Below are 250,282 nucleotides of genomic sequence, written 5' to 3'. Positions count from 1 at the left end.
TTATTTGATTTTACAAGTGTAAAGGGACGTGGGTGGCGCTGTGGTCTAAACCACTGAGCCTCTTGGGCCTGCCGATAGGAAGGTCGGCGGTTCGAATCCCCGCGACAGGGTGAGCTCCCGTTGCTCAGTCCCAGCTCCTGCTAACCTAGCTGTTCAAAAGCACGCCAGTGCAAGTAGATAAATAGGTACCACTCTGGCGGGAAGGTAAACAGCGTTTCCGTGCACTGCTCTGGTTCGCCAGAAGTAGCTTAGTCCTGCTGGCCACATGACCCAGAAAAACTGTCTGTGGACAAACGCCGGCTCCCTCTGCCTGTAAAGTGAGATGAGCGCCGCAACCCCAGAATTAGACAGTGGTACCTCAGGTTACATACGCTTCAGGTTACACACTCCGCTAACCCAGAAATAGTGCTTCAGGTTAAGAACTTTGCTTCAGGATGAGAACAGAAATCGGGCTCCGGCAGTGCGGCGGCAGCAGGAGGCCCCATCAGCTAAAGTGCTGCTTCAGGTTAAGAACAGTTTCAGGTTAAGTATGGACCTCCGGAATGAATTAAGTACTTAACCCGAGGTACCACTGTATACCAGTCGCTAGAATGCACAGGAGGGGTGAGTGGTCTTGTGTTCGAATCCTGATCAAGGGTTTCCCAGAGGCATCCATGTGGCCGCTGTAAGAAAGGATGCCAGACTGATCCAGTTCTTCTTAGTAACACTTTGGGGATCTGTGCTGGCATGCAGTGAGTTACACAACTGCACAGCTCATGGTGCTGTCTTAACAACCAGGCAGAGAGTCAAGGAATCAAGGAGGTCAATAGAATCCACAGTCTCCGAAATTAAACTCCTATCCTTCAGGAGGCAGCAAAACAAAAGAAACAACAATGTTGCTGGAATTTGTTTTGTGGAATTGGAAGCGGGGAGCTCTTTGAAGCACCCCTGCATTCTGAAATCCACCAGAAAGGCAATCCTGGGTGCTAAACCACTGAGCCTCTTGGGTTTGCCGATAGGAAGGTCGGCAGTTCGAATCCCCGCGACGGGGTGAGCTCCCGTTGCTCTGTCCCAGCTCCTGCCAACCTAGCGATCCGAAAGCACGCCGGCGCAAGTAGATAAACAGGTACCGCTGCGGTGGGAAGGTAAAAAGCGTTTTCATGCGCTCTGGTTTCCGTCACGGTGTCCCTTTGCGCCAGAGGCGGTTTAGTCCTGCTGGCCACATGACTGCTTTCTTTGTCTTGGAGACATCATTGACCACAGGAAATCAGAGAAACGGAGCTATGTGAGACAGTCTATCTGACACTCTGGTGTTACTTAGGTAAAGGTAAAGGGACCCCTGACCATTAGGTCCAGTCGGGGCCGACTCTGGGGTTGCGGCGCTCATCTCGCTTTATTGGCCGAGGGAGCTGGCGTGCAGCTTCCGGGTCATGTGGCCAGCATGACTAAGCCGCTTCTGGAGAACCAGAGCAGCGTATAGAAACGCTGTTTGCCTTCCCGCCGGAGTGGTACCTATTTATCTACTTGCACTTTGACGTGCTTTCAAACTGCTGGGTTGGCAGGAGCAGGGACCGAACAACAGGAGCTCACCCTGTCATTGCGGGGATTCGAACCGCCGACCTTCTGATCAGCAAGCCCAAGTGGCTCAGTGGTTTAACCCTCAGCACCATATAAACAGCCTTGAGATTTTTCCCATTTAAAATATGAAGTGGTATATACATTATTATTATTATTAAACATTTTTCAAGGGAAAGCCAAGGAAAAGATAAATATACGAGGGATGGTTTCTTGCAGGCTAAAGGAGGTGGGAGGGATGATTAAGGCCATAGAATCATTGCATCTTAGAGTTGGAAGGGACCCCAGCGGTCATCTAGTCCAACCCCCTGCAATGCTGGAATCTCAGCTAAAACATTCATGACAGATAGCCATCCAACCTCTGCTTGAAAACCTCCAAGGAAGGAGAGCCCACAACTTCTTGTGAGAGACTTTGGCCACCTCATGAGAAGAGAAGACTCCCTTGAAAAGACCCTGATGTTGGGAAAGATGGAGGGCACAAGGAGAAGGGGACGACAGAGGACGAGATGGTGGGACAGTGTTCTCGAAGCTACCAGCATGAGTCTGACCCAACTGCGGGAGGCAGTGGAAGACAGGAGTGCCTGGCGTGCTCTGGTCCAGGGGGTCAGGAAGAGGCGGACACGACTAAGTCACTAAACAAATAATCAATAAATAACATTCTGACACAATTCCCTGGTCTCTCCAAATAACTCGCTGCAAGGTGAAAAGCTGTAGCCATGTCATCATCTGTTGACCTGTTTCCCCTATAGGCGAACTGATGTTTATCAAAGTCCGGTGGAAAGCATGACCTAAGATATTTAAGTACCAATCTCTCAAAGCATTTCATCACTACAGATTAAAGGAACATCAGATGTTTCTCTTGGGAAGGTTGGAGTTGTCTAGAAAGGGAAAACTGCTCGCTCTGTGAAATATACTTGGAGTCGAGTGTGAATTTCATGCTCTTTATTCAGCTCATGGTAGCAATGAATGAAACTTTCCTCAAAACGTCTAGCTATATATGCATTATTTACACAATGGGCCCTGCATGATTGGCTAATTCTGGGCTGCTCCTGTAGGCCAATCAGATTGCGGATTCACCTCCTCCAGAAGCCTGATTGGCTGCTCCTACAGGCCAATCAGGTTTATGATTCACTTCACCCAGGAGTCTGATTAGCTGCTCCTGCAGGCCAATCAGGCTGATGATTCACTTCATCCAGGAGTCTGATTGGCTGCTCCTGCAGGCCAATCGTGTCACTGATTCACTTCCACCTGGAGTTGGATTGGTTGACTCCAGCGGACCAATCAGACTGCTTCATTCTGGATCCTATTGTTCTAGGATTCAGCACCGTACATAACACTCTGTTTGCGAGTGTGGCAGGGGAGGGGAGGGAAACTTCACAAACTTCATGTGCTCTGGGCGCTGTTTCTGGCGATATCCCCATGCAGTTTACAGCGCTGTGCAATTGGGGGACCAGCCCAACAGCCTCCTTTTTTTAAGTCATTCGCAAACCGGACCACAGCCTGCCAGTCTAATGCTAGATGACAACATTATCAGCCCACATACAGGCAATAGACGTGGGACACAGGTGGCGCTGTGGGTTAAACCACAGAGCCCAGGTCTTGCTGATCAGAAGGTCGGCGGTTCGAATCCCCACGACGGGGTGAGCTCCCGTTGCCCGGTCCCTGCTCCTGCCAACCTAGCAGTTTGAAAGCACGTCAAAATGCAAGTAGATAAATAGGTACTGCTCCGGCGGGAAGGTAAACCGCGTTTCCGTGCGCTGCTCTGCTTCGCCAGAAGCGGCTTAGTCCTGCTGGCCACATGACCCGGAAGCTGAACGCCGGCTCCCTCGGCCAGTAAAGTGAGATGAGCGCCGCAACCCCAGAGTCGGCCACGACTGGACCTAACGGTCAGGGGTCCCTTTACCTTTACCTATTCCATTATTATTATTATTTTACTATTTATACCCAACCCAGTCCATTTAAGGCTTTAAAGGTCAGCACTGACATTTGAATTGTGCTCGGAAACATACTAGGAGCAAAATACCCTCAAGTGTATTTTATAAGCTGATCTCTGACAGTAATAAATTATCTATCTACTAGGAGCCATAAGTCCAGAGGTACCAGCCTCCCTGTTGGCTGCCTTCAGCGTGGGAGAAGCAGAGAACAACTGGAAGCAGCTGTTTCCCCAGTAAGGAAAGGAGAGGCAGAGGCAGCCTTAGGAGCCTGTGCCTGCCCAGGTGGACTGTCCCTTCCCTACACACAGGTGTATCCCCCGGTCCACCTGGCTCCAAAGAGACCTTGCAAAGGAGCCTGATGGCTTGCTACAGATTTCGTTCCTCCATTGTTGCTTAATGTCTTCCGACGTCACTGCAAAGCCTCCTTGGAAGGACTGGGTACTCGGCTACATTACTAAAAAACAACAAAAGCGTTTTGAATGCGTTATAAACATTCAACACCAGATGGCGCTGCAGAGCAGAAAAATTTTCAATGCCATTTTACCTAGCGGTTTCCCCCCCTTTTGTTACAACGATTTAATATCTTACTTACTTGTCGCATTTATTTTTTGTGTACTTGAGGGTTGATTTCAAAAAATCCCACTGGAAAAATGGTTATGTCCCCGTGGAGATGGCAGTATTGAGTCAGGGGCTTGTGTGGTTCTGGCTTGCACTCTTTATAAAGATTTGAGGAGTGAGGTTATTACCCCTCTATTATTCTCCATATTGGGTCGCTTGATCATTGCTACCGTGTCCTTTCTTTAGCAGATCAAGGTGATCAGGTGACAGCAAAAACTGCAAGGTTTTTAGCAGGGGCCGTTAGAATAAGATCTATTATTTTATTATTGATGTAAACCCCCCCTCCCAAATGTATTTCCTATGGTTAAGTTTTTACCTCTATCTTCAGGACATTTTGTTTTATTTTATTGCTATGTCTAGTGGCTGATGCAAATAAAGATTCTTCTGCTCTCTCTCATTCCCCCCCCCCGTGTGTAAGGTAAAGGTAAAGGGACCCCTGACCATTAGGTCCAGTCGTGGCCGACTCTGGGGTTGTGGCGCTCATCTCGCTTTACTGGCCGAGGGAGCCGGCGTACAGCTTCCGGGTCATGTGGCCAGCAGGACTAAGCCGCTTCTGGCGAACCAGAGCAGCGCATGGAAACGCCGTTTACCTTCCCGCCGGAGTGGTACCTATTTATCTACTTGCACTTTGAGGTGCTTTCGAACTGCTAGGTTGGCAGGAGAAGGGACCGAGCAACGGGAGCTCACCCCGTCATTGCGGGGATTCGAACCTCCGACCTTCTGATAGGCAAGTCCTAGGCTCTGTGGTTTAACCCACAGCACCACCTGTGTCCCTTTTACCCCTGTGTGTAGATCCACCTTAAATTCTGAACGGCAGACTACAGACGACCATTGCAGTAACAAATATTACTAGGATTTCATTTCATAACAGAGGAAGAAGGAAGGAGCTCCCACGCCCCACCCTGAAGGGTCCTTCACGCTCTTCCATCCCCTGAACTGTTTGCATTCCAGTCAATCATGATAAGAAAACTATTTAACTTTAACTTTATTAATAATAATAAATTTTTATTTATACCCTGCCCTTCCCAGTTCAGATAACTGGGCTCAGGGCGGCTAACAACAAATTTAAAACACTTAATTGATGCAACAAAAAACAGCATAAAATACAGTATAAAATGTGAATAACAATAAATTCAGAATTAAAAATCAATTTAGGGGGGGAATCCATTCAATAAACATTAGATGATCACCAGGGCTAGCTGGCTAAATTAGTCCTATTTGGGCCAGCGAGGAGACCAGGGGAGAATTAGCTGTGGGATCCCAGAGCGGGGAATCTTCATAAAAAGATCAGATAACTGGGCTCAGGGCGGCTAACAACAAATTTAAAACACTTAATTGATGCAACAAAAAACAGCATAAAATACAGTATAAAATGTGAATAACAATAAATTCAGAATTAAAAATCAATTTAGGGGGGGAATCCATTCAATAAACATTAGATGATCACCAGGGCTAGCTGGCTAAATTAGTCCTATTTGGGCCAGCGAGGAGACCAGGGGAGAATTAGCTGTGGGATCCCAGAGCGGGGAATCTTCATAAAAAGGGGAGGGGGAGGGAAGGAAGGGGAATAAAAGATCAGGCTAAGTTCAGATTGAAAGCCAGGTGGAATAGCTCTGTTTTACAGGCCCTGCGGAAGGAGGTTAAATCCTGCAGGGCCCTAGTCTCCTGGGACAGAGCATTCCACCAGGTCGGAGCCATCACTGAGAAGGCCCTGGCCCTGGTGGAGGATAGGCTGACTTCCTTAGGGCCTGGGACCTCCAAACTGTGATTATTCATGGACCTTAAGGTCCTCTGCGGGGCAGACCAGGAGAGGCAGACCCATAAATATGAAGGCCCAAATGGATGACAGTACTTTCCTCATCCCTCCTCATCTTTCTTTCCTTGTGTGTTGTCTCTTGGATTGTATGTGGGCGGGGCCTGTCCTGTTTTTACTGATTTTTACGTTAAGTCCTTCTGGGAGCGTTTTTGAGTAAAGGAAGGAATCACAGAGACCCTGAGGATTACCTAACCCATCTCCCGTGATGCACACCCTCCACCGTTTCTCCGATGAAAATAGGGACATCCCATTCCATCATCATCATAATGTCACTATTTTATACCCCACCCATCTAACTGGGTTGCGCCAGCCACTCTGGGCTATTTCCAACATATACAGAAAACATAATAAAACATTAAACTAGTTCCCTATACAGGAACTGCCTTCAGATGACTTGGGAGTTGGATAGCTCCATACACACTAACTTTTCTGCAATTAAAATAGGGAGATCCTAAGGAAAAGCGGGACATTCCGGGATCAAATCACAAACTGTGGCGGATTCTGGAAATCCAGGACTCTCCCTGGAAAATAGGGACACTTGGAGGGTCTAACAATGCAGGAATATGTAGCTGCCCCATACAGGAATCGAACCCACAACCTTGGCTTTATAGTACTGATGGCCAACTGATCTGGTGAGGCACACAAAATCTAAGATTGGGCGTGACTGTGCATATCTGAACATTAGTATGCAAATGAAAACACCCAACTTTAACTACACCCTGGTGTTAAAATGTGCAAGATATCTACAGGGACAATATATAAAACCAACTTAGGTAAAGGTAAAGGGACCCCTGACCATTAGGTCCAGTCGTGGCCGACTCTGGGGTTGCGGCGCTCATCTCGCTTTACTGGCCGAGGGAGCCGGCGTACAGCTTCCGGTCATGTGGCCAGCAGGACTAAGCCGCTTCTGGCGAACCAGAGCAGCGCATGGAAACGCCGTTTACCTTCCCGCCGCAGTGGTACCTATTTATCTACTTGTACTTTGACGTGCTTTTGAACTGCTAGGTTGGCAGGAGCAGGGACCGAGCAACAGGAGCTCACCCCGTCGCAGGGATTCGAACCGCCAACCTTCTCATTGGCAAGCCCTAGGCTCTGTGGTTCAGACCGCAGTGCCACCCGCGGTTTAAAAACCTGTGCTGACATTTCCACATGATGCAATGGTGCAGTTTGAGAAATTTTCGTTTGTGTGCTTATCAGTTTTCAGATATACATGCACACACCCAGTTTTGATATTCTGGCTTTGTACTTGCGGCTGGGTTTGGATCTCCTTGTTTTGTGATTCACACAGGGGGGAGGGAATGCTCCAAATACAGTGGTGCCTCAGGTTAAGTACTTAATTTGTTCCAGAGGTCCGTACTTAACCTGAAACTGTTCTTAACCTGAAGCACCACTTTAGCTAATGGGGCCTCCAGTTGCCGCCGCGCTGCCGCAGCACGATTTCTGTTCTCATCCTGAAGCAAAGTTCTTAACCCGAGGTACTATTTCTGGGTTAGCAGAGTGTGTAACCTGAAGCATATGTAACCTGAAGCGTATGTAACCCGAGGTACCGCTGTATGTGTAAATGTAAAACTGTTGTAGTTCTGACATATTCAGTGTAAGCAGCCCCCACACTGCCATCTACCCAGTAACCACATGTCCATTAAACTTTAATTAGTTTAATGTTAAGTAAACGTCCAGTGCGCTTCCAACGCCATAAATCTTATCTCAGCAGAGAATTTCGTGCAGCGGTTTAAGAAGGCAGGAGAGTCAGTACCTTTCAATGAAGAATCCTGGAGCAAGCACTTTGGAACTCAGGAAAAAACTTTATTGACAAAAGAAAAAACCCTGGCGATAAAGCACACATGCTTTTATCTCCGGCATAAAGAAAACTTTACTCTAAACCTAACTCATATCAGCCCACCGGCCACAAACTGAGTGAACTGACTATTTATACAAACTAACTCACATTCTTGGATGCTTAATGACTTCCAGCTGCTCAGTGATTAGAGCGACTTGTTACCTCTTAACCCTTTAGTACCAACACCCCCTCTCGCTCGTAACACTGAGCTGTACCAACCTTAATTCAAATTTAAACCTGAACAGAAATATTTATGAGATTGCGGACTCAAAGCTTTTGTAAAACCGTCTGCGAGATTTTCTTTGCTTGGACAATACTTTAGTTCAATTAAACCTTGTTTTACACTTTGGCATACATTTTGATAACGGATATCCAAGTGTTTTGTGAGTGCCTTGAATTGACCTGATTTAGCTAGTTTAATACAAGGTTGATTGTCTTCCCACACTCTGATAGGTAGGGAACATTCTCCAAACAATTCTTGTACCAGTTGCTTATAAAATTCCAGTTCTCTACATACATCTGATAATGCATTGAACTCAGATTCAGTTGAACTTAAAGCTATAAGTGATTGCTTTCTTGATCTCCAACCAATTAGTGCATTTCCAAATTTTATCGCCATTCCTGACACTGATTTTCTATCTGGTCCAGCATCTGCCCAACTGCTGTCGGCCCAACATTCAAGTTGTGTGCTGCCCTCTGCTGATAGTTTTAAGTGAAACCTTTTGGTAGTTTGGAGATACCTTAAAACTCTTTTTACTCCTTGCCAAGCATGCATTGTTGGTTTTTCAGCTTGTCTACACAGCATGTTGACAACATATGTTATATCGGGCCGAGTCCACTGTGCAATGTGGAGTAGACTGCCTATCGCTGACTGGTAAACCCCGGGATTACTGAACTCTGCCTGTTGCTCGGCTTGAGCATCCTTTGTGTAACTTAACTCCATTGGGGTTTTAACACCAGCACAGTTGTCCATTTTAAACCTTTCCAGCAACTGCTGGATCTTAGCTTCTTGGCTGAGCCAATAGTTCCCATTTTCATCTTGCTGAATTTTAACTCCTAGATAAACAGATACAGTGCCTAGTGATTTTATCTGAAACTTTTCTCCAAGCTTTGTGGCAAAATGTTGTGCAAGTTTATTGTTCTTTCCACTGTATAATAAATCGTCAACAAATATCAAAACTGCTTCTTGTTCACATCCTGAGCCCTTTAGATAAAGCCACGCATCTGCTGCGCTCTTTCTGAACCCCATGCTCTCTAGAGCATCGTTTAAGCAGGAATTCCAATTACGGGCGGACTGTTTCAACCCATAAATGGATTTGTGTAGGTGCCAGACCTGGTTTGGCTTGTCTCCTTCAAAACCTGGTGGTGGTGTCATATAGACTTCCTCCTGTAAGTCTGCATTTAAATAAGCCACATTGACATCAAAATGAAACAGCTTATTTCCCTTCTTAGCTGAAGAGGCTAGAAGCATTCTTAATGACTCCGATCTTGAAGTAGGGGCATAGATTTGAGAATAGTGAACACCTTTGCGCTGCGAAAAACCTTTTGCAACTAGTCGGGCTTTATATTGCAACTCCTCAGTAGTTGTGGGCTTTAAACGATATACCCATCGACAACCTACAGCTTGTTGCCCTTTCGGAAGCTCTGTACTTGTAAACACACCGAGAGACTTCATTGAAGCCATCTCCTTTTCCATTGCTTCCTGCCACTTTACGGCTTCTGAGCTTGGAAGCTGTTGTACCTCTATATAGCTATCTGGCTCACACTGTGCCATATTTACATATACACTTGTCACCTTAAACCGCTCTGGTGGTTTGCCCTTTGTGGCACGTTTTGATCTGCGCAATTGTTCCTCTTGTGCCCCCTCTGACCGTTGGCTGTCAGAATCTGTCTCAGACCTTATATCTGGGTGCGCCCCTAGGGATAAAGACCTCCGTTTAGATACCTCCCTTGGGCTTGGTGTTGCAGGCGAGCTGCTTCGATTTTGCTGTCTGCTAGGCCTACTGACTGGCGATGTTGGAACACTCCTAGATTCTGGCTTTCCTACCTTAGGAGAAGAACCTTGTGCCTGGTCAGAATCTGCATCTGAACCATGTGCACCATCTCCTTCTGGCTCACCACCCTCTGGACTTTCATTCTCAGCATAAATGCCTAAATCATCTCTCAAAATGTCAGGGTTAGCATGTAAGTGAGTCCATCCAGATTGCTCACAAAATTCAGCGCTCCTACTGATGACCACTCTTGTAGTATCCCCATCTGGGTTCACGAACCTCCAAGATTTGGCGTGTGGTTCGTACCCACAAAAGATGAGTTTCCTAGCCCTTGGACTTCCCTTTTTCCTTAACGCTTTTGGGATAAGTACATAGGCTTGAGATCCAAACACCCGAAAGTAATTAACTTTGGGTTTCTTCCCGTATAAAGCAAAATATGGCATAGTATCAATTACTGAATTATATACTCGGTTCAGAATATGAGTAGCTGTCTGCCAGGCTTCCGCCCAGTAACTTTGAGGGAGTTTAGAATCAAACAACATAGAGTTTGCCAACTCTTGCAGAACCCTGTTTTTACGTTCGGCCACGCCTCCTTCTTGGGGGGAATAAGGTGTAGACAGACGATGCTTAATTCCCTTTTTCTTAAAGAAATTCTGCAACACAGACCCAGTAAATTCTGACCCTCTGTCTGTCTGAAAAGCAAGTACTCTAGTACTGAATTCAAGTTCTACTGCATGAACCCAATTTTTAACTGTTTCTGCAGTATCTGCTTTTGTTTTGAGAGGAAAAAACCATGTGACTTTTGTTTTGTCATCCGAGAGACACAGTGCATACCTCGAACCTCCCATGCTAGCAACAGGCATTGGGCCACATAGGTCCATATGCACAAGTTGGAATACTTTGTCAGATTTCCTATCTGAACTGGGATAGCTGCACCTATGAACCTTCGCCCTTTTGCACGCAGTACAATCCAAATATTTAGTACATTTGTTAATTTTGCACCCTTCTGATAATTCAGGTTGCCTTTTAACATACTGAAAATTAATATGTCCCAAACGGCGGTGCCATAAATGAACACAAGAATTATGGGTAGGCGAGTTCACACAACCAGCATGAACCTGTTCAACTTCATCTGGACTTGTCTCAAAACAATATAACCCATTTCTGCATTCCACCTGCAAAAGAGATACGTTATTCTTTGAAATAGTGCAAACCCCATTTTCAAACACAGTTTTAAACCCATCTCTATCAAGTTCTGACACAGACAAAATACACCCCTTCATTCCCTTTAGCACGTAGGCATCAATTTCTGTATGCAAACAATTCAAGAACACTGTGCCTACGGTCTCTAAGGAACGTTTAGTTGAATCTGCCATTGTCACAACTTTAAGGGTTTGCAAATGCCTGCAATTCTGCAAACGGACACTAGATGGCGCCACCAGGTGGTGAGATGCACCACTGTTGATCAACCAGCGTAGATTGCTGCCTTGGCCACGCCCTTGCATCAACGCCATTGCTGAAGCCATGTGCTGTGTGCTGTGGGAGTAGCCATGACCTCCTCCTCTTCTTCGACGTCCCCTGGAACTCCTTATCTGGTAACTAGGGGTAACGGCCTTGGTGCTGTCTTGACCAGGTTCACGTGTGCAGTTCCTGATTAAATGGGAAGAGGAACCACAGCGAAAACAGTGTCTAGCTGCAAAAGCATTTACTGTGTTCTCAAACTCAGCATCCCCACTCTTAGGCACAGCACAACTCCCCTCTGAAGACAAACCTCTTTCTCTTTGCCTTTTATCCTGTTCATCTGCAAGCCGAGAAGAAATGTATTCAAGGGTTAATTCAGCTGAAGGCATAGCTTCCAAAGTTAAAGCTAGAGTCTCATAGCTTTTATCAAGAGAAGACAACAATATGTATGACTGCTGCTCCATAGAGAAAGGAATGCCCAGCTGTCTTAGTTGATTAAAGGCAGACACCATTTTGGCAATATGTTCTTTCACACACGCTCCCGGTTGGAGACGTAAATCAAACAAACATCTTGTAGCATGGATCTTGGCCCCCGCAGTGTTTCTGGAATTTAGCCGCTGCAGAACCATCCAGACCTCATGCGTGTTCTTTAACTCAGAAACATAAGGCATTTGCTCTGGTCCCACTGCCAAAACTAATAGACCTTGGGCTTTCCTGTCGCGTTTCTGTGAAGCTGCTGCTGCTGCTTTGTCTTCTGCAGACGCGTCTGCAGCTGCCTGTAAAGGCGGTGCTTCAGTACAACTCCACAACTCTTTTGCTTGCAACCAAACCCTTACTCTAGCCTTCCAATCTTGCCAATTTTTCCCATTGAGTCGCGTAAACGGGACACCAAAACTTTCCTGGGACTCCGCCATCCTCCCTGGGGCTTAGGAACGATACTCACACACCTGTAGACGGTCTCCCAGCTGCTGAGGTGGCTCCTTGAGGAATAAGACATCTTCCAGCGAGTACAAACTGCGCAGTGCCTGTTTAAAACTTTTTCTAGGCACGTTGCAGGACTCAAGCTGCTTTGAAGGCTTTCGTTGTCGGCAACCGCTTCTGTCTTCGCTCCAGTCCTTTCATAAATCACTCTGAACTGCACTCCTTATCTCCTTCTTGACGTACAAACATCCATAGCCTGTCCATTAAACTTTAATTAGTTTAATGTTAAGTAAACGTCCAGTGTGCTTCCAACGCCATAAATCTTATCTCAGCAGAGAATTTCGTGCAGCGGTTTAAGAAGGCAGGAGAGTCAGTACCTTTCAATGAAGAATCCTGGAGCAAGCACTTTGGAACTCAGGAAAAAACTTTATTGACAAAAGAAAAAACCCTGGCGATAAAGCACACATGCTTTTATCTCCGGCATAAAGAAAACTTTACTCTAAACCTAACTCATATCAGCCCACCGGCCACAAACTGAGTGAACTGACTATTTATACAAACTAACTCACATTCTTGGATGCTTAATGACTTCCAGCTGCTCAGTGATTAGAGCGACTTGTTACCTCTTAACCCTTTAGTACCAACACCCCCTCTCGCTCGTAACACTGAGCTGTACCAACCTTAATTCAAATTTAAACCTGAACAGAAATATTGATGAGATTGCGGACTCAAAGCTTTTGTAAAACCGTCTGCGAGATTTTCTTTGCTTGGACAATACTTTAGTTCAATTAAACCTTGTTTTACACTTTGGTATACATTTTGATAACGGATATCCAAGTGTTTTGTGAGTGCCTTGAATTGACCTGATTTAGCTAGTTTAATACAAGGTTGATTGTCTTCCCACACTCTGATAGGTAGGGAACATTCTCCAAACAATTCTTGTACCAGTTGCTTATAAAATTCCAGTTCTCTACATACATCTGATAATGCATTGAACTCAGATTCATTTGAACTTAAAGCTATAAGTGATTGCTTTCTTGATCTCCAACCAATTAGTGCATTTCCAAATTTTATCGCCATTCCTGACACTGATTTTCTATCTGGTCCAGCATCTGTCCAACTGCTGTCGGCCCAACATTCAAGTTGTGTGCTGCCCTCTGCTGATAGTTTTATCACTACCCTAAGGAGTCTCAAACTGAGTGAACTGACTATTTATACAAACTAACTCACATTCTTGGATGCTTAATGACTTCCAGCTGCTCAGTGATTAGAGCGACTTGTTACCTCTTAAGCCTTTAGTACCAACACCACACAACCAATCAAGGGAACTAAAGTTTATTAAGAAAGCTATTCAAATATTGTGACACCCTGCCCAAATGAAGGATGATGCCTCAAGGTCATGGCCCAACAGCCTACACAAAAAGGATTACCGGGGAAACGCCTGGGCATCCTGTATTGTCTCACACAAGCTTTGCTTCTGGCACATCCACTCCTGCCAAACAAATATAGGACACAGCAATTAACAGAACTTTTGTTGTTGTTGTTGAGTCGCTTAGTCACGTCCGACTCTTCGTGACCCCCTGGACCAGAGCACGCCAGGCACTCCTGTCTTCCACTGCCTCCCGCAGTTTGGTCAAACTCACATTGGTAGCTTCAAGAACACTGTCCCACCAACTCGTCCTCTGTCGTCCCCTTCTCCTTGTGCCCTCCATCTTTCCCAACATCAGGGCCTTTTCCAGGGAGCCTTCTCTTCTCATGAGGTGGCCAAAGTATTGGAGCCTCAGCTTCAGGATCTGTCCTTCCAGTGAGCACTCAGGGCTGATTTCCTTCAGAATGGAGAGATTTGATCTTCTTGCAGTCCATGGGACTCTCAAGAGTCTCCACCAGCACCAGAATTCAAAAGCATCCATTCTTTGGCGATCTGCCTTCTTTATGGTCCAGGTCTCACTTCCTTACATCACTACTGGGAAAACCACAGCTTTAACTATACAGACCTTTGTCGGCAAGGTGATGTCTCTGCTTTTTAAGATGCTGTCTAGGTTTGTCAACCGTTCCTCATATGCCAGTGTGGTGTAGTGGTTAAGAGCGGTGGACTCGTAATCTGGTGAACAAGGTTTGCTTCCACGCTCCTCCACATGCAGCTGCTGGGTGACCTTGGGCGAGTCACACTTCTCTGAAGTCTCTCAGCCCCACTCACCTCACAGAGTGTTTGTTGTGGGGGAGGAAGGGAAAGGAGAATGTTAGCCGCTTTGAGACTCCTTAGGGTAGTGATAAAGCGGGATATCAAATCCAAAAATCCCTCCAGACGCTTGATCATCTCAGTCGCCCTCCTCTGCACACCTTCCAGCTGGTCAACATCCTTCTTACATTGTGGTGCCCAGAATTGGACACATATTCCCAGTGTGCCTGAACAAGTGAGAACAAAGTGGTACTATGACTTCCCTTGAAAGTCCCCCATCTCTCCTCTGTTGAACTGCTCTTACTATCGGAAAGTTATTCCTGAGGTTTCATCAGAACCTCCTTTCTTGCATCTATTAGTTCGGATCCTACCCTCTGTTGCAGAAAGAAACACGCTTGCTCCATCTTCCATGAGACAGCCCTTTAGCTATGCGAAGATGCCTATCTTATTACCTCTCAGCCAAGTTAAACATCCCTAACACCCTCAATGTTCCACGGCTGCAGGTTTAAAGCACAGTTGTGCTGATTAAATCCACAAGCATCACTACCCAATCCAGTCCAGCTGATAAACTATTTTCTGCCCCCAAAGCTGGCAGTCTGTTGAAATCTACATCTTGGGTGTGGTTGGCACAAAATTCCCATGCACAGAGAACCCAAGTAGGGAACAGTGGGTCTTGGAGTAACTTTCTGGAACGGTTTGAGAAGCTTCTGCAAATGTTAACTGAATGAATGAATGAATGAATGAATCTTTATTTGCACCAGCCATTGGCCATAGCAATAGAACAACAGTACGATATGCGAAGAATAGAAATAAAAAGTCAAATGCCGTATTTTTCACTCTATAAAACGCACCTGACCATAGCACGCACATAGTTTTTAGAGGAGGAAAACAAGGGGGGAATTCTGAATGAAACAGTGGATGTATCATTTTTGTGCTTCATGCTGTGGCCACGGACATGTGATTTGACGGTGAGTTTGGGGTAGCCCAATGCAAAAATCCTGAGGATCCATGTGGATCCGTGCTTTGTAACCACGTTTTTGCACCATTGCAGCCCCAGGCAACAGTGGGTGCGTGATTTTTTTGGTGCAGGCTGTAGCCATGGACATGCAATGTGATCTGATGGTGAATTTGGGGTGACCCAATGCAAAGATCCTGAGGATCCATGTGGATCCATGCTTTGTAACCACGTTTTTGCACCATTGCAGCCCCAGGCAACAGTGGGTGCGTGATTTTTTTGGTGCAGGCTGTAGCCATGGACATGCTATGTGATCTGATGGTGAATTTGGGCTGACCCAGTGCAAAACTCCTGAGGATCCATGTGGATCCGTGCTTTGTAACCACGTTTTAAGTGGGGAAGGAAGGAAAAACACAGAAGGGACAAGGAGCACGAGAGGGGTGTGCAGAGAAGCAGCTGGCTAACAATGCAGGAGAGGGGCTTAACGGGAGGGAGGAAAGGAAGGCAAAAGTTTCCCCCCACCCACCCAAGCCAGCCCCCCCTTTCTCTCTCCCACCTGCATGTTTTCCGGCTGCCTGCGAGTCCCTAGAATGCTGGACGCAGCAGCAGCAGCACCGGAGCACGGAGAGGAGGAGGTGGTGGCTGTCGGATGCGCTCCTAGCCAACGGAACCTGAGCCGGGTGGGCTGGAGCCTGCACGCAGTGTGACTAGGAAGGAATTAGAAGAAAGGACGCGGTCCTTTCCTTTCCCCTCTGCTTGCCAGGAGGGCAGGGGGTTTCCCTGCTCTTTGTTGTGTTTGAGCAAACACAGCAACTGAAAACAGAAGAGGGTGGGCAGTAAGACCCTGAGGCAGAATGCAGGAAAGCAGCAACCTCCTCTCTTTAGCCTTCCCTCCTCTGCGCGATCTGATTTTTGCTTGATTTTTGCCCCTGCACTCGGGCCAGTCGGCTCCAGGGACCACACATTAGCTCAATAATACGCACAGACATTTCCCCTTACTTTTTAGGAGAAAAAATGTGCGTGTTATAGAGAGAAAAATACGGTATATAAAATACATTTTAGGGTTTCGAATCAATAGTCAAATAGTGGATCTTATTCTGATGGCCCCAGCTAAAAACCTTGCCACCTTTGCTGTCACCTGCTCATCTTGTTCTGCCAAGTGAAAGGACACTGGGGCAGTGGTTGGGTGACCCGGAATGGACAATAAAAGAGGGATGATAATCTCATTCCTCAAATCTATACAAAGAGTGCAAGCCAGAAGGGCATGCGCCACCAATTCAGGACTGCCATCTCCACAGGGATATAAGCGTTTTTCGTGTGGAATCTGTTGGAACCGTCCCTCAAATAATCCGTAAACTTTCCCCAGTCCTCGATGAATTTGTGATCTTTCTGGTATCTGATTTTTCCAGTCATTTTATCCAATTCTGCATAGTCCGTAAGTTTCATTCTCCACTCATTCAAGGTCGGTAATTCCTCTTGTTTCCATTTTTGGGCCATCAGTATTCTTGCTGCTGTTACTGCATACTGAAAAAGTTTATAATCGCTTCTATTTATCTCTCTTCCTGTTATTCCTAGCAAAAATTATCTGAAAACCGTATGTGATGAACAGATAACGCTAGTGGGTTTTAAGGAGGCTTTGTGAGAATACAAGGTATATTGTAAAAAAGAAACAGAGATGGAAGGTTAATACTAAATCGGCAATATCATACAGAAAATGCGTGAAGATAAAAAAAAATGGATGATTGAGGGAGGTGCCGATGGAAGTTTAAAAAACAGTAATTATGTAATTATGGTTGTACGAATTATTTGTAAAAGAAAAACTGAATAAAAATTTATATATATATAAAAAAAAGGAATCGTCCCTCAAGTCCAGCTGAGGGCAGTACATTCAATCTTGCAAGAGTAAAAGCGCGTCTATGTTTTAGAATTGCTAGGTTATGCAGATAGGGCGCAAGAGAGTCGAAATGGGAAGGTGGAAAATAGTCAAACCACGGGCAAAATTTCCTTATTGTGGCCAAGTTGTTCCGACGCTCGATATCATTTAGGCGCTGACAAATTAGACTGTTCGCTTTACTAAAACCCGAAGTGAATAGCTGTTGTGGTGATAAACCACAAGAGTGAAGTTTTTGATAGACAATTTTAGTCCAGGCGCTCTTGTGACAATTTTGCAGCACTACGGATATTAAACCGGGGGGATTTGAGTTTAGGCGAAGCCTAAGTGGAGTGTTAACAGATTGGTTACAGTGTTGTTGTTTAGTCGTTTAGTCGTGTCCGACTCTTCGTGACCCCATGGACCAGAGCACGCCAGGCCCTCCTGTCTTCCACTGCCTCCCGCAGTTGGGTCAAACTCATGCTGGTAGCTTCGAGAACACTTTCCCACCATCTCGTCCTCTGTCGTCCCCTTCTCCTTGCGCCCTCCATCTTTCCCAACATCAGGGTCTTTTCCAGGGAGTCTTCTCTTCTCATGAGGTAGCCAGTATTGGAGCCTCAGCTTCAGGATCTGTCCTTCCAGTGAGCACTCAGGGCTTGCGCAGAGCTGCCTCTATCCCGAAGCCTGGGCGCGCTGAGCAGTCGCGCCCAGGCTTCGGGTAGCAGTCACGCCTGGACTTCGGGTAGCAGTCGCGCCCGGGCTTCGGGTAGCTCTGCACAAGGCGTGGGAGCGCTCCCACGGCTTGCAGAGAGCAGCCTGTTCTGGGGGCTGGGGTCGGGGGAAGCTTGGGCTTCCCCCGCCCCAGCCCTGCGCCTGCAGGAAAATAATATTTTTTTCTTTATTTCCCCCCCAAAAAACTAGGTGCACCCTATGGGCCGGTGCGCCCTATGTGGCGAAAAATACGGTAGTTGTTTATTGCCTTGACATCTGATAGGAGGGCGTTCCACAGGGCAGGCGCCACCACTGAGAAGGCCCTCTGCCTGGTTCCCTGTAATTTGGCTTCTCACAGTGAGGGAACCACCAGAAGGCCCTCGGAGCTGGACCTCAGTGTCCGGGCTGGATGATGGGGGTGGAGACGCTCCTTCAGGTATACTGGGCCGTTTAGGGCTTTAAAGAACAGCACCAACACTTTGAATTGTGCTCGGAAACGTCCTGGGAGCCAATGGAGGTCTTTCAGGACCAGTGTTATATGATCTCGGTGGCCGCTCCCAGTCACCAGTCTAGCTGTCGCATTCTGGATTAGTTGTAGTTTCCGGTTCACCTTCAAAGGTAGCCCCACGTAGAGCGCATTGCAGTAATCCAAGTGGGAGATAACCAGAGCATGCACCACTCTGGCGTGACAGTCCAAGGGCAGGGAGGGTCTCATCCTGTGTACCAGATGGAACTGGTAAACAGCCACCCTGGACACAGAATTGACCTGTGCCTCCATAGACAGCTGTGAGTCCAAAATGATTCCCAGGCTGCGCACCTGGTCCTTCAGGGGCACAGTTGCCCCATTCAGGATAACTGGGTGCTTTAGTTGAGATTCCTGCATTCCAGGGGGTTGGGTTCCAACCCTACAATTCTACAAGTTTTTAATATTTAATGCTGTATTGTTTTTAACACTTGATTGGGAGCCGCCCAGAGTGGCTGGGGAGACTCAGCCAGATAGATGGGGTATAAATAAATTATTATTATTATTATTATTATTATTATTATTATTATTATTATTACAATATCCATTTTGAGGGGAGGTGTCCAGTACTGTGCACAGTATTCTATGACAGCAAAGGCCAAAAGGAAAGTCATTAACAGATCCCCAGAACTCTTAAAGCAGGGAGGTCCACAGCCCCACTGCAAAGCCCCTTTTCCTGCACCCCAGCCAGGGGGACACCCCGATTTTTGACGGCCACAAAGAACTAATAGCTCTGGAGCCACCTTGATCTGCTCCCCAGCCACACGAAGCCTGTTTATTGTGAGAATCTGGGCGCTTGATGCTTTTGAAATCTCTGGGCTTTCTGACTGCAGGCAGTTTCCCTCTCTCTCTTGTGAAGATCTCGGTTTAATCTGCTCCGCAACTGGGAGGGCCAAGTCTGCCTTAAGTTAGGGTTAATTGCATTAGCATACCGGTGGGAAAATTCTCCCCGGCTCCGCTTGCAAACGCCTTTCTGCTAGTCTGGATACGCATGGGATCGCCTCCACTTCAGTCGAGGCTTGCTTAATTGGGAATGGAGCAATGGGGAAGTGTGGGACGGGTGCCGCTTCGAGGCAGCCAAGATGACAACTCTCGCTACAGCCAACCAGAGACAACCAGCCACACCCCAGGCCACCTCCAACCTCTCTCACCATCAAGGAAACGCAACGAGCAAATGGTAAGAGGACCCTTACAAGTAAAGGACTCCTGACAGTTAAGTCCGGTCAAGAACAACTCTGGGGTTGCGGCGCTCATCTCGCTTTACAGTGGTACCTCGGGTTAAGTACGAGGATCGAACCTGCAACCTTGGCATTATCAGCACCGCGCTCTAACCAACTGAGCTATTCAGTTGGATATTTAAGAGGAAGACCAGAGCAAACCCCTTTGCGAGCAGAACATTCCAGTTTCAATCCCGGGAGACACCCCTTCCCCAACCCCCCGAAGAACCTCTGCCTGTCAGTGAAGTCTATCCCAAGAAAGATGGAGCAATGATCAGACTTAGGAGATGACGGCTTCTTATAACATGGGGTCTTCTGCTGGGCGATAGCATCTCCCTGAACATGCAAAAGCCCTTCTGCGTCCCTCCTCGCAATTCAGCTCTTGAGAGACAGCCATATGGACTCTGCTCCTGTCTCCTCCTCCTCCTCCTCCTCCTCCTCTTCTTCTTCAGCAGCGATCCCTCTTAGCCAATTAAAACCCGGTGAAGGTTCGCCAAGCGTGCCTTCCTCTTAGCACGTTTCTTCCTTTTGTCCTGAGTTCGAGCATCTTCAAAACCCACGACGCCTTTGGTAAAGGCTGTTCTCCAACTGGAGCGCTCGCAGGCCAGTGTTTCCCAGTTGCTGGTGTTTATACTACCTTTTTAAAGATTTGCCTTCAGAGAGTCTTTGAACCTCTTTTGTTGACCGCCACCATTGCGCTTTCCATTTTTAAGTTCTGAATAGAGTAGTTGCTTTGGAAGACGATCATCAGGCATCCGCACAACATGACCAGTCCAACGAAGTTGATGTTGAAGAATCATTGCTTCAACACTGGTGAACTTTGCTTCTTCCAGTACCCTGCCATTAGTTCGCCTGTCTTCCCAAGTGATGTGTAAAATTTTTTTTATGGCAACAACATCAGCAGAGGAGAACAGAAAGATACCAACAGCCTTTCGTAAACTCAGCATGTCTAGGCTAAACATATAAAGCACAACCAGCGATAATAACCTGGAGATGGCAGGATTCGAACCTGTTTCTGCCTGCGCTGGAGGCTATGCAAGAAGTGTTTTCCAGACAGCGAAACCCTCGTGTTCAACAGAACCCTTCTTTTCTTTACAGCCTTTCTTTCTTTCTTTCTTTCTTTCTTTCTTTCTTTCTTTCTTTCTTTCTGTCAATAACCAACAGAGGAGATAGGAAGAAAATAGAATAAAACATAAAACATAATATAATGCGTTAAGTATACTATTAAATGTAGAGTTAGAAACAACGTAAAAATATCAAAAGGACAATGAAAAAATATAAAATGGTTATATTTAAATGGTAAAAAAGTAAGATGAGGTGTTGATAATTTTAATATTAAGACAGGATCCTGTGCAGACAAGCCATTGCTGCCCCCACTAAAGCTAACTGTTGTTGTTGTTTAGTCGTTTAGTCGTGTCCGCCTCTTCGTGACCCCATGGACCAGAGCACGCCAGGCACTCCTGTCTTCCACTGCCTCCCACAGTTTGGTCAAACTCATGCTGGTAGCTTCAAGAACACTGTCCCACCAACTCGTCCTCCGTCGTCCCCTTCTCCTTGTGCCCTCCATCTTTCCCAACATCAGGGTCTTTTCCAGGGAGTCTTCTCTTCTCATGAGGTGGCCAAAGTCTTGGAGCCTCAGCTTCAGGATCTGTCCTTCCAGTGAGCACTCAGGGCTGATTTCCTTCAGAATGGATGCGTTTGATCTTCTTGCAGTCCATGGGACTCTCAAGAGTCTCCTCCAGCACCAGAATTCAAAAGCATCCATTCTCCGGCCATCAGTCTTCTTTATAGTCCAGCTCTCACTTCCATACATCACTACTGGGAAAACCATAGCTAACTACCTTGGCAGTAATCTCAGGAAACTGGGCAGCCGAAGAATGTGCTCCGAATCTGGGTCCAGCCTACAGCTCAGACACATAAAGGGAGATCTGCACTACTTAATCAACATAAAGCAGTTTGCCAAAAACCAGGCAGAGGGCCTTCTCGGTGGTGGCGCCTGCCCGGCATTCAGGGCAGCTGTCTACCAGCTCCATCTGGTACACCGGCTGAGAGCCTCCCTGTCTCTCCAAATTGGTCCATGCTCTAGTTATCTCCCTCTTGGACTACTGCCATGCGCTCTACATGGGGCTGCCTTTGAAGGTGACCCAGAAACTACAACTAATCCAGAACGCGGCAGCCAGACTGCTGCCTGGGAGTGGCTACCAGAACCAGTTAACACCCATCCAGAAAGACCTACATTAGCTCCCAGTACGTTTCGGAGAACAATTCCAAGTCTTGGTGCTGACCTTGAAAACCCTAAATAGCCTCGGCCCAGTAGACCTGAAGGAGCGTCTCCATCCCCATCGTCCAGCCCGGACACTGAGGTCCAGCGCCGAGGGCCTTCTGGCGGTTCCCTCCCTGCGAGAAGTGAGGTTACAGGGAAGCAAACAGAGGGCCTTCTCGGTGGTGGCGCCCGCCCTGTAGAACACCCTTCCATTAGATGTCAAGGAAATAAACAACTGAATTTTAGAAGGCATCTGAAGGTACAGTGGTACCTCGGGTTAAGAACTTAATTCATTCTGGAGGTCCGTTCTTAACCTGAAACTGTTCTTAACCTGAAGCACCACTTTAGCTAATGGGGCCTCCCGCTGCTGACGCCGCGCGATTTCTGTTCTCATCCTGGACCAAAGTTCTTAACCCGAGGTACTATTTCTGGGTTAGTGGAGTCTGTAACCTGAAGCAGAGGTACCACTGTATCGGGAAGTTTTTAATGTTTGATGTTTTATCGTGTTTTTAATATCCTGTTGGAAGCCACCCAGAGACATGGGAAACCCAGACAGATGGGCGAGCTATAAATAAATTATTATTATTATTATTATTATTATTATTATTATTATTATTATTATTATTTGCACACTGCAATACAAAATCATTGAAGGGTGGCATCAGATGGGACCATGAGAGTCTTCTAGCTCAACCCCCCCCCCCCGCCATGCAGGAAACTTTTGCCCAACGTGGGGATCGAACCCACAACCCTGACATTTAGAGTCTCACGCTCTACCAAAACTTCAGTGGAAGTACAGTGGTACCTCGGGTTAAGAACTTAATTTGTTCTGGAGATCCATTCTTAACCTGAAACTGTTCTTAACCTCAGGTACCACTTTAGCTAATGGGGCCTCCCGCTGCCGCCGCGCGATTTCTGTTCTCATCCTGAAGCAAAGTTCTTAACCCGAAGTACTACAGTGGTACCTCGGGTTACATACGCTTCAGGTTACAGAGCCCGCTAACCCAGAAATAGTACCTCGGGTTAAGAACTTTGCTTCAGGATGAGAACAGAAATCACGTGGCAGCGGGAGGCCCCATTAGCTAAAGTGGTGCTTCAGGTTAAGAACAGTTTCAGGTTAAGAATGGACCTCCGGAACAAATTAAGTACTTAACCCGAGGTACCACTGTATTTCTGGATTAGTGGAGTCTGTAACCTGAAGCGTCTGTAACCTGAAGCGTCTGTGACCTGAGGTACCACCATAGCTGTCAACGTTTCCCTTTTTTAAAGGGAAATCCCATTATTCTGTATCGGATTCCTTGCAAGGAAAGGGAAAAGTTGACAGCTATGGGTACCACTGTAAAGTCCAAAATGCTCCTGTGAAAGGCAGACGGCAAAACCCCGCAGAACTTCTGGCGGCAAGCGAAAGGCGGTGGCGAAGACCCTAGGGGAAAGCGGTGTGTGTGTGTGTGGTGGCAGGGAATCTCTGTAGGAAAACGTCTGTCCGGGTCCTGAAGGGGCAACATGGCATGTGGCCAGCCATGCCCATTTCTCGAGTTGGCCCTGCAAGCCCCTTGCGCCTTTGGGGCAACTAAGCCAACATGCAAGGAGATGTGTTGAAACGGAACCACACACAGGTGCGCAAAGCGAAGGGATCAAAGGCTCACTGGGAGGAGATAAACAGCTTGGCATATGTCGAAATGTGTGTGTGTGTGAGCTTCAGGGCTCGGCCGCCGTGCCTTTGCCACCCTACTCCTCCCCTGTCCTCAAAGCCGTGCCTGGCCATGCAGATTTATTTAAATTTTCCCCAGCCCTGCGATCCGCAGAGGTTATAGAAGCCAGGTGTGGACTGTTCCCTGAGACAGAGCCATCTCTCGGCTTGCTGTTCTTGTCAACTCCTCCAGTCTGACTTCCCTGAGGCTGGTTCTTTCCCAGCAAAGGGGAAGGTGGCAAGACAGGTTGCAGCGGCAGGAGATACCCCAGGAACGTCTGGAGTTTCGGCTTTGCGGAGGGAGCGGAGACATCGCAGGTAAGCAGAAGGACTCACCTTCAACCCAGGAATTCCAGATCTATAAAAGCGAGTAACCTGAAAGCCTTTTTTTAAAAAAACTTTTTTATTCAAAAGTCTGCAACCAGAAGGAGGAGTATCAGGAAGAATGGAATAAATTTCATGATTATTTAGTTAAATTTGTTAAGTTAAACTAACTGGAAATAGCTTGCAGATACTTTAATGGGCTTAGGATTTTATTTATGTTAAGTGATGAATTAATATGTTTAATTCTATAAGGCGAAGATTTAAGGATGTTAATGTTTAAGTTAAATTTCATAAAAAATGGGATTTGGAAAACCATTAAAAGGATATGCAATGAAGTCACTTAACAAAGCGAGGAAGTCACTTAACAAAGTTAATAGCTGTAATTTTTAATAAGGCTATGATTTATGTCTATTTTGTTTGTTTGTTTTGTGTGTTTGTTTGTTTGTTTGTAATATTGTGAAAACCAATAAAATTTTAGCTGATTATTATCAGTAAAAAAAGTTGTGAATGTTTAAGCAAAGCCAGCCAAGGAGTCCAGTTCGCTTTGCTGCGTCTTCAAATACTTTGTAAAGGGTTCCCATTCATCTTTAAAGTCACGGTTATCCTTGTCCTGTAGCTTGTATGTCAGTTTTGCCAGTTCTGCATAGTCCATCAATTTTTCTTGCCATGATTCTTTAGTTGGGGTTCTGAAAGCCTTGTTTTGTCTGAAATCCCGCAAGGTGTCAAATCCCGCTTCGGCTCTCTGCATATACTCTGTGCCGCTCTGCACATGCTCAGGGGAAAGCAGTGTCTGGTTGCTCTGTGGAAAGATGCTCCTTCCATCGATGTGCATGGAAAGTGATGGATTGGTAATAATAATAATTTATTATTTCTACCCCGCCTACCTGGCTGGGTTTCCCCAGGCACTCTGGGCAGCTTCCAACAGAATATTTAAAACACAATAATCTATTAAACATTAAAAGCTTCCCTAAACAGGTAGGTGAATGCTGGTTTTATAAGCAAGGGTTGGATTTGAAAGGTGCACATTCTTTTCAAACAATCCCCATTTCAGAAGTTGCAAGGGCTGTGCTTGCCTTGCTCAGAGTAGACCCATTGGAATCAGAAGGATTAAGTCAAAAGTCCATTGCTCTAAGTGGGTCAACTCCAAAGCTCGGGCTTCATCAAATGCAACTTATTCTTACTGCTGTTCCTTGTATCTTTGCAAAGTTCAAGGGGGCAGGTCTCTGCCCCAAAAGGCTTACAATCTGAAACGCAGCAGTCCAGGAAGCCACAATTTAAAAGGATGGAGGCGTCAAACTGGCTGGTTCAAATCAAATCAAATTTATTAAAACGGTCACAGACCAGATTAACTCGTACAGCTAGTCAGCAAAGCATAACACCGGAAAAAACAAAGGACAATTTCAATACAGATTAGGCCATAACAACAATTTAAAATTAGACAGCATAAATAAAATTAAGTATTTGCCTTTGCCTACTGGCTGGTTGCAATTTGAAACTTTTCGAAGAGTTGGAAGCCGACTTGAGTGCAGGCAAGAGTTTCAGTCGTTAAATGAGCGAATTGCTTTTAAAAAAACTAACAACCTCTGTATGCTTTTAAGAGTCATATTCTTATATCAGCTGCTACTGAGGTGGCAGAGAAATTTGATTGGGTTTTCATTTAAAGAGAAACCTATCAAATTTTACCGTCCGAAATATTTCACAAACTGAAACGCAGGCATCCTTTGAAATCTGCACTTCTCTGAATTTCGCAACGCAAATCCTCCGCCAAGTAATGTGTTGAAAAATTGCACAAACCGGGGCAAACTCTACATAAAAATGCATAGACCCATAAACTTGGGAGGGACTGTGAGGGTCATCCAGTCCAACCCCCACATATTTATAAAAATAACATGCAAAAAAGAGCATTATATTAGGAGAAATTGCTTTGCAAAAATATAAATATCGGCTAAAATTGCAAGCGAACATAGGTATCCTAGGATAAATGCATGCCTGCTGCACCTGACTTGGCAGTAAGCATCATTACACAACAGATGAAACATGTACAGACAGTTTCTTCTTTCTTTATGCTTCTTCTTGTTCTTGTTGTTTAGTCGTTTAGTCGTGTCCGCCTCTTCGTGACCCCATGGACCAGAGCACGCCAGGCACACGTGTCTTCCGCTGCCTCCCACAGTTTAGTCAAACTCATGCTGGTAGCTTCGAGAACACAGTCCCACCATCTCGTCCTCCGTCGTCCCCTTCTCCTTGTGCCCTCCATCTTTCCCAACATCAGGGTCTTTTCCAGGGAGTCTTCTCTTCTCATGAGGTGGCCAAAGTCTTGGATCCTCAGCTTCAGGATCTGTCCTTCCAGTGAGCACTCAGGGCTGATTTCCTTCAGAATGGAGAGGTTTGATCTTCTTGCAGTCCATGGGACTCTCAAGAGTCTCCTCCAGCACCAGAATTCAAAAGCATCCATTCTTCGGCCATCAGCCTTCTTTATGGTCCATCTCTCACTTCCATACATCACTACTGGGAAAACCATAGCTAACTACCTTGGCAGTAATCTCAGGAAACTGGGCAGACCATGGCTTTAACTATACGGACCTTTGTTGGCAAGGTGATGTCTCTGCTTTTTAAGATGCTGTCTAGGTTTGTCATTGCTTTTCTCCCAAGTAGCAGGCGTCTCTTAATTTCGTGGCTGCTTCTACTGACCCACTTTGAGCAATACTGACCCACTTTGGGCAATACTGTTTCAAAGGATGCTTTGATTCAAGAAGAAGAAGAAGAAGAAGAAGAAGAAGAAGAAGAAGAAGAAGAAGAAGAATTTAATATCAAGGTTCTTTCCAGGCTGAATGCCCCCACAGGTGCAATGCTCAGACTCTCAGCTCAGATTTTGCCAAAGGTCTTAAGGCTTATATGTATGGTTTTGTTGTTGTTGTTGTTGTTGTTGTTGAGTCGTTTAGTCGTGGCCGACTCTTCGTGACCCCCTGGACCAGAGCATGCCAGGCACTCCTGTCTTCCACTGCCTCCCGTAGTTTGGTCAAACTCATGCTGGTCGCTTCGAGAACACTGTCCCACCATCTCGTCCTCTGTCGTCCCCTTCTCCTTGTGCCCTCCATCTTCCCCAACATCAGGGTCTTTTCCAGGGAGTCTTCTCTTCTCATGAGGTGGCCAAAGTCTTGGAGCCTCAGCGTCAGGATCTGTCTATGTCTGGTTAGAATAGGCCAACTGAATTTGCCAGCAAGTTTCTCCCACATTTTGTCTTCTGAAGTCTTCCACCACCCTCCAATATACTGGGCAATTTTCTATTTTAAAAACAAATTTATTTTGAAATTAATGGACTATGCACAATTAGATAAGATGACAGGAAAGATCCGAAAGCTGCAGGACCAGAGATTCTAAGAGGACTGGAGTAAATATCTGAACTATTTGAAAAGCAATTGTAATAAACAGATTACGCTAGTAGGACTGCAAGAAGTTTTGTAAGGAGGAGTTGCGAAATATTGCAATGGAGATTATGAAGAGAGTTATTAGTTAAGGGCGATTAAAAGCAATAGAGAAATTAAGAAATGTAGATAAAGTGATGAACACTGAAAAATCTTCAGATGCGGTTGATGGAAGTCCAAAATATTGTATAAGATAAGAAAATACGTTAAATGATTGTTGGAAATGATATGTTAATTTAAAAAAATAAAAAAAATATTTATTTGGTTTTTCAAATTAAAGTTTTACAATCACAAACATACAGCACACAACATAAAAACAAGATTCCAAAGAAACTTCTCCCTATTATTAATCATTATTAATTATATTATTAATCATTAATCATTTCCTCCTGGATCTTTTATAATAATCCAAATCTTTTACCTCTCCATTACATCCAAAATCCGCCATTAAACTACAAGTGTTATTCCAAATCCTACCAACAATTTTAACTGACCTTAATGGTTTTTAAGGTAAATTATAATTCCCCCCCCCATTCCTTATTAAAATTTCGGTCTTCCTGATTTCTGATTCTTCCGGTCATTTTTGCCATTTTGGCATAAATCCATCAATTTAATCTGCCATTCTTCTCTGGTCGGGACTTTGTCCTCTTTTATCTCTGGGCTAATAATATCTGTGCAGCCGTGGTTGCATACATAGCCTTCTCTGTTCTGTTTGGATTTCGGCACCTAATTTTCTATATTACACTTTCAGCAAAGCTATCATTCTTCCGCAACTCATCCCAGATGCTGACAACAGCATCTTGCATTCTCATTTTGAGGTCAGGGATGCCAAACTTGTTGTTGCAGGGAAGGTTTTAAGGAGGATAATAATTTTAATTTTTATACCACACCCATATGGTTGGCTTGGCAGTGTATTATAATAATATACAGAGGGCCTTCTCGGTAGTGGCGCCCGCCCTGTGGAACGCCCTCCCATCAGATGTCAAAGAAATCAACAACGACCTGATGTTTAGAAGACATCTGAAGGGAAGCTTTTAATGACTGATGTTGTAATGTATTTTTAATCTTTTGTTGGAAGCCGCCCAGAGTGGCTGAGGAAACCCAGCCAGATGGGCAGGGTATAAATAATAAATTATTATTATTATTATTATTATTATTATTATTATTATTATTATTATTATTTATTATACCACCTTTCCTCACATGATCTCAGGGCTATTCACAAGGTAAAACCACAAATATATAGTTAAGACAAAAACAAAAAGTGTGGCCTCCTGTACAGTCATGTTGTTGTTGTTTACTCGTTTAGTCGTGTCCGCCTCTTCGTGACCCCCTGGACCAGAGCACGCCAGGCACTCCTGTCTTCCACTGCCTCCCACAGTTTGGTCAAACTCATGCTGGTAGCTTCGAGAACACTGTACCACCATCTCGTCTTCTGTCGTCCCCTTCTCCTTGTGCCCTCCATCTTTCCCAACATCAGGGTCTTTTCCAGGGAGTCTTCTCTTCTCATGAGGTAGCCAGTATTGGAGCCTCAGCTTCAGGATCTGTCCTTCCAGTGAGCACTCAGGGCTGATTTCCTTCAGAATGGAGAGGTTTGATCTTCTTGCAGTCCATGGGACTCTCCAGAGTCTCCTCCAGCACCAGAATTCAAAAGCATCCATTCTTCGGCGATCAGCCTTCTTTATGGTCCAGCTCTCACTTCCATACATCACTACTGGGAAAACCATAGCTTGAACTAGACGGACCTTTGTCGGCAAGGTGATGTCTCTGCTTTTAAAAAAGCTGTCTAGGTTTGTCCCTGTACAGTCATACCTCGGGTTAAAAGTTGCTTCAGGTTGAACGATTTCGGGTTGCGCTCCGCGGCGACGATAAGATGGAGTTAGCGGGGTTAGCGACGAGTTGAATGCAGCAATAAAGGATAAGAATTAAAACGTCAGGGTGGGAAGTAAGAAAGAATCATGGAAGCATGGAATTGTAGAGTTGGAAGGGACCCCAGCGGTCATCTAGTCCAACCCCCTGCAATGCAGGAATCTCAGCTTAAAGCATCCATGACAGATGGCCGCCCAACCTCTGCTTAGAAACCTCCAAGGATGTGAATGTGTGAATGATATACCGTAGGTGAAGTCAATTTGTTAAAACCTTTGAAGAATCTAATAAACAATAGTAAAGGTAAAGGGACCCCTGACCATTAGGTCCAGTCGTGGCCAACACTGGGGTTGTGGTGCTCATCTCGCTTTACTGGCCGAGGGAGCCAGCGTACAGCTTCCAGGTCATGTGGCCAGCATGACTAAGCCGCTTCTGGCGAACCAGAGCAGCGCATGCAAACGCCGTTTACCTTCCCGCCAGAGCGGTATCTATTTATCTACTTGCGCTGGTGTGCTTTCGAACTGCTAGGTTGGCAGGAGCAGGGACTGAGCAACAGGAGATCACTCCGTCGCAGGGATTCAAACCGCCAACCTTCTGATCGGCAAGCCCTAGGCTCTGTGGTTTAACCCACAGCGCCACCCGCATCCCCAATAAACAATAATATTCCTTTAAAAAAGAACCGTAGAGTTGGGAGGGAATTGTGACGGTTATCAAGTCCAACCCCTTTGCAGTGCAGGAATATTTTTGCCCCATGCGGGGCTTGAACCCACGAACCTGAGATGAAGTGTGCTCTATTGACCTAGCCATCCCACTTGGGACGTTACAACACACACTGGCCCTCAGGTTCAGCTGGGCACAATGCGTTGTTCCGGCACTTGATATGTCCCCCCGGTTTTCCTTTTGAAGAGCAGAATGGGCACAGTCCTATGTGCGTTTGTTGTCCCCAGGACCAGAATGGTGCAAGGCCAGTGAACGTTCCCTTGAGTCAGCAGGGTTTGCTGAAATTACCGTATTTTTTGCTCTATAAGACTCACTTTTCCCCTCCTAAAAAGTAAGGGGAAATGTGTGTGTGTCTTATGGAGCGAGTGCAGGCTGCACAGCTATCCCAGAAGCCAGAACAGCAAGAGGGATTGCTGCTTTCACTGCGTAGCAATTCCTCTTGCTGTTCTGGCTTCTGAGATTCAGAATATTTTTTTTCTTGTTTTCCTCCTCCAAAAACTAGGTGCGTCTTGTGGTCTTATAGAGCGAAAAATACGGTATACATTTCAAGGGTTGAAAACATGCTTCGGACCCCGTCGTTTTCATCCTTACAGACCAGGCCTTGTGGCCCCTGCCATGGCAGGTGGAAGGGAAACAGGACAAATGGAGGTTGTGAGAACAGATGCTCTTGGCTAAGGCATGACAGCAATCTCTCCTGCGTTGATGTTATCACAGTCTCAGTGAGGCAAGGGTTGGGTGGATCTGTCAATCCCCATTTCTGATTCCCTCCCTGCCCCCAGTCTTAAATCCAGTACTCCGCACTTCCACATCAATCTGACGTTTTATTTCCCCTCGCGAAAATTCATCAGCACCGTTTTCTCCAAACCTTTGCAATTTTGCTCCGTGTAAACGTTTTCGCAAAGCATAACGCAATGAATCTGCTATGTTGCTTTTGCTCATTTCCACGCATGCTTTCACCCCAGAATATGCCTTTTTTTAGATGCACCCCTTGGCTGGATAATTGCACGGCAAAATTCGGAGAAGGGCGGATTTCAAAAGAGGCTGTGTTCGGGTTGGTGTATCATTCTGCAGAGCAGTTGCCTTTAAAGGCAGACGGATTCGAATTCCGTCCCCATCCATCTTTGAGAGCGTGAACTCTGCCCTGCTCTGCTAAGGGCCTTGCAATTGGCCTGACGAAACCGACTGCTTGGCAATAAAATGTGAATTGCCACCAATTTGCGATTAACTAGCTCTACAAAACTCGTTTACAGCCACACCTGTCCACCGCCTTCGTTCTTGTGGAGAGGGAGGCAAGAGGCGTGGGAGAATCTCTTATCTCAATGCAGCGAGCGAGAGAGAGACAGTAAGATTATTGCATAACTCCAGGAATATATACCGTAATCTGAAACAACAGCTTGTATTTTCCTCCTCTGATTCCAGCCTGGCCTGCAAACCTTTCCCCCAAACCATGCCCACCCACCAGCAGTGCCAGCTTGGCACCACGACTGTGGGCGCCCGGACACATGGGTACCATGCAACATGCATGGCTCTGGCGCCAAAATTTGTGGGTGTCTGGGGATTTTGTGGGTGCTTGGGCCCACAGGGAGTTGGCACTTATGCCACGCATCCTGCTCATCACGTCAAATGCGATGCCAGGCGTCGTTGTTGAGTCGTTTAGTCGTGTCCGACTCTTCGTGACCCCCTGGAGCAGAGCACACCAGGCCCTCCTGTCTTCCACTGCCTCCCGCAGTTTGGTCAGACTCATGTTTGTAGCTCCGAGAACACTGTCCCACCATCTCGTCCTCCGTCGTCCCCTTCTCCTTGCGCCCTCCATCTTTCCCAGCATCAGGGTCTTTTCCAGGGAGTCTTCTCTTCTCATGAGGTGGCCAAAGTCTTGGAGCCTCAGCTTCACGATCTGTCCTTCCAGTGAGCATTCAGGGCTGATTTCCTTCAGAATGGAGAGGTTTGATCTTCTTGCAGTCCATGGGACTCTCAAGAGTCTCTTCCAGCACCAGAATTCAAAAGCATCCATTCTTTGGCGACCAGCCTTCTTGATGGTCCAGCTCTCACTTCCATTCTCACTGCCAGGAGTCAGATGGGTACAAACTGAGGAAGGTCCATAGCTCAGCGGGACAGCACCTTCCTCGCAAGCGGAAGGTGGAAGAGACTTCTCCCCGAAATCATGGGCGCCTCTGTCAGTCAGTGTAGACAACCCTGATTTAGGTGGACCAAATGTTCAGCCTCTGCATACAACAGCTTCCTAATGGTCTCGCTCAGGAGGTGGCGGGCTGTCCTTCGCTGGAGGTTTTTAAGCAGAGGTTCGGTGGCCATCTGCCAGGGTACTTTAGCTGAGATCCCTGCGTTGCGAGGGGTTGGATTAGAGGACCTTTGGGTGTCCAATTCCAACTCTACCATTCTATGATTCTACGCTCCTACAGGTAAAGACTCCAAGGGACAACCGGGAGCTCACTTTGAGCTCCTGTCATTCTTTTGCTCATTCCCACTGGTCCAATCATCTCTTGCTTCCTCTCTGCCTGATCCGAGACCGGCCAGGTCCATGGGACCCACCCTCTCGCACAGATTCCCCTTCCACCCTTGCCCTGCTGCCACTTCTGCCAGTCAAATTTCTCTGTCCCTATGGGCAGTTGCATGGCTTTTGCCCGGGATGTTTCCAGATCCGTGCATTAAAGATCTGTGCTGGGTACCAGTCTGTTGCTAAGCTAAGTTCAAGGTGTTACTGTTCAATTCTTAAACCTGCCTTGCCCCTCGTAAACCGGCCAGACCACTGCACTCCTCTTCTGACCATCTCCTGGTCCTGTGTCCCTATGGAGGTAAAAAAGGTAAAGGTAAAGGTAAAGGACCCCTGAGGGACGCAGGTGGCGCTGTGGGTTAAACCACAGAGCCTAGGGCTTGCCGATCAGAAGGTCGGCGGTTCGAATCCCCGCAACGGGGTGAGCTCCCGTTGCTCAGTCCCAGCTCCTGCCAACCTAGCAGTTCGAAAGCACACCAGTGCAAGTAGATAAATAGGTACCGCTCTGGCAGGAAGGTAAACGGCGTTTCCGTGCGCTGCTCTGGTTCGCCAGAAGCGGCTTAGTCATGCTGGCCACATGACCCGGAAGCTGTACGCGGGCTCCCTCGGCCAGTAAAGCAAGATGAGCGCCGCAACCCCAGAGTCGGCCATGACTGGACCTAATAGCCAGGGGTCCCTTTACCTTTTTAAAGGACCCCTGACAGTTAAGTCCAGTTGCGAACGACTCTGGCAATAAAAGCCAACCTCTCAGTTATTGAAAGCCCTGCTTATCCCAAACGCTCCATGTCTCTGCTTCTAAATAGTTTGGTTTGTCAGGTATCAAAGACATAGGCTTTCAAGCCTATTCTGACAGGCTTGACAAAGCAAAGTTCCACTGAGATAGTTGACACATTGCGACGGCCAACACTGCATTCTCTGTTACCAGCGTTGCAGCATTGCCTCTCTCCTGCCTCTTGCAAAAAAGGGCATTTTGCCTTTTTGGAGGATTACACCGCAAAATCCTGCTGTCAGGGGCTCAGGAGCAGAAGCACAGGGGAGAGAGGAAATGGAGAGCGAAGGGGAGGAATCCGAGGGCAGCGTAGGGGAGTATGACAGTGGCCCGAGAGATTCCATGAGCTTCTCCAGCGAATCAGAAGATTCCCAGAAGGGGGCGCCGATGGTCAGGGCAAGGGGGGTCCCAGGGGGGACGCACCAGAAACAAGGGGCCAGCGGGGACTCCCAAAGCAGCAGCGGGGGATCAGGACCAGCTTCCCCACCAGAGCGTAGTGGGGGGGAAGAGTCACATGTGTCAGGACCAGCGTCTCCTCCAGCGGGGAGAGAAGATGAGTCAGGGCTGACCACGCCTCCATCGGAAAGTGGGGAAACGGAGGGGAGGTCAGTTCCAGCTAGTCTCCCCGAAGGAGGGAGCAGTGACAGCAGCAGTGCAACGGTCAGGAGGAAGGTTGCCGGCTGGGCGCGCGCGCCAAGTTCAAATGTACAGGCGCGCGGGACAGCAGGAAACCCGGATTGGGAACCAGGTCCTAAAGCCCGCCGGAGGGAGGGGGAAGACTCAGGGGACTCAGCGTCAGAAGAGTCTAGGAAGGGCGAGACCCCGACGGAGAGGCGGAACCAGAGGAGGAAAGAGCAAAGGAAGAGGTGGAGCAAGGCTAGAGTCTTAAACTGGTGTCTGGGGGGAGGAGATTCAGACGGAGCTTCAGCGGTCTAGAGTTTGAGACGTAGGGCTGCACGCTGTGGCTGTGAAAGTGAAACTGAACTTCAATAAAGACTTTCGTACTTAACAACGAAGCGGCGTTGGTCCTTTGTGAGCTGGGACCTCGGGCAACTCTGACACCTGCCATGCAGACACCCCACTTGAAAGCTTGCTGGAGAATTAATCCGAGAATGACACGCAGTACAAATTTAGCCCCATTATTGTTAAGAAATTGTGGGGGTCAGATTTCACTTTAACCTACAATTGTCACATCCTGTCGGACAATCCATTCCACTTGTTGTTTTTTAGTCGTGTTCGACTCTCGGTGACCCCATGAACCAGAGCCTGCCTTGGAAACTCTCACTTTCTTCTCAAAAATTCTCCTCTCTTTTATGTCCATGGAGTTTTCTTGGCAAAATACTGGAGTGGTTTGCCAGTTCCTTCTCCAGGTGGATCACATTTAGTCTAAACCGTGGGTAGGCAAAGTAAGGCCCCGGGGGCCGGATCCAGCCCAATCGCCGGACTATATCTTGGAGGAAAAAAATATGAACGAATTCCTATGCCCCACAAATAACCCAGAGATGCATTTTAAAGAAAAGCACACGTTCTACTCATGTCAAAACACCAGGCAGCCCCCACAAATAACCCAGAGATGCATTTTAAAGAAAAGCACACATTCTACTCATGTAAAAACGCCAGGCAGGCCCCACAAATAACCCAGAGATGCATTTTAAATAAAAGCACACATTCTACTCATGTAAAAACACGCTGATTCCTGGACCGTCCGTGGGCCGGATTTAGAAGGCGATTGGGCCGGATCCGGCCCCCGGGTCTTAGTTTGCCTACCCCTGTTCTAATGCTGTTGTCTCGCGAAGAAATACTCTTTTATTTTCATTTGGGATGCTTATCGTTAAAATGCCTAACAAAAAAGCTTCAGGTTTGTTTAGGAATGTATGTTTCAGCATTTATTTTTATTAGTGCCTCATAAATCATGTCCCTTTTTAAAAAAAAAAAATTGGGGACAAGTCCACCACATGTGGAGTAAGGTTTTCTTAATTTTGTTTGCATCTTTTTGGCAGATCCTTGTACACCAGCTCAGATCCGTCACCAGGCACAAAAGTGTGTGCTGCAATATTTCAGAGGGAAGGAGATATGGAAAATCTGGATAGGCAGGTTCTTTTTCTCCCCTGAAACGCTCTGTAGGTACCAAGGTGTTGTGTTCTTCTTTTTTGAAAGGTGTTGCCGGCATGCCTAGTATATTTGCCTACCAAAGCGCTGAAGTAGACTGGTGCGAAGAGAATTTTGTACACTCAGAGTACATTGCAGAATACTACAACACGGTAAGCCGCTGTTCTGTCTGCCCTCATTTGTTTCATCTTATTTATTTATTCAATAAACAAAATGTATTTGTTCACCAGGACCTGGCGAGGTCTCTTCCAACTCTATGATTCTATGATTCTATGAACCTTGGCTATGGGCTAGTCAAGGAGATACGAATTTTCAGATGCTTCCTTGCAAATGAAAAAAGAAAACAAGGTTCCATCGGGGCATCAGAGTTGCTTTTGTGGGCTGGGTGAGGAGGAACCAAGGCCGCAAAGCAGCTCTCAGAAGCTTGACATGTTTTCTTCCAGACAATACAGTGGTACCCCGGGTTAAGTACTTAATTCGTTCCGGAGGTCCGTTCTTAACCTGAAGCACCACTTTAGCTAATGGGGCCTCCTGCTGCTGCCGCTGTGCCGCCAGAGCACAATTACTGTTCTCATCCTGAAGCAAAGTTCTTAACCCGAGGTAATACTTCTGGGTTAGCAGAGTCTGTAACCTGAAGCGTATGTAACCTGAAGCACATGTAACCCGAGGTACCACTGTCTTTCGATTTCAGAAAGGCTTTTGACAAAGTGCCCCATAATATTCTCACGAGGAAGCTGGTAAAATATGGGTTGAACAAGGCAATGGTTAGGCGATTGACTGACCAAACTGAAATATACTCAGAGTTGAGTGTTGATTTCGTGCTCTTTATTTCAGCTCATGGTAAACAGTGAACAAGTGCTTTTCCCCAAAAACCTCTGGCTATATATACATTATTTTCACAATGGGTCCCCTGTGATTGGCTGATTCAACTCCCCTCCTGGAGCCTGATTGGACTGTTCCTGCAGGCCAATCAGGTTGCTGATTCACTTCCTCCTGGAGCCGGATTGGGCAGCTCCTGCAGACCAATCAGGTTGCTGCCTTCTAGGATCCCACCTGTCTATTGTTCTAGGATCCAAGCTGAGTGCATAACACAAACCCAAAGTTTTCTTTGTCATCCTGGGAAAAAGTGACAAGTGAGGTGCCACAGGGTTCTGTCCTGGGCCCTTTGTTGTTCAACGTCTTTATAAATGACTTGGATGAAGAATTGAGGGGGTGCTCATCAAATTTGCAGATGACACCAAACTGGGAGGGGTAGCTAATGTTGGGATACTGCCAGGGAGACAAAGTCCATCTTAGCCCCAAGCTGGCTGCCAGACAATCCATCAACCTCCCGTAGACAGGCAATATCAGCAATCAGCGACACGAAGCCTCAAGAATAGATTGCCACATTCTTAGGCTGGTGCACACTCTATCAGCAGAATTCACACAGCAAAAGATGCACAGCAGGAGAGCATATTTACAGTTTATTCAGCGTTGGTCAGAACAAAGAAAAACATGACCGCCTGCTCCGGTCTGATCAGGCAAGAAGAAGAAAGAAAACGAAAGCAACGACACAACATAAACATCCTGTGAACAGGAAATACGCAGGCTGTGACACAAACATCCTGCTCCCTTTTAAGGTGGAACGGAAATATCCTAACAGCTAATGCCGCAGAAGACAGAATCAGGATACAAAATGACCTTAATGGATCGGAGAACTGGGCGCAAGCTAACAAAATGAATTCCGATAGGGACAAATGTAAGGTTCTGCACTCAGGCAGGAAGAACCAGATGCACAAATATAGAATGGGGGACACCTGGCTTTCTAGCATGTGAAAAGTATCTAGGGGTCTCGGTGGACCACAAGCCGAACATGAGCCCACAGTGTGAAGCAGCAGCGAAAAAAGCAAATGCTATTCTAGGCTGCATCAACAGAAGTCTAGTGTCCAGATTAAGGGAAGTCATCGTTCTGCTTTATTCTGCCTTGGTCAAACCACACCTGGAATACTGTGTCCAATTCTGGGCTCCACAATTTAAGAAGGATGTTGACAAGCTGGAAGGTGTGCAGAGGAGGGCGACCAAAATGATCAAGGGTCTGGAAGCCAAGCCTGATGAGGAACGGTTGAAGGAGTTGGGCATGTTTAGCCTGGAAAAGAGATGGGGAGATATGATATCTCTTCTTCAAATATCTCAAGGGAAATGGGAGCAAGCTTGTTTTCTCCTGCTCAGGAGGGGAGGACTTCAAGTTACAAGCAAGGAGATTCCGACTAAACTGAAGGTTCAAGCCAGGCATAGGTAAACGCCGGTCCTCCAGATGTTTGGGACTACAATTCCCATCATCCCTGACCCCTGGTCCTGTTAGCTAGGGGTGATGGGGATTGTAGTCCCAAACATCTGGAGAAGAAGAAGAAGAGGAGTTTGGATTTGATATCCCGTTTTATCACTACCTGAAGGAGTCTCAAAGCGGCTAACATTCTCCTTTCCCTTCCTCCCCCACAACAAACACTCTGCGAGGTGAGTGGGGCTGAGAGACTTCAGAGAAGTGTGACTGGCCCAAGGTCACCCAGCAGCTGCAGGTGGAGGAGCGGGGAAGCGAACCCGGTTCACCAGATTACGAGTCCATCCTCTTAACCACTACACCACACTGGCTTTCTGGAGGGCTGGAGTTTGCCTATGGCTGGTTTGAGCTGAAGGTTTCCTGGGCCCGAGTCGCCGCGGCCATTTGCACCTCGAATCCGGACCGGTAGCATATTGCACCAGCCGCACACGGACCGCTTCCTGCAGAGACTGGATATTCCGATTGCAAATTCCACGCCATGCCAAGCGATGGGAAATATTGCAAAGGTGCATCGAAGGTGAATAAGCTCCCCTCTCCCTCAGTCCCGAAGCTCCAAATTCTGGCTCGATGCCAAAAAAGGAAGGAGGGTGTGGTTTTTTGCTTCAGAACGGCTTCTCCTGGCACAGAGAAAGTGGGGCACCCATTTAAGCGGCTGACCACCCACACACCTCCACCAAAATCCAGAAAATAAACCGGCTTTACCTGCTCAGCTTCTGTAGCTGGCTGGCTGGCGTCTGCCCCACGGCAAGCTTTGGGGAGGCAGGAAGAGGGCAGGGTCTCCAGAACCCCCTGACTTCACCTCCTCCTCGCTGCGATCTCACGTTTAGGCTGCAGGCACACAGCAGAGCACATTTGAAAGCGTCTCCACCGCAGCCCCCCCAACCCCAAGCAGATAATAGGGAACTGTGATGCACTGACATGTTTAAACCAAAGAAAAGTCACGTGAAGCATTTACTAAAGACCGGGAAAAGAAAACGACATTTGCGACACTTGGCTTGAGGAGCGACGGTAATGTTGCTTGAGAGAAAGAGTTTTCGCTGGGTGTTATCTTGGAGTGGGTGGTTGGGTGAAATAGCATTTACCGTATTTTTTGCTCTATAAGACTTTTTCCCTCCTAAAAAGTAAGGGGAAATGTGTGTGCGTCTTGTGGAGCGAATGCAGGCTGCGCAGCTATCCCAGAAGCCAGAACAGCAAAAGGGATTGCTGCTTTCACTGCACAGCTGTTCTGGCTTCTGAGATTCAGAATATTTTTTTTCTTGTTTTCCTCCTCCAAAAAATAGGTGCGTCTTGTGGTCTGGTGCGTCTTATAGAGCGAAAAATACAGTATATTGAGCTGACGGACAAAGAATTGGAAGTTCTCTATTTTTCTTCTTTCTCTGTTTCCTCTCTTATGTTCCCCCTGTACATTCTATCTTTCTAGCTCCCATCTCTCTTTTTGTTTTGTTTTTTGTTTGTGCTTTTGTTTAGATTAACGCTTTTGTCTTGATTTTTTTCTTTAAAAAAAAGTTTGATAATAATCTTGACATCACTCCCCCCCCCCTAATTCTAATGAGATCTATTTTTGAAAAGGAGCTGGGATGGGTTAAAGGTGCTGGGAAATGGAGCTTTGTAAGGGACGCGGGTGGTGCTGTGGGTTAAACCACAGAGCCTAGGGCTTGTTGATAGGAAGGTCGGCGGTTCGAATCCCCATGACGGGGTGAGCTCCAGTTGCTCGGTCCCTGCTCCTGCCCACCTAACAGTTCGAAAGCACGTCAAAGTGCAAGGAGATAAATCGGTACCCCTCCGGCGGGAAGGTAAACGGCGTTTCCGTGCGCTGCTCTGGTTCGCCAGAAGCGGCTTAGTCCTGCTGGCCACATGACCCGGAAGCTGTACGGGCAGGAAAGCGAGATGAGCGCCGCAACCCCAGATTCGGCCACGACTAGACCTAAAGGTCAGGGGTCCCTTTACCATGTTTACTAAGGGGTAAACATGGCTAAAATATACTCAGCGTTGAGTGTTTATTTCATGCTCTTTATTTCAGCTCATGGTAAACAGTGAGCGAGTGCTTTCCCCCAAACCTCTTGCTATATATACATTATTTTCACAATGGGTCTCGTGTGATTGGCTGATTCAACTCCCCTCCTGGAGCCTGATTGGACTGTTCCTGCAGGCCAATCAGGTTGCTGATTCACTTCCTCCTGGAGCCAGATTGGGCGGCTCCTGCAGACCAATCAGGTTGCCACCTTCTAGCATCCTACATGCCTATTGTTCTAGGATCCAAGCTCAGTACATAGCAGTGGCATAGCGGGGTTGTCAGGGCCCGGGGCTGCATAGAGGGTTGGTGAGGTGGGAGACTGAGAATCAGACAGCATACGCATGCGCATTCAACCACTTCACTGCGTCCGCATCACTGAGAAGATCACAGCCACAGAGATAAGAAAAGGAGAGTCGTTCCATTGTCTGGAGAAGTCACTTCCTGGTTCGCATGGAGAAGCCATTTTTAATGGAGCCTAGCTGTACTGTAATATGGTCTGAAGCTCAACATCAAAAAACGAAGATCATGGCCACTGGTCCCATCACCTCCTGGCAAAAAGAATGGGAAGAAATGGAGGCAGTGAGAGATTTTACTTCCTTGGGCTCCATGATCACTGTCTCCCTTCCAATTTGAAACCATACCGGACCCTGCTTAGCTTTGCAAACGCGCTAGCACTTTTATGGCTGCGCCACTCGGAGAACAAAGAAACCCCCAACGCTCCTCAAAAGTTGATTGTGAACTGATCTTAATAAATACATAATAAATAGCTAATTGTTCGATTTCGGATGGCCGCTGGAGCCACAATGGCTTATTTCTGGAGAAAGACCTTAACAGAGCCCAATTTTCTTCTACATATTCCCAGGGTTTGGGAACCGACTTTACTCGAAAAGATGACCCAAAAATGATGTGTTTCCGGGGGACAAATTAAAAAATTAATAGATTTGTAGAGGTCATGTTTGATTTTATTACACATGCCAGAATGTGGCCTGTCCCCTGCTTATCAGTGGATTTGGTTAATTCACAAATATTCTCTTTAATTCGCTTTTCTTTCTTTATTCTTAACAATGCTTTTTTCCCCTGGGGGTATGCATGCCCCTAAACATTTTGCAAATCTTGGTACTTTTGTCCATTCACTGTATTTATTTCCCCCCGGTTCGAACTATAAAATGGCGATTTTCCTGAGTCAAAATGAGAGTACCCCCTAAACATTTTTTTTAAAGGGAAAAAAAGCATTGATTCTTAAGAAGGGGGTGTTGCTGTTTTTTGTTTGTTTGCTTGTTTGTTTGTTTAAAGTTGATGGTTGCAACCAAGCGATTCAAAGTGTGGAACGTTCCAAATTACACGTTAAAAACGAGAACGACAAGAAAACTCTCTTTCCTTGTTCGCTGCTGTTTTGCAGATCAGCAATGTTGGTTTCTTCATCCTGCCTCCGATCTTGATGTTCCTGAACCCCCAGTACATCCAGTACCGTCCAATTCCCATCCCGGGTCTTACTGTCATGTCAACATTGATTGGTACGTTCCCTGGGGGAATCAGAAGGGAAGGGACGCACCCTTCAGATCAAAATAATTTATTTATTTACGCAATCACGGCATCCCGAATTATACATGCCCAGAAACGGAGAGACGGAACAATGCCAGCAAGAGGAGGAATTGCAAGTGAAATGGTAGAATTAGCAAACGTAACTTATAGAATAGGTAGCGCTGTGGTCTAAACCACTGAGCCTAGGACTTGCCGATCAGAAGGTCGGCGGTTCAAATCCCCGCAATGATGGGGGGAGCTCCCGTTGCTCGGTCCCTGCTCCTGCCAACCTAGCAGTTCGAAAGCACGTCAAAGTGCAAGTAGATAAATAGGTACCACTCTGGCGGGAAGGTAAACGGCGGAAGCTGTATGCGGGCTCCCTTGGCCAATAAAGAGAGATGAGCGCTGCAACCCCAGAGTCGTCTGCGACTGAACCAAAAGGTCAGGGGTCCTTTTACCTTTAACTTATAGAATAAGTCCTTTCTTTTAGCAGATCAAGATGATCTCAGGTTCTGGCTTGCCCTCTTTATAAAGACTTGAGGAATGAGATTATCACCCCTCTATTATTGTCCATTCCGGGTCACCCAACCACTGCCCCAGTGTCCTTTCTCTTGGCACATCAAGATGAGCAGGTGACAGCAAAGGTGGCAAGGTTTTTAGCTGGGGCAATCAGAATAAGATCCACTATTTGACTATTGATTTGAAACCCTAAAATGTATTTTATATAACTGACTTTTTATTTCTATACTTTGTATATCTTATCATTGTTTTATTTTTTATACGGCCGATGGTTGGCGCAAATAAAGTTTCATTCATTCAGGTGACAGCAAAAACTGCAAGGTTTTTTAGCGGGGCCAATTAGAATGAGATCTATTAGATAAATAGGTACCGCTCCGGTGGGAAGGTAAACAGCGTTCTGGTTTCACCAGAAGCGGCTTAGTCCTGCTGGCCACATGACCCGGAAAAACTGTCTGTGGACAAATGCCGGCTCCCTCGGCCAGTAAAGCAAGATGAGTGCCGCAACCCCAGAGTCCTTCATGACTGGACTTAACTGTCAGGGGTCCTTTACCTTTTTTTATATTGATAGTGAATTTGGGGGGGCAGGGCCAAGAGTGTGGGGCCCTAAGCTATAGCTTGTTTAGGTAAAGGTAAAGGGACCCCTGACCATTAGGTCCAGTCGTGACCGACTCTGGGGTTGCGGCGCTCATCTCACTTTATTGGACGAGGGAGCCGGCGTACAGCTTCCGGGTCATGTGGCCAGCATAACTAAGCTGCTTCTGGCAAACCAGAGCAGCGCACGGAAACGCCATTTACCTTCCCGCCCGAGTGGTACCTATTTATCTCCTTGCACTTTGACGTGCTTTTGAACTGCTAGGTTGGGAGGAGCAGGGACCGAACAGCGGGAGCTCACCCTGTCGCGGGGATTTGAACCGCCGACTTTCTGATCAGCAAGCCCTAGGCTCAGTGGTTTAGACCACAGCACCACCCGCGTCCCTATATAGCTTGTTTAGCTTATACGTAAATCCGGCGCAGATTCAGACTAAACACCAGAAGGAACTTTGTGGCAGTAAGAGCCTTTCAACAGTGGAAACTGTCTCTCTCGGAAGCTGCCGGGCTCTCCCGCCTTGGAGGTTTTTAAAGAGAATTTGGATGGCCACCTGCCAGCAATGCTCCAGCCAAGATTCCTGCATTGCAGAGGGTTAGAATCCTAGAGTTGTAGTTTGAAGGGAACTCCAAGGATCATCCAGTCCAACCCCTTGCAAGGCAGGAATCTCAGCTAAAGCATCCATGACGTTTAGCCCTCGGGGTCCCTTCCAACGCTTCAATTCTGTGATTCTACTATTCTTCTGGGAGCCTAAAGTTCTGGACTCACAGAACTGTAGAATTGCATGGAACCTCGTGGGCCATCTAGTGTGACCCCCTAAAGAAAGAACCAGCCGCAGCCCCGCGGGAGAGGACCTGCTTTGAGTGCAAAAGGCGCCAAGCTAGATTCCCCCTCTTTTCATCCTGCAGGTCTGTTCTCTGGCTACTTCCACATGACTCTCAGCTACGCAGGGCAGATGCTGGATGAGCTCTCCATTCTCTGGGCAATCGCTCTCTGCTACGCTTTCTGGTTGCCTGCTCACTATTACCCATCGTTCATCAAAAACAGGTAAGGGGGGGGGATAAGGAACTGCTGGGGCACCTGGAGAACCAGGCAGAGGGCCTTCTCGGTGGTGGCGCCCTCCCTGTGGAATGCCCTCCCATCAGATGTCAAAGGAAATAAACAACTATCTGACTTTTAGAAGGCATCTGAAGGCAGCCCTGTACAGGAAAGTTTTGATGTTTTATTGTATTTTTAACATTCTGTTGGAAACCACCCAGGGTGGCTGGGGAAACCCAGCCAGATGATGATGATGATGATAATTTATTGGTACCCCGCCCATCTGGCTGGGTTTCCCCAGCCACTCTGGGAGGCTTCCACAAAGACCAAAAATACAGTAAAATATCACACATTAAAAACTTCCCTGAACAGGGCTGCCTTAAGATGTCTTCTGAATGTCAGGTAGTTGTTTATCTCTTTGACATCTGGTGGGAGGGTGTTCCACAGGGCGGGCGCCACTACCGAGAAGGCCCTCTGCCTGGTTCCCTGTAGCTTTGCTTCTTGCAGTGAGGGAACCGCCAGAAGGCCCTCAGCACTGGACCTCAGCGTCCGGGCAGAACGATGGGGGTGGAGACGCTCCATCAGGTATACTGGGCCAAGGCCGTTTAGGGCTTTAAAGGTCAGCACCAACACTTTGAATTGAATGATGAGCAGGGTATAAATTAATTATTATTATTATTATTATTATTATTATTATTATTATTATTATTGTCTCTGCAGCCCTCCAGGTTGCAAATAGAACATTTTCCAACACACTTTCTATTCCTATGAAAACAAACAAACCCCAAACCCCACATGCATAAACATTCCAATGGCTGCAGAGAGAACCTGGGCTATTAAGAGCAATGGGTGTCCTGGTTCAATAAAGACAGGCTGATCTTTGCTAACTCATTCTGTCAAATCCACAGTGACTTCTTGACACACTTGGCTTCGTTTCTTCCTGCCCACAAAGAGAGGGCTCATGGAAATCTTCCCGCCTGTTCTGTAAAGGACACCTGAGCTCTTCAGTGCTCAAACTGTGTCTTTCTCCTTTTTTGACCCATTTAGGGATCAGTTCATGTGGCTGGTGGGCGTCGTGACCATCTTCAGCACCCTGATGTCCTTTGTGAAGCCGACCCTGAATGCTTATGCCCTCAACTCCATCGCCTTGCACCTTTTATACTTGAGTAACCTGGAATTCAGAAAGTAAGTTGTGGGCACAGAACCCTGCAAGCGTTGAACAGGCAATTCTAAGGCCCCCCTAGTGCAACGTCTGCCTCCCGCTTCAGTAGTTTCACAGATAAGAATTAGCAAGCAGTTTCTATTTTAGGTAAAGGGACCCCTGACCATTAGCTCCAGTCGTGGCCGACTCGTGGCTCCTGTTGCTCGCTCCCTGCTCCTGCCAACCTAGCAGTTTGAAAGCACGTCAAAGTGCAAGTAGATAAATAGGTACCACTCTGGCGGGAAGGTAAACGGCGTTTCTGTGCGCTGCTCTGGTTCGCCAGAAGCGGTTTAGTCCTGCTGGCCACATGTACGCCGGCTCCCTTGGGCAGTAAAGCGAGATGAGCGCCGCAACCCCAGAATCAGTCACAACTGGACCTAATGGTCAGGGGTCCCTTTACCTTTACCTTACTTGATGCTAAAAACCCAGCTCCATCTTATTCTACCCATGCCTTTGGTTGACATCTTATTGACATTACCTTTTAGAATGTGCCTTTTTTTGGGGGTGTATTGAGTTACTGCTTTTGGTTTGATTTTATATGTTGTGGTCTTCTTGTGAACTGCCCCAAGACCTCCCAGTCTAGGGTGGTGTATAAGTTAAATTAATAATAATAATAATGGGTAAAAGGTAAAGGTAAAGGACCCCGGACGGTTAAGTCCAATCAAAGGCGACTATGGGGTTGCAGCGCTCATCTCGCTTTCAGGCCGAAGGAGCCGGCATTTGTCCACAGACAGCTTTCCGGGTCATGCAGCCAGCAGGACTAAACCGCTTCTGGCACAATGGGACACCGTGACGGAAACCAGAGTGCACGGAAGTGCCGTTTACCTTCCCGCCACAGTGGTACCTATTTATCTACTTGCACCGGCGTGCTTTCAAACTGTTAGGTTGGCAGGAGCAGGGACCGAGCAACAGGAGCTTACCCCGTTGTGATCATAGTTATAATGCCCATTTTGTCAATGTAACCCCTCCAGCCTCAGGCGAGTGCGCCAACTATTCCTGATTGCAACCTTTTCCGCAGGTGCAAAAACGTCCGCGTTCACCGTCTCATCAGGACCATGGTCGTGTGGTGGTGCATCGCCATCACCTGTTGGCTGACGGATAAGTTTTTGTGCAGCATCTGTCAGAGGTTCAATTTCACCTACCTTCACAGCATGTGGTAAGAAGGACCTGCTCTTGGCTGCCCTGGAGGGCTAGACGAAATGGAACGGTCTTCATTTATTGGGTAGTGGTGTCAGAAGCCAGCTGAACGTTGGCAAAAGCTTTGGGATGGTAAGCACCGCTGGGACAAGGGAGCCCATAACCTAGCCATCTTGGCCATCACACAATGAAGCAGTTGCGTCAGGTGGCAAATGAAGAAGAATCTTTATTTGCTTTGGCCACTAGACATAAAAAGGTAAAGGTAAAGGGACCCCTGACCATTAGGTCCAGTCATGGCCGACTCTGGGGTTGCGGCGCTCATCTCGCTTTACTGGCCGAGGGAGCCGGCGTACAGCTTCCGGGTCATGTGGCCAGCAGGACTAAGCCGCTTCTGGCGAACCAGAGCAGCGCACGGAAATGCCGTTTACCTTCCTGCTGGAGCGGTACCTATTTATCTACTTGCACTTGGATGTGCTTTTGAACTGCTAGGTTGGCAGGAGCAGGGACCGAGCAACAGGAGCTCACCCCATCACGGGGATTCGAACCACGACCTTCCGATCAGCAAGCCCTAGGCTCTGTGGTTTACATAGCAGTAAAATAAAATAAAATGCACTGACGATTCAGTGGTACCTCTGCATATGCACACCTCTAGTTGCGTATCCTTCGGGTGATGCATGCGGCAAACCCAGAAGTATTTTTCTGGGTTTTGCCGCATGCGCAGAAGCACTCTATGTGCAGCGCATGCGCAGAACAGGCACCTCTGGTTGTGAATTCCTCAGGATCTGAACAGAGCTCCAGAACGGATCCCGTGTGCAACTGGAGGTACCACTGCAGAGGTAAAAACTTAACTGTAGAAAATACATTTTGGGGGTTTCATCAAATGCTTCTCAGTGGCAGCAAATGCTTCTCAGAGGTTGCTCCCAGTCTTAGGAACTCTCTCCCTGGAGAAGCCAGACAGGCTCCTTCCTTGATGTCTTTCTGCCAGGGACTTCTCGGTGGTGGCGCCCGCCCCGTGGAACACCCTCCCATCAGATGTCAAGGAAATAAACAACTATCTGACTTTCAGAAGACATCTGAAGGCAGTCTAGTTTAGTGAAGTTTTTAGTGTTTGATGTTTTATCGCTTTATTATTATAGTCGTACCTTGGTTCTTGAACGCCTTGGTACTCGTACGTTTTGGCTCCTGAACGCCGGAAACCTGGAAGTAAGTGTTCCGGTTTTCGAACGTTCTTCGGAAGCTGAACGTCCGACGCGGCTTCTGCTTGAGTTCAGGAATTTCCTGCAGCTCATCGGAAGCTGTGCCTCTGTTGTCAAATGTTTCCGGAAGTCGGGCGGACTTCCGGAACGGATTACTTTACAGAACCAAGGTACAACTGTATTCATATTCCGCTGGGAGCCACCCGATAGGCGGGGTATAAATTATAAATTATGATGATGATTATTACAGTGGTACCTCAGGTTACATACGCTTCAGGTTACAGACTCCGCTAACCCAGAAATAGTGCTTCAGGTTAAGAACTTTGCTTCAGGATGTGAACAGAAAACGTGCTCCAGCAGCGCGGCGGCAGCGGGAGGCCCCATTAGCTAAAGTGGTGCTTCAGGTTAAGAACAGTTTCAGGTTAAAAATGGACCTCCGGAACGAATTAAGTACTTAACCCGAGGTACCACTGTATTATACAGTCATACCTCGGGTTAAAGTTGCTTCAGGTTGAGCCTTTTCGGGTCGCGCTCCATGGCGACCCAGAAGTAACGGAACGTCTTACTTCTGGGTTTCGCCGTTTGCGCATGTGCATTCGCTCAAAATGACGCCATGCGCATGCGCAGAGAATCGCAACCCGCGCAGACGCACAGACGCATTTTGTGTTCGCTTCAGGATGTGAACGGGGCTCCAGAACAGATCCCGTTCGCATCCAGAGGTACCACTGCATTTCAAAAAGTAAAAAAGCAAGACACCTCTGGCAGCCCTAGACAACATTCTTTCCTTTTTGAAAAAACTCACAGGCATCTTTGTATCGTCGTTGCCCTTTTCTACTGCGCCACCGGGGTCATATACTTCGATGTCTCCTACGAACTCCCTAGCTCCGAGCCAGACGTGGCTTACTGGCCCAGCAAGAGTAGCATCTTTGCGCTGCCGTACATCGACCTCCCAAAATTCAAGAAACAGTGCTAAGGGACTGCGAGACTGCTGAGGATAACAGGAGCCCGGCACTGATGCGACGGGTTCAACCATTGCGACGACTGAGCCCTATGCTTGTTTGGCTGGCGAAAGGCTTCGCACCGCCAAACCCTTGTTGCCTGGGAGGCCGCGCATGCAGGTAGCTTTGTCGCATGGCTTGTCGCCCAACCCTGTTGCGCAGCGAGTTTTCCCGCCAGCCCGGCTATACTGCGCGGGATGCCTCCGTTATGCGACATTGAAACTTGCCCCGTTCCCCAGAGAATGGTGGACACCATATTTAAGCCATTTATAGAGGACGTGTGGAGAGAATGAGAGAACGAACGGATCTCTCGCTTTATGGACATTCTGCGCATGTTCACCACTGCCTTGCTCCAACCTGTATTAAACTGCACTTTGAAAGAAATCGGCGTGTTCATTTGTACCGAAATGTTGTTTGCTCTCAAAACGATGCGTTTTAAAACACAACTTAGTCTCCAAAAAAAGAGGGGGCATTTGGATACTTTTTCATTTTTTCAGCACCAGACCATCCACAGATGTGCAAAATCCGATGTATAGTTCTGGTTCGGTCTGGACATTAATCTGAGAGACGTAGATCATTGGTGCTGCAGGGCTGGTGTTTCACAACCTAGTGTTTTGACACAACAATTGCACGGAATAAATCCATGATGGGTTTGTTCTGATTTGTTCATTGCTATAACAACAACAACAACAATTTATTTTTTATACCCCGCTCGTCTGGTTGGGTTTCCCCAGCCACTCTTTAGAATATTAAAAACACGACAACACATCAAACATTAGAAACTTCCCTAAACTTTTCCCATCACACCTACCTTACTTTACCTTTACAAGACAATACCATCCCAGGGTGAAACAATGACCAGATGGTTTCCTGTACAACTTAAGAAAAGAAGACTTCACGTGCTCAGAGGCACTTTGCCCAAAGTTGTTGCTCTTGTTGTTTTAAATAAAATATAATGACTTCTTCCTACTCAAGAAAAAAAACAACAAATTCTGACTTAGGTACAGTGGTACCTCGGGTTACATACGCTTCAGGTTACATACGCTTCAGGTTACAGACTCCACTAACCCAGAAATAGTACCTCGGGTTAAGAACTTTGCTTCAGGATGAGAACAGAAATCGTGCAGCGGCGGCAGCAGGAGGCCCCATTAGCTAAAGTGGTGCTTCAGGTTAACAACAGTTTCAGGTTAAGAACGGACCTCCGGAATGAATTAAGTACTTAACCTGAGGTACCACTGTATCAGAATTTTGCAAAGGTAAAGGGAACAAGATCACCCACATTTTTATTTCTGTTCCCCACCACCATACTCATTTTCCCCAACTCTCCCTCTTGCATCTCTGAAGGATAGCTCAGTCGGCAAAAGCGCGAGACTCTTCATCTTGGCGAGGTCGCGGGTTCGATTCCTGCACCGCGGGGGGTGGGTTTAGATGACCGCGGGGTCCCCCCTCCAACTCTACAACTCCAATGCCCCTTCTCTGCCTCAGAACTTGAGTGGGCCAACCTGGAACCCTTTCCCGAGTAACCATCCAAACAGAACTTTTTCTCCGTGGCGACGGCTCCAGGAAGTCAGTCCTCGGGCAGGCGCCCCTAGGCAAAAGGGGTCCAGATGGGCAGAGTGCCCTTCAGCTCAACGGACGGATTATGCAGCAACCGAAACTGTTTTACCCCCAGCATGAGACGTACACCCCTCGGCCTTTAGAGAGACCAGACGGACAGTCAAACCGGCCCTTCCCGGCTTTTGTCCTCCCTGAAAACCTTGCCTCCGTAGGTAGGATCGGTTTACGCCAGCGGGGTTTTGTTACCTCGTGTTTTTCTGGGATGAGGCCAACCCCACATCTAAGGACGACAGCTCACATGGCAAGTGCCCCATGGGGGTGATTGGCTTGTTGGCTCAACAGCATATTATGGGCGGACAGCTTTCCCCCTTACAACCTCCTGTAAAACTAATTTTACACCCCATATTATTGCAAGGGCAGGGACGGGGTGGCGCTGTGGGTTAAACCACAGAGCCTAGGACTTGCCGATCAGAAGGTCGGCGGTTCGAATCCCCGCGACGGGGTGAGCTCCCGTTGCTCGGTCCCTGCTCCTGCCAACCTAGCAGTTCGAAAGCACATCCAAGTGCAAGTAGATAAATAGGTACCGCTCCGGCGGGAAGGTAAACGGCGTTTCCGTGCGCTGCTCTGGTTCGCCAGAAGCGGCTTAGTCCTGCTGGCCACATGACCCGGAAGCTGTACGCCGGCTCCCTCGGCCAGTAAAGCGAGATGAGCGCCGCAACCCCAGAGTCGGTCACGACTGGACCTAATGGTCAGGGGTCCCTTTACCTTTATTATTGCAAGGAGGTAACCTGTCCTTCAGTCGCAGCCTCCCAATCCCAAGCCACCACGGTCCTTATTTTCCTTTCCCTTCTCTCACATCGCTAGCAATGGCTCCTGTGCCCTCGCAGGCCTCTTTTCCCCTTGGCGCTCATATTTTGAGGATAAGTGTACTCGCACATGGCTGGAGCAACGTTGCTGAAACATGCGCCATCTTGGTGCGGAAGGAAGTGTGCCTTCACCGCCGCCGCAGCACATTCCTTCAGACCCATGGCTTTTTGAATTATATTCTGATTATTAGGGTGGGGAATTAGGATTGTGTGCGTGTGTGAAATTCCACGCAGAATAGAGCCCCGATATCTAGCCGTTGCTGAAATTTGGTTGAGCGGCACAGCTACTACGAAGCGCGCTGCAAAACTGTGCACAGATGCTCAGCAGCTTTCGGGTGCACAGAGCATCCGAGAGCAAAGGGCTGTGGACTCGCTTCTGAGCTGTTGCAAAACTCATGGAAGGAAAAAGAAGGAACCCTCAATGCAAAACACACACACACACAGAAGGGCTCACCGAAAAGGCACAATGGATTTGAGTTTCAGGAAGGCAGACTACAAAAGGTACAGTCAAACCTCGGTTGTCAAACGGAATCTGTTCCGGAAGACTGTTTGCCTGGCATCGTTGCTAAGGGGTGAAACCTAAAGGGGTTGCTCAGCCCTTCGGAGCCAAACCGGAAGTAGAGGAGGAGATTCCAAGGAGACAGAATGGGAGAAAGGACGCAACTGTGTTGTAAACAAAAATTGCCCTTTTCCCTTATGGGGTATCCAAGAGCCCATATAGAGTCCTTACATAGGTTCCCTATTGGTAGGAGAGAATAACAGAGGCCAACCAGAGAATATTGAGAAGCAAAGCAGCTAGTAACCTTGATCTTTATTGATCTGTTGCAACAGGGTGCTCCCCTCACACGCAGGAGAGAGGAGGGATCCAGAAAAATGGCATGCAAGGCCTTATAAAGACTTTTGAAATTCCCATCCTGTAGATCAAGACCTCCCCCAGAAACATCATACATACATCACAGAAGGGGTGTAACCTAAGACCACCCCTCAGATACATCATACCTACATCACAGAAAAGGCGGTCTACAGCAGAAATCTTAGTGCGTTGTTTATCTCATCTGACAGGTTACCTGTTACTGGGGAGCCTGGCCAGTCTTTTGTAATGATAAATACTTAGTTCCTGGGCCAGGTCACAGGCTCACACCCTATTCATATCTTATTCATTCCCTTAAGACAGGATTTGTGAGGAAAGAGACAATGGAGAGGTTTCCCACTTTGACCTTGCAGAGAAAACATTTACTCAGTTTAGGAATCAAAATGGTTCCAGGTCGGTCTTCCTGTGCTGATCTATGTACGTGCTTGGCTGGTACGCTTATGAACATTACCATATATCCATAAAATTCCTATCACAGCTGGCAAAAGCAGAGGGTAGAGCATGAATTTTTTCTGTGTGTTGACGTTACAGGGACACCCAGTTTGTACCACCCCCCCAGCCAAGAGAAAGAGCTATTTGCAACACCCCCGGCAGGTAACGCTTACGTGGTGCGTAGAAAGGAGCAACTCTTGTGGGCGCGTGGGTGGGCCTTTGCGGATTGTGGCCTGTAAATCTCGACTCGGGACAGGGTGGGGCGATACCTGGCTAGTTTTCTGATGGACTAAAGCTGAGATTTGGTCGGCAGCTATTGCTATAAGAAAACTGAGCCAATTGACGTTCCGCCACCTGCTGCCAAGTAATGGAATTCATCACTTCAAAGTACACAAGCATAATTAGTTTTGATTTTGCTTGCCGTTGGGATGGGACACAGAAGCCCATCTGCTGCACACACAGGAATAATAATAATAATAATAATAATAATAATAATAATAATAATAATAATTTATTTATATCCCGCCCTCCCCAGCCAAAGCCGGGCTCAGAGCGGCTAACAACAGTAAAACGATACAACATTCTAAAATCATTTCATTATAAAATCAGTTCAAATCAGATTAATGGCAACCATTGGGCTCTGTGAGGATTGCCAAAGGAGGGGGTCAGGTTGTGCCCTGGCCAAAGGACTGGTGGAACAGCTCTGTCTTGCAGGCCCTGTGGAAAGGTGTCAAGTCCCGCAGGGCCCTAGTCTCTTGGGACAGAGCGTTCCACCAGATCGGAGCCACCAGATTGAGGCCAGCCTAACCTCTCTGTGGCCTGGCTAGATTTTTACATCTTCCCTCATCCACCTTTAGGCAAGCATTCCACACAAAAATACTTAGGCTAGAATAAATCACAGACCCTTAGCTTTGCAAATAAGTGAGTATTTTACACGCAGAGTTTCAGAAGTTACAGAAAACAAGTCTCCGTCCGTTGGCAGTAAAATAAGGAAGAAAAAGGTTCCAAATGGCTTTAAAAGAAAGAACTTGTTTCTTTCAAAAGAATAATGCAGGCTTTGTGTTATGCAGGCTGTAAAAATCTCCTTTAGAGAGATTTTATTCACGTGGTTATCCTTCGGTTGGGAGCCATTCTGCACAGCTCCTTTCTTCCAGGAAGACACACAGAGAGAGAGAGGAAGGGAGGGAGAGAGGATGGAAAGGCTGCTAGCCACCCACTGGCAACTTGAGCTCAGGGCTCAGCTTAACCCTTTCATGCATGCAAGTGTGAGTCAACAGCTGTATATTACAACAGAAATTACTCTTTGAGCCCCTCCTCCTGATCTGGCCCCTCCAGGGCACCTCCATGGGACTGGTGACCATGGCTATGTTGTGCTCACCAGTGTGGATACAACATAAGAAGATGCACACAGACCCTCTGCACACAACGTACAGAAAATCACTACATGCAAATAGTGCTTAGAGCTGAGGAGCCAGGATTGGGTAGCCCTATTTGCTGCCCATCTGAAAACGCCCCAAGATTCTAATTTTTTTCTTGTTCTCATCTTCATAAAACATCTTCAGTAACTTAGCCCAATACCACACTGGCAGGTTTTGCACAGAAACCATAGGATATCAGCCTTGATAGAAGCTAGTTCCATATAGCTTAGTATTGTTCACACTGACTGGCAGAGACTCTCCGGGGTTTCAGGCAAGGGATACCCCTGGCTGAGGTTCGGGGAGGTGGCAGGCGGGCTCTTAGACCCGTCGGAGCAAAGTGCCCCCCTCCCTAAGCCCGGCAGAAGCTTCCTGGACTTTGCGAAGGGGGCGCCAGGCTTCAATACTTCAATACAATGGTACCTTGGTTCTCAAACTTAATCCGTTCCGGAATTCTGTTCCAAAACCAAAGCGTTCCAAAACCAAAGCGTGCTTTCCCATAGAAAGTAATGCAAAATGGCTTAATCTGTTCCAGACTTTAGAAACACACACCCTAAAACAGCAATTTAATGAGATTATTACTATCTAACGAGACCATTGATCCATATAATGAAAAAAATAAACAATGTACTGCAGTCGCACAATCAATCACTAGCTGAGCTGGGTTCCACACAGTCACCAAAACAAAAAAGAGCCGCTGAAAGAAAAACGCAAAATAAATAGCAAAAAACAGACAGACTTCAGCGTAACACTTAAAATGGAAGTGTGGGACTCAAATTGGAAGCATAGCACTCAAATCGGAAGTGTAACACTCAAAACAGAAGTGTGGCACTCAAATTGGAAGCATAACACTCAAAATGATGGCCAACGGATCATCAACTGTTCTCAATTGCAGATTTTTATATATAGTGGTACCTAGGTTCTCAAACTTAATCCGTTCCGTAAGTCCGCTCCAAAACCAAAGCGTTCCAAAAGCGAGGCACGCTTTCCCATAGAATGCATAGAATGCAAAATGGATTAATCTATGCCAGACTTTTAAAAACAACAATTTGACGTGAATTTTACTATCTAACAAGACCACTGATCCATAAAATGAAAGCAATAAACAATGTACTGCAGCCACAGAACCAGTCAATCAGTAGCTGAACTGGGTTCCACACAGTCACAAAGAGAGAGTCCAAAACAAAAACGCAAAATAAATAGCAAAAACAGACAGACCTCAGTGTAACACTCAAAACAGAAGCATAGCACTCAAATTGGAAGTGCAACACTCAAAACAGAAGTGTAACACTCAAAACGGAAGTGTGGCACTCAAATTGGAGCACATTCGGTTTTGGAAAAAAGTTCGCAAACTGGAACACTTACCGTATTTTTCACTCTATAAGACGCACCAGAGCATAAGATGCACCTAGTTTTGGGAGGAGGAAAACAAGAAAAAAAATATTCTGAATCCCAGGAGCCAAAACAGCAAGAGGGATCGCTGTGCAGCGAAAGCAGCGATCCCTCTTGCTCATGGGTGTCAAACACAAGGCCCGCGGGCTGAATCCGGCCCGCCAGACCTCGTCATGTGGCCCGTGTACATTTGAATATCTACTTATATTCTAGTTCCGGACAAGCGGCTTCTCTGAAAGACAGGCAGCCTCGGGTTTTTATTCCCCTCCCTTCCTTTTGCTGCGGAGACGAAGCGAGAACCCCGGAGCCGGGAAGAGGGCGCGTGGGTGGCTGAGTTGGAGGGTGAAGATTTGGGTTGGGCAAGAAGGATCAAGGGTCGGGAGCGAAAGCGCAAGTCAGGGCTCCCTCGCCACCCCCACCCCCCTCTTAGGACATCCGAGCAGACCCCGCAGCGCAGGCAGCCGTGAATTGGGTGGGGGAAGGCAGGCGAGAGAGACCACCGATCCGGGCCAGCTGCGCCCAAAGAGGGTCGGCGATCCAGCTGCAGCGCGCCCGCCCCCCTCCAACGCGAAGATCAGCCACACAAGCTCGCCAGCTGAGCTCCGGGACGCGGGCCTGACCGAGTCCCCGGCGCAGCCGCCGAAGCTATCAAATGCACGGGAGCGGCAGGGGGAGAAGAAGCCGGGCTCCGGTTAGGCTTCACCAAAAATGCTGTAGGTGTGAGGCTGCGCGGCGCACTTTTTATACGGCACGCTTTATCCCTCCGCCGGAGCAGTGCCTTCTTTTTCCCTCTCCCTCCCGGGACTGGGGCATGTGGCTCCCTCCCAGCCGCCAGCCCAGCTGGCAGGCGGCGAGGAGGAGGAGGAGGAGAGGGGTCGTTGGGCGCGTGCTCCATCTCCCTCCAAGGAAACGGCGGGCAGCAGCAGCCGGCGCATTGGCTTCGGAGCGCCTGCCAGGGGTTGCAGCAGATGCTGCTTGCGGCTTAGGCGGCTTCCGTGTTAGGTAGTTGTTTATTTCCCTGACATCGGATGGGAGGGCGTTCCACAGGGAGGGTGCCACCACCGAGAAGGCCCTCTGCCTGGTTCCCTGTAACCTCACTTCTCGCAATGAGGGAACTGCCAGAAGGCCCTCAGAGCTGGACCTCAGTGTCCTGGCTGGATGATGGGGGTGGAGATGCTCCTTCAGGTATCCTGGGCTGAGGCCATTTAGGGCTTTCAAGGTCAGCACCAACACTTTGAATTGTGCTCGGAAACATGCTGGGAGCCAATGTAGGTCTTTCAGGACTGGTGTTACGTGGTCCCAGCGGCCACTCCCAGTCGCCAGTCTAAAAGCCACATTCTGGGTTAGTTGTAGTTTCCGGGTCACCTTCAAAGGTAGCCCCACGTAGTGTGCATGGCAGTAGTTGAAGCGGGAGATAACCAGGGCACGCACCACTCTGGCAAGACAGTCCGTGGGACGTTAGGGTCTCATCCTGCGTACCAGGTGGAGTTGGTAGACAGCTGCCCTGGATACAGAACTGACCTGTGCCTCCATGGACAGCTGTTGGTCCAAAATGACTCCCAGGCTGCGCACCTGGTCTTCCAGGGGCACAGTCACCCCATTCAGGACCAGGGAGTCCCCCACACCTGCCCGCTGCAGTCAAAGGAAGTGGCAGCCAGCCTTGCCTTGGTAGATTGGAGCAGGACACACGTTGGAGGGTGCTCCTCATCCGTCCCTCATTTTCCTCTCTCCTCACCCCCTGCCAGGCTTCCACATGGCTCCGTGCGGGTGCTTCTTCGACCCCCGGATCTACCGCATCGAATGGGCTACGGCCAACTTCGTCCAGCCCTCCGTGTACAAACTCTCTGGTGCTCCGGGCCCGCAAAACACCTACCTGCTGGACGGCCAGAAGTACCTCAAGAGCCCTGTCCAGCCGGTTCCATACCAGCCCTATCAGCCGGTCGCCAGCAACCCCCCGTTCGTCTTGCCCTTCTTCAAGCCCGAGGGGCCCTCGACCCACTTGGCGGACCACATCGGCTTCGTGGGGAGCCCTGCCCACAGCTCCCCCTTTGCAGAGGTGGTCTCTCTCCACAGCGAGGGTCCAGGGCAGAGCAAGGAGCATAAGCTCCTCTCCACGATCCCTGGGCTGAACCCGAGCGAGCGGCCAGCCCTGGCAGCGGCCTATGAACCCCTGAAAGACTGCCACAACTTGGCCTTCCAAGCTTTCAAGGACTTCCAAGCGGACAAGGCAGACGACGTCCGGAACCCAGATTTCGCAGAGGACCCTCCAGCCCTGCCAAACACCTCTCCTGAAGACCACCAGGCCATCCTCGGTGCACCAACTGCGGACATCATGCCCGAAGCGGAGTCTTGCATGGACCTAGAGAGCATCATCGCGGCCGGGAACGCACTTATAGAGGAGGAGGAGGTGTCCTTCAACCTCCCGGAAAAGGTCCTCTTAGAAGATGCCATGAAGTTGTTTGACTGCTCTCCGGTGAACTCAGACACCGAGGCTTCGTTGGACGGCTTGGGCAACGGACGCCACAGCCGGCACTGGGGAGACAGCCTGAGGGACAGTTGCTTCTCTGGCGAGGATTCAACCAGTGACATCCGGTCCCTCAACTTGCCCGACGAGCTATTATCTTTCGATTACAGCGTGCCAGAAATCCTCAGCGCAGTGACCAGCCTGGACTACCTCTACGACGTGAATGCTTTCGGGGAGGAGTCGCAGTGGGAGGCCCGGCCGCCCTCACAGCCCCCCCTGCAGCACGAGTCCCACGTGGGCCTCGAGGAGAAAACGAAGAGCGGTGTTGCCAAGAAAAACAAGCCTGCGGCCGGCCAGTCAAAGGCGGCGTCCGTGCAGGGAGGCGACGGTGAACCCCAGGGACAGGATTCCACCTCACTGGAAATCTGACCGGTGCATCTAACTGGACAGGGGGTTGTGCCACTAGATCAAGGATGGGGACAGAGTTCCTGCCATTTTGTCTATTAAAAAGAGAGAGAGAGCTTTTTAGAACTCGAACTGTGTGCCTGTCTCTCCAGGAGGACTGGCTGTGTATCTTTGCATAGTTAAAACTGCATGGAAACCTGGTTTTACATCACGCAGGTAGAACTGTAGTCGGTGGGGGGAGTCAAGGTCTTCGTCTTGTTCGGACTACAGTGGTACCTTGGTTGTCGAACAGCTTGGCTTCTGAACAAATCAGCTCTGAAACGCTGCAAACCCGGAAGTACCGTATTTTTTGCTCTATAAGACTCCCATTTTCCCTCCTAAAAAGTAAGGGGAAATGTGTGTGCGTCTTATGGAGCGAATGCAGGCTGCGCAGCTATCCCAGAAGCCAGAACAGCAAGAGGGATTGCTGCTTTCACTGCGCAGCGATCCCTCTTGCTGTTCTGGCTTCTGAGATTCAGAATATTTTTTTCCTTGTTTTCCTCCTCCAAAACCTAGGTGCATCTTGTGGTCTGGTGCGTCTTATAGAGCGAAAAATACGGTAAGTGTTCCAGTTTGCAAACATTTTTCGGAAGCTGGGTGTCCAATGCGGCTTCCGATTGAGCGCCGGAAGCTCCTGCAGCCAATCGGAAGCCGCGCCTTGGTTTTTAAACGGTTTTAGGAGTCGAACGGACTCCCGGAACAGATTAAGTTTGACAACTAAGGTACCACTGTACATGTGAAGTTGGGACTTGGGAGCAGGTTGGGAATAACTCACAAGGTGTCAGGTGAAGTTATCTCTTTATTCAAAGAATCCAAAACAGTGCAGGCCTAGTGGTCCCAGCAACACTTCCCAGTAGATCTTGTCCCAATGAGGCAGTTGCGAGGACTGCCGCTCTCTAAGGCTGCTCCTCATCATGCAATTCCTTCCCAAGCAATCTGAGACGTATCCATCTTGCCTGTCTCTGCTCTGCCCTTTTCATCCCTCTTCTGGTTCTGGGAGACGAGGAGGGGAGCTGGTTGCTGGAGGAGAGGGAGACCACCTGGCTTCTTCAGCAGCCTGCCTCATCTCTGCCTCTTGGCCTCCATCCTGTTTCAGCTTCTGCCGCCAAGTCTGGACTGCTCTCTGCCACAGACTCTCCCTGCTCCTTAAAACCTGTTGCCCCGTCAGCTTCCGACACCACCTCCTCCTTCCTTGGAATGTCAAAAGCTGTTCCCCCCGCTATGCCCTCCTTCTATGCCCCCACCCACCCAAATGCACATCCATTCGTCATTTTGTCTTTGTCTCTCCTCTGTTTATTGCAGTACCCCGAGCAAGAGTTTGCTTTTTATTAGTACCAGCAGGCTCTGCACAGGGGTGTCAGGCCTATTTAATCTCCAGCAGATCTTGCCCCCATGAAGCAGTTGCTGAAACTGACGTTCCCCCACCTTCCAACACACATCTACGTCTCCTCCTCTCCAGGGTTTTCCCCAAGCAATCTAAGACAGTGCCCATGTGAAGCTAACCTCTCCTCTGCTCTTTTCATCCCTTTCCTGGTTCTGGGAGACCAGAAGTAATAATAATAATAATTTATTATTTATACCCCGCCCATCTGGCTGGGCCTCCCCAGCCACTCTGGGCGGCTTCCATAGAAACCAAAAATACAGTAAAATATCACACGTTAAAAACTTCCCTGAACAGGGCTGCCTTAAGATGTCTTCTGAATGTCAGGTAGTTGTTTATCGCTTTGACATCTGCTGGAAGGGCGTTCCACAGGGCGGGCGCCACTACCGAGAAGGCCCTCTGCCTGGTTCCCTGTAGCTTTGCTTCTCGCAATGAGGGAACCGCCAGAAGGCCCTCGGCGCTGGACCTCAGCGTCCGGGCAGAATGATGGGGGGTGGAGACGCTCCTTCAGGTATACTGGACCGAGGCCGTTTAGGGCTTTAAAGGTCAGCACCAACACTTTGAATTGTGCTCGGAAACATACTGGGAGCCAATGTAGGTCTTTCAAGACCGGTGTTATATGGTCTCGGCGGCCGCCCCCAGTCACCAGTCTAGCTGCCGCATTCTGGATTAGTTGTAGTTTCCGAGTCACCTTCAAAGGTAGCCCCACATAGAGCGCATTGCAGTAGTCCAAGTGAGAGATAACCAGAGCATGTACCACTCTGGCGAGACAGTCCGCAGGCAGATAGGGTCTCATCCTGCGTGCCAGGTGGAGCCGGTAGACAGCTGCCCTGGACACAGATTTGACCTTTGCCTCCATGGACAGCTGTGAGTCCAAAATGACTCCCAGGCTGCGCACCTGGTCCTTCAGGGGCACAGTTACCCCATTCAGGACCAGCGAATCCTCCACACCTGCCCGCCTCCTGCCCCCCAAAAACAGTACTTCTGTCTTGTCAGGATTCAACCTCAATCTGTTAGCCGCCATCCATCCTCCAACCGCCTCCAGACACTCACACAGGACCTTCACCGCCCTCACTGGTTCTGATTTAAAAGAGAGGTAGAGCTGGGTATCATCCGCATACTGATGAACACCCAGCCCAAAAGGAAGGGGAGCTTGTTGCAGGAGGACGGGGAGAAACCCAAGATTCTTCACCAGCCTGTCTCTCAGCCTCCCTCCTCTGCAGCCTCTGCTTGCACCTCTGATTCTGCACTGCTCTCTGCCACAGACTCTTCCCACTCACTAAATCCCGTCGCCTCTCCCGCTTCTGCTCCCTCTGACCACTCACCAATCCCCGGGCTCTGAGCCTTCTTCCCTTGGACGTTCCCCAGCTGGTTCCTAACGCCACTTTCTGCACCCAGCCAGTTCGTGACGCAACAGCTCCCTGTATAATAGGCCAAGGGTTGTGTGTTCCAAATGCACACTTGGTGTGCTGGTCCCGTGGGTTACCCGAGAGGCGAGGTCCAAGTCCGGTCTGTGGTCAAAGGTGTAACGTGGAGGCAGTCCGTAGTAGCTGAAGCTGGATGCAGGGCAGGGAGTCGGGTGAAGTCAGGAACCAGTTTGCAAGCAGGGAATCAGGGTGGGTCAGGAGCTCAGGCAGGAAAGCAGGACAGGATTCAGGCAGGAACTAGCAACCAACAACGTTGCTCCCGCAACTTGGGACTGGGGCTGGCCAGCTTTTATCTGCCCTGAGGCACAAGGCGGCCCCGGTCCACAGGTGACTCGCCTCTCCTGGCCTGGAGGCGAGCCCTCCTCCTGCGAGAACTTAGTTCCCTCCGCCTCTCTGCCCTGAGCCTCTGCAGCTCAGGAGAGGCTAGAGGGTTACCGGACCCAGAGGCAACCTCAGCTTCCTCTGATGGGGCTGAGAGTGGAGCACCTGCAGGCAATGGGTCCTCCATCACCTCAGGGGCCAGAGCAGACTCAGCTGGTGCCTGCACCTGAGGATCCAGCACAGGTGTGGACCCTTCAGGCTCATGCCCCAGCCCCGGCTCAGCTGGTTCTGGAGGCGGGGAATCCTGTGCAGGCTGGCATCCCTCAGGTTCAGCACCCGAGTCCGAATCCCAGGCCACCGCACCTGGTCATGTACCCAAACGCATTGGCTTCCGGACCGTGAAAGGAGGACGGCAGCCCGTCCCCTGTGGCTCTGCACCTGGGCATGCCTAACTGGCTGAAAGACGGCCCACCCCTGGCAGTGAACCCATTCAGAGAGACAACAGGAAGCCTCTTTTGAGAATGAGCCAGCGAACCCATTCAGAGAGACAACAGGAAGCCTCTTTTGAGAATGAGTCATCCTGCCGCCTCTCTGCGCCAAGAGTGGTTTGCTGAGCCAATTCTTCTCAATGCACCCCCCCAAAAAAAAATGTAGCAGGGGGAGGCTGGAGGAAGGCAGTAACAGAACAGGGATCCACACAGAGGCTCAGCGGTCAGAGGATCCTTTGACGTCATTGGAGACTAGGAATAATTCCTCATAGTACAAGGGGGGTTGACGGGGTTAAAGTGCCCTGTAAAGGAAAAAGGAATATACCACTTGGTTGCAGGAAGAAACCTCAAAGCACTTGCACAGCTCCCAAGGCAGAGATCTCAGGAACCATCGTGCAAAATTTGGCTAGAATCTGCAGTATTGAAAGACTGTGGCTTTGATTCAAATCGGCACCTGATTTTATGCAAACAAATGTGTGCAGGAGCAGCATACATTTAAAGCACGTTCTCCCTGCCCCATCGCTTCCTTACACACACCCAACAATTAAACCCCTGTGCATAGCTGTCAACCGTCCCTTATTTGGTGGGAAAGTCCCTTATCCCAGCGCCGTGTCCCGCTGCTGTCCCTTATTGATGATGTCCCTTAAATTTCCCGGGTTTCAAAGGAAGCAGCTCCTCTCCCTCCCTCCCTGCCGGCCAGGGAGGAGGGAGGCTCCAACCGTGTTGCTTGGCTGCGTTGCTCACCCAATAAGGAGTCCAAGAACGACTGGGGGTGGAGCTTGCATGCCTTGTGCTGATCAAATCGGCCGCGTTGCCTGGGGACTCGCCTTTGCTCAGCGCTTCCCAGCGGAGAGGTGACGGTGGTTTTCCTTGCTGCATCCCCTTTGCCGGGTTGCTGCGCTGTGGGAACCACCGCTTGAGGCTTCGTTTGGCTGCTGGCTGGGCTTTCTGCCTTTGGCTCGGAGGGGCTCAGAAGTCGAACCTACCTGTGCTTGGAAAATCCCTTATTTTGGCTGCTGATCCCTTATTTTCGAGGCTGCTGGTCCCTTATTTTCAAATCTGTAAGTTGACAGCTATGCCCCTGTGTTGCGAACAATTATCAGTAATCTCCACAGCAACACAATGACCAAGTACAACAATGCAATATCAATATAAACTCCTTATATAATCTATATGGAACATTGAACAATATGAAATATGCACTCTCTGCAAAACCAAATAAACAGAAATCTTATAAATCTCTGAAAGTCACAAAATGAGCACTCTTGGTGGATTCTCTTGAAAACATAGAAGCAAATAAACATAAGTCTTATAAGTCTATGAAAAAAGCAATGGGTCAGATTCTTATCTGGTGAAAACAAGCTGTTTTATGGTGTCCAACGCTGCCAAACAGTGGTGAACAGTGATTCCAGATATACCCACTGTTTCATAGAATTCTTCTTCAGCACAGCAGAAGGATACAGAAATGCTTCATAAACTGCAAATGAATTATTGAAACGATGACCTGCATATACATGGTAACTTGCAATAACTCAAATTATTACATACTATACGCGGGTGGCGCTGTGGGTTAAACCACAGAGCCTAGGACTTGTCGATCAGAAGGTCGGCGGTTCGAATCCCCGCGACGGGGTGAGCTCCCGTTGCTCGGTCCCTGCTCCTGCCAACCTAGCAGTTCAAAAGCACGTCAAAGTGCAAGTAGATAAATAGGTACCGCTCTGGCGGGAAGGTAAACGGCGTTTCCGTGCGCTGCTCTGGTTCGCCAGAAGCGGCTTAGTCCTGCTGGCCACATGACCCGGAAGCTGTACCCCGGCTCCCTCGGCCAATAAAGCGAGATGAGCGCCGCAACCCCAGAGCCGGCCACGACTGGACCTAATGGTCAGGGCTCCCTTTATCTTTATATACGCAAGAAACATAATGCCAATTCAATGTAAAATCGAAAGTACATACCTCATCTATACGGTGAATGGAATTGTATGACAATAGCTATGGAGCAGTGGTAATAAAAGGTATGTAACCACTGCTAGTGATGCATGTTGCAAGAAACCTAAAAAGCTGTCCCCAGGTGGTGCTCATAACCAGGAGATGGAGTTTAAAGATACAGTACAGTTTAACAGCCAGGATGAGAAAAATCAAATAAAACAATTGAGATCTTGCTGTCGTAACCGTCTCTCACAACCTCAGAAAGCTGTAAGTATGAGACAAGATTATGAAAGGCGGTTACGACATCAAGAATCTTGGTTTATCTTTATGTTCAAAACCATTGATCCGGGAGGACTCAGTTCTGAATTGGATCTCAATTGTTTTATATTGATTACCGTATTTTTTGCTCTATAAGACTCACTTTTTCCCTCCTAAAAAGTAAGGGGAAATGTGTGTGCGTCTTATGGAGCGAATGCAGGCTGCACAGCTATCACAGAAGCCAGAACAGCAAGAGGGATTGCTGCTTTTGCTGCGCAGCGATCCCTCTTGCTGTTCTGGCTTCTGAGATTCAGAATATTTTTTTTTCTTGTTTTCCTCCTCCAAAAACTAGGTGCGTCTTATGGTCTGGTGCATCTTATAGAGCGAAAAATACGGTATATTGTTTATATTGAATTGTTGTACTTGGTCCATCGTGTTGCCTTGGGTATTACCTACTCCTTACACACACCACCAACATTTTTTGGGGGGGATTTATTATTTATTTTTTAAAATTTATGAAAGGTGAAGCAGATTTGGGTAGGTCTTGAGCATTTCTATACAGTAAAATCATTGGAAATTGGATAGGCACTGTACAACCCAAGCGCTCTTGGCTTGGAGTGACTTGTCTCTCTGGAGGCTCAGATTGCTGTGAAATGTCTTGCAAGGACAAAAAAAGGGGGCACACGTTTGCGTTAAGGGGAGGCGGCGTGGTAAATGTGACGAATAAAAGTGCTTAATTTATATATTAAAAAGGGAGCTTCCAGCAGTGCTTGCCTTCGCATCCTGCATGTGATTGGCAACTGTGAAGAACAGGATGTCCCGCCTCTTTCCAGGTCTAAGCCTGGGGACCCTAAGCAATGATGCAAGACTGAAATCTGCAGCAAGCCATCAGGCTCCTTTACACGGCGAGGGGGGCTCCTCTGGCGCCACCTACTGTTGTCTTCCTGCCTTGCACCCCACAAGTCCCAATGGCACCAGTCGTGGCCACTGGGACAGGGAGTGTTCCTCTCTGGGAGTGGTTGGCACTGTGGTCTAAACCACTGAGCCTCTTGGGCTTGCCGATCAGAAGGTCGGCAGTTTGAATTCCTGCAACGGGGTGAGTTCCCATTGCTCTGTCCCAGCTCCTGCCAACTTAGCAGTTCGAAAGCACACCAGCGCAAGTAGATAAATAGGTACCACTCTGGCGGGAAGGTAAACGGCGTTTCCGTGCGCTCTGGTTTCCATTGCACCAGAAGCGGTTTAGTCCTGCTGGCCACATGACCTGGAAAGCTGTCTGCAGACAAATGCCGGCTCCCTCGGCCTGAAAGCAAGATGAGCGCCGCAACCCCATAGTCCTTTACTTTTTACCTTTACCTGTACCTCTCTGGGTACCAGAAATTGCGGCTACATAAGATGAGCGTCCCACGCTGCCTCTCTGGTGTGTGGTATTTCTCAGTCCCAGCCAGCAATTGTCCCAGGCCCAAACTAGTCCCAAACAGGGGATCGCCCCCCCCGCTAATGTCCTACCCAATACAAGGACTAGGAAAGGATACTGGTTTGCTAGCCAAATACCTCTTGGCACAACAGGGGAAATCTACAAAATCGTGAGCAGTAAGAGAAAGGGAATGGGAAGAATGGGGAGGGGGTTACAGTGGGGGCACGATAGTTCACCTTACACAATTTCAAGCATAGTCAAAACAAAATTTTTTTTCCTTCCAGTAGCACCTTAAAGACCAACTAAGTTAGTTCTTGGTATGAGCTTTCGTGTGCATGCACACTTCTTCAGATACACTGAAACAGAAGTTGCCAGATCCTTCTATATAGTGAGAAGGTGGGGAGGGGTATTACTCAGAAGGGTGGTGGGAATGGGTGATTGGCAGATAGCTGTGATGAGCCTGTTGACGACTCTTAACGACTGCAATAGGTCTTACAGGAAAAAGCAAGGGGTGAGAAGGTGAAAAATGGCTTTGTCATGTATAATGAGATAAGAATCCAATGTCTTTGTTCAGACCAGGTCTCTCCATGGTTTTAAGTTTGGTAATGAGTTGCAATTCAGCAGCTTCTCTTTCCAGTCTATTTCTGAAATTCCTTTGTAGTAAAACAGCTACTTTGAGATCTTGTATAGAATGTCCTGGGAGACTGAAGTGTTCTCCTACTGGTTTCTCTGTCTTGTGATTCTTGATGTCCGATTTATGTCCGTTTATTCTTTGGCGTAAGGTTTGGCCTGTTTGTCCAATATAGAGAGCTGAAGGACACTGTTGGCATTTGATGGCATATACAATGTTAGACGATGAGCAATTAAATAGTCCCGAGATGGTATGTGTGATGTTGTTGGGGCCAGTAATGGTGTTGTCCGGGTGTATGTGGCAGCAAAATTGGCATCTGGGTTTATTGCAGGCTCTGGTGCCAGTGTCCGTGTTACGTCTGGCTGTAGTATTATTGTGGGTTAGGAGTTGTTTAAGATTGGGTGGCTGTCTGTAGGCAATGAAAGGTCTTCCTCCCAGAGCTTGAGAAAGAGAACTATCATTGTCCAGGAGAGGTTGTTTTAAGTATAGTTACAGCAGGGGTAGGCTGGAACCCCTCCTACCAACAACCACCCTGAAATCTACGGTGAATAGGGCAGCATATAAATTGAATACAGTGGTACCTCGGGTTAAGTACTTAATTCGTTCCAGAGGTCCGTACTTAACCTGAAACTGTTCTTAGCCTGAAGCACCACTTTAGCTAATGGGGCCTCCCGCTGCCGCCGGAGCACAATTTCTGTTCTCATCCTGAAGCAAAGTTCTTAACCCAAGGTACTATTTCTGGGTTAGCGGAGTCTGTAACCTGAAGCGTATGTAACAGAGGTACCACTGTAATCTCAGTCGTCACAGCTAATGGTTAGGGACGAGTGGAGCTGTAATATGATTTCAGGAGGACCACATATTCCCTAGCTGCACATGTTGCTGTTGTCGTTTAGTTGTCCCCGACTCTTTGTGACCCCCTGGACCAGAGCACGCCAGGCCCTCCTGTCTTCCACTGCCTCCCACAGTTTGGTCAAACTCATGCTGGTAGCTTCGAGAGCACTGTCCCACCATCTCGTCCTCTGTCGTCCCCTTCTCCTTGCGCCCTCAATCTTTCCCAACACTAGGCATCGGTATTTAGTGCACAGGTCGGTTTTGTATGTAGAAAAGGTTCCATTTTTATTTCACTCACTTTCTAGTTAACTGTGCAAGTTATGGCTCCTAGCCGAAATGCATGAATTGGGAGGTTATATTGGGACGCGGGTGGCGCTGTGGGTTAAATCACAGAGCCTAGGACTTGCCAACCTAGCAGTTCGAAAGCACGTCAAAGTGCAAGTAGATAAATAGGTACTGCTCCGGCAGGAAGGTAAACGGCCTCTCCATGCACTCTGGTTTTGATGTGCTTTCGAACTGCTAGGTTGGCAGGCGCTGGGACCGAGTAACGGGAGCTCACCCCGTCGCGGGGATTCGAACCGCCGACCTTCTGATCGGCAAGTCCTAGGCTCTGTGCCTCCATGGAGAGCTGTGAGTCCAAAATGACTCCCAGGCTGCGCACCTGGTCCTTCAGGGACACAGTTACCCCATTCAGGACCAGGGAGTCCTCCACACCTGCCCGCCCCCTGTCCCCCCAAAACAGTACTTCTGTCTTGTCAGGATTCAACCTCAATCCGTTAGCCGCCATCCATCCTCCCACCGCCTCGAGGCACCTTTCTCCTCTTCAATCTCTCCTTTCTGGTCATGTGCATCTCTCTCCCCCTGCTACTCCCGGTGGGTGTTGCCTTTTCAAGACAGGACCGACCGCAACCAAAGAGTGCCCTGCCCTCTGCTCAGCTGCCAAGACCCTCACTTTAAAAACTGCACAATGCCCAGCTTTGATGCATTAAGCCTGAGCTGGTTGCGGGACCCCTGAGAACGACACCTGTCTCGCTTGCAGCACCTCGGTGTGCAGAATGGGGGCGCAACACGCACCCGGCCGGCGGGGCGGGCGAAATCCCTTCCACCATGGAGCAGTTTAAAAGAAGAACCACAACAGGCTGTGTGCCACATTGTAAATTTATTTGGCAAGTAGGGGGAAGCACGGGGGGGGGCAGATCAGAGGCCCCCCCAACTTCTGCCTCCCCACGAGGCGCAGTGGAAAGGAAAGGGGTCTTTCGGGGGGGCAAGCAGAGCTGCATCACAGTGGTAATCTAGGGAACCCTAGAGGAGATGGCTGGGTTTGGGGCTGTCACGGCCAGCCAAGCACCCGGTCTCTGCGGGTTCTGCAATCCATTCAAAGAGTCAGTTAAGGCCAAGAGCACAAGGATACGAGGGAGAGGGGGACTGAGAGAGAGACAGACAGACAGACAGAAAGCTCCACGTTCAGGGCAGAAGGGGCCAGGCACCCCCCCATCGGAAGGGAAAAGCCGGCCGCTGATTCCCTTTGCCGCAACTGGGCCAGCTTCTGCCCACGCAACTGACCAGGCAGCCGCCAGGGACGCCGTCTGCGAAGACAAGTAAACGTTAAGAGGAGCTAAGAGGCACTCGGATTGTGGAGGAGGTGGAAACCCAGCCTTTGGGGGTTTCCAGAAAGCTTTGGAAACTTTTGCTTCCGGAGTTGGAAGGCGACGGGAGTTGGGTGTCTCCCGCCGTGCCAACTCTGATTAGATCTCTTGCAGCGAGGGGCCGGGATCGCTGCGTTCACGCTTCACGAGGGGCTCGCCGGCGCACCGGGAATCCGCCTCCGCCTCGCTGCCCAGGTCGCTGATGTCGTCTGCAGGGAGAGAAGAGAGACGGAAGTCACAGGGCTGTGTGCAGCAGGAGTTGCGGCTCGGAGCAGACCCACCGGAATGAATGGACACGGCTGACTTTGGTTCACTCGTTCTAGCAGGTTCGCTCCGAGTTAAGCGTAGCTGAATATAGAAGCCACAGGGTCCAGGCTGCAAGACCCTGCAGCTGCCATCCCCCCCCCCTTTTCTCCAACCAGCCACCATGTGATGGCCTGGGAATCTGATTCAGAGGCTGAACCGGAGGAACCCCAGCCTGCGCAGGAGTCCTCGCCTCCAGGGCCGGCTGAACTGGGGCAGGGCCTTGATTCTGAGGTGCCTGCACCTGTGCCGGATCCTCAGGAGCAGGCACCAGTGAATCCACTCTGGCTCCGGAGGTGGTTGAGGACTCAGTGCCTACAGGTGAGTCTCCCCCTGGGCCCAGTAACCCTCCAGCCTCTCCTGAGCTGCAGAAGCTCAGGGCAGAGGCGAAGGGAACTGGTTTCTCCCAGGAGGAGTGCTTGCCTTAAGGCCAGGAGAGGCGGGTCTCCTGGGGGCCAGGACTGCCCCTGGCCTCAGAGAAGATAAAGGCCAGTCAGCCCGGTCCCAGGTTGCGGGAGCAACGTCGTTGAATACCTGCTTCTGCCCGGACCCAGACCTGTCCTTCCAGAGTTCCCGTCCCCGCCCGGCTTCCTGCTTCGGACCCCGCCTTGCTCTTTGTGAACTGTTTCCAGACTCGTGACCCAGGACAGGACTTTGACCACACCAACGGTAACCTTCCCCCCGGGACCAGCACACACCAATGACCCAACGCCCCCCCCAAACGGTTTATCAACATATCGTTTTCTGCAAGTGCCTATAATCCATGTACTGTGAATTGAGAAGCAACGCATTGGAGAACCAACAGCTAATCCACTTTTTGTTGTGACCGGGACGCATCCTGGCAATAGTTACTATGCTTTGATGGATTGGTTGTTTGTCCAGCAATTGCTGAGGGTTGGACTCTACAACCCCACAATTCTATATGCTATTGTGCCTGACATTATGGCGGTTGTCCGTCAAGGGCACCACAGTTCTTGTGAGCTGCTTTGAGCTCAGCCTTTGTTGCTGCAGAAGCGGGATAAAAAGGTAAAGGGACTCCTGACCATTAGGTCCAGTCGTGGCCGACTCTGGGGTTGCGACGCTCATCTCGCTTTACTGGCCGAGGGAGCCGGTGTACAGCTTCCGGGTCATGTGGCCAGCATGACTGAGCCGCTTCTGGCGAACCAGAGCAGCGCACGGAAACGCCGTTTCCCTTCCCGCCGGAGTGGTACCTATTTATCTACTTGCACTTTGACGTGTTTTCGAACTGCTAGGTTGGCAGGAGCAGGGACCGAGCAACGGGAGCTCACCCCGTCGCGGGGATTCGAACCGCCGACCTTCCGATCGGCAAGCCCTAGGCTCTGTGGTTTAACCCACTAAATTTTTCTGTTTTACCATTTCAAATAAACATTGGTTTAGACCACAGCGCCACCCGCTCCTAAGCTGAACCCATATAACTCGTAGCAAACTCATTTTTTTCTCAGATGGTTTAGAAGAGTTTGGATTTGTTATCCCACTTTAACCTTACCCTAAGGAGTCTCAAAGCGGCCGTCACGGGGATTCGAACCGCCGACCTTCTGATAAGCAAGCCCTAGGCTCAGTGGTTTAACCCACAGCGCCACCCGCAAATATTTAATCAACTCAATGGTTATTTAATCAAATCAATGGTTCCTCTTCATCCTGGAGAAGAGTGACTAGTGGGGTGCCACAGGGTTCTGTCTTGGGCCCGGTCTTATTCAACATCTTTATCAACGACTTGCATGATGGACTCAAGGGCATCCTGATCAAATTTGCAGATGACACCAAACTGGGAGGGGTGGCTAACACCCCAGAGGACAGGATCACACTTCAAAACGACCTTGACAGATTAGAGAACTGGGCCAAAACAAACAAGATGAATTTTAACAGGGAGAAATGTAAAGTATTGCACTTGGGCAAAAAAAATGAGAGGCACAAATACAAGATGGGTGACACCTGGCTTGAGAGCAGTACATGTGAAAAGGATCTAGGAGTCTTGGTTGACCACAAACTTGACATGAGCCAACAGTGTGACGCGGCAGCTAAAAAAGCCAATGCAATTCTGGGCTGCATCAATAGGAGTATAGCATCTAGATCAAGGGAAGTAATAGTGCCACTGTATTCTGCTCCGGTCAGACCTCACCTGGAGTACTGTGTCCAGTTCTGGGCACCACAGTTCAAGAAGGACACTGACAAACTGGAACGTGTCCAGAGGAGGGCAACCAAAATGGTCAAAGGCCTGGAAACGATGCCTTATGAGGAACGGCTAAGGGAGCTGGGCATGTTTAGCCTGGAGAAGAGGAGGCTAAGTGGTGATATGATAGCCATGTTCAACTATATAAAAGGATGTCACATAGAGGAGGGAGAAAGGTTGTTTTCTGCTGCTCCAGAGAAGCGGACACGGAGCAATGGATCCAAACTACAAGAAAGAAGATTCCACCTAAACATTAGGAAGAACTTCCTGACAGTAAGAGCTGTTCGACAGTGGAATTTGCTGCCAAGGAGTGTGGTGGAGTCTCCTTCTTTGGAGGTCTTTAAGCAGAGGCTTGACAACCATATGTCAGGAGTGCTCTGATGGTGTTTCCTGCTTGGCAGGGGGTTGGACTCGATGGCCCTTGTGGTCTCTTCCAACTCTATGATTCTATGATTCAGCCCCAACCCCCTCCCTACCTGGCCCATGACCGGAAGGAGCAAAGAGAAGAGAAGATCTGAGGCAAGAAATACCTTTATCGAGCAAGGCTGGAGACATGGAGGCCAGGTCACTGAACTGCAAGAGAAAATGGGCGGGGGGCATTTGGTTGTGAGCGAATCTGGAGAACGCCCCCCCCTGCTCATCAATTCCCCACTGCTCCCTTGTTAACACCCCCCCCCCCATACTGTGGAGCGTCCAAAGCTGCTCGTGGGTCAAAGTTCTTGACCCTGTGACAAACACCCTGTGACAAACACCTTTTTTTACCTAAAAAAGGTAAAGGACCCCTGGACGGTTAAGTCCAGTCAAAGGTGACTATGGTGTTGCGGCGCTCATCTTGCTTTCAGGCCGAGGGAGCCGGCGTTTGTCCGCAGACGGCTTTCCGGGTCATGTGGCCAGCAGGACAAAAACCACTTCTGGTGCAATGGGACACTTTGATGGAAACCAGAGCGCACGGAAACACCGTTTACCTTCCTGCCACAGTGGTGCCTATTTATCTACTTGCACTTGCGTGCTTTCGAACTGCTAGGTTGGCAGGAGCTGGGACAGAGCAACGGGACCTCACCCCGTTGTGGGGATTTGAACCGCCGACCTTCCGATCAGCAAGCCTAAGCTGAACCCATATAACTCATAGCAAACTCATTTTTTTTCTCAGATGGTTTAGAAGAGTTTGGATTTGATATCCCGCTTTAACACTACCCTAAGGAGTCTCAAAGCGGCTAACAATCTCCTTTCCCTTCCTCCCCCACAACAAACACTCTGTGAGGTGAGTGAGGCTGGGAGACTTCAGAGAAGTGTGACTAGCCCAGTAGCACCAGCAGCTGCATGTGGAGGAGCGGGGAAGCGAACCCGGTTCACCAGATTACGAGTCTACCGCTCTTAACCACTACACCACACTGGCTCCCAGAAACTTCAGCTGGTGCAGGATTCAGCGGGCAGGTTGCTCACCGGGGCAAGGCAGTTCAAGCCTATTGCAACGACCCTCTGGGTTTGCACAGCCCTGTGGGTGCACCTTCCTAGTCTTTGGCTCCTTTCGGAGGAGGCTCATCCCACCCTCACCTCTCCCATCACGGCGATGGGCGTCTCCCCCGTCGCTTGAGCCACGCGATGCTCCACCAGGTAGAACATGTACTCATCGTACAGCAGGCGGATCAGGTGAAAGGAGCCGAAGCTGGCAGCGCTGCGCAGGGTGAGGTCTCGGATCACCATGGAGCTGTCGAGGGACAACACACACACACACACAAAACCCGCTATCAACGCGATGCAGAGTTAACTTGCTGCAGCACGCAGGGGGTCAGAAGGAAAGCGGCTGGGGTTTTGACCCCGGGTGGCAACAGGGCCTGACCTGTAGAAGGACCACTTCAGCAAGAACTGCCGGGCTGCCTTTGGGAAGCCGGCTCCTCCCTTGTGATGCTTCAGGACCTGGGTCACCACGTTGTCCAGCCAGCTGGCCCACTGGTCCAAAGAGCTCTGCTGCTGCAGGGTCAGTTTGAAATCCTGCTCCAGTTTCTGCACCAGGCCCTCCTCGCACTGGCACACCCACGAGGCTTGCTCCTGGACCGGCGAAAGAGAGGGAGAGAGAGAGAGAAAGAAAGAAAGGTGTACATATACAGTCATACCTCGGATTGAAGTTGCTTCAGGTTGAGCGCTTTCAGGTCGCGATCCGCAGTGACCCGGAAGTAGCGGAACACGTTACTTCCGGGTTTCGCCGCTCACGCAGACGGTCAAAATGACGCCACGCGCATGCGCAGAAGCGGCGAATTGCAACCCACACAGACGCGGGTTGCGTTTGCTTCAGGATGCGAACGGGGCTCCGGAACGGATCCCGTTCGTATCCAGAGGTACCACTGTAATAACTAATAAACTTTTACGTGTATCCCGCCCTCCCCAGCCGAGACCGGGCTCAGGGCGGCGAACATCAAATATAAACATTGATTTAAAATCAAACAATACTTAAATCACCTCTTAAAAACAAGTCAGGGTAAAAATTAAAATCTGAATAAGATGGCTCTCTGCAGGATTTGGGCTGGGAACCGTAAATGCTCATCAGGAAGTCCCGGAAGACTTCCGGGCACAGCACTAGTCGCATTGCGCAAAAGGATGTGTGGCCAATGTTGGAGGGCCAGCTGTCATGGATGCCTTTTTTAGCTGAGATGATGATGATTTATTGAATTTATATACTGCCCTATACCCAGGAGTCGCAGGGCAGTTCACAGAATAAAACCAAGATATAAAGCCACAAAATACATAATAAAAATGAAAACAACCCAATAGCCCCCTCCCCACAAAAAAACCAAGTTTTAAAAGGATGTCAATCAGACCAATCAAAGGCATGGTTAAAAAGGAAAGAGGCGGTCCCTGAGGTATTGCGGTCCTGAGTCATTTAAGGCTTTATGGGTCAGAACCAGCACTTTGAATTGGGCCCGGCAACTCATTGGTAGCCAATGCAATTCTGGGCTGCATCAATAGGAGTATAGCATCTAGATCAAGGGAAGTAATAGTGCCACTGTATTCTGCTCTGGTCAGACCTCACCTGGAGTACTGTGTCCAGTTCTGGGCGCCACAGTTCAAGAAGGACACTGACAAACTGGAACGTGTCCAGAGGAGGGCAACCAAAATGGTCAAAGGCCTGGAAACGATGCCTTATGAGGAACGGCTAAGGGAGCTGGGCATGTTTAGCCTGGAGAAGAGGAGGTTAAGGGGTGATATGATAGCCATGTTCGAATATATAAAAGGATGTCACATAGAGGAGGGAGAAAGGTTGTTTTCTGCTGCTCCAGAGAAGCGGACACGGAGCAATGGATCCAAACTACTAGAAAGAAGATTAGGAAGAACTTCCTGACAGTAAGAGCTGTTCGACAGTGGAATTTGCTGCCAAGGAGTGTGGTGGAGTCTCCTTCTTTGGAGGTCTTTAAGCAGAGGCTTGACAACCATATGTCAGGAGTGCTCTGATGGTGTTTCCTGCTTGGCAGGGGGTTGGACTCGATGGCCCTTGTGGTCTCTTCCAACTCTATGATTCTATGATTCAGTGCAGTTGGACCAGGATCAGGGTAATATGCTGAAACCGTCTTGCCTGGATTCCGACCGCTGAATTCTGCACCGGCTGAAGTTTCTGAATAGTCTTCAGAGGCAGCCCTACGTATAACGCATTGCAGTAATCTAACCTTGAGGTTACCAGAGCATAGACGAGTTAGGCTATCCCTGTCCAGATAGGGGCGTAGCTGGGCCACCGGCCGAAGCTGATGGAAGGCACTCTGTGCCACTGAGACCACCTGAGCCTCGAGCGACTATGGTTCTATGATGCTGCGATGCTCCGGCTCACCTGGACGTTAGCAAAATCCACCCGGTTGAGGTCGCTGAGCATCTGGTTGATCTGCGAGGTGTTCTGGAGGACGGCGCGAGCCGCCTGCGCCAGGTGGTTGAGGGAGGTGTACCTGCGGAGAGTCTGTGCAAAGGCGCTCACGACACCCACCTGGTGTGTCCGAGAGGTGGTGACAGGGATTGGGGACGAAAGAGAGGGGGAGAGGGAGAGAGAGAAACAAAAAGTGAGGTTAAACTCGGAGAACGTGAAGCAGAGAGCGGATGAAATGCAAGAGATGTGGGGTTGTGCTTCATTTATTTATTAAATTTATACAAAGGTCAATATAAAAATGGGACGCAGGTGGCGCTGTGGGTTAAACCACAGAGCCTAGGACTTGCCCATCAGAAGGCCGGCGGTTCGAATCCCCGCAATGATGGGGTGAGCTCCCATTGCTCAGTCCCTGCTCCTGCCAACCTAGCAGTTCGAAAGCACCTCAAAGTGCAAGTAGATAAATAGGTACCGCTCCAGCGGGAAGGTAAACGGCATTTTCGTGCGCTGCTCTGGTTCGCCAGAAGCGGCTTTGTCATGCTGGCCACATGACCCGGAAGCTGTACGCCGGCTCCCTCGGCCAGTAAAGCGAGATGAGCACCGCAACCCCAGAGTCGTCCACAACTGGACTTAACGGTCAGGGGTCCCTTTACCTTTACCTTAAATATAAAAATACTGGGGGACACACGCGGGTGGTGCTGTGGTCTAAACCACAGAGCCTCTTGGGCTTGCCTATCAGAAGGTCGGCGGTTCGAATCCCTGTGACGGTGTGAGCTCCTGTTGCTCTGTCCCAGCTCCTGCCAACCTGGCAGTTCAAAAACACGCCAAAAGTGCAAGTAGATAAATAGGCACCGCTGTGGCAGGAAGGTAAACTGTTTTCTTTTTGAAACTTTGAAAAAAAGTTTTTCTTAAAAAAGGAAATATGTGCTGCCGGAAAATCCGCTTTCAAAAACCCCTGTCAATTGCCAGGGGTTTGGATAACTGAGGCTAGGCTGTGAGGACCCAGGGATCGGTTCCAAACGCAGCTGTCCCAAAGCTGTTCAGACTGTATTAATAATGATAATAATAATGATAATAATAATAATAATAATAATAATAATAATATATTATTTGTATCCCGCCCATCTGGCTGGGTTTCCCCAGCCACTCTGGGCGGCTTCCACAGAAACCAAAAATACAGTAAAATATCACACGTTAAAAACTTCCCTGAACAGGGCTGCCTTAAGATGTCTTCTGAATGTCAGGTAGTTGTTTATCGCTTTGACATCTGCTGGAAGGGCGTTCCACAGGGCGGGCGCCACTACCGAGAAGGCCCTCTGCCTGGTTCCCTGTATCTTTGCTTCTCGCAATGAGGGAACCGCCAGAAGGCCCTCGGCGCTGGACCTCAGTGTCTGGGCTGGACGATAGGGGTGGAGACGCTCCTTCAGGTATCCTGGGTTGAGGCTGTTTAGGGCTTTCAAGGTCAGCACCAACACTTTGAATTGTGCTCAGAAACGTCCTGGGAGCCAATGTAGGTCTTTCAAGACCAGTGTTATGTGGTGTCGGGGGCCGCCCCCAGTCCCCAGTCTAGCTGCCGCATTCTGGATTAGTTGTAGTTTCCGGGTCACCTTCAAAGGTAGCCCCACGTAGAGCGCGTGGCAGTAGTCTAAGCGGGAGATAACTAGAGCAGGAAGGAAAGGGATGTAAATTGCTGCACCCGCTGCTTACCTTTGTCTGGACGATCTGCTGGGGGAAGTCGCTCATGGCGTTTATTAGCCAGCCTTCCAAACTTTTGGCGAAGTTGCGGATGGCCTGGGTCAACGTGCCTGCGGGGACAAAGCGAGATCTAGACAGAACATCCTCGTCAGGCTGGCAAAACCTTCACAGCACCCCACATCCCCCCCCCTCTTTAAATTCTAAAGTTTCACCCAAGAAAGCAAAATCTGCAGAAGATCAACGATTAGCAAGGGAGGAAACGAGGCCAAGGTGCTGCCAGTGAAGTCACAAGAGAAGAATAAGAGATATAGAATCCTTCTGAATAATGCGGGTGGGGGGGTGAACTTTAATTCAGCCGAAGAATATGAAAATGCAATCAAGTAGATACTAAAATGCAGTAAATTCATTGCCACGTATTGTGGGGTTACCAGATGTCCCCGTTTCCCGGGAACAGTCCCTGGATTTGCGAATAAGTCTCCGGACAAATTCCATCCCCAGAATGTCCCCGGATTTCATCTAATGTCCCCGGGAAACGCAGCAGTGGCAGTCTCAGCAGCCCGGAGCAGTTGGCTCTGGCCGGCCTCAGGAGCTGCTCAGAAGTCCCCATATGACGGTGGTTCAAGGGCTCTCAGATGCAGCTTCCGGGCTGCCGCCACCTTCCCGGACCCCAGCAACTAAGCTGGGAAGGGAGGCTTCACGCTGCCTTTCGGAGCTTGCGTGCAAGCAGGAGGAGGAAGGGGTCTCTCAGTAAGGCAACGGGAAGCCTCCCTTCCCAGCTGAGGGATCTCCGCCCCCTCCTGCTTGCGCACAAGTAGGAATGGGATTGGGGCTGCGCCGCTGCTCTCGGCCCTCCTTCTCCGCCTTCCATGCCTGACCCACCGCACACCGCTTCCCCGCCACCAAAGAACCAACAACTCAGGGCTCATGGAGAAAGGAGATAGATGCTTTGGAGGAAGGGGAAACATGGCGGTTGAGGTCAGGGCGGTGGCAGCCCGTCTGCCACCGCCATCGCTGCAGCATCAACGTCCCAAACGTGTAGTATTTATTTATTTATGCCTACGGGACCGCCTCTCCTGGCATGTCCCACAGAGGAACTTACGGTCTTCAAACAAAAACATCTTGGAGGTCCCAGGCCACAGAGAGGTTAGGCTGGCCTCAGCCAGAGCCAGGGCCTTTTCGGCTGTGACTCCGATCTGGTGGAACGCTCTGTCCCAAGAGACTAGGGCCCTGCGGGACTTGACATCTTTCCGCAGGGCCTGCAAGACGGAGCTGTTCCACCAGGCCTTTGGCCAGGGCACAGCCTGACTCCCTCCTTTGGCAATCTTCACAGAACTCTAGCCCGATTGGTTGCCATCAGTTTGATTTGAATTAATTTTATAATGAATGATTTTATAATGTGGCATTATTTTATTGCTGTTAGCTGCCCTGAGCCCAGCTTCAGCTGGGGGGGGGGCGGGATATAAATAAAATTATTATTATTATTATTATTATTATTATTATTATTATTAGTGTCCCCGGATTCATTGAAAAAAATCTGGTAAACTTATGTATTGGCCATTGAACTGAACAGGTAAGCCTGTTTGGTTTTTTTTTTAGTATTTTAGCAATTGCATCTGTTTAGGCTACATTTTTGGTATTCTCAGGCTGGATTAAACCCTGGAATAGGGATTAATCCATTCATTCCTTTGCAAAAAGGAAAAGAGAAAATCACTGGCAGCATTTAACTTCTTTGCACAGCGCTATGGACTTTGCTCCCAGAAGAGTGGGGGACAGGCTTAAAAGAGGGTCAGACCACTTTGGGGAGGACGCGGCTTCCGGTAGCTACTGGCCACAGCAGCTGTGATCTCCCTCCGCTGCCGGAGGAAGTATTCCAGATGTTGGAAACTGCAGGACGGAGGAGAGTTGCTGCGCTCAGGTCTCAGAATCATAGAGCTGGAAGAGCTCATTTCTGCAATGCAGGAATATGCAGCTGTCCCGTACGGGAATCGAACCTGCAACCTCGGCGTCATCAGCACCACACTCTAACCAACAGAGCTATCCAGGATCTCTTATATGGAAGCTTTCTTATTATATACTGAGTCCAGTGGGGACCACCTATCTCAGCACTGTCCACTCTGACTGGCAGAAGCTCTCAGAGGTTTCAGGCAGGAGCTTACTACACCCCCGATCCCCTGAGGATTGGGATGTTCTGCACACGCCGAGGGCCTTCTGGCGGTTCCCTCGCTGCAAGAAGTGAGGTTACAGGGAACCAGGCAGAGGGCCTTCTCGGTGGTGGCGCCCGCCCTGTGGAACGCCCTCCCAGCAGATGTCAAGGAGATAAAGAACTATCTTACTTTTAAAACACATCTGAAGGCGGCCCTGTTTAGGGAAGTTTTTTAATGACTGATGTTTTAATGTATTTTTAATATTCGGTTGGAAGCCGCCCAGGGTGGCTGGGGAAACCCAGCCAGAAGGGCAGGGTATAAATAAATTATTAGTAGTAGTAGTAGTTACAGGTAGGTAGCTGTGTTGGTCTGTCGTAGTCGAAACAAAATAAATTCCTTCTAGTGGCACCGTAAAGGTAAAGGGACCCCTGACCATTAGGTCCAGTCGTGGCCGACTCTGGGGTTGCGGCGCTCATCTCGCTTTACTGGCCGAGGGAGCCGGCGTACAGCTTCCGGGTCATGTGGCCAGCATGACTGAGCCGCTTCTGGCGAACCAGAGCACCGCACGGAAACGCCGTTTACCTTCCCGCCAGAGCGGTACCTATTTATCTACTTGCACTTTGACGTGCTTTCGAACTGCTAGGTGGGCAGGAGCAGGGACCGAGCAACGGGAGCTCACCCCGTCATTGCGGGGATTCGAACCGCCGACCTTCTGATCGGCAAGTCCTAGGCTCTGTGGTTTAACTCACAGCGCCACCCGTGTCCCTTAGTAGCACCTTAGAGACCAACTAAGTTTGTTATTGGTATGAGTTTTCATGTGCATGGTATCTGAAGAAGTGTGCATGCACATGAAAGTTAATAATAATAATAATAATAATGATGATGATGATGATGATGATGGAAGGCTGATGCTCTGCCCCCTTAAGGAGCCAGAAATGTCCCTTGCACAGGGTGAAAATAATTTAGGCACTTTAAGCAGATGAGAAGAGCAAGAAGGATCCTTGAGAGAAAGAGAGAGCTAGGGAGACAAAGATGGATTTAGCGGCGTCCTCCCCACTCTGTACTCACTGGGAACAGGCCGGAGAACATCTGGGATGAGGATTTCCACAAGCGTCTGGTACAAGATGTGGTCGCAGCCCCGCATCCATTTCATGATGGGGACATATTTGCACATGGCGATCAGCTTGTGCCTCGGGACGAGGGCGTCGCAGGGCTCTTCGCTGTGGGGAGGGACAAGGACGAAGGTCAGCAGCCCCTCGGCTACCGAAATTTGAAACACAGGGGGCACTCGGGGTGGAGGAAGGCAGGTAAAGGACCCCTGGGTGGTTAAGTCCAGTCAAAGGTGACTATGGGGTTGCGGCACTCATCTCGCTTTCAGGCCAAGGGAGAAGATGTTTGTCCACAGATGGGTTTCTGGGTCATGTGGGCAGCAGGACTAAACCGCTTCTGGCGCAACGGGACACCGTGACGGAAACCAGAGCGCACGGAAATGCCACTTACCTTCCCGCTGGAGCGGTACCTATTTATCTACTTGCACTGGTGTGTTAATAGGGACACTGGTGTGTTAATAGTGTGCACTGGTGTGTTAATAGGGATGCGGGTGGTGCTGTGGGTAAAAGCCTCAGCGCCTAGGGCTTGCCGATCGAAAGGTCGGCGGTTCGAATCCCCGCGGCGGGGTGCGCTCCCGCTGCTCGGTCCCAGCGCCTGCCAACCTAGCAGTTCGAAAGCACCCCCGGGTGCAAGTAGATAAATAGGGACCGCTTACTGGCGGGAAGGTAAACGGCGTTTCCGTGTGCTGCGCTGGCTCGCCAGATGCAGCTTTGTCACGCTGGCCATGTGACCCGGAAGTGTTTCCGGACAGCGCTGGCCCCCGGCCTCTTGAGTGAGATGGGCGCACAACCCCAGAGTCTGTCAAGACTGGCCCGTACGGGCAGGGGTACCTTTACCTTACCTTTTACTGGTGTGTTTTTGAACTGCCAGGTTGGCAGGAGCTGGGACAGAGCAACAGGAGCTCACACCGTCACGGGGATTCGAACCGCCGACCTTCTGATCGGCAAGCCCAAGAGACTCGGTGGTTTAGACCACAGTGCCACCCGCGTCCCATGAAAGCAGGAAGGGGGACAACAGAGAAGAACAAGCTAGGGATGCCAGGCGGCTTTTTGAGCTAGTGCTGGAGCGAGGAAGGAAGGGGATTCACAGTGAGAAGCCGAACCCACAATGATATCCTTGCAAAACACTGTTTGCACATTAGGACTGAAACCCCAATTTCCTGTATCATAAAGGGATGAACTCCTGCTTAGAAACACTGAAAGAGGGACTAATTCTTCTCCGTTGTGAAAAAAGGTCACCCCAAAATGAAAAGTTGGAATCACTTGTACAGTGGTACCTTGGTTTACAACCATAATCCGTTGCGGAGGTCCGTTTGTAAACCAAAACAGGTTGTAACCCAAGGCGCGCTTTCGCCAATGGAGCCTTCAAAACAAATTTGTTCATAATCCAAAAAAATAAATAAAAATGGGTTGTAATCCAAAAAAAGGATTCCAGGCTTGATGTGTTTGTAATCCAAAACGTATGCAAACCAGACTGTTTGCAAACCAAGGTACAACTGTATATGTAACTGTATATTTAACTCGATGGAAACGACTTCATGAACTTGTCAGAAATATTGAAACCGTACGCAACCTTGATTTATTCTAAGCCATAAAAAGTGATGTACTATTTGAAAACATTGGCAGCATTCAGATAAATTCAACAGTGCAAATAAGTTTTGATGGGTGCAATAATGGAATACTGAATGGTTTAGATTTTCTAAAATACGCAGGGATTTATGATATGCAAAATGAACCATGGAAAGAGAAGAGGGGAAGTCCCTGATATCTTAAAGATGCTTAAGTTAGTATTTTAAATTGGAAAACTGAAAATTTAATTAACAAATTAAATATTACGTCATATGTACAAAGGGTCGTACGTGTCTTAGAAAATCTGCAAGCTCTGTTTTTCCTGTACACAATTATGATTATCGTGCATAATTACATAACGCATTATGCAGTTACATATACAAAAATCGATTCATTGATTTCGGGGTGACCTTTCCCCCAAAAAAAGATTTGGAAGCGACAGTTCACTCCTTTGTTTACAGGCCAAAGTTTGTCTAACTAAGCTGCAGGAACATGAGGTTGTAAAAAAGAAGAAGTTATAACCGTATTGCACTAAGCGGCAATGTAACGATTCACTCATTCTCTTAAACACACTTTTAAGGCCAAGGGTGGGGAATTCGCATGGCCAGCTGAGGTCATGGCTGCCAAAACACGTAATGCAAAATACAAGAATTTTGCAAACTTCAGCCGGGAAGCTTCAGTTTCATTATTTATTGAGGGCGTGGGGAGATGATAAACTGCTTATCGATCGAGTTCTTACAGAGACAGTGTCGGGTTTTCCTTTGCTCAGGAGACACACAATCTCTAGAAATGGCCGTCAGTTTTTGACTGTGAGATGAAGTAGGGAATCTACTCTTCTTTAATGTGTTTAACGAAATTCTTTTTGTTCTTGCTGTGGGGAAGGAAGGTTGCGCAGCGTGGTGTTTTACCTGGAAGGGACGGCAGCAGAGGCCGATTCGCTCGAGTGGGACTCCGAGTTCCAGAAAGACTGCCATAGCTTCTCGATGTAAGGGAACTGTAAGCTCATCACGACATCCACGTTCGCCTGGGGAGAGAGAGGGAAATGTAGCACGGCAAAGCCCAGAAATGGAAGCAAGAAGAGATTAAGACGAAAGAAGAATGGCAAACAAAAATTAATGGACTACGCAGATAAAGCGACAGGAAGGATTTGAAAACTTCGGGACCAGAGATTTACAGAAGATTGGAAGAAATATACAGTGGTACCTCGGGTTAAATACTTTATTGGTTCCAGAGGTCCGTTCTTAACCTGAAACTGTTCTTAACCTGAAGCACCACTTTAGCTAATGGGGCCTCCCACTGCTGCCGCGCCACCGGAGCACGATTTCTGTTCTCATCCTGAAGCAAAGTTCTTAACCTGAAGCACTATTTCTGGGTTAACGAAGTCTGTAACCTGAAGCGTATGTAACCTGAAGCGTCTACAACCTGAAGCGTATGTAACCTGAGGTACCACTGTACGAACTATTTGAAGAGCAACTGCAACTAACAAATCACGCTAGTAGGACTACAAGAAGCTGTGTAAGGAGAAATGTATGAAGCACTGCAAATTAAAGAATAGCGATACTAGCTATGAGCCAAATATAACTGAAGAAGTGGGAAATGTGTACTGAGTGATTAGATTGGAAAATTTTCAGATGAGATCGATGGATGTCAAAAAAAATTGTATAAGATGTAAAGGGACCCCTGACCATTAGGTCCAGTCGTGGCCGACTCTGGGGTTGCGGCGCTCATCTCGCTTTACTGGCCGAGGGAGCCGGCGTACAGCTTCCGGGTCATGTGGCCAGCAGGACTAAGCCGCTTCTGGCGAACCAGAGCAGCGCACGGAAACGCCGTTTACCTTCGCGACGGAGCGGTACCTATTTGTCTTATACATGGGAGCGTCTTATACACAGAAAAATACGGTATGTAGATGAAATACGGCACCCTTTTATAAAACACTTCGCTAAGAACCCTGAAGAATGGCAAACTTAACGAGATTGATCAGCCTTGGGCGGCGAGCTATGATTTTGTTTTTGCATCCTTTTCTCCCTCTCTTTGTAAGTGCCATTGACTGGCGATCGATAAACCTCCTTTAAAATCACCTCGCAATGCCGCCTGTAGAGGACCTGAAGAGTCTTGATGTCACTCGCGTCGATTCCCTCCTGCAGGAGCACGTTTTCCAGATCGAGAGCTGGGAAAGCAGGGAGGATGTGGGTGACGTCTGCAGGGCAGGGAGAAAACGTTAGGGGGAAGGAAGAAAATAGTGGCATCTGGTGTATTTTTTTGGGGGGGGCTATTATTATTATTATTTGAATTTATATGCCACCTGTCAGGGGCTCAGGAGCAGAAGCACAGGGGAGAGAGGAAATGGAGAGCGAAGGGGAGGGATCCGAGGGGAGCGTAGGGGAGTATGACAGTGACCCGAGAGATTCCATGAGCTTCTCCAGCGAATCAGAAGATTCCCAGAAGGGGGCGCCGATGGTGAGGGCAAGGGGGGTCCCAGGGGGGACGCACCAGAAGCAGGGGGCCAGCGGGGACTCCCAAGGGAGCAGCGGAGGATCAGGACCAGCTTCCCCACCAGAGCGCAGTGGGGGGGAAGAGTCACATGTGTCAGGGCCAGCCTCTCCTCCAGCGGGGAGAGAAGATGAGTCAGGGATAACCACGCCCCCATCGGGAAGTGGGGAAATGGAGGGGAGGTCAGTTCCAGCTAGCCTCCCCGAAGGAGGGAGCAGTGACACAAGTGTAACGGTCAGAAGGAAAGTGGGAGGCTCGGCGCGCGCGCCAAATTCAAATGTACAGGCGCGCGGGACAGCAGGAAACCCGGATTGGGAGCCAGGTCCTAAAGCCCGACGGAGGGAGGGGGAAGAGTCAGGGGACTCAGCGTCAGAAGAGTCTAGGAAGGGCGAGACCCCGACGGGCAGGCGGACCCAGAGGAGAAAAGAACAAAGGAGGAGGTGGAGCAAGGCTAGAATCTTAAACTGGTGTCAGGGGGGAGGAGATTCAGATGGAGCTTCGGCGGTCTAAGGTTAGAGACGTAGCGTTGCACGCTGCGCCTGTGGAAGTGAAACTGAACTTCAATAAAGACTTTTATACTAAACAACGAAGCAGCGTTGGTCTTCTGTGAGCTGGGACCTCGGGCAGCGCTGACACCACCCTATACCCAGAGGTCTCAGGGCAGTTCACAGAACAAAATCAAAATATAAAGCCACAAAATATATAATCAAAATAAAGACAACAACCCAACAACATCCCCCCCCAAACCCCTTATTTTAAAAGGGCATAGGATGTCAATCAAATCAACTAAAGGCCTGGTTAAAAAGGAACCTTTTTGCCTGGCACCTAAAGGTGTATAATGAAGGCACCAGGCGAACTTCCCTGGGGGAGAGCATTCCACAGACGGGGAGCCACTGCAGAGAAGGCCCCGTTCTCGTCTTGCCACCCTCCAGACTTTTCATATTAACATTTGTTTTTTTACCCTAAAGTTTGAAAGCAACTGAGATGAGAGGTGCCTCTATCTATACTGTAGGCACCCTATATATAGAAAGGAGCAAACCAGTGATATTTTAGGGAGCGGAATAGCAGGCGGTGTCCATTGCAGGAACCTACACAACACAGAACACTGTTGCTGTATGTAGGTTTTATTTTATTTGTTTTTTATCTTCTATTTTGGAAATGTACATCTTTTAAATTTTCTGGGGGCCTCCAAGACAGTGGGGCCCTAAGCTATAGCTTCTTTAGCTTATACGTAAATCTGGCACTGTATACATGCACATATACCATATTTTTCGCTCTATAAGACGCACCAGACCACAAGAAGCACCTAGTTTTTGGAGGAGGAAAACAAGAAAAAACATATTCTGAATCTCAGAAGCCAGAACAGCAAGAGGGATCGCCGCGCAGTGAAAGCAGAAATCCCTCTTGCTGTTCTGGCTTCTGGGATAGCTGCGCAGCCTGCATTCGCTCCATAAGACGCACACACATTTCCCCTTACTTTTTAGGAGGGACAAAGTGAGTCTTATAGAGCAAAAAATACGGTATTTATTTATATATACACACACACACACACACACACACACACACCATTATTGATTCCCTAATCATAGAATTACGGAGTTGGAAGGGAACCCCAAGGATGATCGAGTCTGACCCCCCCACAATGCACGAATACGCAGCCGCCCCATACAGGGATCAAACCTGCAACCTTGGCATTAGATAGCTCCTCACCAATGAACTGCTGGTGGTGCTGGCTCTGCGCAGCAACGGATTGCTCGGGCGTGGAGTGAAGGCTGCTGTTCGAACCGGCCTCCGCCAGGCCGTCCAACTTCTGCGAAGGTCTGTACCTGCAGTCGGGAGGGACAAAAGCGTCAAACTGAGACTTCCACTTCTTCAACGCTTTGGATTATTTCTCTCCTTTTTTAAAGGATCCGATTTCTTTCCGCAGGGCCTGTAAGACAGAGTTGTTCCCCCTGGCCTTTGGCTTGGAGCCAATTTGATTCCCTGCCCCTCTTTCTTTTTCCTTTCTCCTCCTGTGATGAGGATGCATTTTAATATTTTAATGTTTCAATATTTTAATGTTGTATTTTCATCTTGTTTTTAAGTTGTATTCATTCAACTTGTTTTTATTATTGCTTGCTAGCATCCCTGAGCCCGGCCTTGGCTGGGGAGGGCGGGGTATAAATAAAAAATATTATTATTATTATTAAAGTCACGGCAGACATCTGTTGTGGCATTTTGAGCTTGCATTTCTCCTAATGACACACCTTCTTTTTTTGCAAGCATCGCTAGCGCAGCACATTCCTGCATGCAGTTTTCGCTAACGCACACGTTTTTAGACACCTCAAGCACATGTTGTTCAGTTGGGAAAACGGCAACATTGACAGTGTGTATTTTGAACGACGGCTGCATCTTGGTTTGAGCGCTCCTTCTGAGCAAATGATTAAAATGTGAGCTCAGGCGGCCTTCTTGGCCAGTGGGTACAACCAGGAACACTCAAAAAACCCCAGAGTTTTGTTATGTTTCTTCCCAGGAATTGAGAAGACAAGAAATTTTTAAAAAATGTTTACAATGTAGATACAAAACCATTGTAAACAGGCCAAAACATTAGCAGGATTTTAAACACACTTGTAATGTTAACAGAATGTATAGATAATCTAGGAAGATGGAAAATTGGAGAAGTATCGATATGCGACAATGGCCGCGAGAGTTCTAATAGCACAAGGATGGAAGACTGAAGAAACCCCAACTAAAGAATCATGGCAAGAAAAATTGATGGACTATGCAGAACTGGCAAAACTGACATACAAGCTACGGGACAAGGATAACTGTGACTTTAAGGATGAATGGGAACCCTTTACAAAGTATTTGAAGACGCAACAAAGCGAACTGGACTCCTTGGCAGGTTTTGAATAAACATTCAGAAACTTTTTATTGATAAAAATCAGCTAAATAGTTTGAGGATCTATACAACTGTGTAACATGCAGAAAACAGCATTCTTAGAGAAACCAAAGACTGGAACTGAGGGAAGTCGGGGGGTGGGTGGGTTCTGTGGGGGAGGGAGGAAAAATGGGGGGAAATAAGGATGATATGTTTCTGGATAACATGTTTTGTTTTAATTTTGAATAAAAAAATAGATTAGCAGGATTTTAAACACACTTGTAATGTTAACAGAATGTGTAGATCATCTAGGAAGATGGTAAATTGGAGAAGTATCGATATGCAGTTGAAAACAGGACCCGTGGAAGGGATGGGGCGAAGTCAGGAGATTCAGAGTAATCTCAGTACCGTATTTTTCGCACCATAGGGCGCACCGGACCATAGGGCGCACCCAGTTTTTTTGGGGGGAAATAAAGGGGAAAAAATTATTTTCCCCCCCCAGGCACGGGGCTGGGGCGGGGGAAGCTTGAGCTCCCCCCGACCCCAGCCCCCAAACAGGCAGCTCTCTGCAAGCCGTGGGAGCGCTCCCACGGCTTACTGAGAGGTCCGCGAAGCCTGGACGCGCTGAGCTCAGCACGCGCAGGCTTCAGCATGCAGGCAACTCTCCACAAGCAGCGGGAGCGCCCCCGCTGCTTGCGGAGAGGTCCGCGAAGCCTGGACGCGCTGAGCTCAGCGCGCGCAGGCTTCAGCATGCAGGCAACTCTCCGCAAGCAGCGGGAGCCCAGCGCTGGGCTCCCGCTGCTTGCGGAGAGGTGTGCGAAGCCTGGAGAGCATGAGGGGTCGGTGCGCACCCACCCCTCTCACTCTCCAGGCTTCAGCGAAAGCCTGCATTCGCACCATAGGACGCACACACACGTCCCCTTCAGAGGGGGAAAAGTGCGTCCTATGGTGCGAAAAATACGGTAATTAGATTTGGAAATGGTTTTGTTGTATGTTTATATTTTGGGAAATCAAATACCTTTGTTTCTGGTGGACGGGCTGCTGCCTCATCGCCATATACTGAGCATCTTCCTGCAAGCGGTTGAGCGGGGAGTCCGGCTTGAGGCGGATCCCGTAGTAATGGTATTTGGAATTTCCCCTGAGAGGGAGAAGATCGGTTAAGTCAAAACAACAACAACTTACAATATTTTTTGCTCCATAGGGCGCACCGGACCATAGGGCACACCTAGTTTTTAGGGGGCAGAAATAAAGATTTTTTGGGGGGGAAACCCAGCCAGATGGGTGGTGTATAAATAACAAATTATCATCATCATCATCATCATCATTAGCAATTGCCCTTCCTTAACCCTCCCCACCCCAGTAGGATTCTAGTCCTCAGGCTCAAAAAACAAAGGGCTGGCTTTAAATAATGAAGGAATAGGTTTCTGTGCAGTCAGTTTGAAACGGGACCCAAAATCCACGTTTTTTTCCTTTTCCAAGCGAACATTTCTACAATGCTTTAACTTGAGCTCTTGAGCCAAAACCCAGCTGTATAAGCAAGTGCTCAAAGCTCTCTCCCTTATCAGTCCATGAAGGCCGGTAATGACGGATGGCCTTGTCCGTTCCAAAGAGGAACAGGGATGGTACGTCTGGGCCTTATCTCACATCCTGACCACAGAGCTAGTCCAGGAACAGCGCCAGGAGTTGGTGACCTTCTTACCCCAAGATAAGAGTGCCGGAACAGGAATGCCCTTATATGGTCAAGAGTATAAGAAGGAACACCCTTTTATGGTTAAAAGTACCGGAGCATGAACATCTGTGATGTCAACCTGCGGGTATAAGCTGACGTGGCTGGATTCCTGGGGGAGGGGGGAGAGGGTGCCTGGAGGATATATATACTGCATGAAATTTCTCAGTTTTTTGGACTTGCTGTGGACTGACCACGCAAGTGCCTTTCTGCTGCTCCGGAGAGCAGAAATAAAGAACTCTATCCCTGAACCAACCCTCGGTGTCATTTGACTTCCTTCCCCCCGTCCGGGAGCAACGCGGAGCCCACCAATCGGTAAAGTCTAATAAGGCTACAATAAGAATGCTGGAAGTAGCCTTACGCCAAGTCAGATAATTGGGTCCATTTAGCTGGGCACTGCAAATACTGCCTTTCTGCAGCTCTCATGGGGTCTTTCACGGCCCTGCCTAGAGACAATGGGGGTTCCACAGGCTTGGAGAGTATGCCCTCCAGCGCTGAGCTGCAGTCCCAAGAAATAAAGCTAAGTTTCCGGTCCTCAGGGTTTTGAAGGGAGATCGGGGCCGGTGTTTGCAGAGGCCTCTTTTTTTAAAATAATTTTTAAATTAATTTTCAACACAAATATACAATTTTTTATCCAAATTTTCACAAATTTATCTCATTTAGGACTTCCTTCAGCTTCTCTGACAATCATCCATATTTATCTCTCAATTACACATTTCTTATGTTTAATATTGCTGTTAGTCTTCCCTTCCCCAAACTATTTCTTTTTAACAATATATCTCCAATTTCACAGTGCTTCTTGAAACCCCACTAGCATTGTTTGAACATCACATATACTTTTCAGATATTCCGTAAATTTTCCCTGCAGAGGCCTCTTAAGCCCCCTCTGCCGCAACCCCGCCTGCCCTGCAAACCTTGTGCCAAGCCGGCGGGTCCTCAGTCCCATGAAGACGGAGCGGATCAGCTTCCCGAAGGACGCGGCGTTCACGGGGTCCAGCTTGTGCTCTTGGCAGTGGCGCAGGTAATGGTTATAGAGAGAGCTGCGGGGCAGGCTGACCCCTTCGGCCGTCTCATAGTTGTCCAGCAGCCACTGAAGCTGCAGGTTTTATTTTTTAAAGGGAGAGAAGGGGGAAGAGAGAATTGAAGAGGGTTTTTCATTCTGGGTCCCGCTCGTTCGCACGCGCACAGCTCCCACAGAGGACGCAATTGGAACCAAACATAAAAGGGAGCACTAGGGTAGCTCAGTTGGTTAGAGCGTGGTGCTGATGACCCCAAGGTTGTGGGTTCGATTCCCATATGGGGTAGATAATATTCCTGCATTGCAGGGGGTTGGGATAGATGATCCACAGGGACCCTTCCAACTCTACAAATCTATGATTCGATTCTATGAACCTCTCCCCCTTACCACCAAGCAAACACACAAAAGGCAGCTGTCATCTTTTGCAAACCGCTTTGAGGGTTGTATAAATTTCATGCTGAAGAATAGCCTTTAGCAAAGGTGTCATGGGCCTTGAAGACACTCGAACTCAGGACGCAAGGGAGAAACGTGCTAAGAGGAAGGCACACTTGGCAAATCCACACCGTGATCAACTCCCACCCAGAAACTTACGTCCCCACTGCGGAAGGACGTGGGGATCCAGAATTGGCCTCCACAGTCACTTGCGGACTCACTGTCAAAACCGTGTTTAGGGAAGGCAATCTTACTCGGCTACGAGGGATCGCCAAAGAAATTTCATGCAATAAAATAAATTCTACTATGGTCTGATCTTGATTTCAGCAAGGCATTTGACAAGGTGCCCCATGATATTCTTGTAAAGAAGCTGGTAAAATGCGGTCTTGACTATGCTACCACTCAGTGGATTTGTAACTGGCTGACTGACCGAACCCAAAGGGTGCTCATCAATGGTTCCTCTTCATCCTGGAGAAGAGTGACTAGTGGGGTGCCACAGGGTTCTGTCTTGGGCCCGGTCTTATTCAACATCTTTATCAATGACTTGGATGATGGACTCAAGGGCATCCTGATCAAATTTGCAGATGACACCAAACTGGGAGGGGTGGCTAACACCCCAGAGGACAGGATCACACTTCAAAACGACCTTGACAGATTAGAGAACTGGGCCAAAACAAACAAGATGAATTTTAACAGGGAGAAATGTAAAGTAGTGCACTTGGGCAAAAAAAATGAGAGGCACAAATACAAGATGGGTGACACCTGGCTTGAGAGCACTACATGTGAAAAGGATCTAGGAGTCTTGGTTGACCACAAACTTGACATGAGCCAACAGTGTGACGCGGCAGCTAAAAAAGCCAATGCAATTCTGGGCTGCATCAATAGGAGTATAGCATCTAGATCAAGGGAAGTAATAGTGCCACTGTATTCTGCTCTGGTCAGACCTCACCTGGAGTACTGTGTCCAGTTCTGGGCACCACAGTTCAAGAAGGACACTGACAAACTGGAACGTGTCCAGAGGAGGGCAACCAAAATGGTCAAAGGCCTGGAAACGATGCCTTATGAGGAACGGCTAAGGGAGCTGGGCATGTTTAGCCTGGAGAAAAGGAGGCTAAGGGGTGATATGATAGCCATGTTCAAATATATAAAAGGATGTCACATAGAGGAGGGAGAAAGGTTGTTTTCTGCTGCTCCAGAGAAGCGGACACGGAGCAATGGATCCAAACTACAAGAAAGAAGATTCCACCTAAACATTCGGAAGAACTTCCTGACAGTAAGAGCTGTTTGACAGTGGAATTTGCTGCCAAGGAGTGTGGTGGAGTCTCCTTCTTTGGAGGTCTTTAAGCAGAGGCTTGACAACCATATGTCAGGAGTGCTCTGATGGTGTTTCCTGCTTGGCAGGGGGTTGGACTCGATGGCCCTTGTGGTCTCTTCCAACTCTATGATTCTATGATTGCAGGCCCCCAAAATGGTTGGGTAGGCCAATTTTTTCTGTTGTTGCAAGGGACGAAACCTGAATTTGTTGTGGGAAAGCCCCTTCTGCAATAACCATAGGAGGTGGGGTTGCGGGCATCACGCCCCTTCCCCACATTCGTGGGGGCTGGCTCCAGCCCCGATACCTAAGGGAATCCCCGCCCGTGTCATACCCCGGGGCCAGCCAATTGGCTGGCTCCGGGGGCGGGGCCTCAGCTATTTAAACCTGCCGCAGCCGAGGCTCCTCCTCTTTTCCTCCGCTGCTGCAGCAGTTAGGCATTGATAGGGGTAGTGTCCTATTGTTATGCAAATGAACAGGGGGGGGAGGAGCGCCATCACCTTCCCCCAGGCAAGGGTAGTCCGGTAAAGGATTCCGGGGGGGCATGGCCTTGTCCTAAGCCTAGGGAGGTATGGGCCCACGGCACGCCCCCACGCGGTGACGCCCGGGGGAAGGCCTAGTTGACGTGCCTCAGCAGGACTCCTCCCCCTGTTGATTAACCCTTCTGGCTTCTAGCAGGTTAGGAGTTAGGACCAATGCCTAAGCCAATACCGCTCAATTCCTGTAATCAATAAAGTTGTGGCCTAATTCAACCCATTAACCTGAATTCTTCTGTCCTGTGTCTTTATGTCATTGGGGGCAGGCGGGAACTTGCCACGCAAAACGGCAGCTTAGCGGTGGAGCAAGTGCGATCTTGTACGCAGAAGCTTCAGGCATCCAACCGGGCCCACAAAACCATTCAGGGCCAGACTAAAACCTCACACGCCCCCCCCCCGCACCCCCCCAACTCATGAACCAATGAAGCGGAGAACCTCATCCCTGCCAAGTGTTTCATGCAGGAAACATGTTGGCGAGGGGCTGGCCTCTCTGCCCACTGTTCAACTTTGCCAGGTTGGGGGGGGGCACACCTGCAGGGACGGAGGAAGGGAGATGAAGATCTGGGCTGGCAGGCCAAAAACAGTTCCCCAGCCTTACATGCCGTAGGACGGCTTCAGACAGAGCTAAGTTCAGAGTCTGCTCGATAACGCACACGCTGCAATACACCGCAGCTCTTTCCTGCCCCGCAACTGTTGCGCTGGTCCCTGCTCTTCCTCCCCTGAACCCAACAACTGAGAGAAGCTACTGTGAAGGGCGAGGGAGCATGCAGTTAACTTGGCAGGTAGCAAGAAGAGGCACCACTTCAGGACAGGACAGAAAGAGGAGCTAAGCAGAGGATGTTCTGCTGCGACGGAAGACTGGGAAGGCTGCGGATAAGGGGGGCATTTGAGCAGTGGACCAGAAGCAAAGCTTTGAAGGTGACTCGGAAGCTACAACTAATCCAGACTGGGGACTGGGAGTGGCCGCTGAGACCATATAACACCAGTCCTGAAAGACCTACATTGGCTCCCAGTACGTTTCGGAGCACAATTCAAAGTGTTGGTGCTGACCTTTCAAATCCATAAAAAGCCTCAGCCCAGTAGACCTGAAGGAGTGTCTCCACCCCCATCGTTCTGCCCGGACACTGAGGTCCAGCTCCAAGGGCCTTCTGGCGGTTCCCTCCCTGTGGGAAGTGAGGTTGCAGGGAACCAGGCAGAGGGCCTTCTTGGTGGTGGCGCCCGCCCTGTGGAACGCCCTCCCGTCATATGTCAAAGGAGATAAACAGCTACGCGACTTTCAGGAGATATCTGAAGGCAGCCAGAAGTTTTAAATGTTTGATATTTGCTGTTTTTCTATTATGCTGGAAACCACCCAGAGTGGCTGGGGAATAAATAAGAATATTATTATTATTTGCTGTGTTTTTATTATGTTGGAAGCCGTTCAAAGGTGCTGGGGCAACCCTGTCAGATGGGTGGGGTACAACTAATTTTTAAAAAGGTAAAGGACCCCCGGATGGTTAAGTCCAGTTAAAGGCGACTATGGGGTTGTGGCGCTCATCTCGCTTTCAGGCCGAGGGAGCTGGCGTTTGTCCACAGACAGCTTTCCGGGTCATGTGGCCAGCAGGACTAAACCGCTTGTGGCATAACGGGACACTGTGACGGAAACCAGAGCGCACGGAAACGCCATTTACCTTCCCGCCGGAGTGGTACCTATTTATCTACTTGCACTTTGTGCTTTCGAACTACTAGGTTGGCAGGAGCAGGGACTGAGCAACGGGAGCTCACCCCGTCGCGGGGATTCGAACTGACGACCTTCTGATCGGCAAGCCCTAGGCTCAGTGGTTTAGACCAGTGTTCCCCAACCTTGGGCCTCCAGCTGTTTTTGGACTACAACTCCCATCATCCCTCTCTAGCAAGACCAGTGGCCAAGGATGATGGGAATTGTAGTCCAAAAACAGCTGGAGGGCCAAGGTTGGGGAACACTGGTTTAGACCACAGCGCCCCCAGTACAAGTAATTGATCGGTACCCAGCAGCACATAAAAAGGTAAAGGTAAAGGTACCCCTGCCCATACGGGCCAGTCTTGACAGACTCTGGGGTTGTGCGCCCATCTCACTTAAGAGGCCGGGGGCCAGCGCTGTCCGCAGACACTTCCGGGTCACGTGGCCAGCGTGACAAAGCTGCATCTGGCAAGCCAGCGCAGCACACGGAAACGCCGTTTACCTTCCCGCCAGTAAGCGGTCCCTATTTATCTACTTGCACCCGGAGGTGCTTTCGAACTGCTAGGTTGGCAGGCGCTGGGACCGAGCAACGGGAGCGCACCCCGCCGCGGGGATTCGAACCGCCGACCTTTCGATCGGCAAGCCCTAGCAGCACATACAAAGCAGTTAATATGCCACACAGGCTTAATGTTTGCGGGCGTCAATGGGCAGCTTGGCCATTGCTGTGTCTTAGGCAGCCTGCCATCACGCATGCAGAAGGTCCAAGATTTCAACCTTTTGGATGCCCGGTAGGGTTGAGAGGGAGACCCCTACATGGAACCCCGGAGAGCCGCTGCCAGCCAGTGCGGGAAACACTGAACTAAATGATTCAACAGCCTGGCTTGTTCATGGTAGCATCCCACCATTTCCTTTCAAATCAGCCCTTCGTTCGGAAGCCCAGGGGCTAAAACAGGGGGCTTGGATTATAGCAGGGAAACTGCAGCTCAGTGGCCAAGTTCACACATGGAAGGTCTTCGGCATATCTACAATTCTATGACCCGCTCTGCCCGAAACTGAGGTCCAGCGCCAAGGGCCTTCTGGCGGTTCCCTCGTTGCGAGAAGCCAAGTTACAGGGAACCAGGCAGAGGGCCTTCTCGGTGGTGGCACCCGCCCTGTGGAACGCCCTCCCACCGGATGTCAAAGAGAAAAATAACTACCAAACTTTTAGAGGACATTTAAAGGCAGCCCTGTTTAGGGAAGCTTTTAATGTTTAATAGGTTATTGTATTTTAGTGTTTTGTTGGAAGCCGCCCAGAGTGGCTGGGGGGACCCAGCCAGATGGGCGGGGTATAAATAATAAATTATTATTATTATTATCATTAACCCTGCAGAGCGGCTGCCAGTCAGTGCAGACAATACTGAGGTAGATGGATCTGATTAGGTACAAGGTTCCTATATTGCATTTCGGGAGTGGGGAAGCTTCCCTGCAGATAACATGGTCCTTTTTGACCACCTGCAGTCTATCTGTCTCTGCTGCCATCCAAAAACCCCTAGCCTTGCCTCGTGATGTGTGCGCCTCACAAGCTCAAAACCGGGGAGCACATTCACCGTATTTTTTGCTCTATGAGACTCACTTTTTCCCTCCTAAAAAGTAAGGGGAAATGTGTGTGCGTCTTATGGAGCGAATGCAGGCTGCGCAGCTATCCCAGAAGCCAGAACAGCAAGAGGGATTGCTGCTTTCGCCGTGCAGCGATCCCTCTTGCTGTTCTGGCTTCTGAGATTCAGAATATTTTTGTTCTTGTTTTCCTCCTCCAAAAACTAGGTGCGTCTTGTGGTCTGGTGCTTCTTATAGAGTGAAAAATACGGAAATTGGTGGATCTGTGGATGCCAGGGGGTCCGTTGCACCCTTCGCGCAACAAAAACTACCCTAGAAACGTCAACGTTTTCAAAAGCATGGCTTGGCTTTTGGAAAAGAGCGGGGTCCACAGTACTTCGCTAATTGGGAACCACTGTTTAATGAATCGTTTACAGGGCTGAGGTTTGCTCCCGGCAACCGGCCGGGGGGGGGGGGGAGATACGTGCTTGTTTTTCAAGTGCCACAAGATGCTCGGCTTGTGCTTCGCTGCAGTTAATATGGGATTCTGAAAAGAGCACAGAAGCTGGAAAACAGGGCGCCGGGGCAGGGGGTGGGTTGCCTACGGAGGAGCCAGGCAGGCGGGAGGCAAACTTACATGGCTGTTCAGCAAGCTGCTTTTGTGCGACGTTATGCCTTCATTTTTTTGGAGGTTTTCAATCGCCATTTCAAGCTGGAAAAGGGGCGGCAGCGAGGCCAAAGAGAGAGAAAAAAGAAGGGAAATCAGACATTCGGCAAACAGCCGGGGGGGGGGGAGACCCGCCTGAGCCACTGTGAAGCCCTTCCCTCAAACAGGTGAAGTGGGGCGTGGGATCAGGCGCAGGAAAGCACAAGTGTTACATTGGGGGGGGGGTGTGGAAGGCATGCAAAAGAAGCCACACAGTGCGGGTGGTATTTTTCGGGGGGGAAGGGGTGCGAAAGAGAAAGCAGCAGCCCCTTGCGCTGCAAATATAGGTTTATCAGGCGTTTATCATTGATTTAGAAGTCACATATCAAAACAGGAAGGCAGTGATGACTTGGGGGTTGAAAGCATAAAGGGTTTACTCGGACCCACTGGAATTAATGGGCCCAAATTGGCCACGCTCATTCATTTCAATGGGTACATCTAAAACCAGCATTGGAGACCAGTCTTTCGGTCTCTGCCCTTTTTCACGCAACATCCCTGCAGGAATCTGCCATCACCCCCCCCTTTAAGTCTTCTCTTCTTCAGTATTGCTCAGCTCCTTCAACTTTTCCTCAAAGCAGTCCGATCATAGCTGTCAACCGTCCCTTATTTGGCGGGAAAGTCCCTTATCCCAGCGCCGTGTCCCGCTGCTGTCCCTTATTGATGATGTCCCTTAAATTTCCCTGGTTTCAAAGGAAGCAGCTCCTCTCCCTCCCTCCCTGCCGGCCAGGGAGGAGGGAGGCTCCAACTGTGTTGCTTGGCTGCGTTGCTCACCCAATAAGGAGTCTAGAACGACTGGGGGGTGGAGCTTGCATGCCTTGTGCCAATCAAATCGGCCGCGTTGCCTGGGGACTCGCCTTTGCTCAGCGCTTCCCAGCGGAGAGGTGACGTGGTTTTCCTTGCTGCATCCCCTTTGCCGGGTTGCTGCGCTGTGGGAACCACCGCTTGAGGCTTCGTTTGGCTGCCGATCCCTTATTTTCAAGGCTGCTGGTCCCTTATTTTCAAATCTGTGAGTTGACAGCTATGAGTCTGATCTGCACAGCTTTAAAGCCTTTTATTTTTCCCATCTTGAGGGGAGGTATATAAAAGGCTCAATGCACCGGATGTAAATGCAAAGTTTGGCAGTACCCCATGCGAGACAGAAGAGTTGCTTTTAGGTCCACCCCAATACACACCTGAGTCCCAAATGACCATTTATCTACTGCAGCAGAGATGCTCAACTTCCGTACTTCTACTCCCAGTGGACGCTGATCCACTACGTAAATGGGGTACTGGCCCCCCAACTTGAACCGTGATCCAGAGTCCGGATCAGGGCATAAAGGTAAAGGTACCCCTGACCGTTAGGTCCAGTCGTGGACGACTCTGGGGTTGCGCGCTCATCTCGCTCTATAGGCGGAGGGAGCTGGCGTTTGTCCGCAGACAGTCTTTCCGGGTCATGTGGCCAGCATGACTCAGCCGCTTCTGGCAGCGCCCGGAAATGCTGTTTACCTTCCCGCCGGAGTGGTACCTATTTATCTACTTGCACTCTGACGTACTTTTGAACTGCTAGGTTGGCAGGAGCAGGGACCGAGCAACGGGAGCTCACCCCATTGCAGGGATTTGAACCGCTGACCTTGTGTGGTTCAGACCACAGTGCCACCCGCATCTACACTAGCCGGTAGCAGACAGATGAGTCTGAGATGAGTGTAAAGTAAAAGACAAAGGACCCCTGGACGGTTAAGTCCAGTCAACGGCAACTATGGGGTTGCGGCGCTCATCTTGCTTTCAGGATGATGGAGCTGGTGTTTGTCCACCAACCTTCTGATCGGCAAGCCCAAGAGGCTCAGTGGTTTAGACCACAGCGCCGCCCACGTCCCTGCCCTCCTATTACTCAGCAGTGACACAGATGTGGAAGAACCCTAGACCTGGGGTAGGCAAACTAAGGCCTGGGGGCCGGATCCGGCCCAAATCGCCTTCTCAATCCAGCCCGCGGACGGTCCGGGAATCAGCGTGTTTTTACATGAGTAGAATGTGTGCTTTTATTTAAAATACATCTCTGGGTTATATGTGGGGCGTAGTAATTCATTCATATTTTTTTTCAGAATACAGTGGTACCTAATTCGTTCCGGAGGTCCGTACTTAACCTGAAACTGTTCTTAACCTGAAGCAAAAGGTAAAGGTACCCCTGCCCGTACGGGCCAGTCTTGCCAGACTCTAGGGTTGTGCGCTCATCTCACTCTATAGGCCGGGAGCCAGCGCTGTCCGCAGACACTTCTGGGTCATGTGGCCAGCGTGACAAGCTGCATCTGGTGAGCCAGCGCAGCACACGGAACGCCGTTTACCTTCCCGCTGGTAAGCGGTCCCTATTTATCTACTTGCACTTTGATGTGCTTTCGAACTGCTAGGTTGGCAGGCGCTGGGACCGAACGACGGGAGTGCACCCCGTCATTGCGGGGATTCGAACCGCCGACCATGTGATCGGCAAGTCCTAGGCGCTGAGGTTTTACCCACAGCACCACCCGCGTCCCACCTGAAGCACCACTTAGCTAATGGGTCCTCCTGCTGCTACCGCGCCACTGGAGCACAATTTCTGTTCTCATCCTGAAGCAATGTTCTTAACCTGAAGCACTATTTCTGGGTTAGCAGAGTCTGTAACCAGAAGCGTATGTAACCTGAAGCGTATGTAACCTGAGGTACCACTGTATAGTCCGGCCCACCACATGGTCGGAGGGACGGTGGACCGGCCCACGGCTGAAAAAGGTTGCTGACCCCTGGCCTAGACTGGGTTGACTCCACCTGCCACCAACTCTGGCTCTGCCTACAGGTTCTGCCCTGCCAGTCCCAATGTCCAACAACCACCTTCCCTTGCAGGTGCCTGAAACACACACATGTGACTTCAGGGAGGCGGCGGCGGCAAGCCCCGACGTACCGTGGCTGGGGAGGAGCGCGAGGTGTGGGAGAGGGCGTGCCTGGCGCTCTCCATGCCGCTGTGGATGAGGTAGGCTCCCGAGCTGGACACGATCTGGCTTCCGCCGATGTCCATCGCGATGCCCACCATGCCGTGCGAGGGGATGGTGGTGGGCGACGAAGGCCCCGTGCTCACCTGAGAGCTGCCTCCCTGCGCTTCGAAGTAGGAGGAGGCGCTGCTGGGGGCGTAGATCTGAGCTTCCGTGTTGTAGGAATAAGCGGCACGTCTGCCGGAAGACCGGGAAGAGACAGGAGACAAAGAGACAAGGGGTTTAGTTACGAACACACGCAGTCAGGCAGGAGGGTCTTCCAAGCAGGTCCGTGAAGACCTAAGGGTTTGAAAGCACTATCAAGAAGACCGGAAGAAATTTAAAGACTATTTAGCTGAATATTTTGAGAAGAGCGTTTACCATGGCCCGTTTCCATTCTATACCCACGGCCTTCTTGCAGGGGATTTACTTTAAGACCCCCATTACTCAGCGTCTATGTCCATGCACAATGAATGAAGTAGAGGACTTCATACACTTCTTTTTCTACTGCCCGATTTATGAGCTAATAAGAACTAAGCTCCTCCTCTTGATCCCGCCCCACCATCACATCTAAGGAAGACTGTTTGAAATTCCTTCTTGTGGATGCAAATCCCCAAATTTCACGTGGGGTGGCAATCTTTATAGTGCAGGCTTTGAAACTCAGGGCTACACTGACTGGGTAGTATGTCCCAGACCTGGACCTGTTTTAATTCTTTGTATTACCTTTTTAACCTAATGTGCCGAGCCTATTTTGGGGCCATTATATGTTTTATATACATCTGCATTTTAGATTCCCGGCGCTGGCAACTAAATTTTTACATTATTGTTTTAGGGTAATTTAAATGTCACAATGCCAGTAATATCGTTTTGAATTTTGTTAGGTTGCTTCTCTCTAGCATTTTTGTCTTATCCTGCTATGGCTGTATGCTAATGCAATAAAGGTTTGATGATGATAATGTATCATAAGATAAGCAGAATCATTTGAAAGTATCGTATAGGCCTAGGATTATAGTAAGAATTACCGTATTTTTTGCTCAATAACACTCACTTTTTCCCTCCTAAAAAGTAAGGGGAAACGTGTGTGCGTCTTATGGAGCGAACGCAGGCTGCACAGCTATCCCAGAAGCCAGAACAGCAAGAGGGATTGCTGCTTTCACTGCGCAGCGATCCCTCTTGCTGTTCTGGCTTCTGAGATTCAGAATATAATTTTTCTTGTTTTCCTCCTCCAAAAACTAGGTGCGTCTTGTGGTCTGGTGCGTCTAATAGAACGAAAAATACGGTAACTGTAAATATTATGGATTCAGATAATAACGAAAAGAGAATGAAGATAGTAAATTGATGGAGTTAATTTGATTAGAAACAGGATATTGGAAAGCTGTTACAAGGTGATTCATTGAAACTCAGTAAGGGGGGAATAGAGGAAGTCAGTTAACAATGTAAATTAAAATAGGACTTAAAGTAATAGGTGTTTAGATGTTTTTGTTATTCCTTTTTAGTATTGTAATGTTTTTCTTTTTTCTCTGTGTGTTATAGTTGTTATAAATTTGGAAAATCAGTAAAAAAAATTTGGGGGGAAAAAGGGGTTTGAAAGTACTTCCCCCCCAAAACCAGAGTCCTTTCTGTTGGGGATAATTCAATATCTCCATATATCATCCAAAGTCCCTATCGTGATCTTGCTTCCATAATTTTTGACCTGGCAATATATTGCAAATCAGGGTGTGTGTTTGTGTGTGCTCTGCAAAAATCACGATACTGGGAGGGAAAACCATGAAGCATGTACATAGCTTCATCCTTGCTCCAGACATTGTGATATATCGGTATATTGTGATGTTAAGCTGGTGAGAATATCACAAAGTTGAAAACCAGATATTGCCCTGGGAAATGATCTATAATGAATTGAAAAAAAATGTTTAAAAGTACTTCCCCGCTGCCCCCGAGTCCTTTCTGTTGGGGATAATTCAGATTGAAATTCCCAGGTGTCAAAAAAGGTTATTTATGTATGCTACAACTGCGGCCCGAATTTTATCTGTCCTGAATTCTTACGGCATTCTGATCCACTGGATGTTCCCACCACCACAGGAAAAAAAGGGTGAAAAAGCATTCCTCTGTCCACGTTTCTCCCCCATTCATTATTTTATACACCTTGATCGTGTCTCCTCTTAATCGCTTTCTCTCTAAACTAAAAAACTACCCTGAGCTCCTTGGGGAGGGGTGGGGGCAAAGGCAGATGAGGAACATGCTATAGGTATGGTATGATGCCCCAGTATTCACCTGGATGAAGGGGGGGACGGGGTGTGTGTTCGAATCTAAACAAACAAATACCGTATTGGCTTGAATATAAGCCGCACCTTTAAAATTCGGGGGGGGGGAGCTGAATATAAGCCGCTCCCTTAAAATTCCACAGGCACTCACACCCGTCCCGTCTTACCATATGTCTGTTCCGGCAGCAATATCGTAAAAGCCAGTTTTTGTAAGGTCGCGAATTTACCGTATTTTTCGCTCTATAAGGCGCACCAGACCATAAGACGCACCTAGCTTTTGGAGGAGGAAAACAAGAAAAAAATATTCTGAATCTCAGAAGCCAGAACAGCAAGAGGGATCGCTGCGCAGCGAAAGCAGCAATCCCTCTTGCTGTTCTGGCTTCTGGGATAGCTGCGCAGCCTGCATTCGCTCCATAGGACGCACACACATTTCCCCTTACTTTTTAGGAGGGAAAAAGTGAGTCTTATAGAGCAAAAAATACGGTAAGCCGCCATTTAACTTTTCACGGTCAGAATTTGGGGGGGAAAGTGAGGCTTATATTCAGGCCAATATGGTAACTGGGCAGGGAGGGGAGGGAAGGGATACTTACATGGTCCCATTGGTATAGACAGCTTCTCCTCCTTCGACGTACTGGACTTGAGCTGGATAGACGTGCTGTACCGTTTGCACCTAAGAGAAAGGCACAGAGATGGGAGCAGCCATGAAATCTTGCCCCTGTGCCTCTACAACAGCTTCAGCATCCCACCAGCTCCCTGGGCTGGGAGGTGCAAAGGAGGGGAAAACAGTCTTGTGTCCCTGCACCCCAGCTGAGCAAAAGCCTCTCCCACGACACATTTCTAAGACCAGCAAAGCAATAGGGAAGGTGGAAGAGGAGTTTAGGGAGCAGGGGGAATCTTTTAACAATTCTATGCTATGTGGAAAGAACCTTTTATTGAGGGTGAAAGAGGAGAGCGCAAAATATGGTCTGAAGCTCAACATCAAAAAAAGAAGATCATTGCCACTGGGCCCATCACCTCCTGGCAAATAGAAGGGGAAGAAATGGAGGCAGTGAGAGATTTTACTTTCTTGGGCTCCATGATTACTGCGGATGGTGACAGCAGCCACGAAATTAAAAGACGCCTGCTTCTTGGGAGGAAAGCAATGACAAACCTAGACAGCATCTTAAAAAGCAGAGACATCACCTTGCCAACAAAGGTCTGTATAGTTAAAGCTATGGTTTTCCCAGTAGTGATGTATGGAAGTGAGAGCTGGGCCATAAAGAAGGCTGATCGCCGAAGAATTGATGCTTTTGAATTCTGGTGCTGGAGGAGACTCTTGAGAGGCCCATGGACTGCAAGAAGATCAAACCTCTCCATTCTGAAGGAAATCAGCCCTGAGTGCTCACTGGAAGGACAGATCCTGAAGCTGAGGCTCTAAGACTTTGGCCACCTCATGAGAAGAGAAGACTCCCTGGAAAAGACCCTGATGTTGGGAAAGATTGAGGGCACAAGGAGAAGGGGACGATAGAGGACGAGATGGTGGGACAGTGTTCTCAAAGCTACCAGCATGAGTTTGACCGAACTGTGGGAGGTAGTGGAAGACAGGAGGGCCTGGCGTGCTCTGGTCCATGGGGTCACCAAGAGGCGGACATGACTAAACGACTAAACAACAACAACAACATGCTATGTGGACAAATAAAAATGATAGAGTGTGTGCTTCTCCAGTGCCTATACTATAGAGACATTCGTATTAGCCTTGTTATGAGAATTTTAAGGTCCAAGATATAAAACAAATGTTCATAAATGTACCAGGCAAACACATACATAAATATATAGAACCACATGTATAAAACCGTACAGGAAAACAGTTCTGAAGCCATTTTGACTCTTTCAGTGACCTCAAATATTCCTCTGCAGTTTGGATGGGAATGGGAAAAGCCTCCCCATTATCTCTGTGCTCACAAATCCTGCCTTAAGGGCACATTTGGGTATGAATAGGGTTAAGGAAATCAGCCCTGAGTGCTCACTGGAAGGACAGATCCTGAAGCTGAGGCTCCTAGACTTTGGCCACCTCATGAGAAGAGAAGACTCCCTGGAAAAGACCCTGATGTTGGGAAAGATTGAGGGCACAAGGAGAAGGGGACGACAGAGGACGAGATGGTGGGACAGTGTTCTTGAAGCTACCAGCATGAGTTTGACCAAACTGCGGGAGGCAGTGGAAGACAGGAGTGCCTGGCGTGCTCTGGTCCAGGGGGTCACAAAGAGGCGGACACGACTAAACGACTAAACAACAGCAACAACAACAACAACAACAATAATAATAATCTGTGGCTCTAAAAGGGGCAGGGAGAGATAGACTAAGAAAGGAACTAATGCTTTTCCCATTTACAAACACTTCCCTGTTTGGGTCCCTACAGGCAACCTTCCTTCGATGAGAAGTTTGTGTTCAAGACATAATGCAGCTGGTCTAAATTTCCACAGCTGTTTTATGGAAGCATGCCTCAAAACTCAAGAGGTGTGTTTTTTAAAAATTTAAATTCAAGGTTATATTATGTTCTTGCGCTATTATCCCCAAACTAAGACATTTGAAAGGGACGCGGGTGGCGCTGTGGGTTAAACCACAGAGCCTAGGACTTGACGATCAGAAGGTCGGTGGTTCGAATCCCCACGACGGGGTGAGCTCCTGTTGCTCGGTCCCTGCTACTGCCAACCTAGCAGTTCAAAAGCACGTCAAAGTGCAAGTAGATAAATAGGTACTGCTCTGGCGGGAAGGTAAACGGCGTTTCCGTGCGCTGCTCTGGTTCGCCAGAAGCGGCTTAGTCCTGCTGGCCACATGACCCGGAAACTGTACGCTGGCTCCCTCGGCCAATAAAGCGAGATGAGCACCGCAACCCCAGAGTCGGTCACGACTGGACCTAATGGTCAGGGGTCCCTTTACCTTTTACTAAGACATCTAATGGTGCGATATCGTCTATTTTCTGTTTGACTTTCTTCTGAAGCCAGCACAGGGTTCAGCTGAAGTCTGGGAGCAACCTTGTCTCTGTTGCAAAATGGACATTACCTGCTGTGGAACTTGCTGGACTCTGGGGACGGACAGCTGCTGCATTTGCGCCCCTTTCGGAGTGGAGCCTGTCGCCTGCACCAAAACCCTCTGGAAGACAAACAAACCTTTTCTGATGCCTTTACATTTACAAAAGCACCTCTCTGCTAACATCCCTCGAGGCAGTGTTCAACACACATATAAACCCTACCAGGAAACACATCGGAATCTAGCAATAAGCCAAAAATTAAAACACCCTGCAAGCAGCTCGCTGTATCCAACAGAGGCTGCCGCTGAACACATGGCAAATACTGAAGAATACACACGAAACCCTGGCTCTTTCCGGACATCACCAGTAAACTACGGTTTTAAAACCATCGCTTGTGCTTTCATACATAAAAGCCAGGCCATGGTTTAGAACTGGCTGTTTCCCACCCACTCCCCACTCCCATTTCTATAGGGCAGGGGCCTCTGGAAGCAGAGTTAGGGTTATAACCATGGCTTGTCAAATGAGAAAGCGCACTAAACCATGGTTTGCAAACTCATTTCACGCCATGTACTGCACATCGGAGGTACAGCCATGCCACGAGAAAACTATTTTGGTGTTTTCAGATGCCACAAGACAATAGCCGACAGCCGCATCGGACGTTCGGCTTCCGAAAAACGTTTGAAAACCGGAACACCCACTTCCAGGTTTTCAGCATTCGGGAGCCAATTTGTTCATCGACTGAGCCATTCCAGAACCAAGGTTCCTCCGTCACTGCAAATTCCGAAGGACGGCTGTGTTTCAGTTTGCGCGTATCTTCCAGGAAGCACAAACTCAATAGGCTTGCCTTTGAATGTGAACATGAATCTAATTTCTCCTCCACCCTTTGTCCTGCCTGCTGCAGGCCCTGCAACTTGCCCCATCCATATAGACCACGGGTTGTCAACCTGGTCCCTAACACCCACTAGTGGGCATTTCAGGATTCTAGGTGGGCGATGTGGGATTCTACGGCACAAGCTGAATCCTCCTTCCATCGAACACTGGTAAGGAAATTATTCCATCAAGAAAGATGCATTAGTGGGCAGTAGGTATAAAAAGGTTGACTACCCTTCTCAGTGATGGCTCCAACCTGGTGGAAAGCTCTGCCCCATGAGACCAGGGCCCTGCAGGATTTAACTTCCTTCCGCAGGGCCTGTAAGACAGAGCTATTCCGCCTGGCTTTCAATCTGAACTTAGCCTGATCTTTTATTCCCCTTCCTTCCCTCCCCCTCCCCTTTTTTCTGAAGATTCCCCGCTCTGGGATCCCACAGCTAATTCTCCCCTGGTCTCCTCGCTGGCCCAAACAGGACTAATTTAGCCAGCTAGCCCTGGGGATCATCTATTAGATGGATTTCCCCCCTAAATTGATTTTTGAATTCTGAATTCACGTTTTATACTGTATTTTACGCTGGTTTTTTTTGTTGCATCAATTAAGTGTTTTAAATTTGTTGTCAGCCGCCCTGAGCCCGGTTTTCTGAACCGGGAAGGGCAGGGTATAAATAAAAATTTATTATTTGTTTATTACCACCCCTGGTATAGACGGTTCGCGAGGTTTGCGAACACAGAGGGACAGGTGAACGGACAAGAGGCAGACTGCATGGGGACTGTGGACCTCAACACATGCCCTGTGGTACCCATTCCTGATACTAGCTTGGTGGTGGTGGGAGGCAGCAAGCGGATAAGACACCCCCCCACCCCCCGCCCAAAGGCTTGGAGTTAAAGGAAGCAAGAAAGCATCGCTGGGAGAGGAGAGCGGATGGAGGGGTCCTTACCTGCTGAGATGCTGGCACCGGCTGGACCACAGGGGCCTGGACCGATGCCGACGTTCGCAGTGCCACAGGAGTCGTGGAATCTGAGCCGCCCTCGGACTCCTGCATGCCTGGCTCTAGGAGAGAGAGGATGATGGGGTTGGGGGGGGAACAAAGACGCAGTTTTTAATTAACGGCAGAAGCTAAGGGTGCATGCTGGTTTCTCGGTGGGCCGGTGGCCGTGGCAAACAATTTCTGTTCGCGTTATTACATTCGGCACAACAAGGGGAAGTTCGGCCGCAAGTTTCTCGCGTTCGAGTTCCGCCCTGGCGGGAAACCGAGATATGCAAACAACAGCAATTATTTAAAAAATGATGTCGTGATCAGAAAAGAAGCCTATGTACACAATTGTGTGATGGAAGAGAGGATAATCGACGACAGGGAAATCACGAAAGAAGATGATGCCTTATGCCAGGGGTGTCAAACTCAAATTCATCGGGGGCCGCATCAGCAGTTTGGTCACCCTCAAAGGGCCGGTTGTATCTGTAGGACTTTATCAAAGTTACTTTTCCTTAGGCACTGGTGTATGTTGTCTTGAACCTATACACTATTTAATATACCTATTCCAGTACGATTTTAAATAAGAATAGAAGAAGAAACAATAATGATTTTTTTAAAAAGATGACGAGATGGGCTTCCAGGCAGACTGGAGCCTGTCCCAACAGAGCAGAGCAGAAGCAAATGTTGCCTCCCCCTGCCCTGCCGCCACACTCAGAAGTCGGAGGATACGGAGCTGCAGTTTGGACAGCAGCAGTTTCTTGCTTGCAAGGGAGCCCCAGCGGCACTGCGGGTGGCCAGGATGTCCTGCTGGGGCCCCGAGCTGCTGCAGTTGCTCCCGGGGAGGGGGCTATCCGCCAAGTCCTCCGGCCCGGAGAAAGCCGATGTGTTGGCGTGGGGAGGGGGGCGGTGTTTCGTAGCCAGGCTCCAGCAGCCAAGTTGCTGGCAGGCTCCCACTTTGCTCCAGCTGCCCAGATGCCGACTCGGTCCTCTTCGGGGTGGGAGGCGCCCCTGCTTTGCGGTGTGGCACACCGCCCGCCCGCCCGGCTCCCTCCACCCCACTCTGCGCAGCTGAACCGGCAGCAGCTTCGCCTCTCCCAGCCCAGCCGGGGTGCGCCACCTGCGGCAGGACCTGCGCCGGGTCCCCGCCCTCCACTCGCCTCCGCAGTTCCCTTCCCCGCCTGCCGGCCCCGCTACTTACCCACCAGGGCGACCCCCAGCCAGCCCCGCGCCCCGCGCACCCGGCCATCTCCTCGCCAGCTGCAGCGCCGCAGTGGCCTCTTCTTGCAGCCCGAGCGAGTGAGTGAGCGGCGTCCCAAGCATGGCTCTCACTCCCTGCCCTCGCTGCCAGCCTCCGTGGCTCTCTCGGGCTCCAAAAGTTGCCGCGCGCGCACGACCCGCCCCCTCAAGCAGCCGCGCCTGGGAGGCTCCGAGGGGCGGAGGCAGCCGGCTCCGAGCTCGGCTTGGCGGGACCGCCTCCTCCGCAGCAAGCCCAGGACTGGACCGAGCGAGCAGAAAGCCTCTTTGCCCGGCCCGCGAGGCAGGGAAGGCTGTTTGCGTGGGTCACTTTTTAGAAAGGCAGAGAGCCTCCGCCAGAGTGCGGACCCTAAAATCTGGGTCGGGACCAGTAAAAAGGACAAGAAGTTCGCTTCCTCGCCCTTGATGCCACGGGCCACATGACGAGGTCTGGTGGGCCGGATTTGGCCCACGGGCCTTGTGTTTGACACCCGTGCCTTATGCCATGGGTAGGCAAACTAAGGCCCGGGGGCCGGATGCGGCCCAATCACCTTCTAAATCCGGCCCACGGACGGTCCAGGAATCAGCGTGTTTTTACATAAGTAGAATGCGTCCTTTTATTTAAAATGCATCTCTGGATAATAATACCTTTGTTGTCAATGTACAACCTGTGTACAGTGGTACCTCGGGTTAAGTACTTAATTTGTTCCAGAGGTCCGTTCTTAACCCGAAACTGTTCTTAACCTGAAGCACCACTTTAGCTAATGGGGCCTCCAGCTGCTGCTGCTGCTGCACCGCCGGAGCACGGTTTCCGTTCTCATCCTGAAGCAAAGTTCTTAACCCGAGGTACTATTTCTGGGTTAGCGGAGTCTGTAACCTGAAGCACATGTAACCTGAAGCGTATGTAACCCGAGGTACCACTGTACAATGAAATTAACAATTAATTACAATGAAATTATTTGTGGGGCATAGGAATTCGTTCACCCCCCCCAAAAAAAATAGTCCGCCCCCCCCACAAGGTCTGAGGGACAGTGGACCGGCCCCCTGCTGAAAAAGTATGCTGACCCCTGCCTTATGCCCTCCTCCAGACAAGAGTTGGCCGGCAGGAGCTTGGAATTGTAACTGGTGGTGAACACATCTCTTTTACCGCATCAAAAATTGGTTCTCTTATTGATGTAAGTCAGTCCAAAGATCCAGAAGGTATAAGAGTGTTTTACTACCTTATCCAGGACCTCAAGTGTCTATTCTTCAGTCTCACTGGATTACACTTCAGGATTAAGCCAATTTCAATTGTATGGATTTAAATTTGTACCGTCAAGTTTCTTTCGGCGGAGTCACTTTCCATTCTTTATCTCTCATTGGTTTTATGTGTGTCAGATTTTTTACAGAGTGAATTTAAAGGTAAAGGGACCCCTGACCATTAGGTTCAGTCATGACCGACTCTGGGGTTGCGGTGCTCATCTCACTTTATTGACCGTGGGAGCCGGCGTACAGCTTCCGGGTCATGTGGCCAGCATGACTAAGCCGCTTCTGGAGAACCGGAGCTGCACACAGAAACGCCATTTACCTTCCCGCTGGAGCGGTACCTATTTATCTACTTGCACTTTGACGTGCTTTCAAACTGCTAGGTTGGCAGGAGCAGGGACCGAGCAGCAGGAGCTCACTCCATCGCGGGGATTCGAACCGCCGACCTTCTGATCGGCAAGTCCTTGGCTCTGTGGTTTAACCCACAGCACCACCCGCGTCCCTAGAGTGAATTTAACAAATGCTTCAAAGCTAAAACAAACAAACATCAGAAGCTAATTCCATCCAGTGCCACGTTGTCAGTGGACTAGGGGGACTAGGCTAGTACCCTATATGTCCCCCGGCGCGTCCTTCCGAAAGCCTGCTCACACAAGCGACGTCACAACATTCCCCCAATTGCCCTTGCAAGCTGGCGCCTCTGGCCCTAACTGTTCCCCTATGCAAAATTTCACTGCATGCAAAAATGTTGGGGAAACTGCCCCAGCAAAGTCCATGGACGCACAGAACCAGTAGGCACGCCAGAGCCTTCTATCCAAAGTTCAACATTTTCACAATAAGCCTGTCTACCCCAGATTCAGCAAGGGTCTCCCTTAGATGGATAAATTTCAAATCCATCCACTGAACTGTTTTCTAACTACAAGATGTGGCACATACTCTGCTTTCTCGCTGTAATGGCAAGATGCAGTTCACCCAACTTACCTTTAATGTATGGCCACGACTGTGGTCCTAGAACTTATTTATCCTATTTTGCAACTGAGGCTGAGATAGACAGATAGTAACAGTGATAATAATAATGTTATTTTTCGCCATTTATCCCCGCCCATCTGACTGTGTTGCCCTAGCCACTCTAGGGGGCTTTCCAACGTATATGAAAACATAATAAAACATAAATAAAACATAATCAAAACATAAATAAAACATAATCAAACTTTTAAAAAAAATTCTATGATGAAAATACAAACTTTTTATAAAAGAATGGAAACTGTTTATTGAATATTTACAGATAAATTGTAAGCAGACAGAAACAATGGCAGGATTGTTGTAATGCAGTTTCGTAAGAGTATATATTTGAAGAAGATGAATAAATGAACCAGTTAAGTTAATTTGGATATGCAGAAGATATTAAAAATAAATTTAAGGAACCGCAGAAGATGGGGGAAGGAAGTCAAGCTATGAAAGGTCAAAGTGATTGTAACATCAGAGAATGTATAAATCTGAAAAGTATTTAAAAAATAAAAAATACGGACGCCCTAAGGAAAAGCGGGACATTGTGGGATCGAATCGGAAACCGGGATGGCTTTGGCACATCTGGGACTGTCCTTGGAAAATGGAGACAGTTGGAGGGTCTGCATCTAGAATAGTTAGTCCAGATCCTTTTACCCACTTATGGTGCTTCTCTGTGTAAACTAGAGTTTTACCTTGGATCCCGAACACCTTGCGAGTTGAACATTTCGGCTCCCGAACACCGCAAACCTGGAAGTGAATATTCCAGTTTGTGAACATTCTTTGGAACCCAAATGTCTGACGGGGCTTCCGATTGGCTACAGGAGCTTCCTGCAGCCAATCGGAAGCTGCGCTTTGGTTTCTGAACGTTTTGGAAGTCGAATGGACTCCCAGAATGGATTCCGTTCGACGTCTGAGATACGACTGTATGTTCAGCCTCCACTGTTTCCAATGTCCCCCCCCCCCACATTGTCGGAGGCTAGAAACCACAGGAGGAGAGTTTGCACTCTTCCCAGCTAGTTGGCCCCGTGAAAATGGGATGATGGACTAGATCATGGGTAGGCAAACTAAGTCCCGGGGGCTGGATCTGGCCCAATTGCCTTCTGGCCCAATTGCCTTCCACCTGGTGCGCAGGCTAAGACCCTCCCTGCCCACAGACTGCCTCGCCAGAGTGGTGCATGCTCTGGTTATCTCCCGCTTGGACTACTGCAATGTGCTCTACGTGGGGCTACCTTTGAAGGTGACCCGGAAACTGCAACTAATCCAGAATGCGGCAGCTAGACTGGTGACTGGGAGCGGCTGCCGGGACCACATAACACCGGTCCTGAAAGACCTACATTGGCTCCCAGTACGTTTCCGAGCACAATTCAAAGTCTTGGTGCTGACCTTGAAAGCCCTAAACAGCCTCGGTCCTGTATACCTGAAGGAGCGTCTCCACCCCCATCATTCAGCCTGGACAGTGAGGTCCATCTCCCGAGGGCCTTCTGGCGGTTCCCTCACTGCAAGAAGCCAAGTTACAGGGAACCAGGCAAAGGGCCTTCTCGGTAGTGGCGCCCACCTTGTGGAACACCCCCCTTCAGATGTGAAGGAAATAAGCAGCTATCCTCTCTTTAAAAGACATCTGAAGGCAGCCCTGTTCAGGGAAGTTTTTAATATTTAATGCTGTACTGTTTTTAACACTTGACTGGGAGCCGCCCAGAGTGGCTGGGGAAACTCAGCTAGATGGGCGGGGTATAAATAATTATTATTATTATTATTATTATTATTATTATTATTATTATTATTATTATTATATCCTGGCCTGTGGACGGTCTGGGAATCAGCGTGTTTTTACATGAGTCGAATGTGCCCTTTTATTTAAAATGCATCTCTGGGTCATTTGTGGGGCATAGGAATTCGTTCATTTCCCCCCTCCAAAAAAATGATATAGTCCGGCCCCCCACAAGGTCTGAGGGACAGTGGCTCAGCCCCCTGCTGAAAAAGTTTGCTGACCCCTGGACTAGATGGACTTCATTCGGCAGTGAAATTCTGCTCTTAACTAAAGCCACGCGGGAGCCCTTGCCAATCGAAAACAAAACGTAACCACGCTCCCCCCACCCCATTTTTTTCCTTTTAGCCGTCCCACGGAGTTATACTAAAGTGGGTTTCCATAATGCAGGAATGCTGATGGAAGGAGAGTCGCAAATAGACACCGCCTCTTGCGTCACCGACGAGCAAACTCTGACTCCCAAGCAAACTAGGCAGACGCTCCGGACAGATGGAGTCCCTAGAAACCGTCTCTATTTACCCTGCGCTGGGCTCGGTATCTAGGCAGAGAGCATGCAACAGGAAAAGGAACTATTTGGAAAAAGGGGAGGAGGGGGGCAGAGAAGTAAGGAACCAACTTCTGGGTTCTATTTCTGGGGTTAACATGTGCCGTGACCCTGGAGATGCCAAACAGCGTTTCGAAAACGGGCTCTTGTCCCCCTGTCCCCCGGATCGCTGGTGTTTTCAGAACCAAACAGTGGGTCGCAAGGGTGTTTTTTATTGCTCCGTGTTTTTAGAAGAAAAGGCAGAAAGAGGAGGGAGGGAAACAGAGGAAAAAGGGGAAGGGGGATCGGATCTAAAGGAGGAGGGGAACAGCTTTCTTTTCAAGCGGCGCCAAGGTGGAGGTTTCGAAAGGTCTGCCACATGAATAAAGAAATCGCAGATGATTAATTCAAGTAGATTCCTGCCATCATCCGCCCGCACAAGTCAAGGGGATAAGTCACTATACAACCTTTGGAAGACATCTGACAGCAGCCCCGTACAGGTGAAACTCGGAAAATTAGAATATGGTGGAAAAGTTCATCTATTTCAGTAATTCAACTTAAAAGGTGCAACTAATACGTGAGATACTCATGACATGCAAAGCGAGATATGTCAAGCCTTTATTTGAAAAGCCCAGAGGTCTTCGCAGAGGTCCAATATTGGTCTATTTGCAATCCTTGTTCTGCTGATTTCATTTAATATTCTAATTTTCTGGGATTGTTCATTTGGGGTTTTCATCAGCTGTATGCCATGATCAACACAATTATAACAAATAAAGGCTTGACATATCTCTCTTTGCATGTCATGAGTCTATCTCATATATTAGTTTCACCTTTTAAGTTGAATTACTGAAATGAATGAACTTTTCCACCATATTCTAATTTTCCGAGTTTCACCTGTATAAGGATTTTTTAAAAAAATGTTTAATGTTTTATTATGTTTTTATATAGGTTGGAAGCTGCCCAGAGTGGGGTAACCCACTCAGATAGGCAGAATAATAATAATAATAATAATAATAATAATAATAATAATAATAATAATAATAATAATATTATTTCTGGAATAAGGTGTCCCTATTTTCATCGGAAAAATGTTGGAGGGTATGTGGGTTGTATCCAACCTCTCTGCCTCTTCTCTAGCTATTATTATTATTATTATTATTATTATTATTATTATTATTATTATTATTAGAGATGCCTGCCGTCTCCACCATCTGGAAGTGAATGCCTGGGGGTACTTGCATCTTGACTGTTTTCACACACTAGCAATACACCCTCTAGCTGCACAATCAGAATGGATTTCAGAAACCAGAAAGTCACATTGAAAAATACAACTTTCGAGCCCCAAAAGGGCAACTAGGCATTCTGTTTTGGCGACTCCTGGTTTAAGGAGCCACTTGGCACCTAGCTTATACACCTGAGTTTCTGATACTACTTTGCACAGGTCTTGTGAAGATCACAACAAGATTATGCCCCCCAAGCAGTTGGAACACTTGGAAGCACTGTATGAATGATGATGATGATTATTCATTATTATTATTATTACTGCCCCAAACTTCCGGCTGCCTTACAGCCACTTCCAGGAAAACGGGGTTGCCAAACTATGTCTGTGTACACACCATATACCGTATTTTTTGCTCTATAAGACTCACTTTTCCCCTCCTAAAAAGTAAGAGGAAATGTGTGTGTGCATCTTATGGAGCGAATGCAGGCTGCGCAGCTCTCCCAGAAACCAGAACAGCAAGAGGGATTGCTGCGTTCACTGCGCAGCGATCCCTCTTGCTGTTCTGGCTTCTGAGATTCAGAATATATTTTTTCTTGTTTTCCTCCTCCAAAAACTAGGTGCTTCTTGTGGTCTGGTGTGTCTTATAGAGCGAAAAATATGGTACTTTTACAGCTTATGGCTTCCTCAAAGAGGAATCCTGGGAACTATAGTTTGCAGAGCAGCAATTCCCAGCTCCCAGGATTCTTCGGAGGAAACTGTGAGCTTTAAATGCAGGGTGTGCACACAACTCTATTTCTCAGGGGCCTAACAAGTCTTTATTTTTATTTTTTAAATTAAAAACAAGCTGGGAGAAGCCCATTTCCAGCCCACCTGCGTATCGTAAGCAATTTGGCGCTGCTTTCCTCTGCCCTGCCCACCATTCCTTTTGTGTCGTGTCTTTTTTTTGGGGGGGGGGTGTTAAAGACCAGGGGCAGGGACTGTCATTTGTAAGACGCTCTAGAGCATTCTGGCTGATGGACAAGACAGAAATGCTTTGAATAAATAAATACACCGATTATTGTTATTGTGATCATAATTATTATTTCTAGCCTCCACAAACTCTGCCTGCCCCTCGCCTGCCCCCCCCACAGCCCTGCTAGCGCGGAGAGCCGTGTGAAGATTTGGCTAAGTCAGGCACGAAGCCCGGCTCATAACGACAATGAAAGCACAACTCTTTGCAATCCCAAAAGATGTCACGTTGCAGGTGGCTTTTAAAGTCTCATTGCGGAACTCGGAAACATTTCCTCTGTTTTCCATTCAGCAAAAGGCTCCCCCCGCCGGCACATATACACACACGTTCATACACACAAACCGCCGCCAAAGAGGGGGCTTTGCAAAGCACTTTTCACATAGTAAGAAATCAGAATAAGGGCCAGTGGAAGGGAGGCAGGGAGAAGCCCCCTTGCAGAACGGATGCTGTCGGCTCCGAGAGCCCCTGTTCCTGGAAGAACAGGCGAACCCCGCGCTTAAGAGCAGACCCAGAAAAACAATCATTTTATTTTAGGGGCCCAAAAGTGGCTTGCACGGTTCTCCACCTCCTCCTTTAAGCCCCACAACCGCCCTGCGAGGTAGCTTAGGCTGAGGGAAGCAGTGACCGGCCCCCCATGTTCATGCCCAGTGCGCTTTGTGGCCAAGTGGGGGAATTCGAACCCTGGTCTCCCCCCCCCGATGTAGTCAAGTGCTCTAACCACTGCACCACACTGCCTCTGGTCATTTGCCCCGGGTCAGCCCTGCCCATCAACTTTGTTGGGTCCACTCTTGAGTATGACCAATGTTGGACGCAACTCTTTTTTCTTTTCAACAGCCCCCCCCTCAAAAAAAATTCCTCCTCCTTTCCTGGTTCCTAAGGAAAATCGGATTCACGGGGTGCTTGGCTTGCAACTGCTGCTCTTCTCGAAAAACAAGCAGCACTTTTTAAAATAAATAAATAAAACAAAACAACTCCATTTCAATTACTATAGAGAAGAAATGATTATTTTCCTTCTCCCTCTCTCTGCAACCCTCTCCTCTCCCTCCCCCCCCCCCCCGCACCCTGCCATCCGCCCTGGAACGATTGACAAATCAGCCTGACATATTTAGTGTGTTTTTAATGGGAGGAGGGAGAAGGGAGAGTCGCGGTGAGGGGGGGGTGGCATTGTTTAGTTTGGGAAGCATTCTATCCGTTGCCGGGCAACCGGCCCCTGGAAACGGGAGTGGACTGCGTCGCCCGGGGCAACCGTTGTTACTCAATAAACAATGCGGGGACCGGTGCAAACTCAGCCAGCGCTCCCGTTATTAATTGAACATCTGCATGTGCTTCTATCTCTCCCCCCCCCAAACACACCCCCATGATTAAAACTGGAGGAAAGCAGATAGGACTTTGAGGCTGGAGTTCGGGAGCGATTAACTCAGTGCCCGGGCGGCTGGCTCAAATTGATAATATTGTTGAATCCTCAAATGCAGAAGTTCTCGTGTTGTTGTTTTTCCAAGGGATGGGGGGGGGGCTTAAGCCTCTCCACCACCCCGTAATCCTGGGTGGCACCGGGGTGGTGGAGGAGATTAAGGCCCTTCCACGAGAGATCGCTGCTTTTGTCCCCCCCCCTCCAGAGGCGGTTTCAAAACTCCTCCAAAACAAAACTTTCGCTCTGCCTGAATCTTTCCAGAGAAAACCCCTGCAAAAAGATGGGCAGGCCTGAACAGCATGAACAGGAGCTGCGATGCAAGAAATCTACCAGCCCCTCCCCAAAAAAACCAAATCTGAAGCGACCTGCAAGAATTTCACCAACAGCTTCTTCTCAGAAGCATAAAAACCAGGGAGCTGGGGCAGGAGGCGCCGGAAAAGGACGGAATGGTGACCGGGGGGGGGGGCGTGGTTACATACAATGATCATTATTTATGGTATAATAATATGCAATAAAGTAAAGGTAAAGGGACCCCTGACCATTAGGTCCAGTCGTGACCGACTCTGGGGTTGCGGCGCTCATCTCGCTTTATTGGCCGAGGGAGCCGGCGTACAGCTTCCAGGTCATGTGGTCAGCATGACGAAGCCGCTTCTGGCGAACCAGAGCAGCTCACGGAAATGCCGTTTACCTTCCCGCTGGAGTGGTACCTATTTATCTACTTGCACTCTGACGTGTTTTCGAACTGCTAGGTTGGCAGGAGCAGGGACCGAGCAACGGGAGCTCACCCTGTCGTGGGGATTCGAACCGCTGACCTAAGCCCTAAGCTCTGTGGTTTAACCCACAGCGCCACCCGCGTCACTTATAACATGCAATACTATCTATCTATCATAACACGGGTACGAAACTTCAGGGCTGCCTTCAGAAGTCTTCTAAAAGTCTGGTAGTTGTTCTCTTTGACATCTGGTGGGAGGGCGTTCCACGGGGCGGGTGCCACTACTGAGAAGGCCCTCTGCCTGGTTCCCTGTGGCTTTGCTTCTCGCAATGAGGGAACCGCCAGAAGGCCCTCGGAGCTGGACCTCAGTGTCCGGGTAGAACGATGGGGGTGGAGGCGCTCCTTCAGATATACTGGACCGAGGCCGTTTAGGGCCTGTCTTGAAAGAGTTCTGCCATCAGACGTGAATCTCAAGTTTCCATCGCGAACCGTGAGTTTGCAGCCCTAGAATCTGCGAAGCGACGCTTGGCGAATGGCGCCTCTGAACATGGAAAGAGTAGATTCCCCCTCACCAGACTGCGAGAGGGCAGATAGATGCCTCTGGGGTACATGGGTCTCAGAAGGCGGGGGGCGGGACAGCACTGGATCTGGGTTTCAAAGGGCCCTTGGGCAAAGATTCCAGTACAGTGGTACCTCGGGTTAAGTACTTAATTCGTTCTGGAGGTCCGTTCTTAACCTGAAGCACCACTTTAGCTAATGGGGCCTCCTGCTGCTGCCGTGCCGCCGGAGCATGATTTCTGTTCTCATCCTGAAGCAAAGTTCTTAACCCGAAGTACTACTTCTGGGTTAGCAGAGTCTGTAACCTGAAGCGTATGTAACCCGAGGTACCACTGTATTCCCACTGAGCGATGACGGTTTTCTGCTTCATTGGAGAAATCTGTCCTTCATGGGTGGTTTTTAAGCAACTGCTAAGATATGTTGGTGGGACGCGGGTGGTGCTGTGGGTTAAACCACAGAGCCTAGGGCTTGCTGATCGGAAGGCTGTAAGTTTGAATTCCTGCGACAGGGTGCTCAGTCCCTGCTCCTGCCAACCTAGCAGTTTGAAAGCACGTCAAAGTGCAAGTAGATAAATAGGTACCACTCCAGCGGGAAGGTAAACGGCGTTTCCGTGCGCTGCTCTGGTTCACCAGAAGCGGCTTAGTCCTGCTGGCCACATGACCCAGAAGCTGTACGCTGGCTCCCTCGGCCAATAAAGCGAGATGAGCGCCGCAACCCCAGAGTCATCCGCGACTGGACCTAATGGTCAGGGGTCCCTTTACCTTTAAGATACAGTGGTACCTCGGGTTACATATGCTTCAGGTTACATACGCTTCAGGTTACAGAGTCCGTCGTGCTCCGGCAGTGCAGCGGCAGCAGGAGGCCCCATTAGCTAAAGTGATGCTTCAGGTTAAGAACAGTTTCAGGTTAAGAACGGACCTCTGGAACGAATTAAGTACTTAACCCGAGGTACCACTGTATAACCCTGTCTAACATGGGACCACATCCCATTTTGCACCCCTCCAAAGTACATTCCAAGCCTGCCTTACACGTTGCAAATTATTTCCATTAACGAACACCACACAGCTTACTTTTAGATATGTGCTCAAGTCTCTTAAATGAATTTCCCCTCAAAACATACAACTGGGTGCCTTCGTCTGCCCCGGGTGCAACAAAACATGTCTATCCTGCATCGGTCTCGACAGCCACAGCAGGCAAACTGCTGCTGTCCAGCAGCTGGACCTCTCACCCCACAAAATCGTACTTTTCCGTTGTCTCCTGAGGAAGACGGATGCCAAACGACGACTTGCGTCTAAACGTTCGAGACCTGTGTCCCTTGCAGAATTCGGCAGAAATCTAATCTGCTCATTACCCGAGAGGTGCAGATCGGTTTGTTTGCATCGGGATTCGCAGAGGGCCAGGTCTTTCTGAAACCTCCAGAAAGAGGAGTGGCGCTCCTGCGTTCAAATCCCAGCTCAAGCAACAGTTGGGTGGGATGGCAAGGCAAAGGGCCCCCACAAACCTACGTCAGAGGCTCTGTGCTTAAAGGCTAAACCGAGGAGAGGATACAAAGAGCGAGGGAAGGCCAAGGGATGTAATCCGAACCCGCCCTTCCACAGCCAGACGCAAGCCGCCCACTCCCATCTCCCGGCCGAAAACCTTGATGATTCGAGCGAGCGTGCTGCCTGGGTGGAAAGGAAATCTCCACCATCTCTCAAAAGCTGAGCTGTTTCCATCTTGATCTTTCGGGAAGCACTCCAATGCCCAGGTTAAAAAGGTAAAGGGACCCCTGACAGTTAGGTCCAGCTTCATCTAATTTGGTAGGAAAAAAGACAATCGCAGAACCGAGAAATTACACAAAACAAATGAAATACCATGAAAATCCCTTGAAACGAGAAGTAATCGACTAGAAAAATATCTTATAGAATTAAACTAAATAACAAAAAATAGTTCGGTGAAACAAGGTTTGTAGCCGGCAGCCCGTTAAGGCTCTGTTCAATTCTAGGTTTAAGGCTTTGCTCAATTCTAGGTTTAAGGATTTGTTCAATTCTAGGTTTTTCTAATTTTTTCCTTAAATTTTTAGATTTTTATTATTTAGTTTAATTCTAGAAGATAATATTTCTAGTCAACTACTTTTCGTTTCAGGGATTTTAACGGTATTTCATTTGTTTTGTGTACCGTATTTTTCGCCCCATAGGGCGCACCGGCCCATAGGGCACACCTAGTTTTTTTTGGGGGGAAATAAAGAAAAAAAATTATTCCTCCCCCCCAGGTGCGGGGCTGGGGGGGGGGAAGCCCGAGCTTCCCCCGACCCCAGCCCCCAGAACAGGCTGCTATCCGCAAGCCGTGGGAGAGCTGCACGAAGCCCGAAGCCTGGGGGGCACTGAGCTCAGTGCACCCCAGGCTTCGGGGTGCAGGCAGCTCTCCACAAGCCGAGGGAGAGCTGCACAAAGTCGCGCAGCTCTCCCAAGGCTTGCGGATAGCTTCCTGAAGCCTGGAGAGCGAGAGGGGTCGGTGCGCACTGACCCCTCTCGCTCTCCAAGCTTCAGCGAAAGCCTGCATCCGCCCCATAGGACGCACACACATTTCCCCTTAATTTTTGGAGGGGGGAAGTGCGTCCTATAGGGCGAAAAATACGGTAATTCATCTAATTTAGTGGCACAAGCTGGACCAGGCACAGCCAGGGAGGCAGGGATGAATCATAGAATCATAGAGTTGGAAGAGACCACAAGGGCCATCGAGTCCAACCCCCTGCCAAGCAGGAAACACCATCAGAGCACTCCTGACATATGGTTGTCAAGCCTCTGCTTAAAGACCTCCAAAGAAGGAGACTCCACCACACTCCTTGGCAGCAAATTCCACTGTCAAACAGCTCTTACTGTCAGGAAGTTCTTCCTAATGTTTAGGTGGAATCTTCTTTCTTGTAGTTTGGATCCATTGCTCCGTGTCCGCTTCTCTGGAGCAGCAGAAAACAACCTTTCTCCCTCCTCCATATGACATCCTTTTATATATTTGAACATGGCTATCATATCACCCCTTAGCCTCCTCTTCTCCAGGCTAAACATGCCCAGCTCCCTTAGCCGTTCCTCATAAGGCATCGTTTCCAGGCCTTTGACCATTTTGGTTGCCCTCCTCTGGACACGTTCCAGTTTGTCAGTGTCCTTCTTGAACTGTGGTGCCCAGTTTTTTGTAGAACCTCACAAAACCAGGGCTTGGCGACTGAGAAAGTGAGCACGGTGTGTTTGTTTTGTTTTTAATAAGGCGGAGACCTAAAAGATTGTGAACACATGACAGCAAGCTCCAGGTCAAGGACTCAGGGAGGGATGGAGTTGCAGCTAGAAGACAAATCCTGCCATCCCTGACCTGAGACTGGGGGCTGATGGGAGTTGGGGTCCAATATCATGATGGAGGGGGCATCAGGTTACTCATCCTTGACTTACAAGTCCATTCACTTTACAGTGGTACCTCGCAAGACGAACGCCTCGCAAGACGAAAAACTCGAATGACGAAAGAGTTTTCCGTTTTTTGAGTTGTTCCGCAAGACGAATTTCCCTATGGGCTTGCTTCGCAAGACGAAGGCGGGCGGCAGGGAGAAGAGCGCTTCTCCCCGCTGCCTGCCCCGCAAGCTCCCGCTAAGCACCGTTAATAGCCGTTCTTCGCAAGACAAAAAAATCCGCAAGACGAAGAAACTCGCAGAACGAATTAATTTCGTCTTGCGAGGCACCACTGTACACAGTTTTGTTTTGTTTTAATGTTCAGACAATGAAAGGAGACGGGGGATACTGAAAACGACAATTATAACTGCTTTACTAATTGAAAAGTCAGTACTGTAGATTCAGGGGATCTAGGAGTCTGCAGAGGACAGTATGTTTGAGCCCCATTATAATGTGAATCCTCTAGCCTTCTGTAGTCAAGAAATGCTGTCAGACAGTTGCATAACTATGATAGATAGAAGGCAGCAAACTATGGCAAGTTCTTAAAGAAATGGGAGTGCCTGATCACATCATCTGTCTCCTGAGAAATCTCTATGTGGGACAAGAAGCTACGGTTTGAACTGGGTAAGGAACAACTGATTGGTTCAAAATTGGGAAAGGAGTACGGCAAGGCTGTATATTGTCTCCCTGCTTATTTAACTTAAATGCAGAATTCATCATGCGAAAGGCTGGGCTGGATGAATCCCAAACCAGGATTAAGATTGCTGGAAGAAAGATCAACAACCTCAGATATGCAGATGACACAACATTGATGGCAGAAAGTGAAGAGGAATTAAAGGACCTTTTATTGAGGGTGAAAGAGGAGAGCGCAAAATATGGTCTGAAGCTCAACATCAAAAAAACTGAGATCATTGCCACTGGTCCCATCACCTCCTGGCAAATAGAAGGGGAAGAAATGGAGGCAGTGAGAGATTTTACTTTCTTGGGCTCCATGATCACTGCAGATGGTGACAGCAGTCACGAAATTAAAAGACGCCAGCTCCTTGGGAGAAAAGCGATGACAAACCTAGACAGCATCTTAAAAAGCAGAGACATCACCTTGCTGACAAAGGTCCGTATAGTTAAAGCTAAGGTTTTCCCAGTAGTGATGTATGGAAGTGAGAGCTGGACCATCAAGAAGGCTGATTGCCGAAGAATTGATGCTTTTGAATTCTGGTGCTGGAGGAGACGCTTGAGAGTCCCATGGACTGCAAGAAGATCAAACCTCTCCATTCTGAAGGAAATCAGCCCTGAGTGCTCACTGGAAGGACAGATCCTGAAGCTGAGGCTCCAATACTGGCTACCTCATGAGAAGAGAAGACTCCCTGGAAAAGACCCTGATGTTGGGAAAGATGGAGGGCACAAGGAGAAGGGGACGACAGAGGACGAGATGGTGGGACAGTGTTCTTGAAGCTACCAGCATGAGTTTGACCAAACTGCGGGAGACAGTGGAAGACAGGAGGGCCTGGCGTGCTCTGGTCCAGGGGGTCACGAAGAGTCGGACACGACTAAACAACTCAACAACAACAACAAGCATTGAGGGCACAGGCTGAATGAAGTACAGTGTCCTGGGGGGTTAGAATCTTTGGCTAAAACCTTACCAAGAATTCATATCCGTTACTCATGATCTTGAGACGGGCTCAGTCTCTCAGCATGACCTACACCACACGGTTGTTGTGCATGTAAAATGGGAGGCAAACATTACACTCAACACCACCTCGAGTTCTTTTGAAGGAAGGGGAAGATAAAGGCATAATTTAATCAACGACGTTTTCAGGCGTCTCATGCCTGGCATGCAAGAATACCAACTTCATATCGTGAACGGATTGAGAAAGAAAACGAAGGAGGAGATTGAAGGAAAGTGGCTTAAGTGTTAACAATGGACACTAGTTCTTTAATTTATCAGCAATATGATTAACTATCACTGTTTATATTTCTTAATCGCTTTCCTCACAGAGTTACCCAAAGCAACTTACGTTAAAACCAAATAAGAACACCCAGCAGCAATGTAAAAACGCAGATAAACAGGAAAAAACAAAAACAAATTCAGGACTTAATAGATCCCACCCCACGAAAAGAGGTGACAATGCAGCCCTTCAGATTAAGGAGCAAAAAGCCCAGATAAAGAAAAGAGTCTTTGCCTGGTTCCTCAAAACTGATGACAACGAAACTGGGTGTGCCTCCCTGGGGAGGGCATTCCACAAGTGTTGGGGGGGGGGGGCAGGGGCACTGAAAAGGCCTGAATCTGAACGAAATGAGAATTACAAGATCCTATGAAAGAGCAAAGGCAGTCAAGACAGCTCCGGAACCTGCTTCTAAAGAGCAGCGCTTTTTGCATGTTGCACATGCAAAGAAACCCTAAAGACAGGTGTGCGCTGGGCCATGCGCAGAAAGCCTCCCCGTGAAGAAAACTGCACACACACAGGATTCAAAGGTCTCTGCTAGCAAGCTCCTCTCATTTCAGAAGTTCGCTTGTGACCCAAAGAGCACTCGCAGGCTCCCGGTTTTTCAAACTAGCCCACCAAGGCAGAGATCAATTCTCTCTGGCAATTTTTTCTTTTCCATTTATAGATCTGTGCTGTGGTGCCCCTACGAAACAGGGCAGGGCTGCCTGCGCCCGGCCAGGTGTCGGTGAGGGCCGGTGCAAGTTAAAATCCTGGAAAGAAACCGGTTCCTCATCCGTGATGAAGAAAGGAATGAGAGGAACGGACCCCCTTTTCCTTTTCATTCGTAATCCTCTCCAAAACAAAATCCAAACTATGTTTCCCTCGCTTTCCCTCCATCCCACTATAAGTTTTTGAAGGCGGAAAACAATGTCTGGGAAGATGATGCTTCGGGAGGGAGCGCAAGCGAGGTAAATTAGGTCATTTCTTAATAAAATGCGAACAGAATCTATTTTCTACCCACCCTGCCCTTGGAGGTCCCAGTTCTAATATATAATGATATGTAAAATTAAGCGGATGATGGGAGACCATTAGCAATTGCAGAGAGGGAACATCCTTGGAAAATCAGCAGGCCCCCCCGTAATGGCACAGAGGCCTGTCACACAAGCTTACTAAAAGGTAAAGGTACCCCTGACCATTAGGTCCAGTCGTGACCGACTCTGGGGTTGGGGTGCTCATCTCGCTTTACTGGCCGAGGGAGCCGGTGTACAGCTTCCGGGTCATGTGGCCAGCAGGACTAAGCCGCTTCTGGCGAACCAGAGCAGCGCACGGAAACGCCGTTTACCTTCCCACCAGAGCAGTACCTATTTATCTACTTGCACTTTGACGTGCTTTTAAACTGCTAGGTTGGCAGGAGCAGGGACCGACCAATGGGAGCTCACCCCGTCGCGGGGATTCGAACCGCCGACCTTCTGATCGGCAAGTCCTAGGCTCTGTGGTTTAACCCACAGCGCCAGCCGCGTCCCTTAAAAGGAACTGGCTCGGTCCATGTGGCTCGGTCCTTTAACAACTGGCTCGGTCCTTTAACAGCCTGGGGTCCAAATGGACGAACGTTTCACCAGGGCAAGGAAGGCGCTGACTTCCTTTCCCGCACATTCCGGCATCGCGAAACCAGCAAGCTGGCCTCCACCGTCACAGGAAACCACACAGAGGAACTGCCCCCACAGCCTTCCTTGCAGAGAGAGAAGTGTCACCAGAAAAAGGATGGGGGACGGGCTGAGCGGAAATGTTTTCAGCGACTCCTAATCCGTTTCTGAGCCTTCCCTGGCTCCCCGTTCAGTGGGGGTTTCAGTTGCCGCGCGTTGAAAGCAGGATCAGGGCGGCTGGGGAAGAGAGGGACCCGCCAAAACTTCTCCCAAACTCGCGAGAGAATCTTTCTTTTCAAATCTCTCAAACGCTAGGGAACCTCCCGCTGTGTATTCATAAGCGATCTCTCGGATGGAAACAAGGACTCGCCCAACACCTTGCTGTATATTTACGGCACAAACCCCCTAGCCAAAAAACCTGGGAAATGTTTACCCCTCAGGGAGGTACAGTTCCACAGAGGCAAAACACCTTTAACTACAGATCTCAAGATTCTTGGGGTGCGATGGGGAGATGTGCTTTAAATGTATAGGGTTGTACACAACCTCCATTTCCAACAGCAGCCCATCACAGGCTTAAATGCTACTTATTTTTAATAACAGGGATGCAGGTGGCGCTGTGGGTTAAACCACAGAGCCTAGGACTTGCCGATCAGAAGGTCGGCGGTTCGAATCCCCGCGACGGGGTGAGCTCCCGTTGTTCGGTCCCAGCTCCTGCCGACCTAGCAGTTCAAAAGCACATCCAAGTGCAAGTAGATAAATAGGTACCGCTCTGGTGGGAAGGTATGCGGTGTTTCCATGCACCGCACTGATTCGCCAGAAGCGGCTTAGTCCTGCTGGCCACATGACCCGGAAGCTGTCTGTGGACAAATGCCAGCTCCCTCGGCCAGTAAAGCGAGATGAGCGCCGCAGCCCCAGAGTCGGTCATGACTGGACCTAATGGTCAGGGGTCCCTTTACCTTTATTTTTAATAACATGCTGTTCTAGAAGAGAACATACAAGTTTACCTAAATGCATTTGGCAGCAAATGTTCCTTTAACAGGGCAACATCCCTGCTGAAATCTCTTCCGTTTATGCAACTTGATAAAGGCACGGAGGCAACTGTCTGCTCCTCAGCAACTCATACAGGCTGCCTCTGGACTTGGGAGATTCCATCTCACCATCATGGCTAAAATGCCAACGATAGATCTGACACCTTGGTCGGTGGAAGCATGGCGCTGAGAACACCCAAGGTTGCAGGTTCGATCCCCGCCTTCGTATGTGTGTTTCTGAAACTATTTATTTCTACCTTGCTTTCCATTTAAAAATAGTAGTTTCAAAAAAACCAGAAACTGAAACGGGCAGCTGAGACTTTGCCCAATGAACTAGTTCAGTTCCATGACGTTTGCTGAGTTACTCCTAAAATCTCTGAACCACACTTGAAAGTATTCCCCATGGTTGCCACACGAACCAAATGTTTATTAAGTTGGTTTAAGTTGGCTCCCAGGACGTTTCCGAGCACAATTCAAAGTGTTGGTGTTGACCTTTAAAGCCCTAAATGCCCTCAGTCCAGTATACCTGAAGGAGCGTCTCCACCCACATCGTTCACTAGGTCCAGCTCCGAGGGCTACAGCGGTACCTCAGGTTAAGTACTTAATTTGTTCCGGAGATCCGTACTTAACCTGTTCTTAACCAGAAGCACCACTTTAGCTAATGGGGCCTCCTGCTGCTGCCGTGCCGCCGGAGCACGATTTCTGTTCTCATCCTGAAGCAAAGTTCTTAACCTGAAGCACTATTTCTGGGTTAGCGGAGTCTGTAACCTGAAGCGTATGTAACCTGAAGCGTATGTAACCTGAGGTACCACTGTACTGGAAGATTGACCCCTCAAGTCATGCAGTATGGCATCACTTCATAAAGATGTACCCAGCTCATGAAAATGGCATGGAGATTCACTCTCAGTGACCAACTTGTGCCTGGGCTGTTGGCAGGTGAGGGCCAAAATGCCATCCAACTCTCCAGATCAGGCAGACCAGAAGACATTAAGTCCTGCCCAAGAGATTTATGAACTGGGAAGCATCATTCTGCCCGAAAGACCTTAGATATGGCAACTCAGATAACTTGTCAATGTTCTGCTTGCAGTACCTTAGATCTGAGCAACAGCAGCTCAGATTATTTAAGCCAGGTTTGCATTTATGAAGGGAACAGAAGTCTCATCAAGGATTTAATGTAGAAACCAAAGCTCTGTATTTATTTGATTTCCCGCCAGCCCTTTTGACATAAGGTCCCAGGGCAAGTTACAATATATCTGATTTCATGCCGACCGATCCAGGGCAGCCGAAACTTGAAAAAGCCAGCTGCTTTGCTGATGTGAATTTGGGCTAAGGTCCACTCCTAGTCGAGGCGCCGAGAGATACGGCAGAACAATGTGAAGGCAGGCTCAAAGAGTCCCAGCACAAGGACGGAAAGGAAGACATGGTTTTGCGTATCCGAAATACAATCTCAAGTCAGGAGAGGTTCTGCTCTCTGAGCAGCAAGCCCTGGCACGCCAACCAGACTGAAATCAACTCCAGAAGGAATGTTAGCCAGACTTTAACTGCGCTGGCATTTGAGACTTGAGAGGGGAGTGGACGTTTTAAATATATCTTGGCAGCCATCGCAGAGAAACCCTTCGCTGAATAGGAAGATAAAGCCAGCCCACCCCGCTGCATATCTCGCCCCTTGTAAAAGGCCGTTTGGTCTGGAGTACATTTGACGACGGAGAAGCCTGAAGACCGAAATGTTTAATCAATGAGTTCTGAAAGGAGTATTAAAGTTTTGTAAATTCCTCCCCCGCGATCCCTCTCCCGCCCTGCAAACGGCAGCAAAAGAAAGTGGTTTTAATTACCGTATTTTTCGCTCTATAAGACGCACCAGACCACAAGACGCACCTAGTTTTTGGAGGAGGAAAGCAAGAAAAAAAATATATTCTGAATCTCAGAAGCCAGAACAGCAAGAGGGATCGCTGCACAGCGAAAGCAGCGATCCCTCTTGCTGTTCTGGCTTCTGGGATAGCTGCGCAGCCTGCATTCGCTCCATAAGACGCACACACATTTCCCCTTACTTTTTAGGAGGGGAAAAGTGAGTCTTATAGAGCAAAAAATACGGTATTTCACACATGCAGGTTTGGCCTCCGATGCAAACTCCAAAATTCACACCAAGGAAGTAGTTTTATGCTCGCTGAATAATTCATCGTGTTTCTACGGTTTGTGACTTTTAGAAGGAAATGGCAATTTCTGGCAAGCAGCGCTGGGATGCTGACGATAGCTACTAACACAATTTGTAATCCAGGGTATAGCAGGCTGCAAATGTCTCAGTTAAGTAGACCCTGCAAGTCACTTCCTATCCCTTAAAAGCCGGGATGGGGAGGGAGGCAGATAAATTCAAATAATTTGAAGCAGCCACCCAGGAATTTGAAGCATTCATTCAGGCCTGCAGCTTGGAAATCTGGCGATGGCGCCTAGGAATTCGAAAGGTTTTTTTCTCTTCCCCCTTCCCCATTCGTCCCTGATGAAGGAGAACGATAATTGGACATTTTGTGCGATGCTTACATCTGTGTAAGTCGATTGCCATGGAAACGACCTGGTCCTTACCCTGTTACTGCAAAGGTTTAAACTCCATGACGCTAGCTAGAATTTCTCTTGGATTCTGCTTAGACTTATCTTGCCTTGCATTAAAACTGTCACAATGTTTTGCGAAGCAGGAATCCGATCTGCAAAGGATCTTTAAACATGTAAGCAAGAAACCTGTTTTTCGGGGGGGCTGATTCAGTCTGATCTTTAATATGTATTTAATAAAGCTTTAATATTCAAAAAGGAATTATAAATCAGTAAACGGAACACAACCTCTGCTCCCAATCCTATACACCTCCAGTTCAGCCACGACCCCTGATTGCCGCAAGCAAAGAGAAACGAGAAGAGATAACTCGAGGCAAGTGAGCCAAGCCACACACAGTTTTGTGAAAATAAAGCTGTTCTTCTGGATCGCTCCAGCTGGAATTAACTAAACAAGGAACACAGACATAAGAGCATTACGATTCCAGGCCTGCAAAAGTGTCTGGGTTGTCGCGGCCGTTGCTTTTGTAAACGACAGAGCAATTTTTAGGCTGTTTATAAATAAATGGGTGGAAAGTTTATCGGAGGATTGGAAAAGACTGAAAGTAAAAGTTAAAGGAACACAACTCTTCCTTTAGTTTTTCTTTTCGGCAGTCGCTGGCTTTGAAGCTCTTTTCAACGTTTTGCAAAACCACTTTGGGAAACCTTATACCTGAAAAGCAGGGGTGGCAAAGATTTAAAATAGAGAGGGATAACGGTGCTGTAAAGAACGGGACAGAACAGAAGACGAGATCAAAGAGAAATCGCAGTGGCCGACATCCACGGAGGAGCAATTTTTTTTTGCAATGCTGGTTGCTGAACTGTTGTTGCGAAGGAAAAGCAATTACTGACAGGTGTGGGGTGTGTGGGGAACGCATGTCTAGCCTTGCCAAAGAGTGGCCTTCCCATAGCTCACGACTCAGGCAGGTCTGGAGCCGAAGGATGATAGGGCAGACCCTCACTTAATCTGGATTTTGTGGGGCCACCATTTATTTATTGCAGTTTCCTGGGGTTTCACGTCTCTGCCGCATTCGCCCTCCTCCAAAAAGTAAATAAATAAAATAAAAGTACAGCCAACTTCTTACTGCACTCATCTGAAAGTGCCTAAGTTTACACACACACACACACCAATCTGGAGTCACACCAAATTGGAGTTGTCGCTGCAGAAGCGGGTTGCTCTGGAGCGCCACCGAACCTGAATCATTCTCTTTCCTCTTGCATGCAGGAGGTTCCAGGTTCGAGTCCCGGCCGCTGCCAGTCAGTGCAGGTAATTCTGAGCCTCAGGTGGAGAAATGGAGCTCCTGTTCTGCACCAATCGGCTTGCTCTAGTTGCAAACCGCACCTTCCTGCCCTTTTCTTTGAGTCCAGAGTTGCCTGGGGCAACCGGGCTCCTCGTTAGCGGCTTCACCCCTAACTCATCCCCCCCCGAATCCGGAGCCACTCCGAATTAAAAGCCCATCTTTACAACAGAACAGAGCGCCGCTCCGCCCGCCCTCATCCGAAACCAGGCTCACTCCAGTTTCCATCCCCCCCCCGCGCCCGGCAGGAACGACAAGAATAGAAAACTTTCCCCGAAGTTCCCTGCCCTCCAAACTCGACGTCACTCCGGATTCGCTGCAAAGGCCACCCCCCCGCCCCCGGGTCCCCCGCACTTTCCCTCTCTCTCTCTCAAGCGCGCGCGCACGGCCACCCCCCCACCCCCAGCTAACCCACCCCCCTCCGCCCCCGATCCGGAGTCACTCCGGATTCCCCCGGTCCTCCGAAGAGGCGCCCTCCGCCGCTCGCGAAACTCCGTCACCGCGGCGTCACTCCGGCTCCTCCCTCCCGTCCGGGGAGTGCTCACTCCCCCCACCCACCCCCCGCTAATCCGGAGTGACTCCGGAGTAGATCCGGAGCAAGGGGGGAAAGGCGCCGTGTCCCCCCGGCAGGCTGACCTGGGTGGCTCCCCGGCGCCTCCAGGCTCCCCTCAGGGCTGCGCGGGGCTCCGGCGGCGGTCGGGGCTGCGTGAGGCGGCGGCGGCGGCGGCGGCGGCTCCCGTTGGCAAGTAACCGTCTCCAGGGCTACAGTCACTATGGCGCCTCCTCGCGCGGGGTTTCGAGGCAACTGTTGCTAGCCTCCCGCGTGACGTCGGCGCCCGGGCCACGCCCACGCCCCGCCCCCTCGAGGCCGAGGAGGGCGGAGCTATCCTCCCCCTCCCTCCCTCCCTTTCTCTCTCGCTCGAGGCCTACCCTGGCGCTGATTGGCCAGCCGCGGCGGCCAATGGGAGCTGCGCTGCTCGGGGAAGAGGAGGAGGAAGAGCGTCGGGTTTCTGAGCGCGTGCAGAGCGCCAGCCGCTTCCACGCTATTTGTTTCGTTTTCTTTTCTCCACCTTTTTATGCGCATGTGACAACAAATCAATAGAATCCCTTTATCATATCTTGTTTAATTGTCCTTTATATATTGTTCCCCGATCAAGGATTCTGAGTTCAATCATTTTGGAAACTGTTGCTAAACCACCTGAATTACATCTAGCCTATCTACTCCAGGACATTGACTCTTATAGAACATTACAGGTTGCCAGATTCCTGAATTCAGTTCTTTCATATAAAAGACTTCATGGAATGCTGCATGACTATTAAAAATCTAGTAAACTCTATCCACCATCTTTATATTCAAGGCCACAATATGGTACATCTAGAGATTGTATGTAACGTGAAGGAGATTGTGCGTTGAAATATTTTAGTTGATATTTTAGAATGTAAAATGCTATTTTATTTATTGATTGGTTTTACCTTGTGGGCTTATAGCCGAATAAAGTATTATCTATCATCTATCTATCTATCTATCTATCTATCTATCATCTATCTACCCTCTCGTCCCTTCCAGGCTTTTTGCTTTATTTTATTTCCTCCCCTACTTCCCATGCTATACGATATCTTTATTGTCATTGTCCCATGCGGAGCAATGAAATTGAAAAACTACTTAAAGCATTCAAAACCCCCTAAAAACTCTGAAACCCCATTTCAAAAGACACTATACTATAAAGTTACAGATAGATAATGAAAATTTGGGACATAATAATTAGAAAAACATAATTTGTAAGCATGGTTTGAAGATGGGTTTGAATTTGCTGAATCAGATTGGAATAAAGAGGAACACAAAAAAGGGAGATGTGAGGAGGTCAGGACAGAGGGATAAGGAATTTAGTAACTGTTTAAAGTGGATTTTTCTTTTTTCTGTTTTTCTTTTTTTGTTATATATTTTTGTTTTTTGAATTTTCTGTGGGTTTTAATTAATGGAACGATCTATGTGAAATGATGAATTTTTTGTTTTGTAAAACTTTAATAAACATTTATTTTTTAAAAAAAAAGTTACAGATAGGTAGCCGTGTTGGTCTGCCATAGTCAAAACAAAATTTTTTTCCCCTTCCAGTAGCACCTTAAAGACCAACTAAGTTAGTTCTTGGTATGAGCTTTCGTGTGCATGCTATCTGAAGAAGTGTGCATGCACACGAAAGCTCATACCAAGAACTAACTTAGTTGGTCTTTAAGGTGCTACTGGAAGGAAAAAATTTTTTTGTTTTATACTATAAAGGTAAAGGTACCCCTGCCCGTACGGGCCAGTCTTGACAGACTCTGGGGTTGTGCGCCCATCTCACTCTATAGGCCGGGGGCCAGCGCTGTCCGGAGACACTTCCGGGTCATGTGGCCAGCGTGACAAGCTGCTTCTGGCGAGCCAGCGCAGCACACGGAATGCCGTTTACCTTCCCGCTGGTAAGCGGTCCCTATTTATCTACTTGCACCCGGGGGTGCTTTCGAACTGCTAGGTGGGCAGGCGCTGGGACCGAGCAACGGGAGCGCACCCCGCCGCAGGGATTCGAACCGCCGACCTTTCGATCGGCAAGTCCTAGGCGCTGAGGCTTTTACCCACACTTCCCCCCCCCCACTATACTATATACTATATACTATATACTATATACTATATACTATATATATAGTATATATATACTATATACTATATATATATATACTATATACACTATACTATAGAGACCCCCTTATGCTGCTTTTAGAACCAGAATTGCATTTGCATAGAAACTGTTTCTCAGGCGGCTAGTCCTGGCCTTTATAACCCTGTACCGTCTTCCAGAAGCTGAAAGAGATCATTTCCGGGGTGCGTACTATCCTGCGCTATCTCTGCCGCTTTCTTATGGCACCTGGCAGCATAGATTTGATCTAAGGTGGGAAGAGTGCACCCAATTATTCTCTCCGCAGTCTTGACAACCCTGGACAGCATTGTTTTTTCCCTGACCGTGCAGCTCCCAAACCACACGCACAGACCATAAGTTAGTACGCTCTCCACAGTGCAATGGTAAAATGCCATCAACAGGTCCTTTGAGAGATTGTTTTCCCGGAGGATTCTCGGAAAATATAACCTCTGCTGTGCTCTCTTCACCAGGTCTTTGCTGTTTTCTCCCCAGGGTAGGTCGTCTCTCAACTCCATTCCCAGAAATCGAAACACCGAGACCTGTTCCACGCACTTCCCCTCAATAATAAGTGGCTGAATATTCAATTTACATTTCCTAAAGTCCACAAGGATCTCTTTTGTTTTCTTTAAGTTAAGGAGTAAGTTGTTTTTCCTGCACCACTCCCCCAACTGCTCAACTTCCTTCCTATAGGCCGCCTCCCCCTCTCCAGCTCTCCCACCCTACCCTACTATTTATTTTATTATTTTATTTTTATTTTTATTTTTATGTCCTCTACCACTATTTATGCTATTTATGCATTTTGTTTTGTTTTATTTCCTCTCCCACCCTCGCCCTACCTTCCATGCTTATTTATACATTTATTTTATCTTATCTTTTTAAAAAATATTTTTTATTAAATTTTATTAAGTACAAAACAGAAAAAATATACAAAGAAATAAAGAAAATACATGTAGCCAAGGGAAAAACAGAAAACATTTTACCTCTTCTCATGCTTATAATTATTTACACCTCTATAAAGCAATTTTATCTTATCTTACGGCCTCTCCAACCTTCCCCTACCTTCCATGCTATTTGTATAATTTATTTTAATTTATTTTATTTTATTTCCTCTCCCACCTTCCCCTACCTTCCACGCTATTTATTCGTCTTATTTCCAGAATACTGGAAAAGGTAGCCCCACTTTGTGCCGGACAACCCACAATAAATGAGATACCGTATTTTTTGCTCTATAAGACGCACTTTTTCCCTCCTAAAAAGTAAGGGGAAATGTGTGTGCGTCTTATGGAGCGAATGCAGGCTGCGCAGCTATCCCAGAAGCCAGAACAGCAAGAGGGATTGCTACATTCGCTGCACAGCGATCCCTCTTGCTGTTCTGGCTTCTGAGATTCAGAATATTTTTGTTCTTGTTTTCCTCCTCCAAAAACTAGGTGAGTCTTGTGGTCTGGTGCGTCTTATAGAGTGAAAAATACGGTAAATGAGACAAAGGCCATTGGCTACAACAGTTATATAGAGAGAGCCTCCACATTCAGAGGCTCTCTACCCCTGAAAGCCATAGAAGAGGGGGATGAATGCAAGGATAAAGGGGAAAAACCTGGAGTTTTACAGGACATTTGCAAGAGGGGCTCCAAGCAACGTATTTAATTTCCTGTACAGAGTCCCAAGGCATTGTGGGAATTCATGTCGCAGCTGGGCCAAGGTGCTTCGCATTGCTCAGCGCATCAAGGCCACAAAGCTGGAGGCTTGCGCATGAACAGGAAGGAAGGATGGATTAGTCAAGAGCGCAACTTGCTGAGCCTTGCATGTAGCTAACGGGGCAGACATTGTCAGCTGCAGCAAAAGCAAGACCCTTAAGTCCTCTTTAAAAAAAGATCAATGCATTTATTATAGCTTAAGCTTTGCAGATCAGAGCATTCGCCTTTATCTGTGGCCCTGGAAATAATTGCATTCAATCATCCCATGTGCTCTGCCATGAGTAGACAAACTAAGATATTTATTTTTTTGGGAAGCCGCCCAGAGTGGCTGGGGAGGCCCAGCCAGATGGGCAGGGTATAAATAATAATTATATTATTATTATTATTATAAGGCCCTGGGGGTCAGATCCGGCCCAATCGCCGTCTAAATGCAGCCTGCGAACGGTCTGGGAATCAGCATGTTTTTAGATGAGTAGAATGTGTGCTTTTATTTCAAATGCATCTCTGGGTTATTTGTGGGGCATAGGAATTCGTTCATCCCCCCCCCCAAAAATATAGTCCAGCCCCCCACAACGTCTGTGGGACAGTGGACCAGCCCCCTGCTGAAAAAGTTTGCTGACCCCTGCTTTTTGTGAATCAAGACTAAGGGACGGCACCCCTGCACCCCGGTTGCAAGCAAGCGACTTTTGTCTGCCAGTGTGTGTTCGGTAGATATATACAGGGATTTTTGTGTGTCTGTACTCACTGGTGCAGAGGAACCAGAGACCAAATTGCAAACATGCGCTGGATTATGGAGAAAGCTAGAGAGTTCCAGAAAGACATCTACTTCTGCTTCATTGACTATGCAAAAGCCTTTGACTGTGTCGACCACAGCAAACTATGGCAAGTTCTTAAAGAAATGGGAGTGCCTGATCACCTCATCTGTCTCCTGAGAAATCTCTATGTGGGACAAGAAGCTACAGTTAGAACTGGATATGGAACAACTGACTGGTTCAAAATTGGGAAAGGAGTACGACAAGGCTGTATTTTATCTCCCTGCTTATTTAATTTATATGCAGAATACATCGTGTGAAAGGCTGGGCTGGATGAATCCCAAGATGGAATTAAGATCGCCGGAAGAAATATCAACAACCTCAGATATGCAGATGACACAACCTTGATGGCAGAAAGTGAGGAGGAATTAAAGAACCTTTTAATGAGGGTGAAAGAAGAGAGCGCAAAATATGGTCTGAAGCTCAACATCAAAAAAACGAAGATCATGGCCACTGGTCCCATCACCTCCTGGCAAATAGAAGGGGAAGAAATGGAGGCAGTGAGAGATTTTACTTTCTTGGGCTCCATGATCACTGCAGATGGTGACAGCAGCCACGAAATTAAAAGACACCTGCTTCTTGGGAGAAGGGCAATGACAGGCCTAGATAGCATCTTGAGAAGTAAAGACGTCACCTTGACAACAAAGGTCCGTATAGTTAAAGCCATGGTTTTCCCAGTAGTGATGTATGGAAGTGAGAGCTGGACCATAAAGAAGGCTGATCGCCGAAGAATGGATGCTTTTGAATTCTGGTACCGGAGGAGACTCTTGAGAGTCCCATGGACTGCAAGAAGATCAAACCTCTCCATTCTGAAGGAAATCAGCCCTGAGTGGTCACTGGAAAGACAGATCGTGAAGCTGAGGCTCCAGTACTTTGGCCACCTCATGAGAAGAGAAGACTCCCTGGAGAAGACTGATGCTGGGAAAGATGGAGGGCACAAGGAGAAGGGGGCGACAGAGGACGAGATGGTTGGATGGTGTTTTCGAGGTTACCAGCATGAGTTTGACCAAACTGCGGGAGGTAGTGGAGGACAGAGGTGCCTGGCGTGCTCTGGTCCATGGGGTCACGAAGACTCGGACACGACTAAATGACTAAACAACAACAACAACTCCTCACTGGTACACCACACGATGGGGTGAGCTCCCGTTGTTCGGCCCCAGCTCCTGCCCACCTAGCAGTTCGAAAGCATACCAGTGCAAGTAGATAAATAGGTACCGCTCCGTCGCGAAGGTAAACAGCGTTTCCGTGCGCTGCTCTGGTTCGCCAGAAGCGGCTTTCTCATGCTGGCCACATGACCCGGAAGCTGTACACTGGCTCCCTCGGCCAGTAAAGTGAGATGAGCGCCGCAACCCCAGAGTCGGCCACGACTGGACCTAATGGTCAGGGGTCCCTTTACCTTTACCTTTTTACAGTGGTACCTTGGGTTAAGAACTTAATGTGTTCCAGGGGTCCATTCTTAATGTGTTCCAGAGGTCACGACTGGACCTAATGGTCAGGGGTCCCTTTACCTTTAAGTTAGTAAGTAAACCACAGAGCCTAGGGCTTGTTGATCAGAAGGTTGGCAGTTCGAATCCCCGCAGCGGGATGAGCTCCCGTTGTTCAGTCCCAGCTCCTGCCAACCTAGCAGTTCGAAAGCATGTCAAAGTGCAAGTAGATCAATAGGTACCGCTCCGGCGGGAAGGTAAATGGCGTTTCCGTGCGCTGCTCTGGTTCGCCAGAAGCGGCTTAGTCCTGCTGGCCACATGACCCGGAGGCTGTACGCCGGCTCCCTCAGCCAATAAAGCGAGATGAGCGCAGCAACCCTAGAGTCGGCTACGACTGGACCTAACGGTCAGGGGTCCCCTTACCTTTACTCACTGGTACAAAGTAAAGTCCCCCCTTTTTCTTCCGCAAATGGCAGCCATTTTGTATCGGCACTCATAGTATTTTTCTCCATTCATTATAGACGAGCACCAAAACCACAACAGAAAGGACTTGAGCCATTTACTATGCATTTTTGGAAAGCAGCGTGCTGGGACATCTATTGAAATGCCACCACCAAACCTGTTAAGAGGCAGGGGAAACGGACGGCAGTTTACGTCAATGTTTGGATGGGGTGGCAGCTGCCATTTCAAACCAAGGTGGACATCCAAAACATGACTTTGATGCGACTTACGTCTGATTTTTGGCACAACGGGTCCAAATTGCGCCAATTTCCAAGTCAGCAGGAGGGTTCCTCGTGAAATCTGTGTTGACGTTGATCCAGTGGCCGCCATTTTGAATCAAGATGGCGGACCAAAACATGCGCTTGGTGTGAATTTCACATGTTCTTCGCATGACAGGCCCCAACTGTGCCAACATGTAGGCCTCTAAAGATATCCCCGCACATTTTGACATCACCGCACCCATTTTAGGTCCAAACTGTGCCAAATTGGAGCATTCTGAAGGTGTGGTTGCCCAGTTTGACACGATGGGTCGCAATTGTGTCATTTTTGGATGCTTCTTAAGTTATTGTTGCCCAAGATGCCACAACGGCTCCCAAGATGGAGGTAGTGGTCTTTGTCCACGTTTGGATGCCATTTTGAATCAAGATGGCGGAGCTAAACATGACTTTGGCGCAGCTTGGTGTGACAAGTTATTTGCATTCTGCCCTGTAACATAGAAGTTCTCTGGTCGGCTTACGGGAAGTAAAGCTATTTAAATAGCCAATTAAAACTCTCCACACTCACAATGCAGCAAATGTTTCATTTTTTTTAAAAAAAGGCCTAGACAACTTAAGTCCAAGGTGTTTGCCTACTAAGAAGCAGTATCCTTTAAAACCGGAGAAGAAATACTAAGGAGCAGTATTATTTAGGAGGAGAACGAAAGGGAAAAACAAAAGCCAAGACTTGAGATATTCGGAAATTTTATTAAACACTCATTCCAACAGGGCAGGCGAGGTGTACATAAACCTTGGCTCATAGCAAACATTGTCTTTTTTTTTGAGGGGGTACAAAAGGACCCTCAACTGCCCCGATATTTTAACCCCAATACATTCAATTGCAAACATGATTTAACCACAACACCAAATACCCAGTGCCATTTACATTCCGGAAGTATTTTCTTTGGACGTCAACAGCTCCTCGCTTTACACCCAGATACCTCCCTCTATCCCTGCACGGGCACAACTCTCTCTCTCTAAAAAAACAAAACAAAACAAAAGCCAAACACCCTACAACAATACCCCCATAGGCTATTATTTCTCAACTCTGCAGCACACCAGAACATATTGTGTCTCTCCACGACGAGGTTTAACAGCTTCAGCATAAACAAGAGGCATTGGAGAGCAAATATTTCCCAGAATTATTTCGCTGTGGGTAGGTCTTACATCTGTAGTCAAATTAGCAAGTACAGGCAAAAAGGAGAGGGAAATAAAACTATAAAATAACAGGAACCAGCCTCAGAAAGCTACACGGATGTTCTCCCAAGCCTGGCAACGCTTGTGGCACGATTGAATGGGCACAACTTTCAGATAAGAGTTTTAGAGTCCTTTCTTGCATGCCAGGGAGTCCCATGTGCTCATTTCCCCCAGAGGGCAAAAAGCACGTTCACAGACAAGGATTTTCCAACGTCCCACCACCTTCCAACGTTCCCTCGGTGGCGCAGGAGGAACCGCTAAAATCTGGTTGCCAGGAGGAGAGGGGAAACATTCGTAAGAGTCGCTGCTGCCTGTGTTTCTGCGAAAAAGGCTCCACGCAAACGGATGCTACAGCCGAGCCTCACCAAGTGAACGGACTCCAAAATATAAATAATAATAATAATAAGGATTTTAGTGAGTGCACCGGATTTCCTTTTATCCACACGTGAAAGACATCTGTGGTTGTTTCTCGGTGGGTCGTGGGTGTCTGTGGGAGAGGGTGGGGAAAAGCTCGCACAACTATAAAGTTGTGCCGCGTTTCAACAAAGAAGAAAGGAAGTCGGTTCAGTGGGGAGATGGTTTCACTGCAACTCCCGCCAGCCGCTTGCTAGAATAGAATTCTGTTTAGACCGTGGGGACAGGCGATGCTGCCATTATTTGCACGTCTAAACCGCAGGGTTTTTCCTCCCCTGCAAGGCACAGTTAGGGGACAAAAACCACACTCTCTGTACATTCAATTTCTAGAAAGGGTGAAGGTGGGTTGTGGAAGACACAGAGGTGGCAGAAAAGGCGAGGGACATTGCCCGGGTGCAAAGCCACAAGAGCAGGCTGGAGCCCTGTGCCAAAATGGGGTTCCAAAACCAAGCCCAGGAGGGGGCGGGGAGAGACAGAAAAGCAGCAAAGGCCACTGGTGTTTTGCAGCCGAAATACCGCTTTGGAAGGGGTGGGTGGGACAGGGAGCAACTGGCGAGGAGAGAAACCAAGCTGAATTCGGGGAGTTGCCTTTATTGAAACCTCGTTTCTCAATAAGGGTAGTGAAAAGAGGAGCGAGAGACGGTGGCACTTCTCTTTCCATATGAAGGCGATCCGTGCAGCGAAGATTGGACTTCTGATAGAGGCAGACCGGCGGGTATGCATTGCTCCGGCGATCATTAGGTGCTCGTTTAGTCCGCGTAAAGCTGGTCTATTTGCTGTTTGTACATCTTGGCGACCACGGGCCTCTTTAGTTTCATCGTGGGGCCTGGAAACAAGAGAAAGAGCTTTAGGATCTAGGCCGGAGAAAACACGAGGCTTCTCCGAAGAAAGTCCAGGTTCGATTCCTGGCACCGTCTCCAAGGAGCTCCCTGGAGAGCTCAGGTGGTTCATATTGTTGCTGAGAAGGCCAAGGTTGCAAAGGGACACGGATGGCACTGTGGGTTAAACCACAGAGCCTAGGACTTGCCGATCAGAAGGTCGGCGGTTCGAATCCCCGCAATGACGGGGTGAGCTCCCGTTGCTCGGTCCCTGCTCCTGCCAACCTAGCAGCTCAAAAGCACGTCAAACTGCAAGTAGATAAATAGGTACCGCTGCAGCGGGAAGGTAAATGGCGTTTCCGTGCGCTGCTCTGGCTCGCCAGAAGCGGCTTAGTCATGCTGGCCACATGACCCGGAAGCTGTACGCCGGCTCCCTTGGCCAATAAAGCGAGATGAGCGCCGCAACCCCAGAGTCGTCTGCGACTGGACCTAGCAGTCAGGGGTCCCTCTACCTTTTTTAAGGCCAAGGTTGCAGGTTCGATCCCCGGAAGGGACAAGCTTGCATATTTCTGGGGGTTGGACTGGATGATCCTGAGGGTCCTGTTTTAAACCCTGGGCAGCGGCTGCTACTCAGTGCAGACCAGAGGCTGTCAACCCCCCCAAAAAAAAAACTACTTGGAAATTTTGCCAATGCGTCTTGGCGGACCATTCCTTCATTTACCCATTGCAGAATTTTTAACCTTCTGTATGGTTTTTTCATAGTATCACGGCGCTGGAAGGGACCCCTAAGGGCAATCCAATCCAGCCCCTTGCAAGGCCAAATGGCAACTAAAAATTTATTTACGCATGCAACAGCAGCAGCCATGTGCAGAACTGGAAAGAAGAGAAAACACCAACAAAAGAAGAATGGATTTTAAAGCGAAAACTACAGAGCATCAATAAGAAACCAACACGATGGACTACGCATGGAAGAATGAAAGCCCCTTTTGGAATATCTGAAAAAATACCATAATCAGATGAAATCGTGAGCAGGATTTGAAATAGTGATAACATATGAAATAAGAGGGATATTTCTTAGGGGAAATGTTTATAAGGCGGCAGGATGTAAATGGGATGGGAGGTAAAAAGTAATAAAGGTAAAGGACCCCTGGACAGTTAAGTCCAGTCAAAGGTGACTTTGGGGTTGCGGCGCTCATTTCGCTTGCAGGCCGAGGAAGCCGGCGTTTGTCCGCAGACAGCTTTCCGGGTCATGTGTCCAGCAGGACTAAACCGCTTCTGGTGCACGGGACACCGTGACGGAAACCAGAGTGCATGGAAATGCCATTTACCTTCCTGCCACAGCAGTACCTATTTATCTACTTGCACTGGCGTGGTTTTGAACTGCTCAGGGGTCAGCAAACTTTTTCAGCAGGGGGCCGGTCCACTGTCCCTCAGACCTTGTGGGGGGGCTGGACTATTTTGGGGGGGGGGGAATGAACGAATTCCTATGGCCCACAAAGAACCCAAAGATGCATTTTCAATAAAAGCACACTTTCTACTCATGTAAAAACATCAGGCAGGCCCCACAAATAACCCAGAGGTGCATTTTAATTCAAAGGACACATTCTACTCATGTAAAAACACGCTGATTCCTGGACCGTCCGTGGGCCGGATTTAGAAGGCTACTGGACCGGATCTGGCCCCCAAGCCTTAGTTTGCCTACTCCTGTGCTAGGTTGGCAGGAGCTGGAACAGAGCAACGGGAGCTCACTCCGTTGCAGGGATTCGAACCGCCGACCTTCCGATTGGCAAGCCCAAGAAGCTCGGTGGTTTAGACCACAGGGCCACCTGCATCAGGGATGGGAAGTAAGAACAGCCTGGAGTGCTGTTCTTAAGTTTAAAGAGAAACATATAATGAATTTGGAATCTGGAATATGTATGGTAAGATTTTAAAGTTCCATAAAAACGCGACCACTGAAGGAAAAGGGTACCAGCTTCACCCACTCACCCAGTTCTCCGCCTGCGATAGAGAAATCCTTGTCTAGAAGCATCCACTTTTGGATTTTCTGAGCATTCGAAGTGGCTCGTTCGTTGACGGACGTGACCCCTTTCTGAATGGCGCTGTACACAGCCGGGTCTTTGCTGTTCACAATGTCGGACACTTTGGTGGCCTTGCTGCCCAGTTTATGGCAGAACTCGATGACTTGAGGCGTCAGCGCGTCTTCCGGCTCTCCGGTTTCTAGGTTCACCACGCACTGGAACGGGAGAATGCATAAGGAGTGGCACGGGAGCCAACACAGGAGGCCGCAACGCGGACTAAGATCCTTTCCACACATCTTTCCAACCCAAGTTCTGCTGAATTACTGGACTGAAGAAGTTAGGCCACATTCGCCCCCTCTCAGAGGGAGAAGATAAGGGAGCAGAATGAGGAGGAGGAAAGAGTGACAGGGCTTTGGGAGAAGGGAGAGTCTGTGGCAGAGAGCAGTGCAGAAATCAGGCTGGAGGAAAGGGGAGCCAGGAGACCAGAGCTGAAGTCAGGCTGGCAAAGGAGCCAAGTGGTGTCCCCCTCCTGCTCCCTTCCCTGCTAGTCTCCCAGAACCAGAAGAGGTGTGAAGAGGGTGTAGTACAGACAGACACGCTGGCAGAATCTCAGATCGCTCGGAAAGGACCCAGGAGAAGCACAGCCAGTTGTGGGAAGACACAGTCCCTGCAATTTGTTAGGATTCCTGCTCTACGATTGCAGTCATGGGATTCTTGTCTATCATATGACGGTGTATGTTTTGACTCCACAGAGTGGGAAGTGACGGAGACAGGATGTTTGTGTTACTGTGTTCCGTGAAGTGGGACTATTGTCCTTTTTCTCTTTGCTGTCTGATGCTAGAGAGAGAGGGAGCCATGTTGCAGTGCTCCGTGTGTGTTTATATGTGAATAAAGTAGATTAGCCAAAATGCCGGGTTGCTGAGGTCTGTTACGCAAGCTGTGCAACAGATCCCTAAGTGTGCCGGTGTCGGTTGGCATCGGTCGCTGTGATATTCGGGCAGAAGAAAGCTTTTGAAGCTCCCAAACGATCGACCAGGAGGGAGAGAACATGCCAGTCAGGCATGTGTCTCTGCCAGGGTCCTACTCGAGTGTAGGAAGAGATCTTGACACAACTGCCTTAGGGAGGGGGGGAGGCAAGATCTACAGGAAAGTGTTGCTGTGCTCTCTGTGCTGTGCTGAATAAAGAGTCAACTTCATGAACAGCTTGTTATAAGAATTTTAAGGTCTCAAATATGGAATAAATATTCATAAATGCACACATAACTAAATATATGAACCATGTGTCTGAAATACTACGGGAGAGCCATCCTGAAGCCATTTTGACTCTCCCAGTGGCGTCAAATATTCCTTTGCAGAAAGGGAGGCAAATGGGGAAAGGCTTCCCATTGTTTTTCCGCTTGCAAATCCTGTCTTAAGGGCGTATTTGTGAATGAATAGGGTGAGCCTGTGACCTGGACTCAGGAGCTAAAAAAAAAACGAACGGCCAGGCTGCCCAGGTAATGCCATCAGTGACCATTATCAGGTATCCTGGCAGGCCAGATTTCTGCTGTAGACCGCTCCCTTCTGTGATGTACGTATGATGTGTGGTTTGTTTTTTTTGGGTGGTGGTGGTCTTGGGAGAACAATTTCAAGAGTCTATATAAGGGCTTGCGTACCATTGTTTGGGGTTCTCCTCTCTCCTGCGTGTGGTGAGTGGGGACCCTGTTGCAAAACTTTAATAAAGATCAGGCTTACTAGCTGCTTTGCTTCTCAATATTCTCTGGTTGGCCTCTGTTATTTTCTCCTACCAATAGGGAACCCACTTAAGGAATACCCCGTAAGGCAGACATGTCCAAAGTCAGTTTCGGGGGCCTAATCCGGCCCACAGGTCAGTTTAATCTGGTCCTAATAATAATAATAATAATAATTTATTATTTATACCCTGCCCATCTGGCTGAGTTTCCCCAGCCACTCTGAGCGGCTACCAATCAAGTGTTAAACAGTACAGCTGGTGGTGGAGCCTGCTCGCCGTTAAATTTCGGCATAACCCCTATCTACCGTGCTCCGTCCTACTTAACTTCGCTTATGGCCGCGTCTCACCGATATGCCTTCATTAGAGCTAGGTTCAATGTCTTTCCAACAAACGTGCTGAGACATAGATTCACTAAGGGCCAAGTCCCTTCAATGTGTGCTTGTGAAATGAAAACATCTGAATCTCTACATCATGTTATGTTTATCTGCCCTTTGTACAGTTCAGCCCGTGCTAGTATACTAAACTCCATAATCCAGCCTATGGCTGACAAACCAGTAGACCTACAGCTTGTCTGGGTTCTTCAAGATGTGGATCCTTATATTACCCTACAGGTTGCTAAATTCCTAACAGCCGTCCTCTCGTACAAGAGACGGAATGGAATGTTAGCTGATTATTGATAGTTATAAGAATTTTCTATAATGACATCAGCTATTGATTTTAGTGTAGTGCCTAAAATTTTTAATCTTAATCTTAAACTTTTTTTATGAACGGCTAATATCTGTCCTTGTGAGTTGTGAACTGTGTTATACTACTTGTGGTTTGTATGAGTCCGCTGTTTTATTTGATTTGTTTTGTTGTGTTGTGTTTCATGATGGGCGTAAAGCCGAATAAACATTTTGATTGATTGATAAACAGTACAGTGTTAAATATTAAAAACTTCCCTGAACAGGGCTGCCTTCAGATGTCTTTTAAAGAGAGGATAGCTGCTTATTTCCTTCACATCTGATGGGAGGGCGTTCCACAGGGAGGGAGCCACTACCGAGAAGGCCCTCTGTCTGGTTCCCTGTAACCTCACTTCTCGCAATGAGGTAACCGCCAGAAGGCCCTCGGTGCTGGATCTCAGTGGCTGAACGATGGGGGTGGAGATGCTCCTTCGGGTATACAGGACCGAGGCTGTTTAGGGCTTTCAAGGTCAGCACCAACACTTTGAATTGTGCTCGGAAACATACTGGGAGCCAATGCAGATCTCTCAGAACCGGTGTTATGTGGTCCCGGCGGCCACTCCCAGTCCCCAGTCTAGCTGCTGCATTCAGTTTCCGGGTCACCTTCAAAGTTTATTTCCTGGGGTAAAATCCTAAAAAAAACCCACAACAACTTCAATCCTAAAAAAAGGTCAACTGTGGTCGGCCCTCATGGCCCTTCACTTCATCCAATCTGGCCCTCTTTGAAAAAAGTTTGGACACCACTGCGGAAAGGGAGCAGTTTTTTCTTATAACAAGCTTTGCAGCTGTCATGCACCAAATAACTGCCCTGACACGGAAAGACACGCCAGGATTGGGGAAGGAGACACCGACGATTGAAGAACGGAGGATGAAGTTAATGGACTATGCAGAACTAGAGAAACTAACAGGAAGGATTCGAAACCGGCCGGACCAGAAATTCACGGAAGACTGGAGTAAATTTACGGACTATTTGAAAAGTATTTGTGAAGATCAGACGACGTTTGTAGGTTTGCAAGACGTTTCGTGAGGAGTATTATTCGAAGTATTGCAAAAATGGAGAAGGGGAAGGAAGATTCGTTAAGAGATGTAAAGGCAATATAAAGTTAAGAAATGCATAAGAAGCGGTCAAAACGGTGGATCATCAGAGGTGCTGATGGAAGTCTAAAAAGATTGTGTAAGTGATAAGTTTTGTGGTACATTTTATAATTTATATGTTAAAATCAATAAAAATTATTTTAAAAAAAAAAGATTGGGGAAGGAGACAGGAAATAGCAGGAGTTACCTTCAGAGTCATGAGCATCGCAAGGAATTTGGCCTTGTCCCCTATCAACATGACGTTGCTGAGAATGGGGACCGCCTCTTTAATGGCATCCTCGATCGGGACAGGAGGGATGTTTTCACCACCGGCTGTGATGATTAACTCTGGAAGGAGACGACACGGCATAAGCCATCAGGAACCTAAATACACCTGAGCTACATTTCATAGTACAGTGGTACCTCGGGTTAAGTACTTACAGTGATACCTCAGGTTACGTATGCTTCAGGTTACAGGCGCTTCAGGTTACCGCTAACCCAGAAATACGTCGGGTTAAGAACTTTGCTTCAGGATGAGAACAGAAATCGTGCTCCGGCAGCAGCAGGAGGCCCCATTAGCTAAAGTGGTGCTTCAGGTTAAGAACAGTTTCAGGTTAAGAACGGACCTCTGGAAGTTCTTAACCCAAGGTACCACTGTAAAGGTAAAGGTAAAGGTACCCCTGCCCATACGTGCCAGTCGTGTCCGACTCTAGGGTTGTGCGCTCATCTCACTTAAGAGGCCGGGAGCCAGCGCTGTCCGAAGACACTTCCGGGTCACGTGGCCAGCGTGACAAAGCTGCTCTGGCGAGCCAGAGCCGCACACGGAAACACCGTTTACCTTCCCGCCAGTAAGCGGTCCCTATTTATCTACTTGCACTTAGGGGTGCTTTCGAACTGCTAGGTTGGCAGGAGCTGGGACCGAAAGACCCTGCCGCGCGGATTTGAACCGCCGACCATACAATCGGCAAGTCCTAGGCACTGAGGTTTTACCCACAGCGCCACCCGCGTCCCCAATGTACCACTGTACTTAGAACCAAAAGGTCTTTAGTTTGTGGGTGGGATTTAGGTTGTTTTCAATGAATTCATTTATTTGTTATAGTAGTTCTGTGTATGTTTGTTTACTGGCTGAGGGAAGCATAATTATATCTGCTTACTTCCAACGATAACTTACTCTGCGTTATGTATTTGAAAACCTAATAAAAAATATTTAATTGTAACAATATAAATGTATTCTTATTACTAATTGCTAGGAATTGAGTACTTAACCCGAGGTACCACTGTAATTCGTTCCGGAGGTCCATTCTTAACCTGAAACTGTTCTTAACCTGAAGCACCACTCCTGCTGCTGCCACGCTGCCGCTGCGTGATTTCTGTTCTCATCCTGAAGCAAAGTTCTTAACCTGAAGCACTATTTCTGGGTTAGCAGAGTCTGTAACCTGAAGCGTATGTAACCTGAAGCGTATGTAACCTGAGGTACCACTGTATATAAAATTTGTATGTAATTTTTGTATACATGTTGGAAATTATATTAAAATCCTGTAATGTGACAATGTTTACCGATGTAATATAAGAATGTTAACAAATAAATAAAATGCAAATTATATAAAAATAAGGATTCTGGTTCTTCCAAGGACCGTGAGAAGGGGGCCTTGTTTACCTTTGATTCTTCCCGTAATGTAGAGGAACCCGTCTGCGTCGTGTTTCCCAAGGTCCCCCGAATGCAGCCATCCCTCGTCATCGATGGCCTCTTTGGTCTTGTCTTCCATGTTCAGGTAACCCATAAAGACATGGCGCCCAGCGAAGCAAATTTCACCAACGCCTTCGGAGTCCGGCTTGAAGAGCATCGTTCTGCAGCCCCTGATCTCTTTGCCAGAACTGGGGCAAATGGAGAAAAAGCGGCTTGTGAGCAGTCGAGACTTGCCCCTTTCCCGAAAGGAAAACAGCTCGCATGCTCTGTCTGATATGATGGGGCTTCCCCAATTGATTTCCATCCCCTTCCATCTTTACAAAACGAAGTAACATCAAATCGATTCACATCTAATACAGTGGTACCTCGGGTTAAGTACTTAATTCGTTCCGGAGGTCCATTCTTAACCTGAAACTGTTCTTAACCTGAAGCACCACTTTAGCTAATGGGGCCTCCTGCTGCTGCCACTGCGCCGCCGGAGCACGATTTCTGTTCTCATCCTGAAGCAAGGTTCTTAACCTGAAGCACTATTTCTGGGTTAGCGGAGTCTGTAACCTGAAGCATATGTAACCCGAGGTGCCACTGTACAAATTTAAAAGTCGCCTTTTCAGACAGGATTGATGGAAGTCAAAAATTTGAATAAGATGTAAAAGTATGTTTAATTACTGTTGAAAATGATATGTTAAGAAAAGTAATAAAAAATTATATACAAGGGGGGGAAAGTCGACTTCCTGCCCAGCTGCCTCGATGTTTCACTAACCACCCTTATTATTTACTGCTCATTTCCAAATTACATTTCACGTTTTAGGCATTTCATCCTCCCCCCCTTTTTTCTCCCCCCCTTCTTGAAACGGCTTAAAGTCAAGTTTTCTTTTGTCCCTATAGCAGGGTTCCCCAGCTGTTTTCGAGACTACAATTCCCATCATCCCTGCCCACTGGTCTTTGCTAGCTAGGGATGATGGGAGTTGTAGTCCAGAAACAGCTGTTTGATAAACCTTGCCCTATAGGAAGATAGTAGATGAAAAAATGGAGCTGGGTCCTGCTTGCGGGGTCCAGAGAAATCTGATTGGTCACTGCAAGAACAGGAAGGAGTAACGGAAGAATCTTGTGCCTAAATCTTCTTGTGTTTTTAGGAGTCGCAGGGCATCTTAGGGATTTATTCAGGGTGGAGTTGATTTAAATCAAATCGATTTTTTCCTGTCCCGTCCCCCCGCATTTTAAAGGTGCAAGGCTTTGTGGGTACAGCTTACAGAAAGCCTCCCCATTCACCGTATTTTTTGCTCTATAAGACGCACCAGGCCACAAGAGTTTTTGGAGGAGGAAAACAAGAAAAAAAATATTCTGAATCTCAGAAGCCAGAAGAACAGCATGAGGGATCGCTGTGCAGCAAAAGCAGCAATCCCTCTTGCTGTTCTGGCTTCTGGGATAGCTGCGCAGCCTGCATTCGCTCCATAAGACGCACACACATTTCCCCTTACTTTTTAGGAGGGGAAAAGTGAGTCTTATAGAGCAAAAAACACGGTATGTTTTGGTTGGTTTTCTCAAACTCCTGTTTCTTATTGTTTGCAAGTTTATTTTATTGCATTTAAAGTTTTTGAGGCGCTGCCCAAAATGGTCAGGGGTGTGTCCGTCTGTCCTTTCAAGGCCAGCAAAAGTGGCAAGGTTTTTAGCTGGAGCAATCAGAATAACATCCACTATTTGACTATTGATTCCAACAAAAGTTGCTGGATCACCCCCCCCCAAAAAAATAAATACAAATTACGCCCCTACCTTCCCAGTTTGTACGAACTCGGGAACGAAGCCGTATGAGGCCCTGAGCTCTCGCTCATGCCGTATAGCTCATATATGCAAATGTCGAGGCTCAGGAAATATTCCAGGGTGTCTCTTGTGATGGGAGCGGCTCCCGTGTAGCATTTGGTGCAGCGGTCCAGGCCCAACTGTTTACGCACTTTCTTGAAGACAAAGCTCCTGGCCAGGCGGAAATTCAGAGGGAGCTCGTCGGACCTAAAGAAATTAGAGAGACAGCGAATTACTGAAAAGAACCAATGTTCAGTCCTTGTCTGGAGCTCCAGAAAACATTTCTCAGTGAGTGTCAACAATTCATTCTGCTTGCGTGGTTGTGTCGCGCCAGTTGAGACTTTTGATCTCAGGGTTGTGGGTTCGAGTGCCACATCAGGTAAAAATATTCCTGCATTGCAGGTAGTTGGACTTCAGATGCAGGTAGTTGGACTTCAGATGTGCTGTAAATGGGACGCGGGTGGCGCTGTGGGTTAAACCACAGAGCCTAGGGCTTGCCGATCAGAAGGTCGGCGGTTCGAATCCCCGCGATGGGGTGAGCTCCCGTTGCTCGGTCCCTGCTCCTGCCAACCTAGCAGTTCGAAAGCACATCAACGTGCAAGTAGATAAATAGGTACCACTCCGGAGGGAAGGTAAACGGCGTTTCCGTGCACTGCTGTGGTTCGCCAGAAGTGGCTAATCATGATGGCCACATGACCCGGAAGCTGTAAGCAGGCTCCCTCAGCCAATAAAGCAAGATGAGCACCGCAACCCCAGAGTCGTCCACAACTGGACTTAACGGTCAGGGGTCCCTTTACCTTTTACCAATGCTACAATTCTATGAAGGGAGATCAACCGCTCCCAATATATTATTACTGTTTCATTTATTTTTTATGGGTTTTTTTGAACAACATTTCAGATTTTGCAATCCATCATTCCACCTAACACTCCCCCTCCTTCCTTCCATGGTTCCCTCAAAATTTCAATTTCTGCTGCATATTAGAGTTACGCTATACCTTCACCTAGGGATGCGGGTGGCACTGTGGGTTAAACCGCAGAGCCTAGGACTTGCCGATCAGAAGGTCGGCGGTTCGAATCCCCGTGACGGGGTGAGCTCCCGTTGCTCGGTCCCTGCTCCTGCCAAGCTAGCAGTTCGAAAGCACGTCAAAGTGCAAGTAGATAAATAGGTACCGCTCCAGCGGGAAGGTAAACGGCGTTTCCATGCGCTGCTCTGGTTCGCCAGAAGCGGCTTAGTCCTGCTGGCCACATGACCTGGAAGCTGTACGCCGGTTCCCTCGGCCAGTAAAGCGAGATGAGCGCCGCAACCCCAGAGTCGGCTGCGACTGGACCTAATGGTTAGGGGCCCCTTTACCTTTTATACCTTCACCTGATCTCACAGGAAAAACTAAGATTTCACTCCCCGCTGCTGCTCTCACTTCAAATCCGATTTGCACCCTAACGCTTTGACACTGAGTTTTTAAGTAAGGGTTGCTAAATGTTCGGAGATTCCCAAGACATAGCTGGGATTTGGCCGTCAGGGAGGAAATTGCTGAAATGATCGCTGGGGGGGAAAACCAAACCAACATCCTGCAAACATTTTCTTCTTTAAAATCTGTATTTCAATTGTTGAGTTTGCATCTTGTGCCCTTCCCTCCCAGACTAGACCAGGGCAGCAACCAGCAAGTAGTGAAATAATCAGAAGAATTTGATCGTTGCAGGTTCGATCGACAACTGCACAGTCCAGCATTGCAGGGGGTTGGAAGAGATGTTTCTCAGGGTCCCCTTTCCAACTCTATTCTATGATTCTATATTAAAAATAGTTACAGCCTTTTACAGCAGGGCTTCAAACTCCTGTCGATAAAGAGGCACAACAACAAGAACTGGTGTGTGTGTGTGTGTGCGCGCGCGCGCTTCTCAACAGTGCAGGTTTAACTGTACAAACTTAAAAAAATTATACCTGTCTTCTTCCCTCAAGCGCTGTGAGCCTCCAGTTTTAAGTCTGAATGGGGGGGGGGGAGAAAGAAAAAGAAAAGGCCCCCTCATCTTATCAGGAGTTTCACAAGTTTGTGAAGCTCTTGAGTTTTGCAGGGTCCAAGCAGAACGCTGCCATACTATAATAATAATAATAATAATCATTATCATTATCACCATTATTTATACCCCGCCCATCTGACTGGTGGCTTCCAACAAAAGATTAAAAATACATTAAAACATCAGTCATTAAAAACTTCCCTGAACAGGGCTGCCTTCAGATGTCTTCTAAACGTCAGATAGTTGTCTATTTCCTTGACATCTGATGGGAGGGCGTTCCACAGGGCAGGCGCCACCACTGAGAAGGCCCTCTGCCTGGTTCCCTGTAACCTCACTTCTTGCACGGAAGACTGGTGACTGGGAGCGGCCGCTGAGACCACCCTATCTGCATAACCTAGCAATTCTGAAATATAGAAGTGCCTGGACTACAATTGTCTATCATAAGCTTCACTCTTGTGGCTTATCACCACGACAGCTACTCACTTTGGGTTTTAGCAAAGCAAACAGACTAATTTGTCAGCGCCTAAATGATATCGAGCGTCGGAACAACTTGGCCACAATAAGGAGATTTTGATCATGGCGTGACTATTTTCCACCTTCCCATTTCGACACTCTGCCACCCTCTCTGCATAACCTAGCAATTCTAAAACAGACGCGTTTTTACTCTTGCAAGATTGAATGTATTGCCCTTGGCTGGGCTTTGAGGGACTATTCCAACAGATTCCACACGAAAAATGCTTCTGTCCCTGTGGAGATGGCAGTCCCAAATTGGTGGCGCATGCCCTTCTGGCTTGCACTCTTTGTATAGACTTGAGGAATGAGATTATCACCCCTCTTTTATTGTTGCCCAACCACTGCCGCAGTGTCCTTTCTCATGGCAGATCAAGATGAGCAGGTGACAGTAAAGGTGGCAAGGTTTTTAGCTGGGGCCATCAGAAAAAGATCCACTATTTGACTATTGATTCAAAACCCTAAAATGTATTTTATATAATTGATTTTTTATTTCTATTCTTTGTATATTGTATTGTTGTTTTATTGCTATGGCCAATGGCTGACGCGAATAAAGATTCATTCATTCATTCAGCAATGATACGTTGAGGAGGAGGAGACGACAAAGACGACGAAGAATTTGGATTGATATCCCGCCTTTCACTCCCTTTAAGGAGTCTCAAAGTAGCCAACAATCTCCTTTCCCTTCCTCCCCCACAACAAACACTCTGTGAGGTGAGTGGGGCTGAGAGACTTCAGAGAAGTGTGACTGGCCCAAGGTCTCCCAGCAGCTGCAGGTGGAGGAGCGGGGAAGCGAACCCGGTTCACCAGATTACGAGTCTACCGCTCTTAACCACTACACCACGCTATAGGTCATAATATTGAAAAGGCAGCTCAGGAGAAATTATGGATCACAGATATGAAATTTATAGCACGCCACACATTAGGTCATGGGACGCACTGTGGGTTAAACCACAGAGCCTACGACTTGCCGATCAGAAGGTTGGCGGTTCGAATCCACGTGATGGGGTGAGCTCCCGTTGCTCGGTCCCTGCTCCTGCCAACCTAGCAGTTCGAAAGCACGTCAGAGTTCAAGTAGATAAATAGGTACCACTCCGACGGGAAGGTAAATGGCGTTTCCGTGCGCTGCTCTGGTTCGCCAGAAGCGGCTTAGTCCTGCTGGCCACATGACCCGGAAGCTGTACGCCGGCTCCCTCGGCCAGTAAAGCGAGATGAGCGCTGCAACCCCAGAGTCGGCCACGACTGGACCTAGTGGTCAGGGGTCCCTTTACCTTTATACATTAGGTCCCTGCTGTTCTACCCCTAGGGGTCTGGGACCCAATACAAGGCCACCACGTTCTTCCTACCCATTCATTCGTCTCAGGTTGGTCTCCAGCCCGACGACTTTTGCCCAGGCGGCGATCCGCTTCTTCAAGGCGGAGTACTTCATCCCGGCGCCTTTCATCCTCTCCTGCATCTTCTCCCAGACGCGAGGGACCCCCAGGAACGCCGTGGGCCGCACTTCCTTGAGGGTCTCCACCAAAGTGCCCTGGCGGGACATAAAATTTCGAGAGAGGGAGTTGAAGGTCAGGTGGGAGCAAAGGGGTCCCTGGTTCATTCCCCAGGGGGAGACCTGGAGTTTAGATGAGTAAAAATGTATGTGCTGTAAACGGGACGCGGGTGGCGCTGTGGGTTAAACCACAGAGCCTAGGGCTTGCCGATCAGAAGGTCAGCGGTTCGAATCCCCGGAATGACGGGGTGAGCTCCCGTTGCTCAGTCCCAGCTCCTGCCAACCTAGCAGTTCGAAAGCACGTCAAAGTGCAAGTAGATAAATAGGTACCGCTCTGGCGGGAAGGTAAACGGCGATTCCGTGCGCTGCTCTGGTTCGCCAGAAGCAGCTTAGTCATGCTGGCCACGTGACCCGGAAGCTGTACGCTGGCTCCCTCGGCCACTAAAGCGAGATGAGTGCTGCAACCCCAGAGTTGGCCACAACTGGACCTAATGGTCAGGGGTCCCTTTACCTTTTTATGTGCTGTAAACACAGATGATAAAATGGGAAACATCAGAAAAGGGAGGGTGGGAAGTCAAGAAGAAACTGTGTGGAACTGGGTGAGTATATGAGAATTCTGGGACATAATATACAACGAACTTAAAAAGGTTTTCAAATTCTCCTTCCCCAAAAAACCCCAGAAGCCTTTCTGTTAGGTATCATGTCCCCTGAAAGGACTGGAAGAAATTTAAAGAATATTTAGCTAAATATTGTGGTATAAGATAAATAGAAAATCCTTGGAAGTATCAAATAGGCTTAGGGGTAGAATAGGAATAGGTTTTAGTAAGTATTAAGGATTAAAATAATAGTAAAGGAGAAGAGGTTAGTAAATGAAAGGAGTTAATATTATTAGAAATATGAATTTGGAGAACTGTTATAAAAGTGATATAATGAAATTCAGTTAGAGGGGATTTGAGGAAGTCACCTATTAATGTGAAGAAATTGGGTACCAGAAGAAATATTTTTTTTCTGTGTTTAGTTTATTGCTGTCTTTTCTTTGTTGAGTGTTTTTATGTTTTTATGTGTTTATGTGATGGTTTAAAGGTTGAAAATCAATAAAAATTTTGAGGGGAAAATAGGGAATATGTCCACTGAAATACAAAAAAAATATTAGAACCATCTTTATGTATGTGACTATGGTGGCTAGAATCCTAATAGCAAAAAACTGGAAAACCTGTGACTTAATTCCCACAAAGCTTGACTGCCAAGATGATGGCAGTCATCTTGCAAAAATGACTGGGAGAACAAGAGGAAATACAAATCAGAAAGTGAGTAAAGAATGGATAATATTTAAAGAATATATAAAACAATACTGTGAAAATGCAGATCTCCTGACAGGTTTAGATTGAATCTTGAATATTAAGGATTGCTAGAAATTTAATTTTTTTCGTGATATGTAATAGATATAACAGGAAGTGTGTATAGGTTAAAAGGTAAATGTAAAGGGACCCGTGACCATTAGGTCCAGTCGTGACCGACTCTGGGGTTGCGGCGCTCATCTCGCTTTACTGGCCGAGGGAGCCGGAGTACAGCTTCCGGGTCATGTGGCCAGCATGACTAACTGGTTCTGGCAAACCAGAGCAGCGCACGGAAACGCCGTTTACCTTCCCGCCAGAGTGGTACCTATTTATCTACTTGCACTTTGACGTGCTTTCGAACTGCTGGGTTGGCAGGAGCAGGGACTGAGCAACGGGAGTTCACCCCGTCCATCGCGGGGATTCAAACCACCGACCTTCTGATCGGCAAGCCCTAGGCTCTGTGGTTTAACCCACAGCGCCACCCACGTCCCTTCATGTATAGGTTAAGAATGTGTAAAAAGCACAATAAGGGGATTTGGAAGTCAAAAGTGTGTGTGAAGTCAGACGATTTGTTAGTGTGTGTCCAATTGTTACTGGTGTACTGTGTTTTTTATGTTTGTCTGTGTTTTGTGTAAATTGTTTTGCAATAAAAAATTATTTTAAAAAGAAGAAGAAACTGTGTGGGGTTTTGTAAAAAAGAAGTTGTGTAGGATGATTAATTTTTTGGGAATCTTTTTGGAGATTTAATAAAAATGACATGGGAAGTAGAAAAAAAAACACCCAAGTGCTTCTGTGTGTTTTTGCGGGGCTGTGGGTTCTGGGTTCTGGTTTTCTTTTAAATTTTCCTGAACATCACCTTCAAAGCATCCGGTTGTGCAAAGCAGGTGTGGACTCCAAACGTGATCGGCAGCCAGATGTCAATCATCTGCGCAGCCACGTGGCTGAGAGGCAGATAGCTGACCACAACCTCCTGACGCTCCGTCGCTTTGCTCAAGCCGACGTAATTGCCTCCTGCCCGGGCCGTCCAGGTGATCTGCAAAGGCACGACACTTTAGCGATAACGCAACACACACATATAATTATTATTATTATTTATTATTCATACCCCGCCCATCTGGCTGGGTTTCCCCAGGCAGTCTGGGCAGCTTCCAGCAAAATATTGTGCTGGGTAACTGTGCCCCTGAAGGACCAGGAGCGCAGCCTGGGAGTCATTTTGGACTCACAGCTGTCCATGGAGGCGCAGGTCAGTTCTGTGTCCAGGGAAGCTGTCTACCAGCTCCATCTGGTATGCAGGATGAGACCCTCCCTGTCCGCAGACTGTCTGGCCAGAGTGGTGAATGCTCTGGTTATCTCCCGCTTGGACTACTGCAATGCGCTCTACGTGGGGCTACCTTTGAAGGTGAGTCGGAAGCTACAACTAATCCAGAATGTAGCAGCTAGACAGGGGACTGGGAGTGGCCGCCAAGACCACATAACACCCGTCTTGAAAGACCTACATTGGCTCCCAGTACGTTTCCGAGCACAATTCAAAGAGTAGCTGCTGACCTTTAAAGCCCTAAATGTCCTCGGTCCAGTATACGTGAAGGAGCGTCTCCACCCCCATTGTTCAGCCCGGACACTGAGGTCCAGCGCCGAAGGCCTTCTGGCGGTTCCCTCACTGCGAGAAGCAAAGCTACAGGGAACCAGGCAGAGGGCCTTCTCAGTAGTAGCGCCCGCCCTGTGGAACACCCTCCCAGCAGATGTCAAAGAGATAAACAACTACCTGACATTTAGGAGACATCTGAAGGCAGACATGTTTAGGGATGCTTTTAATGATTGATGTTTTAATGTATTTTTAATCATGTTGGAAGCCGCCCACAGTGGCTGGGGAAACCCACCCAGATGGGCGGGGTACAAATTATTAATTATTAGTATTATTATTTTGCCCTTCCCCACCAGAGGCACCCACATGCCCCCAGTTTCAAAATGGGCTTAATTATAACTGCATTCCTCCTTTTTCACCCATGGCGATATCTTGCACAATTCAAGCGGCTGGTATCTGATATGGGAGACCAGTTTGAGAGAGATAGGATTTCATCCCCCAGGGGCTGTGACTCTCCTGAAAGTTTGCCAAAGCGGCGAATCTCACTCACGTTGTCGTGGCTCAACATGACTCCTTTGGGCTGACCCGTCGTCCCCGAGGTATAGATCAGGGTGCAACATTGGTTGGGCTTCTGGGACGCGATGATTTTGTCAAGCTGGTCATCTGAGACGCTGGCCCCAAGCGCCATGAACTCGCTCCACTGCATGAATGAAATAGACACAAGGGTAAAGGTAAAGGACTCCTGGACGGTTAAGACCAGTCCAAGGCGACTATGGAGTTGCGGCGCTCATCTCGCTTTCACGCTGAGGGAGCTGGCAATTGTCCGCACACAGCTTTTCGGGTCATGTGGCCAGCAGGACTAAACCGTTTCTGGCGCAACGGGACACCGTGATGGAAACCAGAGCGCACGGAAACGCCGTTTACATTCCCGCCGGAGTGGTACCTATTTATCTACTTGCGCTGGTGTGCTTTCGAACTGCTAGGTGGGCAGGAGCAGGGACCGAGCAACGGGAGCTCACCCCGTCGTGGGGATTCAAACCGCCGACCTGCTGATCGGCAAGCCGAAGAGGCTCGGTGGTTTAGACCACAGCACTACCCATCCCCTTTCCTTTACCAAAAGACAGAACCACAGAGGGCAAGAACTTGATTAAGAAGGGTCTACATTTCTATTTATTCTATTTATTTAAACAAGATTTAAACAAGGTGATTTGAGCATGTAACACCAATTCCAGCCCAACTGTACTGGCTGCCGGGGAATTTCTGGGTCCAGTCTGAAGTGCTGGTGTTGACCTATAAAGTCTTACATGGCTCAGGACCCCATGAGGGCTGGGTGATATATCGATATATCACCCCAAACCGGTTTGAAGTCCATATCATGATCTTGGTTTCTTAATTTTTGACCCGGCAGTATACCGTACTGGCCTGAATATAAGCCTCACTTTTATTTTTCCAAATTCCGACCGTGAAAAGTTAAAGCGCGGCTTAAATTCACGACCTGACAAAAATTGGCTTTTTTGTGATCTCTGCGCCGCAGGGGATTGGGGTCCCTTCCAACTCAAACTCAATGAAGCACTCAGGGGAGGTTTAGAGAAGGAGGAATGGAAGGAAAAGAGGAGATACTCACCGTGTACAGATTTGGCCTTTTCTCCTTGAGCTCTTCGCCATACTGGATGATTGCCTTCACAAGAGGCAACTGGCTCTTAACCTAGAGCAAGAAAGACCACAGAACTGAGAGGGGGAAACTCAGAGGTCATCCATCCCAGCCCCCTAATTCAATGCAGCAATCCCACAGCTTTGCAGTCATTTCCACGAGGAAATCCCTGTGCTCAGATGGCTTAATACACTACAGTGGTACCTTGGTTCTCAAACGCCTTGGTTCTCCAACGCCGAAAACCCAGAAGTAAGTGTTGCGGTTTTCAAACGTTTTTCGGAAGCCGAACATCTGATGCGGCTGTCGGCTATTGTTTCTGGGGCGCCTGCACCAATCAGAAGCTACGCCTTGGTTTTTGAACATTTCGGAAGTCAAACGGACTTCTGGAATGGATTACGTTTGGCGCTTTTGGTTTTGCTATTTTGCGTTTTTGAGGCTTTTTCGGTTCATTTGTCTTCGTGACTGTGTGGAATCCAGTTCATCTAATGATTGTGGAAATGGATAAAAGCCCCCCATCCAAACCATGACTGTCATCAGCTACAATACTGCCTTATTTATTTTATAATGCAGTACAGTGGTACCTCAGGTTAAGTATTTCGTTCCGGAGGTCCGTACTTAACCTGAAAGTGTTCTTAACCTGAAGCACCACTTTAGCTAATGGGGCCTCCTGCTGCTGCTGCACCGCGATTTCTGTTCTCATCCTGAAGCAAAGTTCTTAACCTGAAGCACTATTTCTGGGTTAGTGGAGTCTATAACCTGAAGCGTATGTAACCTGAGGTACCACTCTGGGTGTGTGTGTGTGTGTGTGTGTGTGTGTGTACACACACACACACACACACACACATATATATATATATATATATATATATATATATATATATATATATGAAATTATTAATAATAAAAATAATACAGTGGCACCTCAGGTTAAGTACTTAGTTGGAGGTCTGTTCTTAACCTGAAACTGTTCTTAACCTGAAGCACCACTTTAGCTAATGGGGCCTCCTGCTGCTGCTGCGCCACCGAAGCACGATTTCTGTTCTCATCCTGAAGCAGAGTTCTTCACCTGAAGCACTATTTCTGGGTTAGCGGAGTCTGTAACCTGAAGCATATGCAACCCGAGGAACCACTGTACCTTAATTATTGCTTTCATTTTATGGATCAATGGTCTCGTTAGATAGCAAAATTCATGTTAAATTGCAGTTTTAGGGGTTGTTTTCAAAAGTCTGGAACGGATCAATCTGTTTTGCATTGCTTTCTATGGGAAAGTGTGCCTTGGGGTTTGGAACGGACTTCCGGAACAGGTTAAGTTTGAGAACCGAGGTACCACTGTAAATGCAACTTAATGTTGTGATCGCAGTTTCCCTCGAGACGGCAGGGTTATAGGAGTCCGATTTCAACCTGGGTTACCGAATCTGGGTTTTGCGCTCCCTTTACGGCCCTAAAAGTATAATTCCGCAAGCTAGCGTACATCCGAACACTCAAATGCCCACAGGATTGCAGCAAGGCCAAGCGTGCCCAAGCCACAGCCCACGACCCCACGTCACCTCCAAGATTTTCTGAAGTTGCCGGTCGTTCTCCACCACAATGATATTGGCTCCGCAGTTCTCTGCGACGTACTGGCAGGCCTCCGGGGAGTTGGTTGTGTAAATGCCAACAGCAAAACCTCTGTGTGTGTGGGAAAAAAAGAGAAATCCTGTAATCCGGGTGCAACAGACATCTGAGATGTGGTTTGAACACAGAGTAACCAGGCTGCAAACTTTGCCACAGACCAAAGCCCTCGGCCCTCTTTCCCAGCCCTCCAAATGACGAGCAACAGGCGGTTTTGAACATTTTTTAAAAAGTAAAGGTACCCCTGCCCGTACGGGCCAGTCGTGTCCGACTCTAGGGTTCTGCGCCCATCTCACTTAAGAGGCCGGGGGCCAGCGCTGTCCGGAGACACTTCCGGGTCACGTGGCCAGCGTGACGAAGCTGCTCTGGCGAGCCAGCACCAGCGCAGCACACGGAAACGCCGTTTACCTTCCCGCTATAAAGCGGTACCTATTTATCTACTTGCACTTAGGGGTGCTTTGGAACTGCTAGGTGGGCAGGAGCTGGGACCGAAAGACGGGAGCTCACCCCGCCGCTGGGATTCGAACCGCCGACCATACGATCGTCAAGTCCTAGGCACTGAGGTTTTACCCACAGCGCCACCCGCGTCCCTGCTTGAACATTTTTGGGGGTGCACAATTCAAAAGCTTCCTTCTGAGGTTGTTCTGGAGTGCTGCAAGCAGTGCTGAATTTACGTATAAGCTAAACAAGCTATGTGGGATGCGGGTGGCGCTGTGGGTTAAACCACAGAACCTAGGGCTTGCTGATCAGAAGGTCAGCGGTTCGAATCCCTGTGACGGGGTGAACTCCCGTTGCTCGGTCCCTGCTCCTGCCCACCTAGCAGTTCAAAAGCACACCAGGGAAAGTAGATAAATAGGTACTGCTCCGGCAGGAAGGTAAACGGCATTTCCATGAGCTGCTCTGGTTCGCCAGAAGTGGCTTAGTCCTGCTGGCCACATGACCCGGAAGCTGTACGCCGGCTCCCTCGGCCAATAAATCGAGATGAGCGCCGCAACCCCAGAGTCGGCCACGACTGGACCTAATGGTCAGGGGTCCCTTTACCTTTACTTTAAACAAGCTATAGCTTAGGTCCCCCAAAAAATGTAAAGGGGGGAAAAACTGGATGTACATTTCCAAAATGTAAGATAAAAAACAATTATCATTTCATGTTATTGCAAGTTTCTAGACTGAGACTAGACTATGAGTCTTTGTAAATTGTTTTTCTAAAGGAACTTTTGTTATTGCCAAATGCCAATGTGTTTGCATTATTAAGTTTGTTAAGAATAAAAAAATCATTTAGAGCTTAATTATTTCACTCTTCATGTACTTAATTTTATTTCACTATTAATATACCTCTTAATTGTATTTCAGTTCAACAATTCCTTTGATTAAATACATATTCTGTTATGTGCAAATGGCTTTAGATATTATTAGGTCCATAAATTGTTGTTTCGTCATTTAGTCGTGTCCGACTCTTCGTGACCCCCTGGACCAGAGCACGCCAGGCACTCCTGTCTTCCACTGCTTCCATAAATTACCATAGAGCATATATTAAACACAAAAAACAGCGACAATTTGCTGTTGACAAAGGACAGCTGGACATATAAGGGGCCCTGTTACCTTCAGTAGCTAAAGGCCTCAACAAACCGAAATCTGCCCCTGGCTGCAAGGGTTTAAATGGAGACTTTGCGAGGATTTAAACGGAGACTCCAGCTTTTCACCCAGGTACCGGGTTCAATTACAGATGTCTCCAGGTAAGGCTGGAAAAGGCATTGATCTGGAGGCGGTTGGAGGATGGATGGTGGCTAACAGATTGAGACTGAATCCTGACAAGACAGAAGTACTGTTTCTGGGGGACAGGAGGCGGGCAGGTGTGGAGGATTCCCTGGTCCTGAATGGGGTAACTGTGCCCCTGAAGGACCAGGTGTGCAGCCTGGGAGTCATTTTGGACTCACAGCTGTCCATGGAGGCGCAGGTCAATTCTGTGTCCAGGGCAGCTGTCTCCCAGCTCCATCTGGTACGCAGGATGAGACCCTCCCTGCCTGCGGACTGTCTTGCCAGAGTGGTGTATGCTCTGGTTATCTCCCGCTTGGACTAATGCAATGCGCTCCATGTGGGGCTACCTTCGAAGGTGACCCGGAAACTGCAATTAATCCAGAATGCTAGACTGGTGACTGGGAGCGGCCGCCGAGACCATATAACACTGGTCTTGAAAGACCTACATTGGCTCCCAGTACATTTCCAAGCACAATTCAAAGTGTTGGTGCTGACCTTGAAAGCCCTAAACCGCCTCGGTCCAGTATACCTGAAGGAGCGTCTCCACCCCCATCGTTCTACCCGGACACTGAGGTCCAGCTCCGAGGGCATTCTGGCGGTTCCCTCATTGCGAGAAGCCAAGTTACAGGGAACCAGGCAGAGGGCCTTCTCGGTGGTGGCGCCCTCCCTGTGGAACGCCCCCCCACCAGATGTCAAAGAGAACAACAACTACCAGACTTTTAGCAGACATCTGAAGGCAGACCTGTTTAGGGAAGCTTTTAATGTTTGATGTATCACAGTATTTTAATATTCTTTTGGAAGCCGCCCAGAGTGGCTGGGGAAACCCAGCCAGATGGGCAGGGTATAAATAAATTATTATTATTATTATTATTATTATTATTATTATTATTATTATTATTCCTTACTCTGAAACCCCCAGAGCACTGCTGCAAGTCGGCTTAAGCAGCAATGATCGACAGGTGGACTACTGTGGTCTGGTCTCAGCGCAAAGCATGTTATTTCAGTGAACTGCCCTGAAATCTGGTCTTCCCAAAGGGAATGCTACAAATTTAGTTGGGCATCCCAAGTGGCCCATCTTAAGACAGCGGGCACCCTTCGATGGGCCAAGGGATTAGAAGCGAGTAGGTTTCTCAAGTTGATGGGACCATGCCATCAAATGGCAACAATCAGAAAGCCCAAAACTTTAATAAGGAATGGGGGGGGATTATAATCCATGAATAGGCAAACTTGGCCCTCCAGATGTTTTGGGACTACAACTCCCACCATCCCAGACCACTGGTCCTGTTAGCTAGGGATGATGGGAGTTGTAGTCCCAAAACATCTGGAGGGCCAAGTTTGCCTATGCCTGTCTTAAAAACCACCGTAAACAGCTAAAACCGTTTGTGGGATTGGAATAAGTTTAATGGTGAATTTTGGGTATCATGGAGATGTAAAAGATTTGGATTGTATTATAAAAGGTCCATATAGTTCAAGCTCTGGTTTCCCCAGTAGTGATGTATGGAAGTGAGAGCTGGACCATAAAGGCGGCTGATCACCGAAGAATGGATGCTTTTGAATTCTGGTGCTGGAGGAGACTCTTGAGAGTCCCATGGACTGCAAGAAGATCAAAACTCTCCATTCTGAAGGAAATCAGCCCTGAGTGCTCACCGGAAGGACAGATCCTGAAGCTGAGGCGCCAAGACTTTGGCCAACTCATGAGAAGAGAAGACTCCCTGGAAAAGACCCTGATGTTGGGAAAGATGGAGGGCACAAGGAGAAGGGGACGACAGAGGACGAGATGGTGGGACAGTGTTCTTGAAGTTATGAATATGAGTTTGACCTAACTGCGGGAGGCAGTGGAAGACAGGAGTGCCTGGCGTGCTCTGGTCCAGGGGGTCACGAAGAGGCGGACATGACTAAGCGACTAAAGAACAACAAAAGATGCAGGAGGAAGAGATTAACAATAGGACCCACAAAGGAGAAGAAGAATAGTTTGGATTTGATATCCCGCTTTATTACTACCCGAAGGAGTCTCAAAGCGGCTAACAATCTCCTTTTCCCTTCCTCCCCCACAACAAACACTCTGTGAGGTGAGTGGGGCTGAGAGACTTCAGAGAAGTGTGACTAGCCCAAGGTCACCCAGCAGCTGCATGTGGAGGAGCGGAGACGCGAACCCGGTTCCCCAGATTACGAGTCCACCGCTCTTAACCACTACACCACACTGGCTCTCTCCAGGGAAGAGGGAAGGCCCTGGAGATTCTATGGTACCTTGTTTTTTTATGTTGATACGTGACTTTCAAAGTTTAATTTGAAAAACCAAATCAATAAATTTACAACAAAAGAAAAGAAACAGCGAGCGGGTTCCGGTCCCGTTCGGAGTTACGCTTCCTTTTTCGGAACGGTCAAACTCACCCAGCCAGAATCGCTCCGATGTCCGCTATGAACCATTCGGCAGAATTGAATCCCAGGATACCAACGCCGTGAAAGCGTTCCAGGCCCAACTGCAACACAAAGATGAGACACTTGGGTAAGAAGGCATCTTCCAAAATGCACCCATTTTTTGGGCAAAGATGTTTAGGAAGGAAAGTAACAGTTGCTGGAGATGTAAGGAAAAGGAAGGAACATTTTGTCATATGTGGTGGTAATGCAAACGCATTAAAAAGATTGGGAAATGATATACAATGAATTGAAAAAATTGTTCAAAATGAATTTTGCTCAACATCCTGAAACCTTTTTGTTAGGTATTTAAAATCAAGAGCTAACGAAAGGAAAATGGACATTATTTATGCTACAACAGCGGCAAGAATCTTGATTGCACAATACTGGAAGACGGAAGAAATACCATCAAAGGAACAATGGGAAGAAAAACGGATGAACTATGCAGAATTGGCAAAGCTAACAGACAAACTACGAGAGAAGGACAAAATCGACTAAACAACAACAGCAGTCCAAAGGCTATTCATCAGGAAATAAGGATTTGTTTTAAGTTTTTCATGTGTACTAAAACTCAGCCTGAGGTTTTTTTGGTTTTTTAAACCACATCAAAAGTTTAACCTTTGGACTATAATGTAACTTAAATAGAAAACTATCTTTAGAAAGATTTTTCCTCCCAAAGCATTTTATTTTAAAAATCCAATTAAAATTTTAAAAAATCCAGTTAAATTTTAAAAATCCATTTTAAAAAAAAAATCATTGATTTTTATCCACCTTGCAATGAACTGGAAAAAAAAATGTTTGAGATAACTTTTGTTAAAAAAAACAGAAGGCTTTTTGTTAGGAATTGTAGGCGCAGAGATACCGAAGGAACTGAAAAGACTGTTTGCGTGGAGATTCCCACCCCCTCCCGCAGATGGAATAAATAAAGACACGTGGACACCAGAATTTAGGTTAATGGGCGAAAAATGGCCACAACTTGATTACAGGTAAGAGCGGTATTGGCTTTAGGCATTGGTCCTATCAGACTATCCAGGATAAACCCAGAAGGGGTTAAGCACCAACAGGGGGAGCCCTAGTCTCCATAGGTTTCGGACGAGGCGACGCCCCCGGGGTCCTTTAACGAACTACCCTTCATCATTTGGGGGAGGTGATGGCGTTCCTCCCCCCAACTCATTTGCATAGTAAAGGGCTACCTTTGAAGGTGACTCGGAAACTACAACTAATCCAGAATGCGGCAGCTAGACTGGTGACTGGGGGCGGCCGCCGAGACCATATAACACCGGTCTTGAAAGACCTACATTGGCTCCCAGTACGTTTCCGAGCACAATTCAAAGTGTTGGTGCTGACCTTTAAAGGCCTAAACGGCCTCGGTCCAGTATACCTGAAGGAGCGTCTCCACCCCCATCATTCTGTCCGGACGCTGAGGTCCAGCGCCGAGGGCCTTCTGGCGGTTCCCTCATTGCGAGAAGCAAAGCTACAGGGAACCATGCAGAGGGCCTTCTCGGTAGTGGCGCCCGCCCTGTGGAACGCCCTTCCAGCAGATGTCAAAGCGATAAACAACTACCTGACATTCAGAAGACATCTTAAGGGAAGTTTTTAACGTGTGATATTTTACTGTATTTTTGGTTTTTATGGAAGCCGCCCACAGTGGCTGGGGAGGCCCAGCCAGATGGGCGGGGTATAAATAATAAATTATTATTATTATTATTATTATTATTATTATTATTATTATTATACCCCTGCCAATGCCTAACCGCCACTCGAGTCAGGCTCGCCGCCAATACCTTCAGACCTGTAACCAATCCCTGATCCCCTGGAAAATGTCAGCAAGCCATATATCGTTACCAGCATCAGAGAGATGCACGCCATCCCCGCAGTAGAGGACCTCCTTGCTAAACTGGATGTCTGGGTGCTAGATCACCCGCCCGCCCACCCTACATGCTACCAAACGTTCCAGGATCCTCCTGGCTCTATTCACAGCCACAGGATTTTGGGGCTGCCCCGACCTTAAATGAACTCTACTATCAGTGATTTGTAGGAGAAAACTGGATTCGATAGGGCTCACTCTAACTGATTTTGAAATCTCTGATCCCAAAGATATATGGGAAATTATCAGGAAGACCCTCACAGAAAAAAGTGTTCTCGCCATGCTTGAGGTTGCAAAGCACAGCACCTGCTCTCCTATCCACCTAAATCTCCCTTTGTGTAGAGATTTCCAAAAGGGATACATGACAAATCTGAAGAAACATGAATCGTGTAGGCTGTTTATGTTGGCCAGATTTAACATGTTTCCCTCGGCGGTAGTGAGAGGAAGATACTTAGCTATCCCAGAATCAGAGCGTCTCTGTAAATGCAGAAAACAGGAACCCGATACTCTAGAGCATATATTCTTCTCCTGTGATTTTGGCAGCTATGCCAGAAGACAATTATTTGAGGCCCTAAAATTTAATAGACAGTTTTTTACACAACCAACTGTTCAGGACCTGCTGGCGGACAGCGATGATCAAATTACTTTAATAGCGGCTGAATTTTTAAGTGCTGTCCATGAAGAAAGAATGGGCCATGATAAAGAGACTTAGTGGTTTTTAATGGTAGGTGATGTTGCTGTGTTGTATTATATTATTTATGTACATTGATTTATTTTTTGGAGTTAAGAATAGGACTGGGATAAATTGTGTTCGCTGAGCCCGTATTTTATACAGTCTGTATATGATGTTTGTTAATGTGAGGTGTGATATGCCTAATAAAGGATTTTGAATTTAAATTAAATGAACTCTACTAAGCCCACCCCCGCCGCCAGCCGATTGGCTGGCGCAGTAAATGATGAATAATAAAGTTGCAGGATTCCCAAGTCCCGCGGGGCTGCAGGTGGGGTGTGAGCCCGCAACTGCCCCTCCTTATGTCGGGAGTGGCTTTATGTACGCTACAACAGCTTCAGGTATGCTTCTTGCCCAGAGCTGGAAAGACGACAAGATATCTACTAGAGCGGACTGGCAGATGAAATTACTGGACTACGCAGAGATGGCAAGACTAACCAGGAAAACCACAAACCAGGAGGATCAAAACTTCAATAAAGAATGGGACAAATTTGTATTATATTTGAAAGACCACTGTAAAAACTTCAACTCTTTGGCAGGTTTTAAGTAACTCTTGCAACGTTACACAGATTTCGAATACAGTGGAGGATTGTAAATTAGATGGACTTGTAATACAGTTTGTGAAAAACAGTTATTTAAAGAACCCATGGAAAGGAGAAGGGAAGAATTCAGATATGGAAGAATCTTGTGTAATTTCTATTACTTGTGAATATGAGTGTGAACGAAGTTGTAAAAGCAAATAAAAATTATATAGAGAGAAGAGAATATATGGTTTCTGCCCTCAAAAGAGGCCGCCCGTTTGTGGTGGCTTAAATATGCTATAAGAGCAATTGTATTATTTATAAAATAAATAATAATGTAATGTAATGTAATGTAATGTAATGTAATGTAATGTATATACAGTCATACCTTTTGTTACATTTGCTTCAGGTTAAATCTTTTCAGGTTGCGTCCTGCAGTGACCCGGAAGTACCGGAAAGAGTTACTTCCGGGTTTTGCTGCTCGCACATGCGCAGACGCTCAAAATGACGTCACGCGCATGTGCAGGAGTGGCGAATCGCGACCTGCGCATGCGCAGATTGCATTCTGCTCATGTTGTGAACGGGGCTCCGGAACGGATCCGGTCCGCATCCAGAGGTACTACTGTATAATATAATATATATAAGATATACAGGTGAAACTCGAAAAATTAGAATATCGTGGAAAAGTTCATTGATTTCAGGAATTCAACTTGCATGGTAAAACTAATATATGAGATCGACTCGTGACATGCAAAGCGAGATGTACTTCTACTTCTCAGAGGTCCAATCCTGCTCGATTTGCAATCCTTGTTCTGCTGATTTCCTTGAATATTCTAATTTTCTGAGATGGTTAATTTGGGATTTTCACCAGCTGTATGCCACGATCATGGCAATGATAACAAATCAAGGCTTGACGTATCTCGCTTTGCATGTCACGAGTCTGTCTCATACATTAGTTTCACCTTTCAAGCTGAATTCCTGAAATCAATGAACTTTCCCACGATACTCTACTTTTTAGAGTTTCACCTGTAGAACAAATCAAGGCTTGACATATCTCGCTTGGCATGTCACGAATCGATCTCATATATTAGTTTCACCTTTGAAGTTGAATTCCTGAAATCAAGGAACTTTCCCACGATATTCTAATTTTCACGTGAAAAATAATGGGGCTGGGTTTCCCCCAACTAAACCGAGACTGGGAAGCTCTAGGTCCCGAATTCCCAGAGAGTTGGGCAAGCCTTTGGCCATGTACCTATCTCTTAGCCTAGCCTACCGCGCAGGGTCCCTGTGAAGGTCAAGGGAAGAAGATGGGGGTCAAAAAAGAGGTGCCTTGTCCCCACGGACCCCCGAACCTTTAGAAAGCTCTTGGCGGCTCCCCGGCACTCCTGGTAGTACTCCTTGAAAGTGAGTTTGGTCCACCTGCCGTCTTTCTTGGAAGACAGGGCCGGATAGTCGCCGAATTGACTGACGGAGTTCAGAAGAAGTTCGTGGACGGTGATGGGGGTCTCGGACCCGATTCCGCTTTCATCCATCCTCAGGAGGACTTCCCCATCCCTCTTCGAGGTCCAGAGTCCTACAGAAAGTGGAGCTGGGGTGTCCATGGGAGAGAGAACAAGACGGGGGAGGAAAACAGGGGCCATAAAAAAGTCTTAAATGGGCAGCCTAAATAAGTGCTTCAAGCATTAAAACGGGCATCGTAGGAATACCGGCCAACGGATCATCAACTGTTCTCACTTGCGGATTTTTATATACAGTGGTACCTTGGTTCTCAGACTTACCGTATTTTTTGCTCTATAAGACTCTTTTCCCTCCTAAAATGTATGGGGAAATGTGTGTGTGTCTTATGGAGCGAATGCAGGCTGCGCAGCTATCCCAGAAGCCAGAACAGCAAGAGGGATCGCTGCTTTCACTGCGCAGCGATCCCTCTTCCTGTTCTGGCTTCTGAGATTCAGAATATTTTTTTTCTTGTTCTCCTCCTCCAAAAACTAGGTGCGTCTTGCGGTCTGGTGCGTCTTGTAGAGTGAAAAATACGCTAGTCCGTTCCGGAACTCCGCTCCAAAATCAAAGCCTTCCAAAACAGAGGCACACTTTCCCATAGAAAGTAATGCAAAACGGATTAATCCGTTCCAGACTTTTAAAAAGAACCCCTAAAGCAGCAATTGGACGTGAATTTTGCTATCTAACGAGACCACTGATCCCTAAAATGAAAGCAATAAACAATGTGCTGCAGCCACACAATCCATCAGTAGCTGAACTGGGTTCCACACAGTCACAAAGAGAGCCGCAAAAACAAAAATGCAAAATAAATAGCAAAAACAGACAGACCTCAGCGTAACACTCAAAACGGAGCATGTTCAGCTTCCGAAAAAAGTTTGCAAACCGGAACACTTACTTCCAGGTTTGCAGTGTTTGGGTTCCAAGTTGTTGAGTACCGAGGCGTTTGAGAACCAAGGTACCACTGTATTATTATTATCATCAATTTCATTTCTATGCCACTTTGTTTTTAAGGTGGAAAAAAAAATCTCAAAGCGGTTTGCATCCTACAGGAAGAGATCAAATGAAACATTCCGAAATAAAACATGACAGGAAGAAACCAGATATACTACGCAAAGCGACGTAACCAACAGGAAACTATCAAGGTGTTCTCTTAAAGGTTTCAAAACCAATCATTACTAAAGGAGGTCAAATACGGGACGTGCATTTTACAGGCCTAGTTCTGGAGTTGCTTCTTGTTACCTGTTTTGCTTTTTTGGAAATGTTCCCGGAGCACTGATACACAACGGTCCTCAATATTACAGGACAAATCTAAAAGACCCCACGCGCCTTCTGAAAGGGCTACAGCCACCCCCGGTTAAGTGTTGGACTCCTTCAACATCTTGTTGCTCAGGGACCTCAAGGACGCCAGTGCGAATTCCGACGGTGTGAGGATTTGCCCTTTCAGATCAGCGCTCTCTCGCTCACACATCAGTGACGTAGCGAGGGTTGCTGGTGCCCGGGGCAGGGAAAAGGTTTTGCCCCCCTGGTCAGTGGCGTAGCGTGGGGGGTGCCAGGGGTGCCGGCCGCACCGGGCGCAACATCTGGGGGGGGCGCGAGTCCAGAGGGAAGGGACAAGCAATCGAGGCTTGGTTGGGGTGGGGGGTCCTCGTCTCCGTTTGGCCGGCCCCCCTCCAGGAAGCGGGAACCTCTCCAAGGCGCAGCGCGCCGTCGGTGGAGGGAAAAGAGCCGCGCAGCAGCAGCAGCAAAGCCGGGAGGAGGAGGAGGTGGAGGCGCCGCCTGCCGCAGGATCCGATCCGAGCCTGCTAATCGCTTGCTGGGAATTAGGCGCCTCAAAGAGGCGAAGGAAGAGGTGGAGCCGCTGGCCCGGCCGGGAGGAAGCTGGAGAGAGCAGCGCGCCTGGGCGCGCGGCGAGGTTGGGTAGGTGCGCCCTGGCTGGCTACCCGCCTCCCGGGCTCAGTGCCTCCATGACCCCTCCAGCGGCGATGGGAGAGATGGGGTCTGGAGCAGCCCCGGCTGGCCTGCTCCTGCTTCTCCCCCGCCTCCTTCCCGTTGCCGGCGCCTTGATCTCATCCGGATCAGGGACGACACACGCCCATCCTTCGCTACTCCTTGTCGGGTCACTGCTTCATTTCTCCAGGGAGAGAGAGAGGAGAGGTGCCGGGGATTGCCAAGCGCGCGTGACGCAAAGGGCCTGCCCACGCGCAGGCTGAGCTCCGCGTGGCGGGGGCGGAGGGAGGCGCTCTGCACATGCTTAGGAGGCGCTCGCTCTTTCCGAAGAAGGACCCGGCTACTGGATCAAGGCCACAAGGGCCCATCTAGAGTGGCCAAGCAGACGCGTCAATGAGAAGCACTCAAAGCAGGACCGGGGCACAAGAGCGCTCTCCCCTCCTGCTGTTTCCAGGGGGTGGAAGCCTCGCTGCTTCGAGGGCTTCCGAGATACCCTGGGGTGAAGTCCCGCTTCACCTTCTTGGGAGTCCCTCTCTTATGCTTTGGGGGGGGGGTAGCAAGGGGGAAGAATAATGATTTCCTCCACCACCAGCCCCAAATTCTATAGTAAGAGAAATTGGGGGCCAAGCCAACTGGGGAAATGGTGAGTCTCTAACTATAGAGCTCAGGTATTTAGGAGCAAGCTGGCTCTGCCCATAGGGAGGAAAAGCACTCTGTGCAAGCTCAGAAAACCCACGCTACGCCACTGCGCACTCGCACTCGCAGCTCTCTGCCCCTACCTGGCTCACTCACTCTCTCTCACTGCAGTGCTGGCTGTGCGAATCCGATCCGAGCTGCCGGGTCGCCGCCCACTGTGGAGGGGGACCTGCCCTGGCCTGCTCTATAGGGGGATCTATGGGGGACCCTGCTGTAAAGGGGGATCTATGCAGTGGCGTAGCGTGGGGGGTGCAGGGGGGGCCGGGCGCAACATCTGGGGGTTAGGGCAAATCCACGGGTTAGGGGGCGCAAATTACTTGCCTTGCCCCGGGTGCTGACAACCCACGCTACGCCACTGCCCCTGGTGGACTGGGCAGCTGGGCTGGAGCTGCATGCTGGGGGCAGAGGCACGTAGCATGCACAACATGGTGGGTGTGGGGGACTCCCTGGTCCTGAATGGGGTCACTGTGCCCCTGAAGGACCAGGTGCGCAGCCTGGGAGTCGTTTTGGACTCTCAGCTGTCCATGGAGGCGCAGGTCAGTTCTGTGTCCAGGGCGGCTGTCTACCAGCTCCATCTAGTACGCAGGCTGAGACCCTACCTGCCCGCGGACTGTCTCGCCAGCGTGGTGCATGCTCTAGTTATCTCCCATTTGGACTGCTGCAATGCGCTCTACGTGGGGCTACCTTTGAAGGTGACCCAGAAACTGCAACTAATCCAGAATGTGGCAGCTAGACTGGGGACTGGGAGCAGCCACCGAGACCATATAACACTAGTCCCGAAAGACCTACATTGGCTCCCAGGACGTTTCCGAGCACAATTCAAAGTGTTGGTGCTGACCTTGAAAGCCCTAAACGGCCTCGGTCCTGTATACCTGAAGGAGCGTCTCCACCCCCATCGTCCAGCCTGGACACTGAGGTCCAGTGCCGAGGGCCTTCTGGCGGTTCCCTCATTGCGAGAAGTGAGGTTGCAGGGAACCAGAGGGCCTTCTCGGTAGTGGTGCCCTCGCTGTGGAACACCCTCCCTTCAGATGTGAAGGAAATAAGCAGTTATCCTATCTTTAAAAGACATCTGAAGGCAGCCCTGTTTAGGGAAGTTTTTAATATTTAATGCTGTATTGTTCTTAACATTTGATTGGGAGCCGCCCAGAGCGGCTGGGGAGACTCAGCCGGATGGGCAGGGTATAAATAATAAATTATTATTATTATTATTATTATTATTATTATTATTATTATTATTATTGGGATGATTCTTGAATGTTCCCCGGATGCCTGGATGCAGGAACTCAGCCCCGCAGCCTCGATAAGGAAGCCTGTCGTGGGGGCGCCTGGTTGTGCCCCTCTCAGAATTCTGCACCCACGTCACTGTCTCAAACGCTCCCCGATGTGCAAACAAAAACCACCAGCAACTTTTGACTACCTTTGGACCGGAACATCTCTGCCGCCGGCGAATCTGCTTCTTCCGCTGGTTCTGGGTGGTGGTTTTCAATGCTGCGGAGGGAGACAAGACAGGTCACTGCAGCAATGCGACCCAAAGCAGATTAAGTTGTTTTTCACCGCAAGCCCCGGACGGTATCCCCCCCCCCCGCAACCCCGGGGCACTCTATTTAATCTTTCGCAAAAGACGGATTTCAGGCACGGTCCTCTGTGTCGGAGGACGCCATTCTGCAAAAACAAAAAGCAAAGCAGAGAGATTTGATCTAATTCACTGATAGCGAGCAGGACCCACAACCTCCCCAACCTAGTTTCTAGAAGCAAAGCAGCCATATAAACAAGCCTGGCAAATCTTCAAAAAGGTGTGTATGTGTGTTTTTAAGTCAAAGGAACCAATAAGCTTCCTTTAATACTTTTTTTTTAAAAAAAGCCAGGCCGCATCCAGGAGGGCCACCCCCCCAAACCGCCTTCAACATTAAAATAATAATTTAGTGGTTGCCATTAATTTGGTTTAAACTGATTTTATAATGAATTGATTTTAGAATGCTGTATTATTTTACTGTTGTTAGCCGCTCTGAGCCGGGCTTCGGCTAGGGAGGACGGGATCTGAATAAAAAATATTATTATTATTGTTATTATTATTATTATTATTAATAATACCCCACCCATCTGGCTGGGTTTCCCGAGCCACTCTGGGAGACTCTCAACAAAATATTAAAAATACAATAGTCTGTTAAACATTAAAAGCTTCCCTGAACAGGGCTGCCTTCAGATGTCTTCTAAAAGTCTGGTTGTAGTTGTTCTCTTTGACATCTGGCAAGAGGGCGCTCCACAGGGCGGGTGCCACCACCAAGAAGGCCCTCTGCCTGGTTCCCTGTAACTTGGCTTCTCGCAGCGAGGGAACCGCCAGAAGGCCCTTGGTGCTGGACCTCAGTGTCCGGGCAGAACAATGGAGGTGGAGACGCTCCCCCAGGTAAATAAAAATAAAATAAAATAAAATAAAATAAAATAAAATAAAATAAAATAAAATAAAATAAAATAAAATAAAATAAAATAAAATAAAAATGTAGATTAAATAAATAATTAAAATTAAATTAAATTAAAAAATATTTTATCTGGCTAGGCCTCCCCAGCCACTCTGGGCGGCTTCCAACAGGATATTAGTAAAGGTAAAGGGACCCCTGACCATTAGGTCCACTCATGGCCGACTCTGGGGTTGCGGCGCTCATCTCGCTTTATTGGCCAAGGGAGCCGGCGTCCAGCTTCCGGGTCATGTGGCCAGCATGACTAAGCCGCTTCTGGCGAACCAGAGCAGCGCACGGAAACGCCGTTTACCTTCCCGCCGGAGCGGTACCTATTTATCTACTTGCACTTTGATGTGCTTTTGAACTGCCAGGTTGGCAGGAGCAGGGACCGAGCAACGGGAGCTCACCAAGTCGCGGGGATTCGAACCGCCGACCTTCTGATCGGCAAGTCCTAGGCTCTGTGGTTTAACCCACAGCGCCACCCGCGTCCCCTAACAGGATATTAAACACACCATAGAACATAATTAAAAACACAATAAAACATCATTTGCATACATTGCAAAGCTACATACTGGCCGCCATGCAGCTCAGCTTATGCAAAGCCACCCCTTTTGCATGACATGAGGCGCACGTGTTGCAAAAGAAAAGCATCTTGCACAGGCAACGATGTCTCAAACTGTGCAAGCAAAAGAAACCGGGGTGGGGGGAGAGAGAGAGAGAGAGACTGAGCACCCCGGTGCTTAGCCACAGACGCACCCTGCCTCCTCGCTGCTCCCGACTCTCCAAAATGGAAGCTGGGTGATGTTCTGCCTTCAATGTGGCATTCTTATTTTTTCCTCTTTCAGGCTGCGGGGAGGGAACAAGTGCCGGGGGGGGGTATTTCCTCCCTCCGTTCTGGTCCTGGCACCGGCCTTTGCAAAACTTGTCCCCTCCCCTGCCCGCTCCCCCCAGGGTGTTTCTCCGGCAGAGGTCTTCCTGCCACTGCAGGCCAAAGGGGAGACCCCCCTCATTCTAGAACGCCGCGCTTGTGATGTCGCCGCCAGAACTACAGCCTCATGCGCATCCCAGGGTTCCAGACTTCGTGGGTCCTGCGGCGAAGCCGACCTAGCGGCGTGGTCCAAAACCGCAAGGCAACGCATTCGAGAGCAGGGACCGATCGGCGAAATGGGAGCATGTGTCGCCAGAGAGAGGGTACCAACAAACGTAAAGTAGTCGTGTCCTGACATAGCTCATGTCGGTAAAGCACAAGCCTGTTATGTACTGAAGTTCTCACCCTGGGCCAGCAGGGGGATACTGTAGATAGTTATGCAAATAAGGGATCGAAAGTGACGTTCAGTGATTGGATAGTTTTAGAAAATTGCTACAGTTACGTTGTACTGGAGCTCTATATAAGCAGGCTGACTGAACCCTTCAGTTCAGTTCTGTCCTGGCCTGTGAATAAACAAGAGCTGTTTGAAGAATCGCTGTGTCGTCTGATATGTTCACCCACAACTTAACAGAGCCACCCGCTGTCAGGGGCGAGCCACGCTGTGTGAGTGTCTGGAGGGTATTGGAGGATGGATGGCGGCTAACAGATTGAGGTTGAATCCTGTCAAGACTAGGGGTCAGCAACCTTTTTCAACCACCATCCCTCAGACCCTGTGGGGGGCCAGACTATATTTTGGGGGTGGGGGAAATGAACGAATTCCTATGCCCCACAAATAACCCAGAGATGCATTTTAAATAAAATTCTACTCTTCTAAAAACGCGCTGATTCCCGGACCATCCGCTGGCCGGATTCAGAAGGCGATTGGGCTGGATCTGGCCCCCGGGCCTTAGGTTGCCTAACCCTGGTCAAGACGGAAGTCTAGTGGATGCTCGGGTTGCGAGCATGATGCACGTTCGCAACCTGCAGCGGTGCGTCTGCGCATGCACGGGTTGCAATTCGGTTCTTCTGCGCATGCGCAAAGCACGAATTAGTGCTTCTGCCGAAGCCAAAAAGAAGTAACCTGTTCCAGTACTTGCAGGTTTTGGCGGTCCGTAACCTGAAAAAACGCAACCTGAAGCATCTGTAACCCGAGGTATGACTGTACTGTTTTTGGGGGTTGGAGTGGGCAGGTGTGGGGGACTCCCTGGTCCTGAATGGGGCAACTGTGCCCCTGAAGGACCAGGTGCGCAGCCTGGGGGTAATTTTGGACTCACAGCTGTCCACGGAGGCGCAGGTCAATTCTGCGTCCAGGGCAGCTGTCTACCAGCTCCATCTGGTACGCAGGATGAGACCCTCCCTGCCTGCGGACTGTCTCGCCAGAGTGGTGCATGCTCTGGTTATCTCCCGCTTGGACTACTGCCATGCGCTCTCCGTGGGGCTGCCTTTGAAGGTGACCCAGAAACTACAACGAATCCAGAATGTGGCAGTAGTCCCAGGAAGAATGTATACAAAAACTCACGGAAAATGCAGAAATGGCAAAACATACCAGAAGAATAAGAAATCAATAAAAACTTTTTTATAGAAGAATAGAAATGGTTTTTTTGAGTATTTACAGATAAATTGTAAACAGGTGAGAACATTGGCAGGATCACTGCAATAACCTGCAGTTTCGTAAGAGTATATATTTAAAGCAGATGAATCAAGGAGCAAATTAAGTTAATCTGGATATGCAGAAGATATTGAAAATAAATTTAAGGAACCGCAGAAAGAGGGGGAAGGAAGTCAATTTTGAAATGTCAAAATGAGTGTAGAATTAGTGAAATGTGTAAACCTGAAAATTATAAATTCAAAAATTATACATGTAAAAAAAGCGCTGGAGAACCAAGTTTGGGAAAATGAGCTAGGAGGACCAATTGGCTTGACGTTCCACAAAGCAGCCCTCCTGTGTTCCGAAGTAAAACCATTATTTCCACCCACCCATTCTGTGCCTTTCCACCATCATCTGACAAATCGACCCGGTCCCACAAATAGCTCAAAGCCACAAAAATGTTGCTGAAGGTTTTCAAGTAAGACAAGATTCCTTTGTTGCCTTCATCAGCCCCTCAGATCTCAAGAGAAGGGAACATTGAGAAATTGAGCGGATTTATGGTGCGGTGAGGAGGAAAAAGGCTGACCAACTTTTCCCAAGATGGCGCAGACACCAAGAGCACGGAAGCTTCCTGGAAAATGTTGATTGAACCCTGGCGGCACAAGAACGCGGTTAAGTCTTGCTTCTTGGGATTGAAAGAATTCTCTCCTCCTAAAAAGATGAATGGACCGTGTCCCCATTAAGAAAAAGAGGTCGGAACAGGCCAATATGTCCTTGGATCAAGGGACTTTTCTTCTTTAAGTTCTCAAAGCTCTTAACCGAGGTCAAGGTTGTCCTCTGAACGAGCTAGACGTTTAACTAAGAATCGATCACCATCAGTCCATCCTTTGAAAAATAAGACTTTAGAGCTGTCTTGCCCAGAAATGGCAACTAGGCATTCCTTTTTGGCAACTGTAACCTTGGTTTGGAAGGGATGCGGGTGGCGCTGTGGGTTAAACCACAGAGCCTAGGACCTGCCGATCAGAAGGTCGGCGGTTCGAATCCCCGCAACGGGGTGAGCTCCCGTTGTTCGGTCCCTGCTCCTGCCAATCTAGCAGTTCGAAAAACCACATCAAAGAGCAAGTAGATAAATAGGTACTGATCCGGCGGGAAGGTAAACGGCATTTCCGTGCGCTGCTCTGGTTCGCCAGAAGCGGCTTAGTCCTGCTGGCCACATGACCCGGAAGCTGTACGCCGGCTCCCTCGGCCAATAAAGCGAGATGAGCGCCGCAACCCCAGAGTCGGCCACGACTGTTATAATTCATACCCCACCCATCTGGCTGGGCTTCCCCAGCCACTCTGGGTGGCTCCCAACAAAATATTAAAAATACAATACAACATCAAACATTAAAAGTTTCCCTAAACAGGGCTGCCTTCAGATGTCTTCTAAAAGTCAGATAGTTGTTTATTTCCTTGACATCTGATGGGAGGGCATTCCACAGGGAGGGCGCCACTACCGAGAAGGCCCTCTGCCTGGTTCCCTGTAACCTCACTTCTCGCAGGGAGGGAACTGCCAGAAGACCCTTGGAGCTGGACCTCAGTTTCCTTGCTAGAAAATGGGGGTGGAGATGCTCCTTCAGGTATACTGGGCCATTTAGGGCTTTCAAGGTCAGCACCAAGGCTTTGAATTGTGCTTGGAAACATACTGGGAGCCAATGAAGATTTTTCAGGACTGGTGTTATATGGTCTCGGCGACCACTCCCAGTCCCCAGTCTAGCTGCCACATTCTGGATTAGCTGCAGTTTCTGGGTCACCTTCAAAGGTAGCCCCACGTAGAGCGCATTGCAGTAGTCCAAGCGGGAGATAACCAGAGCATGGAGCACTCTGGAGAGACAGTCTGCGGGCAGGGAGGGTCTCAGCCTGCGTACCAGGTGGAGCTAACACTGGTTCCAGGGTCCATGTCTCCTTTTGGGAATGAGGCACAGTGGAGAGTGTCTTATCTTTAGTATATATGGTTTCTTGACACATATATACAACCTGAGCCTGATAGAGGGGCTCATGGCATTAGCACCCCAAGAAGGTATTGCTTCTCCCATAGCCACAGCCTGGGATTCCCACCAAAATCAGGCATGGCTCGGTTTCTCTGCTTCAACTCTGGCTTTTGTTTTTCCAAAGCACCTGCCAGCCGGGGGCTTCCAATTGTTTTCTGGCACAGAGCCAGTTCCTTTGTTACCTTAACGACCCATACTTAGGCCATTCCCAATTAAACTTGTCTGATTGCTCCAGCGATTGGATCATTGTTGTTTCCGGGAATTAAAAGGCACTCAGGCCTACAGCCTACAGGGACGCGGGTGGCGCTGTGGGTAAAAGCCTCAGCGCCTAGGGCTTGCCGATCGAAAGGTCGGCGATTCGAATCCCCGCGGCGGGGTGCGCTCCCGCTGCTCGGTCCCAGCGCCTGCCAACCTAGCAGTTCGAAAGCACCCCCGGGTGCAAGTAGATAAATAGGGACCGCTTACCAGCGGGAAGGTAAACGGCGTTCCGTGTGCTGCGCTGGCTCGCCAGATGCAGCTTGTCACGCTGGTCACGTGACCCGGAAGTGTCTTCGGACAGCGCTGGCTCCCGGCCTCTAGAGTGAGATGAGCGCACAACCCTAGAGTCTGGCAAGACTGGCCCGTACGGGCAGGGGTACCTTTACCTTTACCTTTACAGGCCTACAGCCTAACCGCAACCCCTACCCAGCAAATGTAGAAGAATATTTAAGATTGCTCATTTGGAAACCCAACTTCAGTAATCTGAGTACCGGGAGTTTGTCCTGATTGCGCCATGGCTACGGACACTCACTTAGAAGAAATGTGATTATAGAATCACAGACTTGGAGGGTCATGTAGTCCAACGCCCTGCACCGCAGGAACTCCTCAGCTAAAGCATCCATGACAGATGTCCGTCTAACCTCTGCTTAAAAATCTCCAGGGAAGGAGAGTCCACAGCCTCCCCTTCCGCTGTGGTTGTGGAGGGCATGTGTGCCAAAAATCACACAAACCTGAGCTATGTACACTTCTCAGGTCAAGGGGGAAGAAACCTCAAAAACCTCCCAACGAGAACCGAGCCTGCTGAATTGTCACAGAACGTTTATAACTAAAGCCTCTCTAGATCACCTTCAAGGGCAGCCAAACTCTGGTAACCTCAAGGTTAGATTACTGCAATGCGTTACACGCAGGGATGCCTCGGAAGACGGTTCGGAAACTTAGAGCCGGTGCAGAATTCAGCGGCTGGGTTGCTCACCGGACGGCAAGGCGGTTTCAGCATATTGCACCGATCCTGGTCACACTACACTGGCTATGAATTTGTTTCGGGGCCCAATTCAAAGTGCTGGTTCTGACCTATAAAGCCTTAAATGGATCACAATACCTCCAGGACCGCCTCGTTCCATATGAACCTACCCGGACCCCGAGATCATCTTCTGAGGCCCTTCTTCATGTGGTCCCTCCTCGAGAGGTGCGGAGGGTGGCAACATGAGAACGGGGCCTTCTCTGCAGTGGCTCCTGTCTGTGGAATGCTCTCCCCAAGGAAGTTCGCCTGACACCTTCATTATACACCTTTAGGCGCCAGGCAAAAACGTTCCATTTAAACAGGCCTTTGGTCGATCCAATTTACATCCTATGCCCTTTTAAAATGTGGTGGTTTTTTAGGATAAAAGATTCTCCAGTTTGTTGATATCAGACAGAAGCAGAATCTCATAGAATCATAGAGTTGGAAGAGACCACAAGGGCCATCGAGTCCAACCCCCTGCCAAGCAGGAAACACCATCAGAGCACTCCTGACATATGGTTGTCAAGCCTCTGCTTAAAGACCTCCAAAGAAGGAGACTCCACCACACTCCTTGGCAGCAAATTCCACTGTCAAACAGCTCTTACTGTCAGGAAGTTCTTCCTAATGTTTAGGTGGAATTTTCTTTCTTGTAGTTTGGATCCATTGCTCCGTGTCCGCTTCTCTGGAGCAGCAGAAAACAACCTTTCTCCCTCCTCTATGTGACATCCTTTTATATATTTGAACATGGCCATCATATCACCCCTTAACCTCCTCTTCTCCAGGCTAAACATGCCCAGCTCCCTTAGCCGTTCCTCATAAGGCATCGTTTCCAGGCCTTTGACCATTTTGGTTGCCCTCCTCTGGACACGTTCCAGTTTGTCAATGTCCTTCTTGAACTGTGGTGCCCAGAACTGGACACAGTACTCCAGGTGAGGTCTGACCAGAGCAGAATACAGTGGCACTATTACTTCCCTTGATCTAGATGCTATACTCCTATTGATGCAGCCCAGAATTGCATTGGCTTTTTTAGCTGCCGCGTCACACTGTTGGCTCATGTCAAGTTTGTGGTCAACCAAGACTCCTAGATCCTTTTCACATGTACTGCTCTCAAGCCAGGTGTCACCCATCTTGTATTTGTGCCTCTCATTTTTTTTGCCCAAGTGCAATACTTTACATTTCTCCCTGTTAAAATTCATCTTGTTTGTTTTGGCCCAGTTCTCTAATCTGTCAAGGTCGTTTTGAAGTGTGATCCTGTCCTCTGGGGTGTTAGCCACCCCTCCCAGTTTGGTGTCATCTGCAAATTTGATCAGGATGTCCTTGAGTCTCATTAGCGGCTGGAGAGGTGTTAAAAAACCTTGGACGGTTCCCTAGAATCCACATGGGCGCTGTGTTGCACTTTTAATTTGGAAATCCACCCTGATGGAAGTCAAGACTGCAAGGCTGCAAAACTACAAAGGGGGAGGTGAGCCTTAAATATGTCATTATATTTGTATTTCCTGTTTGATTCGGTAAATCTCCCCTGGAAAGGCTAACGTTTGATGCCACCGGTCTGGGAAAATTACTGAGCAGACGCTTAGACTTGATTTCATCAGAACTGAGTGAAGATGGCAGGTGCCAGTAGCAATAAGACCTTTGAATTGATTTGACAGAAACACCAGCGTGTGAGGAGATGCTGCAAACTTATAGAGGGGAATAATATATACCTTCGGGTATATAAAACTCAAACAAAACAAAACTTGCATGCACAGACACGCAAGGGAGAGAAAGGGTTAACCAACCTGGGGGAAGTGGCCAGAATGACATCATCGATGGACACACTGGAGGGCTGTTGGACAGGAGACTGCATGGAGACCCCAAGAGAGCCATTCGCCATCGCCACTTGAGCTGCCATCTTGCACAGCACCTCCCTGTAAGGAAAGTCGCCCATTTAGATTAAGGAGGACTCTTGTGGAACTGCAAGGGACGTGGGTGGCGCTGTGGGTTAAACCACAGAGCCTAGGACTTGCCGATCAGAAGGTCGACGGAGTGAGCTCCTGTTGCTCAGTTCCAGCTCCTGCCAACCTAGCAGTTCAAAAGCACCTCAAAGTGCAAGTAGATAAATAGGTACCACTCTGGTGGAAAGGTAAACGGCGTTTCCGTGCACTGCTCTGGTTCGCCAGAAGCGGCTCAGTCATGCTGGACACATGACCTGGAAGCTGTACGCCAGCTCCCTTGGCCAGTAAAGCGAGATGAGCGCCGCAACCCCAGAGTCGTCCGTGACTGGATCTAATGGTCAGGGGTCGCTTTACCTTTACTTGTGGAACTGCAACTGTGCCCCATCAGAGAGAGATGGAAGAAACTGGCTTCCACGTGCATTTCCTGCATTGCTGCCCTTGGCCGACCCTCCTCCATTCTCCCCCCAGCTTTTATGGATGCTGAACTGCCCCCCAGCTAATTTCATCTCCCAGCTCAGCATTCAATGGAAGCAATTTCCATTTATGCAAAGGGAGTTGCAGCACCAGAGAACCTCTTCTATCTGTTCGTGGGAAATTCAGTTGCGGCTGAGAAACTTCCCGTGCAGAACATGATGCAAAAATCCATACAAATTAAACTCTCTTTGCATTAAACTCTGAGCAAAAAGAGAGACAGACAGATCGGACATACAGTGGTACCTCGGGTTACATACGCTTCAGGTTACAGACTCCGCTAACCCAGAAATAGTGCTTCGGGTTAAGAACTTTGCTTCAGGATGAGAACAGAAATCGTGCTCCGGCGGCACGGCGGCAGCAGGAGGCCCCATTAGCTAAAGTGGTGCTTCAGGTTAAGAACAGTTTCAGGTTAAGAACGGACCTCCAGAACGAATTAAGTACTTAACCCGAGGTACCACTGTATTCAAGAAGGAACATCAGAGTTTACACAGCAGTCGCAGGAAGGCGTGCAGTTTCAACAGTCTTATTTGGTCACTTGTGCGATTACCTGGTTAAAAATTAAGGAGCGCTTCCAGAGTTTTGGCAAGAGGTGGTTTGTGAGGGAGAGAAGACCCACACCTGTCAGGACCCCAAACACACAGAAGTGCAGGGACCCAAGTCACAACACGGTTCCGTTTTAAGATTTTGCAACCCACACAAAGCCAGCGCAAGAGATTTGCCCCCCTGCCCCGTCACAGTGAACCGTAGCTTTGGAAAGAAAGGGTTCGGATTAGCAATGCTCCCTTTCGCATCAGCAGACTTTGGGAAACCCCTGAGGCTTGCGGAAGTGCAAAAAAATAACTTAAGAAGAAACAGAAACACTACGTCTGGGGAAATCCCCCTAAACAGCCCAATAAAGGGACCGCTTGTGCTTTGTGGCCACAAAATGCCACTGGTCTATTTCAGGGAACTGGAATGGAGTAACCTGGGACAGGGCACCCCGAGCGAGGATCACTCCACGCTGCAACTTGCTTGGCCCATGTTTTTGTCTCGCTTCCGTGATGAGGATAAGAGCTGGCCAGTTAATGGACTACACCGAAATGGCAGAAACTGTGGAAAGCTCAGAAATCAAGATGACAAGATTTTTTTTTTTTAAAAAAGGGAAATGTTTATTAGGTATTTGCAAAAGTATAGTTAATAACATTGGCAGGATTTTAAGAGCACTTGTAATTTTAGAAACGGCCCAGGAAACTTGAGGTTAAAAATATGAAACGATATGGAGATGAAAAAGGAAATTTAAGGGAGGGAAGTCACGGGATTTCGAATATCCCATTTTATGGATTTGACATTGGGATTTTTTGTATCCTTTGTTGTTTATTTTTGTTACTTTCGTTGAAAATGTAATTTTAAAATATTGTAAAAAAGGAGGAAACAAAGAGCTGGTCGCTTATTCGCAATTTATTAGCTTCTCAATCTTCCATTGAGAAGATTCCAGCTGGAAATGCAAAGCTCTTTCCCACATGAACTTGCAGTATATAGAGTTTCCCTCTCCTTCCTTCCTAAGCTGACACTACAAGAGAGCGGGGGGAGAACCACATTGCTCAACACAGACTTCGCTGCACCTGCTGCCTCCCAGCCACCCTACAGCTGCCAAAATCATCCAAGCCGTTTCAGCCAATGGGAGGGCTGCACAGCATCATCCCAGCTCGCCCGTCATGTGAAGTCGGGTCTCCAGACGCAGCGGCAAGCTGGGGTTACTACAGCGCATTCACCTACTAGCAGCGGTGAGCTCAACAGCCGTGACTCCCCGCCTGAGCCACAGTCAGCAGATCTGACTCCTTTTTGCACTTTGCACTGCTGTTGTTGTTGGTTTTGGTGCATGCATGCAAAACAGTACCTTCCAAAACACATACAGTGGTACCTCGGGTTGCAGACGCTTCAGGTTTCAGACTCCGCTAACCCAGAAATAGTACCTCGGGTTAAAAACTTTGCTTCAGGATGAGAACAGAAATTGTGCTCCGGCAGTGCGGCGGGAGCAGCAGGAGGCCCCATTAGCTAAAGTGGTGCTTCAGGTTAAGAGCAGTTTCAGGTTAAGAACGGACCTCCAGAATGAATTACAGTGGTACCTCGGGTTACATACGCTTCAGGTTACATACTCCTCTAACCCGGAAATAGTACCTCAGGTTAAGAACTTTGCTTCAGGATGAGAACAGAAATCGTGCTCCGGGGGCGCAGTGGCAGCAGCAGGAGGCCCCATTAGCTAAAGTGGCGCTCCAGGTTAAGAACAGTTTCAGGTTAAGAACGGACCTCCGGAACGAATTAAGTACTTCACCCGAGGTACCACTGTAAGTTCTTAACCCGAGGTACCACTATAATATATACTTGGAACAGGTGCATTCCCACATTTTAAGCCCGCATAAAAACCTCAGCACCGTCACCACTGTGGAAATAAAACGTGCGTTTGCTTCTCCACATAATGAGGACTGCAACCTGGCTTTGTCAGCCTGCTTGCATACCTGTAATTCTTGTCACCTACAGCTAGCAGGTGGGCCAGTATGGAGCACCTGAATGCTGGAAGCTTCCCGAACCCCCTTAAATGCTGAGGAGACCTGTGACCCAGATGTTGTCGATACAGACAGCTCTGTCCCAGGGTTCCAGATGCAAGTTCTGGGTTGCCCTCCACCAAGCCTGACTCTGAACAGACCCATCGATGTCGCCACCAAGGGAGCCCAGCCAACCAGTTTCAGTGGGTTTACGCGAAGTAGGACCAGCACTGGCTACGAGCCATTTTTATTATTTATTAACTTCACAGGGACGCGGGTGGCGCTGTGGGTTAAACCACAGAACCTAGGACTTGCCGACCAAAAGGTCGGCGGTTTGAATCCCCGCGACGGGGTGAGCTCCCGTTGCTCGGTCCCTGCTCCTGCCAACCTAGCAGTTCAAAAGCACACCAGTGCAAGTAGATAAATAGGTACCGCTCTGGCGGGAAGGTAAACGGCATTTCCGTGCGCTGCTCTGGTTCGCCAGAAGTGGCTTAGTCATGCTGGCCACATGACCTGGAAGCTGTACGCCGGCTCCCTCGGCCAATAAAGCGAGATGAGCACCGCAACCCCAGAGCCGGTCACGACTGGACCTAATGGTCAGGGGTCCCTTTACCTATTAACTTCACATGCCACCCTTTCATCCAGAGATCACAGGGCAGTTTACAACATAAAAACACAGAACATAATGAAGCAATAATCTTCCACTTCGTGGAATAACCAACAGAATGTTCCGTCTCCCTTTCACTGACCAACGCGGTGGCAAGGGAATTCGTTGCAACCCAGTGACACATCAGAGATGAAAGCTTTGAAATTGTACATTAAACGCATGCTACCGTGTAATGGATTTAGATTAAGCCCATGTTACCCTGGCTGCCTTTCTGCTAAATAATTAGCTGCTTTCCCCCCTTGGCCTTAAATACCTCGCAGGGCAGTGCCGAGAGGGCAAAATGGGCAGAGGAAGGCGACGGGTGATGCTTGCCTCAGAGGAATACAAAGGTGATGAACGAAAAGTCTACAGTGTCATGTAAAGGTAAAGGGACCCCTGACCATTAGGTCCAGTCGTGGCCGACTTTGGGGTTGCGGCGCTCATCTCGCTTTACTGGCCCAGGGAGCTGGCGTTTGTTTGCAGACAGCTTCCAGGTCATGTGGCCAGCATGACTAAGCCGCTTCTGGCGAACCAGAGCAGCGCACGGAAACGCCGTTTACCTTCCCGCCGGAGCGGTACCTAGTTATCTACTTGCACTTTTGACGTGCTTTCGAACTGCTAGGTTGGCAGGAGCAGGGACCGAGCAACGGGAGCTCACCCCGTCGCGGGGATTCGAACTGCCGACCTTCTGATCGGCAAGTCCTAGGCTCTGTGGTTTAACCCACAGCGCCACCCGCGTCCAGCCTACAGTGCCATAAAACACGCCAATAATATAATGCATCTCTCAGGGGAGGGAATCCAGATTGGATGCTCCTTGCGGCAGAGTAATAATAATATAATAATTTATTATTTATACTCCACCCATCTGGCTGGCTTTCCCCAGCCACTCTGGGCGGTTTCCAACAGAACACTAAAATACAATAACCTGTTAAACATTAAAAGCTTCCCTAAACAGGGCTGCCTTCAGATGTCTTCTACAATTCTAGTAGTTGTTGTTCTCTTTGACATCTGGTGGGAGGGCGTTTCACAGGGAGGGTGCCACCACCGAGAAGGCCCTCTGCCTGGTTCCCTGTAACCTCGCTTCTCGCAGGGAGGGAACCGCCAGAAGGCCCTTGGAGCTGGACCTCAGTGTCCGGGCTGGACAATGGGGGTGGAGACGCTCCTTCAAGTATACTGGTCGGAGGCCATTTAGGGCTTTCAAGGTCAGCACCAACACTTTGAATTGTTCTCAGAAACGTACAGGGAGCCAATGTAGGTCTTTCAAGACCGGTGCTATATGGTTTCAGCAGCTGTTCCCAGTTTCTAACGACTTGGGGGGGGGAGGGTGCCAATTTTTGCATCTGCCAATATAGATGCTTGACCACTGAGTGGTACCTCAGGTTACAGACGCTTCAGGTTACAGACTCCGCTAACTCAGAAACAGTGCTTCAGGTTAAGAACTTTGCTTCAGGATGAGAACAGAAATCGTGCTCCGGCGGTGTGGCAGCTGCAGGAGGCCCCATAAGCTAAAGTGGTGCTTCAAGTTAAGAACAGTTTCAGGTTAAGAACGGGCCTCCAGAACAAATTATGTTCTTAACCTGAAGTACCACTGTACTGGTTTTTTTTTTAAGAAGGGAGGTGGGGGAATTGATCCAGTTTCTGCGTTTCCGCTTCCTTATGCAAATACTCAAACAATGCCGCAATTTGTCAACAGAGATGGCTTACGCAACTGCGGTCGGTCGCTAGGGTGTTTTGGAGAGTTTTCACCTGCAGTTGGGGGGGGGGAATGTAGTGTATGGGGACACAAGAGTCCACGCTGCCCTTGCCAAACAGGTTAAAATAACAGATCTTTTGTCATGGCGCAAGACCACTGCAACCTCCCATTGTTCCAAACAGCTTGCTCAAGGCCAAGCAATCAGTGTTAGAAACTCAGAAAGATAATGGCACCTTAAACTTAGGTTATGGTCACCGCAACAGGGTGCTTGGGGGCCTTCCCTCCCCCACAAAATAAAATTTATTTTTAATCTCATTTCTATACCGCTTTATATTTTAAAGAAGAAAAATATCCAAGTGCTTTACAACACATTGAAACGTCAAAGAAATTCAAGCTTCCAGTAAAATACTTCACATCCTTCTATAAGGGATATTTTGCTTTTCCCATACTGGTCTACTCGATTTATAGAAATGCCACATAGCAGAAGGACAGGGTGGTGCAGTGGTTAGAGCTTGGGTAGACAAACTAAGGCCTGGGGGCCGGATCTGGCCCAATCGCAATCTAAATCCGGCCCATGGACGGTCCGGGAATCAGCATGTTTTTACATGAGTAGAATGTGTCCTTTTATTTAAAATGCATCTCTGGGTTATTTATGGGGCCTGCCTGATGTTTTTACACGAATAGAAAGTGTGTTTTTATTGAAAATGCATCTCTGGGTTATTTGTGGGGCGTAGAAATCAGTTCATTCCCCCCCCAAAAAATATAGTCCGCCCCCCCACAAGGTCTGAGGGACAGTGGACTGGCCCTCTGCTGAAAAAGTTTGCTGACCCCTGGGTTAGAGCATCGGACTAGGACCTGGGAGATCAGGGTTCGAATCCCTACTCCATTATGAAGCCTTTTCGCCTTCCTCACAGGGTCGTCGTAGGGATTAATTGAGGGGGGTGCTTCTTGGAGGAAAAGGCAGGAGATAAATGCAATGAATAAGCTCTTCTTATTCACCGGAAGGTCTGTATAGTAAAAGCTATGGTTTTCCCAGTAGTGATGTGCGGAAGTGAGAGCTGGACCATCAAGAAGGCTGATCGCCGAAGAATGGATGCTTTTGAATTCTGGTGCTGGAGGAGACTCTTGAGAGTCCCATGGACTGCAAGAAGATCAAACCTCTCCATTCTGAAGGAAATCAGCCCTGAGTGCTCACTGGAAGGACAGATCGTGAAGCTGAGGCTCCAAGACTTTGCGTTTGACCAAAATGCGGGAGGCAGTGGAAGACAGAAGTGCTCTGGTCCAGGGGGTCACAAAGAGTCGGACATGACTAAATGACTAAACAACAACATTCACCAGCCAGATGGAGAGGTCAGTTGCAAACCTGGCATCCAGAGATCTCCACGGGGTTTGCAATTGGAACCCGCGCCAGTGGCAAAATGTGCCTGGACATTTTGCAAAGAGCTGTCTAGAAGTCTCCGAGAGCCACTGTCAGTGCAGACTATTCTGAACTGTGTAAGTTCAGAATACAGTGGTACCTCGGGTTACAGACGCTTCAGGTTACAGACTCCGCTAAGCCAGTAGTAGTACCTCGGGTTAAGAACTTTGCTTCAGGATGTGAACAGAAATCGTGCTCTGGCGGCGCAGCAGCAGCAGGAGGCCCCATTAGCTTCCGGTTAAGAACGGACCTCCAGAACGAATTAAGTATTTAACCCAAGGTACCACTGTAACTGTATGGCGCTGTCACCTACATACCCAGTTTTTTAATGGGTCAGAACAAGTTTAAGAGGGTCTGTATGCAGATCTGGGGCATTTTCCCAAGGTGATAAAACTCCACTGGCTGATGAGATATCGAATGTTAACAGTAAGACCAACATCTCCTCTCTTGGGGAAAAATACCGCGCAAATACATCGTTACCAGAATTCTGGAGAGAACCCTAGTGAGGTCTCCAGGGCGATTTCTCTCCCTCTTCTTGGTTACATTTTTGGCCTTGCTTTGTTTACCGCTCCCGTGAACTGGGGGGAATTGCCGTAAAGCTTTTTCATGGAAATGTACGGCTGGAAGGGTCTTCAAGTCCAGACTCCCTGCAAGGCAGCATTCTCAGCTCCACAATCCCTGGCAGGTGCCAATACAATCTCGACCCCAAAAACCTCCAGTGAAGATCTCACCACCTTTCAAGGAAGCTGTCAAACAGCTCCAGCCCTTCTTCCTGATCTTCAGGGCCCCTTTCCAAGTCTACAAGCCTATGATTATACGACTCCCCTAGTTTAGCTGGAGAGTCCCATGGACTACAAGAACAAACCTCTCCATTCTGAAGGAAATCAGCCCTGAGTGCTCACTGGAAGGACAGATCCTGAAGCTGAGGCTCCAAGACTTTGGCCACCTCAGGACAAGAGAAGACTCCCTGGAAAAGACCCTGATGTTGGGAAAGATGGAGGGCACAAGGAGAAGGGGACGACAGAGGACGAGATGGTGGGACAGTGTTCTTGAAGCTACCAGCATGAGTTTGACTAAACTGCGGGAGGCAGTGGAAGACACGTGTGCCTGGCGTGCTCTGGTCCAGCGGGTCACGAAGAGACGGACACGACCAAACGACTAAACAACAACAACAAAGTTTAGCTGGAATCCCTTTTGTAACTTGAAGTAATTGGCTCGGCGGGTCCTACCCTCTGGAGCTGCAGAAAACCAGCTTGGTCCATCTTCCATGATGTTTACAGCCCTTCAAGCGGAATCATAGAATCACAGAACTGTGGAGCTGGAAGGGACCCCAGGGTAATAATAATAATAATAATAATAATAATAATAATAATAATAATTATTGTTATTATTATTATTATTAATACCTGCCCATCTGGCTGGGTTTCCCCAGCCACTCTGGGCGGCTTCCAACAAAATTTTAAAATACAGTGGTACCTCTGGTTGCAAACGGGATCCGTTCTGGAGGCCCATTAGCAACCTGAAAAAACCGCAACCCATGTCTGCGCACACGCGGGTCACGATTCGCCGCTTCTGCACGTGCACATGACGTCATTTTGTGTGTCTGCGCATGCACGAGCAGCGAAACCTAGAAGTAACCCTTTCTGGTACTTCCGGGTCGCCGCGGGACGCAACCTGAAAACGTGCAACCTGAAGCAAACGTAACATGAGGTATGAATGTACAGCAATCCATCAAAACATTAAAAGCTTCCCTAAACAGGGCTGCCTTCAGATGTCTTCTAAAAGTCTGGTAGTTGTTGTTCTCTTTGACATCTGGTGGGAGGGCGTTCCATAGGGCAGGTGCCACCACCGAGAAGGCCCTCTGCCTGGTTCCCTGCAACCTCGCTTCTTGCAGCGAGGGAACCGCCAGAAGGCCCTCGGAGCTGGACCTCAGTGTCCGGGCTGAACGATGGGGGTGGAGACGCTCCTTCAGGTATACTGGGCTGAGGCAGTCCAGTCCAACCAATGGCAACGCAGGGATCATTTCCCCAAGGTCGGGGGGGGGGGAACGAACCCCGAGAGACTGAGAGTCTCGCATGCTCTACTGACTGAACAAAAGGTACCCAACTCGCTTAACAAGGAACAGTTTCCTTAATTAATTTGCACCTGTCTGTCTTTCACATAGAAAGCTGGACTTTACCAAATCAGACCACTGGCCAACCTTACTCAATGTTGCCCACACTAAATGACACCTGCTTTCGAGAAGGTGTTTCGCTCAGCGCAAGCAGGAGACAACAAAATTTGGAACTAAGATTTTTTGTGCATGCAAAGCGGATGGCTCTGCCGTCCCACAGAAGAGGAAGGAGCTACAATGCCAAAAAGTAACTGTTTTCAGCAATTATGGCCCAATAGAGTAAAACCAGCAAAATACTGGAAAATGGGGCAATTTTAATTACCTAATCTTAAAAACAGCCAAAGCCAGAAAGTGTCTGACCAGACATCACTGCAATTCATCTTGTTTATGAGCAATAAAGCCTTACCATAAGCGATTTTTTAAAAGTTGCCTTCTTTTCATGCATGTATTGCACCTATTGCTTAAATTTAAAAGATAGAAGCTAACCAGATCTTTTTTTTGAGGGGGGGGCGAGCAGCAAAACACAGTAAGGTAAAGGTAAAGGGACCCCTGACCATTAGGTCCAATCACGGACGACTCTGGGGTTGCGACGCTCATCTCGCTTTACTGGCCGAGGGAGCTGGCGTTTGTTTGCAGACAGCTTCCGGGTCATGTGGCCAGCATGACTAAGCCGCTTCTGGTGAACCAGAGCAGCGCACGGAAATGCCGTTTACCTTCTCGCCGGAGCGGTACCTATTTATCTGCTTGCACTTTGAGGTGCTTTCGAACTGCTAGGTTGGCAGGAGCAGGGACCGAGCAACGGGAGCTCGCCCCGTCGCAGGGATTCGAACTGCTGACCTTCTGATCGGCAAGTCCTAGGCTCTGTGGTTTAACCCACAGCGCCACCCACATCCCCTTTTAGTGTTACAAAGCTGTTAACTGAAATCAGCTGCGCTGAGCAAATTAAGCTACAGGCACTGGGCACAAAAGGTGAGTTACAGCCTGGCCAACACCCACCAACCTTCAGATTAATATTTTTTTTAAAGAATATGCTGTGCATTTGGAGTTCACCTTGTTGGAGACGCACCACTGATCAAAACAATCTTTCCACAAGCATCTACTTGGCCATACAGTGGTCCCTCGGGTTACATACGCTTCAGGTTACAGACTCCGCTAACCCAGAAATAGTGCTTCAGGTTAAGAACTTTGCTTCAGGTTGAGAACAGAAATCGTGCTCTGGCGGTGCGGCAGCAGCAGGAGGCCCCGTTAGCTAAAGTGGTGCTTCAGGTTAAGAACGGCCCTCCGGAACGAATTAAGTACTTAACACGAGGTACCACTGTAGTGAGAACAGAATGCTGGACTATATGTGCTGCTGGCAAGCTTCTTATGCTAACCGACGAGTAACAAGGAACTACTAGCAGATGGGCACAGGACGTGGGTGGCGCTGTGGTCTAAACCACAGAGCCTAGGGTTTGCTGATCAGAAGGTCGGCGGTTTGAATCCCCGTGATGGGGTGAGCTCCCGTTGCTCGGTCCCTGCTGCTGCCAACATAGCAGTTTGAAAGCATGCAGTGCAAGTAGATAAATAGGTACCACTCCAGTGGGAAGGTAAACGGTGTTTCCATGCGCTGCTCTGGTTTCGCCAGAAGCAGCTTAGTCATGCCGGCCACATGACCCAGAAGCTGTCTGCGGACGAACGCCGGCTCCCTTGGCCGGTAAAGAGAGATGAGCGCCACAACCCCAGAGTCGTCCGCAACTGGACTTAACGGTCAGGGGTCCCTTTACTTTTTTACTAGCAGATGAATTGAGAAAAAGGAAGGCTTCCCTAGATCTGCATTTTTGTCTGCAAGAGATACAGTTCCCAAGAGAGGAAGAGAAAAAGCAAGTTGTATTTTTGCATCGACACCAGCGACTTCTGCTTTGGAGACTAAAGCCAGCGACAGCAGTCACAGAAGAGAGACACCCACACACTTCTCTCGGAGTTAAAAATGACAACATTTCCTGCTCTCTCGCAGCAAATGTGCTGAAGCAAAGGTAATTTTTCAAATTCCGGATGTCACACCTAAATGGCCCCTTCTTTAGCAAGTATTGCTTCAAAATGTGGTACGTCGACTCTGGGCTGCCCCTGTTCCTCTCCCCAAAACACCCCGGCTGATTCTGCTGAAGGGAGACCTCAGCCCCCAAATCTGACCCACCCCCCAAAATGGATGACATCGCAGAGGAAAGGGGCACGAAAAACGCTTTGCAAAAAGTGACCTCCTTTCTCAAAATAAGTTGGCTAGCTTGTCTCTCATAGACACATAGGCTTCCATACAAAATAAACACACAGTGGTACCTCGGGTTACATACGCTTCTAGTTACACACTCCGCTAACCCAGAAATAGTGCTTCAGGTTAAGAACTTTGCTTCAGGATGAGAACAGAAATCGTGCACCGGCAGCGCAGCGGCAGCAGCAGGAGGCCCCATTAGCTAAAGTGGTACTTCAGGTTAAGAACGGTTTCAGGTTAAGAACGGACCTCCAGAACGAATTAAGTACTTAACCCGAGGTACCACTGTACAGCAAGAGACAGTGGGTGGGGCAGGGGAGAACAGGAGCCCAGAATTTCAGTTTTCACCCTGCCTTCGCTGCATGAGGTTTTTGGGAACCTGTAGATCCTTCAAATGTGACTTAACAGCTCTCACCCCCCTTAAAATAAACGATAATGCGAACAGAGTAAAAAGGTATCTGAGATCTTCAGAGTATCTGAAGAAGTGTGCATGCACATGAAAGCTCATACCAAGAACTAACTTAGTTGGTCTTTAAGGTGCTACTGGAAGGAAAATTTTTTTTTGTTTAGAGTAAAAACGGTAAGTGTAACAGATAAAAATGCATATGAACAGGAAAAATAAATAAAACGGAGGTACAATGGGGAAGAAAACTCAGAAAAGAACCATATTCAAAGACTGTATATGAAAAGAAGGAAAGAGGGAGAGTCAATTAATTCACTTCTCAATAAAGCCCATCGTTCCTTGACGATTGATCGTGTTGGCTGCTGGGAACTGGAGTCCCATAACATGGGTGTGGAGTGGGGGGCACAGTTCTGCCATCCTACAATGCTCAGAGGATAACTAATCTCCTTCATCCGTCTCACAAGGTTATTGGGATGATAAAATTGGGAGGTTTAGCAGGGGGCGGGGTAGAGAGATGCAAGCCCACGTTGCTGAAGTCCTGCAAACCTGAACACATTTCAGGGCATTATTTAATGCCCTGCAGACGCTACAGTTCAGTTTCCAGATGTCCCCCCCCCTTTTCTTTAAGCGTTTAGGGTACAAATGTCTACCAGGGCTGAACATCTGCCCCCAGCCAGCCCCCTTCCCACCCATTTCTCTCAAAGCTTCAACTCACCCCCACCCAACCCAAAAGCCCACCCACCCAAAGTAACACTAGAACTGTGTGGACCCCTTTCCCTTTTCTCTATGGAACAGGCGCAGCCCCTCAAGCCAGTTTCCTCAATGAGGGGTTTTTCAAGCCCACCCCCCCAAATAAATCCTGGAGCTCTTGAAAAAAAAGTAGCTGTAAACCACGGTACACAGCCCCCCTCCCCACCCAGAAACCAGAGCCCCCAGGCAACCCAAGCCTCACATGCACCCCATTTAAATGCAATGTGCTCTTAATTTTTTACTACCACTCCCAGAAGCAGCTATATCATCCTATATATCATTAACTCATATACCTTCACACCTAAGGTCCAAGGGCGGGTTAATATTAAAACGCCAATATTTTAAAAACGGTTTATAATTAACCAAAAGTTGAGGGGGGGGGGACGACGACATGTTTTACAACCCTCTTTTCCCTACAATAAAACCCCAGGGCAGCTTCTTCAAATATCAAGGAATGTACAATAAAGCTGAATTGCAACCATTCATATTTATGATGATGATGATTATTTTATATATAATGTTTATTGAATGGTTTTATGTTACAAAAAACAGTACAGCCATACTACCACTAAATATAACTAGGAAATAAAACTTACATACATCAATATTTAGTTTATTTATTTACCGTCTTATTTCCTCCCAAACATTTATGATTATTAATTGAATTTGCCTGTATTTTTAACCCCTCCTCCCATAGAGGCAAATGAGGCACACAAAATTGTCCCCAGCTCCAAAAAGTACACATTCCGCTCCATAAACCTCCCCCACCCGCAAAAAATGGGGAAAAAACTGAGCTAAATCTCCCTACCTGTTACCTGCCGTGTTAAGAATAGCTTCTGCCGCAGAACAAGCGGCGTGCGCGGCCCCTTTTAAAGGCTGGAGGCGTGGCCTGTAAAACGGGGGGCGTGGCCTTCAGCTCCACATCTGTCGCTGCCTTTGCCATTGGCTGGAGGACGGGCGCGCGAGGCGGGCGGCGCCATCTTGGGAGCGGGCGCGAGGCTCAGCTGCGCTTCATTCACCAGCCGGCTGCCACGCCCTGCTTCTGCGCACGCGCGAGCGCCTCTTTATGTATCGCTGCCGAGTAACCCCCGGTCATTGACCTCCCCGGTGAGCTGAATGAATGAATGAATGAATGGGCCAGCGGCTGGCGGCGAATGAATGGGAAGCCGGCCGCCACGTGTCTGTGGATTGTGGCTCCTGGACGAGGGGGGCGGGGAATGAAGGGAGATGAAAACCGGGGGCGGGAGACCAGTTTTAAGTATAAGGCGAGTGGCCCGCGGAACTCCTGGCCTCGTGATGCGGCCGCAGTGGTTGCTGCAAGCCAATTATTATTATTATTATTTATTAATTAATACCCCGCCCATCTGGCTGGGCTTCCCCAGCCACTCCGGGCGGCTTCCAACAAAATATTAAAATACACAATGCACAAAACATTAAAAGCTTCCCTGTATGCTACAAGTTGTTTATTTTGTGAGGTCTTTCTTTAAATTGTATTTTAACCAACTGGTTTTTATTATTGGTTGTTAGCCGCCCTGAGCCCGGTCTTGGCTGGGGAGGGCGGGGTATAAATAAAAATTCATTATTATTTAGTATTATTACGAGACTCTTTAACAAAACGCCCGGAAATAACTACAAAACAAACGAAAGCAGTAGCAGCTGAAGTTTTATTTGGTTTTTTTCCAAGTGCAGCGCAGTTCCTCCCCACCCGCCCTCCGAGCTAAATGCTAAATGGTCTCATCCTTGGGCGTAGGCGGGGGGGACGACAATAGAAATACTTAATATTTAAATACAGTACTTAACTGAGCAGTCACGTCGGTTCTGCCTCCCCCCCCCCCACAAAATTCCTGGCTATGCCCATGGTTTCATTTACTATATGATATTCGTATTCAAACGATTGTTTAAGGTGGGAGGCGGCACCCGTTATGATGATTATTTTCCACAGAAATACCTGTCATCTTCCAGCGAAATGATCGTAATAGGCAACCCACACTTCCCCAAGAAAAATAATGTTATGGGCGCGGTAAGAGCCCCTGTTGTATCCTGTTGTGATTCCTGAAATGCAAGGGCAATATAATTATATGATGGGAGTTTTCTCTCGGAAACATTTATTGCCCTGTATTTAATCACATGCTGCTTTTAAAAACAAAGCCCTTACTAAATGGTTTATTATTAAAAAAAACCCAAAACCATTTTGCAATTGTTATTTAAAAATATTTAACAATGTTGCTGTTTTAAAGAGCAGAGACTTTGGCTATCATTATGAACAGGCTACTTTGTGGATTAGTTGGAGCAAAATGAGTCCCTTGTGGCTCATTGGCTTAGCCAGGCAGGCTTATGGGAATCGCCAGCAGACTGTAGAAGATGAGGAAATCTTCATTGAAGGTTGCCTGGCTGGTTCTTTTGGTCTTCGTGTCCAAACTCTTCTGTGATCCATGCGACGGTCACCTCCAGGCTTGACTACTGTAATTTGCTCTACACGGGGCTGCCCTTGAAGCTGTCCCAGAAACTCCAGCGGGTGCAGAATGATCCAGCGAGGCTCCTCACAGCGAGGTCTCTGCCATGGGAGCATATTCACCCAGTGCCTTTCCAGCTGCACTGGCTCCCGGTGGAGTACAGGGCCAGATTTAAGGTGCTGGTTTTGACCTTTAAAGCCCTTCACGGCCTAGGACCCTCGTACCTAAGGGACCGCCTCTGCCGGTATGCCCCACGGAGAACCTCAAGGTCCATAAATAGCAACACCCTAGTGGTCCCGGGCCCTAAGGAAGTTAAATTGGCTTCAACCAGAGCCAGGGCCTTTTCAACTCTGGCTCCGGCTTGGTGGAACGCTCTGCCTCATGAGACCAGGGCCCTGCAGGATCTGATTTCTATCCGCAGGGCCTGTAAGACAAGAGTTATTCCACCTGGCCTTTGGCTTGGAGCCAATTTGATTCCCTCCCTCTCTTTCTTTTTTCCTTTTCCTTTCTCCTCCTGAAATGAGGCTACATTTTAATATTTTAATGTTTCAATATTTTAATGTTGTATTTTAATTTTGTTTTTAAGTTGTATTCATTCAACTTGCTTTTATTATTGCTTGTTAGCCGCCCTGAGCCCGGCCTTGGCTGGGGAGGGCGGGGTATAAATAAAAATTATTATTATGATGGCCCAGGTCTCACAGCTGTGGTTAATTGCATCCACATTGCACATATAACCGTTTCAAAGCACATGGTTTTCGTCCCAGTATCGAGAACTGTTTACCCCTCACGGAATTACAATTCCCAGCATCTTCCGCAAACTAAAATAGCCAAGATTCTTTGGGGGGGGGGAGCCCATTGTGCTTTAAATGTGTACTAAATGAGAAAAGGTTTGAGTAGAAACACTTTGGAAGTTGAGGTGGGAAGTCAACTCATGAAACAATGTGAAGATTATAGTGAAAACATTTGAAAAATAAAAAAAAAATTACAAAAAAATAAAAATGTGTATTAAATGCATGACATTGATGATGTTTGTTTGGGGGCTGAACTGCAAGTCCCAACCAGATGGGTGGGTGGGAGATAGACTTTTGGGATTTTAGCATTTATGAGTAATATTTGGACAGCCTTTCAGGAAAGGCTAAATTTAGCCAGAACATTACCAGTTTATAAACCATTAAGACTTGCTGGAGGTTTATTTTCCACCTTCATTTTGAAACTACAAGGCAATTGTATCTCTCGATTAAAAAAAAAAAAGTTGGGAAATTTGGGATGAATATTCCCACAAACTGTTCTGCAACTTGATTTTTCTGTGTTTTCTTTATTGTGATTTTTGTGTGTGTGAACTGCCCTGAAATCTACAGGTATAGGGCTGTATACAAGTTTAAAAAAAATGAATAAAATCTGCTGCCCCCCTGAATCCTGCCACCCGAGGCAGTTGCCTCACGGGCGGGAACTCGGATGAATTTTATGCTGAAGTTTTAATGGCAGAGTCAAGTGCTGAGATGCAGTTCAAAACCAGGGCACAACTGTTAGAGGGAAGATGTGTTGAGTCACAATTATCTGTATCTTTCAGCTCTGATTGTTCATGGAGTTTGTCATGCTCTTAACTTAAAAGGCACAATATCTCTCTGTGTGTTTGTGTGTGTGTGTGTGTGTGTGTGTGTGTGTGTGTGTATACTAAAGGTAAAGGTACCCCTGCCCGTACGGGCCAGTCTTGCCAGACTCTAGGGTTGTGAGCTTATCTCACTCTATAGGCCGGGGGCCAGCGCTGTCTGGAGACACTTCCGGGTCACGTGGCCAGTGTGACAAAGCTGCATCTGGCAAGCCAGCGCAGCACACGGAACACCGTTTACCTTCCCGCTGGTAAGCGGTCCCTATTTATCTACTTGCACCCGGAGGTGCTTTCGAACTGCTAGGTTGGCAGGCGCTGGGACCAAACGACGGGAGCACACCCCGCTGCGGGGATTCGAACCGCCGACCATGCGATCGGCAAGTCCTAGGCGCTGAGGTTTTACCCACAGCGCCACCCGCGTCCCTGTATGTATACTAGATGTGTATATATATATGTATAGTAGATGTGTATATATATATATTCTCTCTGCTATGGTGGTCTTGATAGCACTCTGCTGTATCCGATTTATGAAATGGAACCTCCATATATCAAGGGAGTCTACCGCTGCATTCCATTCCGTAGAGGGTGGGCGAGAAACCATTGCTTGAGTGCCAGCTACTGTACGTTCTGCCTGGGCTCTGCTTAGGTCCCATTTCTCACACAACCAAGATGGCTGCCTTCCGTTCCAAGTTATGGGATGTTGTTAGCAGAGGCAAGAAGCACACTTCCCCCCACCCCACCCCTTTTCGGGTTTTCCATCCTCCACAATGACACAGACCTACTGGCATTTTTCCGGGGCAGCGTGTGTGTTTGTGTAGAGAGTGGGAGAGAGAAAGGATGGTGGCAGAGGTGGTTCTCAGAGGTGGCCACCTTCGTAACGTCTCTAAGAAAAATGTACTCCGATAAATTTGGAACCCACAGGAAGAGATGGGCGGGAACTTATGGGGGAAGTAGAGTCCAAAGGAAAAAGGCTTCCAGCTGAACCTCTAGGTCATGGGTAGGCAAACTAAGGCCCTGGGGCCAGATCCGGCCCAATCGCCTTCTAAATTCGGCCTGCGGACGGTCCGGGAATCAGTGTGTTTTTACATGAGTAGATTGTGTGCTTGCATCTCTGGGTTATTTGTGGGGCATAGGAATTTGTTCATTTCCCCCCCTTCAAAATACAGTGGTGCCGCGCAAGACGAACGCCTCACAAAACGAAAAACTCGCAAAACGAAAGAGTTTTCTGTTTTTGAGTCGTTCCGCAAGACGAATTTCCCTATGGGCTTGCTTCGCAAGAAGAAAGCCCATAGGGAAATCTCCGGGGACCTCTTTTAAATGCTGGCGGTGGGGAGCAAAGCCTTTCGCCCCCCTCCGGAGCCTTCAGAAGAGGTCCAGGAAGGCCGGCGGGGGCCGAAAGGCTTTGCTCCCGATGGCCAGCATTTTAAAAGCGGTCCGGGATAGCAGGGAAGCACGCTGGACCTCTTCTGAAGGCCGGCGGGGGGCAAAAGTCTTTGCTCCCCCCCGCCTGCCTTCCCGGGATAGCGGAGAAGCGCAGCGCGTTTCTCCGCTATCCTGACGGCTTTTGAAGGCAGGCGGCGGCGGGGGGGGGGGGGGGGGAGCAAAGACTTTTGCCCACCGCCGGCCTTCAGAAGAGGTCCTGGACCTCTTCTGAAGGCCGGCGGGTGGCAAAAGTCTTTGCTCCCCCCCGCCTGCCTTCCCGGGACAGCGGAGACTTCTCCGCTGTCCCGGGGCGATCTTAAAATGCTGGCGGTCGGGAGGAAAGCCTTCCTGTCCCCGGAGCTTGCGGGGTGGGAGGTGGGGAGAAGGGCTTTTCTTCCCACCGCCAGCCTTCAGAACAGCCTTCTGAAGGCTGGCGGTGGGAAGAAAAGCCCTTGTCCCCCCCCCCCCCAGCCTTCAGAAGAGGTCAGGGGACAGACTGTCCCCGGACCTGGTCTGAAGGTGGTTTCCATAGGAACGCATTGATTGATTTTCAATGCATTCCTATGGGAAACCGTGCTTCGCAAGACGAAAAACTCGCAAGAAGAAAAAACTTGCGGAACGAATTAATTTCGTCTTGCGAGGCACCACTGTATAGTCTAGCCCCCCACAAGGTCTGAGGGGCCCTGCTGAAAAAGTTTGCTGACCCCTGCTCTAGGTGGTGCTGGTGGAAATGGAGACCATCAAGAGAAACATCACAAAAAATGCCGCCGCTTGTGACTCTCTCACCTTTATTTCATGTTTTCTTTTTCCTATAAAACTCCTCCATAAATTTCACAAATTTAACAAAACAAAAAAAAAAAGGCGTAAAAGTCAGGACAAAAAAAACCCAATCCCTTAACTTATTACAAACATCCCCCCCCCCCACCCCTCCCGCCTTTCCAGGTTTCATTTCGGAATAATGGGCTAGGGTTCATTTATTACACCAGACCAAAGAAATTCCCTTCCCCGCCCGCCCCAGCCCCAAAGTACTTTTAATATCCTCTGTACATAGACCAGGTATTTAATACCTTTGCTTCCAGCAGAAGACAGCCTTAAAAAAATTACACACCAGCGAGAGGATCAAGTACTCCGTCGCTTCCTTCAAGAGTGCAAAACTCCCACCTCTTTTTTTGTTTGTTCTCAAGGCCTTTACACACTCATGACACCCCCAGCCAATTAAAATTAGATATGTGTTATGACTCTTCAAGGAGCATGGTTAGGGATATGCGTACTTTACAATAAAAAGGGAGGGGGGACTCTGAATACTGCAACCTGTATACATTATATGCAATTTATCTTAATTAATTTGCATATTCTTCTGGTATTGCTAATCATGGGGAGTGGCAAAGAGATATGAAAAGCCCCTCCCGTAACCGCAGGAAACCTTAGCTAGCCCTCACCAGACATTTCCCCACCTACTGGTAAGAATACGAACTGGAATCTTGCCGATTTTAACTTCTTTTCTGGGGAAAAAGGAAAGTCCTGAGATTCTCAGGAAGGTTAATTCCGGAACCGACAGCACCTTTCAAACTCAGTTCTGCTCTAGCACGAAATGGCAGTGGACACACAACTTTTAACACGGCGGTCAGATCTTCCGAGGATGCTTCGAAGGCCAGAAGCGCCTCTGATCGCGCCTGGGGAGCGCAGATCTGGCCATAATTAAAAACACTTTTAAAATCCTATTTCTTTCCATGGGTGGGCGCACCTCCCCTGTCGAAGTAGCAGCGGTGTTTCAAAAAACATCACCAACGTGGAAACAGACTGGAGAGCACTTTGGGCTTGCTGTTTGGACAGAACATGGGGGTGGGGGAAACTCATGGAGGGCAGAACTTTTTTTTGGAGACGGGGTCCCACTTTGAGCGATGAACTCAGACCCTCATCTCTTCCCAACAGCTGGGGGGAGAGGACAGAGCAGCTGAAATGGGTAACGGAACAGCTGCGTCTCTCTCAGCTGGTTCCAAGGTTCTTGTGGCTAAAACGCTTCCTGCAAGTCATGGGTACAGCAGATGGAAGCTCCCTAAATCTCTGCTGAGTACCAGGAATGGACACCAGGCCTGCGGGGAAACCCAAACAAATTTGGAGCACTAATCTTTCCTTCTGCCTGGCACATCGAAAAAGGGAAGTCTGGGGGGCTTTCCCCACTAGAAACGAAACATTCCTTCCATTTCTACTGTTCCTCAGCTCAAGCAGAACTTGCACTCTGGCTGAATTGCACCGTCAGTTTGTTCCTATTTTCATTTTCAGTCCTATTTGCTAAGTGGCAAAAAAGAGACCAGGTTTTTAAAAAACCCAATCTGGTAGATGAAGCCAAGCTGCGAGACCGGCCCAGCAATTTCATCAGTTAGCCTTGGGAGGCAGCCAGCTGAAATGGCACAGCTACTGGGGCCTGACATAAGGCCAGGTTGCTCCCCCCTCAAATCACAGAAGGCCGGGATCTCATCTGACATGGCAGAGAGTCTCAAAGGCCAAACTTCATCTACCTATTTTTCGCTCTATAAGGCGCACTTTTCCCCCTTCAAAAATTAAGGGGAAATGTGTGTGCGTCTTATGGAGCGAGTGCAGGCTCCTTGGCTTCAGCGATAGCAACGCGAAGCCTCCGAAGCGCAGAGGGAGAGCTCCCCCCACGCTCCGGAGGCTTCGCGTTGCTTTCGCTGAAGCCGCCTGAAGCCCCCGGAGCACAGCGGGAACTCCCGCTGCGCTCCGGGGGCTTCAGGTGGCTATCCACAAGCCTTCGGAGCGCAGCAGGAGTTCCCGCTGCGCTCTGAAGGCTTGCGGATAGCTGCCTGAAGCCCGAAGCCCCCGGAGCGCTTCCCTCTTGATCTCCAGGCTTCGCTTCGCTGAAGGGGCGCTGAGCAGAGAGGGGGAGAATTTTTCCCCCTGTTCTTCCCCTTCTATTGTCCGGTGCGTCCTATAGAGCAAAAAATACGGTATTTCCTATTATTTGAGCGCCTCCAAAGCTCCGCATGACTGTAGGGGCTGCCTCCTTTCTTTCGTGCCACACTTGTCAGAATATTATACATGTGCTCAGCGCTGCCAAGCGTATTTATTTCATAAAACTGTGTACACCACTGGATTGTAAAAACCTCAGAGTGGTTTGTGGACCCGTGAAACAAGTCTTTACGTTGCCACTCTACAGTGTTGCATTTCTGCTTTTAAAAGAGAGCCCTTTATCGCCCCAGACCTACCCGTTAAATCTTAGCAGCGCACAGATGGCTTAAGAACCTCCAGATTGTAACACTGCCACAGGGAATCATACAAGCAGCCGTTTAGATGCCTGAATCAGGTACTGTGCAGCTGTTAACACTGAAACATATCTATAATAATTATTTGAATGGAAAACGGAAAGAGCCCATGCTTATAGCTGTAGGATTTTGTGCTCCGAGATGTATAGAATCCACTCCAGACTCTCTTTAAAGTGGCAGCATTGCATATATTTTGCTTTCCCCCAAATTTCTCTTAAAAACAAAACAAACAGGGGGGGGAAATAGCTTTCAAGTCTCTAAAATTTCCACATCTACTGAAAACACTTCCTTCCCCCTCCCCGCCCATCCCACAGCTTTAAAACTCCTAACATCTCACATCTACTTAACACCATTGGGCCAAAATGAAGAGGACAAGCAGGATACGAAGATTTAGGTGGAGAGAGAGAGATCGGGTTTGCCCAACCAAAAACACCATCCATTTTAACCATTCCCCGAAATAGGCCCTTTAATACAAAAACCGAAAGACAGGTAACAGACTTAAAGCGCTGTCAGTTTCAAGGAACGAAAGAGGAAGGGGAGGAAAGAGAGAAAGATCCTAAAGAAGACACCCATTGGGAAAGACCCCCCCAATTCCTCACCACGCTTCCCTCTGGGGCGATTTTTCAGACACCAAAGATAGGTAAAACCATCCAGTCTCCCCATCTGTGTTACAGCTACCCAGGGACGCTCTCACTCAAGACACGCGCACACACAAGAACACCACAATGGACCCACAAACACAGCAGCCATTCTAAGAGAAAGAATCTACAACGGAATGGAGGAGGAGGAGGAGGGGGAGGAGGAGGAAGATGGAACACCAGTATCATAAAACCCCAAGTCTGCGCAACCGGCATTTGGGCTCCAGCCCCAGCTGTAAAGCCTCAAAGGCTTTTGGAAATAAAAAGGAGGAGGTTCGGGTGGGGGAGAAAAGGAAGGGGGGGAAATCAGATCACAAGGAAGTCCTTTGGTGACCAAAACAGCTACGAGGGGCACCAATGGGGTGAGAGGAAGTGGGGGTCGTTCTTTAAAAAACAAAACCCTATAAAATACATTTTTAATAGTGGAAGAAAACACCCTCCCCAACTTCTTACAAATGTTCATTCCGCACCCCTTGAGCGATTAATACTTAAGTTTCGGGCGAGGCTGCCCTGACCAAAGAGAGCCCCACCTCTTCTCGCTCACCCAAGAACGCAGCTGCCTGGCAGGGGGCAACATCCAGGAGGAAGCACGGAGGAGGGGAAAGGCTTCTCCGCCACCCCCCCTCGGGTGCCGTTTGTTCTCAAGGCAACTTCCAAACGCAAAGACACAACAACATCTGGAATGAATGGATACTGGCAAAAGCGGAGTGTTTGGGGAGCCGGAGAGAGCTGTGCGGGGGGTTGACAAGAAATGCCTGTTCTTGCTTTGGAAAGGAGGAGGCCTCGCAGTACCCACGGCTGGAAGCGGGCCTCATCCTGAGGCTGCACGGCATCCGTGTTGCCTGCTAACCCCAAGCACAGCAAGGCAGCGTTGCTGAGCTCCAGGGGTGCTGCAAGGTCCTTGTAACAAAACCGGGGGCACAAATGCGTGTGGGTGTATATCTATACGTATACATACACACGCTCAGACATATGTATACACACAAATTTAGAGGCGAGCCAGTTAGAGGCAAGCCCCAGATAAATTAATTCAGTTAAATTCCATCCCAATTCATTCCCTCCTCAATTCATTTAACCCCAATTCCATTTCCCCCAACAGATGCTGCTGAAGGTCAATTTGCTTCCTCAATTACGTCCCCCAGTCATTAACCACATATCATCTCTAGGTAAGGGTTACGTTTAAAGTTGTTTAGTCTCTTTCCTCCTGCCAGGTGTGGTAAGAACTGGTTCTGTGTTTTATTTAAGAGTATGTCCCTCACCTGGGTAAAGAGTGGTGTAGAAGTAAATTTTTGCCACACTGGGAACCCCTTTCAGCCCAATTCATCAGGCACCCAGAAACCCTTGGGGAACTAGGGGCTCATACCTCACGAGCCCCCTCCCTCCACTAGCAGCGCCCCCATCAAAGTGGAAGCACCTCCACAAACACAGAAAGCTCTCCTCCTATTCTCAGTTTCTTTTCTGTTGGCACAGCAGAGTCTTCTCTGGAATTCCCCAAATTCTGAGGCTCAGAACGACTGGCCAGATACAAGAAGCAGATGAGTCATTGCAACAGAGCAGCTCTGGAAGTTGGCATTTTATAAAGACAAACAAGACCACACGGACAAGAAGTTAAAAAAAGGAAAGCTCAAAATAGGATTCGGGGTCAACATGACCTAACGCAGATCAGCTTATTGCCACATAAGAGTTGTAACTTTTGCATGGGGTGGGGGAAGTGGGGAAGGAACCCAGAAGAGACTAAGACTGGCAGGTTTAAAAAACACCACCTCCGTCCCAACACAACTAGCGTGACTCAATACACAAGCAGCAAAGCCCACCCCCCGAGCACTCACTTTAGGACTCCCAAGAGAGCTCAAAGTGAAATCTTCTGGCCAATCCCACACCCCACTTGCCGCGACACAAACAGCGTCACCACCACCATCAGTAGTCCTGTAACATTTGGCAAAAGATTTAAGACTCCTGTTTGGAAGGTAAGCTCTAAAATGCTAAAACCGTGTGTGTGTGTGTGTTTGCGTATGGGGGTGGGGAGTTTCTGCATACTTCAGGGTCTTTCCCCTACCGGATACACCCCCTGCGCCAAAACTTAGCCAAGCAAGGAATATTGACAAATATTCCAATTAGTGTTGTCCAGCACCTGCCAAGGTTTGTTTTCGAAACCGTGCAGGTGTTTTGAAAGAAAAGAGGAGGAGAAAGACAAACTCTCAGAGTTAGTTCGTCTCTTCCCCACCCCTGGGCCAACTGCTTTCGCAGAAACCGGCGGGGAGGTGTGGGTGGGTGGGGAACGCTTCTCTGCAAAACGGGCAATGGCGGTAAACGCATTTTGGCAAAAGGTTATTTGAACACTGATGGCAAAGAAGGAAAAGAAGGAAGAGCAACACAGATCGGTCCCTTTTGGAGAACGGAGGGAGAAAAAAGAGAGAGATCTTCAGGATATTTGCTTGGTTTCAGTATGCAAAAAATAAAATAAAAATCTGCCCACAGGTATGTTGAAGAAACAGGTCAAGCTGTACTTTACCCCCCCCCCCATCTGCCACTGCAACTTTTAAAAAATGAAACGGAAACAGAAATGAAATATCAATGCCCCCCCCCCCACGCAAAACCCCTACACAACCCCTTTTGAGACCTTAAGACCCAATTAGGCCCTTCTTACACTTATATATATATATAAATGACATATATATATGTATACGTCATTCATATATACATATATATGAATGACAGGACAGGACAGCGTACAGTAACATAGTCCTTACAGTTAAAGCAGATCAAACAGGGGGAAAAGGAACAAGGCTCTTGTTTGGGGAACTGGATCCAGCACCACATCGAAAGCCTCAAGTGCGAGATGGCAGGCGCCGTCAGCGGGCGCAAGTACGTTTCGGAAATCGTCCCACACGCAGAGGAGCAAGTTCAGGCCGGGGCGCCGCTGCACCCGGGACACAGAACCCGCCCCACAATACTCCACTGGCCCCAACAAGGGTGGCTGTCCTCTGAGCAAGTCGTGTGATTCGGCTGCACCAACACCTGCCCTGATCTGATCGGAACGTCTCTCCATGTGACCTGGGGTGAGAGGCAGCGGGAAGAGGCAAAGGGGAGGGGGGGGGAAGCCTCGCGACGCCTGCAGGCCGGGTTGTTTTCACGTCCGTAGGTCCCGCGCAGAAACGGCAGCTGAGTTTTATCCCGAACTTAAAAAGAGGATGCCTCAAACGTGCATTCTTTTTTTAAAAAAACACACACACATAAGAGAATCTCGTTCTAAAATTTAAAAAGCCGGAATTAAAAAACCAGCAACAACCAAGGAGAGGGCGGTGTCGCGGCGAGGACCAGCGCAGCTTTTACTCTACCAGTTCCAAGCAAAGCTTCTGAAGCGAAGGAGGACAGGCCCGCCAAGGGCAATGCGCTCGGCTGAAGCCCAAGAGGAGGAGCGTGGCTGGTGGCGGCGGCAGCAGCAGAAGCGGTGGCGGCGGCAGCAGCAGCAACAGCGTGTTCCTAGAGCGTGGCTGATCCCTAAGGCAGTGCTTCAGGTGAATCGAGAGGATAAGGCGGCGGCCAAGGTCCACGAGTCCATTTCCTGGTACCAAAGAGACGGGGATTCTGGTTTCAAAAAAAAGCGTCCAGCTTCCGAGCCAAGGGTCACGTAGCCACGGCCTCCAGGTAGCTCTGCAGCTTGCGGACGGTCGTTTCGTCCAAGGAGAACAAGTCAAAGTCGAAGGTTGTGTTGGTGACATTGAAATGTCCGGTTTCCTCAATGAGATTTACAATCTGGGCCGGGGAGGAAAAGGATCGGAGTGAGACACAAATATTCTTTTACCCCCTTATTAAATTTTCTGTTTTACATTTTAGAATAGTCATTTAAACCACCTTAAAATATCAATGACTTCCCTTCTTCTCTTCCCACGGTTCATTTCGCACAACATAAATCCCCGCATATTTTACATAAACTAAACCATTCAGTATTCCATTGTTACATCCATCAAAACTTATTTACGCAGTTGAATTTATCTTAATGCTGCCAGCGTTTTCAAATGTGCACAATTTCCCTCCATATATCCAATAAACGTTTTCCAATCTTCTTTAAACGTATGTTCTTGTTCTCTTATTCTATATGCTAGGTCTGTGAGACACCAATATTCTGTGCCAACGCAACACAAGAGAGTTTGTTCTCTGCCCTTGTTCGCTCTCTCATTGCCTGTCCCAACATGGAAATTCAGACAGGGACCAATCGTTCACACTTTGCGCACCATTTTAAAAAGCCATGTGCACTGCTCCACCCCCCCCACTTCCTTGGTCTGACCCTCTTGTCTCCATGAAGAAGAGTTTGGATTTGATATCCCGCCTTTCACTCCCTTTAAGGAGTCTCAAAGCGGCTAACAATCTCCTTTCCCTTCCTCCCCCACAACAAACACTCTGTGAGGTGAGTGGGGCTGAGAGACTTCAGAGAAGTGTGACTGGCCCAAGGTCACCCAGCAGCTGCAGGTGGAGGAACGGGGAAGCGAACCCAGTTCACCAGATTACGAGTCCACCGCTCTTAACCACTGCACCACACTGAAAGGCTGCTTCGCGGCAGAGGACACAAACTACCTTGGCTGTACTGCAGCAGAACAAGGCAATAGCAAATTGGGAAACTTAAAGACTGGTCCCTGATGCAGGCTTGCAGATTCCTGCTGACAGAACACTTTTCCTGGCTAGAGATGTATTTAACCCAATTAGACATTACTTGTGGGCAAGGCTAATAGTACAGTGGTACCTCAGGGACGCAGGTGGTGCTGTGGGTAAAACCTCAGCGCCTAGGACTTGCCGATCGCATGGTCGGCGGTTCGAATCCCCGCGGCGGGGTGAGCTCCCGTCTCTCGGTCCCAGCTCCTGCCCACCTAGCAGTTCGAAAGCACCCTTAAAGTGCAAGTAGATAAATAGGTACCGCTTTATAGCAGGAAGGTAAACGGCGTTCCGTGTGCTGCGCTGGTGCAGGCTCACCAGAGCAGCGATGCCACACTGGCCATGTGACCCGGAAGTGTCTGCGGACGGCGCCGGCTCCCGGCCTCTAGAGTGAGATGAGCGCACAACCCTAGAGTCTGTCAAGACTGGCCTGTACGGGCAGGGGTACCTTTACCTTTACCTTACCTTGGGTTAAGTACTTAATTCGTTCCAGAGGTTCGTACTGAACCTGAAACTGTTCTTAACCTGAAGCACCACTTTAGCTAATGGGGCCTCCTGCTGCTGCCGCGCTGCCAGAGCACGAATTCATCCTGAAGCAAAGTTCTTAACCAGAGGTACTATTTCTGGGTTAGCGGAGTCTGTAACCTGAAGCGTCTGTAACCCGAGGTACCACTGTAATTCAAGCGGGACTGCTGATTTGAAAGGTGTGAAGACAGCCATGGCAAGGCAAAGGAAGACCCCACATCTGCCTGGGGGCAGGAACAAGAAGACTCACAAAAAGTCTTCCCAGTACTTGGGGGGGGGGGGAATCACAGAATCACTTCATCAGAAATCTCTCTGTCCTTCGCCTCCATGTAGTTATTGGGGGGGCGGATACATTTCAGCATTTAGCTTTCAAACTGCTAGCCTACCCAACTTTTGAGACCCGTATGTGCTCCCAGGACAGCTTCTGTTGAATTTGCAAGGCCACAAAACTAAGAACAATAACTACAGCTTACAGTTGGATATATGCATAAGGTGCCTGAACAAGATAATCTGAAAACAGCAAAAGCAGCACCACTCATTGCACTGCGGCAAAAGAGAACTTTTAACATTCCCCTCTGGCTTCAACTTGCATCCCACACCAAAAAGCCACCTAACATGTCCTTACCTGCTGAAGCACATTTCGTTCCCGTAAAGCCATCAGCCTCCGATGAAGTTCCACCAACTCATCAGTGTAGGCCTTGGAGAGGGAAGAAGGAACATTAGCAAGAGAGAACTTTGTATCTTGAGGTTTTCAGACCTCTCGCCAACAAAAAGCTGATGAATGCTCACAGACCCCCGTCCAATAGCCTGAAGGGCAAATACGCTTCTGCCAGTTCAGGTGGGCAGTGGGGAAGGTTTTTGTCCTCCTTTGCAAAAAATGGACACGGTGGGTGGGTGGGTTAGGAGTGATGGCCAGTGAATTAGAACTCCCGTATTGCACATGAGCACATTGTGGAGTTGTACAAAGGGTCGGGGGTTGGAGGGGAAACGGCAACGCAAAAACCAGCCGAAAAGAAAATGGGAAGACAAGTCTTGTATGCATACAAGCAGTGCAGGTATAATCTCTGGCATCCATTAAAGGAGGTATGGGGAACCTTTGGGTCTCCAGATGTTGCAGAACTACAGCTCCCACTGGTCCCAGCAAACATGGCTGTCAGAGAACTGCCATCGGAGCCTAGGGTGGAGGTAAGGCTCCCTGACGATGCAGGAGAAGGAACCAGCAGGGAGAGAGAGCAAACTTCCTTTGAGGAAGGAAATAGGAGGGACACCAGGAAGCGAGGGGAGACTGCGGAGAGAGGGCTCCGAGACTCTTCCACAGAGAGCAGCGGGGAGAGCCCCGGACCTCCGTTGGGCACGCCCACTCTGCGCAGGAGACTTCCGCGCAGAGAGGCTAGGCGGAGACTTGGGATCAAAGAATTTTTATGTTGGAAGAAGTTCAGAAAACGCCCACTGACGGATTCTGCCAGCGACTGACACAGCCATGGAGAAAGGGCTGTCCAGCCAGGGAAAGGTTTAGCCAGGCAACGTTGCCTAGAGCTGCAGCACCCTTTACGCACAAGCAACCCCCAATTCCCTTTACAATGGCCAATGACCAGGGATGATGGGAGTTGTTCAGCAATGTCTGGAGGCCCCCTCATGAGAAGAGAACTCCCTGGAAAAGACCCTGATGCTGGGAAAGATGGAGGGCACAAGGAGAAGGGGACGACAGAGGACGAGATGGTGGGACAGTGTTCTCGAAGCTACAAACATGAGTCTGACCGAACTGCGGGAGACAGTGGAAGACAGAAGTGCCTGGCGCGCTCTGGTCCAGGGGGTCACGAAGAGTCGGACACGACTAAACAACAACAAATGTCTGGAGGGCCGCAATTGTATTCAAGTGTCTCTGGCAGCAGAGCCTGTGTTGCTGCTAGGGCTGAGCCAGAGAGCTATTTGAAGCTTCGCTCCAGCAGCAGCAACAACAAAAGCAGCAGCAGCGCACCTACTCTGTATGAAGTTTCCTTATAAAAAAACCAGATCCTCTCCTTTGGTTTCAAAGGAGAAAAAAATAAGAAGGAACCTGATCTCCCGCACCCACCATCTAGATCAGGCACGTCCAACAGGTAGATCTAGATTGTGATCTACTGGTGGTAGATCACTGACTCCCAAAGAAGCTCAACAATGTTGACCCGAACCCCCCAAAATGGGGTAGATCACTGCCAGTTTTAAAGTCTCTGATCACAGTCTCTTGGGAGTTGGCCACACCTGATGACAGAAAGGGAATAAATGGGCCCCCTCCGAAATCAAGTAAAAAAGAATCAGTATATCCCCTTCCTTCTGCCCAGGGAGAAGCTTGGGTGTGGGAGGAGAAAGTATTGGGAGCGCTCAAATCTAGCAGGGCTAGGAAAGGCAGCCAGGGAACTGCTGCCTGCCAGAGGAGACAATATTGGGTATGAACTAATGGCCTGGCTCTGCAGGAGACAGCTTTGCACATTTCAAAAGAGGTGGCTTGAGCCTTGTTAGGGCTGGCTTGGTTTGTCCTGAGCGGCAAAGGGCTCCCTCTGCCAACAGATGGCTTCTCCTTCTTTCCCTCCCTCCCTCCCACAATTTAAATGCCCTTCTCCATGGAGGTACCTTGTCATAGGTCCCTTTCTTCAGAATCTTTTCTGGCTTGCTGCAGGACTCTGGACTCTTCCTCCCAGTTACCTGAAAGCAGTTAAAGAAGGGGAACGAGCTCACAAGCCAGTTCAGAGGGGACAAAAGGCAACCGTTGCAACAGAGCCAAGATAAGCTGCAAAGACTGCGCTCCTTCAAACTGGAAACCAGGCACAATCTAGAAAACAGGTTCTCTCCCCTTCTCGTAACAAAGGAACGAGTCAACTCTGCCCCCCATGAGGAATTTCCCCACCACCAGCCAGAGCTCCCAAAACAAGATCGATTCAGCGTGGGAGTAGGGGCAAGGAGTAGGAAACAAGGAAAGGGCCTCATTCAAATCTCTACTCGGGTATGATCTCAACAGATGCTCTCATGCTAGCCAGCAGCGTTCTTGAACCCAGTGTCCTCCATGGATGTTCAGTCCTAAGAGCTGCATCCAGAATGGCCGCTGGGCAGGGATGATGGGAGTTGCAGTCCAGTAATACCTGGAGGACACCAGTTTGGAGAAGGCGGCAAAATGGGGATAGTGGTTTCTCCTTCAGGGCTCTGTACTCTGTCTCTACTAAGAGGGGAGGTCATCAATTGTCTGGAGTCATATGCCCCTATATACAAACCCTGCCACCAAAACATAGCACTGACCTATGTGACCAAGCCTTTGGCTTGTGGGTGGCTGCAAGGAAGATATTGGGAACATCCTCTGCCTGCCTTAAAACTAACAGCAGCTTATGCCCGAACCTGAACTGCTGTTAGTTAAACGATTTGTTGAAACAAGCTAGCAACATACCCTGATTTCTGTTCCTGCCTTGTTTCAACACTCTCACACAGGCATAGGCAAACTCGGCCCTCCAGATGTTTTGGGACTACAACTCCCATCACCCCTAGCTAACAGGACCAGTGGTCAGGGGTGATGGGAACTGTAGCCCCAAAACGTTTGGAGGGCTGAGTTTGCCTATGCCTGCCTTCACAGGTGTTCTTAGCCCCCTGGAGAGGACAGGACCAAAGAGCTCCAACGCCTTCCCTGCTTCCTTCGATAAATGAACTTCTTCCAATCTTCCCTTGCTATTACTATCTGTAGCCTTTCTCTCTTTGGTCCCTTCTTCTTCTGTTTCCTCTTCTCAACTTTCTCCGCTGCTTACGAAACAAAAACAGCCGTTCCTACAACTGTGTTCCCCGCCCCTGAACCCCAGCCTTGCGCTCCTCTAGTATACCTGGGCCAAATTCCAGACAGCTGGGTGAGTAGGAAGCCAAACTGCCTTTGCTGCACAATTACCTTATTGTTAGAAGGGGGTAATTTCTGGTTGGGCGGAGGCTCCCGACTTGGAAGGCAGGAGTCCTCACTGTTGTCACTGTCGCTATCGCTGTGGCTGAGCCTGAAGAGGTAATAATAATAATAATAATAATAATAATAATAATAATAATAATAAGAATAATAATACAACAATGCCCATCTGACTGGGCTGGCAGCTCCCAACAAAATATTAAAAACACAATAACACAACAAACATCAAAAACTTCCCAATTTTCGCTAGCTTAACAGGTGTTATATACCATCTATACATCATTTTCATCACATTTTCTTTTAGGGCATTGCATGCAGTAAATTTTAAACCTTCTTTCCATAATTTTACCCAGTCACTCATCTGTATATTATACCCAAAATCTTTGGCCCAGTGAATCATAACAGACTTAACCTCCTCGTCCTTCAAATGCCATTCAAGCAAGTCAAACATAGTTCTTAATTTCCTTGACATCTAATGGGAGGCTGTTCCGGAGGGCGGGCGCCACCACCGAGAAGGTCTGGTTCCCTGTAACCTCACTTCTCACCGTGAGGGAACCGCCAGAAGACCCTCGGAGCTGGACCTCAGTGTCCGGACTGGACGAAGGGGGCAGCCTTCCAGGGCAGGTATGGGGGAACCTTTGCCCCTCCAGATGTTGCTGAGATATAATTTTCATCCTCATCCGTGGCCACTGGCTGCGCTTGCTGGGGCTGGTGGGAGTTGTAGTTCAGTAACACCTGGAGGGCTAAAGGTTTCCCACACTTGTCCTGGAAGGCTGCAGGGTTCAGCAGGAGGCTCTGATCCCACATTCTGGACAAGTCCCTCTCTGTCTCCAGTAGCTCAGTGGCTGCAGCCAATGCTTTGTAAGCAAGCAGCTTCAGGATGAATGCCTAGAATGCAGCAACCAGTCAGTGCAGAGCTGAGGTTAGTCTTTGCGGCAGCCTCCGGAAGCTACTGGACAAAAGTTGCCATCACCTCTGACCGCTGGGCCACGCTGGCTGTGGCTGATGGGAGCTGGAAGGGGCTGACGTCGTCTGGAGGGCACCACGTTGGCTAATGCCGGGTGCACGCAATCCTGAGCTTGATGGGGTGACGGCAAAAGGCTGCCTCCTCTGCTGCTTCTCTTCCATCCCCTCCGCAGGCAGCAAAGGGTTGCATCCACTGCCGGTTCTACTCAGAGCACTCCCAGATATTAATGGGCCCAATTTCATCATATTCGTTCATTTCTGAGTAGAACTAGAACTGGCTAAAACTCGACGTGCACCATGACGCACTCTTATGAAAACCCTGAACAATCTGTTCAGGTCAAATAAGTCACGAGAGCTTGACCCCACGTCTTTTGTTTGCTTTAGGCAACAGCTACAAGTTCTGAACACAAATGAAAAGCCAATTTCATCTGACTGTTGTGCTGGGAAGGGCAGTGAACTCTGGCTTCTGCAACTGGCTAAGCGAACCAAGTTGCCAGGGGGTGCTCCCCCTGCTTGCCTGGAAGACCACCCTAGCCCCAACCACCAGCCAGAAGAGGAGGAGGCTACAGGGAAGAGACTCCCCCCTTGCCAGAGAGAGTAGTGTGTGCCAACAGACAGCTACTCTGGGGCTGCAGGAGGGAGGGGGAAAGGACACCCTGACCCCATTCATCAGCCAAATGTACAACAGCCAACAACTGCTGTTCAAACAAAATCACTGGAAGGTCAGGTGGCCCCAACAGTTCTGGCCTTGAGGACTAAACTCCCTTCTCTACCTTTCCCCCCCGCCTTTCATTCTGTGTTTCTGTAAGCCGGACTGTGATTGCCTTAAACACAGGCAAAAACAGCACGTAAATAAACCTGGGCTCCTCTCACCTCGCATCCCTGCTGATGGGAGCTGCCTTGACCGCCGGCTCTTCCCCAGAAGAACTGTCATCATCGTCAGACTCTTCTGACTGCAAGTCCTCGACCATGGAGCGTAGAGGCCCTGGGGTTCAGAAGCCAGGAAAGCCAGTTTAAAAATGGGCACAGGACAGGGAAACTCAGGTTCAACGCTAAGCGGAGTTGTGCTGGGCTGCTTACCAGGCACTGTCCGTTTGGGCTCTTTTCAGTTCCCACTGGGCCAGCCTGTACACAGGGTGGCACAGTTTGAGGGCTCCCCAAGCCAAACATAGCCTGATCGCGAGACAGGGAGAGTGGCCCACCACAAGGCCTGTTTAGCTCGTTGTTCTACCTGTCTAGAACAGTAAACAGGGTGGCTGTTGAGCCACGGGACACAATTCGGAGGAAAAGGGGCATTCATACAGCACAGAGGGCCACTGGTGGTTTGGGTCTGCCCCACAGGCAAGCAGACATTTTGCGACTCTACCAAGTCCCCCTCCCATCTCTCCGGTTTGACAGCAAAATCAGTGTGTTACCATCAGACATTTCAGAACAAAAAGAAACGGGTTTAGAAACCTTCTAACGTAATCCATTCCGGAAGATCATTCAGCTTCTGAAACATTCAACGATTGAGGCGCAATGGACGGTAGGCAATTTCAATGGAAAAAATTGAGAAACGCGCTTCGGAAGCCACTTGACTTCTGAGGCGCGTTTGAAAACGGAAGCAATTACTTCCGGGTTTTCGGAAACCAAAATGTTCGGCTTCCGAGACGCTCGAAAACCAAGGTTCCACTGTAACAGCAAGTTCCCTGCCTCCAAAATACTTGTCCACAGAGTTTTAAACACCGTTGGGAAGCCTGTAATAAATAAACCTTGTTTACATCTGTGGAGGCTCTTTTACATGCGGACAGTTGCTCTGTTTGTTGCACCTGCAATGGTGGTGGTAGTTAAGTGTGATACAAGGAGCGGAGTACAGCAGGAGTGGGGAATCTTTAGCTCTCCAGACACTCAACTACAACCCCCACAAGTCCTAGCAAGAATGGCCAATGGCCAGAGATGACTGGTGAGAGCTACAGTTTAGAGACATAAAGGTAAAGGACCCCTGACCATTAGGTCCAGTCGTGGCCGACTCTGGGGTTGCGGCACTCATCTCGCTTTATTGGCCGAGGGAGCCGGCGTACAGGTCATATGGCCAGCAGGACTAAGCCACTTCTGGCGAACCAGAGCAGCGCACGGAAACGCCGTTTACCTTCCCGCTGGAGTGGTACCTATTTATCTACTTGCACTTGGACGTGCTTTCGAACTGCTAGGTTGGCAGGAGCAGGGACCGAGCAACAGGAGCTCACCCCGTCATCGCGGGGATTCGAACCGCCGACCTTCTGATCGGCAAGTCGTAGGCTCTGTGGTTTAACCCACAGCGCCACCTGCGTCCCAGTTTAGAGACATATGGAGAGCCAAAGGTCTCCCACCCAAGCAGTAGAAGCTTGAAAGACTGTCTTCAGGATTCCTGGAGGAGAGAAGGCTGCAAACATTTGACTATTTGAAACTGTCTGCTCCAAGACTGCTGATCCCACGGCTCTGCCTTCTCCCTTGGGTGCCCCCACCTGCACGCCAGTTAACCCATCCCTCAGCTTGTGTCCTGAATTCATTTTTAAGGGGGGTGGGAGAGAGAAGAAGAGGCAAGAGGCAAGCACATGTGTCAGAGAGGTGATTTGACATAGCAGTGGAGAGATGGCGCTGTGATTCAGGAAGTCCTCATTTCAAATCTTGCCTCTGCCACAGGCTTGAGGCAGAGGCAGACTTAGGCAAGACGTTTTCTCTCAGACTCAAACCCCACCCGTCAAACCACCCGGCGATCACACTGACCTACCTTTCAAGTTTGTTGTAGGGATTACAGCAAGATAATGTAAAACACTTTAGAGAAGCACTTGACGAATACTAAGTATTATTGTTTAGTACCAAAAAATGGCAGAATTAATGCTAACGATTTGTTTTTATCAGTCAGGATTATCACTTTTACAGCCTCAAAGGCTAGAAACTTATCACTTATCACCACTGCTGCTCCTGACGCAGACCCACATTTGATTCCGTTTATTGATAACCCCCCCACCCAGAAGAGCAGCCATGTTATGGCTCCCACCAGGGGTGGGGTGAACACGCAGCTATCTGCTTCCCAAGTAACCAGAGATGAACAATTTGAGGAGCTCGACACTTGCAACATCTGGCCAAAGCAGAATATTCTCTCCCCCCCCCCCCCGCCGTATTACTGCACCTAATTGTGGTGAAATTGTGCCAGGAGGAAAGGATACAGGTGAAGCGAGTCAAGCACACCATGGCTAACTCTGCAAATCAGTTCCTGCCCTAGCAGTCTTTTGCTAGCCTAACATGGCCTTTTTTGCGAAGGGAGGTGGAAAAAGCAGCAACTTTTCTAAAGATTCCCTCAGGCGAGCAGTTATTTTTGCAACTCTTCATGAAACGGTCAAATCAGCTATGATTAAATGGGCGCAGGACATAGGTCATAATATTATGTTTGCTGACTGGGAGCAGTTGTGGACCACCGGTATGAAGTTTACGGCATGTAATGCCTTAAAGGAGAATATTATGAAAATGATTTACTGGTGGTACATGACCCCAGTTAAGCTTGCAAAAATTTATCACCTGCCTGACAATAAGTGTTGGAAATGTAAAGAAGCTGAGGGAACATTCTTTCATCTTTGGTGGACGTGCCCAAGGGTTAAGGCATACTGGGAAATGATCTATAATGAACTGAAGAAGGTATTTAAATTTACCTTTCCAAAGAAACCAGAGGCCTTCCTTTTGGGCATGGTCGGCCAATTGGTGCCAAAGAAAGACAGAACATTTTTTATGTACGCAACAACAGCAGCAAGAATACTTCTCGCTAAATATTGGAAGACACAAGATTTGCCCACCGTGGAAGAATGGCAGATGCAAGTGATTGACTATATGGAGATGGCAGAAATGACAGGCAGAATCCGAGACCTGGGAGAAGAGTTGATGGAAGAGGATTGGAAAAAGTTCAAGGATTATCTACAGAAATATTGTAAAATGTTTGAATGTTAAAATGATGTGGGATGTGAAGGTAACATGGCATTTGGGATATGGTTAAAAGAACTATGAAAAAAGAATTTTAAAAGAGAAGGGGGGTATGACTAGAATAATATTATGTCAAAGCATATAAGGTGGAGTAAAGGACCAAGATAAGGGAAATTAGAGACATAATAAGTGGGAATATATAATTATAAATGAGGTTTGAAAGAGGGTTAGAATTTGCTGAATTTGATGGAATAAAGAGGAACACAAAAAAGGGAGATGTGAGGAGGTCATGAAAAAGGGATATAGAACCTTGAAACTTAAAAGTGGATTTTTCTTTTTTCTTTTTTTTTATTAAGTGTGTATTTTCTGATTTTTGGTTTCTGTTTTGATTTATGCGATTGTTTGATTTCTATGTTTTGTAAAATCCTAATAAACATTTATTATTTAAAAAAAAATAAATTTGCAACTCTTCGATGTCCGGCCATGCTGACTGAAACACCGGGAGCCCGCAGGGTTGGAGGAGGCTGGTCTCTGCTGGCAGACAACAGCTCTCTGGGGTTTTCGGGGAACTGGTGAGGCTGCCGCGTTTATGTCTAGCCAAGTGGCATGACTTTCTACAGCGGCACTATTTTAAAAAAGGAAGCTACTTAACTAAAGGCACACAAAACCTTGACAAGGGCTGATGTAAGTCAAGAGACTGAGCTGGAAAACTGGAAGCGCCCAGTTTCGTCCCCCTTAGGTGGCCTACGGCAAGTCACTCTCTCTCAGCCTCAGTTGGTGCTGAACTGCCTCGCAGGGTTGTGCTAAAAGATGGCTGATGTAGGTGGATTTAGTTCAGCACCAATTGAGACTGAGAGAGAATGACTTGCCCTGGACCACCTGTTGTTGTTTAGTCGTGTCCGCCTCTTCATGACCCCCTGGACCAGATCACGCCAGTCTTCCACTGCCTTCCGCAGTTTGGTCAAACTCATGCTGGTAGCTTCAAGAACACTGTCCAACCACCTTGTCCTCTGTCGTCCCCTTCTCCTTGTGCCCTCCATCTTTCCCAGCATCAGTGTCTTCTCCAGGGAGTCTTCTCTTCTCATGAGGTGGCCAAAGTCTTGGAGCCTCAGCTTCAGGGTCTGTCCTTCCAGTGAGCACTCAGGGCTGATTTCCTTCAGAATGGAGAGGTTTGATCTTCTTGCAGTCCATGGGGCTCTCAAGAGTCTCCTCCAGCACCAGAATTCAAAAGCATCCATTCTTCGGCGATCAGCCTTCTTTATGGTCCACTGGACCACCTAAGGGGGCCTAAACTGGGCGCTTCCAGTTTTCCAGCTCAGTCGCTTGACTTACATCAGCCCTTGTCAAGCTTTTCTGTGCCTTTAGCTAAGCGCTTTCAGCATTCAGGAAGCACAACGTTGAGTGCCGGGTTTTATGAACCGGTGGCTATTATTGGGCCAGTATGACAAACAAAAACCTCACACTTGGGAGGGAGGCATCGTAGGCTTAATTGACACCAAGACTCACGTGAGATTTCCAAACAGCAACGCACCTTGGCTGTGGTTCTGAGATGGCTCGAAATCAGAGTCGGAGCTGGAGTCGGAGCTGGAGCTGGAGTTGGAAGGGCTGGATGGGGCGGACTTCAGTCGACACAGAGAAAGGAAGAAGGAAGAGAGAGAATTAATTTCAACCCTTTGGTCCGTATAGCAGAATGGCAGAGAGAGAGATGGCAGCCCAGCCCAATTTCTTTTATTTCCCATGGAAGGTTCTTCGGTTTTGTCCTTTAGTAACCAAGAGGATTACATCACAGGCTTGGAAGTCTGGTCAAGCTTCTTCTCAGGACTTAAGAAAGACACAGCTGTGTTGGGGGGGGGACACAGCCGTAATAGGCGCTGTGGGTTAAACCACAGAGCCTAGGACTTGCCGATCAGAAGGTCGGCGGTTCAAATCCCCGCAATGGGGTGAGCTCCCGTTGCTCAGTCCCTGCTCCTGCCAACCTAGCAGTTCGAAAGCATGTCAAAGTGCAAGTAGATAAAGGGAGAACAGAGCGGTACAGTGGTACCTGGGGTTACATACGCTTCAGGTTACAGACTCCGCTAACCCAGAAATATTACCTCGGGTTAAGAACTTTGCTTCAGGATGAGAACAGAAATCGCGCGGCGGCAGCGTGGCAGCAGCAGGAGGCCCCATTAGCTAAAGTGGTGCTTCAGGTTAAGAACAGTGTCAGGTTAAGAACGGACCTCCGGAACGAATTAAGTACGTAACCAGAGGTACCACTGTAATTTAAATCAAATCCACCCTGAGCCTGAGGGTGGTGTGTGGGTGGCTTGACTGGAATCAAGGTTTCCCAGGGTGGAAGGCCAGACCTTCTTCCTTGACCCAGATCTGGAACATGTGGTAAGAATGATGGAGAGTACGGGGTGGCACTATGGACCAAGGGGCCCCTATTAACAATTACAATTTATTACCCAGCCTTCACCCTGAGGTCCCAGGGCAGGTTACAAGCTAAAGTGACCAGGGTCTAGTCCAGGGGTCGGCAACCTAAGGCCCATGGGCCACAAGCGGCCCACGGGGGTTGTTTAACCGGCCCACGAGCTGCCCCCAAACTGAGCTGCCCGCTCGGCGAGTCCCCACCCGCTGCGCTAAACCGGCACAGCGCGGCACGGGGGCTTGCTTCTGCGGTGCTGGAAACCGCATCTGAGCATGCGCAGACGCCAAAAGTTGTGTCTGCGCAGACGCCAGAAATCGTGGCCCACGGAGGGCTCTCTGCTGGAGTGAACCGGCCCAGGCGAGGTAAACCTTGCCGACCCCTGGTCTAGTCAGTGCTTGGGCTGCCTGGGACAGCCAATGCAGTGGCTGCAATCAAGTTTTTAACGTCCTAAGTTTCATTGCATTTTTAATATTTGTTGAGCGGCTGGGGCAAGCCAGTCAGATAGTCGGCACAGGATTAATAAAAATATTTATTTATTTATGCATGCATGCCCTGAGCACGTTGGAGAAAAGAGTGGCTTAACCGTTTTTGTTTTTAAATATGGTTAAAGAAAAAGTTTTGCAAAACCATTCAGCTCCCCATGAGCCCTCTCAGGCTGGAATCTGAGAGGGGGGAAACTGGCCATTTCTTAAGTATTTTAGGATGGTAGTGAGGGAAACCACCATTGTACCTCACCTCTAGGGTTTCCCTGCATTCTGAAACACGAATCCTAAGAATAAATATCAGCAGGACCTAGAGGGCAGCAGAGAAGGCAGGTGCAGGACTGAAACTCAACAAGAGCTCCAGGTCCAAACAGGTCTGTCTTCAGCATGGATTGCATTCACCGTATTTTTCGCTCTATAAGACGCACCAGACCGCAAGACGCACCTGGTTTTTGGAGGAGGAAAACAAGGAAAAAAATATGCTGAATCTCAGAAGCCAGAACAGCAAGAGGGATCGCTGTGCAGCGAAAGCAGCAATCCCTCTTGCTGTTCTGGCTTCTGGGATAGCTGCGCAGCCTGCATTCGCTCCATAAGACGCACACACATTTCCCCTTACTTTTTAGGAGGGGAAAAGTGAGTCTTATAGAGCAAAAAATACAGTAATTGCCTACACTCAGTAGACACCATACAGCGCAGCCCTGCCTGGCCTTGCAGGGAAGAGAGCAGACCCCTCACCTCTGACTTCAGAGAAGCTTCATCCTCAGAATTGGAGTCCTCTGCCACCGCCACCTCCATGGGTTTTTTGATGGCCTTCGTTTCCGTCTCCGTTTTCATCTTCTCCACTTTGGCGCTCGGCTTCTCCTTGGCTGGCTTCTTCTCGGCGTAAGACGAAGTCCGAGGGGACGTTGCCGGGACGGTCTTGGCTGCTTTGGAGCTGCTCTTCTTCGGCTTCTTAGCGCTGGGTTTTGGAGACTCCACCGCAGAGGGCCTTTTGCTGGAAGGCTTCACGTCTGGCGGTGGAGGGCCACCCTTTGGCGACGTGTTCTCCAGCTTGGGCTCCTTGAGAGCCAGCTTGGGCTCCTTGAAAGCAGCTTTCGGGAGGGTCTTCTCCTCTTTGGGCACCTTGTTCTCAGTGGGTTTCCTGGAGGAGTCCTTCACAGGTTTACCCGGCTCCCTTTCAAGGTCTCTGGAGGAGTTTTTGCTCTCCGAGTCTTTCCTGGGCCTCTCGCGATGCTCTCGGGTGACCTTGTGTGGCTTGGAAGCTTTGCTGCCATCTTTGTTGGCCTCCTAAGCACCGGTGGAGAAATGAAAAGACCAGCAAAGTTTAATCATCCCGTCCTGTAAGAAAGGATTGGGTTCTGCGGAGAAAATGGAATCTTCCTCCAAAGGGAAAGCCACCATGCAGGAAGCATTCAGATAATCAGCTACCGTATTTTTTCGCTCTATAAGACGCACCTGACCATAAGACGCACCTAGTTTTAGAGGAAAACAAGAAAAAAAATATTCTGAATCTGTGCGGCGCTTCTCCAGCAAAGCGGGAGGAGAAACGGAAGGGGCTCCATTTCTCCTCCCGCTTTGCTGAAGGGGCGCTGTGCAGCTTTCCCTCTCTGCGCAGCGCCTCTCCAGTGAAGCAAAGTGTTCCTCCCGTTGCCCTGAAGAGGCTTTGCGCGGCTGTCCCAGAAGTCAGAACAGCAAGAGGGATCGCTGCTTTCCCTGCGCAGCTCTCCCTCTTGCTGTTCTGGCTTCAGCGATAGCTGCGCAGCCTGCAATTCGCTCCATAAGACGCACGCACATTCCCCCTTACTTTTTAGGAGGGGAAAAGTGCGTCTTATACAGCGAAAAATACGGTAAGTCGTATCTCACTGTGGCCGTGTTCTTTCAAATTCAGAAGAAAGCAAAATGGTAAACAGACAGAAACTAGCAGAAAATAAAACAATGGAACAGAGGAATAAAAGGGGCTGCAACACCCATTCATCCAGGAAGGCCCTTCCTTCCTCCATAGATTTACACTGGTCCAAAACAGTACTTGCACCCCACATTTTCCTAGTTGGGCAACTCACAAGTTCTAGCGGGATCCCCCTTTTCACTACACATTCTCAGAAATCAACTCTGCGGCTTCACTGGACCACAGACCGAGAAATGTGTGTCAGAGGTGCTGTAGCCTTGATTGCATAGGACGCTAATGAAGCAAGCTGAAGTCTCACAGGCAAGGCACAGTTTTCCAACCCCTGACTTGTGCTCGGCTTGCTTCAGGACAGCCATTCCCTCAGTTATTCAAGAATAATTAATACAGGTCAGTTACCCGCCCCTTGTATATTTCCAATCAGTGCTATTAAAACAGATATTCATATTCTTTCCAATTTATACTAATGCAAAGACTGAGGATTCTGCAATAACGATTGCAAGTGCAGGATTACCTAGGCTCTCTGGCCTAGGGTATTGTCAGGGAACTGCCATCGGAGCCTAGAGTGGAGGTAAGGCTCCCTAACGATGCAGGAGAAGGGACCAGCAGGGAGAGAGAGAGAGTTTCCTTTGAGGAAGGAAATAGGAGGGACACCAGGAAGCAAGGGGGGACTGCGGAGAGAGGGCTCCAAGACTCTTCCACAGAGAGCAGCGGGGAGAGCCCAGGACCTCCGTTGGGCACGCCCACTCTGCGCAGGAGACTTCCGCGCAGAGAGGCTAGGCGGAGACTTGGGGTGAAAGAATTTTTATGCTGGAAGAAGTTCAGAAAACGCCCACTGACGGATTCTGCCAGCGACTGACACAGCCATGGAGAAAGGGCTGTCCAGCCAGGGAAAGGTTTAGCCAGGCAACGTTGCCTAGAGCTGCAGCACCCTTTACGCACGAGCAACCCCAATTTCCTTTACACGTATCAAATAATTAGAAGTCGTAAGTCCAACCAGGTACTACTGCATCCCTGACAGATGACTGCCCGGTCTTTACTTCAACACCTCCAGTGATGGGAGAGCCCACCACCTCCTAAAGCAGCCTGGCCCACTCTTGAATGGCCTTGACCAGTGGAGGTTTGCTTAAAGTTTACCTGAAACCCAATTCCCTGTTATTCCCAGCCACTAGTTCAACTCAACCATAATACAATGCTGAAGCCAAAGGGAATGCTGTATTTTTCGCTCTATAAGATGAACCAGACCACAAGGCGCACCTAGTTTTTGGAGGAGGAAAGCAAGAAAAAAAATATTCTGGATCTCAGAAGCCAGAACAGCAAGAGGGATCGCTGCGCAGTGAAAGCAGCGATCCCTCTTGCTGTTCTGGCTTCTGGGATAGCTGCGCGGCCTGCATTCGCTCCGTAAGACGCACACACATTTCCCCTTACTTTTTAGGAGGGAAAAAGTGAGTCTTATAGAGCAAAAAATACGGTATATATAGTGTGCACATAATTCTATGCCTCTTTGGAGGGCTTTAGTGTCTCTGCAGAATGGGAACGACGAAAGATTCTAGACCTCATCATTTTGGAAGGACATTCCCACACTCTTCCCAAGTGACTCACCTTTGACCCATGGGGTGGTTTGGTCTTTTTCGGATCAGAGAAGGCAGAGAGCGGTATTGTGGGTAACATGGGGTAGTCAGGACTTGGCCTGGACACTGTTTCGGCACCTTCTGGCATGACCACCACCTAAGGAGAGACAACTTGGATATTAATGCTGTTCCACACCTTTGTGCCAGCAAATTCCAGAAATCCCCTATCCGGCCATTTTCTTTTTTAAAAAAGTAATATTTTTATTAAGTACAAATTAGAAAACATACATATTCAGAACAAAAGAAAATACAAAATAAAAAGAAAATACATCTAACCAAGGAAAAAGAATTAGAGAATATTTTGTCTCTTATCATATTTACAGTTATTTATACCTCTATAAAATGCTATTCACAATAAAGCAGTGAAATGAAAGATATCAGAAAAAAGAACAAAGAAAGAATAAAGAAGTAAAAGAAAAAGATCATAAGTGAAAATTTTTAAAAGTAGATAAGTACTCACAATACATAGCCATTTCCCATCTATATTTATATTCAATTGTATAATTTCATCTTGTCCTTATCTACCTTAAATAGGGTTTTTTTTAAAAAAAGACTTCCACCGTTTACCTCACACGTTTTTAATAATCCGTTCGTCAGAACCTCTGTTCTTCATATTTTCCAGTCATTTTATCATATTATCCAGTCATTTTCTCTGCACCACACAACAAAACTCTATCACCCTCATCCTGTTTCCCAGCCTAGAAATACAGTGGTGCCTCGCAAGACGAAATTAATTCGTTCCGCGGGTTTTGTCGTCTTGCGATTTTTGTCGTCTTGAGAAGCACGGTGCCGGGAAAGTTTTGGAAAAGCTTCAAAAATCACTAAAGTCTTCAAAAACCTCAAAAAAGGCTACCACACCACGTGCTATGAGTTGCTCCTCGAAGTCAAGTCGCAACTGTATTAACGGTGTTAAGAAAAAGGAAACAAACTTGCAAGACCTTTCCGTCTTGCGAAGCAAGCCCATAGGGAAAATCGTCTTGCGAAGCAGCTCAAAAAACCAAAAACCCTTTCGTCTTGCGAGTTTTTTGTCTTGCGAGGCATTCGTCTTGCGAGGTACCACTGTAAAGAGCGTAACAGCACTTCACAAAACCCATTCTGCTATGAGCTTTTGGCTAGATCGATCCAAAGAACAGCAAACAGTCATTACACTGAGCATGCAAAGACCAGGGTGCATCTTGTCTTGGCTACTCACCCCACCAGCCCTGATTAGTTTTCGGCGGAATTCCTTGGTGGGGTTGTTGAAGGTCAACTTCTCACAGCGCAGGTGGTTGACGGGCGGATTCCCCTCCAGGTTCAAGAAAAGATCGTAGGTGAAGCAAACTTTCTTCGGTTCCTCCTGAAAGCAAAGGAGGAAAAGCCTCATGAAGGGGTTTTAACAACTATATATACGAACGCAGAGAGATGCCTTGTATTGAGTCAGGCTTTTGGCACTTCTAGCTCAGGGTTGCCTATACAGACATTCAGCAATGTCTAGGCAACAAGATGACCATGTACATACGCAACAGACCACATCTTTATAGAATTCCTTCAGACCATAACAAGTACAAAATAATCTTTAGTCTCAAAGTCTCTGAAACTCTTTAAATGATGTGAGGTACCAAACTTTGTGGGACGCAGGTGGCGCTGTGGGTTAAACCACAGAGCCTAGGCCTTGCCGATCAGAAGGTCGGCAGTTCGAATCCCTGTGACGGGGTGAGCTCCCATTGTTCGGTCCCAGCTCCTGCCAACCTAGCAGTTCAAAAGCACAAAGTGCAAGTAGATAAATAGGTACTGCTCCAGCGGGAAGGTAAACAGTGTTTCCATGTGCTGCTCTGGTTCGCCAGAAGCGGCTTAGTCATGCTGGCCACATGACCCGGAAGCTGTCTGCGGACAAGCGCCGGCTCCCTCCGCCAATAAAGCGAGATGAGCGCCGCAACCCCAGAGTCGGCCACAACTGGACCTAATGGTCAGGGGTCCCTTTACCTTTTACCAAACTTTGTACGATGAAAGACAAGCTGTGAAGCTTTGTGTATTCAGCAAATATGATGTCCAACACTGAACAGTGATTCTGGATACTGACTACTGTTTCGTAGAATTCTTTGTCACCGTGGTGGGAAGATATAGAATTGCTTCATAAACCCATCTTATTTTGAATGAATGTATGTAAATGAAAATATCAAATGCTGTGGAACAGTGCTCGTGTAATAATGTAGTCACTGCTTACTGTTGGACATCATATTTGCTGAACACACAAAGCTTCACAGCTTGTCTTTCATCGTGCAAAGTCTGGTGCCTCGCTTCATGTAAAGATTTTCAGAGACTTTGAGACTTAAGATTATTTTGCACTTGTTATGGTTTAAAGGAATTCTATAAAGATTGTCTTTGCGTATGTACATCGTCATTCTGTTGCCTAGACATTGCTGACGTTCTCTTTGCAACACAGGGGTTTGTTTGGTTACTTATTGCTATACTGACATTCAGACATGGCTCTCTTTTCGCCCCGGTCCCTGCCATGGCTTAGAACAATACTGAAACACACTTGGAAGATAGGCAACAAACGCAGAACAAAACACAGCAGACATAGAGGGCAACCCAGCCGAAACTTCAAACACAGGCAGGCTTGTATGGGAACAGCCTATCCCAAGCCCAAAAGCTTTTGGCTGCTTAGGTCAAAGTGTGCACTCTGAAGTGTACCTTCCAGGCACAGAGGTGGGCAGGGAGGATCCTGGAGGACTGGCAAGAACACAACTCCATTCCTCACATTCCAATTTGCGGCCTGACTGCAGTACTCTGAGTCGAAAGGTTTTCCAGAAGGGCATTAGGGGCAGCCCTCACGGCAATCGGGCCTGGACTTTTATCTCATCATGGATAACGGTGCAAAGATCAGGTACCAACCGAAGTCAGAGGAAGGTTACATATTCTAAGGTGCTGGTTTGGGGCCAACACAATCTATTCATTGTTCTACCTGCTTTTAAAACAGGCATCCCCAAACTCAGCCCTCCAGATGTTTTGGGACTACAATTCCCATCATCCCTGACCACTGGTCCTGTTATCTAAGTATGATGGGAGTTGTAGCCCCAAAACATCTGGAGGGCGGATAGCAGCCTGCTACCCCTATCCGCAGCTTGGAGAGCCCTGCGGGGAAGTCCTGCAGGGCTCCCCAAGCTGGGAATGTCTGGCCCGCGCGAGGGGCGCTCTGCTTAAGAGCGCCCCTCGCGCGGGGCAGCAGGCTGCTATCCGCAGCTTGGAGAGCCCTGCGGGGAAGTCCTGCAGGGCTCCCCAAGCTGGGAATGTCTGCCCCGCGCGAGGGGCGCTCTGCTTAAGAGCGCCCCTCGAGCGGGGCAGCAGGCTGCTATCCGCAGCTTGGAGAGCCCTGCGGGGAAGTCCTGCAGGGCTCCCCAAGCTGCGAATGTCTGCCCCTTGCGCCGGGCAGCAGGCTGCTATCCGCAGCCTAGGCAGCCCTGCGGGAACTCTTCTGAAGGCTGGCGGCGGGAGAAGGGCTTTTCTTCCCACCGCCAGCCTTCAGAAGGCTGTTCTGAAGGCTGGCGGTGGAGAGAAAAGTCCTTCTCCCCCCGCCAGCCTTCAGAAGAGGTCCGGGGACAGACTGTCCCCGGACCTGGTCTGAAGGCAGTCTCCATAGGAACGCATTAATTGATTTTCAACACATTCCTATGGGAAACCGTGCTTCGCAAGACGAAAAACTCGCAAGAAGAAAAAACTTGCGGAACGAATTAATTTCGTCTTGCGAGGCACCACTGTAATCTGTTGTGGGCACCGCAGAATATCTATTTAGCAGAAGAAAAACTGGCAATGCTGAGAACCAGCCCCCACAAAGTCAAAATGCCAACATTTAAGTTACACGGCACATCGCTTCAGTGGCTCTATGCTGCAAAGTGATTTGCTTAAGAAACGAAACAAACAGAAGAAACTGAACACTCCCATCAACAAAAACTAATTTAATTTAAAAAAAAAAGAATTTGGGAGGGACAGGGGGTCTTGGGAGGTGTCTGAAGCTGCTGTCACGCCCACGAGCAGCGCACTGGAGACCTCCCCACAAAGAGATGCAGAGATGTGAAAGAAAAGGAACATCAAGGGGCAGATCATCAAGGTCCTTTGCTTATCTGGAGATCCCATGATAGATCAACGCATGAAAATGTGCATGAAATGCACAGACCGCCTCATTGCTTCAAAACGAGCAGGTTAAATGATAACTGGACCTGGATAAAAACTTGGGTTGGGCCAATGCGGTTCAGCTACATTGCTGTAGGGGCTGGCTAGCCCGCTAAGTCTGCCGGGTGTTTTAAGGGGAAGCAAGAAGGGAGCCCGGGGGCGGCAAGGAGGAGAGATTGAAAGGATACCTTGTTTTTGAAGTGGACTTCAATGGGCATAATGAAGCCAGCATAGCCCGACTCCTCCACTTTATAAGGAGGTTCTTTGCAAACTGAGAAGGAAAGCAGAAATTAAGTATTAAAACTTCAGGGCTGTTGGATCGCAGAAGAAACATACAGGTTGGCTAGCTTCTACGCTATGTAGCCTCAGGCAAGCTTCTCTTTCTTTGCCAATCTGAGCATCTCCACACCTACCTAGAGAATGAGGATAGCAATACAGATAGCAATTACAGGTCTGTTGTAAGGATTACAAGATCATGTTTGTGAAACACTCCAGAGTGATACACTATTGGAAACAATAACCTATTACAGGAACATAGGAAGCTGCCTTGAACCTTAGTATCTTGTTGGACCTCTGGCCCACCTAGTTCAGTACTGTCTACACAGGCCGGCAGCAGCTCTCCAGGGTTTCAGACAGGGGTCTCTCGCAGTCCAATATGGAGATGATGATAATGCATCAAGCATAGCGTCCTTGTGTTAGGCCAGGGGCAGCAAACTTTTTCAGGAGGGGGCCGGTCCACTGCCCCTCCGACCTTGTGGGGGGCCGGACTATATTTTGAAAAAAACAAATGAACAAATTCCTATGCCCCACAAATAACCCAGAGATGCATTTTCAATAAAAGCACACATTCTGCCCTTGTAAAAATATGCTGATTCCTGGGCCGTCCGTGGGCTGGACTGAGAAGGTGATTGGGCCGGATCCAGCCCCCGGGCCTTAGGTTGCCTACCCACGTGTTAGGCCAACAATTGTTCTCACTCAAGGAGCAGGACTGCAGTGAGAAAGGAGCCATTCACTTCTGGCCTGCAGGTACTTCTGGCTCGCTGACAGTTCAGGCGTTCGTCAAAAGAAGCGAATTCTGTGGGCTGCTAAATCTAGCTAAATCCTACTCGGAGCACAGCCACTGAGATGAATGGACCCAAACAGGCCATGTACATCCTTTCAATAGACTTACTCTGAGTACGACCAGCGCTGGATCCAACCCTGCATATGTGGATGGGTGGTGCAGGGATTCTCAAGCAAGCCACGCACCCCAAAGCTCTCCCATGAACAGCCGACAACAACCCCTGTGCTGACTGGGGAAGGTCTACAGGGGGTTTCTACTCCTGTTCATCTGATGAAGAGCAGGGTACCCTTCACTGTTCTGTGGTTGAGGATTCCCCAACCACAAGAGGCATTTTGGTTGTGTTCAAGCAAACACAAGGAGAAGCCCCTGGCAGATTCCATTCAACATGGAGGTTGTCAGGGACTGAGCATATCTTGGTGTTAGCAGTGGGGTATTGGGGGGGATGAGGGCAGGGCTTGCATGTGTACTCTGTCCCCAATGGGAGCGCTTGTGTGCTTTGAAGTATGGCAGAACACACCTACAGAGAAAGCTACCATATTTTTTGCTCTATAAGACTCACTTTTCCCCTCCTAAAAAGTAAGGGGAAATGTGTGTGCGTCTTATGGAGCGAATGCAGGCTGCGCAGCTATCCCAGAAGCCAGAACAGCAAGAGGGATCGCTGCTTTCACTGTGCAGCGATCCCTCTTGCTGTTCTGACTTCTGAGATTCAGAATACTTTTTTTCTTGTTTTCCTCCTCCAAAAACTAGGTGCGTCTTGTGGTCTGGTGCGCTTACAGAGCGAAAAATACGGCACACACACACATGAACTCACCACGTTTCGGTTTAGGGAAGCTCTGGTGCAACCGGAAGACCACCCTCTCCACAAAGTGCTGGATCTCGAATTGTTCTGGGCCTCGCACAAACACCATCCAGTCATGGGTGAATCCCTCGGTAGTGGGCTTCTTCCGTAGCTGGGCGCGGTGCCCCAGCTCCAACTTCACCTGGACCGTGCACTAGGGAGGCAAAGGGAGTTACGGAATGAGGAAGGAGACAAGCAACATCTAGGAATGTCAAAGTCGACGCAGCAGCGACAAGAAGAAATACAGTACCCCTGAAACGGTATGCCTCACGGTGAAAGGTTGAATGCTGCCTCAGAGCACAGGACTACGGATGGAAGTTACAGGAGATCAGAGTTCTGTTGAACAGTGGGAGCTTCTTGATGGAAGAGTTTGACAACAGGACCATTGGCCTTAATGGAGGTCTTCCAGCGTAAGCTGCACCTTTGGGGGATGCAAGAGGCCGGACTTGGTCATGTCTGCGAAACCTTTGACCCTCTGTATGTTGCTTGAACAGCCACTTCTGTCATCCCTGACTATTGGTTAAGGCGGCTGGGGCTGACAGGCGTTATAGCTTAGCAACATCCTGAGGACCAAGGGTGTCCTACGCCTGAACTAGATGGTCTGAAAGTCACCCACCAATTCTATGATTGAATGCAGATATGGATAAGGTGCATATCCAAAGGTGGTGCATGTTTGGAACTAGCCAGTATCTCCTCTCCCCCCCAAAAAGAACGGGTCCCTTGAGCTCCCACTGCAAGTAGTCAAAAGAGCAGCATTGGACAGGGGCACATGCTGGACATGCACATAGCTGTCAACTTTCAGATTTGAAAATAAGGGATCAGCAGCCTCACCTGTCCCGGGGACAGTCTACACGATATCTAGCAATCCAGGATAGCAGCGCTGGAATAAGGGAATTTCCCGCAAAAAAAGGGAAGGTTGACAGCTACGGACATGCACCCGAAACATGTGCATCTTGCAGTGCACAGATACTTTGGGGGCATTAAGGTGGACACACATGATGGCAAAACATGAGGCACTGACATATTTATTTTACGTTCAGAAGACTTTCTCTCTCTCGTTACTGGCTTCATAGTGCAGACCTCTCACTCAACATCCTATTGTGCTTGAGTGCTGTCCTGCTTCCGCATCAGTCATGCTGAGCGTCCTCAACCGAAACACAAGCACCCAACAAGGTCTGTGGCAGAGCAGGGAAGTGAACCTGGGTCACTTCCTAGTAAGGAAATCCCAAAAAAAATATGTAAGAAGGAAGGGTAAAGGTTGGTCTTGTTGTATTGTTGAAATCCAGTACCTGAGAATGAAAGGGCTAATATTTGTGCAGGTGTCAACAAATCTGGGCTCCCCTTGGTAACCTGCTCTTGTCAAGATGCTCCCCTTAAAGGGGATAAGCGTCTTCTGGCATGATATGAGCTCAAGGGCGAGCCCAGGTGTGTGTGTGAGCCCCTTGCCTTCCTCCACAGCCGAAGATAGGAATGGAAACTAACCCCCAAGGCAGCTAAGCTTCATATATTCAGCAGGAAGCTCTCTCATGGCTCTCCCAAACATCTTCCATGTTCAACACAACACCAGGGACAGTACTTGCATTACTTCCAGCTTCCATGCTACTTAAGTTGGCCTGGCATCACAGAGAGTCCTCATGTTTCTCCAGGAACACAAGAAAGGAAGAGACTCTCCTTTCGTGCTTGTGCCAGAACAAAAAATGTATTTACCAGTGGATCCTTGTATATGTGCAGTGATGCATCCAGAACATCAGTGTGTGTTTTAGAGAGGTCACATAAATGTACATAAAGATGAACATTATTTGAAGAGTGCAAACGGGGATGTCCTGGTTGCCTTTACAGCAGTGGTTTCCAAACCTTTACTCGCCATGGACCACTTGAAAACTGCTGGGGGTCTTGGCGAATCACTTAATGTTTTTCTTTCCTACTGTAGCAATTACAATGTGCTGCATGATTTTTAACTGTATTTCTAATTGTTTCTTTTATTTCTTTTTCTTTTATGGTATTACGAGTTGAATTCTACAAAATACAAACTGTAATGCAATAGAATACAATATAAGCAATAAAACTGCAGCTAAAATCAATATGATTTATTGCAGAAATGCCACAGACCACATGAATGAAATCTGTGAGCCGCAGACCAGAGTTTGAGAACCGCTCTAGGTGACACAGACATGGTTATTGTTTGGTAACTGCAATATCCACAAGCAACTTGCATGTGTGGATGGGCTATTGCAGATAAAACATTGCAAGGAGAATTCCTCGCGTCTCCTCAAAACACAGGGCTTTGCAGTGGAGTCTATTCACCTTTCAGCTACCAGTGATTCAGGAGGCAAGAAATCAAGAATGAATCAGACCTCTATGTCTGGGAACTGCTGACACACACAGCCTTCGAGGAGATATGAAAAATGGGCCTCTGGTGTTAGAACTGTAATGACTACTTCACAGTTAAGATATCAAGTGGTGGAACAGCCATGTAGGAACCAGTTCATTGATAACCAAGAAGAGTAAGTCTGCCTCCTTATCTTACATCCAATATGCAAACTGTATCAAATATACATTTATATAAACATCATGTACCCCTTGCTACATGCTACAAAACGTTTTAGATAAATTAGATACAGGCTTACATGAACACAGAAGTATTCACATGTAGCCAGCTGTATGTGCTTGTGTGTTTATATAATGTGTATTCAATATAATGCATATTTCAGCGTGTGTGTGGAATGTGCTGCCCATGTAGCCTGTGTTTGTTGAATTGAAAATTTAAAGATATTCAAAAAACATAAAATATAACATGTGTATACAGACACACATGCCCATTCTTGCTGAATATATACATATATGATACATACAGTAGTTGCTATCTAAATAACTGCATTTCAAATACACAAAGCTGTTCTTATACCCAGGTATATACTGATACACATTAATGGTGATCCAGTATATAATCGGCTATATAGACAGGAGGTGGGTGCACATTATCAGCAAAGGCCTATAGGGTTAGGGCCAGCCATGCCTTGGGCAACCTTGAGAAGTATGAAAACAATACTAGTAGGTCTGCTGTACAAAGCTGATGCATTAATAATAATAATAATAATAATTTATTATTTATACCCTGCCCATCTGGCTGAGTTTCCCCAGCCACTGCGGCTCCCAATCCATGTTAAAAACAGTACAGCGTTACATATTAAAAACTTCCCTGAACAGGGCTGCCTTAAGATGTCTTCTGAATGTCAGGTAATTATTTATCTCTTTGACATCTGATGGGAGGGCGTTCCACAGGGCGGGCGCCACTACCGAGAAGGCCCTCTGTCTGGTTCCCTGTAGCATTGACTACAACAAGACAATACGTGCAAGCAAAGCTCTCTTTCCTCATCTTATTTTTGAGGTGTACGTGCAGATATACATGCTAGTGTATATACACGCAGAGATATGCTTACATGTACAGTGGATGCTCGGGTTGTGAATGTGATCCGTGCAGGAAGCACGTTCGCAACCTGCAACGCCACGTCTGTGCATGTGCGGGTTGCAATTCGGTCTTTCTGTGCATGTGCAAAGCGCAATTTAGCGCTTCGGCACATACGCAAGCGCCGAAACCCGGAAGTAACCCGTTCCGGTACTAACGGGTTCGGTGCGGTGCGCAACCCGAAATTGCACAACCTGAAGCGTCTGTACATGAAACGGGAGGGGTAGCTGTCTGCCCTCCTTCTCCAAGCATCCTCCACCCCCCCACTGAGAAAGGGCTGGGCTCCAAGCACTCCAAACTCCCCCAAGTCTCTTTCACTTACCCTAATTTTGAGTCGCAAGCTCCTCCCCTTCTCAGGGAGACACACCCACCTCCAAGAGTGGAAACGCCTCTTTCCCCAGCTAATAGGATGGAGGGGTGAGCAAAGAACAGAACAATGGAGGTCCACAAAACACAACTGTGCCTTTGGGCAGCAGAACCAAACTCCACTCCCTCAGATATGGGCTGGGAAGGAGGAGGAGCCACTCATCTCCCCCAAGCATTCCAGTCCGTACTCTTTTTTTTTGGGGGGGGGGCTCCCAGTCTTCGGATGGAGCAAAGCCACACCCCCTTCCTGGATCGTGGCAGCTCCTCTTTCCATACTCTGGAGGAGAGGGGCCTGTTCCCTTCCCATTTCAGTCACTGGAGGAGGGAGCTATACTGTTGGGCAAATAATAATAATAATAATAATAATAATAATAATAATAATAATAATTTATTTGTACCTCGCCCATCTAGCTGGGTTTCCCCAGCCACTCTGGGCGGCTTCCAACAAAACACTAAGATACAATAACCTATTAAACATTAAAAGCTTCCCTAAACAGGGCTGCCTTCAGATGTCTTCTAAAAGTTTGGTAGTTATTTTTCTCTTTGACATCTGTTGGGAGTGTGTTCCACAAGGAGGGTGCCACCACCAATAAGGCCCTCTGCCTGGTTCCCTGTAACCTCATTTCTCGCAGGGAGGGAACCACCAGAAGGCTCTCGGCGCTGAACCTCAGCGTCTGGGCAGAACGATGGGGGTGGAAACGCTCCTTCAGGTATACTGGGCTGATGCTGTTTATGGCTTGAAAGGTCAGCACCAACACTTTGAATTGTGCCCGGAAACGTACTGGGAGCCAATGTAGGCCTTTCAGGACTGGTGTTATATGGTCTCGGCAGCCGCTCCCGGTCACCAGTCTAGCTGCCGCATTCTGGATTAGTTGTAGTTTCCGAGTCACCTTCAAAGGTAGCCCCACGTAGAGCGCATGGTAGTAGTCCAAGCCGGAGACAACCAGAGCATGCACCACTCTGGCAAGACAGTCCACACTAATTGCGCTCAGAAACGTACGGAAATCATAATAATAATCCCTGCATCACGAGGGGGGGTCAGACTAGATGACCACGGCGGTCCCTTTCCCAACCAAGGGTGACAAGCCCCGCCCCTTTGGCAGCTGGCAGCCCGCCCACGAGGCAGAGCCCCGCCCCCTTCCGTGTGTGTGATGGGAGGGGCGTAGCCACGAGGGTGGGAAAAGGCCAGCAGCAAGCCCCGCCCACCAAGGGGAGGAGCCAGGGCTCTGCGGCACCGCCACGGCGCGCCACGCCCCCTCTCCCCCTCAGGGCCGTCAAAGCCCCGCCCCCTTTCCACCAGGCGGGGGGCGGGGCCTGCAAGGGCAGCCAATGCAGCCAAGCCACGCCCCCCTCTTGTGGAGCGGGAGGGCGGGGCGAGGGCGGCCCCTCCCCCCCTCGCCTCACCTGATTGTCCATGGCTGGGCCCGGCCTGCCCGCCCGCCTCTTTCTCTTCCCGTCCTGCTGGGCTTTCGGGCCTAGCCTGGCTTCCCCTCAGGGATGCTGTTTCTGCTGCTGCTCCGCCTCCTCCTCAGGCCGCCGCCGCCGCCTCATGGTTCGGGGCCTGCTGCGCCTCTCCCGCCGGCCTCGCCTCAGCGCTCTCGCCCTGCCCTCCCCCCCCGCCCGCCACAGTCTCCTTTTCCTTTCCCTCCTGCGCTACAACCGCCGCCGCCGCCGCCGCCACGCCGGAACCGGAAACCCCTCCCCCCGCCGCTGCTCCGGCAACGGGCAGCCGCCTCGGCCAATAGGGGCGCGGGATGGCCTGGGCCAATGGAGAGATGCCGATGGCGGGAGTGAGGGGGGAGGAGGTGCGGACCAATGGGGAGGCGAGGGGGAGGCGGGTGTCGCGTCGCCAAGGAGACCGCGCGGAGGAAGAGCGCGAGCCGTTGCCCTGTAACGGACGCTCGGGAGGGAGGCGGGCGAGGCGGGGCGCTAGTCCTCATGGAGGTGGCGCTAGAGCGACGCTTTAGGGACGTGAGGAATGGGGGGAGAAGCGGGGAAGTTGGAGTTCCTTATCCTTTATCTTCATTAATTTGTGTTATTTTATTTTCATTCATTTATTATTATTATTAATAATAATAATAATAATAATAATAATATATTTATTTTCATTCATTTATTATTATTTATATATTTATTATTTAATATATTTAATATATATTTATTATATATATATTATATTTATTATTAATAATTTATTTTAGTCATTCCTTTATTATTATTTATATATTTATTATTTAATATATTTAATATATATTTATTATATATATATTATATTTATTATTATTAATGTATTTTAGTCATTCTTTTATTATTATATATTAATTTACTATGTTATTATTATTATATGTGTGTGTGTGTGTGTGTGTGTACCTCAGGTTACATACGCTTCGGGTTACAGACTCCGCTAACCCAGAAATAGTGCTTCAGGTTAAGAACTTTGCTTCAGGATGAGGACAGAAATCGTGCTCCGGCAGCGCGGAAGCAGCAGGAGGCCCCATTAGCTAAAGTGGTGCTTCAGGTTAAGAACAGTTTCAGGTTAAGAACAGACCTCCAACTAAGTACTTAACCTGAGGTGCCACTGTATTATTTTTATTATTAATAATTTCATATATATATATATATGTGTGTGTGTGTGTGTGTGTGTGTATGTGTGTATGTATATATATATATACATACACACACACACACAGAGTGGTACCTCAGGTTACATACGCTTCAGGTTACAGACTCCACTAACCCAGAAATAGTGCTTCAGGTTAAGAACTTTGCTTCAGGATGAGAACAGAAATCGTGCTCCGGCGGCGCAGTGGCAGCGGGAGGCCCCATTAGCTAAAGTGGTGCTTCAGGTTAAGAACAGTTTCAGGTTAAGAACGGACCTCCGGAACGAATTAAGTACTTAACCCGAGGTACCACTGTGTGTGTGTGTGTGTATGTATGTGTGTGTGTGTGTGTGTGTGTGTGTGTATATATATATATCGATTGAGTATTGAAAACAAACCTTCAAAGCGGTATATGAAAAGACCACATAATAATAACAATAACTGCAGCCATACTTTAATAAGAAAAGTCAAAACGCTATAAAACAGATTAAAACCACCTCAACTTTCTAGAGCTGTCTAAGCAGGAGGTTTTTTTTTTAAGCAAGCGTACAGAGAAAGCATCTGCCTGCAATGATACATACCAGCCGACATTTCAATTTTATTATTTATGCCCCGCCCATTGGATTGGGTTGCCCCAGCCACTCTGAGCAGCTTCCAACATATATGCAATCAAACCTCGGTTGCTGAACTTAATCCGTTCTGGAAACCTGTTTGGCTTCTGAAATGTTTGACAACCGAGGTGCGGCTTCCAATGGCTGCAGGAGCTTTCTGCACTCAATCGGAAGCCGTGTTGGACGTTTGGCTTCCGAAAAACATTCACAAACTGGAACACTTCTGAGTTTTCGGTATCTGGTAGCTGAAACATATGGTAACGGAGGCATTCGGGAGCCGAGGTTTGACTTTAAAAGTGATAATGAAACATTAAACATTTAAAAACTTCCCTACCCAGGGCTGCCTTCAGGTATCTCCCAAAGGTTTTATAGCAAGCATGTCCAAAGTTCGTTTTGGGGGCATAATCCGGTTTTATTCAGCCCCTGTGGCAGTTTATTTCTTGGGGTCAAATCCTATAAAAAGCTCAACAACTTCAATCCTAAAAAGACTCCAGAACTTTGGGATAAAATCATTAAAAAAGCTCAACAACTTTGGTCGGCCCTCACGTATGTTCACTTCATCAAATCTGGTTCTCTTTGGAAAAAGTTTGGGCACTCCTGTTTATAGTGACTTATCTCCTTGGCTTGGGGGTCAGATAACTCCATCCCCTCCAACATTTCTGTCATGAAAATAGAGGCGTCCTAAGAAAAAGCAAGGCCTCCTAGGATTAAATCAGAAACCAGGATGGCTTCTGTAAATCCAGGGCTGTCCCTGGAAAATAAGGACACTTGGAAGGTCTAAATAATACTATGCTGCAATAATATTATTTCTGTTACCCACATTTTCCTCTGAGCTGCTCAAGATGGGCATATTTATCCTTCCCATTTTATCCACAACAACCACCCTGTGAGGTAGGTTCAGCAGACAGAGGCAGCAACTGGCCCCCAAGAGTTTTATAACTTAAGGGGTTAATCATTCTCCACCTAAGGGAGTGGGGGGTGTTGATAGTGGCACGATACTGAGGTTGAACCTGCTCTAATTGGCTGTGGGATTCTGTGGGAGTTTTCCTCCTGTATGTTTCGCTGAACGTCTTCCTGCAATGCATAAGTCAGGGCAAAACCTCTCTGTCCCTTTCCCCAGTTGAAACCATTGTTAAGACTTTCCCCTCTGGACTCCATATGTGCTATTTAACAGCTAACCGCTCCCCTTCGCCTTGGATCAGACAATGAAATGCATGTATACTGGATCGGTGCCGTCTTGAAATGTCCAGGAGAGGTTGTCGGGGGAAATCATCCTTGAGGCAGACTCCACACAGCAGCCAAATCAAAAATAGAACTTTTTTTTATTATTATTCAAAACCAAGAGATATGCAAGATGTGCATTGGAGACAGCGCTTCCCCCTATCTTGCCCCAACGACGACCGTCCTCCTACTTGTAAGAATTTGCCTTGTGTTTTGGAAGGAAAGTGAAGCTGGCAGGAACAGGACCCAAAAGCATCTCACTGCAAGGAGAAATTGAGAAAACTGCAGACACGTCTCTAGATTCTTCCAACAGCACACACACCTGCGATTATACTTTGTGCACGACAGGCTAAAAAGGTAAAGGGACCCCTGACCATTAGGTCCAGTCGTGGCCGATTCTGGGGTTGCAGTGCTCATCTCGCTTTACTGGCCGAGGGAGCCGGTGTACAGCTTCCAGGTCATGTGGCCAGCATGACTAAGCCGCTTCTGGCGAACCAGAGCAGCGCACGGAAATGCCGTTTACCTTCCCGCCGGAGCGGTACCTATTTATCTACTTGCACTTTGACGTGCTTTCGAACTGCTAGGTTGGCAGGAGCAGGGACCGAGAAACAGGAGCTCACCCCGTCATTGCGGGGATTCGAACCGCCAACCTTCTGATCGGCAAGTCCTAGGCTCTGTGGTTTAACCCACAGTAGCGACAGGCTACTGAACTTTTATTATGAGATGAAAACCCCATAGGGTGCAAAAATGCCATGACAGAAATCTCAGAGGTGCACTTTTTAGACCGCTGCATGCCACTCCCCCAATTTCTATAAGGAACTATGGAAAGAATGACAGAGAGGAAGGCAATTCAGCTGGGATGTTGGGAGAGAATCTGCATTGCCCTTTTCGTACTTCTCCTTGTTCCTCGGAAGAGCTCAGAGTGAGATTTGCGCCACACAACAAGCTCGTGAGGTAAGTTAGGCTGGGAGATCATCTGAGCGAGATTCGCAGCCGAGTGATCTGAGCTGCTCTTCCCACACAGCTGGGCTAGAAGAGTTTTGTCCTGGTTTGGGACAGAGAAGTTGTTCCCGCTGGGTGTCTTATGGATTTGGGAGATAGGAAGCCCATGGTTTGTGTTGCATCAGATGCAATAGGGTCCACTTCTAGCTTTAACTAGTCACTCCCTTCAAGGGCCAAAACCCACATTTCTGCCTTCGTAGCAGCTGAAATAATCTTTTCTCCCCCTCTCTTCCTCCTCACTTCTACATAGCTAATGTAGTTGTGTGCTTAACATGCACAGAAAACTGTCAACTGTTTGGCAGAAGTTCAAACCATTTTTACCTGATCTTAATCCAGTCACCCACGTTCTGGCTTGCCATTAAGGTCTCCAAATAGTCCCGGCCCATGTAGTAAGGGGGTCTTTCGTTAATCCTCTGAGGCAGGCGCTCCAGTAAGCCGGCTGGAATGTACCTGCCAAAGTAAAAAAAGTAAAGGTAAAGGACCCCTGGACGGTTAAGTCCAGTCAAAGGCGACTATGGGGTTGCGGTGCTCATTTCGCTTTCAGGGTCGTGGCCAGCAGGACTCAACCACTTCTGGCACAACAGGACACCGTGACGGAAACCACAGCGCACGGAAATGCCATTTACCTTCCCGCCGCAGCGGTACCTATTTATCTACTTGCACTGGCGTGCTTTCGAACTGCTAGGTTGGCAGGAGCTGGGACAGAGCAACAGGAGCTCACCCTGTTGTGCGGATTCGAACTGCCGACCTTCTGATCGGCAAGCCCAAGGGGCTCAGTGGTTTAGACCACAGCGCCACCCGCATTCCAGCCTGCCAAAGTGCCAAAGAAGGAAGAAAGGAAGACTCATTTTCCATGACAGTAGGAGAACAGCCTCATCTTGGTTGCTCCTCTCACTCACCCCAGAAGTTAGGCTTATTCAAAATCTAGCTGCAGCTATAAGAATGGGAGATACAGGGCAGAGTCAAAACAAGGCTGTTGCGAAGCCCTTCCTTTTTGAGTAAGTAGGAGGAGAAAACACCACTGAGGAATAAAGGAAGAAGTGGCAGCTATCTCTCTTGATGCTGCCCCAATTTTAATTGCAGTGATATTATGAACTCACACTTAGCAGGCATATAGTAAAGGTAAAGGACCCATGACCATTAGGTCCAGTCGTGACCGACTCTGGGGTTGCGGTGCTCATCTCGCTTTACTGGCCGAGGGAGCCGGCGTACAGCTTCTGGGTCATGTGCCCAGCAGGACTAAGCTGCTTCTGGCAAACCAGAGCAGCGCACGGAAACGCCGTTTACCTTCCCGCTGCAGCGGTACCTATTTATCTACTTGCACTTTGAGGTGCTTTCGAACGGCTAGGTTGGCAGGAGCAGGGACCGAGCAACGGGAGGTCACCCCGTCACGGGGATTTGAACCGCCGACCTTCTGATTGGCAAGTCCTAGGCTCTGTGGTTTAACCCACAGCGCCACCCGCATCCCTATATAAGCAGGCATATATATAGTGCTTTAAAAAACACCCACTGTATCTGGTCGTCGTTAGTAGCAAGCTTCTAACTTTCCCCAGTGTCAAGCTAGGCTTTTAAAGTACATGGACTTGTTTCTCAAAATCTCCAAAGCCTGAGAAGCAGCTGATGAGTAGAATGTCCCTGCAGCGTGTCACAGACAGCAGAAACTTAGTGGTGCGATAAGGTGTTTTGAATTCTGGTGCTGGAGGAGACTCTTGAGAGTCCCATGGACTGCAAGATCAAACCTCTCCATTCTGAAGGAAATCAGCCAGAGTGCTCACTGGAAGGACAGATCCCGAAGCTGAGGCTCCAAGACTTTGGCCACCTCATGAGACGAGAAGACTCCCTGGAAAAGACCCTGATGTTGGGAAAGATGGAGGGCGCAAGGAGAAGGGGACGACAGAGGACGAGATGGTTGTATGGTGTTCTCGAAGCTACCAGCATGAGTTTGACCAAACTGCGGGAGGCAGTGGAAGGCAGGAGTGCCTGGCGTGCTCTGGTCCAGGGGGTCACGAAGAGTCGGACATGACTAAATGACTAAACAACAAAATATGTTTCTTGCAGGATCCAGTCTTGCCTACCTTACAAAAAGGAGTTTCACACCTGAACTGATATAAGCTTCTTACAAGAACCCAAGGCCAGCTGTTATTAATACCGGGATGGAAAGGCAAAATGCAGTGACGTAGCAAGGGCTGAGGAGGAGCTTCTACCTGCAGAGAAAGGACAGCCACTCCAGCAGAAACTTCCTGGTTTTCTCCACTCCCTGCGTGTCTGATCCCCAATGCTCCAAGCCGTAGTTGGTGAAGTCCCTGAGGATGTTGAGCCTCTCTCCCGACGAGATGTCCCAGTGCCGCTGCTCTTTGATTTCAGTGAAGATCCAGGGCTTGATCAGCGCCCCCCTGTGACCCGGAAGAACGGCCGCCGTGAGAAAACCATGAGCAGAATCTACGCGTACACACGCACATGGAAATGCTCAGGTTCTAGAGCCAAGTCCCCGAGCGGTATGCCTGCCGCCCTGGCAGAACGTAAGTGCGTGAGGAGAAACACACGCACGTGATCGAATATTTTTGCCATCTAGATTGCATAGCAAGAACCCATTAGGGCAACTATTGGGATTTGAAAGTATCCCATCATTATGATTCAATACCCCCCGTAAGATGCACACACATTTCCCCTTACTTTTTAGGAGGGAAAAAGTGAGTCTTATAGAGCAAAAATACGGTAGTTTGCAAACCGGAACCGTCACTTCCGGGTTCGTGGCACTCAGGAGCCAAAACATCTGGGAACTAAGCTGTTCGAAAACCAAGGTATGACTGTAGTGTCTTCACTGGCTGAGCTTTAACACAACCTCCAAGCCACAAAGGCCCTTACATGAGCTGCAAGCTAATGCGTGCTGCAGCTTGGAGTAAAGCAAGCTACACAAATGTAAGCCAACTGCTCTGCAACTTGTTTCCCTGCAAAGCAGGAGAACCTGAGCTGCGTGCACAAGCAGAGAGATCACACACAGACTAAATTGCTCAAGGCTGATCCAAGGCTTAGAATTGTGTCTGAACACAGCCATTGACTGGCTTTCCAGGGTTTTAGGTTTTAGAGTTTTTCCCAGCCATAGCTGGAGAAGCCGGAGACTGAACGTGGTGGACCTTCTGCTTGGAAAAAACCCCATGAGGGTAACGAAGGGTACTTTCTCCTCCAGACCACCCAAAACGAAGGGAAAACACTTGCCGAGCAATCATAATTCCCGAAACTCCACTCTGCATGGCTTGATTAGCATCTTCGAAAGACAAGATATCCCCGTTCCCTGCGCCAAAAGGAAAAAACAATAATTCAGGGGTCACCAAAGCAATCCCCAATGCTTCAGATGCAGTTTGCCAGGCAGAGGGCCTTCTCGGTGGTGGCGCCCGCCCTGTGGAACACCCTCTCATCTGATGTCAAGGAAATAAACAAGTATCTGACTTTTAGAAGACATCTGAAGGCAGCCCTGTTTAGGGAAGTTTTTAATGTTTGATGTTTTATCGGATTTTTAATATTCTGTTGGGAGCCGCCCAGAGCAGCTGAGGAAACCCAGCCAGATGGGCGGGGTATATTATTATTATTATTATTATTATTATTATTATTATTATTATTATTATTATTATTAACTGTTTCTCTTAATAGTTCCAAGCACTTATTTATGGCTCTGTCAACTGCCCCTGGCCACAGCGATGCCTTTTGCAAGTACAGTGTTACTTTGGAAGTTGAACTGAATCCATTCTGGAAGTCCGTTCGACTTCCAAAACATTCGGGAACCAAGGCACAGCTTCTAGTTGGTTGCAGCCAACTGGAAGCCGTGGAAGTCGCGTTGGACATTTGAGTTCCAAAGAACTTTTGAAAACCGGAACAATCATTTCCGGTTTTCAATCTTTGGGAGCCAAAACATTTGACTCCCAAGGCGTTTGAAAACCAAGGTACGACTGTAAATGGATTTGAAACAGCCCTGTCTGTAAATGAGGTTGAGGTTGCACAAAAAACCGCTAACATCCAAGATACCTCCTCCTCCCTGCTTATTTTGCGGCGGCAGCATGCAGAGCGCTGCCCAGGAAGTTTACTATCTAAGAAACAAGACCGGTGAAGGGAGAACCAGCAGGCAGCTTCCGGTCCAGGCCTGCCCCTACTAGATGGCACTAAAAGGTAAAGGGACCCCTGACCATTAGGTCCAGTCGTGACCGACTCTGGGGTTGAGGCGCTCATCTTGCTTTATTGGCCGAGGGAGCCGGTGTACAGCTTCCGGGTCATGTGGCCAGCATGACTAAGCCGCTTCTGGCGAACCAGAGCAGCGCACAGAAACGCCATTTACCTTCCCGCCGGAGCGGTACCTATTTATCTACTTGCACTTTGACGTGCTTTCGAACTGCTAGGTAGGCAGGAGCAGGGACCGAGCAACGGGAGCTCACCCCGTCGCGGGGATTCGAACCGCCAACCTTCTGATCGGCAAGCCCTAGGCTCTATGGTTTAACCCACAGCACCACCCGCATCCCTGATGGCACTAAAAATAGCTTCTCAAATCCAAAGCATTGATTGATGTCTTCAAGGAAAGTGGGAAACTATTCAGAATGACCGGGCAACAACGAGCCACATGTCTCCTGTAGTCTTCACTCACCTCCAAGAGTCCAATCTAGAGATTTCAGAGAGGAGGAGAGAAACGAATTGCTCTCTGACCCCCGTGACGTTCTTTGTGGCAGCCCACAGGCCAGTTCAGCTGCTGACCACTGATCTACAAAGAAGAGTCCTGATGGGCCGGACTAAGGAAGGTCTATATGGACCAGCATATTGTTTCTGACCAGTAGCCAGCCATATGCCTCCAGGAAGCGACTGAAGACAGCAAACCTCCTCTGCTGTTGCCCCTCCCCCTCCCCCAATCATCAAGCAACTGGAACTGGGGTAGAGTGCATCTGAATACAGAGGTTCTGTTTTAGCGGTTGTAGCTGGCAGACCTCTCTTCCTCCCCCCTAGACATTTATCACCCGTCTTAATTCATCTCACAAGTTAGGGCTCTTTTGCCTGTCCTGAACTTACTTCATTGAGCATCCTTGAGTTTTCGCGCTGTGGGAAGGTGGGGCAGGGTGGTAGCGCAAATATGGGAAGTATGGCAAGAGGAAAGGTAGGTTTTCCAAAGATCGCAGAAGCAGGAGGAGGAATCGGCAGCTTGATGAAGAGGGAAGCAAACCCAGCCCAAACAATCCAAGCCTCAAAACTGCAGCATTACCTCCAAGCCCAAAATATGTTGCAGTGCCGGATTCAGCACAAAGGAAGCAAAACCAGCACGCGGGAAGAACAGAACTACCTACCGAAAAGTGGCATCGGACTGGCAATTTTTGCACACACTGCAATGTAGTCCCAGTTTGCCGCCTTTGTGTACCGCTGCTCCCTCGACCGGCCGTGAAGCTAACGGGGTCAGAAAAGGGAAAGCTGACACACCGCTTTTTGAAATGTTTAGGTAAGAACAGAGATGTGGTCTACCAACCCCCACAGTGCCACACATGCCCCTTAGATCAGGGGTAGTCAACCTTTTTATACCTACCGCCCACTAATGCATCTTTCTTGATGATAAAATTTCCTTACCAGTGCTCAATGGAAGGATTCAGTTTGTGCTGTAGAACTCCCTACCGCCCACCTAGAATCCTGAAACGCCCACAAATGGGCAGTAGGGACCAAGTTGACAACCCCTGGGCTAGATGGTGTAACTTTAGTCTGATCTAGTAGGGTGTGTGCGTTTTGGTGTTTTTTAAATGAAGTTACTGCTCATCTGAACGTGGCTTAAGGAAGGCTACTGTACCGTGACCATAGAGGCACCCCACTCCCGGATGCTGGGAATTAGTTTGTGAGCCAGGTTGGTTTTCTCTTGTACCCCGGTCCGGATCTTCACAGTCAAGGGAACATCTAGCACCTGTCGAGGAAAAAAGGAACGATGAGCCAAGCGAAGTGTGCCTCGGGAGCCGAACCTGAGCGCGACAAAGCTGGACTCTGGAGATTCCTTCGCCGAAAGCTTTCACCAACGGCTGCTCCGAGAATGCACAGAGGAGGCCACAGAGTAGAGTAATCCCTTTTTGAGACCAGCGACTTCTGTACCTGGTGGGAAACTCAAAAGCCAGCCCCCCACATCTGAGAGTGGTTTGGGAGCTGCACGGTCAGGGAAAAAACAATGCTGTCCAGGGTTGTCAAGACTGCGGAGAGAATAATTGGGCGCACTCTTCCCGCCTTGGACCAAATCTATGCTTCCAGGTGCCATAAGAAAGCTGCAGAGATAGCGCAGGATAGTGCGCACCCCGGAAATGATCTCTTTCAGCTTCTGCCTTCTGGAAGACGGTACAGGGTTATAAAGACTAGGACTAGCCGCCTGAGAAACAGTTTCTATCCAAATGCGATTTTGGTTTTAAACGCAGTATAAGGTAGTCTCTATGGGAGTATATTGTATTATGGGGTATCAGAGTTTTTAGGGGGCTAACCAGGCTGGGATAGCTGTGATAGCAGGCTTGTTGGCTTTTGAATGTCCTCTGTAGCTTTTTTCAATTTCGTTGTTCTGTATGGGACAATGACAATAAAGATTATCGTATGTGTATCGATTATAGTATCGTATCGAAGAACCCCATGCCCCACCACAAGGGCCTTGTAATTATAATCTTGCGATGATTATGATTATGATACCCCACCCATCTTGCTGGTCTGCCCTGGGCCCTGGACACATTAATCGCAAAGCAGCAGCCAATAAACAGGTCAAAGCTCGCAGATTATGTGACGTTGTGCAAAGCTGATACAAAGAGGATGACTGTGGTTGCAAGGAATGAAATCCAGGACTGCTAGGAGCCAGCCAAGGGGAAAAAAACCACACACCAACTTACGTAGTTCATGCCTCGGACAATCTGCTCAAACTTGTTGGGACGGCTCATTAAGCCACATCCTCCCCCCTGGGAAGAGAAAGGAGAGGAGAGTGAAGAGCGTTTTGAAAGATCACTGGGGGGCGGGAGGGTGAAGGTCATAATCTCTGAACTGATTTCAGTCCTTGATGGTCTGGGCTTCCCATAGGTTTAGCCACAGGTCCATCAGCTTGAAGGAGGGAGAGGTGTCAACTTGGCAGAACTTTTACTTAAAAAGAAAAAAAAGGTGGGCTGCAATTTTGTAAGACTTGGAGAAGTTCCTTTAGGCTCCCCATCGCTTCCAAGCTAAGTAACGGGCTAAGATGAATTGTGAAGGGAAACTTAAAGGTAAAGGTAAAGGACTCCTGACAGTTAAGTCCAGTCGCGGACAACTCTGGGGTTGCGGCGCTCATCTCTCTTTATTGGCCGAGGGAGCCGGCGTTTGTCCGCAGATAGTTTCTCTGGGCCATGTGGCCAGCATGACTAAGCCGCTTCTGGCGAAACCAGAGCAGCGCACGGAAACGCTGTTTACCTTCCCGCCGGAGCGGTACCTATTTATCTACTTGCACTTTGAGGTGCTTTCGAACTGCTAGGTTGGCAGGAGCAGGGACCGAGCAACGGGAGCTCACCCCGTCGCAGGGATTCGAACCGCCGACCTTCCGATTGGCAATCCCTAGGCTCAGTGGTTTAGACTACAGTGCCACCCTTCCGGCGGGAAGGTAAACGGCGTTTCCGTGCGCTGTTCTGGTTTCACCAGAAGCGGCTTAGTCATGCTGGCCACAAGACTGTCTGCGGACAAACGTCGACTCCCTCGGCCAATAAAGTGAGATGAGCGCCGCAACCCCAGAGTCGTTAGCGACTGGACTTAACTGTCAGGGGTCCTTTACCTTTACCTTTTTAGTGCTTGAAAGCACTAGCATGCTTAAAGGGCTTAATGGGCTACCTTGTTATAGATGAGGTCGATAGGGCAGCCCACATTGATGTCCACAAAATCCACTTCGATGGTCCGGTTGAGAAGCTCTGCGCACTTGGTCATGGTGTCTGGGAACGCTCCTTCCAGCTGCAGAGGCGTAGGGTGAAAGAGGGTCAAAGGGGTGCCCCAACTCACGAAAGCAGCTTATAGGCATTGCACATGTGCCAAACTATTTATCTGCAAGATTTCCCAACTTGCCTTTTGATGTTTGCACCCCACTCAGCATGAAGGGGGACGCGGGTGGCGCTGTGGGTAAAAGCCTCAGCGCCTAGGGCTTGCCGATCGAAAGGTCGGCGGTTCGAATCCCCGCGGCGGGGTGCGCTCCCGTTGCTCGGTCCCAGCGCCTGCCAACCTAGCAGTTCGAAAGCACCCTCGGGTGCAAGTAGATAAATAGGGACCGCTTACTGGCGGGAAGGTAAACAGCGTTTCCGTGTGCGGCTCTGGCTCGCCAGATGCAGCTTTGTCACGCTGGCCACGTGACCCGGAAGTGTCTCCAGACAGCGCTGGCCCCCGGCCTCTTAAGTGAGATGGGCGCACAACCCTAGAGTCGGACACAACTGGCCCATACGGGCAGGGGTACCTTTACCTTTACAGCATGAATTACATAAATCAAAAGAGAGTGTATCAATAGAATACAGTGAAAAGACAGGCATGGCAGACTTAAGACTATGGTCTAGTGCAAATCGCATGAGCATCATAGCTGATCTCCACCACTCCTCGCTCCAGTGCTGCAAGGAGTTTGGGAGCTCCTGCCTCGGCCCCAGCCTGCTATGTCTAAACGCAACCAACTATGGCCAGTGTCAACCATCGTTTAGGAGAACAAGGCAACTCCAAACAAGGGTTTATAATACCCACAACAAGGAGACAGTATTAAAAACAACCCCCAACAAAAGTATATCATCTCCTTCCACCTTTACTTCTGCTAACTACCAATGAAGCTGGCAATGGATTTTGGTTAAAGATGGCCTTAAAAGGGAATTCCTGGAGGGGCGGGTTATCGAGACCTATTAGCTTCCCATGCGGGAGCATCTATCAGCCAAAGGAGGAATAATAATAATAATAATAATAATAATAATAATAATAATAATAATAATAAATTATTTATACCCCGCCCATCTGGCTGGGTTTCCCCAGCCACCCTGGGCAGCTTCCAGCAGAATACTAAAATACAGTAATTCATCAGATATTACAGTGGTGCCTCGCAAGACGAAATTAATCCGTTCCGCGAGTCTCTTCGTCTTGCGGTCTTTTCGTCTTGCGAAGCACGGCTATTAGCGGCTTAGCGGCTATTAACGGCTTAGCGGCTTTAAGAAAAAGGAAACAAACTCGCAAGAACTCGCAAGACGTTTCGTCTTGCGAAGCAAGCCCATAGGGAAATTCGTCTTGCGGAACGACTCAAAAAACGGAAAACCCTTTCGTCTAGCGCGTTTTTCATCTTGCGAGGCATTCGTCTTGCGGGGCACCACTGTAAAAGCTGCCTTCAGATGTCTTCTAAAAGTCTGATAGTTGTTTATTTCTTTGACATCTGATGGGAGGGCGTTCCACAGGGCGGGTGCCACTACTGAGAAGGCCCTCTGCCTGGTTCCCTGCAACTTGGCTTCTCGCAATGAGGGAACCGCCAGAAGGCCCTCAGAGCTGGACTTCAGTGTTTGGGTTGGATGATGGGGATGGAGACGCTCCTTCAGGAGCTGCAGAGAGCTTTCTCTCTCCCTCTCCTCCCAACAGGAAGAACTCTCTTCTCCAACCTCCAGCGGCTGTGGGAAGGCAGAGGTGAAAGGGAGCACAGTCCGGCCTTTGCCACCAGCCATGGGGAACCACTTTGAGCATCATGGCAGCCAGGAGAAGACCAGCAAGGCCATCTCCATTAGCCTCAGAAGCGACTTGCTCCTGTTCTCTCTCCCCCGCCCCCCAGTGTGGCCGTATTGTGAGTCTGCCTTCAATCTACCTGAACGCCAAAGAGATCCTCTGTGTTGTGTCTCTTCAGCAATGCCCACTCGGACGACTGACCCTGGAGCAGGTTCGTGCAAACAGCCATCTCGCCGCAGGTGACGTCCGCCCCAAACCGCTTGCATATTCTTCGGAAAGGAAGGTTGCCGCACTGGAATCCCCAGAAGAAACCAGGAGAATGGAGTGTTACGGTTGCCTCGGGGCAGGTCTCGAGCCAGCACAAGCAAGACACCACGTCTAAACAAAGACACGGCCCGATCTCACAACATGAAGCATGTGAGGGCTGAATGGGAATAGCTGCTGGCGCTGCAGCTAAGTGCCAGGCCTCTTCATCCATTTCAACCAATTCACAATTCCAGCTTTTCACCTGTTCCTAACCAGACTGCAGCCAAATGTTGCGATACAGTGGTACCTTGGTTCTCGAACTTATTCCGTTCCGGAAGTCCGTTCCAAAACCAAAGCGTTCCAAAACCAGGGCGTGTTTTCCCATAGGAAGTAATGCAAAATGGATTATTCTGTTCCAGGCTGTTGAAAAACTACCCCTAAAACCGCCTCTCCTGGTATGTTCCACAGAGGAACTTACGGTCTTCAAATAAAAACATCCTGAAGGTCCCAGGCCACAGAGAGGTTAGGCTGGCCTCAACTAGAGCCAGGGCCTTCTCGGCTGTGGCTCCAATCTGGTGGAACGCTCTGTCACAAGAGACTAGGGCCCTGCGGGACTTGACATCTTTCCGCAGGGCCTGCAAGACAGAGCTGTTCCACCAGGCCTTTGGTCAGGGCACAGCCTGACTCCCTCCTTTGGCAATCGTCACAGAACTTTAGCTTAATGGTTGCCATCAATTTGATTTTAATTAATTTTTACAATGAAATGTTTTTAGAATGTTGCACTATTTTATTGTTGTTAGCCGCCCTGAGCCCGGCTTCGGCTGGGGAGGGCGGGATGTAGATAAAATTTATTATTATTATTAAAGTGCTTCTCCCCACCGCCCCAATCAGTGTGATCTTTCAAGAGAGAGATCTCTCTCTCTCTTACACACACATCAAAGTGGCTGGGCTTCAGAGCGCTGCAGGGACGCTTTTCCTCACCGGCCCCATCAGCGCCAATTCTCTAAAAACGGAAGCACAACACTAAAAACGGAAAATCGGGACATGTTCGACTTCAAAAAAACATTCGAGAACCAGAACGCTCACTTCCGGGTTTGCGACGTTCAGGTTCTAAGTTGTTCGTGAACTAGGCTGTTCGAGAACCCAAGGTACCACTGTATCTTGTTTTTGTAAGCCTTAAGCAGAACTCCCCCCCCCAAACCAGCATGCTTTAATTGTCACAGCAGCCAGGAGGGCATACAGGTTTCGCTGTAAGAATTTGCAAAGGTGACAAAGATTCAGCTACGTATGAATAACGGGGGCAGCTATTCTCAGGTAAGGGGGGTTGGAATGCCAGTTGGGAGTACGTGGTCAGCGATACAGTGGTACCTCAGGTTAAGAATTCATTCTGGAGGTCTGTTCTTAACCTGAAACTGTTCTTAACCTGAAGCACCACTTTAGCTAATGGGGCCTCCTGCTGCTGCCGCCGCGCCGCCGGACCCCGATTTCTGTTCTCATCCTGAAGCAAAGTTCTTAACCCGAGGTACTATTTCTGTGTTAGCGGAGTCTGTAACCTGAAGCGTCTGTAGCCTGAGGTACCACTGTATGCTGATGGCACACAAACTGAAGCACAGGACACAGCCTGAGGCACTGTTAGCGGGCAGTTCCCTAGACCAGATGGATGGGAGGTTACCTGCACTTGATGGGGTTACACTTCCTCTGAAGGAGCAGGTTCATAGCTTGGGGGAACTCCTGGATCCCTTGCTGTCACTCAAGGCGCAGGTGGCCTCAGTGTCTTCCATCAGCTTCGACTGGTGGCCCAGCTATGCCCCTGTCTGGACAGGGATGGCCTAACTACTGTCATCTATGCTCTGGTAGCCTCCAGGTTAGATTAATGCAACACGTTGTACATAGGGCTGCCTCTGAAGACGGTTCCGAAACTTCAGCCGGTGCAGAATTTGGCAGCCAAGTTGCTCACTGGGACAAGATGGTTTATGTCTATTGCAGAGATCCTGGCCTGACTGCACTGACTGCCGGTCAGCTTCTGGGCCTAATTCAAAGTGCTGGTTTTGACCTATAAAGCCTTGAATGGCTCAGGACTGTAATACTTCAAGTATCACCCCTGCCCGTAGGAACTGACCGGGACCCTGCAATCACCATCAGAGGCCTTTCTTCATGTGCCTCCTCCACATGAGGCCCAGAGTGGGGCAACACGGGGCCTTTTCTTCAGTGGCTCCCTGCTTGTGGAATGCTTTTCCCGGAGAGGCTCACCCCAGTGCCTTTGGTACATATCTTTAGGCACCAAGTGAAAACGTTCCTCTTCAACTAGGCCTTTGGCTGATTAACATTCTACAGCCTTTTAAATGTTTTTGTGGGAGCGGGGCTATTATTTTGTTTCAACTATTTATGTGTGCTTTTACCTTGTATTTTTAGGTTGTAAACCACCCTGAGATCTTGTGAGGAAGGAAGATCTATAAAACAAACAAACAAACAAACAAACAAACAATCTACCTACCGTTGTTAAAGGAGCTAAATAAAGCTTCTCGTGGAGATCTAACTGTAAGACAAAATCATGAAAATGCAAGTCATGTGTCAGGAAGCGTAAGGTGTGGGCTAATAATTTATGCACTGCTACGAATGTTAGTTTGGCCACCTCTTGAGAAGAGAAGACTCCCTGGAAAAGACTCTGATGTTGGGAAAGATGGAGGGCACAAGGAGAAGGGGATGGCAGAGGACGAGATGGTGGGACAGTGTTCTCAAAGCTACCAGCATGAGTTTGACCAAACTGCGGGAGGCAGTGGAAGACAGGAGTGCCTGGCGTGCTCTGGTCCAGGGGGTCACCAAGAGGCGGACAAGATTAAACGACTAAACAAATGACAAAATGACTAAAGCCTCTCTTGGGCTCAAGGGCGAGAAATGAAATGCATTGGACTTAATACACAGTGGTACCTCTGGTTACGTACTTAATTCTTTCCGGAGGTCCGTTCTTAACCTGAAACTGTTCTTAACCTGAAGCACCACTTTAGCTAATGGGGCCTCCTGCTGCTGCCGCGCAGCGGCCGCACAATTTCCGTTCTCATCCTGAAGCAAAGTTCTTAACCCGAGGTACTATTTCTGGGTTAGAGGAGTCTGTAACCTGAAGTGTATGTAACCTGAAGCATATGTAACCTGAGGTACCACTGTATATGAATAATGCAAACTGTTCAGTTGTTGCCATCCTGACAAGTAAAGTCAAATCTTCAAGTCCTGCATGTGGAGTCTAATTCATCCCTGAGGTTTGAGGGTGAAACCTCTGCATCGCTCTGAATAACTAAAAAAATATATACAGTGGACGCTCGGGTTGCGAACGTGATCTGTGCGGGAGGCATGTTCGCAACCCGCAGCGCCGCGTCTGTGCACACGCCGGTTGCGATTTGGCGCTTCTGCGCAAAGCATGATTTAGTGCTTCTGCGCATGCGCGACAGCCGAAACCCAGAGGTAACCTGTTCCGGTACTTCCGCGTTTCGGCGTGTCTGTAACCCAAAAAAACACAACCTGAAGCGTCTGTAACCCGAGGTATGACTGCATATGGTAACACAAACAGCCTTACCTTTCTCTTCTCACACGGTCTGAGTTTCACAAGATCTTCATCTGTCACAACCCCAGACGTTTTGAGTGCGGATTCCATTGCGGGCGGCAGCTGACTTGGACTCTCTGGTTCCTCCAGCATAGGACCTTCTTTTGGCGACGAAGGACCAACCTTTGCCGCCTCTTCTCCTGCAGCTCTGAGATCCACGCTTCCTGGGGAGGCGGAAGAGTCCGCGGCCTCTCTCCTCACGGTGGGGTGTGGGACCGCCGCTTGGCTCCCAGCCCCCTTCGCGTGGTTGGGCTTAGCTAAGCGGCAGAGGTACTGGTTGGACTTGTCGAAAGGGAACTTCTTTTTGCGCAGTTGCTGCTGGAGGTCTTTGCTGAGGCTGTTCTTGACGGCTGGCGGCTTCCCCTCCCGCTGCTTCAAGAGGCCTTCATCGATGACGTTCTCGTAGTCCTCGCCCAGGTGGGCTGAAGCAAACCGGCAGGTGACCCCATACATACACCTGCCGAACATCTTGAAGAGTATGCAGCTGTCTCCCAGGTCCGGCGGCTTGGTGGCCATATATTCTTTGACGCTGTGTAGGAAACGGCAGCGGGAGCCGAAGAAGCACTTCTCGGCCCGTTCCTTCAACAAGAGAAAGAGGCTGCTTTAAAGGAGGGTAGCATAGGTTCTTAAATATACCGTATTTTTCGCTGTATAAGACGCACCAGACCACAAGACGCACCTAGTTTTTGGAGGAGCAAAACAAGAAAAAAAATATTCTGAATCTTAGAAGCCAGAACAGCAAGAGGGATCGCTGCGCAGTGAAAGCAGCAATCCCTCTTGCTGTTCTGGCTTCTGGGATAGCTGCGCAGCCTGCATTCGCTCCATAAGACGCACACACATTTCCCCTTACTTTTTAGGAGGGAAAAAGTGAGATAGAGCAAAAAATACGGTATATACAGTATGAAGTTGCAGGTCACGCCCTGGTCATCTTACACCCTACAATTCAGCAACCTCCTCTTTAGTAAAGGTAAAGGGACCCCTGACCATTAGGTCCAGTTGTGGCCAACTCTGGGGTTGCGGCGCTCATCTTGCTTTACTGGCCGAGGGAGCCAGCACACAGCTTCTGGGTCATGTGGCCAGCAGGACTAAGCCGCTTCTGGCGAACCAGAGCAGTGCACACAAACGCCGTTTACCTTCCCACCTATTTATCTCCTTGCACTTTGAGGTGCTTTTGAACTGCTAGGTTGGCAGGAGCAGGGACCGAGCAACGGGAGCTCACCCCATCACGGGGATTTGAACCGCCGACCTTCTGATCGGCTAGTCCTAGGCTCTGTGGTTTAACCCACAGCACCACCCGCGTCTCCTAACCTCCTCTTTAGTCCCACCTTAATCCCCTCACATCCAACAAGTGACCTGTGGCAAAAACCTTAAAAAAAATAT

The 250,282-nt window shown here is 48.6% G+C and overlaps 6 protein-coding genes and 1 pseudogene across 18 annotated transcripts in view; 3 read left to right on the top strand and 4 right to left on the bottom strand.

Moving 5' to 3' along the window:
- Window positions 1-23,820: 23,820 nt before the first annotated feature.
- ACER1 (alkaline ceramidase 1) lies at window positions 23,821-48,151 on the top strand. The gene is made up of 7 exons (XM_053372631.1): window positions 23,821-23,858; window positions 35,308-35,411; window positions 40,990-41,104; window positions 43,125-43,263; window positions 44,302-44,439; window positions 45,474-45,611; window positions 47,593-48,151. Exons 2-7 carry the CDS (start codon window positions 35,319-35,321, stop codon window positions 47,759-47,761), a joined length of 792 nt encoding a protein of 263 aa, XP_053228606.1. The 5' UTR covers window positions 23,821-23,858; window positions 35,308-35,318; the 3' UTR covers window positions 47,762-48,151.
- A 1,192-nt stretch (window positions 48,152-49,343) lies between these two features.
- PRR22 (proline rich 22) lies at window positions 49,344-57,314 on the top strand. 6 transcript variants are annotated; one of them, XM_053372678.1, is made up of 3 exons: window positions 49,344-49,555; window positions 51,612-51,674; window positions 56,065-57,314. In XM_053372678.1, the coding sequence occupies exons 1-3, from the start codon at window positions 49,429-49,431 to the stop codon at window positions 57,210-57,212; spliced, it is 1,338 nt and encodes a 445-aa protein (XP_053228653.1). In that variant the 5' UTR covers window positions 49,344-49,428; the 3' UTR covers window positions 57,213-57,314. The 6 variants fall into 6 exon arrangements, with proteins under 6 accessions (XP_053228653.1, XP_053228654.1, XP_053228656.1 ...); XM_053372681.1 differs by having other exon boundaries at window positions 49,462-49,551; XM_053372682.1 differs by having other exon boundaries at window positions 49,462-49,551; window positions 51,612-51,688.
- Window positions 57,315-67,041: 9,727 nt separating this feature from the next.
- On the bottom strand, window positions 67,042-128,184 carry RFX2 (regulatory factor X2). Of its 4 annotated transcripts, XM_053372731.1 has the most exons (20): window positions 128,042-128,183; window positions 106,569-106,705; window positions 105,183-105,243; window positions 104,803-104,915; window positions 103,027-103,116; window positions 100,577-100,656; window positions 97,659-97,923; window positions 94,685-94,759; window positions 88,393-88,574; window positions 86,771-86,890; window positions 84,603-84,718; window positions 82,481-82,599; window positions 81,311-81,426; window positions 78,793-78,944; window positions 75,593-75,690; window positions 73,859-74,008; window positions 71,882-72,090; window positions 71,596-71,749; window positions 70,572-70,614; window positions 67,042-67,756 (listed from the first exon to the last, which is right to left on the bottom strand). In XM_053372731.1, exons 4-20 carry the CDS (start codon window positions 104,905-104,907, stop codon window positions 67,647-67,649), a joined length of 2,184 nt encoding a protein of 727 aa, XP_053228706.1. In that variant the 5' UTR covers window positions 104,908-104,915; window positions 105,183-105,243; window positions 106,569-106,705; window positions 128,042-128,183; the 3' UTR covers window positions 67,042-67,646. The 4 variants fall into 4 exon arrangements, with proteins under 4 accessions (XP_053228706.1, XP_053228705.1, XP_053228708.1 ...); XM_053372730.1 differs by lacking the exons at window positions 105,183-105,243; window positions 106,569-106,705; XM_053372733.1 differs by lacking the exons at window positions 105,183-105,243; window positions 106,569-106,705 and having other exon boundaries at window positions 97,833-97,923.
- On the top strand, window positions 104,992-107,461 carry LOC128405797 (protein mago nashi homolog; annotated as a pseudogene).
- Window positions 128,185-135,444: 7,260 nt separating the features above from the next.
- ACSBG2 (acyl-CoA synthetase bubblegum family member 2) lies at window positions 135,445-178,014 on the bottom strand. 3 transcript variants are annotated; one of them, XM_053372726.1, is made up of 15 exons: window positions 177,851-178,014; window positions 169,251-169,321; window positions 165,046-165,281; window positions 160,552-160,640; window positions 156,342-156,462; window positions 154,768-154,848; window positions 153,694-153,843; window positions 152,418-152,594; window positions 150,082-150,263; window positions 148,152-148,193; window positions 146,189-146,422; window positions 144,389-144,606; window positions 142,940-143,079; window positions 139,172-139,418; window positions 135,445-137,193 (listed from the first exon to the last, which is right to left on the bottom strand). In XM_053372726.1, exons 1-15 carry the CDS (start codon window positions 177,997-177,999, stop codon window positions 137,117-137,119), a joined length of 2,214 nt encoding a protein of 737 aa, XP_053228701.1. In that variant the 5' UTR covers window positions 178,000-178,014; the 3' UTR covers window positions 135,445-137,116. The 3 variants fall into 3 exon arrangements, with proteins under 3 accessions (XP_053228701.1, XP_053228703.1, XP_053228702.1); XM_053372728.1 differs by lacking the exon at window positions 177,851-178,014 and adding an exon at window positions 171,046-171,100; XM_053372727.1 differs by lacking the exon at window positions 148,152-148,193 and having other exon boundaries at window positions 177,851-178,007.
- A 24,900-nt stretch (window positions 178,015-202,914) lies between these two features.
- On the bottom strand, window positions 202,915-231,563 carry MLLT1 (MLLT1 super elongation complex subunit). Its single transcript, XM_053372740.1, has 12 exons — window positions 231,369-231,563; window positions 226,106-226,286; window positions 224,420-224,502; window positions 221,275-221,418; window positions 220,054-220,179; window positions 217,284-217,835; window positions 215,188-215,275; window positions 210,597-210,708; window positions 208,749-208,848; window positions 207,458-207,529; window positions 205,473-205,544; window positions 202,915-203,428 (listed from the first exon to the last, which is right to left on the bottom strand). Exons 1-12 carry the CDS (start codon window positions 231,378-231,380, stop codon window positions 203,300-203,302), a joined length of 1,671 nt encoding a protein of 556 aa, XP_053228715.1. The 5' UTR covers window positions 231,381-231,563; the 3' UTR covers window positions 202,915-203,299.
- A 2,911-nt stretch (window positions 231,564-234,474) lies between these two features.
- Window positions 234,475-250,282, bottom strand: part of DUS3L (dihydrouridine synthase 3 like) — a 20,860-nt gene continuing 5,052 nt past the window's right edge. The window contains exons 3-13 of one of the 3 annotated variants that reach the window (XM_053372734.1): window positions 248,876-249,481; window positions 247,802-247,843; window positions 245,201-245,353; window positions 243,226-243,342; window positions 242,268-242,333; window positions 241,205-241,315; window positions 240,717-240,813; window positions 238,615-238,690; window positions 237,603-237,791; window positions 235,720-235,848; window positions 234,475-234,656 (exon numbers count right to left, since the gene is read on the bottom strand). In XM_053372734.1, the coding sequence (XP_053228709.1) occupies window positions 234,584-234,656; window positions 235,720-235,848; window positions 237,603-237,791; window positions 238,615-238,690; window positions 240,717-240,813; window positions 241,205-241,315; window positions 242,268-242,333; window positions 243,226-243,342; window positions 245,201-245,353; window positions 247,802-247,843; window positions 248,876-249,481 (1,659 nt within the window). In that variant the 3' untranslated portion in view covers window positions 234,475-234,583. Of the gene's footprint in view, window positions 234,657-235,719; window positions 235,849-237,602; window positions 237,792-238,614; window positions 238,691-240,005; window positions 240,143-240,716; window positions 240,814-241,204; window positions 241,316-242,267; window positions 242,334-243,225; window positions 243,343-245,200; window positions 245,354-247,801; window positions 247,844-248,875; window positions 249,482-250,282 lie in introns of those variants that run through there. The other 2 variants (XM_053372735.1, XM_053372736.1) reach the window with 2 other exon arrangements.

The sequence above is a fragment of the Podarcis raffonei genome, chromosome 18 (assembly GCF_027172205.1).
Source record: "Podarcis raffonei isolate rPodRaf1 chromosome 18, rPodRaf1.pri, whole genome shotgun sequence".
NCBI lineage: Eukaryota > Metazoa > Chordata > Lepidosauria > Squamata > Lacertidae > Podarcis > Podarcis raffonei.
Note: the sequence above shows the minus strand (reverse complement) of the source record. Positions and strands in the feature narration are given on the sequence as shown.

Bases quoted from the DNA above. Each gene is read 5' to 3' on its own strand.
- ACER1 (XM_053372631.1), top strand. From the start codon at position 35,319: ATGCCTAGTATATTTGCCTACCAAAGCGCTGAAGTAGACTGGTGCGAA. The intron at 41,105-43,124 runs GTACGTTCCCTG...TTCATCCTGCAG, and splicing joins TGTCATGTCAACATTGATTG to GTCTGTTCTCTGGCTACTTC. The intron at 44,440-45,473 runs GTAAGTTGTGGG...CCTTTTCCGCAG, and splicing joins AGTAACCTGGAATTCAGAAA to GTGCAAAAACGTCCGCGTTC.
- PRR22 (XM_053372678.1), top strand. From the start codon at position 49,429: ATGCAGCAACCGAAACTGTTTTACCCCCAGCATGAGACGTACACCCCT. The intron at 49,556-51,611 runs GTAGGATCGGTT...TTGACGTTACAG, and splicing joins TGAAAACCTTGCCTCCGTAG to GGACACCCAGTTTGTACCAC. The intron at 51,675-56,064 runs GTAACGCTTACG...ACCCCCTGCCAG, and splicing joins ATTTGCAACACCCCCGGCAG to GCTTCCACATGGCTCCGTGC.
- RFX2 (XM_053372731.1), bottom strand. From the start codon at position 104,907: ATGCAGGAGTCCGAGGGCGGCTCAGATTCCACGACTCCTGTGGCACTG. The intron at 103,117-104,802 runs GTAAGGACCCCT...TTTGTCTTCCAG, and splicing joins CGGTGCCAGCATCTCAGCAG to AGGGTTTTGGTGCAGGCGAC. The intron at 67,757-70,571 runs GTATTTCTTGCC...CTCTCCCTGCAG, and splicing joins TCCAGCCTTGCTCGATAAAG to ACGACATCAGCGACCTGGGC.
- ACSBG2 (XM_053372726.1), bottom strand. From the start codon at position 177,999: ATGGGCGACTTTCCTTACAGGGAGGTGCTGTGCAAGATGGCAGCTCAA. The intron at 169,322-177,850 runs GTTGGTTAACCC...CTCCCTCCGCAG, and splicing joins ATTCTGGCCACTTCCCCCAG to CATTGAAAACCACCACCCAG. The intron at 165,282-169,250 runs GTAGTCAAAAGT...TGGACACCCCAG, and splicing joins AGAGATGTTCCGGTCCAAAG to CTCCACTTTCTGTAGGACTC.
- MLLT1 (XM_053372740.1), bottom strand. The intron at 215,276-217,283 runs GTGAGGGGTCTG...TGTCGACTGAAG, and splicing joins AAGCTTCTCTGAAGTCAGAG to TCCGCCCCATCCAGCCCTTC. The intron at 203,429-205,472 runs GTAAGGACATGT...TCCCCGGCCCAG, and splicing joins AACGAAATGTGCTTCAGCAG to ATTGTAAATCTCATTGAGGA.